This window comes from Chiloscyllium punctatum, chromosome 48, assembly GCF_047496795.1.
Source record: "Chiloscyllium punctatum isolate Juve2018m chromosome 48, sChiPun1.3, whole genome shotgun sequence".
Lineage (NCBI taxonomy): Eukaryota > Metazoa > Chordata > Chondrichthyes > Orectolobiformes > Hemiscylliidae > Chiloscyllium > Chiloscyllium punctatum.
Window position 1 is genome coordinate 40571510 of NC_092786.1, and position 248820 is coordinate 40820329.

At 40.7% G+C, this 248820-nt stretch overlaps 4 protein-coding genes across 6 annotated transcripts in view; 2 read left to right on the forward strand and 2 right to left on the reverse strand.

Annotated features, from left to right (window-relative positions):
* Positions 1–462: 462 nt before the first annotated feature.
* ccnb2 (cyclin B2) lies at positions 463–10991 on the forward strand. The gene is made up of 9 exons (XM_072565029.1): positions 463–693; positions 3000–3116; positions 3198–3356; positions 3440–3628; positions 5393–5551; positions 7727–7960; positions 8096–8236; positions 9283–9393; positions 9475–10991. The coding sequence occupies exons 1-9, from the start codon at positions 670–672 to the stop codon at positions 9574–9576; spliced, it is 1236 nt and encodes a 411-aa protein (XP_072421130.1). The 5' UTR covers positions 463–669; the 3' UTR covers positions 9577–10991.
* A 3042-nt stretch (positions 10992–14033) lies between these two features.
* On the reverse strand, positions 14034–163993 carry myo1ea (myosin IEa). Of its 3 annotated transcripts, XM_072565030.1 has the most exons (29): positions 163631–163993; positions 123168–123311; positions 110675–110764; positions 106817–106911; positions 99980–100067; positions 99246–99335; positions 83035–83166; positions 81342–81476; positions 80703–80835; positions 72507–72703; positions 70872–70952; positions 68601–68687; positions 66818–66904; positions 61040–61207; positions 56355–56440; positions 56164–56245; positions 54545–54651; positions 51727–51825; positions 45314–45458; positions 38236–38350; positions 36293–36462; positions 27868–28013; positions 27028–27174; positions 26260–26417; positions 24808–24900; positions 22365–22572; positions 21268–21303; positions 19310–19479; positions 14034–15314 (listed from the first exon to the last, which is right to left on the reverse strand). In XM_072565030.1, exons 1-29 carry the CDS (start codon positions 163631–163633, stop codon positions 15238–15240), a joined length of 3369 nt encoding a protein of 1122 aa, XP_072421131.1. In that variant the 5' UTR covers positions 163634–163993; the 3' UTR covers positions 14034–15237. The 3 variants fall into 3 exon arrangements, with proteins under 3 accessions (XP_072421131.1, XP_072421132.1, XP_072421133.1); XM_072565031.1 differs by lacking the exon at positions 21268–21303 and having other exon boundaries at positions 163631–163992; XM_072565032.1 differs by lacking the exons at positions 110675–110764; positions 123168–123311.
* A 22540-nt stretch (positions 163994–186533) lies between these two features.
* LOC140468819 (protein FAM81A-like) lies at positions 186534–223801 on the forward strand. Its single transcript, XM_072564837.1, is given in 9 exon segments — positions 186534–186601; positions 187450–187509; positions 187511–187676; positions 195347–195465; positions 202500–202629; positions 211908–212014; positions 216298–216433; positions 220966–221161; positions 222256–223801. Coding segments are annotated over 9 exon segments (1125 nt in total). The 3' UTR covers positions 222399–223801.
* An 8920-nt stretch (positions 223802–232721) lies between these two features.
* LOC140468820 (centrosomal protein of 152 kDa-like) overlaps positions 232722–248820 on the reverse strand; it is an 18330-nt gene continuing 2231 nt past the window's right edge. The window contains exons 2-10 of the mRNA XM_072564838.1: positions 248517–248648; positions 247341–247985; positions 246139–246316; positions 243912–244091; positions 241920–242019; positions 239254–239357; positions 237495–237651; positions 236409–236515; positions 232722–234101 (exon numbers count right to left, since the gene is read on the reverse strand). Coding sequence (XP_072420939.1) covers positions 232978–234101; positions 236409–236515; positions 237495–237651; positions 239254–239357; positions 241920–242019; positions 243912–244091; positions 246139–246316; positions 247341–247985; positions 248517–248648 — 2727 coding nt within the window. The 3' untranslated portion in view covers positions 232722–232977. The remainder of the gene's footprint in view (positions 234102–236408; positions 236516–237494; positions 237652–239253; positions 239358–241919; positions 242020–243911; positions 244092–246138; positions 246317–247340; positions 247986–248516; positions 248649–248820) is intronic.

The window sequence follows — 248820 nt, forward strand, 5'->3', positions numbered from 1 at the left end:
ATAGACAAGGTCTTTTCCCTGGCATTGGTGAGAAGGGAAAGATATAAAAGGATCCTAGGTGGCAACTTTTTCACACAGAGGGTGGTATGGAATGAGCTGCCAGAGGAAGTTGCAGAGGCTGACACAATTGCAACATTTAAAAGGCATTTGGATGGGTATATGAATAGAAAGGGTTTGGAGAGATATGGGCCGGGTGCTGGCAGATGGGACTAGGTTAGTTTGGGATATCTGGCCGGCATGGACAGGTTGGACCGAAGGGGTTTGTTTCCGTGCTCTGAATTTACGTCCAGACAAATTTTGTGAAATTGAGTGACGTTTATGCAAATTATTTAAAGGTTCTGATTCTAAACGAGGCATCTCCATAGGAACGCATTCCAGAAGTGAGGCGGGTAGCCAATGAGCGGAGAGCGCCCTGCCCAGTTTTGGCCAATCAGAGGGGAAGAAACAATATTTGAAAAATTCGCGGGGAGTGAAATGTATCCTTTTGAGAAATCCCGGAACTAGTGCAGCGCTGAGTCCCAGTACCAGCCGCCAGTGAGGCTCTCGCTGCAAGAGGAGGGGGTTTCCGTGCAGGTTCAGGGACCGACCAGCCGAGTAGTGCTTCTCCTTCCCCGGAGCATCCTTCCCTCGCTCTGCCGAAGCCCGGAGAGGTCTCCAGGTTTGACGACGATGGCTCTCACCCGCCGCAATGTTGTAAGTTACAGTCAGTGCCGCTTCACTCTCGCTGTGGGAGAAAGCAGCACATGGTCCAATTTCCCAACCCTAAATATTTAACATTGAATTTTTCTCCCGACCATTTGTGTCTCTGTTTATTTCCTTCTTTGTGGGGAACACTTCTTATTGTAGCCAATTTGGTCAAAGAAAAATCTTGGGTGAGTTGACCTGTTTTAAAAGTTCTAATTGGCTTGTTTTCTCGAGACTTGCATTTGCACACCTGAAGGGTTTTTAAAAAACTGTATACCCATGAGCCAAACTTGCCGTGCTGTTCTTCACACCCCCCCCCCTTTTATTTTAGTTTAACTTTCAAACCCTTTAGTTGAGTTGACCCACTTCTCTTTTCCGCTCCCAACCATTTCAGTTATACTGTGATCTGCTGGTGTTGCCGTTTCTAAATACTGGATTAAAAGACCTCCACCGATCCTTGATCAAACGGGTCTTGTTATACTGTCTAACACAACTCCTCCTCTTTTTCCCTATTGACACTAAACGTTCTCTCCTTTATTTTACAGTGAAGGTTTTCCCCCCTGTTTAATTTCTGCCTTGACTCCTTGTCTTTAATCTTTCTGGGCTGTTCTTGCTTCCTACACACACTCCCCACAAGACATGTTCTAAAATTGTGTCCCTATTCTTAGTCACACTTACTACAATACCACCTCGTAAGAGACGAAATCTTCAATCTATCCCAAATATAGGAGGGTAGCAGTTTACCAGAACAGCTATGTCTGCTTTCAAACGTTCATCCAATTAATTTGCTGAACCTTTCCTTCATTTGAGTATTCCTACCCTTTCATAACTGCAGTATGATGCTGTGCCTGTAGATCTGCAGGAGGCTGAAGGAACACAGCAAGTCAGGCAACATCAGGAAGTGGAGAAGCCAATGTTTCTGCTTTAACCCTTCTTCCTGCTGATGCCTGGCTTGCTGTGTTCCTCTTGCTTGTCTACTTTGGATTCCATGACCTGCTGGTTTTTTTTATCTCTGGCTGGTTGATACTAAATGTTCTTGGGCTGCAATCATAGAATCCCTATGGTGTGGAAATAGCCATTCAGCCCAACAAGTCCACACCAATCCTCTGACGAGTAATCCACCCAGACTCCTTCCCCTACTCTAATGCTCTACATTTATCCCTGACTAAAGCATCAAACCTATACATCTCTGAACACTAATTTAGCATGGGCAATTCACCTAACCTGTACACCTTTTGGATTGTGGGAGGTTACTGGAGCACTATCCAGATGGGGAGAATGTGCAAACTCCAGTCTCCTGAAGCTGGCATCAAAAACATGGTGGTTGGTGCTGTGACTGAGCAGTGCTCAGCACTGAGTCACTGTGCTGTCCATGTTGAGACCCAAGCCCCTCTGTTTTTGTTTTGGAAAAGCAAAAAACCTGGTTGCTCTGCTACCAAATAGCTGTAGAAGATTCATTCTTGTCCTTGAGTCATTGCCCTTTTATCTCTACCTATTAATGTCTTTGCCAGATCCCCTGCTTGAATTCTTGAGGTTTTGCCCTTGATTGCCCTAACTAGCACTTGGATATGCACAGTGAAAGTGTCTGTATTCTTTTTCAATCCGTCAGCCATGTACTCCCTTTCAGTAGGCTTTTTCATCCTTGATTCTGGGTCTGGATGAAGTATTAAGAGCAGCTGAAGTAGATGGTTCTTTATCTCTGAAGAGCATAGTTTAAGGTGACATGGGTAACTGAATTGCCAGGCTGCTTCTGGTGCACTGACCTCTTGAGAGGTATCTGGTCCCACCAGATAAATTGACTAAATCCATTCAAAATGAGATTGAAGCCTTAACCCTTAAAATCCCCAGATGTTATATGAGAACTTTTTATAGCTAATTTATTAGTTGATCTTTCTCTTCTAGCTGTAACCCTATAGTCTACACTGGTCTAGTACCTGGTGTAAGGTTATGATTTGACTGGATAGTATGCAAAACAAGGCTTTTTCACTGTCACCGTACACATGACAATTGATCAAATCAAGATGAGTGGGATTCTTGCTGGAGAAGGTGGTGAGGCAGTGGTTGGGGGTGGGGGGGAAATAACAGAAATATTGTGAATACAACCAACAGCTGAGTAAGAGTGCAACTAAAAACAGCTGAAGTATTCCTTTCCACCCATCACAGTACACCTATTCAGATCAGTGTGATGGGGGAAATGTGCAAAGGTCTGTACTTAAGACTGAGCTGAGTTTGTTTTTAGTCTGAGGGATGCAGATTCTAATTTCATGGCTTTTTCTTTCTTTAGCTGATATTTAAATTACCTTCCCCTTATCTAGGCTCATCGAAACTTGGAAAATATTGAACCAGTCAAGCCAACGGCAAAGGTGACTGCAGCTGTCCGAAGGCCAGCTTTGGGAGACTTGGCAAATCGTGTTATGACTCGCGCAGAGCAGGTAAAGGCACTCCTCTTTAAAGATGAAGATTATCTTTCTCAATTTTGTTGAGACACTAATTATGTTTACGCTCTACTGCAGAAAAAACAAATGACGAATCTGGTTTCTAAACCAGTGGTATCCAAGCCAAAGGGAAAAGCTTTGCCAAAACCGGTGGCTCAAGAAGTGAAGCCAGTGACTCGTGGGTTAAAACAAGCAGTTCAGAATATAAAGCCAGTGGTTGAGGAGCCTGTTCCACGGGTATGTATTCAACACATTTTTTAAAAAAAAAAAATTTTCTCAACTTCAAATTTACTTTCAATAGCCTTTTGTTTTGTTAAAAGGCCCCTGTGTCTCCAACTCCAATGGATATCTCAATGACAGAAGATTCTTCTATGAAAGAGGAAGACCTTTGCCAAGCTTTCTCTGAAGCCATATTGAAGGTGAAAGATATTGATGCACAAGATAGTGATAATCCTCAAATGTGTAGCCAGTATATAAAAGACATCTACAAATATCTGAGGCATCTAGAGGTAAGTAAACTTTGAAACTAGCTTCAGTACCACGGCTTGATCAATGTAGTTGCTCTTGATTTAACTTTCTCAGTTCTTTGATCTAAAAGAATATTGATCCTAAATCGGAGTGTTCTGAAAGGACTTTCAGGTACTTGTCATCTAGGAGTTGCTCTGAATGGAGGTAAAATGCTACAGATGTTGATTATCTGAAGAGTGCTGGAGAAACTTGGCAGCTGTGGAGGGAAGTGGTTTTTTTTAATGTTCAGTACAACAAGTCCTTTTGTGAAACTCAGTGTTAGGTTATATGCGACAGCTGGAGAGTAGGACTAGCTGCATATCTCTCCCTTGAAATTCAAATTTCAAAATATATCCAGGTCTTGCGTCTCTCTCTCTCTCATTTTAACTCCGTTCTCCTTAATGACTATCTTGAAATTTGACCCCTGCTGTTCACCCAACCAACTAGTTGAAAATAGGATATTCTCCTTTACCCAGTCAAAATTGTTCATCTTTTTCATATGACCTCTTTACCTTCTCTCCAAGGGTTGTTTCTTCATTCTTTTGTATTTAAAATTCCTCATGACTGGTAGCACTCTAGCAATCTCCTTTATTCATTTTGTCCAGGGTTTTAACATTCTTCCTTAAATGAAGTTTCCAGAACTGAACACCATATTCCAAATGTGGTCTGACCAATGTTTTTGTAAAGGTATCTCTACTTTTGGCTGTTTTATACTTAAACCCAAGGGTCCTGAAAGCCCATATTAACTAATTCTCTCTGGGCACCTCATGAGAGTTATGCACATGGACCCTAATGTCCTTCTGCTCCTGTAAACCCCTCCAGTTGTATCACTTAGAGCCAGCATTCTGTTTCTTCTATCACAAATGCATACCCTTTTCTCTGCATTAATTCATCTGCCTGGTGCCTGCCTGTTTGACTGACTTGTCAATGTCCTTCTATCATCCTTGCAATTCCTGATTCTCCCTAGCTTGGCTTCATCTGAAAACTTAGATTTTTGCCCTCCACTCCCATTTCCAAATTGCTTTTTCTGGTGTATATGACATACCAATCCCTGGAGAATGGCAATTTTTGACATTTTTCTCCAATCTGAGAAATGCCCTATCATAATTGTCCTCTAATCCATCTCTAACCAGCCTCTAAACAATGCTGTCAAGACCCATCACCCATATAATCTGCTAACCAAGCTTCCATATGACCAGTTTTAAATGCTTTCTCTGTCCAATAGACAACATCCACAGGACTAACCTCACTACAAATGCAGAGGTTCCTCTGATTCCTCCACCCACTGGACAGAACTTCTGATCCATTTCTTGGTCTTTTTTTTAACATGCTCAATCTTCCTGCCCTCTTCCACTCAATCCCTGAATCCAAAGAATCATCTTCTGCCACCTTTTCTAGTGTAATGTCCCCTGTCGGCTTGTATTGAATGAATTCCTGGAACCTTTAATGGAGTTTGTTCTTCAGATAGTGGCTCTAAATTTGCCTGTAGAAAGGTCAACCTTGAACAATTGATTGTGTGCAGCCACTGCAGTTTATTTAGAACCGCATTCATATGGAACACTGAACAAGGGACAAATCTATTCAATGCTGCTTGATTCACTGGCCATAATCTTAATATTTTCAGCATTGCCTTCCCTCTGGTCAGGAAAATATAATTTGCATGTACTGCAACAAGCATTCAGAATTGAGCTAAAATTGGTTACCTTTAGCCATGAAAATGCTTGGGATAACACTTGGTTTTTTTTTTGTTGTTGTTTTTTCAACAGATGGAGCAAGCAATCAGACCACATTACCTTGAAGGGCAAGAGATAAATGAACGTATGCGTGCAATTCTGGTTGACTGGCTAATTCAAGTTCACTCCAAATTCCGCCTGCTACAAGAAACTCTCTACATGACATTGGCTATCATGGATCGTTTCCTGCAGGCAAGTACTTTTGTGACCATGCCAAAAGTCTTTAGTATCTGTAACCTAAACTGTAATTATATGGAGGCTTGTGTATTTTCCACTTCAAACTTAACTCCTCAATCAAGAAAATGATGTCAGCTGCAAATCTATAATGTCCTGGGTAAGTTGAGAGCAACTCCCTAGAAGTGGGTCTCTTCTTGCCCCTTTTAACTCTGAAGGTGCAATTGATATTTTGAGTAATTAGTCAGTCACAGATCAAATAATCAAAATCACTAATAGTGTGGAAACAGGCAATTTGGCTCATTTTCCCAAAACTCTTAATCAGTTTTTTACCCCTGATTTTAATGTAACTAACCTACACTATGGACAACCTTTAGTGTGGCCCTTCCACCTAACCTGCACATCTTGTTGTGGGAGGTAACCAGAGGAAACCCCCACAGATGCTGCACGAATGTGCAAACTCCACAGTCGCCTGAGGCTGGAATCGAACCTGGGTGCCTGGTGCTGAGCCAGTAGTGCCAACCCCTGAGCCACCATACTACCCATAAAGTCATGTTCTTACTTTTGTATGGAACTGTTTCCAAAATCCGTCCCCATAATAGATTTCAAATGGAAGACTTTCATGTAATAAAATTCTTCCCTTGAGTTTATCAGCTTCAACCTCAGCCTTATATACAGCTTCAGACAGACTGACTTGTGGTTTCACTGTTTTGGGTGTTAAGGGAAGTGAGCTTGATTTATAGGCTTTCAATTTTTGAAAGAGGGGGATTAAATAGGAATAAATTAACCTCTGCTAATGTAAGGAATATTACTAAGCAGCGACCTTAATGTCACTATAGTTTAGGACAAAGTTTTCAATGCATGCTGTAGGTTGGTCAAGTACTTCCCAAACATTGGGAAGTTAGCAAAGCTGGAGATGACCATGCACAGGAAGTGCTTTCAGCAAGATACCAAACAGCACATCCATTGCAGTAATCTCTGGACTGCATTCCACAACTCTGAACTGTAAGCATGGCTGAAAAGATGGTGCTGGAAGGAGGGCTTTAAATGCCTGGGACTCTCTGGAGGAGATGCTAACTAAATGGGTTCCCTTCAAAGACAATGGTTCAGGTGTATTGTTGTTTGGGAAACGTATGACCAGTCCACCCAGAGTTTGCTGGATGATAGAAATGAAGACTGTGTTGCTTTATGACCAGTTTCAGGAAGACCGTTTGAGTTGAGGTATACTAGAGAATTCAGACAGAAGTAAAATTCCTGAGGCCCTAATATGAAGGGTAGCCAGGCAAGTGGTTGGTTTCCCCCAAATGGAGGAGGTAGTGTGCTTGACTGAGGTACTAAATGAATGCTTTTCTACCTTTTTTTTCCTCTTCCCATTCTCCTTACCACCCCCTCCGAAGTGCTTCCTAGATGATGACTGGAGGGCTCATGGGTTTTAAATGACCTGTCCACATAAAATTGTCAAAGTACTAGGATCTGAGGTATTAGAATTGAAAGGGGATTGCATGAACACTAGACATAATCGTTTCCTAAGGCTGGAGAACTGTAAACTTTTTTTATGGTCTTTTAAAAGTTAAGCCCAGCAATTGCAAATCAGTAGGGAAACCTCCTGATACATTCCTAATCTAACCACCATTTGATATGGGTAAACTAGTATGGATTTCTAAAAGGAAAGTGTTAAGTAACTCGTTGGAGTTCAAGGTCACAAGGGCTGGTATTAAGCTGTGGTTGTAGTGTACATGGCCTTTCAGCAGGCCTCTGGTACAGAATTGAAGCAGACAAGACATGGAGAGTTGCAAACTGAGGATGATGGGGACTATATAAGAATAGAAAATTTACCAAGAAAAGATATTTCAGTTTTAAACAAAGCCTTGATAAAGAAGCATATCCAAAGTGCAGAGTTAGGATCTAGAATGCTGTGCCTGGAAGTGTGGTGGAGGCAAGTTCAATTGAGGCATTGGATGATCTCTAACCAGATGTCAGGGTATGGAGGAGAGAGAACAGCAGTGAGTAATGGACTTGTTTTTGGGGAGTCAGTGTGCAAACAGCCGGCCGGATAACTGCCTCCTTGTGATTCTGTGTCTTAAGTTGTGATGGTAAATTTTGTATTTACTGGTAACACTTGAAGCAAATTGCTTTATTCCATGGTAAATCGTCTTTACCAAATGATAAGATTGCAATTGTTCCTCACTTCAGAGCCAGCCAGTTTCCCGCAAAAAGCTCCAGTTGGTTGCTGTGACTGCCATGCTGCTAGCTTCGAAATATGAAGAAATGTATCCACCAGCTATCGGAGACTTTGTTTACATCACAGACAATGCTTATACCAAGAGTCAGATCCGTCAAATGGAAATACTTATTCTTAAAGAACTTGACTTCAAACTGGGCCGCCCACTACCACTGCATTTTCTGAGGCGAGCTTCAAAGACTGATGTAAGTATAGTTTCTGTCACATAGCGGGGTATTTTGGAGCTTGAGGTTCATGTTGACGAGTGGCTTCAATCTGTAATCTTGACTTTGCCTCACTACTTCTAAACACCACTGAGTTAGTGATATTCATCTTGACAGGTTGATGCTGAGAAATACACTCTTGCAAAATACCTAATGGAATTAACAGTCATAGACTATAATATGGTGCACATACCTCCTTCTGAAATTGCAGCAGCTGCACTTTGCCTGTCTTTTCAAGTCTTGGACCAAAGTAAATGGGTAGGTAAAACTAGTTTTAAGTCCTAATTTCTTGACTGTTTTTGTAGGACATGTTTTAATTTCAAACGGTTGAATTGAACTGATTACACCAAAAACATCACCACATTTTTAGCAGCCACCTTACATGCTCATGGTAGTATGACTGACCTCTGTTTAAATCCACCTGCCAAGCATGGTTTTTCTAGAACTAAAAAATAGTGCTGCAAGTTTCCTTTCATTCCCTCTTGCCTGAAGACTCAGTCCCTGGATTATCAAATCCTAGATCCATAGTATGGAAATATACCCTTCAACCCAACTTGTCCATGCTGACCAGGATATGTTTTAATAGATAAACATATCCTGGATAAATCTCTTCTCACTTGGCCCGTATCCTTCCAAACCCTTCCTTCCTATTTGTATACCCATCCAGATGCCTTTTTTAAATGTTGTCATTGTACTAGCTGTCACCACTTCTTCCTATGGCAGCTCATTCCATACACACATCACTCCCCACATCAAAAAAGTTGCCCCTTAGATCCCTATTTTAAATGCCCCACCACCCCCTAAAACTTATGCCCTCTAGTTTGGGACTTGACTCCAAGAAAGACTGTTTACTCTATCCAATTTTTCCATGATTTTACAAACCTGTACAAGGTCACCCCTCAGCTTCTGATGCTCCAGGGAATATAGCCTACTCAGCCTCTCCCTTAGCTCAAACCTTCCAACCCTGGCAATATCTTTTTTTTTAAATCAATCTTTCCTGAACCCTTTCAAGTTTCACAGCATCCTCCCTATAAGAGGAAGACCAGAGTTGCATGTAGTATTCCAAAAGTGGCCTAACCAATGTCCTGTACAGCTGGAACATATCCCCTCAACTCCTGTATTCAATGCCCTGACTAATTTAAAGGCAAGCTTTCACTCATCTAGCTGTCTCTACCTTCAAGGGGCTATGCACCTGCACTCCTCCAGCTCTTTGCATTATTAATGCAATTGTATTTGAACAAAACTCTTAAATTACCTGAACTTGTGACCATCTAGCTTGTCCTGAAATCTGTTTTCTACTTTAGACAGCAGTTCAAAAATACTACACTGGCTACACTGAAGATGCCTTGCACTTGACTATGAAGCACATGGCAAAGAATGTAGTGAAAATGAATGAAGGCCTGACAAAGCATGTTGTAAGTAAATATCTAGTGTACATCTGTTTTGAGCATCTTGTTGGCATTTGTTTAATGAAACTTCATTTATGTTTTTTCTAGGCTATAAAGAATAAGTATGCAAGTCCTAAACTATTGAAAATAAGCACCATTCCTCAACTGAAGTCTGCATTAATCAAAGGATTGGCCTCTTCATTGCTGTAACCTTCCAAAAAGTAATATGAACATAATTGCACTTTGCAGTTTTTTTTTTAAAAATGGAAGAATTGCTGCTATTACACTTCGCCCAGCCTTTGGACAGTTTGTCAATTAACTAGATGGCATTGCACCAATGGGCAAACATCCATACTTAAAACCTTGGACGTTTTTAAATCACCAGGTTAGGATGCAGTAACTGAGTTTCACTCTAGCATGCTTCTGATTCCAACTTGTGCTTAGAGGGAGTGAAGTCCTGGCTGATCTCTCCTCTGAAGCTGACCGTTTTGTGGTACTTCCACAGGCCAGTTGCAAACCTTGTCTTTTTAGATTTTCATGTATATTTTAACTTTTGTTTTTGCTGTCTAATCTTAAAATTATGCCATTTTGTCACTGCAAATGGCTTCTGTGTAGGTTTTTCTCTCATTAAAAGTCCACTGATCTTCTTGAGACTGGCTTTCTATCTTCAAGACTTGCTTTTGGCATGCACTCCAGTTGTTTAGAACATTGGAACATTGTAAAAGTGAGCATGTCATTTAAGTTCAGGGTTTAGTGAAGCTATGGATCTCATCCCAATTTTGCTACTGGAGTGGATAGATAAAGGAAGGTTTTTAGTTCACATTATGTCCAAATTTGTTACTGGGTGCCTGAAATGGAGTCATGTGGGCCTAAATGTATTGAATTCTGTTAGCATTTAATGCTAGTTATTTGGGAGGGGTGACAACATTGGGGTGGGAGCAATAGGACAAAGGGAAGAGAAACATTTTGGTCAAGGTTCCTGCAAAGTTAAGGTTCACAAATGTACAATGCAAGTAAAACATTGGTTACTTTTGAATGCAAGTGATTTGATGCGCAGGCAAACATTTCATGATGTAACAATGGAAGTATAACAGACCCTTCAGTGCATTTTAAAGATCCAATTTAAATTCTACACTAAAGTGTGCAATCTCTGGAAAAAGTTTTAATATCAATTTGCTTAACTAATTCCATGTAAAATATCCAAGAAACACAATCTGGGGTTAGGTGAAGATCAATGTAGAGGTGAGAGGGTAGAAGGGGCTAGTGCAGTTAAGGTAAAGTAAATTTGTACAACTTTTTAAACTATTCAGGTTTTTACTTGAAGGTCTAGATTGGTCTAATGCTTTATCAAGCAACTTTTTTTAAAAACAAAAGCTCTTTAAACTCCTGTAACCAACATGTAGTTTTGTTAGGGTTACAACATTAACAATCACTGCCTAGTGTTTTTCTTTTGTACTGGATGATATTTTATCCAAACTGGATACTTGACTGTAATATTGCTTGATATGGTTTGAGATCTTGTACTACAATGCAATGGGCATAATCTTGTGTATTAACATTTCAACCAAGTTTACCTGACAAACCTGATGCAAAATTTAAATAAAATTACTGTAATTACCACTTTATTACTTAATAGTCTTGCATTTTACTTCCCAATTGGTGTAAGGAGCAAATTCCATAATCCTCTAAAAGAAATGTCCTTCTATAAGTAGAATTCAAATGTAGGAACATAAAGCAATTACAACAGTAAGAGGCCAGTGTTAAACTGAAAGATGTGCCTGTGGTATACTGTTGCTGTGCTAAACCCACTTGTTTGGACAGCATATCTTCTGAAACCAAATATCGCAACTTGCTATTTAAATCAAACAAGGGCCCTCCTTGGAGTAGAGCAGTGACCTGATATAAGGTCCACTTAAATTTGAGTCATCGGGTAGACAGACAGGAATACTTGTTTTTTTTGGGGGGGAAAGTTCAATGACCGACTGGGTTTTCTCACCCAGAAACTAATAGGGATCTACTACAAGCTGTCTCTGTAGAGGCAGGAGTATTTAGTATTTGTGGTGCTCTGGCATAAAAGGTTGAGTCCTGGAAAATAGGATTAGGGGAGGTCTTTTGACTGGTATAGACCACAGCCTGGAGGGTGTAGTGCTTGTGCCGTAGACCTCCTGCATCCAGCTAAATAGGTTTGCAGGGTGATTGACCAGAAGTTAGCTGTTTTTCAGTGGTAGATTCTCCAATGGATACTTTGAGGGATGAGGCATCTGACCTGTTGCATTTTACCACTGCACATAAAGATGGAGTTTATTTTTAAGTAATGGTGAATTATGAAGTTACATTTGCTTCCAGCTGTAAACTGAGTGGGATTGTCTTGTAGAGCTTTCACTCCAATCTTTTGATCTGCAGAGTGGTAAATATTCTTTTACCTTGTGTTCAAGCATATTCCAATTGTTTGGACAAGTTTGTTTTTTGTTGCACACCATCCAACTAGGGGCTTTTGTAGTGCAGTGGTAGACTCCCTGGAGGCTAGGAGACCTGGGACCAGAAAGTGAACCACAATTAACAAGGGGTAGCTCAACTCCTGTTACAATCTCTATAAGCTACAATGTGGAGGAACTGATGTTGGATTGAAGTAGACAGTTTTTTTAAAAACTCTCAACAGCAGGTTATCGCCAAACTGCTTCATTTGGAAGCACCAGCTTTCAGTGCTGCTGCTTTGGTTGCAGTGTATAAATCACAAAACACAGCTTGTAGCAAAAGATTTAGTGTCATGTAACTGGAATGATGTTGAACAAGCCAGGTTTAAGTCTTTCATCTTTTTAGATTGGGTTGCAGGTTTTGGTTCATGTGTAAATTCCAGAATTACTTAAGTCAATTCTAACATTCCTTTATAACAAAAGGTGGCCTCTCAGCTCAGACAATGCATTAAAGGTGTCCCAACCTTGAGTCAGACTGGTTCTATTTCAAAAGTGGAATTTACAAAATATTACATAAACTGCCTGCAGATGCACTTTTTTTTTTGAGCAGAATAGAATGGATCCATAAGCAGTTGAAATGGAATTTACAAAATATTCCACTTTGGAAATAGAACCAGTCTGACCCAAGATCGGGATGCAGACATTGTCTTGATCTTTTACTCCACAACCACCTGATGAAGGAGCAGCCCTCAAGCTAGTGCTTTTAAATAAACCTATTGGACTAAACCTAGTGTTGTGATTTTTAACTTTTGTACAAGCTTCAAGTCAGCAGTGTGATGCAATGCTCCAAATTACCTGTATGGGTGCAGTTCTAACAACACTAGAGCTTAACACCATCCAGGACAATGTAACCCACTTGATTGGCACCACGTCCTCACCAGCTTCAAGATTCACTTCCTTCACTGGCATATGGTATTGTAAAAATTTTTAAACTGAACACATTCGTTCCTTTCCTATCTTTCAATTCCATTGAGGAATTATTTAAGTCAATTCAGTACTCCCTTGAATTGGGTCTGTTACTATTGCACCACAATAAATGCACAAGGCAATCTGTACACCACTCTATTTTTATTTACTTCATTCTGTGTTCGCAAACACATAGGGTAACCTCAACTTAGAATGTTTTGGTTTCTTCATTAGACTCCACTTGTTAGCTTGCTGTTCATTCTCTTATTGCTCTATTCAAGTGTTATCTATCTTTTCCCCTGGTGTTTTGGCCTGATAGAGGCTTCTGGTTCCTTCATAATGAGTTCAAATCTTTCCCTAACAGCACCAGCAAAACATTCCATAATGAACTGGTTCTGTTTCAGTATAACTGATCCAGCTTGGACATGTGCCATCATCCCTCCAAATTCCTGGGGTACTGGGGCTGACTCTGAAGCCATTCCTTCTGGGCCATCTTTCCTGCCGTGCAAGTCCTTTATCATAGCCCACTCCTTCTGGAGTCATTAGTATGGGATTTTTTTTTAACAGTTGTACATGGGCTGTAGATAATCACTGGCCAAGTTATTGTCCATTCCGAATTGTACTTGCTAGGGCAGCTCAGAGCTAACCACCTTGCTGTAGGTCTGGAGGTAGATGCAGACCAGATGAGGATGACCAATTTTCCTCCCTAAAAGGGATGAATGATGAAACATAATTGCCAATAGTGTCAGCTTTCAATTCCAGGTTGTTCTGACTTCCATCCCTCCAGTTGCCATTTTGGGATTCAGTACCATTCCTCAGAATATTAAGATGGAGATTGAGATTACTAGCACAGTGCTAAGTCATGTGGAGGTGCTGGTGTTGGACAAAGTCAGAAGTCACATGATACCCAGTTACTGACCAACTGGTTTATTTGAAATCACAAGCTCTCTGAGCATAGCCCCTTCATCAGGTGACTTCACTTAACTAAGGACAATCCTATCACCACTGCTCTTCCACTCGCTTTCTTGTTCTCTTATACAGCTGGACCATCTGTGATGCTATGGCTTGTTGGTTCTGTTATGAGCTAAAAGCAAAGCCTGCAAACATTGAGTGTTTGTCTGCCCTAGAGTGGTTTTCTAATTTGCATTATTCATACAGCAGATGGGAGAAATGGTGAAGGAACAGGTTTCACAGCTAGAGTTTTTTTTAGATCTGTTTAAATCATTAGCATGTTTGAGCAACTCTCCATTATAGATTGGGGAAAAAAAAGCACAATTGTTCCAGATACTGTATTATTGAATACATTTATTAATGTCAATCCAGTAATCCTAGTACATTTAAAATTTTGTCCATATATAAATTTATAAAATTTAATACACTGGCCAAACATAAAATGCAGCAGTAAGCATTTGACAGTGCTTCTATATTCTAACTGAATAGCCTAAAGAAATGTTCCCCAAAGTGGGGGATCAGGACCCCAATTGGGATTGTGAGCTAAAACTTGGGGATCACACGCTCCAAACAGTATTGACTGTCATGGTGCTCCGACTGAGCTAGAACAATGGTGTTCCCCAGTCTGATGGGCCCCTGCTCTCTCTGGCCAATCTTATAGAGTCCCTCACCAACCTCCTCACAGGTCTCACTGCGAGGTCATGGCAATTTTCAAGCCTCAAAATGGAAAAACATTTGGTAAGCACTGGCCTATAGCTTACAGAGTAAGTGCAGTAGAATATGACAATATGTAATTGTTAGACATCAGTTTGTAGGATTATTCAGAATTTCATAATGTACAGTAAAGGAAAAGGACTAGAACATTTTCTCTTATTACCTCAACTTTACATCAGATACAGCACTTATATGGACCAGCCACATTATGCGTTTAATTAAAAGGCACTTTAAAATGCAAATGTTACATTTGTACAGTATTGAGAAGATCGCTTTCTCCTTTAACCTTTACACTGACCACCCATGAAGTCTACAGGACCTCGATAGCGATTGGTAGAAAGCTGAAACTATTTTCTTTGGGTGTCACATGCAAACATCCTTCATGACTCAGCAGCAAAGTTCAGTGTTTTTCCCAAATTGGAATGCACTTCATAAAGAAGTTTCACCTTTCACCACTATTATTCCTGAAGAAAGAGCAGATCACTAAGAAATATATGAGAGTCTGCTAAGCATTAAATGACAAAGGGCACTTCAGGCAAGAATGATAAAACCTATACACAGAACCTATCATCAAAGATAAATGCAATATTCTCCCTAAACTACCAGTTATACACCTTTATTTGTGAGGAAACAAAAATATAAATACAATAAATTACAGTTCCTTCAGTACTATCCCAGCTGTTGTGTAGCTCCAGACTACCAATATTTGTAGAATTATACATTTGGAAAGATTTCTATACAGTATGCCTCCAGTCATCAAAACATCACCTGCAGAATCACGATATTTCAATTTGGTTTTACGATAGATTTTGATAGTAACTGAGGATTATATCTTGGCAACATAGTTGTTGGGGAACAATCCCTGTTTTCCTCGCAGTCTTCCTATCCACCAGCCTGAGGGATCTATAAATAGAAACAAAGCATTTAGATAGATCGTCAGGAATTTTGGCATAACATCCCCTCTAAGATTGAGAAGTCAATTAAAATGGCGCAACATTAATTAAATTAAAATGTACACAATCAATGAAATTCTGATCTATTAAATGGAGATTGTGTATGTTAGAGAAACTCATGGAGAGATTCACCTGAGTCCGACAAGGAATCACTCAACCTTTTGTTGAGTGTGAGATTTAGTACCATACTCAGTCACAACTACTGTCAACGAGATTGGAATTGGAGAATTTTAAATCAAGCCATACTCATTGTAATGTGAATGGAGCCACACCTGCATTCAGCAAAAAACAGGTTGCCAAGTGCAACAAAACTAGATAACTGTTTTCAGAATATGTTTTACTTTACACTCAATACAGTCGCTGAACAAGAGAAGAAGCTAATTTGTAGAATTCAAGTTCTCACAAACCGCACTGAGTTGAATAAGCAAATTAATCTTTCTTTTTGTGTTGGTGGTTGAGGGATAAATGTTGGCTGGAACACTGCTCTTCCTTGAAAAGTGCCAAAGACTGATTTATATTTGTCTGAGAAGACAGATGGAGCCTCATTTTAACGCCTCATTTGAAAGGTAGCATTTTTGACAGTGCAAAATTCCCCAGACACTGCTCTGATGATTATGTTATGGAGTGTGGCTCATATCTACAATCCTCAGGTCAAAGTAGTAAGTGTTACAGTGAGGGACACTGAAAATGGAGGAACAGAAACAAGTTACACAACTCAAGAAGTTTTCACCCCTTGAATGTCAAACGATTTGAACCATGGAACTTAATGTTGAATTAAACATTATTGTGTATTGTGTATTGTCCACTCTCTCGAGTGGGCAGAAATTATTCTGTGGCAGAATTCAAAGAGCAGGGAAGCTCTCCCAATGGAAGGTAAAGCTTACAGCAGAGTCTGGCAGTTAATCAAATGTTGTGTGAAGCATACTCTAAACAGGATACCCTGCACATAAAAAACAGGGATTTTAACTTTTCACACTTAAGGGATTACAGACTAGGGGCGGTAGGGCGGAATATTTTTCCTGGTTGAGGAGTCTAGGACAACGAGTCACCATCTCAGGAATCAAGGTAGAACATTTAGAACTTTGATGAGGAAAGATTTGTTCACTCAAAGGATGGTCAGAGAGACATACATCACAGAAATAGACCCTTTGGTTCAACTCATCCATGCCGACCAGATAATCTAAATTAATCTAGTCACATTTGCCAGTGCTTGCCCCATATCCTTCTAAACCCTTCCTATTTATATACCCATCCAAATGACTTTTAAATGTTGTAATTGTACCAGCCTCCACCACCTCCTCTAGCAAATCATTCCATACACACACCACCCTTTATGTGAAAACATTGCCCCTTATGTCCCTTTTAAACCTTTCCTCTCTCACCCTAAACTTATGCCCTCTAGTTCTGCACTCCCCCAATGCAGGGAAAAGACCTTGTCTATTTACCCTATCCATGCCCCTCATAATCTTATAAACCTCTATAATGTCACCCCTCAGCCTCTGACAATCCAGGAAAAACATCCCAGCCTATTCAGCCTCTCCCTGTAGCTCAATCCCTCCAACCTTGGCACCATCCTTGTAAATTTTTTCTGAACCCTTCCAAGTTTCACAACATCCTGGAGGGTGAGCAGAATTGCACACAATATTCCAAAAGTGGCCTAACCAATGTCCTGTACAGCCGCAACATGACCTCCCAACTCCTATACTCAATGCTCTGACCAATTGTTTTGAAGTTCAAAGCGTGGACTGTACTTTTAAGAGAAAGTGAATGCTGTTCTGCACTGAGAGCTTACAAGCACCTGTGTATGTGAGTAGATAACAGTCTTAGAATGTAGGGGAAATTTGAAAATTTGTAACATTTAGCTATGAAATGGATACCTGAGTTGGTTGCTGTTTTGACAATTCAAATTTAACCAATCAGTTTAAACTATGCCCCAGGATATTAAAACCCAATCAAGTTTGAATTTATTGTTTTGCCAACATTGAACCAATGAAACAATCCGATGTTGGGGATATAAAAACACAGGCATTTTGAAAATCAGACAGAGTAAATGCCATCAAGAGAGACCCAAGACAATGAAACACGCTCTATCAAAGGGACCTTTTCATATGAAACATCTTCACAGCAAAAAGAAAGAACACAACCCAGGGAGATCTTCATCGGAAGAAGAAAGACACTGAAGACAAAAGCTGCTCTACAGTTTTGAAATTGAGTTTAGTAAGTGTCTTGTTGAAAAACCATATTGTTATAAAGTTAGAGGCAGGTAATAAGCAGATAAGAGAAATGGGTCTTAGAGATGGGAATAGTTGTTGTTTAATGTTCACTTTTAGAGTTAAAGAATAAATTGATATTGTTTTCTTCAAATAGTGGAATTTGGGAATTCTCAGTCACTCATTTTTTAACATATTACCAGATGAGGTGAGCTTTTCTGGGTGTTCGGTTTAAATAACAGAACATTTCACTGCTGTGTCATAACACAATAAAGGAAAGCATACGAAATGCCTTCTTCACTACCCTATCTACCTGAGACGCCACTTTCAAGGAACTATGAACCTGCACTCCAAGGCATCTTTGTTCAACAACACTCCTAAGGACCTTACCATTAAGTGTAAAAGACCTGCCCTGATTTGCCTTTCCGAAATGCAGCACCTCACCATGGTGAACCTTTGAAATTCTCTACAACAGAAGGCTGTGAAGACCAAGCCACTCAATATATTCAAGAAAGAAATATATATTTTTTGGATTTTAAAGGCATAAAGAAGTAATGGGAAATAACAGGAATACGATATTGAGATAGTGCATCAGTTACAATCATACTGAATGGCAAAGTAGACTCAAGCAGGCCAAGTCGCCTACCCCTCCAGGTTTTGAAGTTTCTGTTAATGTGCTTGCAGCTACAACATCCTAATACATTCTGCAATTTTCTTTATACAATTTATTTTCTTTTAAACTGAGATACCCAAAGGGAAGGGCCAACAAATGCAAGGTACCAGTAAGATTGAAAAGAGCAGAGATAATTCAAAAAGTTAATGCTTGGTTGAAGTTGAGCTTGGATTTTTAAAACCTGGACAGAATGCTGATAAGTTCCACTTTGAAGTTCGCTGCTTTAAGAAATCAGAGTGGCAGTAAGCCTTTATTGCAGCAGAGGAATTATGCCGATGTACAGGCCTGGATTTTGCAGTTAGTGTTGAAAGCTGCTCGCAGAGTTTTAATGTGCATCCCTTTTTTCTAGCTTGACTCCTGTTCCAGTGTGACACTCTACAGAGGAGCTCTGAGCAGGACCAGAAATAGGAAAGCTCACAACCAATAATATTGAAGAATCTTCACTGAGATTTACATTCAAAACCAGGAGGAATAAAGCAGGAAAGACAAATTTGATTTAAACAGGATAAGGAACATAAAATGAAGATTGAAAAACCCAGATGTGATTAAGACAGAAAGAGATAAATTTACAATCTTAGCTTTTTGTAAAAATCCTGAATATTGAATTTCTTTTGCAGGAATGAGACTCCACAATGCCGAAATGAGCTTTTCAGGATCAGCGAGGTTGTGTATCACTCATTATCACTTAATACCTAATTTAAAAATTAGCTTAGACCTGAACGCACCAGTCCTAATGTTCTCAGCTAGTTTTAGATGAAATTCATGGGCAGGTACAGTGAGTTCACACAATTGAATTCACTTCCAGGCTGAATCCACAGATGAGGAATATATAAGCACACCCTCGGTGAGATATCCAACGCAAACTTTCAGATTTGTACATTTTATTGCACGTGTGAAAAACAGAGGTCACTGCTCATTTACTATCTCAGCCTCACAATTTCTTAAAATCACAAAATCCAGCCTAAATGCAATTAACTGGGGAATAGAGAATATATTTAGTCCAATAGAACAAGCAAAGAGAAGGGTAACTTTTGGATGTATTTAAATAAAGCCACTACTTACCTTCCCTAACTATTTCTATAACATCTTCAGCATTAAAGCTAAGTTCATCTGTGTCCTGAGCATCATATGCATACAGTGCTTTGCACTGTGGTACCTGAGGCTTGGGTTTGGGTTGCGGCTTTGGTCGACCTCCTGCTGGGGGTGGGCGATTTGTCATTTGTCTGTGTGCACTAAAGAAAAAGAGAGACAGTTACTGTAACTATACCTTGAGCCTCTGCTGCCAGTTTATATTGCACATGGGTTTTACTGATTCAAAAGATTCAGCGCTCAGAAAAGATCAGGAAGTGAGAAATTATCCATCACAGGTGTCCATAATCTTTCACTTTGAGAAGCACCCAACCTTATGGGCATGGAACTTTATGGGTCGCTGGTAGAGTCAAGAAAGACTTCTCTGTTAGCTGCAAATATGTCCAGCTACTGCTCTTAGGCAGAACTTTACTTGAGGCCTCCTTGATATACAATTTTTCATCAGGATGAGTCAGCAAATAAGCCAGCAAATCATAGATAGGGGAGAGTTGATTGGCAGGGCTCATGGCTTAGGTATGGATATGGCAGGTAGTTTGCATACCTTTGTGGATCAGCATCAATGCATAATGAGTGAATAGCATTGTTGACTGTTACAACAAAAAAGATATTAGGAATAGTGAACAGCTGATTCCAAATATTCCTGGGACTGTTCGGTTGATCTCGAGCTTAGGTACTCGTCATCTCTCTAGATGTTGAATCCTCTCCCCACGATTTGATTTATACTCTACAGTTCATGTGTTTGCTTCCCAAAGTGGCTTTGAATTCTAATGCACCTTTAACTGTACCTTCATTTTAAATGCTCCAACTTCAATTTCATTACTTTTTAACATCTTAATTATTAATTTTTTGCCCAGGTACTTGTTTAGATCAATCTTTCTTAAACCCCTTTATAACCTTATAGATTTCAACAAAAGTAAATCAAATTGACTAGCTTGGGTAACCCATTGCCTAGATATTTCCTGCAATTTGCTAACAGCTTCCATAGTTTTATTGTTCTACCACGAGTTTCAGCAGCTATATCTAAGTCATTGACTTGGAGCAAGTCCTCTTAATGACCACATTAAACAAACCCTTTTTCAGGAAAAAAGCTTCCTTCCTCTAATAATCTAAAAGAAATACAGGAACTCTTCCACCCCATCCAAACCCTCAAAGTGCAAGGAAACCCAAATGGGAATATGACTTCTTAAGAATCCTGCTACTTAGAAGGAGTGAATTCAGCTCTTTGTGTTGGTGCAGACCTTTTGAAGGGGCTGCCACCTTTTTTCTGCATATTGTCCTTTTCAAGAACATATATTCCCTTTTGAACGCTACTCTTAAATCTGCTCCAACTTCTCTCAGGCATTGCATTCCTGACCGTAACAACCTGTTGCAGAAAGAAACTCCCCCAGCCTCTTTTTTTAAAACCAACCCTCCTGTAGAGACAGTTGCTTGGCTTCTACCCCATCAATAGATCTCAGTACTCGGGCTGTCTACTGAGAAATCCATCTGGCTGGCACTATGCAACCCGATGCCTATGTGCCAAATCCACCCAACTTTTTGGATATTTTATATTTTATTTTTGAAGAAAATAACAATACAGAACAGAAAATGGTGCAGCACAGTTTTACAGTCAGATCTGAGCATAATTCATTCCTTCAACACATGCGCTTTCTCCATTTTAACAACTGCAAGGGTATTTATGAGGATTATTTTATACAGGTTTCAGTAAACAATGACATCGCATTGACAGCAAGAAATATCATTTGCCCACCACCATTGCCATGACTGTCTACAACTAGGTTAGCATGATGGTTTCCTATATCCTGATTCAAACTAAAACTAGTGATAAGCTACTACACGCCTCTAAGTACTAAATTAAAATAAACCAGCTGTACTAAATATAGAAGCACTATCATGGAAACCACCACCAAAAAGCATTACTCTTGACTCACTTTCCTCCATTTGGTCGTGTCATTCCAGTACGTTTACTATAAAAAGGAAGAGATTTTTACAATGATTTATATGCACCTAGTATAAATACTATAAGTAATACAGCAAAATAGGTGAGGCAAAGTTTCTTTTCGTCACAACATATTTACTGTTTGGATTAATTTAATACAGGGGTTTCTACAATGTCATTTGTAGAAGAATTTTGCTTCTCAATCTCCACCAGGTTGGATTGCAGCTCCATGATTGGCCAGCAGAGGGCACATGTTTCACATAATTTGGCATACAGAGATCCCTTGGAATGTGCCACCCACTCAATGTCTAGGTGAAGCCACGCTGAAGTTTCATGACTGAGGAAAGCTATTCCCTGTGACTCAATGTTCAACAGTTTGATTACTGTTCAATTGTTAAACTGTCAGCTACACCACTGGCAAACTTATTTCAGTTTTTAGTTCCCTTACCTGCGCTAAGGTAGCTGATCTCAATTATGACAATATTCGTAAAACTATGTTTTAGAGTCAACAGAACAGTGTTTGAAGAGGTAAATTAGCTTTCATTTCCTCATTTTATATTTATCTTGTGAGTTTTGCTGCAACTTATGCATAGGTGTCAATAGAAGGTCAGGATTAGGCCTGGTCATGAAGACCTCAGAGAAATACCTCACTGATGGCTGGGATATTTCTTCTAGAGGAGAAGTTTTATGATCTGTGTGTGTGTGTGTGTGTGAGGACACAATAGGAGTTCTCCACTTGAGTATCCTTTCCCACTTCCCTGTTAAACAGGATCTCAGCACAAATGTACCTCCACTTCTCAACAAAGTGAAATAATCTGCATCTCAAGGTAGAGATTTCCTGGGGAGTAATGCTTCAATGCCATTAACACAGCCAGTCACAACTGTTCAATAATCTTCTATTTCTCAATGATATACAATATCCCTGCATCTGGGACGCGCACGGCCACTTCCAAGTCTCCTAGTGGAAATCCAGTACTCTTCCAAGGAATGGAATTATAGTTCCTCAACCAAACAAATACCAGTGAGTGTCCTCAGAGATATAATGAAACAACAGAAACCTAAAATATCAAACCCTGAAGCTCCTCTTACCCTGCAGCACCTTGCTCGGGCACTTTCAGGAAATCCAGATTATGTTGAATGCGGGCGTGTTGCTCTGTGAAGTTGGTGCCTTGCCTTGGCAGTGATGGTCGATCTGACTTGGTGCCCTGGTAGGGTATTCTCTGACTGGGTTGAGAATTTAAAGGTGGCCATTGTGAGGTGTTATGGAAACCTTTTACAACTCCATTCTGATGGGGACCTTTGAATGACAAATTGAGAGGAAATCCATTTTAGTTATTTCAAAGAAGGCGTTTAGGTCCAGTGGTAATGACAATGATTGTAGTTATTAGTGGGATAAAAATTCATCCTTTTGAATCAAACTTGTCAAACCATCACTCAACTGATATTGACATATATGCAACATAATTTTCGAGTCACACTTTCACAGTCAGAGGTCTACAGCCCATTGAATCTGCACTGGTCAAAAACAAGCATCATTTTTCAGCACTTGGCTCACATCCTTGAATGCCTCAGTATCGCAAGTGCGCATCTAAATATTTCTTAAATGTAATGACTTTGTCCCTTAATTCATCCAAGTTATTACTCTCTCTGTATCCCTGCTCTGTGACCTTCTCCCTGAATTTGGATTGGTGTTGGGAGGCTGGGCTGGGGTGGGGAAGTAGAACTGGAGGAACTTCATCTACTTTGTGTAATAAATCACAAACACATTCTTTCTGTATTGTTAATGCACACAGATCAGAGCGATTCCAGCCTCACATTAATTTCAAGTCGACCTGCAATCAAGCTCAGCCTGTTTTTGTGAATATGGCCTTAACGACAGCTTAGCTTGCCCATCCAGCGCTGGAAGGTCCCGACTCTATTCCCAGTCTGCTCTGGCTGAAATAATCAGAGGGAAGGACATCACAAATGCCTCAGTCTTCCAGACCGGGGGGAGGGGGCAGAATTCACAGACTCACAGAATTATTACAGTGCAGAAGGAGGCCATTTGGCTCATCATGCTCGTACTGATCCTGTTATCCAGTCTGGTTCTATTACAGAGTACAAATCTCCTGCCTTTACACCATATTCCTGCACACTATTATTACTATCCAAAAAGCTATGCCACAATTGAACCTGCCTACAGGGGCGGCACGGTGGCTCAGTGGTTAGCACTGCTGCCTCACAGCGCCAGGGACCCGGGTTCAATTCAAGCCTCGGGCGTCTGTCTGTGTGGTTTGCACATTCTCCCCGTGTCTGCTTGGGTTTCCTCCGGGTGCTCTGGTTTCCTCCCACAATCGAAAGATGTGCAGGTTAGGTGAATTGGCCATGCTAAATTGCCCATAGTGATAGGTATGTTAGTTGAGGTAAACATAAGCTAGGGAAATGGGTCTGGGTGGGTTACTCTTCGGAGTGTCGGTGTGGACTAGTTGGGCCAAAGGGCCTGTTTCCATACTGTAGGGAATCTAATCTACATGACAACATGTCCAGGAAGTGCATTCCATGCACTAACAGCTAGCTGTGTGAAAAAGGTTTTTCTTACATCACCAGTGTTGATGCCAGGGTTCTTACTGTTTCTCCGGATCAAATCTTACTTCCCACCATGGCCAGGTCTGCTTCAAAGCAGTTAAAACTCAACAGTCTTTTCCAGACGTTGGCACTTTTGGATCCTCCTCCTTGGCCAATGTGGCAATCAGGGAGAGTACTTCTGTGAACCTGATGTGTAGAAGCCCTGACATTTGCTTTTTTAAATCTATTGCAAAACAGTTTTTCATAACTGTACTTTAAGAAGAGCCCTAACTAATAAACATAAACACAGCCCCACTTCATAAATTTCCTGGAATTTGATTTTTTTTTCCATTCACTATCCCCACCACTCTCACCCCCAAATAATCTTACCTATTTCTCTCATGAAGACACTAACTTACAACAGAGAACAGCTTTGTGGGCTCCAATTACACTTGATCCCCTCAGACAGTAAATTTAGCCAGGAAACATGAAGGCCCAGTCCTTCCCTTACGTGAATAATTGTTGACTTCCATAAGGCTTGTTGACTAATGAACAGATCAGGCAGAGTTCACTCTTTGTACTAACACAATGGACGAAATAGGGACACAGAACCTGCCTTTGTGTTGCCAATTCTGGTTGGACTTATTCCTGGAGGATTCATCACATGACCTCTTAGTCCCAGCCACCCCATCACCTGTAATTCTGTCTTTAATCTCCTGACATCACTTCTCACTCTAACCCCCATTAGTAACTTAGTCCAACAATTTTCTTTCCCACACATTCCCAATTATTTTTAATACCTATTCGTAAAAAATAGCAACTTTAGATTTTACTCCAGGGTTGCTCACAGCAGTGCCCTAGAGATGAAATTTATATTTCTGGAACTTCTTGGCCTCCCATTTCTTTTCTTAGGTTTTCTCAAGATAATGATCACATGACAGAATAGTAATCTTAATCTTAATAGAATAGTAATCTTAAAACAATTTACCAGGAGGAGGGGGTGCTGCTCGGGTTGGGACAGATGTCATTTGTGGCCTAGTTGTTTGTTGTCTCCCTTGTGTTAAGTCCCTCCTTGTGGGCCCTAGAATGAGAAGGTTCAAATAACGGAAATACATCAAAGAAACATTCATGGCCATTACCACCTAATTCACACTTGAGAAGGAGTGCAGATGAAGATTATTTAGTTGGCCATAAATGTACAATTAAAAGTTTCTTAGAAACAATGTGCTACAACAAAAGATTTTATTCTCTCATATATGTAGCAGAAAATACCTAAACACATGCAGCATAAAAATGTGCAACGTAATCCCATCATTAGTGCACAAGGTGGATAAATGACCCACTGTTACCAATCCTCATAACTGATACAAAAACAGAAGCTGCTGTAAAAACTCAGCAGGTCTGGCAGCATCTGTGAAGAGAAATCAGAGTTAACGTTTCGGGTCCAGTGACCCTTCCTCCAAACTCATATCTGATACCTGGCCTGACAAAGTTAGTTGCAAAACATTCACATAGACACACATATATATCCATACAGGCACACTGCATGTATGTGTGCGTATATATATATAAAACACACGAAAAGACCCATTTTTTGCACTATTATGGCACAGGGCTCTTTTGTTTTTCTGTACTTTAGTGTAAATCAAACATTAAATGAGTTATTTACATTAATGGAATATTATTTGTTCTGTATATTGTGATTTGGGTCTCAGTTCCTTTATTCTTGATATAACTTTCTGCCCATTCTGATAAATAGAAAGGAATCAATGCCTTTAATCCAGCTGTGAACAATGTTTTGTTCTCTATCAAACTTTACAGAACTATACACTTTCAGGAGTGGACACTGGGCACATCAGGTAGTGAACTTGGACAATTTTATAAAAATAATGATTTAGCAAAACATTAGCACACGGCCACAGTGTCAAGGTCTAGGATTGATTGTTTAAGGCTGAGCTAAGGAAAAATCTCTTCACTCAAAAGGTTGTGGAATTCCCTACCTCTGAGGGCTGTGGATGCTGATCATTGGATATATTTAAAGTTGGATTTTCATCTTTCAGGGAATCATCGGATGGGAGAGAGGGCAGCAAAGTGAAGTTGAATTCCAAGATAACCACGGCTGTGCTGAATGGTGGAGCAGGCTCGAGAGTCGTATGGTCTACTCGGCTCTTATTTCTTACATTATTAGGATGTGCGCCCATCCCTTTCACTAACAGCTCTACCTGACAAACTCATCACAAACTGGGGATTGAAATGAAGCATTCTGTTCTGTGACACAAGCTAAACGTTTCTTGGGTTAATTCACAGGGATCAAATTAATGGAGAAAGTCAATTTGACTTTTACTGTCTCCCACTACCATTTAATCACTGATACCAGCATTTATTGGTGCTATGTTGGTGCTCCTGTAATGCTAAGTGCGATGGTGAATGTGCCACTTACGTGAGTTCTTCGGTAACCCTGGGCCAATGCTGACCTGCAAGGTTTTACTGCTGGGTTTGAGCACAGCCACATGCCCGTTGCCTTGGACAAACTGGACTTGGCGAGAGTTACCAGCACTCCAAGGACCCCAGTTATCCTTCCGCACTTTCATTTCAAGTCTGAGTAACAGTAAAAACAAGTGTTAAACTGAAAGAAGACACATGCATTTATGTAGCATCTCCCATGGCCTCTGATGACCTCAGGATGTCCAAGAGTGTTTTATGACCCATGATTTAGGAAGCCTGACCACTTTTGTACTTTTGGGAAACACTGCAGCCAGTTTCCACACAGAAAGCTCCCACACCCAGCAATGGTAATGAAGAGCCAATTTTATGGTTTCAGGAGTGGCGTGGGGGTTAATCACTGGCGAAAAAAACCAGAGGACGTTCCCCTGCTCTTTTTCACCATAGAGCCACAAGATCTATCTCCATCTGTGTGGGTTGATGGACCCTTACCTTAATGTCTCCTGCAAAAGAGGATCGCACTGAGTGCCAGCCTGGATCATGTGATCCAGTCGCTGGAGTGCCAGCCTGGATCATGTGATCCAGTCGCTGGAGTGCCAGCCTGGATCATGTGCTCAGTAATGAGAGTGACCAGGACAATGATTTTAAAATGTGGAAATGCTTCAGAATGAAGCAGTTTCTGCATCATGCACTGATGGGTTGATAAATAATTTGCAAGGTTTTGGAACACCATGTGTGGGCAGACAATAGCAGCAGAGGCACTCACGTGTTACTAAACCTCAGAGGTAGCTTCCTTTGCATTCGTTCTTCATAGCGTTTTGATAAGAGGCTGATGAACTCTGTTTTAAAGACAGACTCCAGCAGACTGTCATACTCCTGCTCATGTAGGATGAAGAAGTCATCTTGCAGGGTGCTGTGGAATGAACAGAAGCTGGGATTTACTTGTGAATCATCAGTTTGATCCCACTTTCAGTGACATCAAGTGAAAGTCAGTGAAACAGAAGCAGTCTTCTTCAAACATAAGAAAAGCAAAATACTCAGGATGCTGCCAAATACAGAAAGCTGGAAATACTTAGAAGGTCTGGCAGCATGGGTGGAGACAGAAACAGATTTAAAGTTTCAAATCCAGAATTACTCTTCTTTGGAACTCAGTTGTGAAGAAATAATACTGAATTCAAAACATTAACTTTGATTCCTTCTTGGGATAATGTTTGGGATCTAAATAGATCAACAAGATTCATGCTTAAATGAAGTAGCGCACAGAGGAGGATACAAACACACATCATTCAATGCACAAGCACACAAATTAGGAACACCAGTAGGCCATTTGGCCCCTCAAGCCTGCTGCACCAGATAATGCCCAATATGACAGTGACCTCAACTCCACATTCCCACTGACCCTCCGAATAACCACTGACTGAAAAAAAAGGGTGTTGCTAACCGAGCCCAACTGCAAACACATCACTTCATACAATTCAGTGACGGTCACAATGAAGCAACATTCTGAATAGCACGAGTCAGTGCAGAACTCCAAGATAACACTATATGACAGCTTTGTGAATGCCTAACAGTCATGGCTGCTGCTTTTTTGATCACTCTGCCTTACCTCAATGAAACAGTTAAAATCCGCTCCAACTCGATCTTTCTCTTTAACACTTCTTTCACCTGGCCTTTCATAGGACCATCCTTTACCTTCTCTCGTCCAATGAGGTACACAAACTTAGGGGTGAGCACAAGGTCACGTTTCACACTCTGGAAGCAGAATACATCATTTCAATATTCTGTCATGGGGAGCCAGACAATTGAATTAATACTCGACAGATACTGAGCAGCTTTCCCAAGTGCATGTGATATGAGCCTTATTGAGTTGGAGAGAAGCTATCAGGCCAAGAGCTGAGGTGAAAATGCTTTTTGAATTTAATTGACCCCATTGTGAATGACAACCTGATTAGTTGATTTGATGAATAGCAGAGTTTTCTTTCATGTTTCTCTTGACCTTCCTGGGTCACAAGACCAAAGCTCCATCAACAACATCTTCTAAACCAGTGTCGTCCAGCACCTAGCAACGTGAACACCACGAACTGCAAGAGTCCTGACTATGATCTAATCACTGCTTCTTCACTGTTGCTGGATCAAAATCCTGGAACTACTTTTCTCACAGCACTGTGGGTATGCCTATGTTACATGGACTGCAGTGTGTCAATCATCTTCTCAAGGGACTGGTTCTGGGGAAGGTGGGACTATTACAAATTGGATGGTCTACACCTGAACCAGTCTGGAACTAATGTCCTTGGGGGAGTTTTTGCTACTGCTGTTGGGGAGGGTTTAAACTAATGTGGCAAGGGGCTGGGAACCAGAAGAGAAGACTAGTAGATAGTGAAGTAGAAACTAGCGACTGTAAAGAACAGGATCACGAAGTTAGCATTACCAAGGGGAAGAGTAGGCAGAGAGCAGATGAATGCAAATGAACTGGTGGTCTGAAATGCATATGTTTTAATGCAAGGGGTATAGTGGGTAAGGTAGACAAACTTAAGGCTTGGATTGGTGCCTGGGAGTATGACGTTATTGCAATCACAGAAATTTGGTTGAGGGAAGGGCATGTTCGGCAACTATATGTTCCAAGATATAGATGCTTCAGACAGGACAGGGAGGGGATTAAAAGTTGGGGGGGGGGGGGGGGGGAGTTGGATTGCTGGTCAGGGATGATATCACGGCTGTGCTAAAGGAGGACACTATGGAAGGCTTGAGCAGTGAGGCATTATGGGTAGAGCTGAGAAATAAGAAGGATGCAGTTACATTGTTGGAGCAGAATTATAGGCCTCCCAACAGTGAGCGTGAGGTAGAAGAACAAATAGGTAAATAGATTATGGAAAGATTTGGAGACAACAGGTTGGTGGTGATAGGAGATTTTAATTTTCCCAACATTGATTGGGATATACTTAGTGTTGGAAGTCTGGATGGGGCAGATTTTGTAAGGAACATCAGGAAAATTTTCTAGAGCAGTATGTCAATAGTTCAAATAGGGCAGGGGCCATATTGGACCTGGTGTTGGGGAATGAATCAGGACAGGTGGTAGAAGTTGCAGTGGGAGATTTCTTTGGGAATAGTGACCACAATTCTGTAAGTTTTAGAATACTTGTAGACAAAGATGAGAGTGGTCCTAAGGGAAGAGTACTAAACTGGGCCAAGGCCAATTATATCAAAATTTGGCAGGAGCTGGGAAATGTAGATTGGGGGCAACTACTTGAAGGGAAGTCCAAGTTGATATGTGGGAGGCTTTCAAAGATAGTGCAGGATAGGCATGTCCCTTTAAAAACAAGGGATAGAAAAGGCAAGATTCGTGAACAGCAGATGACAGGAGAAATTGTGCAACAAGCCAAGAGGAAAAGGGAAGCGTACATAAGATCCAGAACAGAACAGGCTTTGGGGGAATACAGGGAGAGTAAGACCAATCTTAAACGAATAATCAAGCAGGCTGAAAGGGGTCATGAAATAACTTTCACGAGCAGAATTAAGGAGAATCCCAAAGCCTTTTATTCTTATATAAGAGACAAGAGGGTAACTAGAGAAAGAGTTGGTCCACTAAAGGATAAGAAAGGACGGTTGTGTGTTGAACCTGAGAAAATCGGTGAGATTCTCAAGGATTACTTTGCATCACTGTTCATTGAGGAACGGGAGGTGATGAATTTTGAGATTAGAGATAGAAGTTTGTTTACTCTGGATCACGTTGACATAAGGAGAAAGGATGTTTTGAGTAGGCTAACAGATATTATGGTGGACAAATCCCCAGGACAGGATGGAATCTATCCCAGGTTGCGAGGGAGGCGAGAGAGGAAATAGCTGGGGCCCTGACAGGTATCTTTGTAGCATCCTTAAACACAGGTGAAATGCCAAAGGACCAGAGAGTTGCTAATGTTGTCCCCCTGTACAAGAAGGGTAGTAGGAATATTGCCTCTGAACCCTTCAACCCCAAGGCATCAATGTGGACTTCACCAGTTTCCTCATTTCCACCTGTTTCCTCACTTTCGCCTTGTAAATTTTCTTTGTTCTTTCTTTGTATATGGGCAACTCCTGGTCGTGCACATGAAATGAAAAGATAACTAAGATAAAGCATCAGAGGCTTTCTATCCTTTTCCTTTGCTGAACACTTGGGAATTAAATTTTTCTCTGGACCCAAAGCAGAATCATCCCAATGCTCTTTCTGGCAGCAGGCACTAGGTGGCGATCAAGATCTGTTTTCTGGATTGATTATTATGGATGGATTAATCAAGCTCCATGGATATGAGCCTGTGTTTCACCGTCCTCATGGATGTGGATGTGGGTGTGGGTGACAGAGTGCTGTCCTGCACTGTACAGGCTGATATCAGTTCCAGCTCCGAGTTTGTTGTATCTTTGTCTCTGGAGTTCTAATAAACTCTTCCATTATGATACAAAGTTAAAAACCACATAACACCAGATTATAGTCCAATAGGTTTATTTGGAAGCACTAGCTTTCAGAGCACTGCTCCACAACCACCTGATGAAGGAGCAGCACTCCGAAAGCTAGAGCTTTCAAATAAACCTGTTGGACTATAACCTGGTGTTGTGTAATTTTTAACTTTGTACACCCCAGTCCAACACTGGCATCTCCAAATTATGATATAGAATACTGATTCTCTACATCACAGCTGGCTGTTATTCCATTCTCTCCACTCAAGAGTCTCAACTGCATGTGAGTGTTGATGTTAGAGTGACATTATCATATACACCTTCAGATCATTTACATAAGGCTTCTCAGTAAATCACTGCATCTGTTTCACATTATACATTCTCAGTATATTATTATGTCTTACATCATATTATTTTATATATTACCCATTCTCAGTGTTGTCACTATTCTGTATATTACATTCTAGATATTATTCATTCTCAGTCTATCACTATACACGACATTATGATATATATTATCCATTCTCAGTATAGTACAATTTCTTGCACTCCTCCCCCATCCCCAATAAACCTGTGGTTGTTCAGGCCAATTGTCATGTTAAGAGTCTTCCCAACTGACACCAGCCATTCCAACAGGGATTGGGGTAAAACCTCTGGATCAATGGGAATCATCCCATTTACATTAGATCAGATTAGATTCCCTACAGTGTAGAAACAGGCCCTTCAGCTGAACAAGTCCACACTGACCCTCCGAAGAGTAACCCACCCAGACCCATTACTTTGCAATCATCATGAAATAAAGCACTGTTAAAGGCTGGTCAGTTTCCTACTGATTTTTGTATGGTCAAAGTTGAAAAAAAGTAGCAAATTGTCCTGATGAGTGCAAAACTTTGACAAAATGTGTCTGTTTTCAGCAAAGCTCAAGTTCTGTACCCCCTAATGACTATTTGTACAGCTGAAACATCAACATAACTGAGACCAACACTGGGTTATCAATAAGCAAGTGCATTATGACCGGGTAAGCTGTCTACTGAGACTCTTCAAAGTTAAAAATCACACAACACCAGGTTATAGTCCAACAGTTTTATTTGAAAGCTCTAGCCTGGTGCTGTGTGATTTTTAACTCTGTCCACCCAAGACCAACACCAGCTCCCCCACATCATGCAATTCTTCAAGCCTGTATTCTGTTGGGTGAGATTGTACAGATTGGTAATAAAGTTACTAATTTACACTTTGAGAATAACCTTAGGATAATACTGAACTCTGACTCCTAAGCCTCTGTGCTTCAGATTTCCAAAGCCTTTCCCCATTTAGAAAATAATTATGCCTCTATTCTTCCCACCAAAGTGCATAACTTCACAATTTGTCCTCATTGCACTTGGTCTGAAGTGAGCAAATTTCTTTCATTTTTCAATTTGATGTGTTTAGGTCACTACATTGCATCCATAGACGTTAAGTGTTACCTGTTTAAAACAAGCCTACACTGAAAATCACTTAAACAGAAGCAATCTGGCAGCACAGTTGACAGTGTCACTAAATGCATAGTAAATCTCTCTGACAATGTCTAAATGCAAGGAGTTCAAAGAGTTTCAATTTTGATGCCCCTTCATTCTACATCAAATAGGAAGTGTCATTTTGAGTTTCAACACCTGTACTTCCAGCAATCTTGCCACACACCAGTGTCTACTGAAGTCAGTGAATCCTTGAAGGCATACCTAGCTGATCTAGTGCACATCTGTGGGATTGTGGGATGCACAATTGTGGGATTCCAAACAAATAAAAGAAGATTGCAAGAGATTTTTAAGAAATATAAAAGGTCAAAGAGAGGCACAAAGACAGGTGAAGGGGCAATTAGAGAGAGCAGGGATGTTGCAGAGGACTTGGGCAGGTTAGGAGAGTGAGCAAAGAAACGTCAGATGGAATACAATGTGGTAAATTGTGAGGTTATGCACTTTGGTGGGAAGAATAGAGGCATAATTATTTTCTAAATGGGGAAATGCTTTGGAAATCTGAAGCACAGAGGCTTAGGAATCAGTTCAGTATTCTCTTAAGGTTAGCATACAAGTTCAGTTGGCAGCTAGGAAGGCAAATACAATGTAAACATTCATGTCAAGAGGACTAGAATACAACAACAGAGATGTAGGCTATTTAAGGCTCTGGTCAGACTGAATTTAAAATATTATGAGTAGTTTGGGCCCTGTATCTAAGGTAGGATGTGCTAATGTTTGAGGGATCCAGAACAGGTTCACAAGAATGATCCCACGTTAGGCAACGGCCTATGAGTATTATCACTAGACTATTAATTCCTGAAGAAGGGCTCCTGCTCCCTGGATGCTGCCTGACCTGCTGCGCTTTTCCAGCAACACATTTTCAATTATTAATCCAGAGAACCAGATAATGTTCTGGGGACCTGGATTAGAAACTACCATCGCAGATGGTGGAATTTGAATTCAATAATAATGTTGAAATAAAAGTCTAATGATGACCATGAAACTGTTGCCAATTGTCAGGAAAATCCACCTGGTTCACTACTGCCTGTTAGGGAAGGAAATCCACCATCCTTACCTGGTCTGGCCTACACGTGACTCACAGCAATGTGGCTGACTTTTAACTGCCCTCTGGGCAATTAGGGATGGGCAATAAATGCTGATCCAGTCAATAACACCCCCAGGGATGAATTAAAAAGAACCTCAGGGTGAAGAGGCAGCCCTTACAGCTGGGATGAGGAGGAATTCCATTAATCAGAGGCTGGTGAATCTGGGAACGCACTACCTCTGAAGGCTGTGGAGGCCACGTCTTTGAGTGTTTTAAAGACAGAACTAGATAGATTCTTGATCTACTATGGCGATCAAGAGTTACAGGGAGAAGGCAAGAGAATGGGTCAAGAAAATATCAGACATGACTGAATGGTGGAACAGACTTGATGGACCATATGTCCTAATTCTGCTCCTTTGTTTTATGGTCTAACGTGTCCAGTTTTCACATGCAACATGAATGTCTGACAGTGCCGCCAGGCTTCAAGGTCAAGCTGGGCATTGTTATCAATAAACCTGGCAAGGGGACTCAGCATTAACAAATATGTCTGTTTCAGCAAAATGCACACCTTTCTTAATGACAAGCCTGAATGTGGATCCATTAAACCTGCCATTCAGAATAATTGGACAGCCTTGTTCAAAAGCAAGCAACTTTTTCTGGAATGTGTAAAACAGCAAGCTGCTAGAGATGCATATGTACATTAGGTTTTGTCATCACAGCCCCTCTTGTGTTTATGCGTTTCTCAAGAGTGATGCTCCTTTATCCCTATCTTATCTATGATCAGTTCTGTACAACATGAGCTAGCTAAATGAGTGGATACCCTGCTACAACAAGCTTTTAAACAAATTTTCCCCTATTGGAGGATTCCTTCATAAAGGACTTCGGTATTGATAGTAATGCAGTACCCACATGCTCATTTTGTGTTGTGAGAGGTTCAGAATGGACCTGCTTCTTTGGGTCCAGCAGCTTCACAACTGCCTGACCGCTTTCAGTGAATAACCAGACAAAACCAAACCAGAGAAAAGCTGAACTGGGAGAATTGGCCACTCCCCATTCATTGTACAGGTGTTTTTTTTAACCTAAAAGCCTTTTGCCTGAGGTAGTATCTGTTAGCTATAATCAAATTGGCCCCAAGACTTAGACTTTTCGGAGTCTGTGTCTTTTACGACCTCCCTGAAAAAAAAACTAAGGACAACATAACCTTGTTAAAGGAGCAGCATTATCACACTACATATATCAATATGCAGTGTACAGATTTCTTTAAACAGACAAAGAACCTGTACATACATTGTGCTAGTTTCAATTCAACAAAATAAGTGACAGCCATTCACTGTTGCAGTTTTCAGGGCAGTGCACTGACTAATCAGTCAAACTGCCTGGTTTAATATTTAAACAGCTTTTGGCAGCTAGCTGTCAATTATCATCAATTTGTACATTTTCCAATGACGGCACCTCTACCAATGAGTGTTCACTTGGCAACCAATCCTCACTCTCCTCTCATACAGTATAATATTTTTCCTCTTTACATTGGTATTCTCGTAAATCATCCTGATGAGTGCAAGACAAAAAGCTTTGATACACACGTCTTTTTTCATCAATCCTTATGTTCTGTATGAAGTGACAAATTAGATATTTAGAAAAAAAATCTGAGATGTGAAGTTCTTCGGATTGATGACTGGGTCTTTCCAATTACCCATGCTAATCATCGGTTCAATGCCCAGTCTGTGCCACAATTAGCTTTATTGTAAGCCTAGGTTAAGAAGGGGAATCTTGCCTATCCGGCCACTGATCCTTTGTTAAAAGTCCACTTGTGCACTGCAGACAAAGATGGGGTCAAGTTGAAGTCAAATGTTCAACTGAGCAGACTAATGACACCACTCTCCAACTTACCATGAGAATGTTACCCACTTCACCAAGGTACCAGAAACCAGGTACACAGCTATTTGAGGAGATAGGACTCATATTGAAAGGGATAGGGAGCACAAAACAAGAAGGCTTCAATAATTCATTCTATATTGTCAACACAATTGTGCACACTCTTTGGAATAAAGTATTAATTACCAGAAACATGTAAAATATTACTGATCCACCTCATGTGATTAAAAAACACACAATAACCCGCTGGTTCAAACATTTCAATATAGTATACACTGCAGTGCCTGGACTGAACAGCAAGGAGTGCTTTAGTGAGTTATTACTTCAATACTGATGATTTGGAGATGCCGGTGTTCGACTGGGGTGTACAAAGTTAAAAATCACACAATACCAGGTTATAGTCCAACCGGTTTAATTGGAAGCACACTAGCTTTCGGAGCGACGCTCCTTCATCAGGTGGTAATGGAGGGCTCAATCCTAACCCACAGAATTTATAGCAAAAATTTACAGTGTGATGTAACTGAAATTATACATTGAAAAATTGATTGTCTGTTAAGCCTTTCATCTGTTAGAATACAGTGATAGTTTCACTTTTTTCATGTGTAAATCACAAAACCTTTTTTTAATTAAAAAGGTTGCATTCTTGGGTTAGCTGTTAACAATGGTGATAGCTAGACAATATGTTGAAGGTGTTGGCCCCCTGTGTTCTCTGTCTATGCCATGATGCTTAGATTGATTTTAATCTAAAAAGTGAGATAACAGAGTTTTACATAAATTCATGCAGTTTTTGAGCTCAGAGTTCTACACGAATGCATGCAGTTTTTGAGCAAAGTACAATGTAACCCTGCAAGTACATATTCACCCCACAAAATATCTGTGTGCATGTGGGTCCTTCAATACTGTAATGGAACCTTCCAGTCAGTATGTCTTTATTGTTTTCATATGCACAGACCAGCTTTAAAACCTCTGTATGTCGATTTGTACTCTCAAACAATTCATTCGGTACATCCGTTTTCAATATCAGAATTAAGCATTGATTATTCAGCACAATGATAGATAATCAAGCATCACGGCAGCCTTCCCTCTCACTATCAATAAGGGATCAACTTAAAATTAGTAAGTTAATTGATAAAACAGCTGGTGATTTAATACAGAAGTGCAGACTGGACAGGGCTAGTTGAGATCAGACATACCTTGAACCTTCGGTCATATTTCGTGACAGTGTCTGCAAATTCAACCTTCTCTCTTTTCCCAATGAACTGCCGCAGTTCAGGAAGATCTTCCATTCCAATGTAGTCACCAACAAAGTTCCTGTTGATGCTGTTTCTGCGTCTCTCCTTTTTATTAAGTAGCAGATCCGAAGCTGAGCAGAAAAGAGTTAAATCAGAACCTCAGATTCATCTTTTGGAAATGTACTAATAATTTCTAAAGTTCTAAAGCTCTCCAGTGAAATGGAATGATGGGGACTATAGCAGGTTAATATTGCAGCCATTTTCTGTACTGATCTATTCTTTAAGTGTTGTTTCCCTGAATGGCCCACTCTGCTTGAGCGTTAATAATGAGAATTGAACTCAACCACAAGGACAGCGGAGACAAGCTGATTTTAGGCCACATCTGTTGTCCTCACACTTAGCCAAGATTGTGTCGCTATCAGATATAGGAACCCTGGCTGATTTCCACTATTTCCCTGAATGCTGGGGCACAGAGGCCAAATTAGTAATCCTGTTGCTATTCTGGTTACGATCACTCAATGACCTGAGGTTTGATAGGGTTTAGAGATGGTTTCAACGTAGATGAAGCAGGATTAGGGCCATGATAATTACAATAGTATTCCATTTGCTCACAGTGTTCTGATTGGCTGGTGGATTGAATTGATGAGCAGAACCTGGCATACATTTGGTGTGATAGCAAATGTAAAATATGTGCCTTGGCTGATGTGGCATTGGGAGGGGGAGGGGCTTGTGAAAGAAAAGAAACAGAGTGTACAGGAGCATGCTAAAGTCCCAGCTACACTAAAGTAAAGACAAGATCCTGTGGACTAGATTAGATTAGATTCCCTGCAGCCGGCCTCACAAGTACAGACTGACTCAAATGCAAGTAAACGTAGTCTTGGATGTGCAAGAAATGTATTTGGTTTGTCTAGATAGAGGCAAACTCCTCCATTCATTTGTTTCCTTGATGTGCTTACAGAATCAAACTTCATTTGTGACAATGCATATACACAAAGATAATTTTTATGAATAAAGTATATTTTTGAAATTAAAAAAAAAGCTCCTGTGGAGAAAGAAACAAAACAAATCCTTCTGAAGAAGTAATGTATTCAACTCAAAAGGTTAACCCTATTTCTTGCTCACCAAAGTCCTCTGGTTAAAGCAATTGGTGACGGTGGTGCAGAAGTAGGGAAAGCAATATGGAAGGGAGAGGGAGGTACGGAATGGAGGATTGAGATGATGAAGGAAGAAACGGTGGGAAGGGGATTGGAATGGTATTGAGATGAGATTTAAAGAAATACTGTTACATTTCATCCTGAAGGCAGGCCCTTTTGCTCATTGCCTGTGGATGCTTCACTCTGAGCAGTTTCTTCGGCTGTTTTTGGCCATAATGGCTTGCCATTGCACCACACACTTAGTCTTGGGGTCAGTTGTCTATGTGAACCAGAATGGAAATTGGTCCTGCAGCGTCTGAACCACAGACTAACCATTGACCGAGTTCAGCTGTCCAGCCCCACTCTTCCAATAAATATATTGTTCCATAACAGTTGTTTTGTTTTGTCTCTACCAATGTAGAATCATCACTAATAACGTGAGTAGGTAATCCAGACAGTGGAGTTGAGGACACAAATTAATGAACTGCTATAGTACCAAGTGGCAGAGCAGGTTCAAGGGACTGAATGACTGGTTTCTAATTTTTCAGTGTGAAAAAGGAATAGATTGGGATTAGATGAAAGATAGTGGCAGGACGCTTATGTGGAATATTAACATTGATACAAACTGGTGAGGGTTAAGGTTCTTGTCTGTAACAATGTATAACACAGCTTGAATTGTTCTGCAACTCACTGTGTAAAACACACTGTTCTATTTAGGACAGACAAGTTATTGAGTAATCAAGACTGTTCCAAGCAGACAAGATGCTCTACCTTCCTCTCTCATTTTTACATATTTCTTCCTTGCAGCATATCTCCTCCATGCCTTCTGAATCGCTCGAGCATATGCGTCGTATTTTCTTTCCCTCATCTCCTCAAGCAAAAACAACTGCAGAAAAAAAAAGAAAGTTTGGTTAGTTGATCATCTCAGTTAGAATTCTCTACTTTATCCAATCAAGATTTGCAACGGGTGAGACCAAGGCAAAAACTGGAGAGGAAAACAGTCTTTGGTGATGAATGAAGTAGATGGTTCCCTGGTGCCTTTGCTCAAACACATTCTCAATCTGCTCTGACCAGCTCTCACTGGGAGCAAGGCTCAAACTCCAACTGACAGTGATCCCAGCACGAAGGGACAGCATTCCTTCGGCCATTTGAATGTGAACACACAAAGCACTGGAACAATGAACACTCTTAGGAAAAGTTTGGCAGTGAGTGTTTACAGCAAGTTATCATGCAATGTGGAGATACAATTGGCTCTTTATTAAGTGTCTGTTGTTAAAAGGGGCTAATATGCGACTTTTAAATCTGTTTCCCGGAATTGATGTTTGAAGTGACTTCACTTCATTTGAAAAGCTCCTGCTAAACAGGTGCATTTCTTGATTCAGTATAAGTAACATGTTTTCCAATGTGAAGGTACTGCTTTCTGTTTGGGTTCAAGGGTCAAATCATTATTTTTCTAGAGCTTTTCTTGAGGGCTGCTTCTTGATTTTCAAGGACTACTCTTCGGCTTTAAGGGCTCCTTTCTCATTCTCACCAACTTCTTTATAAGATGACGCAGTCATGTGGAAACATTACCTCCTGAGTTGACATGTGGGATTCTTGGGTTCATACAGAATTATAATTCATTCTCATCACCAATAATCCCTTCATTAAACTTAAGGTCACAACACACAAGGAAAGCATGAATTTCCTAGTCACCATAGCATTTAATTGGCACGAGAAAACATTGAGCATGACTTAACAAAACCTTTTTTCACCAAAATAAATGGAACACAATTTCATGGATATTGATGGTTCCCATGATCATTTTTTACATGCAAATGTAGGCATGTTTATGATAACAGCTGCTGCCAATGTTCCCTCTAGGCTGTTGCTCGGTTCTGCACATGCCAATCTGTGTGCCAACACACTGACTTTCAGTTTCAGAACATGACGCCACACATAGATGTGGGATGTCAGTGCACCGATAAAAAATTAGAGTGTTATTTGCTGCATCACAGTCGTCGTAATCTCTTCCTCATAAAAGATATAATAATCATCAGTATTACATCCTGGTGGCATTTCCCTTCCTAGATTTGGGAGCTGAAGCTAGTTGTTACTTTCCCTTACACTGACTAAAATCAGTGCAGACTTGGAAACCATTCTTTATGTGCACTTGGCTCATTATTGCTTAGGGCACAAGAGACACTGGGTATTGATCCATGAGAGAAGGAGTGCATTCTGCCTCTAAAACCTGAACCTCAAATTAACAGAACTTAAGTGTTCTGATTTTCTCTTTGATGTACTGATAGCCTGAAATGCAATTTTCATTTTATGAAAAAAGACAGAGAATGTTAAGAGTCAACAAAGTGGATTTCAGTAATGAATGATGCCCCAGGAAAACTATTTTACAACCATCAGCCCAGACAGTTTTGGTCCATTGCCCAGACTTGTTTAGCCACAAAGTTTACCCTTGAGCTTTCAGTGCTGGTATATGCTGGCATTTCTCAGCATCCTGCCATTTCCTACGTCAACTTGTGACCAGTTTTATTTGTTATTTTAAAGAGACTAAACATCCTGTCCGATTCTTGGCACTCCTTTGAAAACTCACAAAAACTCAGTTGTGACTAATTGGTGAATACAACATGCAACATTGAAACTATCTTCAATAAGGCTTCACTATTCTGGAACACAGACTGGGAGGCTGGGCCTGGCAATATTAGATCAGAAGAAATATTTTTTTCTAATGGAGAATTCTTTCTATAATAAAACTATTTAAAATGAAACTCAAGATTTCTAAAGTAAATATTTGACAAATTGTCTAGTGCCACTGGTAGAACCCATAATTTAGATTTACAATAAATAAAATGTATTGAAATAACACAGCAAAACAAAACTAAAGCTAACTATTGTTTTTGACCTATTAAAAGCTATAACTTTGTTGGTCAAGTCATTTTTAACACAGGTGTTAATTTTATAGTTGGAAAATTAGGAGGATATCTGGTTATTGATTCCCATGGTAAAAATTATCAAGCAATATTAATGAAGGTGGTGGGTGTCTCAGGAGAGTAGTCAGGAGCCTCCCTTGGGGAAGACCTACCAAATTAATTACCAAACCAGCAATTAAGTGACCAGCAGTTAGTCTTCCCTAGAATTGAGGACCTTTCCCATCCCTAGATCACGGAATGTGTTTGAGTGATCTAATCAGGACAGAGATGGGAGGCCATCCAGCACTCTGCTGTTTGATTAAAGGCCCCACCTCCAACTCAAAAAGGGCATTAGCCTCTGCCCACAGCATCTAATGGAACATGCAGAATAATTAACACCTCAGACTTATTACAAGCAGTAATGATCAGAGCCACTTTGCCTTGAACCAAAGGCACTATCTATAACCATGGTGCAGCTAAACTACTCAAATAGGTCTATTTAGAGCATAATTTAGGCATTTCGATATGATTTAGTCAGAGGTAACTACAAAGTGAAGCATCATGATTAGCCTTATATCTGCACAATAGAATAAAATGACTCTGATGTTTATTAACATCGGCTTTTTGCATAGTAATGTGATCCAACTGGTGAAAATTTGGATTTGTTGTGAGTCACATGGATGACTAAGGTACAAGCTGCAGATGTTGCAGTTATATAAGACTCTGGTGCGGCCTTATCTGGAGTATTGTGTACAATGTTTGGTCGCCATACTATAGGAAGGATGTGGAGGCACTGGAACGGGTGCAGAGGAGGTTTACCAGGATGTTGCCTGGCATGGTAGGAAGATCATATGAGGAAAGGCTGAGGCACTTGGGGCTGTTCTCATTGGAGAAAAGAAGGTTTAGGGGAGATTTGATAGAGGTGTACAAGATGATTAGGGGTTTAGATAGGGTTGACAGTGAGAACCTTTTTCCACGTATGGAGTCAGCTGTTACTAGGGGACACAGCTTTAAATTAAGGGGAGGTTGGTATAGGACAGATGTTAGGGGTAGATTCTTTACTCAGCGGGTTGTGAGTTCATGGAATGCCCTGCCAGTATCAGTGGTGGACTCTCCCTCTTTATGGTCATTCAAGCAGGCATTGGATAAGCATATGGAGGTTATTGGGCTAGTGTAGGTTAGGTAGGCTTTGGTCGGCGCAACATCGAGGGCCGAAGGGCCTGTACTGCGCTGTATTTTTCTATGTTCTATGTTCTAGATCCCTAATCTAAGAGAATAATTCAACTCAATTACAGTCAATTAATGAATGGTCAATTAGCACCATGTAAAACAGAATAAGGAATAAAACCAAGAATAAATATGTTATATCACAGAAATGTGGCCATTAACAAGTGTTTACAAAGAGCCTCAAGGTCAAATCAAAATAACCTGCAACTGTCAAGGTTGAACTTCCAGCAGCAGGTGGTTTGAGACCTAAGCCACAGACACTAGAGTGAAATAACTTTATCTTTTCTTTTTTTAAACCCCCCCCAACCCCCAACATTACCATTGCACTCAAGAGGGCCCCACAGTAATGCTTATATTTTCCTCAAATCTGCCATGACTGTGTATAATGTTTTTCTTTAAGAGTGGCATAGTAAAAACACAATTGTGTATATACTTCATTATTCATTATTTTACCACCAGGAAAACACCCATGTGGCCAAATGAAAATTAAGAAGCAAAACCTGTTAAGTGCAATGATGTCGAATACAGGAAGGCTCATTTTAACATTTCCCTAACATTAACCTGTTTCATGTGCATTGCGATTATGGCCAACTTTTAAGTAAATCTTACTGAAATTATTTTTAAAGAGGTGCCAATCTGATTGACCTCCAAATCTGAACCAATCCCCTCCAGGTCTCCTCATAGCGTGAATGAATCATTGATATTTGGTTGTGAATGAGAGAAATGGTTGCAGAAATGGTATGGTCAAAGTACCTCTTGGATGTATACCTCCTTTCAATAGACAGGGATAGGTGATCCCAAAAACCAACAGATCAGATCTAAGCTCTGGAATCTTGCCACATGCAGTGGTGGACAATTAAACAAGTAACAGGAAAAAGGAGGCCTAATGATATGCCAATCCTCAATGATGGGGAAGCCCAGAAAATCAATGCAAAAGATTGAAGCGTTTCCAACCATCTTCATCTAGATGTGCAAAGTAAATGATCCAAACCTGACTCCTCCTGAACTCTCTAGCATCATGGATGCCTGTTTTCATCCAATTCAATCCACTCCATGTGATAGCAAGAAATGGTTGAAAGTTCGGGGTACTGCAAAGGTTTTGGGTCTGAATAACATTTCAACACTAGCACTGAAGACTGCTCTACAACTAGCCTTGCCCCTAGAAAAGCTGTTTTAATACAGTCACAATACTACCATTAAATAAATATTGGAATGGATAAATTGATTCACAAAAATAACTTGTTAAGCTTGAATCTAAGAACATTTCTTCAGCTTCTTTCATAGGCAAAATACTCTGGCAGAGACCTTGATAGAGTTTACTGCCAATAGAAAAACACATGCCCCCAAGATGTAGCACACATATGCAACAACGTCCTCCAAAAGTCAACAAAATACTTGTTAAAAAAGGTATCTACACATTCACACCATCAGTACAGACAGCGCCTGCTGACAAACAACTAACTAGGATCATGTAGAAGCCAATCTTTCAAATTAAGACACTAAATGTTCATAACATAGGACTTAGAGGATTACATTTCATAGAATGGCTTCTGTAACACTTTTTTTCTGGATCCTGGGAGGGTGTGCTGCCAACAAGATCAGCAGTAGACCATTGGGAAACTGCAGGCATTTAGCAGCAAAAGTATACTGCCTTTTGGTCAATTTGACAATCCTTGATTTTGGGTCTGGAGCCAAGAACAACTTCCTCCAAGCTAAAATTGCAGCTGCAGAGTTTCAGTTTGCCCACCTCAATTATTCCAGATGGCAAAGTCCACCCACATTACAGACAAACCAAAAATGGTCAGTCACCATCACAGCACAGTTTTCTTTTCCCTGAACATTGTAAGCTGAAGGCACCTTTGCAGTATGGGGAGATTCTGGTGTAGTGGCAATCCATAGGCCCAGATTAATACTCTGCAGACATGGTTCAGATCCTACCGTAGCAACAGACCTAGTTCAGTTAATATATCTACAATGATAAAAGCAGGTCTCAGTAACAGTCCAAGCAATAATCATCCAATTAAAAAAGACCTGTCTGTCTCTGTAATCCCTTTAGAGAAGGCAATGTAATTTGGTCAAAAGCCAACTCTGTCCACCTTCCATGAACGAATAGAAAAAGAAATGTCATCCTTACCTGGTCTGGCCTATATGTGGCAATGTGGTTGATGCTTACTGCTTTTGGGAATGGTTAAGCAAGTTACTCAGTCCAAGGGCAATTATGGATGAACAAGTGCAGGACACTTAATGGTAAGGTCCTGAGGAAAGTTGCTGAACAAAGAGACCTTGGTGTGCAGGTTCATAGATCCTTGAAAGTAGAGTCGCAGGTAGACAGGATAGTGAAGAAGACATTTGGTGTGGGTTCCTTTATTGGACAGAGTATTGAGTACAGGAGTTGGGAGGTCGTGTTGCAGCTGCACAGGACATTGGTTCATCAACTTTTGGAATATTGCATGCAATTCTGGTCTCCTCCCTATCGGAAAAATGTTGTGACACTTGAAAGGGTTCAGAAAATATTTACAAGGATGTTGCCAGGGTTGGAGGATTTGAGCTACAGGGAAAGGCTGAATAGAGTTAGAATTCCAGCAGTTTAGAAACAGGCCCTTCGGCCCCAGAAGTCCACACTGACCCTCCGAAGAGTATCCCACCCAGACCCATGCCCCTATCCTATATTTACACCTGACTAATGCACTTAGCCTACAGTATGGGTAATTTTAGCATGGCCAATTCACCTAATCTGCACATCTTTGGATTGTGGGAGGAATCCGGAGCATCCAGAGGAAACCCATGCAGACACAAGGAGAATGTGCAAACTCCACACAGTTACCCAAGGCTGGAATCAAACCCAGTCCCTGGAACTGTGAGGCAGCAGTGCTAACCACTGAGCTGGGGCTGTTTTCTCTGGAGCATCGAAAGCTGAAGGGTGACCTACAGAGGTTTATAAAATCATGAGGGGCATGAAAAGGGTAAATGGATATAGTCTTTTCCCTGGGGTAGGGAGTCCAGAACTAGAGGGCATAGGTTTAGGGTGAGAGGGGAAAAAATTTAAAAGGGACCTAAGGGGCAATCTTTTCATGCAGAGGTTGTGCATGTATGGAATGTGCTGCCAGAGGAAATGGTGGAGGCTGGTACAATTACAATATTTAAAAGGTATTTGGATGGGTATATGAATAGGAAGGGTTTAGAGGGATATGGGCCAAGTGCTGGAAAATAAGACTAGATTAGGTTAGGATATCCAGTCGGCATGGACTAATTGGACCGAAGGGTCTGTTTCCAAGCTGTATACCTCTATATCTTTGACTCTAAGTGACATTGACATTCGATAACAGAATTTTTAGAAACAAACTATGTTAATTTGGTGTTTCTCTTTCAGAATGCTTTCCACAACATCCCATTTTAACAATCACAATGATTTACTCCAGTTAAAAAAGACAAACAAATAGCAAAGAAGGAACGAACAGTCCATTTAATTGAGACTACCTTGAAAGGAAAAGACAAGTCCAGTGAATCAACATCATGGAGTCCAGATGCCCAAAGTGAAAGAATATAACAGTGCACTTGTTTGCTTGAAACAAGGCAGAAGCCAATTTGAAAGTTCATTGGAAACACAACTGTAACATGGCTGGTGCTGATCTTTGAAATGAATTATTTGCACACAGCAGCCATATCACTGATCAGAGACAGTGGATCGAGATCAGATAGAGAACAACAAGCTCACGTACAGACTCAGGCGCTTTGATAAAGATTTTAGTTTTGCCCAGCTGGTGCTGATCTGGATCCATGTTGACTGATCGGAGGAGGTGGACAACTCCTTGTTTCAGATCTCCTCTCCATGAAGGCCATGTCTCTTTAGTCAGAATAGCGTACCTGCAATCAGAAAGGGATGTTAGATAAACAGGTTCCTCACAGAATGGTATGAATGTAGAAAAGACAAAGTGGAGGATTTATACAGCTGCCAACTTTCATGTCATTTAACTCAGCTCTGGAACTGAACAGTTATTGTTAAACAATTAAATAAATAGCAATAGATGTTTTCTACCATGTCCAACTTACGACTAAATTGTTTGAAAATTCAGTGATATATGAAAATATTCTTTTATGGTACATGTTGGAAATGATTGATTCAATGATAAAAACATTAATCCCATTATAACAGCTACATGTAAATAGCATCTAGCGCCCATGCATGCTTCACCAATCAATTTAGTTGCAATTTTCACTGTTCTATTCATTGGTCATTTTACTACCAAATAACCATATTTGAAGTAACATGACAGCAGTGATTTTGTCTAGTTTGTAAACTCAGACACATGCTCTGAAGCCAAGGAATATCTTACATCTGTTATAGATTCCAGTCAAGATTCAAAACCATAAATAGTGAGTAATTCAGACTGTGATCTCTATATCCACAGCTCCACAAACAAGCATACAATTGCTCTTTCCTCTCCCCCTTCTCTCAAACCAATGTCTACTTGTCCAGCATTCCTCTCCAACTAGTCCAGGGATCTCCCGCCACTCACCTTTTATATCAAGCCTGGCTTCACTTTTCACCCCTGCGTATCATGTCAAAATCCAACAGCCCCATACATTCCCCTCATACCAAAGTCTGGTTCCTTTCCACATCTAACTCTTACAACTTTTTTCTCTCTCTGGAAATTTGATACATCACACATCGTCCTTGCTACTTATTTCCTGATGGCCTTTCTGAATGTAATTGACTCAATTTTGGTCCATGATTATCATGAACTTATGGATGACATCATTATCATTTTAGTCTGGGGATAAACATATCACATTGCAGAACTTCTAGTCATGTATAAAACTGGTTTCTATTAAATGCTGTATAGTATAGCTATGTACATTTTTGTAGGAAAAGTAGAGAGATGTTCAATGATTGAGTACAGGGAAAGAAAGAATGCATGAATATACATTTTTGAAAGTAGTCAGATAAACTGAAAAGATTGAAAGTAACTATGGGATCCTTGACTTTGTTAATAGAGGAATAGAGCAGAAAAGCAAAGATTTTATGTTAAACTATTCTTAAATGATTTGGAGGGGCTGGTGTTGGACTCGGGTGGACAAAGTTAAAAATCACACACCAGATTGTAGTCCAACAGATTTACTTGGAAGCACTAGCTTTCAAAGCGCTGCTCCTTCATCAGGTGGTTGTGGAACAGGACCATAAGACATAGAATTTATAGCAAAAGGTTACAGTGTCATGTGGCTGAAATATATTAAACAAGCTTAGATTAAGTCTTTCATCTTTTAGAATGGTCTGGGACACAGACTGACTTTAAACTCACACATTTAATGCATTGTCTGAGTTGAGGTGACACAGTTTGTGAGAAAAGCTTAAGTTATCTTGAGAATGTGATTTAAAAGGAGTTCTGGAATGTACATAATAATGAACCGAAACTAGCAAAACCATTCGAAAAAATCTAGAAGCCAATGGGCTGAATGGAAGTCTTCTGCATTGTCTCATTTTTTGACTTTGTTGAATGAATTACAATGGTAAAAACTAAGAAAGCAGAGAGGGAAACCCACATGTAGTTAATCTCAAATAAAAAGCAAAATATTCAATCAAACAGCTAACCAATGAAAAACTACATGATAAAATCAAAACAGTCCATTCATAATGTGGTTTAGTTCATTTCTAAGGAATTTTTATGCTCGATTTGATGGTTACAATCACTTGTACTGTATATTTGTATCAGCCACAGATTCTGCTCTTTCACATAATTCTCCAGATCAACACTGTTCTTGCCATCTGCATCTTTGTTTTTCTGCAAATTTAGAATTCATGAGCATGCTGATTCTATTTGTGATATCACGATAAAATTCAATGTAGAAACATGCTATACTCCTACACTCAATAAGAACTTAAAATCAACTCAAGTCAAAGATTCAACTGGCGAAAAATATAGGCAGTCTACATTCAATAAGCTGAAACAATTAGCCAAATTTATTTGAAAAACCAGATGGCTCAAAAACAGAATAATTGAGACTTACAGTGAACTACAAGGCAAAAGGAATTTTCAATTTATAATGCACCAGTAGTTTTAACTTCTGTAGTTCATTCAGTTTCTTAAAACAAATAAGTTGGAATGAGTTAGAATTAAATGAATGCTAAAGTCTGTCCCTTCAACATGATGGGTTTTGATTAGCATAAACACCTGTGCAAAGGGAATGGCAACAGTCAAGGCTTCCCTTGCTTTAACAGCAGAACACTCTTTTCAATACATGGCACAAGAAATAAAAGAACAAACAGTGTTTGCTCAACTTAAACAAGGATATAATGATCAAAAGCACATTGGAATAACAAATTAAGCTTTCATTTTGTTGGTAACCATTCCTGTGCATCTCAGTTTTGTCAAGCAACCAGAATATCAAGACTTGTTTGTGATACTACACAATGATGAAATTAACAACAGTCACTACTGTGGCTTGAGCTACTGCGACCAATGTAGAGACAGTTTCTCGATTAGACTGGCAAAATGCAGCACCTAATATTGATGTTAAGCATTTTAATATGGGTCATTCAAATCGCAAGAACAAATGCAACTTGATCTCATTCAAAGTCAATAAAACAGCCATCTTTCTAGATTTTACTTGCAAAAAGTTATGATGGTGATTTTGATTTATATTAAACACAAGAGCATAAATGTCACTTTACAAGATTTCTCTCTGTGACAGAATGGACTCTGATGATTATTATTCAAATTCTAACAGTGTACTGCATCTTTAGGCTAACTGAAAAGAATTAAAATGTATTCAGAATGCTGCAATATAATGTGATGGCTATTTAAAACAAACCGAAAAGGGAAGTTAAGAAAGGAATTTAGCTGACATTTACTGGAGATTTTGAAGTGCAAAGTTTAAGCTTCCACTTAAATGAACTGCAATTTTCTCACATTCTCAAATAACCAGGTGTCAAAGAGTATTAGGAGTATGTAGGAAGGTGGACTTGAGATTACAATTAGACCAGCCATAATTTTATTATGTAGAAAAGCAGGCTTGAAGAGCCTAATGGCTTAGTCCTGCTCCTAATTTGGGTCAATAGCATAGTTGAAAATGTGTTGCTGGAAAAGCGCAGCAGGTCAGGCAGCATCCAAGGAACAGGAGAATCAACGTTTCGGGCATAAGCCCTTCTTCAGGAATGAGGAGAGTGTGTCCAGCAGGCTAAGATAAAAGGTAGGGAGGAGGGACTTGGGGGAGGGGCGTTGGAAATGCGATAGGTGGAAGGAGGTTAAGGTGAGGGTGATCGGTCGGAGTGGGGGTGGGGCCGGAGAGGTCAGGAAGAAAATTGCAGGTTAGGAAGGCGGTGCTGAGTTTGAGGGTTGGGACTGAGACAAGGTGGGGGGAGGGGAAATGAGGAAACTGGAGAAATCTGAGTTCATCCCTTGTGGTTGGAGGGTTCCTAGGCGGAAGATGAGGCGCTCTTCCTCCAGCCGTTGTGTTGCTATGGTCTGGCGATGGAGGAGTCCAAGGAGCTGCATGTCCTTGGTGGAGTGGGAGGAGGAGTTGAAGTGTTGAGCCACGGGGGGGTGGTTGGGTTGGTTGGTCCGGGTGTCCCAGAGGTGTTCTCTGAAACGTTCCGCAAGTAGGCGGCCTGTCTTCCCAATATAGAGGAGGCCACATCGGGTGCAGGAGATGCAGTAAATGATGTGTGTGGAGGTGCATGTGAATTTGTGGCAGATATGGAAGGATCCCTTGGGGTCTTGGAAGGAAGTAATGTGGGAGGTGTGGGCGCAAGTTTTGCATTTCTTGCGGTTGCAGGGGAAGGTGCCGGGAGTGGTGGTTGGGTTGGTGGGGGGTGTGGACCTGACAAAGGAGTCACGGAGGGAGTGGTCATTTCGGAACACTGAGAGGAGAGGGGAGGGGAGGGAAATAGATCCCTAGTGGTGGGGTCCGTTTGGAGGTGGCGGAAATGACGACAGATGATATGATGTATATGGAGGTTGGTGGGGTGGTAGGTGAGGACCAGTGGGGTTCTGTCCTGGTGGCGATTGGAGGGGCGGGGCTCAAGGGTGGAGGAGTGGGAAGTGGAGGAGATGCGGTGGACAGCATCGTCGATCATGTCTGGGGGGGAAGTTGCGGTCTTTGAAGAAGGAGATTGTCTGGCTTGTTCAGTATTAGAACTGGTCCTCCTGGGAGCAGATGCGGTGGAGATGAAGGAATTGGGAATATGGGATGGCGTTTTTACAGGGGGCAGGGTGGGAGGAGGTGTAGTCTAGGTAGCTGTGGGAGTCGGTCGGTTTATAGTAAATGTCCTTGTTGATTCGGTCGCCCGAGATAGAAATGGAGAGGTCTAGGAAGGGGAGGGAGGAGTCTGAGACGGTCCAGGTAAATTTGAGGTCGGGGTGGAAGGTGTTGGTAAAGTGGATGAACTGTTCAACCTCCTCGTGGGAGCACGAGGCAGCGCTGATACAGTCATCGATGTAGCGGAGGAAAAGGTGGGGGGTGGTCGATTCTCCTGCTCCTTGGATGCTGCCTGACCCGCTGCGCTTTTCCAGCAACACATTTTCAGCTCTGATCTCCAGCATATGCAGTCCTCACTCTCTCCTAGAAGATTTCAATAGCATAATGCCTTATCTACCATTAGCAACTCTCAATGAACTACCAACATATGGCCGTATTGATTTAATAGAGTTTGAACAGTAAGGACAAAGGGCACTTGCACTGATGTTTTCAGAACAAGAATACCAGGGCCTAATGTTTACTCACGCAAAGTCCATTATCTTTCAGAATTTCAGGCAGACCTTTTTCAGTTACTTTTAAAAATAGGTTTATTCAAGGAAAAATGATGTAAATGTGGAACACTTGAAAGAACAATAATAAATAGTGTTGGCATTCTGCCCAACTCAGGGCAGTAACACTCCACAGGATAACCGAATGTCCATAAAATACAGCAGGCATGGGTGAGCTGGATGGGATAGCTGTGTCATTAAATCCTTCTTGTTGTGCATTCACGAGTAAAGAAAAAAATATTTAATTAGAACCAGCTCATATCTGTTAGCTGGATTTTGCAAAGTTTAGACAGCCATTCTTTAGGTGATAGTCCTAACATGGTTCTTCTGGCCATGCAGTACACAGAGTCAAACAGACCAAGAAATCTTGATTTTGATGAGCTACGCTTTAGTCAGCTGCAGTCAAAATGAACAACATTACCCCTGGCCTCAGTAACCTTGTGTTGGTGCCTCTTGTAAATTTAGCTTCATTGGTACAGCTGTCATCTCTGAGTTCCAGGGCTCCATGCTCAACTTATGCTATCAACTTCAAAATATATATTCAGTGCAGTAGTGAGATGGTGCCATTCTTTCAGATAGTCAAACAAAGCCCAATTCTGCTGGCAGAAGGCATGAACAGGAGGAAATGGCTCTCTTAGTATTGCCCAGGTCAACATTCCTTCCTCAAACAACTCCAGCAAGTACAGATTGTTTGGGCATCCATCAACCTTCTGTGTGAAAATTGTCAGTTACATTTGTCGGCAAAACAGCAGCAATTATTAATCAGAAATAATCCATTTGCTTAAAAGCACTTTAAGACATCTCAAAAATGTGAAAGGTGCTACATGAAACAAGGCTTTTTTTGCCTCTTGATCACTGACAAGACAGGAATAGGAATGTGCTTAGCCATGATTTCCACCCATAGTGGACTCACTGTTTTGACTCAAGTGACCATTGACTTGAAGAGGTACCCAAAATGACTGCTTGGGGAACGATTCTTCCAGGAACTCAACAAGGCTGCTTTGACAGCACCTTCCAAACCAGTGGCCTCTACCATCTACAAGGACATTTGCAAATTTCCTGCAAATTTCCCTCAAAGCCACTTGTCATCCTGACTTGGAATTACGTCAATGATCTTTCAGTGTTACTGGATCAAAAACCTGGAACTCTCTTTCTAAACCACTGTGAATGTATTTACGCCTAAGGATTGCAGAGGTTCACGAAAGCAGCTCTCTACCACTTCTCCGGGGCAATTATGGTTAGGTAATGGCTTGCCAGGGACACCCACATCTCATGAACAAATAAACAACCGGTGCATCCTACAGACGTAGAGAAAAAAAAGATTTTTTTGAAGCACTGCTAGTAACAGGGGAGTGACAAGCAAAACAAACTCCCTTCGCAAGTCTCACCTCTGCAAGAATTTCTTAAAAACTCGTCTGTAAGCGTAGCCTGCCCGCCTCACTCGGATATTTTCCTTTAAACCTAGATACTCCACTTGATGCTTCACTCTGAAAAGAAAACAACAAACATTAAGTACATAACAGGGTCTAGAAAGATGACTTTTTAGAATGTTTTAGAAAAAAATCAAGGTATGAACATCTGACCTGTGAAGGTTGTGCTTATAAACTTGATTCCACACAGGGGTGCAATTTGCAGAACCTATTTGCAACCCAGAGACTGCATGTACATAGGATGTAGCCAATGCTGAAGTTGGAATTAAACCTTTTGCTGCCTATCTTTAAATGTACTCTTTCTATAAATCCAAATATATAACTCAATCCCCCCCCGCCCCCCACCCCCACTGAGTACACTCCAGGACTACGAAATTACATCAAGTCAACGCAGCCTCAGATGTTTTGTAGAAATCTTACTTTTGAGTCAAAGGTTTGTGAGTTCAATCTTGGTATGTCTATTTAGGTGGAGCCAAGAAATCAAATCATGCTCTTTGAAAAACAGTATTGGGGTTGTCTGCACCAATATTCATTATTCAATGACTAAAATGAAATCTGATTATCTACTCTGCTCTTTGAGGGAAGCTGCCAGGCACGAAGTGTTTACTACATTGTAATTATAATCATGACCACAATTCAAAAGTACTTCACTGTAGTGTCATGCTTTTGGATTCCCTGAGAATATGTATGGTGCTTTATAAAAACAAGCTGTTCTTTTACATAAAAATGAAGAGTTTACCTGAAGTCCTGACTCTGGCACTACTGAGGCGGTGTTAACTTGTTTAAAATAATAGTCAAAATCTCAAACACACCGAGTGCTTCTCTACAGCATCTCTTCTGAGGCTCAAATGACAGCAATAGAATCAAAGGCCAAGAATGGGCCGCTACTCAATTTCTGGTAACAAATACAAACCATTTCAATGTGCACCTTTAAAAAGGTGCCATCAATCTGTACAACACCATGAACAAAGTGTGGTTTTTTAAAACTATACTTGAAATTAGCTCCCTTTTAAACAATGCCTTCTATAATTAGTCAGGCTCCCCCCATCACTGACCATCCACCTGCCCACCACCCTCTGACTTTGCCATCTAGGTTGATCGAATTCTGCTTTGTCACATGACAATGAGGTGCACACCTACAATTATATAGAGCATAGTGAGGCCATACCCAAATTACTCTGAACAGTTCTAACTTCCTTACCTAGTGATAGATGTATTTGCCCTACAGGGAATGCAGCAAAAATTCATTCATTTGGACCCTTGGATGAGACGATTGTCCTGTGAGGAGAGATTAAGTAGACCAGGCCTAGAGTCCCTTGAGTGTAGAAGAATGAGAGGTGATCTAATCAGAGCATATAAATTGTTAGGATGCTTGACGGGGTTGGTACTGAGAAAATGTTTCCTTTGGCTGGAGAATCCAGAATGTGGGGTTATAGCAGCAGAATATAGGTCAGCCATTTAGGGCTGAGTCAAGGAGAAATTTTGTCAAAGGATCATGAATCTTTGAAACTCTTTGCTCAGGAGGGCTGTGGATGTGCTGTCTTGAAGTGTATTGGTGCTAGAAGCTCCACTAGGGGATTAATGGAATTAGTGGCAAAGTTGTAGATGATGGTCCCTTTAAGAATGAACCAGGACATGCTTTCAAGACAGTGCAACTGATGCTCTCACTTAAGGGCTGGTTTTCCCCAGTCTGGTCAGGAAGGGGAGAGGACAGACTTAAGTTTGTATTGAATTATGAAATGCAAATAAACAGTTGTGGAAAGCAGATTGACTTCCGCTGCCTGCTTCAGTAAATGGATGACCAGCAGTTTGGAATTCAGGACTGGAATGGAGTTCAAGGGTTAGGTGTATATTTTGGATATGAAGCTACTCACAACTAGTAAAGGCAGGTCTTGCAGGAAAGTCCATGCTTTAAAAGGCTGTATTTAGACAGGAGAGTTCTCTTGGAGAAAGTGGTGACTGCAGATGCTGGAGATCGCAGTCAAAAAGTGTGGTGCTGGAAAAACACAGCTGGTCAGGCAGCATTCGAGAAGCAGGAGAGATGACATGTTGAGCATAAGCTCTTCATCAGGAGTGAATTGTTTTGGGGAAAATACTTTGGCCACATTACAACACTCTGGATAATTGTGGAGATTTCATTTGTCGTTGTTGAGTCCTGCTACCACTCATGTTGACTGAGAAAGCAAGAGTATTTGTACCATTCAACGTGCAGGAAGAACAAAGGCCTACCATTCCTCTGAAGCTGTGTCGGTGTGTAGTCACTGCAATCTAAAAGGTATTGCACAGTCGTTGCTCTGTGATAAATACTAGGCGCATGTCATACAAAATAAAAGGGGACCATACAGTGTTAAAAGTGACAGCAGACAACAAGTAAATTTTATATCAAGGGCAAATAAGCCACAATCTGAGCTCAGGTTTTTCGATCTCCAATGAGATAGCCATAGATGTTATAATTGGTCTCAAAACACAAAATGTCACAATTAGCCAAGCTTTCAGATCCTGATCATTATCCAGAGGCTTGTGCAGCGAAATGTATGAATGCAAGTGTCAGGACAGGATCAGGAGAAGATGGGGAGATCAAACAGTCAACAAAATCTGCTGACACTCAGACACCAGTAGGATAAAGGAGCAAGCAGTTCTTATACCCTTGCAAAATATATTGTCTAAAGAGATTTAGAGAAGCAGGAGGAATAAATATATATTGAGGGGGTCACTGATTTTGAGTCTGATGGGGTGATCTGGTCAGTCATTTTAACTTCCCTTTGCAGACTGTTACCTGCTCTCTTCCCAATCCCTGGGCTTCTTGGTTTCATTAGGTTTGATACAGCGGATATAATGTGGTGTACATTTCATCAAAGTGCCCACAAGATCATTGGCTTGTTTCTGAAAAAAGCAAAATTTAAAGAAAAAATTGATCGGAAACATTGCAACAGATGAAGGCTGTACCTTAGAATTCAGAGGTCTATCCAGCTAACTGAGAGGAGTATGTTGGTGCTATTGATCTTCATGATTGATACATGGGATCAGTACTGGCACCAGGTGAATCCAGCCCGGTGATTTACCTGTAACTAATCATACATGCAGCTAACACAGGCTAATCACCAATTAAACATCACACTTCAACATTCAGAAGTGCACAAGAAAGAAAATTCATAATTTTCTACCCCTTTCCTGTCAAGTATTTGATTTCTGCCAGGGACTTACATGGCAGACTATAAAACCAACAGGACTCAATATCCGTCTGGACCTACCCATTTAAAACATTTATTGTTACACTGAATATTGATCTTCAAGACAGACACACTAGCTCTGAGTTAAGTAAATACTGTAACTGCATGTCAGACTGCCCATGAAGAATGCCACAACCATTATATGTTGAGAAACAGATTAATGGGTGCATTTCTTTGTGCTATACAATACGATAACACACAGATTGTGGGCAAGTTGAGTAATTCTTGCAAAATTATGTACAAAACTGACAACAAAATGAAACTGATGCCACTGTAGTGAAACCAGGTGGATTGAAACAAGCTGTGTTTTCTAAAGCCTCAGTGAGTTAAATTGCGTCATGGGACTAGTATTGGACTGGTTATGTTTTCCATGAATGCACCATTCCACTTTTTGGTGTTGCTGTGGTTTTTGTTGTGGTTAGCTGATGGGACCATAACATAACCCAAGAGAAATCTGTGGCCAGTCTTTCTAGCATCATTGTCTCTTGATGCACAATTTGCTTGCACCACCTACTCACTTGTAGGATGATTGAACAAGGAAACCTGTGGTCACTTTTTTCCTGAAAGAGAGCATCGAAATATTTGGAGGTTATCTCAACTTCCATACAGCAACTGAAGAGCCTTTTAAAATGGAACCATTGTTCCTTTGGGTATTTTTGCCTTCCTGAAGAAACAGCTTTCACCTGCCAATTGCCAACAATGAAGTAATTGGGAATTACAAGATTTTATTTACATCTCTTGGGAGGTATTGCTAATCTCTAATTATTGTTGAATTGACTGACTCGCTAGGCCATTTGAGAGGCACTCATATCACTGTGGATCTGGAGTTACATGCAGGCCAGATCAGGGAATGGACAGCACATATTTTCATCTTAAAGACTTCAACGAACCAAACAGATTTTTGTGAGAGTCTACAAGTTTCATAATTATCATTAGCAAGACAAGCATTTTATTTTAGAGTTTACTCATAAATTTAAATTTCCCGTAGTGTGAATTGAATGTATATCCAAGGACATTTATGTTACTAGTCCATTAATACTACCACCACATTAATGTCTATCCAGAATAACATCCCATTACTCTGTGGAGCATGTATCGCTGAAGACAGGCACTGGTTGGGATTCTCATGGAAAGAGCAGGGAAACACATCGGTAACTGGAAATACCTTAATTTTGCTGCCTGCAGTTGTGGGCCGACCTTTCTTTTCTGCTTGCAGACTTTCAGGAAAAAGTGCACGAATGAAAGGGCTGTGAAGCAGCAACAAACATTATTAAACATGCGAGCAAAGCAAATGATTTACACAATCAGCTCTATAACAGTTCATGCACACATATAAGGAGCTTTCCTTCCACTTACAGCTCACTGCTCTGCATGAGTTCAATCAGATCGGTGAAAAGTACATCTCGATTCCGTTCACAGAAACCCTCCACATTGTAGGACACCTTGACAGAAAGGAAATTGGAAAGGTTTGAGCCATATTTTCTAGCCTACAGGTTTTATAACAAATCTTTTTTCAAAAAGCTCTCCGTTGATCGTTAACATCTTGAGCTCTGCTCAGCAATATTATCTGAGAATTCTGCCTCAGTTTCCACACTTGTGCTGATGGCACCTAAGCCAGATACAAAGGAAGTACCTGGGGTGCATACTTTACATGGATCTGTGAGATTGAAAAGGTAATTGCCACTAAGTACGTGCCCTTGCAAAGGAGGTGCTGCCTTCTTGAATCGCAGTGGTCCATGTGTTTTAGGTAAGCCCACAATGCCATTAGGGAGAGCGTTCCAGGATTTTGATCCAGAGACACTGAAGGAACAGTGACATATTTCAAAGTCAGGATGGTGAGTGGCTTGGAGGGGAACTTACAGGTAGTAATGGTTTTCATGCATCTGCTGCCCTTGTCCTTCTAGATGGAAGCACTTGTGGATTTGGAAGGTGCTGTCAAAGAAACCTCAGTGAATTTCTGCAGTGCATCTTGTAGTTGATATACACTGCTGCCACTGGACATCAGTGGTGGAGGGAGTGAATATTTCTAGGAGTGGTTCCAGTCAAGCGGGTTGCTTTGTTCTGGATGCTGTCAAACTTCTTGGTGGTGTTGGAACTCGCTCATCCAGGCAAGTGCGGAGTATTCCATCACACTCCATCCTGACTTAGCATTATACAGACATTCTTTTGCTGTCATGGGGTCAAAATCCTGGACCTCCCTTCTTAAAAGCACTATACCTGCACCATATGGACTGCAATAGTTCAACAAAGCAGGTCACCATCATCTTTTCAAACGTATTTAGGGATCAGCAATAAATACTAGCCTGGTCAGCAACACCCACTTTGCTGGTCAACAAAAAACAATATCTAAAACAGGTTTAATGCATTGGTCTATAAATTATACTTGCAGCATTAAGTTGTCCCACTGAACACACTGATAGTCAAATGGTGAAAGGAAAATTAAAGGGGGCTAGATGAAGATGCCAATGAACTAGGACTGAGGATCTGGATTGTTTCTGTAGACAGTGAAGTCTGAAAATGTTTGGCGATCTTAAAAAGTCTGCCAGCTATCATCAGGAGTCCCTCAAATCAAGGATTACATTAACTGAGGGGTGCGAGTTTCATGTAACTGAACAGGCCTGTTCCTAATCCATGGATCTCTTTGGGTTATGGGACACGAAGTCCATTAGGTACAGGGATTCATGATGTACATTTGGTTCCTGTTCTTTCCTTGTCTGATAATGTCTCAACATTACGACAAAATGGGCTCAAAGTGAGATGGATAAATTATCACAATTTTGAACAATTGGGAGTAAGCTCCTTCCAGTCATTAATATTAATGTTGCTGCATTTAAAGGAAAGGATAAGAGTGTCTTTGAAGTGTTTTCTTTGCCCTCCCCTGGAACGCTGACCATTTGAAAGTTGAGAAAACGGGACCTGGAGAGGAAACTCTTTTCGTCCATCAGTACACAGTGTCCAGCCCATTCAAATGGAGCTCTTTTCTGCCTATGGACTGTGCACTAAACACTGAACTGTTGAGCTTTAGCTAGAAACAGTTTCCTGTTTTTGTTTAGACAGGAACTGCTGACTAAATGAGAGATGAGATTGGCTGCTTCTAATCTGTGTGATCCAAATGGAAATTTCTTGACAAAGTGTTTGATGATTATCGGGATCAAGCTGCATTAACATGCAGCCTTTCCATTTGTCTGTCTGCTGATACACAATGGTCTGGAAATCCCCCAAAGAATTCATAATTCTCCTTCAACAATTTTAAGAATTTCCCTTGGTATTTATTGACTGTGTTTATACATTCACTAGCCAGTGACTACACCCCAACAGGTCAATAACCACTTACTGCATAAACCACTGACAGGAAAGCTTCTAATAAATAAGATGCAATATAAGAGACAGTCAGGAATAACAATTTCAGGTACATTTTGTTTTATAATTTACAATGCAAGTGGTAAGACAAGGGGTCTTATAGTGCAATGGTAGTGTCCCTACCTCTGGAACAGAAGGTAAGAGGTGTGTAATAACATCTCTATTATGGATTCATTAAGATAATATCTGCATGTTGTAATGGATCAGGGCTAGTGGCACAATGTTAGTTTGAGTCTGACTTTGATTTATCGTCACATGCACTGAAATAGAGTGAAAAGTGTTTTGTTTGCGTGCTCTACAGACAGGTTATACCATACAAAATGCATCAGGATAGCAGAACTGAATGCAGCAAACAGTATTACAGCTATAGAGAAGGTGCAGAGAGAGAAATCAACATTAATATTTAAGAGATGTGTTCAAAGGTCAGATGACAGCAGGGAAGAAACTGTTCTTGATTCTGTTCGTAAGCAAATTCAAACTTTTACATCTTCTGTCCAAGGAAGAGGGTCGAACAGAGTGTAACTGGGCTGGGAGCGGGCTGTGATAATGTTGGTTGCTTTCCTGAGGCAGCAGGAAGTGTAGATGGAGTCAATAAATGGGAGACTGGTTTGCATGATGGAATGGGCTGTGTTCATGACTCTATAGGTTTTTGTGGTCTTGGGAAGAGCATTGTCAAATCCACGCTGTTTTGCATCCAGATAGATGCTTCTACAATATATCTATAAAAATTGGTGTAACAGACTTTGTGGATATGCTGAAATTCTGTAGCCTCCTGAGGAAGCAGAAGCATTGTTGTCCTTTTTTGATCATCGCACCAATCTGGGTGGTCTAGCACAGATGTTTGGTGATCATCACTTCCAGGAACTTGAGTGCTGTCAACCATTTCTACCTCGGCATTATTGATGCAGACAGGGCATGCCATCCACTCTGCTTCTAAGTCAATGACCAGCTCCTCCATGTTGCTGATGTTGATGGAGAGATTGGTGTCTTTCCACATGCCGCTAAGCACTCAGTCTCTTTCCTGTACTCCGTCTCATCGTTGTCTGAGATCCGACCTACAATGATGATGTTGTCAGCAAACTTGTAAATGAGGTTGGGGCAGAATTTGGCCACACAGTCGTGAGTGTTTAAGGAGTACGGTAGGGGGCTGAGTACACAGCCTTGTGAGGTACCGGTGTTGAGGATGATTGTGGAGGAGGGGTTATCACCTATCCTTACTGATTGCGGTCTATGGGTCAGGAAGTTGAAGATCCAGTTACAAAGGGGGAAGCTGAGGCCTAGTCCTCAGAGTTTAGAAATTAGTTTGTTTGGAATTATGGTGCTAAAGACATTGTCATCCAGATATTACAGGGATGAGCGTAGGGCTAGGGAGATGGTGTTTGCTGCTGCAATGATAGACAAATTGCAAAGGACCAAGGCATTCTAGAGGGTGGAGTTGATGTGAGCCATGACTAACCTCTCAAAGCACTTCAAAATTATATCCCACCAGAGGTCCAAACATCATTGGCCATTGCCATAAAACCATCAAAGATGCCTACCACTCCATTCTCCATCTGCAATTTGGAAAATCAGATCAAAACGCTGTGCTCCTCCTCCTGGATTACAAGCAGAACTTGAAGCGTGAGGGACCCAGTACTGAAAGGAGGCAATGGAAGGGCGTCTACAGGACTGCTTAGAGTCGGTGTGAACTGGTCCATATTCAAGACTTCAGTGGCCAACCTAAGCGGGTGTGTCACTACCGTTACTGACTTCATTAGTAGAAGACTGTGTACTGATGAAGTCTGAATGTTCCCTAACCACTAACCATGTTAGTGTCCCTACCTCTGATTCAGAAGGACTGGATTCAAGTCCCACACACAGAGATGTATAATTACATTTCTATAATGGGTTGATTAAGAAGATATGTAAAAGTGGTAAGGCCTGTTTGCAAAGCAAGGTAGGAAAGATAAGGAATGAAATATTCAGAGCAAGAAGTAAAGAAGATAGTAATCACTAAATCATGACAAACTTGGGGTTTTAAAAACCTGTGGGTGGGAGGTGATGACCACTCTGGGAGGTAGAGAGTTCAGCAGTTTTGGATTCTGAGAACAGCAGGTTATTAGGAAAACAGAATTTTACAGTAAATTGCACACATTGCTTAGCCATTCATGCTGCTATAGACTGGAACTTCCCTGAAGAATGCGAGTGTCTGAAACTTCCTTGTAAATGTCAGTTTTTGTGTAGTTTGCATATTGATGATCATGCAAGGTTTTATCAATGTACCACTGTCGACTTCTTCAGTGATAGGTCTGCTCCCCTTCAGAATATTCTAGTTTGGAGAAAGAGAGAGAAGATGCCTACACATAGATACGATCCACTGCATATAAAAGAACAATGATGGGAATGAGTTTGTAAACCTGAATAACGTCTGTCATGGACACTGGAGCAGTGTTTGGACTGTCTCAACCTAGTTTTAATGACATATCATTGAGGATTAGGCAACAGTTTCTACTTTCACCTAACCACCACTTCTTGTTTCACCTCAGTTTTCTTTTTTATGGAGGGTCCTGATCTGATGGTCTTAGGCCTTTACTAGGATTCACAATGTCTCGACACCAGTATGATGTTAATAATTCAAGTCACAGCAACATAGAACTAAAGTAAATTTGGACAGTAATGCCAATGATATCATGTCTGGTTACCTTGCCTGCATAGTGATGAATGATAAAGCCTTGATTCCAGCTATTGAAGTGCTCGTGGGTTCCGATTTGCATCTGCAGCTTCTGCAACAGTGTCTGATCTGCCCCCTCTCCTGTTGCATGCATCGTCGCACATACATCATCCAAAATACTCAAAATTCCTGGTGGATTCTGTAAATAAATACATACAATCACAGACTATAGGATATACATCACAGAATGATGACACTGTCTGGTCATCAGCATTACTAGTAAAAATGCCACAGGTTGAACTATATGGCTTGTAATGTTATACCACTGTTTTAGGGAATAAGAAAACCATTATTCCATAAGAACTTGAATTTTATCATTGTTCCTAGCAGAAATTAACACAGTCTTATTTCAAAACCTGCCAAAGTATTTTTATTTGCGTGTGCTTCATAATTCCACCACCTTTTACTAAAAAGATTGTCAAAATGCCTTACTTTCATTTGATGTTATGGTGTCAATGGTGCCCTGTAGTTTTTGAACCATGTACCCAACAGGACATCAAATCTCTCCAAATTCATTATGTTTTAAGAGTCGTCTGGCTCTCTCTGATCTGTACCTGGCCTTCCAGATGATCCCTTATGCTATTCCTCATCAGACACTCGTGTACTTCACCACATTTGAGAGGAAGCACAGGTCTATAATGTAAGGACTAGAAAGGGCTTCATCTCTAAAGACAGTTGACATATGGGCCACTCAGCTCCTGACCTCATCACAGATGTGTTTCAAACATGGACAAAAGAGCTGAAATGGAGAGGGGAGGTGAGAGTAAATGTCCTTGATATGAAGACTGCATTTGATTCAAGTGTGGCATCAAGAAACCCGAGCAAAATTGGAATTAGTGAGAATCAGAAGAAATAACTGTCAGTTGGTTGGAGACGTATCTGGCACATAGGAAGACAGCTGTGGTTATTGGAGGTCATTTATCTCAGCCATAAGACATCTCTGCAGGAGTTCCTCAGGGTAATGTCCTGAGCCCAAACATCACCTGCTGCTTCAACATCCTTTGCTCCATCATAAGGTCAGAAATAGGAACGTTAACCACCATTCGTGACCATTTAACAATGTTCAGCACTATTCGTGACTTCTTAGATCCTGAAACAGTCCATGTTCAAGGGCAACTAGATGTGGATAATATCCAGGCTTGGGCTGACAAGTGGAAAGTAACATTTGCACCACATAAACGCTGGACAATGACCATGTCCAATAAGAGACAATCTAATCAATACTCCTTGATATTCAAGTGTTATCATCACTGATCCCCCACTATCAACATCCTGAGGGTTACTATTGTCCAGAACCTCAACTGGACGAGTCATATAAATACGGTGGCTACAAAAGCAGGTCAGAGGTGAGGAATATTGCAGTGAGTAACTCATCTCCAGATAGCCCAAAGTCTGTCCAATCTACAAGGCACAAGTCAGGAATGTGGTTGAATGCTCCACACTTGCCTGGATGGGTGCCGCTCCAACAACAGTCAAGGTGCTTAACACCATCCAAGAAAATACAGACTGTTTGATTAGAACCACATCCATTAACATTCATTCACTCCAATACTGATGCTCAGTAGTAACAGTGTGTACCATCTATAGGATACACTGCAGAAATACACCAAAGATCCTTAGACAGCACCTTCCATACCCATGATCACCACCATCTAGAAGGACCAGGGCAGCAAAATATGGGAATACCATCAATGCAAATTCCCCTCCCACTCACTGTCCTGATTTGGAAATGTATTGCCATTTTTTCAGCATTGCTCTGTTTCCTGATACACAACTCTTTATCAGCTTTTAAATTTGCATAATAGTTATCTTTACTTCTAACAGAATCTTCTTGACCTTCTTTGATTTTCCTGGCTTTCCTTATTTGGTCCCCATTCCATGATAAAACAGAGGCCTTAATATGAATTGTTTTGACATCTGATAGCAGTAATCCACCTCCGTTGTTATGGTGATGACCTTTGAACATATTCCTATCGTTAGTTTTATCCCTTTTTTATCTGTCACATTCATTAAAATGGGCTTTGTGCCAATCTCCAGTGATAAACCATGCCACCTCACCACTTTCTGTTCACTTCCTCAAGCACCCAGCACCTTGCAGATTTGATCTCCACTTATTCTCTTCCTAAGCCAGGTTTCATAATGTATTGTAAAGTTTATTACTTTCCTATTTGTCATCACTCTGAACTCATCATTTTATACGATATGCTCTTCATATGAATATATTTTAATTCATTCAACATACTAATAATTGGCCCACATGGTTATCCAGCTTCTTCAGATAGCAACCTTGATTATCTGAGGGTTGCTAATTACAATTTGTGCTGCAAGTTTACTACAGGCAGGGCAAGGAGCTAAGCTTCAATAAAAGCAAATTACTGCGGATGCTTTGACAAAGGTTCAGTTAGACTCGAAACGTCAGCTCTTTTCTCTCCTTACAGATGCTGCCAGACCTGCTGAGATTTTCCAGCATTTTCTCTCTTTGAGCTAAGCTTCAAGACTGGCTCAATGAAAACAGGAGTCAAACTTCATGCTGTTACCATCATTCTAAAACACAAACTATCAGCAAACTGAGTTAACTGACCCTTCTCAAAGAATATCTTGTCTTCCTAAAAATCAAACCAACACTAAGATTATCAAGAAATCTATGAAACTATTAACAACAGCTTTCATAACAAATGATCATCTCCATGAAAAAGTTTGTCCATTTTAACTATCCAAAGGGAAAGATGGAAAATATTAAAGCTCATAATTACTACCACTTTATTGACTGGTTCAAGTAAGAATTTCTGCCTAGGGTAAGTAGTAATTAGAAAGAAAATATATATCATGTCGTATGCTAAAGATTCAGATTAAATAATTGATCTTTGTTGATTAGAGAAAGATATTACACATGACATTGTAAATTCATACGTTCAGTATCTACGATTCCCTTGCTTACCTGCTGTTAACACATATATAGGCAAATGTCATTCATAAGACACCCTATTCTGTTTATAATCCTTGTAATTTATTTTTGAAAGATTTAATCTGTAGTCCAAGAAGAAAATAATAAATCAGAAATGCTTCAACACATTTATCATTTACCACCAAGAGTGATTCAGTAACAGTACTACTGATGGAGCTGGTCAGGTCATAAAGGATATCACTGCTAGCCCGGGTCTGCATCAGGCACTGAGGGAACCAACAAGAGGGAAAAATATACTTGACTTTACTTAATCTGTCAGCTGCAGATGCACCTGTCCATGACAGTATCAAGTAAGAGTGACCACTGCACAGTCCTTGTAGACATGAAGTTTTCCCTTCACACTGAGAACACCCTCCACCATGCAGAATGGCACCAACACCATGAAAAATGGGACAGACTTTGAAAGGATCTAGCAACTCAAGACTGGGCATCTATGAGACACTGTGGGCCACCATGAACTGCAACCTCATGGCCAGCGGATTACCCACTCAACCATTAGCTTCAAGCCAAGGGATCAACCATGGTTCAAAGGAGAGTGCAGGAAAGCATACTAAAAATGAGGTGTCAACCTGATGAAACCACCAAATAGGACTACATGCATGCCAAACAGCTTAAGCAGCAAGTAATAAAAATAGAGCTAAGTAATCCCACAACCAATAGATCAGATCCAAGCTCTGCAGGCCTGCCACATCCAGTTGTGAATGGTAGTAGATAACTTAACAACTCACTTCGCAAATAGACTTCACAAATATACCCATCCTCAACGATGGAAGAAACCAATGCATCAGTGCAAAAGATAAAGCTGAAGCATTTGCAGCAACGTTCAACTAGAAGGGCTAAGTAGATAATTCATCTTGACCTTCTCCAATGGTCCCCAGCTACCAGTCTTCAGCCAATTCAATTCACTCCACGTGACGACAAAAAATGGATGGAGGCATAGGAAAGCGCAAAGGTTATGGGCCCTGACAACATTGTGGTAATAGTACTGAAGACTTACGCACCAGAACTTGATGCATCCCTACCCAAGCTGTTCCATTACTTACATCACTGGCAATTGCCCTTGTTTGTCTGTACACAAAAAGCAGGATAAATTCAACCCAGCCAATTACTGCTCCACCACTCTACACCCAGTCATCAGTACAGTGATGGAAGATGTCATCAAAAGTGCTGTCAAGCAGCACCTACTCAGCAATAACTTGCTCAGTGATGCCCAGTTTGGGTTCCACGAGGGCCAATCAGCTCCTGACTTCATTACAGCCTTGGGTTCAAACATGGACAAAAGAGCCGAATTCCAGGGGTGAGGCGAGAATGACTGCCCTTGACATTAAGGCTGCATTTGGCCTAATGTGGCATCAAGAAGCCCTAGCAAAACTAGAATCAATATATATCGGGGTATATATTGGTTGGAGTTATGCCTGGCACATAGGAAGATGGTTGTCGTTGTTGCAGGTCAATCATCTCAGCTCCAAGACATCTCTGCAGGAGTTGCTCAGGGTAGCGTCCTAGGCCCGACAATCTTCAGCTGCTTCATCATAAGGTCAGAAGTAGCGATGTTCGTTGATGATTGTACAATGTTCAGTACGATTTGTGACTCCTCAGGCACTGAAGCAGATGTGGTCAAACAAGATTTGAACAATATCCAGGCTTAGGCTGACAAGTGGCAAGTATATTTGTGCCGCACAAATGCCGGGCAATGACCATCTTCAATTAGAGACAATCAAACACCTTGACATTCAATGGTGTTACCATCACTGAATCCCCGACTATCAACATCATGGGGGCTACCAGAAACTCAACTGGACTCGCTGTGTAAACACAGTGGCTATGAAAGCAGATCAAAGCCTAGGAATACTGTGGTGAATAAAGCCTGCCCACCATCTACAAAACACAAGTCAGGCGTGTGATGGAATACTCCCCACCTTTTGGATGGGTGCAGCTCCAACAATTCTCAAGCAGCTCTAGGCCAAAGCAACCCCCTTAAAAGTGGCTTCACATCCACAAATACGCACTCTCTCCACCACCACCCACTCTCTCCGTCACTGATGCAAAGGAGCACAAGTTTGTACGATCTGCAAAATGCATTGCATAAATTCACTAAATATCCTTCCATAGCACCTTCCAAGCTTCCAGTTCCATCCAGAAGGATGGAGTAGGAGATACATGTGAACACTATCACCAGCAAGCCACTCAACATCCTGGCTTGGAAATACATAGCCATTCCTTCACTGTCACTGGGTCAAAATCCTAGAATTCCTTCCCTCTGGGGATTGTGAGTCAACCTACTGCCGTGGTTTGAGAAGGTAGCTCACCATTACCTTCCCAAGCATTACTAGGGACAGGCAATAATTGTTACCCAGTCAGTGATCTCTACATCCTACGAGTGAATAAATAAACATTCTTCCTATGCTGTAGACAAGTGGCTATCACAGACCAATTGCAAATTTCAACAGAAGAATCACAGCATCGAACACTGAAGAACAGGGGTGATCACAGCAATGGCCATATGGTTACTGGAGTCCAATATTAGCCAACAGATGCCAAAAACAAATCAGAAAGTTTAAATAATTCGAAAAGGCCAAGAGATTTATAATAGATTAAAGGAAACATTTTTATAAGAATACTTCTAAGTAAAACCAATGATCAATTGAGGGGAGAAGCATTAATTCTTTTTCAATAAACAGCATTATGGTCTTTGCTGATGAATAATGAAATATGAAACAAGATACAATTTCATATATTTGAACTTTGTTCTAAGTATATAGAAGAACCAGTTCTGATACTTACAACTTTGTTCTCTATAAGGTCACAGACTACTTTATTATTGAAATAGTCGATTGCAGTCCACTTGATTCCCTCCTGCACGTATTCTTCCTGGGGGAATAAAATTACATATTAACTGATGAGCTAATTCAGGCTGAAGAGAAATGGTTGCAGATGAACTGAAATAAAGGACATTGAATAGTAACAGTACTCACTAAAACACAGTAGTACTACAAATTATAATTGCTGGCTAACAGCCTCTGCTAAGTTTCAATTTCAAAAGTATATTTGCACATTTTCTGCTCATCAAGGTGAAGCACACTGGTGCTGATTCTAATACAATTACAATCTAGCTGTTTCTTTGGCCAAACAGTCAAAAATTCTGTACTATATACGATTTTCTTTTGTAACATAATGCAAATTAAAAGTTGGTTTTTGTTAATTACATCTTGAAGATAATTTTTTGACTTCCCAATACAGTGAAACAGTCCGGAGAATATTTATAATCTGAATGGAAGCCCTTTGACCAATACTGTTGGTTGTATTCAAAAATTAATTGGTCTTTGTAAATGTGAATTAAAACAGAGAAAATTTATCATTTATAATTAATATACAGCAAGTTATTGTTGATAGGTGTCAAAGGCAGATATAACACTGGGCAACAAGTTATTCCTTAAATGATGAAAATTGCCTTTGTTTAATTGAGAAATTATGACCACAAAGTTAATATATTTTCTGGAAATGAAAATGTTGAAGTGTGACGAATTAAAAGGTTGATATTGAACACTAGTTCCAAAAAAGACCTGTCACAGTTCGTTTTAAAATCAGAATGTATATTGAACTAATAACAGTTTAAAGAGTGTCTTGTGGTCACATTATAAAATCCAAGACCAATCTTTGTTATATTTATCAGACCAGCAATAACAATGGATGAGAGCTTAATGCATTTATATGTTTGTAAAAATAACATTTAAACAGATGAATTATTTCCAATCCTCAAGTATGTGATTCTGGAATTTTAACTATTTTTAGATCTGACCTATGCTCAAGGTCAATATGATTTAAGACTGTATGGTTGACAGGGGGAATGGAGGAGATGAAGATTCATGTCGACCTTCCTTGCATGGAAAATGGATCAAAATTAAATTGAAACAGGGACAGAAAATGAATTGAAATGGTGAAAGGTCTAGATTTTCTTTAAAGTGGCATTTTACTGATGTGCAAACAGTTTAAAATGCCGGATTTATGGATAGATTATTTTTAATCAACCTGTTTGGACCTCTTATGACACAACTTCAGGGATGGCAGGACTTAACCTAGGGTCTGTCTGTCCAGAGGCACAGACATTAGCACTGCGTCCCAAAATTTGTGGAACATAAACATCCTCTGCAAAGCAGTTAATAGCTGTAATATAATCTATTTGTCAGTTCAGTTTCATAAATATATCAAACTTTCATTTGCCAAGTTTCCAATATCAATGCTCCCAAGCAAAACAAAAATATATTCAGTGATATGATCCTTAGAATAAATATGATTAAAGAGAAGATAACAGAAGTGCAGAAAAAAAAGCTGGCCATTTAGTCTCATGATCTTGTAATGATACCACTTAGTGCAGGAAACTTTGGGGAAAAGCCCTTGAATTATTATATGCAAATATGTTGGATATATTTCTGGAAGGTTACAGAAAGAATGACTAAATTAGATGGAGCTACTGCTTGATGCTGCAACCAGTTCATTTAAATAAGGGGGCTATCTAAGTGGATGGGCTACTACAACAGCATAAATAATTTTGAAATGTCAGCCATACCTGCTCAGCTTTCAGAGTGAGCTCAATAAATATCTGCTGGAGCTTTTCATTCACAAAGTTGATGCAAAACTGCTCAAAGCCATTTTTCTACAAATACACAGGGGAACATCTTGAAAATGAAGACATTAGCAGCACATAAACACTTTCAGTAAAACTTAGAAATTAGTAATAGGTATAAAGTCTGGTCAAACAGTAGATTTCGAGTCCAGCATTTCTCTTAGAGAGTCAGAGTCCTACAGCATGGAGACAGGCCCTTTCACCCAAATTGCTCCATGTTGACCAAGATGGCCGTCCACTTCAAACCTGTTTCCCTGCACTATGCCCATATCCTTCTAAACTTTTCCTATCCATGTATTTGTCCAAATGCCTTTGCAATGCTGTTAATGTACCCACCTCAAATGCTGGCAGCTCATTCCATATGCATACTACCCTCTATGAAAAAAAGATGCCCCTCAGGTTCACTTTTATTCTTTCTCCTCTAACCTTAAACTGATGCTCTCTGGTCCTTGATTCCCCAACCCTGGGAAAAGGACTGAGTGCATTCACCCTATCCATGCCTCTTATGACCTTACACACCTCTATAAGGTCCCCTCCTAATCTCCCATACTCTAAAGAAAAAAAATCCTAGCCCTATAACTCAGACCCTTGAGTCTGGAAACATCCTTGTAAATTTCTTCTGCACTCTTTCCAGTTTAATAATATCCTTTTTGTAGCAAGGTGGTCAAAACTGAACACGATACTCCAAGTGTGGCTTCACCAACATTCTGTATAACTGCACCATAATTCCCAACTTCTATACTCAGTGCTCTGGCTGATGAAGGCCAGTGTGCCAAAAACTGCCTTCACTGCCCTGTCTACCTGTGATTCCACTTTCAGAGAACTGTGTTCCTGAACTCCAAGGCCCCTCTGTTCCACAAACTCCTTAAGGCCCTACCATTCACCATGAAACGCCTACCTCAATTCGACTTTCCAAAATGCAAGACCTCACACGTATATTAAACTCCATTTGCAATAATCTTGCAGTTTTAAAATCAAACATCCAAGATCTTAAAAATGGAGAATAAAGGGATCTTACAAATATGTTAAGATCCTGATTTTCAATCATGGTTTGGGACATTTCCAACCCTAAAGTGGGAAAAACTGGCCCGGGAGGTTGGATTTTCATTGCAGAATGGTGGGGTTCCTCGAGGGATGGGTTGAGTGACACTGGAATGAGAGTGGAGGGTGTAGGCTCTAGATAAGGGCCAGACCCTCACTACACCGTCGCTGTTGAAGATGAATATAAAACTAATAAAGGCAAAAACAGCCCTTCAGCCTTCACAGCCCATTACTCCTCCACAGTCTCACCATTACTCACCTAACATTATGCACACACCCCCAATGTTCCCTCATCTTCCATGCCATTCTATGCCTCTGTACACACCTCCATTATGTCTCATACACTCTTTACCAACACATGTCCTTCTACCTACCCTCATAATCTCAATTCCACCTAAAGCTCTTTTGCTCCTGTACCCACCCTCATTATGCCAACTCATGTGAGCCACTTACCTGCAAAGGCCCTTTATAGCTATTATGCCAACTTAATGTCAACTCATGTTAACCCGTGCCCCACCCATCACCCTTTGCTCTTCATTCTCCCATAGATCCAAAATAGGCAGACTTCAGGAACCATGCTGATATAAAATAAAGTTAGCTGAGTATTGATGGTTATTGCAAAACTCTGATTGATACAAAAAATTCAAAGCATGTTGAAATTTCTCTCACTAATGTTGTATGAAAACAAACATGTCTATTCTGCAAGAACGTGAATTGGTCATCAAATAATTCACTTAACAGGCACCCCACTTTGAAAATAGATTGGAAAATTAGACATGCAGCACAAATCCTATAATTGCTTACAGGATGCTCTGGTATGGTGAAAATTTCAGAAGTGGCTGGAAATTGGAAGTCCCACTCGTAAATATGGCACTTCCTAGTTTTGCAGGGGCATGTCTCTGACATGGTGAACATCTGGGCTGCAGTGTCCACCTATTAATAACATTAATTGTTTCGACTCGAGAAAACACCAACTTTTATTGACATTCAAAATTACTAGTTGGATAAAAATACTTACTGAACACAGGGAACTGAAGTATTTTGAGACACACCAAGGAGAATTTAAAGTTACTTGTGGTGATTTTGTTCACAAATACTGTATTTGATGCTTAAATTTACTTGAACAATACTGTGAAAATAAACTGCACTGAAACAAGTAAACTAAAGTCATACTTGAAAAATCTCGAAGCCATAAATATCTAGAACACCAATGTTGTACTCGTCGTGGTCTTTCTCCATGGCTTTGTTTATGGACTGGAAAAAATACAAAATATTGGTGATTACACATGTTGTGGAAAAATATTTTGGTGTTGAAATATAGCTGCACAATTTAGTTACCATGCTGATGTGAAATTCCTCATGTTTAGTATTAATAAAGATATCTTCAATATTACAGCATAGAATGGAATTTCAATGCACAGACGTTACATCAGTCCGGTTACATTTATAATAAAAGCTTATCTGCAAAAGACCCTCTGCCAACTTAATAATAAACTCTTATTAATAATGTAGCAAAAAAAAATGTTAACAAAATGACTGACATCTTTTTGTCAGTCATCTTGCGATTAAAACGTTTTTGGTTTGAAACAGTCAACACTGAAACTATCCAAAAACAACCCTGAAATCACAACAAGGAGCTAGGTTATCAGCAGAACCACTATTAAAAGTGTGAGATAAGAAATACTCATGAGGAATCAGTACAAAAAAAAACCTTTCCCTTTCCCTCAGATACTCTTCCTCCTTGGTGCTGTACAGATCTAAAGATGCAAGAAACCATAAACCCAAGTTAGCTAGCACCTGTGAATCTCAGCAAATTCAGACAGCACCATTAGACCGATGAACTGTAAGGGACATGACAGCCAATCACAATCCTGTTTTCTCCTGAGAAAAAAACATATTTCTGCTGGAGTGGGGCCCATAGTACAGCAGTAAGGAACTATTTTTCTGACTGACCCTAGTCCTCACCTTGACAAGTGGAAAATCTCACATATTGAAGAGAATTGGATTTGGATGCTTTTAATCAAATGGTTAACTCCTTGTTTACAGAAGGATTGGCAGACAATACTCTGTAATTTCAAGCAATACTCTGTACTCTGTACTTAATTTGTTTTTATCAATAACTCTTGCTCCAAAACTACTGGTTTTAATGGTTTAATATGTTAGATTCAGGTTTGAATCTAAAATATTTAATTGGAGCAACCTAAGAGTTATTGCATCTTCTATGTTGCTTCTATTGAGTATTTCTTTAATGCTGTAACAATGAGAAACCTGGTACATGAGATAATTTAATTAAGGGAGAATTGTTCATTTTGTCAAACAAGCTGACTGCTGTGACAGTAACAACAGAGCACATGTGGCAAAAAACATCTGCGATGGAGGCAAAGAAAATACAGAACAATGCTGTTCAGTAAAAAGCACTTCGATAAGTCTATGGGATTCAGTTAAACAGGAAGGACAGTTTAGGACAATCCTTTTGTTTAAAAGACTTCCTCGGGGTCTGTGTGAAATAAATGCTGTCACAAATGCTTTAGTAACAATTACATTATAATGAGAAACTGTTCTACTGTGTTTATCGCTCAATGTTCATCCAACATTTCAAGCACCGTTTTCACAACCTATCTGCTGATTAGATTCGAAATAATGTTCTAAAGCAGCTCCCTGAGCCTCCATGAAAAACAATGTAGCTCCATGACAATAGGCAACATCTGGATACTGCTTCTTTAAATATTTAACAGCATGATCTCACTTTACCATTGTTAGAAACCACATTAATCTCTGTGCAGAGACAAAGTGCCCAGCTGTACTTACATCTACTAAATAGTCAAAAATGCGTGAGTGAAGAGCCTTGGAAAGTGCATCCCTTGTGTAACATGCCTGCTCCACATTTAACGTCACATTAATGCTTTCAGACCTTCCTCCCCATTTGCTGTCCATTTTCCGGCTGGTCAATTTTTCCTTTAACCGTTCTTGATCAATACCAAGTAGGAAAGCTGGGAATGCTAGGACTGTGGTATAAATAATCAGAGTTATTTATTTGCTCAACAAAGGAATTTTGCTCATCTTATGTATAGGGAAGTCTTGGCTCCTTTGCAAAAACAAGTCTTAATTTATGGATTTACAAAAATTCAGCAATGATTAAAAAATAGGCAAATATCTGTTTTATTCTGAAGCCTTAATTGATAAGCCTTACAATATCCTCTACACAGAGACATTTTACTGTGCTTTCATTTACAATGACATGGTTTAGCCATGATATGGAGGAGCTGATGTTGGACTGGGGTGGATAAAGTTAAAAATCACACAACACCAGGTTATAGTTCAATAGGTTTATTTGGAAGCACGAGCTTTCGGAGCGCTGCTTCTTCATCAGGCTTCATCAACCACCTGATCAAGAAGCAGTGCTCTGAAAGCTAGTGCTTCCAAATAAACCTGTTGGACTATAACCTGGTGTTGTGTGATTTTTAATTATGATTTAGATCGTTTTTTTTAAAACAAGCTAGACTATTGACAAGATAAATTCAGCCTAAAATGACATTAGTATGCTGCCAAAGTGTTTGCCTAAAATACCATCCCGCGCTTTGTGATATCTACCATCTCTGCCAGTGGGTGGCACAAGACAATGGTTGTGCCTTTAGAGACAAAAAATAACTGCAGATGCTGGAATCCAAGGTAGACAGGCAGGAGGCTGGAAGAACACAGCAAGCCAGGCAGCACCAGGAGCTGGAGAAGGCCACCCGAAACGTCGACTTCTCCACCATCTGACATTGCCTGGCTTGCTGTGTTCTTCCAGCCTCCTGATTGTCTGCCAATCCTCCTTTGACACTGTGTCTACGGCCTGTCCAATAGTTCCACTGATGAGTCTAAATAGTAGAGGCACTTGTCTTAGCTAACAAGATAATTTAGTGCATAATTGCAATAACTACAGTTTACTTTACTAGTCATAATTCCCAAGGACTCTCACAAGTTGTACAGAATACGCTTGCTCTCCATAAATACTGGCACAGAACTCCCTGTCTCCAACTAAAGTCTGTCACATTGGGTGGAATTAATGCAACTTTAACATTACGATTCCCACCCAAGGCAACTGTCCGTGTGGAGTTTTCACATTCTCCTCGTATCTGCGTGGGTTTCCTCCAGGTGCTCTGGTTTCCTCCCACAATCCAAAGATGTACAGGTTAGGTGAATTGGCCATGCTAAATTGCCCATAGTGTTAGGTGCATTAGTCAGTGGTAAATATAGGGGAATGGGTCTGAGTGGGTCACTCTTCGGAGGGTCGGTGTGGACTTGTTGGGCCGAAGGGCCTGTTCCACACTGTAGGGAATCTAATCTCTGAATCTAATCATTACACGATACATTATTTTACTGGGGGTATTAGCTTGTTTAAAGTGTTTATATTAACACTTTTACTGAAATAGTGAGAGGAATTAAGGATAAGCAATTTAGGCTCTTGAAAGTTTACATTCTTCAGAGTACTTTTGCAGGCCAAATGATGGGTTCAGGCAAATTGGGAGACTATTTCTTAATAACACATATCTTAAATATCTCTGGAAATCATAGAATTCAGCACAGAAGCAGACCTTTCAGCCCACTGTACCTGTTCTAAGTCTGTGAAATGAATTATTGAATTTGTTCCACTCCTCTGACTTTCAATATAGCTCTGCACATTTTTCCTTTTGAAAATTACTATTAAATCTGCTTCTCAAACAGATTGTTCTGGTATAACGCATGTTTCATCAACGCAAATTGGTTATAACATGATTGATGAATAGTGGACACTGTTTGGATAATGCAAACTTTCTACTGAATGTGTATAGCATTTTCTATTGTGTTTCTCCACAGCGTGATTTTCTATAGTGCGAGGTTGCCGTGGTACCAGGTCGTGTTATACCAGAACACACTGTACTATATCAGGCAGTAGATTCCCACCACCCTAACTAAATGCATGAAATAATTTTCTGATTAATATTTTGCCAATTACCTTAAATCTGAACATTCTGCTTACTGACCATCCTGCCAATGGAAACAGTTTCTTACTGATTTTATCAAAACCCTTCCTAGTTCTGTATATCTGTATTAAAGTTCAACTATCCTTCTCTGCTCTGAGGAGAACAATCCCAGCTTTATTGGTCTCTTTACATAGCAGAAGTGCATCATCCCTGGAACCATTCCAGTAAATCTCTTGCGCACCCTGTCAAAAGTCTTGATATCTATCCTAAATAGTGGTGCACAATCTTGGACACAATAATCCAGCTGGGACCTAAACAGTTATTCGGAAAGAATATAAATAAAGTAAGAACTAAAATGTAATGTGAGCTACAAGAGCACAGCTCCACGATGGTCCAGTGCCTGTATATGCAGTGGTTGGTGCGGAAGTTAATGCTTAATCTGAATGAGCTTGAAATATCTTGCTGAGATTGGGGTAGGGAACATACATTAGGCCTCAAAGCCCATTGCTCCAATCTAGACATTAGCTATGTATGAGCTTTTGGTGAGGCTTATACTCATACATACTTCTCTTTCCAAACCTCCCATTTCCTCCAAACCAAAGGAGTAGCCATGGGCACCCGCATGGGCCCCAGCTATGCCTGCCTCTTCGTAGGATATGTGGAACAGTCCATCTTCTGCAGCTATGCTGGCCCCACTCCCCACCTTTTCCTCCGCTACATTGATGACTGTATCGGCGCTGCCTCATGCTCCCACGAGGAGGTTGAACAGTTCATCCACTTTACCAACACTTTCCACCCCGACCTCAAATTCACCTGGACCGTCTCAGACTCCTCCCTCCCCTTCCTAGACCTTTCCATTTCCATCTCGGGTGACCGAATCAACACAGACATTTATTATAAACCAACCGACTCCCACAGCTACCTAGACTACACCTCCTCCCACCCTGCCCCCTGTAAAACCGCCATCCCATATTCCCAATTCCTTCGTCTCCGCCGCATCTGCTCCCAGGAGGACCAGTTCCAAAACCATACCACCCAGATGGCCTCCTTCTTCAAGGACCGCAATTTCCCCCCAGACGTAGTCGACGATGCCCTCCACCGCATCTCTTCCACTTCCCGCTCCTCCGCCCTTGAGCCCTGCCCCTCCAACCGCCACCAGGACAGAACCCCACTGGTCCTCACCTACCACCCCACCAACCTCCATGTCCAGCGTATCATCAGCCGTCATTTCCGCCACCTCTAAACGGACCCCACCACCAGGGATATATTTCCCTCCCCTCCCCTATCAGTGTTCCAAAAAGACCACTCCCTCTGTGACTCCCTTATCAGGTCCACCCCCCCCCACCAACCCAACCTCCACTCCCGGCACCTTCCCCTGCAACCGCAAGAAATGCAAACCATGCGCCCACACCTCCCCCCCTTACTTCCCTCCAAAGCCCCAAGGGACACTTCCATATCCACCACAAATTCACCTGCACCTCCACACACATCATTTATTGCATCCGCTGCACCCGATGTGGCCTCCTCTATATTGGGGAGACAGGCCGCCTACTTGCGGAACATTTCAGAGAACACCTCTGGGACACCCGGACCAACCAACCTAACCACCCCGTAGCTCAACACTTCAACTCCCCCTCCCACTCCACCAAGGACATGCAGGTCCTTGGACTCCTCCATCGCCAGACCATGGCAACATGACGGTTGGAGGAAGAGCACCTCATCTTCTGCCTGGGAACCCTCCAACCACAAGGGATGAACTCAGATTTCTCCAGTTTCCTCATTTCCCCTCCCCCCACCTTGTCTCAGTCAAATCCCTCGAACTCAGCACCGCCTTCCTAACCTGCAATCTTCTTACTGACCTCTCTGCCCCCACCCCCACTCCGGCCTATCACCCTCACCTTGACCTCCCTCCACCGATCGCATTCCCAACGCCCCTCCCCCAAGTCCCTCCTCCCTACCTTTTATCTTAGCCTGCTGGACACACTTTCCTCATTCCTGAAGAAGGGCTGATGCCCGAAACATCGATTCTCCTGCTCCTTGGATGCTGCCTGACCTGCTGCACTTTTCCAGCAACACATTTTCAGCTCTTATACTCATACATAGGCTCATACGTGACAAACATAATGTGGATGAGACACTAGAGGGCTATAGGGTTCTAAGCAGTGATTAACTTGATTTTTGCAGGTTTCATCACATGACCTACCCTCTCTCCATTAGTTCATCCACACATCCATCTGTGTGATACACTGCTTTCCTTCACCAACTGGAAAACAGAATAACCTATTACCCAATTGGATGATGTCAGCTAAAGAGTCGTTATTTCCCTTTTTTCAACAATACTTTATCTGGTAAAGGGATACATCCAAAAAATATATATATTTTTGAAAGTCTGCATAATTTTTCTCCAGAGTTGCACACAACAATATCTCCAATTCCTGGAGACTGCAAGTCAATCCTGGAGGGCTTGCTACTCTAGGGGACCTCTGCTCTCTCTTTGAGCCAGTGCCATCCAGCAAAGCAAGCAAATAGTTGGAGGAAATTCAAGACAGCATTTGACAAATATTTAAGTAGAAACAAAATTCAAGATTACGGGAAAAAGCAGGGAAATGGCACTAAATCATGTTGCTCATTCTGTGTGAACATGTTTAAAATGCATCACTTTTCCAAGCCTGTTATGTTCTGAAGAAGACATATTGGACTCAATGTTGTTGGAACTGCTGTCCAAAAATCACAATCACACTGGTGCCACCTTGCCAGAGCTACAATTCTTATCATTATGTTATTTGGAGAATGTTGAGGGTCACCAACTTTTGGAAATACCTCCCCATATGATTAGAACAATTACTGCAATATTTTGAAGTTCCTGACTTTCAATCACAGGTGAACCTAATTACTGAGGAGTGATTAGTATTCACACACTGCTGGGTCACAGCACTCTGCCTTTTAAAGCACCACTTCACAAGCTGTTCATTAAATGAATTGTCAGAGTTCAATTGGCCTTGATTGAAGCCACTTGGAAATTAAATACAGTTGTATTATATTGAAAATGCAGGTGTTTAGAGAGTCTGTAATTGTACGCTGTGATAAAGAAAACATTTCATTAACAGCAAGAGAAAGAACTTGCAGTTATACAGTTCATTTCATATATGACCTCAGCACATCCCAAACTATTTTGAAGCCAATTAAGTACCTCTGAAATGTAGCCACTGCTGAAAAATATGAATGATACCAAGCAACTTCTACACTGTAAGATCCCATAAACAGCAAGCAGATAATGACTGGTTATTCTGTCTTAATGATGACAGTCGATGGAGAATTATTGACGATAACACTGTGGACAACTCCCCAGTTCTGTCCTGCTGCAAACCTAGACTTTGCACTCATGTTTCTGAAGAAGGACTTGAACTTTCCATTCCAGAAATAAAACAGAGTTGCCACTGCATCACCGTGACACAATAAATGCACTGCAAAGATTCTGGGAACAACGTGTGATGATGCTGAACACACCATTTTTATCTTTACTACCCAGTCAGATGGCTGGCCAGCTGTAGAAATGGTTTTATGTTAGATTAGATTCCCTACAGCATAGAAACAGGCCCTTTGGCCCATCAAGTCCACACTGACCCTCCGAAGAGTAACCCACCCAGACCCATTTCCCTCTGACTATGGGCAATTTAGCATGGCCAATTCACCTGAACTGCACGTCTTTGGGCTCTGGGAGGAAACCAGAACACCCAGAGGAAACCCACGCAGACACGGGAGAATGTGCAAACTCCACACAGACAGTCACCTGAGGCTGGAATCGAACCTGGGACCCTAGTGAGACAGCAGTGCTAACCACTGAGCCACCATGCCATTCACCCTGTTAAAGTTAATAGGATGTAAACAGGACAGTTCCTCCAAAGGGCTGACAATCAGCTGTACCACAATGTCCATGAGCATGCAGGGAGACTTGTGTTTCTGCTGTGCCAGGGCATGTGTTGCCAATGTTGTCTAGGTCATCCTGAGAGATACAAAAATGTGAGGGGAACACCAAAATGCATTAAAACAAACACAAGTGCTGTTTAAGTAGTACATGAATTACCCTAGAATGCATTCGCCATACTCCAGGAAGCTTTGAGCAAACAAACATTCTGGGGAGGCTCACTAACACTTGTGGGGCTATAACTCTGAGTCAATGGTTTCAAGAAAGGTGGACATAAACCTGAAGCACACAACCACTAAAGCAATCCTTCTTGCAGCCTTAGACAGCATTCAAAACCATCCTTCAATCCTCCTGAAATTAATCATTATAGATCGACCAGATGCACCCAGTTTCTGGGAATCTGTTAGAAGCTCTGGGAATTCACACCATTGGAAAATCAAATAGATATTCTCGTAGATGGTGAATTCTGGTCACAGAACGGTCACAAGAAGGCTGCAGTCAATTGAACCAGCTCTGTTTCAAATTAAAATGCAGTTGGTGGGTTTTGGCAGCTGCAACAGGCACAGATGTTTCAGAACAGGATGCAGACTGCTACAGGCAGGCGCTACAATCCCAGGGTAAAATAAACCATCCATAATTAGGGAATGTTGCAAAATTGTCCAAGATGGAATAGAATACAACTATGTGCAGGATCAAGGGAAAACGGTGCACAAGAGAAAGAAACAGGAAATCAAACACTTCCTGAGGAAAGAAAGTTCAGTGCAAAAATCTGACAGTAGCCATCTGAACTTGTGTTTATTGTTACAAAGGATATATTTATTTTTAGTACTGCATTGTGAGGTAAATGAAACAGTAAAATAAAACACTAGCCATTCCACATTTTTAGAAGAAACTTCCAATTCTAATTTTGATACAATGGTGTAAATCTTTTAAACTTATTGCACTTAGGCAATGACCATGAGGTGTCAATCAGCATTTATAAAACCCATCTGATTTTCATTCCAGTGAGACAACATTTTACCTCACTGTTTAGAAACAGATTGAACAGAGATTACAAAACTTTAACAGAAAGAACGGTTTCAAATCACCACCTGCAAAGCGCAAAGATTGATTTAGGAACCAAAAAGCCAACTAGATCCAACAAACCTGCTTGTTTTTCAATTGAAAACTTGTTCACTAGCATACTATTGAAATCACAATCCTAATACCTGTCTTTCACTGTTGGATCATTCCTGACATTGCACAAGAATGTAAATCTGGTTGTAATAAATTAGCAGCTGTTTCTCATCTCTCCTCATTGGGATAATTGAAAATGACAGTCGGAAAAGATGTATAAAAGGCTGCTGACTTGCTACCAGCCAAAGTCAAAATCTGCCCCAGCATTTGGCATGGAGATAAGAATTATAGTGCATCACTGTCATGGTGTGCTGAGATAGCCAATGACACACTGAGCAATGTGTCACAGGTCAGATGCTGAATAGCACAAACATGGCAACTAAGAGTGCGCAAGTAGCAGGATAAATATTTATGAACATTTGCAAGGATGTAGGTGCAACAGAGTTAAATCTGGAAAAGTTTGATGGCTATGCTAATGTTTGCAGAGATTTTGCAGGATTGGGCTTTTTGGCCTTACCACTTCCATGTTGGTAGTTAACCGCACACAAGCAGTGAGACTCATCCCTTGTGCCAGGCTTCTATCCCATTACCTTGAATAAATTATCAAAATAGTCTTAAATGTCCCTGCACTTTCTAGTTCAATTGTTAACTTGGTTAATACACTCCTCATAACCCAGTAGATAAAAAGCTTTCCTCTGGTCTATAGAAAGGTCCCAGAATTGATAGTGGAAATAGTCTGCTTCTATCTATCTTGTCCTATCCATTCTTCTTTTCCCCATCAAAGGTTTTTCTAACTATCAAATACTCGACAACCTGATTTGAACCAATATGTCCAGGTTTTCCTTCATACAGGGCAGCATTTCGGTGAATCTGCTCTGTCTTCTCACCTTTGTTTTAATATTCTTGCTCTAGGAAGGAGCCCAAAACTGTACACAGTTCACCAGCTCTGGTCTAATACAAACGTACGAACGCATCTTGACTTGTAACATGCTGAGACTCCAGAAACAAAGTACTTACATTCTTCACTTTCTACAGCAGCATAGTTGCCAACCTCTTTAAAACTCAGATTGCCCATGTGAAGCACGCCAGCCACAATCTGTAAAACCATCGCCTGTTCATCAGCAAAGATTCCAATCACGTTCATAGCATGCTGGAAATGAACAATCATTTAAAATTTAGTGATGTCCAAACATACAAAACAGATTGGCTCCTGAAGTTGCTGATGAAGCTTATCTGATGAGGCACGTGATTTGGAGAATCATTGGTCTCGCTGCTGGTTTATAATTTATGTTAAATTTATTTACAGGACAGCTAGCAAGTGAATAACGCTTCTATTTTGGAAAAAATAACTACATAGTATAAGTATCTTGTAGAAGAATCAAGAGATTCAACAGTTGGCTTTATCAAGCCTGGAACAGCATTACCTGCTTTGCCTCACTGACCCTTCAATAACAAAAAAGGGAAACGTTTTGCCAACAATGGAGGCCATGTTATAAAGAAATCAACTCAGACAGAGCCTGATCGATATCAGTCTGCAGGGCATCAGGAAGCACGATGTGGTGCATTTAGCCATCAAGGCCATGTCCACACAGATAACTGCTTTCAATCAATAAAATGTGAGATGATTGATTCTGTGAAGCAAGAATAAAACCTCACCAATGTTTCTTGAAAATCCTTCCGATCATTAATGTCATCCACTTTGTAGGAGCCAGATTGATTGAGGTAAAAATAGTAGTCCAGACTAGTGATTCCCAGATTAGACTTTTGGTCTGCAGATGCACCTTCAATGAGCTGGAAGAGACATAAAATTAGTCTTATTTTTAAAGCAAGTTAAAATGTGTTAATTCTAGCTGCATGATTACACACATGTCTGCAACTGGAATATTAACAGAACAAACTCCATTTGGAATGAAACAAACAAAATTGTTTAAATGAGATATATGGGACAAAGAACACTTTTTCTTTTAGCATCCAGTTCCATATTTATAAATGATTATAATTAAGAAACAAAAGTAGGAGTATAGGTCCTGTCATTTAATACTATCATAGCTAATCTTGAGTTTCAACTCCAATTTCATGCCCACTCCCAATATCTCTCGAAAGACAATAAAATCTGTTTGTGTAGTAGGTTCTGCTATAACACGTGTTTCTTCAGCGCGAATTGGCTTTAACACGATTGAAGAATTTAGACTGCTATTTGTAGAACACAAACCTTTCTTAACTGCATTGGTTATAACACAATTCCAGACCTATTAGTTTAAATGGTACAGCTATTGCACAATTTTCTTACAACGCAAGATCGCACGAGAGGAGAACTATTGCATTATATCAGAACCGACTGTATCAGCCGTAAATATACTCAACAATGGTGTATTCACTACCTCCTGGCATAATCATTGAATAAAGGAGTTTCTCCTAATCTCTGCCTTAAATAATCAACCTCTTGTCTTGACTGTGCAGCTGTATTCCAGATTTCCAACCCAGGGGAAACTAATAAGCCCCTTCAGAATATTATATATTCCAATGAGATCATCTTCCATTCTTCTAAACTCCAGTGAGCATAATCACAAGTCATTTGACCTCTCATTATCGGAAAACCTTTACCATCCAGGAACTAATGCAGTGAACCTCTGATGTGCTGTCTCCAATGTAAGCACATCTTCTTTAAATATGGAGACCAAGACTGTGTACAGCATTCTTCTCATTGTCCAATAAAGAGCAGCACATCATTTGTCTTTATAATTGCTTGCTGTACCTGCCGACTACTTTTCTGTGTTCACTGCTGGAGTACATCCAAGGATTCTTTAACATCAAGATTTACAAATTTCATAGGCTTACAAAAAATCTGCTTCTTTACTCATGATTACGGTGACACACTGGGGTAAAGTATTGAAGTGTTCAATCGGCCATGATTATATTGAATGGTGCATAGGCCTGATGGCCTGAAAAGCCTAATCCTGCCCCTATTCTTAGTTTCAAAGTGAGTAACCTCATAGCTCTTCACATTGTACACTACCTACAGAAAGTTCAGAATTTTCAGAATGCAAAGATATATTTAATTAGCAGCAAAAGTGGATCAAGTATATTTATTTTTAAAACATTCCAGCTACATTTCTATGATATTAATACCTATAAATGAGTGACTCTGAATCACACCATTAACTAGTTGTGGGGTCTTTAGTATTGTCAATAAGCACCCTTAAACATAGCTAGCTGAATTCTGGCAATTTCACCCACTAATACTGTAGATATATGTATGAGATGTCAGCCCCTCACCCTACCTAGATCACCCACCATTTCAGTCAAATGCTTTCTTTATTGTGAAAGTAGAAACAGCCTGACTACTAACCTGATAAAAAATATGGAAGCTTCGTTCTCCAGGATTCCGTGTAACAACCCGGGATTTTTCCAATAGGAAGTTGGAGATTTTTCCACCATCTGGCTCCCCACCTGGGCTAAACTGGATTTCAAAGTATTTCCCCTGCACAGATTAGTCATATTTTTAATAACAGAGAAAAACCACAGGCCCAAAATAAGCAGCAGCCATGAATTACACAGCAAAAAAAATCTAATGATGCATCAGAACTATAGAACTTAGTTTGGCTACTTTACATCAGAACATGTTACAATGGTGTGGTCACAAACAATCATCACATGTATTTTTAACCTTACATTGGAATTGCTTAATATAGAAAGTCAAATTTAAATAGCTCACTTAAAGTTCCCTCCTTAGCTACAGGGTATAGAAATGTCTGCAAGTCTGAGGAGTGAGTAGGTTAATGAACATCACTCAGTTTAATCAGCAACAATTTTTCTGGAATGCTCCAAACTCATCATCTTAAGAATTGGTGCTTTTACTTGTTCTAAAGTTGGATCTAGCATACAAGTTTATAGTTTACAGTTCAGACAAGTGTTTGTGAATTACAATGATTTAGCCATTCAGAAAGGAATGGAATGGAGTTACATATAGACATACACATTAGGAGCAGGAGCATGTCTGCTTCAATATATAGTGAGACTTTGGCTGCTCTGATAGCTCCACATTCCTGCCCACCCCTGGGAACCTTGCACCCCTTATTTATCAGAATCTATCCAGCTTTGCCTTAAAAATATTTGTCATTTAAGGGCAAGACTGTTGATCTTCTAAGAAAAAAAACCTGATTGCAATGGACATTCCCCTAATTTGAAACAGCAATTCTTTAATTTCAAATTCTCCTATGAAAGGAATCATCCTTTCCGCACCTGCGTGGTCAGGACTCCTCAAAATCTAATACGTTTCAATCAGGTTATCTCTTACCCTTCTAAATTCCGACTCCAGCCTGTCCAAAATTTCCTTGTAAGCAACTTGCTCATTCTAGATATTAGTCTAATAAACTTATGCTGAACTGCTGACAATGCTTTTGAATTATTAGTCCTCTAGTGGTCTCCAGCATCACAGTTACCAGCTTTCAGCCAATACAGGTCACACCGTGTGAACAAAGAACAAAGAAAATTTACAGCCCCAGTATAGGCCTTTCGGCCCTCCGAGCCTGAGCCGATCCAAATGTACTGTCTAAATCTGTCGGTCAATTCCTAAGCATCTGTATCCCTCTACTCCCCACTTACTCATGCATTTATCCAGACGCATCTTAAATGAATCTACCGTGCCTGCCTCTACCACCTCTGCTGGCAACGCGTTCCAAACGCCCACCACCCTCTGTGTGACATACTTGCCGCATGTATCCCCCTTAAACTTTCCACCTCTCACCTTGAAAGTGTGAATCCTTCACCCTGGGAAAAAGCTTGTCTCTATCCACCTTGTCTATACCCTTCATGATTTTGTAAACTTCAATCAGGCCCCCCCCCCCATTCTCCTTTTTTCTAATAAAAATAAACCTAACCTACTCAACCTCTCTTCATAGCTAGCACCTTCCATAACAGGCAACATCCTTGTAAACCTTCTCTGCACCCTCTCCAAAGTGTCCACATCCTTTTGGTAATGTGGCGACCAGAACTGTACACAGTATTCTAAATGTGGCCGAACCAATGTCTTGTACAATGTTAACATGACTTGCCAGCTCTTATACTCAATACCCTGTCCAATGAAGGCATGCATACTATATGCCTTCTTGACCGCTCTATCCACCTGTGCAGCAACTTTCAGGGTACAATGGACCTGCACTCCCAGATCTCTCTGCCCATCAACTTTTCCCAAGGCTCTTCCGTTCATTGTATAATTCGCTCTAGAATTAGTCTTGCCTAAATGCATCACCTCACATGTAATATCAAGAAACAGTTGGAGGCACTGAATACTGCAAAGGGTATTGGCCTTGACAACTCTGCTGCATTAGCACTGAGGACTTGTGTTCCAGAACGTGACACAACCATAGCCAAACTATAATACTGGCATCCACCTGACAGTGTGGAATATTGCCTAAATATGCCACGTATACAAAAGCAAGACAAATTCAACCTGGCCAATTACTGCCCTGTCAGTCTACTCTTAATCAGTAAAGTAATGGAAGGTGTCATCAGCAGCGTCAATAACCTGCTCAGTGATGTTCAGTTTGGGTTCGGCCAGGGTCACACAGCTCCTGATCTCTCTGAAGCCTTAGTTTAAACATGGACAAAAGAGCTGAATTCCAGAGGTGAGAGTGACAGCCCTTGAGATCAAGGTACCCTAGTAAATCTGGAAACAATGGAAACCAGGGGTAAACTCTCTGTTTGCAGTTTGAGGTTGTACCTCGCACAGAGAAAGATGGTTGTGGTAGTTGGAGGTCAGTCATCTCAGCTCCAGCACATCCCTACAGGAGTTCTTGGGATATTGTCCTCAGCCCAACCATCTTCAGTTGCTTCACTCATGACCTTCTCTCCAACTTAAGTTCAGAAGAGGGGATGTTCGCCGATGATTGCACAATGTTCAATACCATTTGCGACTCCTCAGATACTGAAGCAGTTCAGGTTCAAATGCAACAAGACCGAGACAACATTCAGTCTTGGGCTGAGAAACTAGCAAATAACATTCATGCAACGCAAATGCCAGGCAATGACAATCTCCAATATGAAACAATCTAACCACCACCCCTTGACATTCACTGAATTCCCCATTATCAACATCCTGGGGATTACCATTGACCAGAAACTCACCTGGACTAGCCATATAAGTACAGTGGCTAGAAGGACAGGTCAGAGGCTAGGAATACTGTATTGAGTAACTTAATTCCCGATTTCCCAAAGTCCGTCCACCCTCTATAAAGCACAAGTCAGGCATGTGATGGAATATTGCTCAGGAGGAGTGCAGCTCAAGAAACTGACACCATCCAGGACAAAACAACTTAATTGGCACTACATCCACAAAGTCCAATCACCACTGACACTCAGCAGTAGCAGACGTGTGTACCATCTGCAAGATGCACTGCTGAAGATCACCAAAGATCTTTAAAAAATCCCTTCCAAACTCATGGCTTCTTCCATCTAGAAGGGCAAGGGCAGCAGATACATGGAAATACTACCACCTGCAAGGTCCCCTCCAACCCACCACCATCCTTACTGAGAAATATATCACAATTCCTTCACTGTCGCGGGGTCAAAATCCTGGAACTCCTTCTCTCAGGACATCACTTCACCTGACGAAGGAGCAGCACTCTGAAAGCTTGTGATTTTAAATAAAGCTGTTGGACTGTAACCTGGTGTCATGTGACATCTGACTAAGGTCATTATGGGTCTACCTACCAGATATGGACGTAACAGTTCAAGAAAGCAGCTCATCACTGCCTTTCAAGGGTAGTTAGGGACAGGCAATAAATTCTGGCCAGGCCAGTGACACTCATAGCCCATGACTGAAATTTTGTAAGTTGAAATATTGTACACAGTACTCCAGATGTGGTCTCACCAATGCTGTATATAACTGAAGCAAAACCTCTCTACCTTTGTACTCAATTCCTCTTGCACTAAATGAAATTAGTTTTCATTATTATTTGACAGGTGTGTACTAACCTTTTGTGCTTCATGCACTGGGACATTCAGATTCTTCTACATCTCAGAGTGCTGCAATCTCCCTCCATTTAGATAACAGGCTTCTTTTTTGTTACTCCTCCCAAAATGGTCAATTAGACATTTTCCCACATTACACTCCATTTGCCAGATCTTTGTCCACTCATTTACTCTATCTACATCCTTTTCGAACCTCTTTACATGTTCTACTCAACTTACTTTCTGACCTATCTTTGTGTCATCATCAAAATTAGCAACCATATCTTTGGTTCCTTCTGCCAATTTATTTACATAATTTGTAAATAAAATTGAGGCCCCAGCAATGAACTCTGTGGCATTTAAGACATTACATCTTGCAAACAGAAAGTGATTTATTTATCCCTTTTCTCTGTCTCCTGCTCTTGCCAGTGTGATACCTCCCCATTACACTATGAACTGTTACTTTCCTCAATAACATTTGCTGTGGCTCTTTTATCAAACGCCTTCTTTAAATCTAATTATAGTATATCCAGCAATTCTCCTTTATTCACAACAACTCCAATAAACTGGTTAAACATGATTTTCTGTTCACAGAACCATGCTTGATTCCCTTGAACTTATAAGTGCCCTGATATCACATCTTTATAATAATTTCTAATATCTTCGTTTTGACAGTTATTAAGCCAACTGGCCAATAGTTTTCCTGCTGCATGTCTCCCTCTCTTTTTGAATAAAGGAGTCACATTTGTAATTTTACAATTGATGGAACCTTCCCTCAATCTAGGGAATTTTGGAAAATTGTAACCAACTATCTCACTAAGCATTTTTTTTAGGAGACTCGGGTGAACTCTATCAGGACAGGTGCACAGTGCACCTGTGTCAGTGCACAGCTCCAACAATTTGCTTCCTGCCACTTGCCTGCTGATTCTAATTTTCTTGACTTCCTCTCTCTCTTTCATTTCCTGATTTTCAACTATTTTGGGGATGTTACTTGTATCCCTCAGAGTGAACACTGATGCAAAACACTAGTTCAATTCAGCTGCCACCTCCTTATTTTTCATTAATTCCCCAGATGCACTTTCTATAGGACCAGCATGTACTTTGTTAACACTTTTCTTTCCTAACTATCTTAAAAGCTTCTACTTTCACATTTTATCATTCTAGCGAGCTTTCCCTCATACTTTAATTTTTCATCCTTTTAAACTCTTTGATCTTTACTGCTTTTTATATCCTGTCCAATCTTTTGACCTGTCATCAGTCTTGGTAAAGTTATATGCCATATTTAAGCCTGATGCTGACTTTAACTTTTTTAGTTAATCACAGATGGTACATTCTTCCCTTAGAATTTTCTTCCTCATCAAAATACGTCTGTTCTCATATGTTGAAATATTTCATTAAATGTCTGCTACTCCATCTCTATTGACCTATACCTTAACGTAATTTGCCTGCTCTGTTTAGCTAGCTATGCTCTCATGCCCTCTTAATCACTCTTAGTTTAGTTGAAAATACTAATCTATTCCTCAATCTATATGCTGGTTAAGATCCCGCAAGATGATTGCCATACCTTTCAGACAAGACCTCATTATGTTGTCCTTCAAACTCCATTCTCCTGTGTGATTTCGGTTGGGGAAACCTGTTCAACACATGCACGCGCACACCCAAATAACTTATTGCCTGTTTCATTTCTCATCTCTGCCCAAACTGCACCTTCTCATTTGTTCTAATACTACCATTAATAAACAGAGCCAATCTTCCACCTTTTCATAGCTCCACCTCCTTCCTAAACGACTTGCGGCTTTCAAAATTCAATCGAGGGGCGCAATAGATTTTTATGGCCAATTCATCTCTTGGACAATCACGGGGAGCACTGCTTGGGAAATACCAACTCTGATTTTCTTTCAAAAATGCCAAAAATCAAGATTTCCAGGTTGGCAATTCCTTGTCCAAAGCTCTCTATGTGAAGCTTGTTGCTGATAGAACTTGATCATGGAATCAACCCTTTAGTTTACCATCAAGTTTCCAAAATTAATCACTGCCTTGTTAGCCCTTCTTTTATAATAAACAAAAACACTGAAAATAAACACTAATAGCGCAATGATAAAGCTCTTCCAGTCAGTAGTATTATATACCCTAGATAACTCCAACAGCTCTCAGTGTATACTTCAAATTAAAAATGAAATATGAACATATGCACTTTACCTCTCATACCTCTTCTGCACATTCTCCTTTGTGATTCATTTTCTCATCAACTTTAATTCTTTCGAAACATGAGTTTCTTAATAATAGTTTTGATATCTTAATTTCTTAATAATGTGCTTCTTTTGTTTATTTCCTGTTTTGACTCCTGCCATTGCAAAGTCCAAAACACTGAACTGATTGGACTATGCCACAAGCAAATCAGGAAAACAATCAGCAGACAAATTAATTGCTGCCCCATAAGTGGGTTAGCAGACTCATTAATACTAAAAACGTTATATCACCAACAATGTACATCGCCAAAACATGACTGAATAATCCAATCAATGTCAGAAAGTATTTGGGAAATGGGGCAACGTGCCAGAGGGCTAAAGAGAAAGGGTCATTCCAAACACTAATGATCAGATGCTAGTCATATATCCTGCTTCACTTTCCTTCACTCTTAAAACATTTTTGATATACCATAGAGTCAGAGTCATAAGCACGGAAACAGATTCTTTGGTCCAGCTTGTCCATGCCAACTGGGTTTCCCAAACTAAACTGGTCCCATTTGCCTGTAGTTGGTCCATATCCCTCTAAACCGTTCCTATTCATGTACCTGTCTAAATGTTTGTTAAAGATTGTAAACTGCATCTATCACTTCCTCTGGCTGTTCATTCCACATACAGACTACCCAGTTATAGTTGGAATTTTAACAGAGCCACTACAGATGCTAAGATGCAGTTCCATGGGAAGGGCGGAATTCTGAGGAAGAATGGAAGGCTCTTATATTTTATTAAACAAATTACAAAACAGTTTACAAAAAACATTTACAGCTGTACACAAGAGACAGCAATTTTACAACGGAGAGGAGCAGCAAAGCTAGGCCCCAAACCCTACCGTTCAACCATTTTACAGGGAGATGAGGACAAACCTCAAATCCCAGTTCCACATATGACAAGACAGTGACAATGACATTTGTACATTAGACAATACTGTTATATACAAAAGTGCATGTAAGGCTCTTATTCCTTAAGCAGTTGTTCCAAGATGCATCTGTATAGCTACTATTACAACCATTCACAGAGATTGACAGACAGACTGTCAATATTCATGGATCATTTCAAAGCTGTCACTTTTGATCAGCCATTTACTGCTTCCTGGTATAAATGACAGTGTTTGAATACATCTGTGTTGTGCCGATTCTAATTGGTATGTGGTGATACATTAATTGACTTCTGAAATATTATAGGAAAGTGTTGGAGTGTAATCCAGTGGCAAAGGGATGAACTTTTCCTCCCAGGTGGAATGTTCATCTATTGGGAGCAGGTGTAGGAAAGCTTGACTGATTTTCACAGCCAGGGCCGACTTTAACGTCATCTCGCAACTTTCTCATCAAAAGTGGCATCCCCACCTTTAAAACTAGCTCGGAGGCTGCCTCCGATCACTGAAAGAAACAGTAAAAGGTGAAGCTTTAATGAAGGTTTTTTCTGTTGCCTTGACAGAGAGCCTAAGGCAATGTAGGCCCAAGTGGGCCATCAAGTATTGTTCTCCTATTCAGGTTTCAAGCTACACTAACACATCGGGCCCCAAAAAGTAATTGAAACCTGACCTGCCTAACTAAACATGAGCCTTATGTAGGCATCCTTGTCTCCAAGTTAAATTTGCAGTCAGTCAACCAGAGGCAGGAAAAGGGTGAGTAAGCTTCTGCATTATTTACCTTCCCAGTTAAAATTTTACCAATCATCTGTTAATCAGAGAATGCTGCCTCAAATGACAGGCTTGTGCGCTATGTTTGGGCTGATTATAAAATATCAGCTGTTAGACAAGAGAAAACAGAAGTGTCTGAAATAGCATTGAAACCCTCTTTTCCTTTTACAGTTGGCAAACCCAAGCTGGTCACTGACGAACCAGGTAAAAACCATGATTGCAGATGCTGGAAACCAGATTCTGGATTAGTGGTGATGGAAGAGCACAGCAGTTCAGGCAACATACGAGGAGCAGTAAAATCGACATTTCGGGCAAAAGCCCTTCATCAGGAATAAAGGCAGAGAGCCTGAAGCGTGGAGAGATAAGCTCGAGGAGGGTGGGGGTGGGGAGAAAGTAGCGTGGAGTACAATAAGTGAGTGAGGGGATGAAGGTGATAGGTCGGTGGCGGGGGGAGGGGGGGTGGAGTGGATAGGTGGAAAAGAAGATAGGCAGGTAGGACAAGTCATGGGGACAGTGCTGAGCTGGAAGTTTGGAACTAGGGTGAGGTGGGGGAAGGGGAAATGAGGAAACTGTTGAAGTCCACATTGATGCCCTGGGGTGGAAGTGTTCTGAGGCGGAAGATGAGGCGTTCTTCCTCCAGGCGTCTGGTGGTGAGGGCGCGGCGGTGAAGGAGGCCCAGGACCTCCATGTCCTTGGCAGAGTGGGAGGGGGGAGTTGAAATGTTGGGCCACGGGACGGTGTGGTTGATTGGTGCGGGTGTCCCGGAGATTTTCCCTAAAGCGCTTTGCTAGGAGGCGTCCAGTCTCCCCAATGTAGAGGAGACTGCATCGGGAGCAAAGGATACAATAAATTATATCAGTGGATGTGCAAGTAAAACTTTGATGGATGTGGAAGGCTCTTTTAGGGCCTTGGATGGAGGTGAGGGAGGAGGTGTGGGCGCAGGTTTTGCAGTTCCTGCGGTGGCAGGGGAAGGTGCCAGAATGGGAGGGTGGGTTGTAGGGGGGCGTGGACCTGACCAGGTAGTCACGGAGGGAACGGTCTTTGCAGAAGGTGGAAAGGGGTGGGGAGGGAAATATAACACTGGTGGTGGGGTCTTTTTGGAGGTGGGGGAAATGTCGGCGGATGATTTGGTTGATGCGAAGATTGGTAGGGTGGAAGGTGAGCACCGGGGCGTTCTGTCCTTGTTACGGTTGGAGGGGTGGAGTCTGAGGGCGGAGGTGCGGGATGTGGATGAGACGCGTTGGAGGGCATCTTTAACCACGTGGGAAGGGATACTGCGGTCTCTAAAGAAGGAGGCCATCTGGTGTGTTCTGTGGTGGAACTGGTCCTCCTGGCAGCAGATACGGCGGAGGGGGAGAAATTGGGAATACGGGATGGCATTTTTGCAAGAGATAGGGTGGGAAGAGGTGTAATCCAGGCAGCTGGGGGAGTCGGTGGGTTTGTAAAAAATGTCAGTGTCAAGTCGGTCGTCATTAATGGAAATGGAGAGGTCCAGGAAGGGGAGGGAGGTGTCAGAGATGGTCCAGGTGAATTTAAGGTCAGGGTGGAATGTGTTGGTGAAGTTGATGAATTGCTCAACCTCCTCGCGGGAGTACGAGGTGGCGCCAATGCAGTCATCAATGTAGTGGAGGAAGAGGTGGGGAATGGTGCCGGTGTAATTACGGAAGATCGACTGTTCTACGTAGCCAACAAAGAGACAGGCATAGCTGGGGCCAATACGTGTGCCCATGGCTACCCCTTTGGTCTGGAGGAAGTGGGAGGATTTGAAGGAGAAATTGTTAAGGGTGAGGACTAGTTCGGCCAAACGAATGAGAGTGTCGATGGAAGGGTACTGTTGGGGACGTCGGGAGAGGAAATAACGGAGGGCTTGGAGGCCCTGGTCATGGCGGATGGAGGTGTAGAGGGATTGGATATCCATGGTGAAGATGAGGCATTGGGGGCCGGGGAAACGGAAGTCTTGGAGGAGGTGGAGGACATGGGTGGTGTCTCGAACGTATATGGGGAGTTCCTGGACTAGGGGGATATAGGACAGTGTAGAGGTAGGTAGAGATGAGTTCAGTGGGGCAGGAGCATGCTGAGACAATAGGTTGGCCAGGGTGGTCAGGCTTGTGGATCTTGGGAAGGACGTAGAACAGGGCAGTGCGGGGTTTCCAGACTATGAGGTTGGAAGCTGTGGGTGGGAGATCTCCTGAGGTGATGAGGTTCTGTATGGTCTAGGAGATGACGGTTTGGTGATGGGGGGTGGGGTCATGGTCGAGGGGGCAGTAGGAAGAGGTGTCCTTGAGTTGGCGTTTGGCTTCAGTGGTGTAGAGGTCAGTGCGCCAGACTACCACTGCGCCCCTTTTATCTGCTGGCTTGATGGTGAGGTCGGGATTGGAGCAGAGGGATTGGAGGGCTGCGCGTTGTGAGGGTGAGAGGTTGGAGTGGGGGAGGGGGGTAGACAGGTTGAGGTGGTTAATGTCCCGGCAGCAGTTGGAAAGGAAGAGGTTGAGGGCAGGTAATAGGCCAGCGCGGGGTGTCCAGGTGGATGCAGTGTGTTGGAGGTGGGCGAAGGGGTCCTCGGGAGGTGGGCGGAAGTCCTGATTGTGAAAGTAAGCTCGGAGGCGGAGGAAGAAGTGCTCGATGTCATGGCGTGTATTAAATTCATTGATGTGTGGACGGAGGGGTATGAAGGTGAGTCATTTGCTGAGGACTGATCATTTGTCCTCAGTGAGAGGGAGGTCTGGAGGGATGGTGAAAACTCGGCAGGGCCGGGAGCTGGGATCTGGTGTGGGTGTGGAGCTGGGAGTGGGGGCGGAGCCAGTAACTGGAGTGGGTGTGATGGTGGGGGGAATCGGGGTGGAGGCATGAACAAGTTTGTTGTACATACAGTTTTTGATGTTTGAGATGGAGTTGAAATACTGTTTACTTACAGTTCCACTGACTAACCAGGTCATACCCTCTGCCTGTCTTCACTTATCCCCACTTCACCACCCTGCCTCCACAACCCTCTTTATCTGCAGTTCCCCACACCCACCCCAGTCCTGAAGAAGGGTTACACCTGAAATGTTGACTTCACCACCTCCTGACGCTACCTGGCTTGCTGTGTTCTTCCAGCCTCCTGCTAATCTACTTTGGATTCCAGCATTTGCAGTTTTCTTGTCTCAAACTCAAGCTGGATCAGACTTTGTACCTTCTTCATCCTTTATTAATTTGTACAAAGCTTTCCTTTCCTTCCTGCAATTTACTTTAAGGCAGCTAATTAAAGAAAAGTGGTTCCTTCCCTCGACCTAATTTGATATGATCAGGAGCTTTCCAATGAAAGACAACCTTGAGACCAAGCAAAAAGCTCAGATGCATCTGGTCTTTGACTGATTTATGTAAAATTCCTGTTGCCCAGTCTGTGCTGGGTAATAGTTGTAGTGTGTAAAGGCAAACAGAAACCTCCTTTCAGGACAAAAAAGATTATTTCAATGAGGGATCAGACCGATTTTTTTTCTTAGATTCCCTACAGTGTGCAAACAGGCCCTTCGGCCCAACAAGTCCACACCGACCCTTCGAAGAACAACCCACTCAGACCCATTCCCCTATCCTATATTTACCCCTGACTATGGGCAATTTAGCATGGCCAATCCATCTAACCTGCACATAGAATCATAGAGTCGTAGGGATGTACAGCATGGAAACAGACCCTTCGGTCCAACCCGTCCATGCCGACCAGATATCCCAACCCAATCTAGTCCCACCTGCCAGCATCCGGCCCATATCCCTCCAAACCCTTCCTATTCATATACCCATTCAAATGCCTTTTAAATGTTGTAATTGTACCAGCCTCCACCACTTCCTCTGGCAGCTCATTCCATACACATACCACCCTCTGCGTGAAAAAGTTGCCCTTAGGTCCCTTTTATATCTTTCCCCTCTCACCCTAAACCTACCCCAAAAGAGATTCCAATGGTCCAGAAATGTGAATCCTTCTTCCATACACCAGTTCCTCAGCCATGCATTAATTTGCTCTTTACTCCTATTCCTGCCCTCCCTAGCTCGTAGCACTGGAAGTAATCCAGATATTACTACTCTCGAGGACCTCCTTTTTAAATTCCTGCCTAATTCTCTGTAGTCACCCTTCAGAATCTCAACCTTTTCCCTTCCTATGTCATTGGTTTCAATGTGGACAAAAACCTCTTGCTGGCCCCTCTCCCCTTTGAGAACATTCTGCACCCTTTCCGAGACATCCTTGATCCTGGCACCAGGAAAGCAACACACCATTCTGATTTTTCGCTGCTGACCACAAAATGTTTAGAATGATGAAAATGTATAGATGAGGTTGAGGTCAGCATAAATTTTATTTTCAACAGTGAGCACAGATGTTAGCAGTATAACTTATTTGGGCTAGATTAAAAATGAGAATATTTTAAAATTTCCCTTAGGGCATTGGATCAGATGTGAAACAGATTGCTGGAAAAATTAGAAAGTTGAGTTTGCTGTTGGCATTAAAAAGGCAACTTGGGAGTGGTAAAAGCTATTAATACATTGCTGGATTCACATAGGAAATGATGGGGCAGCAGATTGGATCATCAGGAATAAAGCAAGAGCTTCGTGATCCAGCTCCGATCTGTAATCTCACCAGCTCTTCTGACTCGAAACAAACTATCCTCTAAAGTGGGAAGTCATACAAGATGAAAAAGCAACTTGTGGGTCCCATCAGCATCAGCCCACATTAAGAATAAAAATTATCTCAGTGAAGAACTGCTCTGAGTTGCTCTAAATCTGGCTATAAGAATAAGTACAAAAGTGACCTGGAATTATTGTCCATCCATATGGAGCAGCAAGGACCACAAACTATCAACTTGCCTCACCACTCCATACCTCAGAGAAATTGGAGAAATAGGATATGGAGGATCTTCAGAACGAAATAACCTTCTACACTAAATGAACATTGAGATTCTTGTTCCCCATTGGAACTTTCTCAGAACTTACAAAGTGAATCATTGCTAACTTCTTCCCACAATGTTACGTTAATTTATAATTGTAAAAGTCAGTGCTGCATCACCTTTGGAACCTTTTGAAAATCCAAAGTTCAAAATGGTTCAGTTACTGCATTATCAACATTATAGCAAGTAAAACTTGCAAAAGTGAATATATAACCTCCAAATGATGTTTTATTACAAGCAATCTTTTTACAGGCAGACATTACATCTCTTCTTTCTATAGAGAACTTAAAAATTGAGTTGATAACTTTTCTCCAAGTGCACAATTTGCACTTTTTCAATCAATCTCGTATTTTAAAACATTTTCTATTCCTACATTTCATTCCACTTTTTTGGTTGTCATTTTCCTTCTTTTTACTTAGGCTTCTAATAATTAAAGGCATAGCACTTTGTAATAAAATTATAGAGGTCCTATAACAGAGTCATCAATCACCTACACACTGAAACATATTATTTTTAATTTTCTAGATTCAGCTTCTGATCTTTAAAAAGCTGGGTGAGGTCTCCGATAACACCAGCAAGCCTACTATTTTCCAATTCATTGTATAGGGTTCTAAGTTGCTGAAAACATGTTCAGTGTGCACCCGACCTTTGACTGATTACTTAACATTCTTTTTTCTCTACATTCAATCAGATAAACATGTAGAGAGGTCTGCTAAAAACCTCACTTGTGATTCAACTTTATCCCTTTTTAAAATATTCTGTATCTTTTTTTAATAGAATCACTATAATGCAAAAAACAGGCCATTCAGCCCAACAAGTCCACACCGACCCACTGAAGAGTATCCCACCCAGACTTATTCCCCTATCCCATTACTCTACATTTCCCCTGAACATTATGGGCACTTTTTAAGCATGACCAATCCACCTGATCTGCACATCTTTGGACTATGGGTGGAAACCAGAACACCCAGAGGAAACCCACATGGAGAATGTGCAAACTCCACAAAGACAGTTGCCTGAGGCTAGGATCGAACCCGGAGCCCTGGTGCTGCAAGGCAACAATACTAACCACTGAGCCATCATGCTAGTGCTATAATTTTTTTGCCTGTATTCATTGTACAATAAACAGTTTATTTTAACTAGGTATTGGAGAGCTAGCTGAAACCAATATGCAACAAGATGCAGGTTATAACACAAAGGCTGCTGAATGCAAGAGTGTTTCTGCTCAATGCCTTTTTATTTCATTCCTAGCATAGCCTCTCAACTTGTGATGGAATACAATTGCTAAATTGCAGGTTCTTTGTGCTCGCTTATCCTGTACCTTTTATTTAATTTTTTACTTGGTCCTGTGGATGTGGGCGACGCAAGTTAGGCAACATTTCTTAACCCATCCCAGTTGCCCTAAAGGCACCAAGTGGTCAACCACAAGTGTGGAATCAGAGTTTCATATTAAATTCCGAGTTGTTAATCCAGCTTCATAACTGTTCCTACTAGTTGTGAAACCTGAATTGAATAGATCAGTAATTTGTGGGCTAATACCAGAGAAGCGAAGATGAATGTTGACAACAGTTGCATAAACCCAACTGGTTCACCAATGTTCATCAGAGAGAAACCAAACATCCCCACCTCAGACATGGATCAGATTCCAGTTCAGGGAAGCCAGCACAAGATGATAATGAGACTGACACTACAGTCTGCTCTTTTCTGCAAAAGGCTATTGAGAGTCACTTCTAAAAAAAGTGTAACTCAGGACTGGTAAAATTTCTTTTTTACTGCAATACTTGTAAAGAAGTGAGTTCGGCAGATGTTGCTGAAAGATGATTTTATATGCTCCCTCAAAAGCAAAACAGAGAGAAAAACAAACCTAGTGTGTAATTTGAGCCAGTACTTGTTTCAACCCTTCTGATTGCTTAATATAAATGAGTAAACCGCTGTTGTACAGACATGAAATGTCCCAGTTTCGAGTTTTTGAGCTGTGCTATTCACTCGCATTAGTTGATGCAATAGTTGAGGTGACTCCACACACCCAGGCTTGTGGGTAGAAGGGGCTACTCGGGAGGAAAGCAACTAAATCCAGCTGGTAAGCACAAGCCTGGTGACTTCTCTTGCTCATCAGGTTCAAGTGCAGAAGCAGTTATCCCCTCCTCACCTACCTGTGTTTGTATAGCATATACCTTCAAACCTTCAGCAAGGGCCAGGAGGTTATTTATTTATATGAATACAAATTCTCTCAGCCATAGAAAAGATCTGCTCAGAAGACATTGCTTAGCTAACAGCTGGGAACTTTCATTTGAATAATACTCAGCATTCGAATTGGATAATTATTAGGTACTGATGTAAACAAAGTTAGGTAGACATCCTGACAGGATTGGAGTTGTGCTGAAAATGTGTTGCTGGAAAAGCGCAGCAGGTCAGGCATCATCCAAGGAGCAGGAGAATCGACGTTTCGGGCATAAGCCCTTTTTCAGGAATGAGGACACCTTCCTCATTCCTGAAGAAGGGCTTATGCCTGAAACGTCGATTCTCCTGCTCCTTGGATGCTGCTTGACCTGCTGTGCTTTTTCAGCAACACATCTTTCAGCTCTGATCTCCAGCATCTGCAGTCCTCACTTTCTCCCATTTTTTAAGTGACTACAGCGTGTCACAGCATTGAGTACAGGGAGTTGGGCCATCTTGGTGCAGCTTTACAAGACATTGGTGAAGCCATTTGGAGTACTGCATGCAGGCCTGGTCGCCCTACTATAGAAAGGATATTATTAAACTTGAAAGAGCGCAGAAAAGATTTAATAGGATGCTACCTGGACTGGAAGGTTTGAGTTGTAAGGAGAGGTTGGATAGGCTGGGACTTCTTTCCCTGGAGTGTAGGAGACTAAGGGGTGACCTTATAGAGGTTTATAAAATCATAAGAGGCATAGATAAGGTAGATAGACTCCCCTACCATGGGGATAAATTGAAACTAGAGAGCACAGGTTTAAGGGGAGAGAGGAGAAATATAAAAGGGTCTGGATGGGCAATGTTTTCACATACAGGGTGTGATTGTCTGTAATGGGCTGCCAAAGGTGGTGGTGGAGGCAAGTATAATTTTGTCATTTAAGAAACATGTAGACAGGTACATGGATGGGATAAGTATGAAGGGATATCGACCAAACGCAAACAAATGGGACTAATTTACTTGTGAAATTTACTTGGGTGGCATGGACAAGTTTGGGCGAAGGCCCACTCCCTTGCGGTAAACCCCTATGACTCAATGTTTAATTGAAGCATAGTTAATTTTCAAACATCACATTAGTTTCCAATACTCTTTGAGAACAAAAGAGGCATTTTTTTTCCTATTCAGAGGAAAATATCAGAATTATAAAAATAAATAACTTATTATCAGTGCATGCTATGATTTAAAATGATGTTTTGCTTGTTAGAAATTGTGATCAACAACATTATTATATGATATTAGTAGTTATTTCTATCCTTACTTCTTTTTTGGAAACACAGTCAAATACATCTTGGAATAAAAATGCCGCTAGCCATTAGGTAAAGTTCACTTGGTTAGAGGGTAAAGGCCACAGAAACAGACTGCATTGTGGACAGAAAAATTGGTGTGGCCAAGAATTCACAGTGAGTAATGTTTGGGAGATGAAGTATAACGAGAACCACGCTTATTTGCTCTATAAAGGAAATTTAGCACTCGGAGGAAAAGGATCAAACCAGAAATAACCACCAAACATTATTGGAGATGAAGACTTTCCATCAGAGTTCCCCAGCCAAACCCACAGGATATTAACAGTCAAAACAGGACACGACCTCTGGAACTCACAAATCTGCTGGAGTTATTGTTTCTCACTGTCTTAGCATTCCCAAATGCTTCTAGGAGTGGATTTGATTGAAGAATGATGTCTTTTATATGCTGCAACAGAGGAAAAAGAAACCCTCCTTAAAAAGGAATGATAAATTACTGCGCTTGGGTTATATGAAAATCTGCTGCACTGGTCAATAACAAAATATTTCACTACACACAAAAAATTCTGTCTGAAGTACTATTTCTTTATCTTGAAATGAACTTTATCTTTTCGATATCACAGGAGGTGTAGGAACTACACAACCCAGCCAGGCAGCTGAGCAGTCTTGAGAGACAGTACTCAAGAACTCATCTTCTTGAACATTTTGGAATTACCAATCACAGCATTCATAATCGACAAAGTCTTTGATGGATTCAAACATTGTGAACTTCTAGATGGCATTAGAAGATTAGTTAATTGGAAACAATATGTAAGGGTACAGAGAAATGGCAGTGGAATGGTCATAAATGCTCATTGAAGAGACAGTGAGGACATGATGAGATGAATGGCCCCCTTCAGTGCCTTAGTAATTCTGTAAAGTTACCATTTTCTGGCCTCTAGATAAAGTTGTTTTAATGATGCAGAAGGAAGTCTACATGAACTCAAATTTCTGTGAAAATGCAAACTTCAAGGCAGAGGCATATTGGCATAAAAAAAATTAAAAGAAAATATGATATAATGTAGATCTTGCTGTAAAATGATGTCGCTTTACCTGTACTTTGGGCCCACCACCAGAGACTCTGGAGACATAACTCATGATGTATTTTGCAGCCACTGTCTTTCCAGCCCCACTTTCACCACTGAGGAGAAAAAATTGGAAGAAAGATCAATCTTTGTGTTTGCACTGCACACTGCAACATGTGCTGGTCTCGGTCTGTTTTGAACAACAGAATCCAATTCTGAAGAAGAGTCATACCAGTCTCAAAATGTTAACTCTGTTTCTGTCTCCATGGATGCTGCCAGATCTGCTGAGTTTTCCAGCGTTCTCTGTGCTTGTAACAGAATCCATCAGTTGTTCTACTGCAGAAACAATCGCTGATTATTCTTGATGACCATTGTGAAGCCTGGGACTGCTGTCAGACAGACTGTGCAGGCTGGCTCCAAAGAGAAATGAAATGTCGAGTTTGTGTACCACGGCCACATGCCATTTGACACACCACGATTAGGGCAGGGAAGAGAGATAGAGACCAATATAATATGCCAGTGCAGTAAAAGCACAACAGGTCAGGCAGCATCCGAGGAGCAGGAGAATTGATGTTTCGGGCATAAGCCCTGGTTTCTGATGAAGGGCTTATGCCCGAAACATTGATTCTCCTGCTTTGCTGTGCTTTTCCAGCACCACACTCTCGATTCTGATCTCCAGCATCTGCAGTCCTCACTTTCTCCCTGCCAGTACAGTAAACTGTGCATTCTTTTTGATGATGAGGTCACGCGATTAGAGATAATTCACTTGAGGGGAAGTCCACCAGTCAGCCAATTCATAAGGTAGCATTAATAGGTGTTGAGTGGGAAGGAAGGTGCTGCTTCTAAGCTATCACATGATTAACTACACCCTTCCTTATTAGTATAAGTAACTGTAGGAACAAAAGCCCAGAAATGATCTAGCTTATTACCTTTCGGTATGGATTTTTTCACTTCATTCTACTGACATCCCTGGTGTTATGCAAATGGGCCATGTTAGTGCCCTTAAAATGGACCTTTGAATTGTGTGTCCTTGAGCTTCTGACCTAAAGGTGGGTCGTTAGCTCACTGTCTGCTGATGCTTTATCCTGAACCATTTTCCTTTGTAGTTTTTGTCGATGGTGGTTTGTCAATGCCTTCCCCTTCCCTGGGCAGGATGTAAAAGGTCTACCACAGCCAGTACTGGAACCAAACCTATATTGTTGCCACAATCCTAAAAGACACTTTAGCTATTTAGCTAACTGAGCTAACCAGCTCCCTGTTTGCATATTGAGGTATTCCCCTAAAAAATAATTTGCTGCGCACTAACACGATAAAGCCCTGTATTAACTCAAGCTCTTTGATCGCTTAGTAACCTCAAACAGGACAGCTGTGATTAGATGCATGCAATTCCTGTTTGCAGCAAGTTTGTAAGTTGTATGCTTTACATTATCAACTCTTCTGTTGGTATCTAATGATTTTGGTAAGTCTTCAGAATGCTGGGTGTGACTTTTGTCTCATGTTTCACTTCACTTTAAATTTCTCATAAAAACAAAACCATTTTTAAAAATTCCTTCCCTGTAAATTGCTCCAAATTCATGCATAATAACAGTTCCTGAATGAGACGACTGAACACCATTAATCACATCCTGATCTTCAGTGCATGACTTCCTGTTCTCACCCTTTCCTCTGTCAATACACCCAAAAAAACTTTCCTACTGTAGAAATCAGAACCCTGCTAAATGGCTTCCATTTCATTCATTTTGTTATGAATTTTACACACAAAACAAAAATCATGCTTGCACCTTCTATGGGATTTGCAGAAACTAGGAGGACCATTATAAAATGGTAATCAACTTACTAAGACTTTACAAAAAAGAATGAATTGCAGACAGAAACTTAATTGTGCGTAAGTAATTTCAGTGCTGAAACAAATTGCAAATATTGGGAAACATTATTTAAATGATAAGTACAGAATGCTATTACTTAAAGGTCAGAAGGAAGAAGCAAGTAGCTTAAAAGTCGCAACCAAGTCTATTCAGTTGGGTCAATCAACAATGTGGCATCTGATTGAAGACTGAAATCTGACACCCACAAACACAATTGCGCTGTCATCATGGTGGGATCAATCACATTTTTAATTGAGCAAAACAATTCCACGGTTCAATTCCAGACTTGGGTGACTGTCTGCGTAGAGTTTTCATGTTGTCCATGAGCCTGCATGGGTTTCCTCTGGGTGCTCTGGTTTCCTCTCACAGTCCAAATATGTGCAGGTTAGGTGGATTGGCCATGCTAAATTGCCCTGTAGTATCCAGGGATGTGCAGGCCATGGAAAATGTTACAGAGACAGGATGCTCTTCGGTGGGTCGGTGCAGACTCGGTGAGCTGTTTAGCCTCTTTCTGCACTGTAGTTTCTATGAATTGCCATTTCTAAAATGATGTACACCCTAACCTGATGTACAATTGCATTACTGATTTCCAACTTCTCTTCCTCGCCCTCATGCTGGCTGATACTATGTGGTTCCCTTTCACTCGGCTCTGCCCCATCCCCATCCTTACTCCCTTTCAATGTCTCCTTTTCTGCCTTGGTGTCCATTACTACCTCATTAGGGCCTCTTAGAAAAACATCCATAGGCACTACAGCAAACAAAAATCCAAAAACTGGGATCAAAACTAAACTGAAATACTGCAGACACTGGAAATCTGAAATAAAACTAGAAAATGCTAGAAATACTCGGCAGACCAGATAGCATCAGTGAAGAGAAAAGCCAGATAATAGGCGGATTATGAAAGGATTAGGGAATAGGGGTGGAATATGCTCTCAGAGTTTCTCCTTGAGATTTCAAAGCTTCCAAGACATTTTTCAATTTTTAAAAGGATTGTGGGTTTTTTTTGAGGCTTTTTTGATCTTTTCTGATCGTCATCAATTAACTGCTCTTGAGCGTGTTGAGCAGCCTCTGTAATTCTCAATGTTTTTGTTGGCTAGGTCGGAACAGTCTGCTCAAGCACAGCTGTTGGGTTCCCCCATGGGGACCAAGTAAGTCTCTTCAGAGTTGAGGATTATTCAAATGTGTAGGGACCAACTAGTGCCAGCACAAGCACTGCTTCTAACACATCTGCCATGGTTACTGTTCACCATGTTTGACCTCCTGGGTTTTTGCCTCCAATTGGTGATGCAGCAGCCTCCAATATTGCTACCGCTGGAGTTGCTCACTCCCAGTAATTTGGCACCAAGCCCAAATTATACCATTTGCATCGGAAAATTGTCTTGGAAGAGTGATGTACCTTGGTGCTGGGTCAGGGCCTAGAATTCATCCAGGTGTCCATGCCACTTTGAAAATCCATTCCAATATTTCAGGTCAATGACTATCATAAGATTACTGCATGCTGTTATCGCTGAAGAAGGAAGCTGATGTGATGTTCTCAAAAGCATTTAATGAATGCTGCAGCAATCTTTCTTTTTATTGAAGTATGAAAGGGGAGGCAAAGGGAGCATCAACAAAACTCTGATTTGCAAAAGGATTAAATAAAAGTTTCAGGTGGAATCTTCTCGGGCCGGAATGATGAGGGCTATGGCAAAAAATCTGGCAGAAGCATACAAGAAGTCCAACAAGGTCCACTTCAATGCGAGAACAACTCACTGCATCTTTTAACTGAGTTCTGGCCATCAAAGTTATATTGCCACCTGCAATAGTAAGTTGCCCATTAAGGGGAATTATTGCTTGTTAATCGTTTATTGACTGCAGATCTTACATCATTAATGTTTAGCTACCTAATATACTACATGCCACGAGCAAACTAGATGCTTGATGTGGAAGTCAATGTGGATACCTGGCAACTTCAGCCTGCCATGTACCCAAGAGACCTCCATGTTGGACACCAGGCACCAACATCTCAAGCTACGCTCCATGGGCACTGGCCACACACACCCAATGTCTACAGTTATTGACACCTGACATGTGCAAGGCTCTAAGACCCCTCATGGCACATCTCCAATCCACTTACTCTGTACCTCAAAGCTGCACCTCGGGCTGCAGTTTAGACTCAGGGACACATCCAGCTCATGAACTGGACCAGGCTGCATCTCTGAGCTGTTTGCTTGCTCTCTTAGCACTCACTCATTTTCAGCCTACCCTAATGATCACAACCACTTGCCTTGCCTTCTCCATTGAATACCGACAGTCTGGCCCAATGAGTCCAAACCGCCCCTCTGAAGAGCATCCCACCCAGACCCATCCCTGTACCCCTGTATTTACCATGACTAATCCACTTAGCTTGAACATCCCAGGATATTATGGGCAACCAATAACATAACCAATCCATCTGACCTGCACATCTTTGGTATGTAGGAGGAAACTGGAGCACCCAGAGGAAACCCACACCGAGACAGCAAGAATGTGCAAACCTCACACAGTCACCTGAGGCTGGAATCGAACCTGGGTCTCTTATGCTGTGAGGCAGCAGTACTAAGCACTAAGCTACTGTGCCACTGTGCCTCCTAACCAGACTCACAGTACTGCTGTATTACCATGTTATTTAATGCAGGCACAAAGCCAGGAAGCTTGTCATGGTTGTCAGTAGTCCTTAGTCTAATCAAGGGAGATAGCCTTCGCTCAGGGAGTCTTGGCACAATAAGTTAAGGGCGGATCCCAGTCCAGGGGCTTGAACATAGTCAGTCAGCTGCTCATTGCAGTCAGAGTCAAGGCAAACAGTAGAATGGGACTAGAATCGGATAAGATTAATGCTGTAGGGGCAGGATATGCATTCACTGAGGTGGGTTTGGTAAGATGCAGCAGGAAAACCTGCTAAGCCTCAGATAGAAACCCTCCATGCAAATCATAGCCACAAAACACATGACTCAGCTCATAAGTTATTTTGACCTACTACTCAAAGACACCATTAATGAAGTCATCATGATTACACAACTTCCCATCCATCTCTAGCCAAAATTAGAGAAATAGGGTTGTAAAGAACAGAAACAGATCCCTTGGTCCATGCCGACCAGATATTCTAAAGTTAAACATCACACAACACCAGGTTATAGTCCAACAGCTTTATTTGGAAGCACTAGCTTTTGGAGCGCTGCTCCTTCATCAGGTGGTTGTGGCTAAATCAATCCAGTTCCATCTGCCAGCATTTGGCTCATATCCCTCTAAACCCTTCCTACTCATGTAAGGATCAGCTAGGAGAAAGTGAGGACTGTAGGTGCTGGAGACCAGAGTTGAAAAATGTGGTGCTGGAAAAACACAGCAGTTCAGGCAGCATCCGAGGAGCAGGAGAATCGACGTTTCGGGCATAAGCCCTTCTTTAGGAAAATTCATGTAACCCAACCAGATACCTTTTGAATGCTGTAATTGTACCAGCCTCCACCACTTCCACTGGCAGTTCATTCCATACACGCACCACCTTCTGTGTGCAAAAGTTGCCCCTTAAGTTCCTTTTATATATTTCCCCTCTCACCTTAAACCTATGCCCTCTGGCTTTGGACTCCCCTATCATGAGAAAACAACAGTGGCTATTCACCCTGTTCATGCCCCTCATGATTTTATAAACCTCTATAAGGTCATCCCTCAGCCTCCACTATTCCAGGGAAAATAGCCCCAGCCTATTCACTTCTCCCTATGGCTCAAACCCTCCAACCATGGCAACATCGTAGTTAAACCTTTTCTGCACCCTTTCAAGTTTCATAACATCTTTCCTATAGCAGGGAGGCCAGAATTGAACGCAGTATTCCAAAACTGGCCTCACCAATGTCCTGTATAGCTGTTACATGACAGCCCAACTATTACACTCAATTATACTCAATGCATTGACCAATAAAGGCAAGTGTACCAAATACCACCTGCACTACCTTGTCTGCCTGTGACATTATGGAACTTTTACAGGTTATTTGGTTACACTATTGTTTGGCACACTTTCTTGGTAACACAAACAACATATACAGAATACAGATGCACTGATTTCACGTGGACTCGCATGCAATTCAATGTGTTTAAGAGCAAATCCCACAGGGATAAAAGTTGGTGGCTCCTATTTCAAGGAAACCTTACAATAGAACAGCTTCCCTGAAACTTCAGAACAATACACACATTGTCATTATAATTAACAAGCACACAATTTCTCCAGGCTCACACAGTGCCACTTTTCATAGCTGGACAGAATAGGGCACAGCTTATGTTGTGTTACTGACAATTGATTTTGTAAAACGAGGGCAAAAGGAAATCTTGGATTGGAATTGAACATGCCTCACCCATCAATAGCTGAACCTTTAGCAATTTGAATGTATGAGTGCAGATATGCACACTCATCACACTGGGTCAAAATGTTGCTGTGGTGATAAAAAAATCAGATGTTGTAGCATAAATGCTGACTGAACAGATCTCCAGGATAACTCTGGAGTCAAAGGAACCTGATTCAAGCAGAGTGAAAACTTGGGAAGTGTTCTCTTCAACTGCACTGTGGGAACAATTAATGCTTTGAATAATTAATCAAAGCCAATGAAAAGGAAAAATATAAAAGGACCAAAATAGCTGCTTTGCACCAAGAATGGGAACAAAGTAACCAGAAAAGCTCCAAGGTGCAAGCATTTTAATTGATTATGCATTACCATTGATTTCTTGCATAATGCAACGAACAAACTCATTCCCCACAAAATACAGCAATTATTTACTGCAATAAACCTGACTGTTAAGAAACCAAGCTTTTTTGTAGCTGCTAAGTGCTTGATTATGCCTAAAGACAATGAGACATATAAAAGGTAAAGGCTGCTAGAAAAATCACCCAATAAATAACTTTTGTGATTTGGTTGGTTATAAATCAAGAAAGGGAGAAATTCCTCCCATTATGTTTTACTCAGCTGCAAAAAGAGTATATATACAAATTGGATTACCTGATGATGACACATTGATTTTCCCCATCAATGATCATGTTGCGATACATGTTATCTGCCAGAGCATAGATGTGAGGTGGATTTTCATATGGGGCCTAGATGATGGGGAAAGAGGCAATGTTAACGGAAGTACAGAGATACCATACACACAAATCCACATCAACTATCCTCATGGCGCCCAGTCACCAACAAGTAAATATGGGCGTAAAGAAAACAAAGATCTAGAAAGAACGGCAGAATTTAAAGTCATGCTAAGTGGTAACACCTCTGCCTGCTAATCAATCTCAGCTGCAGCAGCATGAGGACCTTAACCTGGCATAAATCACCCACATTTGGCCTCAATTAGCATCTTGCCAGAGAGGCTATCCACAAGCCTACCTGCTCCAGACTCGATCAGATGGAGGATACTAGGTCATGGAGCCCCATCCAATTATATGCCCCAGCCTCCAAATTTAATGTGGGAGGGGGCCTCAAATCCAAGGGGACCTTCACTTCAAAAGATCCACCAGGCCAAGAACACTGATCCTGTAATCGCACTGTGGAAAATCAAGGCCTAATCTCTCAATATATCCTCTCCACTGGGAGTCGGATAGCTCAGCTGGCTGGGCAGTTGGTTTATAATACATAGTATGCAATCAGCATGGGTTCAATTTCCTGCACTGGCTCAGGTTACCATGAAGGACTTTCTTTCTCGATCTCTGCCCTCACCTGAAGTGTGGTGACCTGCAGGTTAAACTATCTCCAGTTAATTTCTCTCTACTGAGACAGTGGAACAATGGCAACTTACCTTTACATCTCCATTATATCACGAAGTATTAATCCAGTCATTTCAATCTATTCAACTAAAGCAGTGAATTTTAAGTAGTCTATGCTTGTGTTGCATGATGGGAAAATATATCAAGAAATAGAAAAAGTGTGTTTGAGCATGTTGAAATGGTACTATTTAGCAATAAGCAATTGACAGAGTTAGGGGAATGAATGAAGATATGCAAAGTTAAGCATATGATGAAGTTATAATGATGCGATCACGAAAATGTAGGATTGGTTAAGATTTAGAGGAAGGGATGCAAATGTAAAACTAGAAAAGTGGTGCATCATCAACACAAGGGAAAGAGATAATTTCAGACGAAATGCTCATCGTGCCCATACCATCCCTTTCAAAGAATTATCCAATTTGTTCCACTCCCTTGCTCTTTCCTCACATACTTACAAGTCTTTTCCTTCCCATCTATTTATTTTGATGTGTTCTTTCACTACCAAATTCATCTCAATTTGTATCACAAATTGGTAAACTATATTTTCAGTGGAACAACTTTTATCCCATTCCACAAAAGTATTTAAAACATTTTTTGCAATTAATTCTTTTTTTTCTGCCCATGTTTATTTGGAATAGGATTTCATTAATATTAATAGTCTTCTCTTACACGCTCCAGTGAGCTTTCATATCTGAGGCTAAACAGAGAATGTCAGTAACTATACCGTCACGTTGGACGTTCAGTTATAGAGTCATGGAGTCATACAGCATGGAGACAGACCCTTCGGTCCAACATGTCCATGCTGACCAGGCTTCCCAAACTAAACTGGTCCCACTTGCCTGCGCTCGGCCCACATCCTGTAAACCTTTCCTATTCACATACCCATCCAATGTCTTTTAAATGTTGTAAATGTATCTGCATCCACCACTTCCTCTGGCGGTTCATTCCACATAGGAACTGTCCTTTGTGTGAAAAGTTGCCCCTCAGGTTCCTTTTAAAATATTTCTCCTCTCACCTTAAAAATATGCCTCCTAGTTTTGAACTCCCCCACCCTAGGGAAAAGACCTTTGCTATTAACCTCATTTATGCCCCTCATAATTTTATAAATCTCCATAAGGTCACCTCTCAACCTCCTATGCTCCAGTAAAAAACGTCCCAGCCGATCCAGCCTGTCCTTATAACTCAAACCGTCCAGTCCCAGCAAAAACCTGGTAAGTCCATTCTGAATCTTCTCCAACTTAATAACATCCTTCCGATAGCAGAGCAACCAGAACTGTACACAGCTCTCCAAACTTAGTCACACCAACATCCTATACAACCTCCTATACTCAAAAGCCTGGACAATAAAGGAAAGTGTGCTAGACACTTTCTTTACTACCCTGTCAGGTAGGCTCTATTCTCAAAACCATAACATCTTACTTTATGCTGTGAAGAGCCCAAAAGGCTTTCTGATGACCCCACAGTGTAACATGACACATTACAGTTAAAAAGTCTTCCATCAAGACGGAAACTACAAAGAACCTGATCAGGTTTGAAGAAAATAGTGTATATATAATCACCTGAAAAACAAATCCTAAAGCTGCTAGAGTAATATTACAAGGTAGACACAGCTCAATAATAATCTCTGGAAGCTGCACAACCAAGTAGCAACCTCCAAGGCCACCACAAGTTGGTCCTTTTAAATTACTGTACATGTAGGTGACTAAAACTGACCGGCTACTTATAACTCAAGGCAATATCATGGGTGGAATCCTACAGAGACCTGAGCAAGGTGGGATATGGTAAAACTTGTGGAAGAATCAGGTGAGAAATTTGGCAAAGCCTATCTCAACATTGTGAGTGGCAGATGGAGCTTAATTTAGATAAATGCGAGGTGCTACATTTTGGAAATGCAAATCAAAGCAGGACTTATCCACTTAATGGTAAGGTTCTAGGGAATATTACTGTACAAAGATACCATGGAGTGCAGTTCATAGCTCCTTGAAAGTACAGTTGCAGGTAGAAAGGATAGTGAAGAAAGTATTTGGTATGCTTTCCATTATTGGTCAGAGTATTGAGTATAGGAGTTGGGAGGTCATGTTGTGGCTGTACAGGACATTGGTTAGGCCATTTTGGAATATTGTGTGCAGTCTGGTCTCCCTCCTATTGGAAGAATGTTGTGAAACTTGAAAGAGTTCAGAAAAGAGTTACAAGGATGTTGCCAGGGTTTGAGGGATTGAGCTATAGGGAGAGGCTGAATAGGCTGGAGCTGTTTTCGCTGGAGCGTTGGAAGCTGAGGGGTGACCTTATAGAAGTTTATAAAATCATGAAGGGCATGGACAGGATAAATAGACAAAGTCTTTTCCCTGGGTTGGGGGAGTCCAGAACTAGAGGGCATAGGTTTAGGGTGAGAGGAGAAAGATATAAAAGGGACCTAAGGGGCAACTTTTTCACACAGAGAGTGGTGTGTGTATTGTTCAAATAAATTCTGTTTTGCATAAAGTCGAGTGGTTTGATGAGTTGCATCACACCTGGAATATTCACTTCACATCTGCCTTAAAAATAAGAAAAAGTTAGGGTCTAGGCTATCTTCTTAAAATATTTGGAGGGGGTCTGGCCTGGTCCATAATAATAGACTGGATCAGGTTTCATCTCCAGGTTCTTCGCTTGCTGTCATTACATGTACTCACTCTGAGCCCACCTTCATGCTCACAGCATCCCTGACTGCCTTGCATTGTCTTTTTGCACTTTGTCCCATCAGCCAGATGGCAGGACAGTCTTAGCTGTGTTTAGAGTATGTGCAAAAATCTTTACTATGAACAGCAGAAATCTCCGCAACATACGACCATGTCTAACTACTTTCGACGCAGGTCTCTCCAAAGGCATCAGGAGTAGCAGCATGAACTGTGCCTTATCTCCTTTCTGCTGCCTCAGGGGAACCAATGCCAATTCTAAGGGGGTAGCATGGTCCTGGCCAGGCCCTAATCTGGGGATCCTATTGGCCAGTGTGGTCATCACAGAACTTGTGGCATATCTTTCACATAAGTAGCTGGGTGAGACCAGCCTCTGTTATTGCCAATCTTTTCCAAAGTCTCCAACTTTTCACCAAGTGCAGTATACTCACCGCTCCTTGATACATTTCAATTTCCTTTTCTCCAAAGTAGGGCATTTGTTTGAATGGGTTCACAGAGATAAGCACAGGCCCAATATATGTCTGCACAGTCCTGGTTAAGGTTCCACACATTAGCATCAAACAATTTATTAAAATCTCCATGGAAATAATGTAGAGGAAAAGAAATTTTCTTTTCCCTCCAAGAGCAGTAATAAAAGAAATCGCCTCACAGCAATGACAACAGGCTTCCTTCAACATTTCTCATTAAAATGGTGAAATGTACATTTTTAAGATGTTGAATTAGATGAAGCAATATATAGGGTGGTACGGTGGTTCAGTGGTTAGCATTGCTTCCTCACAGTGCCAGGGGGTCAGGTTCATTTCCAGCCTCAGAGAGACTATCTGTGTGGAGTTTGCATATTCTTCGCCTCTCTACATTGGTTTCCTCCCACAATCCAAAGATGTGCAGGCTGGGTGAATTGGCTTTCTAAATTGCCCATAGTGTTCAGGGGTGTGTAGGTTAAGTGCATTAGTCAGGGGAAGTGTAACGTAATAGGGTGAGGGAAAGGGTCTGGGTGGGATACTCTTCAGAGGTTGATGTGGACTTGTTGGGCCAAATGGCCTATTTCCACACTGTTGGGATTCTATGATCTGCACAATAACTCAAGGCTTTGCCACGATCTTAACACCATTCCTAAACCAAATTATTATTCAATTATTTTCAAAAGGATTTAAATTGCCCTGCAGGATACACTGGTACCAGTGCCCTGCATCCAGTGCTGGTTGTGATTATTGAGCAACTCAAGACACTGAACAAATCAAATAAAAGCCTTAAAGAATTGTGCTGGTGGTGTTGGTGAGGGTGGGGGGATTTGTGGAGGCTAGGGATGGTAGTGGGGGTAGGGGTGGGCATTGTGTCGGTAGTTGATGGCGAGAAGTTGGTGGAGGTGGAGGTTGGGGGCTAGGGATGGTGGGGTGAGGTTGTGCTGGTGATAGTGGTAGGTGGTAGTGAGGGACTGGAGGTCATGGGGTTGGCGAGGGTAGCGAGGTGGTGGTGCGTTGGTTTTGGCAGGGACACAGTTGTGGGAGGTAAATATTCACATTGCAAGGGGGTAATTCAAAAACAGCAAAACTTCAGAAATCAGAGTTCTCTTCATCCCTCAAAGTGTTTCCATTCCTTTAATTACCTAAACAGAAACTGCCAGAAAATCTCAACTGGTCTAGCTGTATCATTGGAGACAAAAACAGTGTTAACATTTTGAGTTGAGTCTTTGTAACTGATGATAGGCTGGTTCTGTCCTGGTTAAGAATGATGTGGTTGAGGTTACTTGGCAATCAATCAGTTAGAAGTTGCTTGACAATAGATGACCTGCCAAAACTACAGGAGTCTATTGATTGGTCAAATGCACCATTTAAACCACAATAATAAATAAAAAAGTCAAAACCACTTTCATCCACCCATTTCAATCCAATCCTTAATATTTTAAAACACCATATCCACAAACATTCACTCTCTCCACATCTTATGCTCATAGCAGCAGCACCACGTAAAAGATGCACTGCAGAAATTTACCAAGGCTCTTTAGACAGCACCTTCTAACCCCACAGTCACTACCATCCTGAAGGAGGGAGGTAGATACATGGGAACCTGCAAGATCCCCGCCAAGCCACTCACCCCCCTGATGGAAATATATCGGCATTCTTTCAGTTTTGCTGGGTGAGCATCCTGAAACTTCATCCCCAAAAACATTTTTGGTGTATCCACACCAAATGGACCACAGAGGTTCAGAAAGGTAGCTCAAGGAACAATTCGGGATGGGCAATAAATGCTGGCCCAGACAGCAACATCCACATCAGTTGAATGAATCCAAAAAGACCACTGTCCTTGTCAATCTGCGCTGTTCTCACAGATACTATACACAGTCTACAACCAATCTCTTCAAGAGTCAATAATAGTTATAATGCAGTATCCAAATTATATGTTATATACCCCTGACTCCTCATGATGCTGACTGGTTATGGAAAACAGAGGGCAGAATTTAATGCCCACTCCCTTGCTGAGTTTGGTGATGGGAGCATTTGATCACGTAGATGCAATATTTTCCTGCCTTTACCTCAATTAAGTCTGTAGCAAGAAGACTTTCTTTGTTAATTGGGGCAATTAAGTGTTAACTAAGGCCCACTTGAGGACCTCATCTCAGTGCTGCTGGGATTTACACAATAGTAGGCAGAGGGCTTGTCGTGTGGGAAACCCAAGAAGTAAACCTTTTTGCGGTTGCTCAGTGCCTGATTGAGAAGCCTGTCATTGAGAAGAACTGAGGAAATTGGGGCCAGTAAGGGACACACATAACCCTGGCTCTTGCTGCCAATACCCCATCTCCTCAAAGTCCACCTCACAATCCGTCTCCAACCATCATTCATCTGTGACCTCAGCAACCCTGACCAAGGTGGTTGCATTACCAACAGCAACCACCACTGACGAGTGGCTTGGCTGAGCAATGATGAGCTGTCAGTCTCAAGTTAGCCAGATGCTCTCAGTGGATGGAATTTCCACTCCCCCCCCCCACCCCCGCCCCACCCCCTGCCCATAACCTCTTGATCCTGGGGAACATTCACCACTGCTGCCCTGTGGGGTGCCTGATTGGAATTTAATACAATGGGTTTTCCAGAAAAAGAGGCAACACATAACTTTGTCAGTGGAGCAAGTCACAAGCCTCAGCACTGAACCTGACCCAGGCCCCCTTCCCTGCCCTTCACCCATATAGAACATACCCCAGTTATTCATCCCAAATGTACCTTGCTATCCCAGGTCCTGACTGCTGGCTGTCAATTTGACAGACAAGAGCTTACATTAAATTCTATCCATCAATTTCAGTACAACACCCAGGAGGAGCTTCAAAGTCATCATTGAATTATTGAGCCCCTAACACCTATAGAAAATGAAAATTACTACAGCCCCCATGGACCACAGGCTGTTCTCTCATTCAAGAGAGAGATAACTGGTGGTGAGTTCAACCTGAGAATCTGCACACCTCAGGCGAGGACTTCACAGTGACCTCAAACATGTGGGAATTGACATCAAAACATATCCCAACACTTAGACAAAAAAGGCATTCATACCACCATGGAAATCAAACAATATTAAAAAACACATTTAGTAAGATAAACTCTTGTTTCTATACCAGTGAAAGAATACTGGTTGAGACATATTCCAATGTAACCATTCTGCAGGCCAGAACACTCTGAAATTACAGCATTGAAATTTAGAGGACACCGCCTTTTTTATCCTTTTTATAAATAGTCTCAAAACTCATCAGCAGAAAAAAATTCAATACAAATTGGCTTCATGTTATTTTTTCCAAAGTTGACTGTTCCTCTAAACAACTACATTCTAATTCCATGACCAAGTGAAAATCAGACTGTGCTAATATTAGTATGAAGTACTTGGCTAAGTTTTAATTTCGAAAGAGAAAGAAATATAGGGCTCCTTCTGTGAAGTTCTGCTGTTGGAATTTTTAATAAGGTGTGTAATTTGAGGTGTTACGTGGTCATCGTTAACCTTCCTTCACACCCAATAGCCTTGCCTCATTAAATGACCCATTGGGTTGGCGATTTCTGCTTTTCCTTTTCATCATGTTCTCCAGACAGAATTGCATTTTTACAGGGCCTCTCCCAGCTTAAGGACATACCAAAGTCCTCTACAGCACTTGAATACTCTTTGAAGCATAGTTTTTGTTGCAATATAGGAAACATAGCACACAGCAGCTACCATTAAGAACAATGTGATCATGAGCAGGTAACCATAGCTGATGAATAAGTTTTGCCAAAACTATCTTTGATTACCCTCGCAAGATAAGGTATCTCAAAGTGTGCAGCAGAAGTTTAAAGCTGTTTTATTGTTTCAATTTAGTGGGAACATCACTAACAGCATGCTGCCATCAAGCCAAAAAGTTGTTCAGTGTATCACACTAATCAGGAATGTGGCATATGAATTTCAGTGCTTGTGTGATGCTATGTATGTAGGCCATATGCCCCCAAAATTGGTATATCCTATCAAATAACAACATTCTTCAATTGTTCACAACAAACAACTTACTGACCATACCTAACCAGCGTTTGCAAAACTCACAACATCAGATGTTGATTTCATAGTTGGACAATATTTGCCAGAGAATCCTGAGTTTGCAAAGCATTACACTGACAACCAGTTCAGGACTGTCAGTTGGGTTCACTTGCACTTGCACGCTCTGGAAGCTAACTATACTAATAAACAGGACCCTGTTTTTTGAAGACAGAGGAAACATCTACTCACACGGCACCTGTTTCAATGCAAGAAAACAGATGGCAGCGAGGGTCAGTGTCAACTCAAAGAACAGCATCTTATTTTCCGCTCTGGGACCCTGCAGCCTTCACAATCAATACCAAATTCAATAATTGAGCCTGACCACCTTCTTCCATGTCCTTAACCCACTCCCGCACTTGTAATTACATTGGCTCACAGCCAATCCATTTTCATGCACTAATGGACTCTTATAGCAGCTTTTGTTTCTCCTTGGCTCAGCATTATCATCCCTTTGTCCAACTACTGTTTCTCTCTCTGGGCTCCATTTTGGCTTATTGTTTACTCCTTGCCCCTCCACCCCCTGTCTTCAGCAAATATACCACCTTTTCCTATCTACAATCAGCTCTAAATAAGGATTACTGGACCTAAGATATTTACTTTGCTTTCTTTCCAAAATGCTGCCAGAGCTGCTATGTTTCTCCAGCAATTTCTGTTTTTGTTTCAGATGATAGCCATCTTCAGAGCAATGCCTTGACCTGTTAGATTAAAATTTAAACAAAGCTTGACAGTTAACTGTTAGTCATCATTAACTTGTACTTATCTATAGCAACGCTTCTAACCATCAAAGTTCACATGTCAACCAATCAACACTGTCCCTTTATATAGCATAGGTGTCATTTTCTTTTTAATTTGGTATTCTTGCAAATTGTCCGGATGAAAGTAAAAAGAAAAGTTAAAAGAAACATTTTCAGCGAAACACAGGGTCGCACTATCTAATAACTTTGGGGCAGCATGGTGGCTCACTGCCCAGGGACCCGGGTTCAATTCCAGCCTCAGGCGATTGTCTGTGTGGAGTTTGCACGTTCTCCCTGTGTCCGTGTGGGTTTCCTCCGGGTGCTCCGGTTTCCTCCCACAATCCAAATATGTGCAGGTGAGGTGACTTGGCCATGCTAAATTGCCCAAAGTATAAGGTGCATTAGTCAGGGGTAAATATAGGGTAGGAGAATGGGTCTGGGTGGGTTACTCTTCGGAAGGTCAGTGTGACTTGTTGGGCTGAAGGGCCTGTTTCCACACTGTAGGGATTCTATGAAATGAAAACTTTCCCCAACTAATGGAACTGCCAGATGTTGGTCACCTAAGCCATTCTACACTGGCCACCAGGAGCAATGTACAGTAGTGATCAGGCTTGATTTCCACACTGATGTCAGTGAGGAAGGAGCTGAAAGGACGTGTAAAAGACAGTGGAGCAAATACCAATTCATACCAGAAAAAAGGAAAGGTTTAGAATCTATTGAAGAAATCCCTTGTCGGGCTAAGTGTGCAGTTGCACCGCAGATGACTATGAAGGTAAAAAGACACAATATTCCCAGGTGTAACCCTAGTTCTTCATGAGTTAGTTCACCTTAGGCTATGGCAACACCTTGGATGAGGGAAGGGGGAAGAAAGAAAGTCCTTTTTCCTGCTCAAGATCAATTCTTCTCTTCCAGGAAGCAGACTAGCATTGATAAAGCAACTTTCATAACTACCGTATTACTCAACCTACTTTATAGTCAAATAATTACATTTGAAATATCATTACTATTGTAATGCGGGAAGCACATCAGCCATGTTTGTGCAGAGCAGCACTGTGATAATGACAATTTATTGTTTGATTGAGCAATAGATATTAGTAGGGAGAACATCCCCCCCCACCCCAGTTTTCCAACAAACTCTATATGGGCAGATGGAGTGACGATTTCACATCTTATCTCTTCTCTGTGCTTCCCTGGAGCATCAGCCTTGATTTTTGTACTTGCATACTGAAGTGGGACTTCAAATGGAACTTTATAACTTGTAGGCGAGTCTGCTACTAACTAAGCCACGGCTGACCCCACTATCCAAGTGGGTAGCACGTTCAGGAAAAGAGAGGGGATGAGCTGAAAAGGAATGTTGAGAATCAACACAAACATTAGTGTTGCAGAATGTCCCCCTAAAGAAGAGGAAATTATGTAATGTAAAATAATACAATTACGTGGCAGCTGAATGAAATTCTCAGAATGCTTACTGAGAATCTGTCTTGAAACAAAGGTTAAAGAGTTTGACAGATTTCTTTCAGATGTGACTGTGTTTGGTTTGTGCAGCAAGACCTCAGCCATCCAACAAACAATGCATACTCTCCACAGCCCAATGTCGTCATTTGTGGCAACAGTGACACAGCCTGGCAACACTGCACGTGTCCTTGGCTTTGTTCCCACAGTCTGCCAGTCCATTCAATGTGCAATCCTTTGAATGCTCACACAAAAATTTTTCAAAAACTGATCAAATATGAGGCTATTTAACACAGACAGAGAGGAAACAAGCACAGACAAAGCACATTACCTTGACTCAGCAAAATAATGACTATTAATTAATCTCTGGGTCTTTGAAAGGATTAAAATCTTTAAGCTAATTAGAACAATTAAATTTTGCTGAATGGAAACATTTTAAGTTTCACAATCTGCAAAATGTTTTCAAAATGGCATCTATTCATAAGCTTATGTTGTCCTGTTCTATTCACCAGCAGTGTGCTCCCTAAAGATTATGGGAACTTTTAATCAGAAGAGGAACTGTTATTGGCCTTTTATCAACTAACCTAAATACCTTTAACTTATATGAGTAGTGCTGGAAGTGATAAAAATGAACACAGAATATTGTTGACAAGGTGCTGACATATTCAATCTCATGCTCATCAAAATAAATGCAAGAATACCAAAAAATACAAATGATCACAATTTATACGAAAATAGGAAAGGGTGTTGATTGGTTTGCAATCCAACTCTGATTGGCCACGCCATTGCCATGCGGGAAGCAATGAGGAACACGGACTCCCCAAGCTCTGGATAATTCAAAAAGGTGCAAGACTTGGACATATCCCGTTTTGAGGTAGAGAACAGATCCTATGTATGAATGCGTGTAATATGATGCATTTATTGTTGGTAGGAGTGGCCAGAATTGTGCCCTGGATAGACCACATCCGGGCTACTATCCTGGGCACTGCAATTTGGGGCACCCTACACCGGGACCACCAGCCACTGGAAAGAATCAGAAGCCAAGATGAGGGTGACCTCTGAATATGTGAGTATGACACCATGCAACCTTTTGTTTTTACCCCACTTTAGTTTTAAGGCAGAAAGACGGTGGTGATGATCATCACAGCAAAGATAAGCAGGGAGACGCAGAGACCTTCATTCACAGAATGGAAGGAAAAGCTGGAAAACCATAAGGGAGATGTGGGGTTGATGGGATCGAAGGTACATTGTGATTTGCCTGGGGGAGGGGTCCCTGCACCAACTTCAGATATGATTCTAGCAATAGAATGCATACTTGCACAGGAATAGTACAACAGCCAAGAAAAAAAAATGTTCAAGCCGTGCACCTTTTCTGAACTTAACGTAAACTTGGGATTGGCATGTGATGTAGGGCTTAAAATTAAGGGAAGTCAAAATAAATTCAAAATGGCAGCCATCATGATCACAGTGGACCAGTGACTGGAAAATGGCAGAGTAATTCAATACCCACAAATAAAAGACTTGCATTTACATAATGCATTGCACAAGCCTTCAGGCTTTAAGCCAATGCAGTACAATTGCTGATTTTCTACTTAGAGTCAGAGTCATAGAAATGTACCCTTCGGTCCAACTCATCCATGCCAACCAGATATCCCATCCTAGTTCTGCATGCCAGCACCTGGCCCATATCCCTCCAAATCCTTCCTATTCATATAACCATCCAAATGCCTTTTAAATGTTGCAATTGTAAAAGCCTCCATCACTTCCTCTGGCAGCTCATTCCATACACGTACCACCCTCTGTGTGAAAAGGTTGTCCCTTAGGTCTCTTTTATATCTTTCCCCTCTCACCCTAAACCTTTGCCCTCTAGTTCTGGACTCCCCATCCCAGGGAAAAGACTTTGTCTATTTATCCTATCCATTCCCCTTATGATTTTATAAACCTCTATAACGTCACCCCTCAACCTCCAACGCTCCAGGGAAAACAGCCCCAGCCTGTTCGGCCTCTCCCTATAGCTCAAATCCTCCAACCCTAGCAACATCTTTGTAAATCTTTTCTGAACTCTTTCAAGTTTCACAACATCCTTCCAATAGGAAGGAGACCAGAATTGCATGCAATATACCAACAGTGGCTTCACCAATGTCCTGTACAGCCGCAACTTGACCTCCCAACTCCTATACTCAATACATACCAAATGCCTTCTTTACTAACCTATCTACCTGCGACTCCACTTTCAAGGAACTATAAACTTGCACTCCAAGGTCTCTTTGTTCAGCAACACTCCCTAGGACCTTACATTAAGTGTTTCAGTCCTTCTAAGATTTGCTTTCCAAAAATGCAGCACCTCGCATTTATCTAAATTAAACTCCATCTGCCACTCCTCAGCCCATCTGATCAAGATCCTGTTGTAATCTGAAATAACCTTCTTTGCTGTCCACTACACCTCCAATTTTGGTGTTATCTGCAAACTTACTAACTATATCTCTTATACGCACATCCATATCACTTATATAAATGACGAAATATAGTGGACCCAGCACCTATCCTTGTGACACTTCACTGGTAGGAGAAAGTGAGGACTGCAGATGCTAGAGACCAGAGTTGAAAAATGTGATGCTGGAAAAACACAGCAGGCCAGCTGGTCTGCTGTGTTTTTCCAGCATCACACACTCCACTGGTCACAGGTCTCCAGTCTGAAAAACAACCCTGCACCACAACCCACTGACTTCTACCTTTGAGCCAGTTCTGTATCCAAATGGTTAGTTCTCACTGTATTCCATAAGATCTAACCTTGCCAACCAGTCGCACATGGCGAACCTTGTCAAATGCCTTTCTGAAGTTTACCACTTTGCCCTCATCAATCCTCTTTGTTACTTCTTCAAAAAACTCAATCAAGTTTGTGACACATGATTTCCTACGCACAAAGCTATGTTGACTATCCCTAATCAGCCATTGCCTTTCCAAATATATGTACATCCTGTCCCTCAGGATTTCCTCCAACAACTTGCCCACAACCTTGTCCTTACCACCTTTCTTAAACAGTGGCACCACATTTGCCAACCTCCAGTCTTCTGGCACCTCACATGTGATTATCAATGATACAAATATCTCAGCAAGGAGGCCAGTAATCACTTCCCTAGATTCCCACAGAGTTCTAAGGTATACCTGATCTGGTCCTGGATATTTATCCACTTTTATGTGTTTCAAGACATCCAGCACTTTGTCCTGTGTAATATGGACATTTTTCAAGAGGTCACCATCTATCTCCCTATTTTTATATTTCATGTCCTTCTCCACAGTAAACACCGAAGCAAAATACTCAGTTAGTATCTCCCCCCTCTCCTGCAGCTCCGCACAAAGGCCGCCTTGCTGATCTCTGAGGGGTACTATTCTCTCCCTTTTGCCTTTCATGTATTTGTAAAAACCCTTTGGACTCTCCTTAACCCTTTTTGTCAAAGCTATCTCATGTCCCCTTTTTGCTCTCCTGATTTCCCTCTTAAGTACACTCCTACTGCCTTTATACTCTTCTAAGGATTCACTCGATCTATCCTGTCTATATCTGACATATGCTTCCTTCTTTTTCTTAACCAAACCCTCAATTTCTTTGGTCATCCAGCATTCCCTACACCTACCAGTCTCGCCTTTCACCCTAGCAGGAAGATACTGACTCTCATTATCTCATTTCTGAAGGCTTCCCATCTTCCAGCCGTCCCTTTACCTGCGAACATCAGCCTCCAATCAGCTTTTGAAAGTTCTTGCCTAATACCATCAAAATTGGCCTTTCTCCAATTTAGAACTTCAACTTTTAGATTGGTTTATCCTTTCCCATCACTATTTTAAAATTAATAGAATTATGGTCGCTGGCTGCAAAGTGCTTCCCCACTGAATCTCAGTCACCTGCCCTGCCTTATTTCCCAAGAGTAGGTCAAGTCTTTTGTAGGTACATCCCACATACTGAATTAGGAAATGTTTTTATACACACCTAACAAATTCTTCTCCATCTAACCCCTTTACAGTATGGCAATCCCAGTCTATGTTTGGAAAGTTAAAATCCCCAACCATAACCACCCTATTATTCTTACAGATTACTGAGATCTTATAAATTTGTTTCTCAATTTCCCTCTGACTATTGGGGGTGGGGGGGGGGGGGGTCCATAATAAAATTCCAATAAGGTGATCATCCCTTTCTTATTTCTCAGGTCCACCCCAAATAACTTCCTTGGATGTATTTCCAGGAATATCCTCCCTTAGTAGAGCTGTAATGCTATCCCTTATCAAAAACACCACCCTCCCTCCTCTCTTGCCTCCCTTTCTGTCCTTCCTGTAGCATTTGTATCCTGGAACATTAAGTCAACAAGGTTTACAGAATGAAGACGCAGTTGATTAGCTCAGGAGGATGGACAGCTGATTGTATTACAAAGTGATACCAACAGCACAGATTCAATTCCTATACCTACTGAGGTCACTATATAGTTCCCACTTCTCAACCTTACCCCTCACCTGTGACATGGAAACCCTGAGGTTAAACCACCACAATCATCTCTCTCTGATGGCCCTATGGGGCTACAGTGACTCTACCTTGCACTTACAGAATGATCAGTTGCTACAGATCATACCCTTTCCCATCTCACTGATTCTTTTGACTTCCAGTATTGAACATGTGGAATCTGAGTATTTAAGTACCATTCCTCAAACAATGAGTATCTAAAGATATCTCATGGAACTGTGCTCACAGCCTGGACAATCAGCAGTACTAAGCTATTTGTCGCAAACAGTATCATAGTGAAACCTGATTCTATCTACATAGATCCAGCACAGGTTGCTGGGTAATCGGAAGGAATAGAGAACGCTGGTGGATATCCTCCTCCTAATTTGGCAGTGTTGTAGCCACTGGAGTTAAAAATCACACGACACCAGGTTATAGTCCAACAGGTTTATCTGAAAGTACAAGCTTTCGGAGCTACCTGACAAAGGAGCAGAACTCTGAAAGCTTGTATTTTCAAATAAACCTTTTGGCCTTTAACCTGGTGTCATGTGATTTCCAACTTTGCCCATCCCAGTCCAACACCAGCACCTCCACACTGAAGCCATTTGAAACAGTCCTGTTCTCGCTGAGAAAGTTAGATTCTGTGTCGAAAAGTGTGGTGCTGGAAAAGCACAGCAGATCAGGCAGCATCTGAGGAGCAGGAAAATCGATGTTTCGGGCATAAGTCCTTAATCAGCCACATCTTTGGATGCTGCTTGACCTGTTGTGCTTTTCCAGCACTGCACATTTCAACTTTAATCTCCAGCATCTGCAGTCCTCACTTTCTCCTAAGGCTAGACTCTATGCAGCATGCTTATGGCTAGCCTTGCAGATTAACGAAAGCCTAAGTAGTCAGCAGATAGACACATGAGCCAGATAATTACTGCTTTCTCCCGTTTTACAATACATACATTAGAAATAATGTCTTTTAATCAGGATTAGAGCTGCATTAAAGTTAATGGGGCGGGAAGGAGAAAGAGCATTCTCAGACCAAATAAGTTGCCAAGTGGAATTTGTTCACTGGAGCAAAACGTGGATACATTTTAAGACTGGCCTGAACTGGTAAGATCAAGGCAACATTTTAAAAAACATAGATAAGTGAACTAGTGAGCAATTCTGTATCAAAGTTTATTTCTGCAGGAGCCAAAACAATTTGACAACAGAGTTGCTTTGAAGAATGGCATTACATTTTGGCAAGAGTTTTGTCATGTTGACACTCGGCCCTGTATCCAAGAGTCATTTTATTTGGACGAAGGTGAGTATTCAATAGGTTCAAGGCAATCACATCAAAGTTGTTCAGTGAACTGCAAGAAGCTCCTTACTCTTTTACCTGCCTACAGCTTTGAACTTGTGGTTTAGTTGTTGAGCAAAATATTCAGTCTAGGCAAAAATTTAAGGGCAAATATTTGTGCAAGAACTGGATTCATGCAATTATTATCATAAAACCATTTTATTTGGAGGCCAGTCACAGGCAGGAAGGGAGTGCTGCATAATTGGAGCTAACAAATAGTCATCAATGGCCAACAATCACTTGGGAGATACCCAGGGTCATTTCTAATTAAATCTGGAATGCACAAGAATGCAAAGCAATCAAGACTTCCCAAAACTGTTAGGTTCTCCTTCTTATCTTTGCTGTCTGCTTGGTTTTTATATTTAGTATTGAAAGGATACAAAAATATAGTCATCCATGTATCGTTTCTTCAGGTTGTCGACAATGCCATCCTCTGTGATTTTTGTGAGAAGTACCATATCGTCCACTCCACTCTGTTTGACATTGTGACTCTGCCAGTGATACCTGTAGTGACCTTTGCTCCCCTGCAAAAGGAGCAGAAATGTAATTAACTCTTAATTTTCCAGCAGTAATGATGCACTCAGTGTTACTGTGACACTTTTGGTCTTGAAACATTAACTCTTTACCTCTCTCCAGGGATGCTGCCACACCTGCTGAGTTTCTCCAGCATCTACAGTATTTTGCTTTTACCAGAGTCTGTACATGAGCCTTGCTCCCCTGACTTAATGGGTCAGAGGCAAGAGGGCAGCAGGTCCCCACCAGTCAGCACCACACCCTATTAAGTGCCCTATTCCATTAATCTCATCACAATGGGCACTAATTCCATTAAATAAGTAAAACCATTTACATACCACATAGGCATTGATATTTGAGTTCAGACCAGTATCACCAGGAGAGTTAGGCTCAAAACAAACAGTCCTGAAACAAAGATAACTTTTGTGGGGAATTCCATAACACTGATAGAACTTGGACTGGTCATGCAGAAACTTGTCTCCTATAGAATCTGGATATCATAAGGAGACAAAATTTCATCTGTCATATCAATGAATATACAGCCTTCAGTTATCTTTGGGGGACTGTAATGGAATGGAAGATACATCTTGGTTCATATCACTGGAGTCTTTATGCATATTTTAGTGATGTGTAGTCATCCCTAGCATTATCAAAATATACATACGACTTCTGTGATAGCCATTGATCAAATGATCTTTGCTGCTCTTCCAAAGGTTACAGACACTGGGGTGAAAGGGTGTATGTTTTGTTTATGTCCAGATTTTAATAGCCCTAAAAAGCACCCACTTCTGGTTATCAAATGCCGAACGCTTTTGATACATTAATATTAAGAGTGTCACTATGTGAACCATCAAAAACAAGCTTCATTTTTCAAAGCTGGCCAGATATAAAGTGAATTACGATTCTCTGGTTTAAGATGTTGGAGGTTCTTGCAAATGACCAATCACCAACCCTTGAAATGCAGTTTCATTCCAACTCCTGAGTGATAGTTCTCATGAAATCCTTTCGCACAAACTGTCCCCCTCTTGTGTTAGCATTAACTCTTAAAAGCAACCAAAGAATTTTTATAAGGCCTGAAGCTCTGTCTTTATCCTTTGGTTCAATTTAACAGGTTCCAGCACATGTACGCATTTCACAATGGCAAGTATAACTGAGGATCTTAAGTTATTCTAGTACGGGATCACTTTTTAACATAATGTTGAGGATAAATGACAGTTGTTTACAAAAGTTATTTTACATTTGCATTTCTATGATTTTGCTAGCATTGGACCTGCATAAAATGAAAAGTTAGCATACTCTTTCCCACAGATTTGGAGAGATTTAGTACAAGAGTTGTGTTGAGTTGATCAGATTTAATTCAGACAGTGTAAGAGTCCAACCATTGACCTGCGGTAATGCAAGTCTAGAAGTCCAAACACTAGATGTATTGGTGCCCAGGCTACTGGCTCATAAAAAATGAGTTTTGCCCTGAGTAGAGTTAAAAGGCTTTGAAGTCTAAGCTGCAAAAGAGGCAACTATGCACTGACCTTATTTGGATTAAACAAAACGCAATAATAATACGCAAACCCAATTGCATTAGCTCATGAGTGGATCAGGAAGGGCTGTGGTTTGATCCTAGCTTTGTGCTATGTAAGCCAAACGGCAGACATGCTGTGGTAGGGCTTTTACAATTTGTTTCAATGTTCCTTTTAGGGTGAAGGAAAGTCAATCAGGCTTCTAAACTTTCAATGCTACTCAGTGACTCCTGGCGAAAGACATGATTAACAGATTTTGAGTCAGACATCACCATACTAATTAACCAGCCTGGATTAGTGGTGCTGGAAGAGCACAGGAGTTCAGGCAGCATCCAACGAGCAGCGAAATCGACGTTTCGGGCCCGAAACGTCGATTTCGCTGCTCATTGGATGCTGCCTGAACTGCTGTGCTCTTCCAGCACCACTAATCCAGTATTTGGTTTTCAGCATCTGCAGTCATTGTTTTTACCTAATTAACCAGCCTGTTAACACTCACTCAGACATATTTCCATTTCTTAGTGGTCAAGAGTGCAAACCCTGGTTTATTTCCACTGCACCCCTACCCCCATGGATTCCTTGCTCTCTACAAGGGACACACAAGAGCAACTGTAGCATCGTTATAACTAATCAACCAATGCCAGGTCAGGACTGAGTTTTGTTTTGAAACATCATGGTTCCAGGCCTTTTGTTTCCTGTAAGGAAACAGTCTAACATTTCTTGCTGCTAAGTTTCTAGACATTTACATGGTTTAAAAATATAAAACATGCTTTGTACAGCAAAACAATCTTCTCCAGTGTGTTCAAGGACATGTTAAAAGTTTTGTACACTGCAAACAGTGGAAGATAAGGTATTCAAGAAGGTGAAAAATACCATAAATATGCCAAACCATACCATATAATGTGTTCAAATTTATTTATATAAAACGTACCTTTTCTCACAGACAGTATAAAGGTTAGAAAATATCATGTTAACAATTGTTAAAAACTTAGCTGCCATTCATGAATTGTAAATTGAACTTCAAATATTTTCACTCAGAATCATATGATGCACAAAAGATCTGGCTTAACTGAAATATTGATGGTGTTGTTCTGTTGCTGCATTTTATATTGTGTTAAGAAATGGTCACAAATTATAAAATGAATGAGGTGAGTGAGCCTTTTTTTGGCTGATCATCATTGAATATATTTTAAGTGCTGTTGATTTAAATACACCTCACAATTATAAACAAAATTCCAAAGAATTGTGGATGCTGGAAATCAGAAAAAAAAAACAGAAACTGCTGCTTCTTCAGAATTCTGCTTTCTCTTCATTGGTGCGGCCAGACCTGCTGAGTGTTTCCAGAAATTCCTGTTTTTGTCCATAGGAATGAGAATGTGACCTTTTTTTGTTTGATATTCTTTGTCCCCTATGTTAAGACAGGTCTTATTCCATCCAAAATAAACAGAGCAATGCTTCATTAATGTAATAACTGTCCTTAAAGTGTTTCGATGCTCATAATCAAAATCAGTAACCTGATAAGAATATTGACATTCAAAAATATTCCTGATGTCCAGATGCATGCTTCACAATAGCTAGAGAATAAGGTGGCATTTAATGCAACAAAATCACATTAAATGCTTTTATGTGAATAATATCTGATGGAAAACATACCCATGCATATTTTTCAACATTCCTACACCTGTTCTCATCCTGTTTTGAAATCCCTCCATTGCCTCACTCCCATCTCTATGACCTCCTCCAACCCAAAGTGCCCTGAAGATCAGCACTCTTCCAATTCTGGCCTCTTGTATCCTTGATTTTAATGTCCTCATCACGTGGTGGTGGTGCCTTGCCCCCTAGCTCTAGAACTGCCTTCCTGAACTTCTCCTTACAGACACTCTGCTTAACACTTTTGATCATTTGCTTGAAGCTCCCTTCATGTCATTCAACATCAAATATTGTTTCATGAGTCAGGGAAACAGACACTCCATTCCATCCAAGTCCATGCCGAACATAATCCCAAACTAAACTAGTCCCACCTGCCTGCTCCTGGCCCATACTTCTCCAAACCTTTCCTGCTCATGTACTTATGTGTCTTTTAAACGTAATAACTATGCTTGCGTCCACCACTTCCTTTGGCAGTTCCTTCCTCATGCGAATCACCATCTTTGTAAAATAATTGCCCCCACTTTAATAATTGCTCCTCCCACTTTAAAACTATGCTCCCTAGTCCTAGAAGCCCCCATCCTAGGGAACCATTAACCCTATCTATACTCTTCATGATTGTATAAATCTTTATAAGGTCACCCCTCAACCTCCTCAGCTCCAGAGAATAAAGTTCCAGTCTATCCAGCCTTTCTTTATAACTCAAACCTTCCATATCTGGCAAAATGATGGTAAGTTTCTTCTGAATGCTCACCAACTTAATGATATCCTTCCTATAACAGGGCGATCAGAACTGGACATACCTCAACATTACTTCCCAACTCCTATACTCAAAGGTCTAAGCAATGAAGGCAACCATGCGAAATGCCTTTTCAAACACCCTGTCTATTTGTGACTCAAACTTCAAAGAATTATGTACTTCAACCCTTACAGCCCTCTGTTCATGTTGCCATTGTGAAACATATTGGGATATTTTACCAGATAATTGGTGCTATATAAATGCAAATTGTAACTGTTTGGAAAACTGATGTTTTGCAATGGAAGCCTGAAGTGAATTCAAAATCTTGACAAACAAGAATTAGGAGGTATAAGCCTCCTGGCTTTTCAAGCCTCCTTCACCATTTGATAAGATTGTGGCTGATCTGATTGTGGCCTGGCTAACCCAATAATCCTCAACTCCTTTGTCTATCAGCCTTGATTTAGTGGTAGCTATTTACCTTTGATTTAGAAGGATGTGGATTGAAGTTTTGTGGCAGAGCCTTGAGACTAAAATCCAGTCTGACACTCCAGTGCAGTACTGAAGGGATGTTATACAATGAGAGGTTCTGACTTTGATTGGGATGTAAAATCAAAGTCCGATTTGCTTTCAGTTGAAATGCCTCTGGCACTATTTAATGGAAGAACAGGGGAGCTCTTCTGCTGTCCAGGACAATACGTTTCTGTCAACTATCAAAAGATTATCTGTTCATTATTATACTGTTGTTTGTAGGACCTGGCTGTGTGCTAATTGAATGCGACATTTCTTACATTACAGCTGTTCACTCTTTTCAATGTACTTCATTCACTGTAAAATAACCTGGATCATAAAAGGCACAATATAAATGCAAGTTAGTTTTTTCATAACTAGTCAAAAACCAACAAAAACCTCAATGGAATCACCTGCAGGTTCCTATTGACATTCATGCAGCTTCCTCTATAAAATTTAGTTATTTGTCCACCTGATTATTTCACAGGGCAATCGACAATGGCTCTTATTTTCTCAGGTTAGTGTCTACAAAGTTGCATGAATGCACTCAATGAACATCTTTCCTCCCCTCAGAGAGTTGCCTGCACTAAATGAATTCCTCAGGAAGTTGGGTGGGGAGGGGACTCTTTTCATCTATCCATTCAAATATAATCAAGTTGGTGTGCAGGTCAAAGGATTTTCTTACAATGATCACTGCACTTGAAATAACTCATCATGTAAAGCACTTTGAGATGTTGCATCGTAATAAAATGTTCTCTAAATGCAAGTAATATTACTTTAGATACATCTACTCAATAGAATATCATAGATACTCAAATAATAGTCGATCTTGTGAAAAGTCAACTCCCTATTTTTGGCCAAATAATCTGGAATTTTCCACATATCTCCTGTTAAAGTTGACTCTAGTTCTTCACAGATCAACATTTACGAGTCAGTATGCCGGCCGGCATGTCCTGCTCCAGCTTTCCAGTTGTTTGGCTCCCCTCCCAGTCTTCCAGTCCATTGGCTGTTGTGTCCCACTCTTGGTTTTCAGAATTACCATAATTTGTTTTATTTATTTTCTTTGTTTCAAATGTGAGGTGCTGCATTTTGGGAAAGCAAATCTTAGCAGGACTTATACACTTAATGGTAAAGTCTGAGGGAGTGTTGCTGAACAAAGAGACCTTGGAGTGCAGTTCATAGCTCCTTGAAAGTGGAGTCGCAGATGGATAGGATAGTGAAGAAGGCGTTTGGTATGCTTTCTTTTATTGGTCAGAGTATTGAGTACAGGAGTTGGGAGATTATGTTGTGGCTGTACAGGACATTGGTTAGGCCACTGTTGGAATATTGCGTGCAATTCTGGTCTCTTTCCTATTGGAAAGATGTTGTGAAACTTGTGAAACTTGAAAGCGTTCAGAAAAGATTTACAAGGATGTTGCCAGGGTTGGAGGATTTGAGTTATAGGGAGAGGGTGAACAGGCTGGGGCTGTTTTCCCTGGAGCGTCGGAGGCTGAGGGGTTGACCTTATAGAGTTTTACAAAACTATGAGGGGCATGGATAGGATAAATAGACAAAGTCTTTTCCCTAGGGTCGGGGAGTTCAGAACTAGAGGGCATAGGTTTAGGGTGAGAGGGGAAAGATATAAGAGAGACCACACAGAGGGTGGTACGGGTATGGAATGAACTGCCAGAGGAAGTGATGGAAGCTGGTACAATTGCAACATTTAAGAAGCATTTGGATGGGTATATGAATAGGAAGGGTTTGGAGGGATATAGGCCGGGTGCTGACAGGTGTGACTAGATTGGGTTGGGATAACTGGTCGGCATGGATGGGTTGGACCAAAGGGTCTGTTTCCATGCTGTACATTTCTATGACTCTAGAGATCAACTGGGCTTCTGCTAATGATACAGTATGAATTTTGACAGGAATGAATTTCAACCGCTCAAAAGTAGTATCCATGTAATAGTCGACCCCATAATTTTAACCTTAAAAAGTAGCCAAAAAATTTGACTGCTACTTGAGTATATACGGTAACTGCAATGGCTTCTTCATGCGTAGTGGGACTTGCTGCTGTCAGTGCCTAAATTTCCACATTGTGTCCTTTCCAACTGAACAAGTGTAGGAAATTATCTTATTCAGTAGCATGCTGTCAAAGCCTTGTACTTCACCAGCTTAACCAAATGAACTGTATTAGCAGACCAGAAACATCACAAGTCTTTGAAGATGGAACAGCAGCGACAGCTCAAAGCAAAGGCAGCCAAGGTCTTTACAAAAAACCTAGGCCAAAAAACATGTGGCAACAATCATAAAGCAAGGAATTTGATTATAATGAGTTTCTTATAATAACATATGAAATTTGATTACAGTTATTTATTTTTATTTTTAACAATGATGCAGGCCTGAGAAATACAAAGTATATGTTTGAATAGTCCTACAGTATTTAATCAAGATATCCCTTATTTTGAAAATTTATGCATCAGTTTACTGACAAATGCTATTGTCTGGAACACCCCCACCCCCTTTTCTCAATCCATAAATTTGCAAAGCCCAAGGAATTTTAAGCACAACCTTAGATCCACAGCCAGTCAACTGCTTTCGAAAATTCCTTTCCCATATAAGGAGAATAGAGAACTAATGCTGTGGCAAAGGAAATAGTCATGGTTTTGATTTAATCAGAGCTAGCATTTTCTCCTTTAACCAATGCAAAAAAATAGAGATGTCTGGGCACAAAAATTCCTCCAACAAGCACTGCAAATATTCTAAGCAGGTTATGAGCAATACTCCCGTGAAGAGCTAATAAAAAATGTCTCGTTAAATGAACTGACCTTATCCCCCCCTTAATCAATTAATTGAAGAAGGCACATTTAAAACTCCACAGAATAAAACTTAATTAAAATCTGACACCTTTGTTCAATCACATAAGAGTTCACTTTGTTAAAAGATATCCTTCAGGCCTTCCTTATAAAAAATGTGCATATGTTGTAAAAATGTAATAATCATCATTTCTGAAATAAAGTTAAGGGACTAAGACAGAGGCATCACTCACTGTGGCAAGGCAAATATTCACAGCAGAGGCAAAAAGAAATGAGCTAAGTATTGAACATAATATTGCATTGTGTTCTAGATGGGGTGCCTCGTGACAATATACAGGTTGAACATTTCAGTCACTAATCTTACAACCTCATGCCTAACCCACAGATTTTAGCTACTATTAAAAGAAAGGAAAAAGCCCTTTGTGACAATTCAGCCTGCAGCAGATGTTGAGCTTAATGCAACAAAAGTATTGTCCAAGATGGGGAAGTCTTCTGAAAAGTGGAGAAACCTATAAAAAAACCCATCAGTGACAGAGATAGAGGGCACATGTTTTAATGTAAAGCCATGCCCTGTACAATGTCCAGCTTGTCACATTTGCCAGTTTGTTGCAGCAACACTAGGTTCATTGCTTAGCACAGCACCAGGGACCGGGTCAGATTCACCTTGGGTGACTATCTGTGTGCAGTGTGCAAGTTCTCCCAGGGTTTGCATGGGTTTCCACCAGATGATCTGGTTTCCTACCACAGTCCAATAATATGCACATTATGTGGATTGGCCATGCTAAACTTGCCCTGTAGTATGCAGAGATGTGCAGATTAGGTGGATTAGCCATGGTAAATGCAGGGTTACAGACACAGTATTTGGGGGAGGGGGGTGGGGGGGGGGAGTTGGGTGTGGCTGGGATGCTCTTTGGAGGGTCAGTGCAACTTGATGGGCTGAATGGCCTCTGTCCACATTGTAGAGGTTCTAAGAGCACTTGTTTCTCTTCAGGCACAATCCCCAAAGTTGCCCTCTTTGGGGATATAAAAAATCCCATTACATTGTGTTAAAGAGCAAGGGACTTCTCCTGGTAGCTGTCCAAGGCCAACAGTTATTTCTTAACCAAGGGCAGGTGGTGGTGTAGCATTACTGGATTATTATTAATTCAGTGCCCCAAACTAATGCGCTGTGAAATGGGCTTGAATCCCACCATGGCAGGAGGTAAAATTTGAAACAAATGAATAAATCTAGAATTAAAAGCTCCTTAAATGGTGACAGTGTCTTGGCAAATGATAGACAGGGCTAAGCAATTTCACAACCATTGCAGATCTAAATTCTGTAGTCTTGCTATATCCAGTCGTGAATAGTGGTGTACAACTTAATAACTCAGTGTAAGGTCCACAAATATCCCCATCCTCAATAATGAGGGATCTCAGCACATCAGTACAAAAAAAACGCTGAAGCATTTGCAACAATCTTCAGCCAGAAGTGCCAAATGGACGATCCCATCACCATTTCCTTTGGAGGACCCAGCATCATAGATGCAAGATTTCTGCCATTTGACTCACTCCATGTGATGCTAAGAAATGTCCGAAGACATTGAATACTGAAAGGCGATGGGCTTTGTCAACATTCCAGTAATAACACTGAAGACTGGTGCTCCAGAATTTGTCGTGCCCCAGGCAAGCTGTGCCAGTATAGTTACAACATTGGCATCTACCAACAATGTGGAAAGTTGACCACGTACACAAATAGTAGTGCAGTCAATTAACTAGTCTACTCTCCATCGTCAGCAAAGTGATGAAAGGGGTAATCACAGTGTTAACAAGCAACATTTATACTGGAATAACGTGTTCACTCACACTCAGTTTGGGTTCCACCACATCCACTCATCTCCTGACCTCATTAAGCCTTGGTTTGAACATGGACAAAAGAACTGAACTTTAGAAGTGAGCTGAGCTGAGAATGACAGCCCTTGACATCTATTTGACTAAGTCTTGCATCAAGGAGTCCCAGCAAAATTAAAGTAAATAGGAATCAAGGGCAAAGCTCTCTGCTGGATTGGAGTCACAGCTAACATAAACAAAGATGGTTGTGGTTATTGGAGGTCAATCATCTCAAATCCCCAGACACAGAAGCAGTCCATGTCCAATGCAGCAAGACTTGGGCATTCTCCAGGCTTGGGCTGAAAAGTGGCAAGTAATAGTCAGGCCACACAAATGCCAGGCGATGATTATCCCCCAACAAGAAAACATTTAACTATCACCTCTTAGCATTCAATGGCGTCACCATCACTGAATCCCAACCATCAATATCCTGGGGTTACACTGACCAGAAACTGAACTGGACTTGCCACGTAAACACTGTGGCGGGTAACTCATCTCCTGACTCCAAAAAGCCTATCCACCATCTACAAAGCAAAAAATCAGAAATGTAATGGAATATTCCCTCCTTGCCTAAGATACAGCTCCAACAACAGTCAAAAAGCTTGACACCATCGAAGACAAAACAGTCTGCTTTATTGACATCACATTCACAAACATTCACTCCCTCCATCACTGATTTTCAGTAGTAGCAGTATGTACCATTTACAAGATGCTCTGCAGAAGTTCACCAAGGCTCCTTAGTAGCACCATGACTGCCATCTAGAAGGACAAGGACAGCAGATACACAGGAACACCATCACCACCTACAAGTTACTATCAAATCCATTCAACATCCTGACTTGTAAATATATTGCTGTTTGTTCAGTGATGCCTGGGTCAAAATCCTGGGACTCCTTCCCAATAGCATTGGGCCTGCACCTACACCAAATAGACTTCAGAAGGTCAAGAAGACAGTTCACTGTCTCCTTCTCAAGGGTAACTAGGGATGGATACCAGATGATGGCTCAACCAATAAAGCACAGATCCCCAAAGGAATATTTTAAGAAGGTGCCAACCTTATCCAACATCCAGTATGTGACTCCAGACCCCAGGCCCACAGCGGTGTGGTCAACTCCTAATTACCAAGAGTCTGTTCAGCTCAAGAACAATTAGAGATGCATAACAAATGCTGGCCTTGCTTGTGACATACACACACGAAAGAATAGAAAAAACTGCGCTTAATGTATGGAAATCAACCGAAAACATTGCAAAAGTGACCTGCTAATGGGATTAGGAAAGGGTGTGTGTGGGTTCAGCTGAATGAGAAACTGCTGCTGTCTTTTGATTTGCTTCTGAAACACGATGTGTTCATCAGATTGGAATAGATGGTGATCAAAGCAAAAGCTGCGTGTGCCAATCCCAAACTTCCCTACTGGAAAAGCATACATTCCCACTTGAGTAAATAGGTTGGACTCAGCAGTCACAAAGTAAACGGTGCTAAATGACTCATTCACAGTGCAAAACTGCGGACTCAGAACAAAAGAACACAAAACAACAGATTTAACTCATTACCAAAACTGTGATTGAATTCTGAAAATTGCAGCATTTAAGATTTGTTTAACAGTTTAATCTACAAACTGTTGGGATCCAAACTTGCAGAGTTTCTAATTACATTATTAATTAATTTTATCCAACATTTAGATGAATACTGTATATGGACTAGGACTGTCCCAAATGTTGTCCTAGACCTTGGCTGAAGTAACTGTTCTCAGGCAGGGCAGTGTTTGTTTAATTCTTTTGCGGGATGTGGATGTTGCTGGTTAGGTCAGCACTTGTTGCCCATCCCTGACAGCTTTCAAAAGCTGCTGTTAAGCTGTTCCTGAATCATTGCAGTCCAATCTGGTCTTTTAATAGCAGCTTAGTCCTACTGAATGGCTTTTTCAAATCAACTTCGTTGCTCTGAGTCTGCAGTAACGTGTAGACCAGATCAGGTTTTGATGGCAGATTTCCTTCCTTAAACAGCATTAGTAAACTAAATAGGTATTCACGATAATCATGGTCACCATTACGGAGTCTAGGGATGCAATTTTCCCCTCCCTAGAGGTAGAGAAATATGTGTGCAAAAAGATGAAATAATGAGGCGTTCTGACCCTGGAGGAACTCACCCCCTTCTTGTCATCTCACTAGTTAATTGAGTCCATGACTCAACCCATCAGCAGTTAAAACCATATGGTTCAGCGATGGCCACTTAAGGCCTTAACTCAGTAATTCCTTGATCATTGGCCTTCCCAGCAAATGAGCAAGTTCACTCGTTTCCTGATTGTAGAATCAAAATGATGTTTCTGTTGAGTTTTCAAATCTTCAACTGGCCCAGTCTGGGGGAAACTGGAGGGAATAAGGGGTGGTGGGTGGAGGTTGCAGGCAAGGGTTAGGCTTTTGAAAACCATTTGTAGACCTTTATCCAATTACCTTAACATCATCTCTCTCAGCAAAACCTACCCCACGGGTAGAGCATATATGAGCAACTTATTTGTTCACCTCTGAACCCTACCTCCTCCACAAGGACTAGACTCTGCCAGTGATTATTGGACCCAGAGACTACTATTATGAAGATGTGGGTCTACCATACCTTTCAGAAAGTTAAAATCTAGCAGAACTACCTGACAGCACCAAGTATTCAGAACAAGATATAATGTAACCTTTTGGTCCAGCAGTTAGTGTAGCTGGTCACCTGGAGACAAAAACAAATTCAAATTCAGCCAATCAGTTTAAATTATACCCCAAAATACCAACCTCCAATCAAGTTTTAATTTAGTATATTGACAATATTAAAAACCAATGAAACAATCCGATACTTTGGGGTACAAGACCAGGGAAAATTGAACAGTTGGAAAAGAACTGCCACAAGACCAACAGATGTAGGTGCTAGTCAGAACTTTCTGAGAGGTACCTATCTAGAGAAGCAGTTTGCACAAAGAAAGACATCGACACTGACCTGGAGAGCAAATCTGCAAAGAGAGGATTCGATAGCTGGCTGGTTTTGAAATTGGAATTTTCAGTAAATCTTAATCAGGGGTTTATCAGACTAGTATTATAGAAGGGAAAGTAAAAGATAGGTTGGAGGAAGGAGTTGTAAATAGTTGTTAGTTAATTATTCTATGTTATACTTCAAGAAATAAATTTGTTAATTTTTACTTCAAATAGTTCTTGGCCTCTCGGATTTCACAAATTACTGCATGAGATAAATCTTTTCTAGGTTGCTGGCTTTAATTAAACAGGAGGGTTTACCCGTGTCATAACACTACTCACCTCTAATTGGTTGCTAGCTTCTAATAGGTAAAAACAATGACTGTAGATGCTGGAAACCAGATTCTGGATTAGTGGTGCTAGAAGAGCACAGCAGTTCAGGCAGCATCCACGGAGCAGTAAGATTGATGTTTCGGGCCCGAAACGTCGATTTTACTGCTCCTCGGATGCTGCCTGAACTGCTGTGCTCTTCCAGCACCACTAATCCAGATACTAGCTTCTAATGACCAGTGATGTCAATTGGAAGCCAGTGAATCATTGATGAGTTCACTGAATGTCACCATCCAGCTCTTAACGGCCTGATTGTTTTGTAACAATGTGTTTTCTCAATAGTGGGAAAGGCAAATTGATTGTCACCTAACATACTTGCCCCCACGCTGAACCAAAAGGAAAAAAAAGTAACCTTATTTCAATTCCAGCTTTGTTAATTAAATTTAAACTCCCACCAGTCTCCATGATGAGATTTGAACTGGGTCTCAAGAACCTAATTACTAGCCCAATGACATTATTAACATGCCACTATATACACACAGTACAAGTGTCAAAATCAGTACTGATGCCTCAGGTTTTGTTATCAGCCACCATCCAGTAACTCCTGCTCAAGGTGCAAGAGTTGACTTTGGTGGGAGGTTTACGGCATTGTGGGATGCAGAGTGCATGTGACGTGCTTAATTTGACCCTGACCACGAAGCACCAAGGCTTGCAGTAGATGGCATGGAATAAAATCCAGTTGGATGGGTCTAGCTGAGGAAAATTGAGGCATTTGCAACTGTACCTCAAAAGGAGAAAAGTAAAATTATAAACGTGACATTGGAGGCCTTGCAAGAGTGAAGCACAGTGAAGCCATTGTTTTACCACAGCCTTTTTTGAGACATTAGAATGCGGTGTTTAAGGAGGGACCCTAATATTGCACAGCGCTGTCAGAATTAACTGAACTTGGAACTCAGAGTAGTCTGCACTCTCAGACAAAGTGTTCTGAAGAAGGATAAGTAGATAGAATTGTATTAATTCAGCAACAAAGTAAAACAATGGCAATAAGTTACAAATAAAGTGTACATTCATTGTAAAGTTCCAGTGTGGGTTAGGGATACTTCACAAAAATACTTTGTTCATCTGGTGATAGCTTGATAAAATTCTTTCCAGAAATGTTACTGATTGATCCAGCCGATTAAAAACCACAATTGTTTAACCAGACCATAGTTGATAGTCAGGCTAGAGCAGCATATCAGTACACACTGTAACAAAGCAGGGAGATACCAACTCTCCCTTCAAAGAGATTCTCGATTATAGCAGTGCTAATGTAATGAAACATTGTGCTTTCCCATAATTCAGGGTCGTCATCAAACCGCAGTCCCAAGTCTTCTGGTGGCTGATTCAATTGATCTTTGGAATGCAGCAAGTCACTGTCCCTTTGCACAAGAGGGACAATGAGCGGCACGGTGGCACAGTGGTTAGCACTGCTGCCTCACAGCGCCAGAGACCCAGGTTCAATTCCCACCTCAGGCGACTGACTGTGTGGAGTTTGCACATTCTCCCTGTGTCTGTGTGGGTTTGCTCCGGTTTCCTCCCACAGTCCAAAGATGTGCAGGTCAGGTGAATTGGCCATGCTAAATTGCCCGTAGTGTTAGGTAAGGGGTAGATGTAGATGTATGGGTGGGTTACGCTTCGGCAGGGCGGTGTGGACTTGTTGGGTCGAAGGGCCTGTTTCCACACTGTAAGTAATCTAATCTAAGAGGCAGGCTGCTTGACAGTAAGGGCAACAGAAGAAATTCCCAACCTCACAAAAAAAAAAGTCATTTTTGTGAAGTATGATGGTCAACATGCCTTTTATACTATTACATCCACATCTGCTTTCTTATGGTAATACAGGCAATGGGTAAATACTGTTGAAGGCAAACTCACCAATTAGTTAATGTTAGTAGACTAGTAATCTAGGAATAAGGTATCACTGGGGCAACTGGTGGTATTTAAATTCAATTTATAATTCAAGAATTAAAAATTAGTCTCAATAATCAAAAGAATCCCTACAGTCCATAAAAGAGGCTCTTTGGCCCATCGAGTCCACACTGACCCTCCAATGAGCAGACCCACCACATCTCTGTAACCCTGCATTTCCCATGGCCAATCATAGGTCCATAAGAAATAGGAGCCGAGATTAGGCCATTCAGCCCAGCGAGTCTGCTCTGCCATTCAATCATGGCTGTTAAGTTTCTCAATCCCATTCTTCCACATTTTTCCTGTAAATCCACCTAACTTGTGCATCTTTGGGCTGTGAGTAGAAACTGGAGCACCATAGTGACAGTTTGCCAACTAAGTGGCAAGGATCTTCCTGTAGCAGCCGATTAAGCAACAAAGAGAGGACCACATGCAAGGATGGTAGCGTCCACAGCCGAAATCACTTCCTCTCTAGGTTTTCTCTTCTAGCACTGGCCCTGTGATGATTAACATTATTTTATCTGCATTGACGCGGTGTAGGGCCCAGCTCTCCTGCCCACTTCACAACACCCCATTTCCAGCCCTATCTGGTACCATTGCAAACCTCTGGCCACTATCTTCACTACGTCCAACAACCATTAGACGTCTGCTTAATTAATGCTACAAGATGCTCATTCCAAATGACACAGGGTCATCTTGGCTCAGTCACTGAAGATTGTGGAAATCTTTGGAGTACTGCATTGCCACAGATGATGTCCTTTGGATGGCAAGGCACCATCTGCCTGTTCAAGTGGACTCAAAAGATTTCATTCCATGGGGTGGCACAGTGGTTAGCACTGCTGCCTCACAGTGCCAGAGACCCGGGTTCAATTGTCTGTGTGGAGTTTGCACATTCTCCCCGTGTCTGCATGGGATTCCTCCGGGTGCTCCGGTTTGCTCCCACAGTCCAAACAAAATGTGCAGGTTAGGTGAATTGGCCATGCTAAAAAACATTGGCATGGGTATATGAATAGGAAGGGTTTGGAGGGATATGGGCCAAGTGCTGGCAAATGGGACTAGATGAGGTTGGGATATCTGGTCAGCATGGACGAGTTGGACCGAAGGGTCTGATTCCATGCTGTACATCTTTATGACTGTATGACTCTACGTCACTTTCCACAGCAGATACGCTGGAATCTGCCGTAGTGCATCAAATCGACCAACTGTGTGAGGTACCAGACAACTGCTGTCATTTGCATTTCAGCAGGAGTCAACACCTGCCAGACAGTTCAACAGAAAACAGAGGGAAGTGGATCTCAAAATGTTGCTTGTGCAACAAAAAGACATCCACTGCATAAATTCAGCCAGCTGTTGACAATTTAAACTGTGGGGAAGCAGAGAATATTAAACAAGGAAATTACAGTGAAGGAGTTAACACTCTGAATGGTTACTGCATTTTTTTAGTCAAGTAATATGTAGAAAGATTTAATATACAAAGGCAGTGGGGTTTTAACTCATCTACTAGTCAAACAGTGGCTTGTTTGATTCAGCCTTTACCCAGATAGATTAAACTAAAGAGCTAGTGTGCAATAATTGGGTGTCACTCCAACTCCACCCAGGCATTTACTTGAAATGGATTGCTAACATCATCTTCTATTTTCAGCTCAAGAACAAACTGCACAAAATGGTATATTGCTAATTCTGACGATACAACTACCATACATCAATCAAGTCTTGCATAATGCACACCAAGAAACATCCTGAGGTGAAATGTTGCTGGTCCCCTAAATGCACAAAAAACAATCATGCATACAGTAAACATTCACAGCAATGGACTTCTCAGATGTTTGTCTGTACATTATTAGAAATACATTACATTTCTGCATTTACAAATACTAATAGAAGATACAAGCTGTGTTAAAGAACAAACTAAAAATGTGAACATTGTTAAAATGAGCAACACAGATAAATTGGTGTTCCCTTTTCCAAGTTTGATTTTTTGCATCCTAGTTCTAATGAATGCAAGATGAAAATTTTTGACTTTGTGTTTCTTTTTAACCATGTTGAAATTCTATACTACTAAGCCATTAAGAAAGAACTCGCATCATAAAAAAACACCCTTCAAATCTTCAGAATGTCTCATTAGTGTGGCAAAAGTGCAACCAATTTGCAGACTGCAAGTTCCCACAAATAGCAATGCGATAACAATCAGATATTCTCTTTTAAAGACGTTGATTGCAGTAAAATATTAGCCAAGACACAAAGTGAAACTCAATAGCACATCTTCAAAATAGTGCTAAGGAATCTTTGTGCCCACCTCAGGGGGCAAAAGGGTTTAACACTTAATCTGAAAGCAAAGCACTCCTCAAAACTGCATGGAATGTCATCTAGGATCACGTACACTCAAACCTCAGGTGTGTGGCTTGAATCAACAGCTGCCTGACTCATAAGTACTACCAACTGAACCATTATTGAGATAATACCTTTTGACCTCGACACTTGGGAAATTCTCATTATTTGCAAAATCTCGGTAGATTACAACTACTACCAATCTGTGTTAGCTTCAGGAGTTGAAGATTGTTCCCTTAAAACTAAAGTCAAAGCTTAATTTACATCTTTCTTCACCCAAGGAATTATAGAGAGACTGGTGGGATCTGTGGACATGCGAGGATAAGAGTTAGTACAGAGAAGCGCAGAATTATACATTTTGTTAGGAAGGACAAGGAATTACATGGATAGATGCAGGAATTTTATTTCTCCTTACATAAGATAGGAGGAGATTTGATAGAGCTGTTCAAGTAGAATATAACAACAATCACAAATCGTTGGATTACAGGGAAAATTCAATCATACTACATTCCCAGTTAGGATCTCCATTCAAAAGTGGTACAGTCAAGTATTGACATACAACATTCTTTCAAAAATGTGCTTTTTGCTGACCTCATTTAGCTCCCGATTATGCTACGCCTCAATTTTTAAATGTTTTCCTGTCTTTAAAATTCCTCTATATCCTTGTATTTTCCCATTTCCTCAAACTCCTCCAATTCTGGTCTCTTAGGAAACACAGATTTTAGTCAATCAACATTAGGTTTCATGCCCTGGAACGATATCTCAAATCTTTCCACTTCTCCATTACTTTCCTCCTTTATTCAGTCCTTAGAACCTTCCACTTTGACCAACCTTTTGGTCATCTACCCTAACATCCCTTTCTGTAACTTGTGTCAAATATGGATTTGATAAGAATGCTGTAGAACACCTTAGGATATACTACAGTCAAAACAAATGAATATGAACCACATTTACAAGTTTATAATGGAGTTTTTTTTAATCTATTGAATCTTTGATTGTTATTTCCCAGTGCCTGAAGACAGACCTTCCATGATGAATTTATCATTTGAGTGAATGTGTCTCTGTATAGCAACTGTGTTAAAAAAAAGTCACAATATCTGTTCAGTTCTGTCAGGATTTAACAGTGTTTTAAATTTAAAATCGTACCATAATGATAAAAAAAAGTCAATTATGATTCAAGAAAATATTTGGTTTATATGATTTACACAATAAGTGGTCAGTGAGTACTCAGTACCTGCATAGGGCAGTTACCCAACATCGTGTTTAAGGATAGGCAAGTTATGTTGCAGCTTTATAGAACTTTGGAATTTTGGTCACCTCACCGCCAGAAGGATGTGGATGCTTTGGACAGCGTACAGAAAAGGCTTATCAGGATGTTGTCTGGCTTGGGGGATTTCAGCTTATGAAGAAAGTTAAATAGACTGGGTTTGTTTTCAATGGAATCAGAAGATTGATGGGAAACCTGATAGAAGTTTACGAGATTGTGAATGGCATGGATAGAATGGAAAGTATGACTCTTTTTCCCAGGATGGAGAGGTCATTTATCAGGTTCAAGATGTTGGGGTGGGAGGTTTAAAAGAGATGCGCAAGACAGGTTTTTCACATAAAGAGTGGTCAGTGCCTGGAACGCACTGCCAGAGGAGGTAGTGGAAGCAGACACAATAGCTGCATTCAAGAAGCACTTGAATAGGAAGGGAACAGAGGGATACAGATCCTATATGTGAAGACAGTTTTACCATGGAAGGGCAAAATGTGTCAGTTTAGGCTTGGAGGGCCAAAAAGACCTGTTCCTGTGCTATATTGTTCTTTGTTGTTCTAAAAGGTTGAAGTCACTGGATAATGATTTAATGGAAAATAAAAATTTGATTTTGTTTTGGTTGATTTTCAAACTTTGGTAGCTTATTTCTGTACTCTTTCTCTTTTACCATTACCAACTCTGTGGGCGGCACGGTGGCACAGTGGTTAACACTGCTACCTCACAGTGCCAGAGATCTGGGTTCAATTCCCACCTCAGGCGACTGACTGTGTGGAGTTTGCACATTCTCCCCGTGTCTGTGTGGGTTTCCTCCAGGTGCTCCGGTTTCCTCCCACAGTCCAAAAATGTGCAGGTTAGGTGAATTGGCCATGCTAAATTGCCCGTAGTGTTAGGTGAAGGAGTAAATGTAGGGGAACGGGTCTGGGTGGGTTGCGCTTGGGCGGGTCGATGTGGACTTGTTGGGCCGAAGGGCCTGTTTCCACACTGTAAGTAATCTAATCAAACTCCTTCCGCACTGCTAACATTGAAACAAAGTAATCTTGCAGTATTGACCTAAACACAGTCTGACAAAAATCAATTATTTTCTGGGAAAGAAAGCAGATTATGTGCAAGATACTACATACCAGATAGTCAATTAATGAAGCCAAAAATCAGAGTCAGCCTTTACTTGGAATAAATTTATTCATATAGTGAAATATTACAGGTACATATCTCCTGACTTCACCCTCCTGAGTCAGTGTGTTTCTTGATATGCCCTGACAATAAAACCGTAACTGCTCAGAGATATTATTATACATTTTTGGAGCAGCTGGGACTCCAGACTCAAGAGTTAAATACACTGATGCTGCGGCAGAAGAACTCTCTTGGCTTGTACTTTACCAACATTTCAGATCATTGCTCTAGGCGCACCACAGGACATGTCCTACCTAAAATCATCAGCTTTCTGCAATCAGAGTTGGCCGATGTCTCTGTATGTTTCTTTGAATACCAGATTCATTTCTTTTCCAAACGTGCCAAAAATCTATAGCACTCTCTTTTATTGTACCATCTGCTATTTGAGGAAGTAAACTATGCAAACACAAAAACCTCATTTCTTATTTTATTCCAGAGAGAACTGAGCAAAGCTGTTTGCTGCTCATGCTTTAGTAAGCAGTTTCAAATATTGCTCTTCCTTGATCTCGGACACTGCAAGAATGACCAGCACTGCAGTGGTTATCAATTAAAGGGAAAATAAAGTTGATGTTCACTGTTAGATTTACTGATAGAAAATTACTTTTGGAGTATCAAGTTCACTTCATAACACAATGGTGAATGCAATAGGAGTTTCATTAGATTACTGGAAATAATTCAAAGTCTGTACCCATAAGTCTAATGGTGATCATGTAACCACCAACTGCAGCTAATGTCATTAGCAAAGGAAAGGTAGCTTGCTTAACTAGTCTGGCCTACATGTGACTCCAGACCCTACAGCAATGTGATCAACTTTTAACTGCCATCTGTGCAATAAGGGATGGGCAATAAACGCTGGCTTAGCCAGTGACATCCACATGAATAAAACAAACGGTGACGACACTTCAAAAGTACTTCATTAGCTGTAAAATGCTTTTGGGGCATCCTGAAGTCATGGAATCCACTATATAAATGCAAGTTTTTTTAAAAATACATGGAAAAACTATAATACCATCCTTTACCAAATTTTCCTGTGTTTTCCTGGCTTTCACACAGGGTAAGGTTTCATTGCTGCAAACTAATCAGCCTCCCCATACTTTGTCCTTGTGAATTTGGATAGCCAGCATTGCAAATGGTTTGGATTTTGAAGCTGGGAGGGAGAAGGCAATGGGTAATGGTCAGGGTTGTCCCCAAGTCCTGTGCTCACCACTTTGGTAGTAGAGTTAGATCCAACAATATTTGTGCAAAATTCCCACGTGTTGCATAAAATGTGAAGGGAAATGCACACAGAGAGGGGATTGGGAGAAATGACAGAAAATGGGAAATCTAACAATGTCAAGTGGAAATGAAAAGCACTAAAGCTGAAAGGGACAAATTTTCCTCCATCTGTACCAAGGTAAATTGGATTGGCTTGGCACAGAGACTAGAGATGGGGCCAAAATGGGGGCAAAATTGGTCTAACTAGCTAAGGACAAGGAATCCTGTGCACCTCAAATTTATTGCATCCAGGTGATTCAACATCCTCAGGCACAGACACAAGAAAAGGTTCCTTTGTACTTATAAAGAATTTGTGATTTTTCCAACGAATGGTTTCTCTTTATACTTTTGCAGTGACTGGTGCAAGATTCATTACATTTTGTAAAATTTATTTTCAAACTCCCCTTTGAATAAATGATCACACGTAGTAGTAGATGCTTATATTATTGGAAATAAGAGATTTTATTCCACAACTTAGACAAAACATTGCAGTTCTGTTCTTTCTCTTGAACTTCTCTGCTGAATGACTAAAAAATTAATAAGCACTTCCTTGTAAGGTTTTGCGAAGCACATATACAGCCACAAGAGTACTCACAATGTTGGACATACGGTCTAATAATGAAAGACAGACCTGTTTCACCTCAGAGGAATATGACTAGCCCCTCAGTGCACTTTTTCACTTAAAGTAATGGAACCAATTCCTTATTTGGCTAGTTACTGCAGGAAGCTGAAATTCATGCTGTTTTAAACCATACTCTGGTCCCAAGAAAGAAAATCAGCTATTGAGTTTAGGTACACGTTTGGTTCATCTCTTACCTAATCCTATTACTTAAGGATTTCATTTGTATTTTCAATCAGGCTGAAAACAGTGAAAACCACACAGCACATGAAGCCATGAAACAGACTAAAAAGAATTCTGTTTGCATCTCCCATACCACATGGAAAGTTTGCCTTTTCAAACTTATTACAGCTATTCTTACCTACTTTATGAAGTGGAAACCTCTTACAGTCAACATGGAAGATTGGCATGGTGAAGTGAAAGGACACGCATGCAGTAGAAATTGTATTTCCAATCTGGTGTTGTGTGATTTTTAACTTTGTATACCCCAGCCAACACTGGCGTCTCCAAATCATATTTCCAAAACAGATTTGTTCAGTTCTTGTAATGATAGAAAGTGTTCATATTAGCTCAAATTTATAACGGTTTTCTGGATGACAACAAATGAAATTGCGTCAAGTTATAAAGTTGCTGCATTGGCTTTGTTTTATTCACGCTTTACAAAATTCTATTTAATCTAGATCGATAATACATATATCAAAGCTTTGCACTGGAAAGCCTTGGGCTCAACTACTTCCATACTTTTCCACACCAACTTTTCATATTTTATCTGAATTTAGGATCCTGGTGTGCTATTCAACTACACATCAAATCAAAGTCTTTTTGTTGATCTTTGAATCCATGAGCTAGTCAGGCCTGCTGCATTCAATTTCAATAATATAACAACCACTGCATAAAACAGAGTGAAAGTTTGAAAATTCCACCAGCATCATTATTCCCTTTCTGATAGCAAGAAAATAATCATCAATTACTGTTCATTGGTGCTGCTATATTGCAGGTACTGCTTCTGCTTGCAAGGGCTAGAAGACTTGAGTTATGCTGCTACCTCCTTATTGTTCTTTAATTAAATGAATAACGCTCCATGCCGACTTGAGTTATGCTGCTACCTCCTTATTGTTCTTTAATTAAATGAATAACGCTCCATGCCTGTGTTTCACATATAGTTTTTCAATTGCTTGCTTGCATATGTCTACACATGAAAAGCCCTACTCATAGATGTCCAAATGCTAGATACAACAGTACAGAGAACCCTTTCCTTGTAATTAAGCTTAAAAATAAAGAAGTTTAAATGTTTTCCAATGAATCAACTGGATTAAGTTTTAGAGTTGTCTTTGTACTTGTTATTATCTACTGCAAGGCCCAATTAGTAAATTACTTTCTTTAGGTGGCTAAAATGTGAAGTGGGATTTTTTTCAGTAACTTCACATTGTGACTATATTGCACTTTTTGAAAAACTAATGATATAAGCATTTAATAAGATGTTCAAAGGAAATGACCAAATGGCTTATAAATAAGTTTTTCAAATCCTGATCAGTGTCAACTAAAGGTAGAGAAAGTCCAGCTACTCTATGATCTAGTGGGTAAAGATACCATGTGGTGTAGCATTAAGCAATACAGGTAATTCTCCTGTAATGCCATAGTTACATTCCAGTGAAACCTCACTTAATAGAAAATTGTTTAATATAAATAATTGGATCTATGGGAAAAGTGCAGTTGGGGCAGACCAGCAAAAAATATCACTCATGATCACTCGACAATCACCCAAAAGTCTAACACAAAGTGTATCACAGCCTGAATGAAGATTGAAATCATTTTTAATGAAACAAAAGTATATTTAACACAGTACATTAAAAAAATGTAAGAAAACTGCTCTCTGTTATAGTACCTCTGACAGAGAGCTGCTCTGTTGGTAGCTGACATCGGCACATGCACAATATGACATGAAGACTGGCTCAGACATTGGTGCATGTGCAGAACAGTGCACAGACTTCACCACAGACAACGGCACATGCACAGAACTGCGCGGAGATTTCAGCACAGGCATGGGCACATGCACAGAACGACATGCACGAACTGATCCCAGCTGGAGTTGTGCTCTTGCGAGCAGAGATAAGCATTGTCCAAAATATCATTTCCTAATTCTTCAGCATTGTTTTAGCCAAATCGTACTGCTGAAACACGCATTATCCCAGAACTAACCTGGTCATGTTCAATTTTTAGTCTGCGTTAAGTGCAACTAGATATAGTTGTCCCCAATGTATCAACTATGATATATCAAAAAGTCCTATTCTTGATCACTGTCCAGTGACCATCTATAAAATGTTAGGTGTTAAATCGATAACGTATGCTCTTCAAGTTAGCACAATATGCTTTCAGCCAGACCCAAAAGCAGCATGAATAACAACTTAGAAATGGATTTATGAGGACCACATTTCAGAAAACAATGTAGACATGTCAGAACTGCCTCACTGATGATGAAGGATAAAGTGCATGCAATCCCTCAGGGTTGCTGACCATGTGAGTTTACCCCAAATCCCTCCCACTCCAATTGGTTAAAAAGAAAAGACAGAAATTACTGTATTTCCCAGAGACAGTTACTCATACAGCACAGTCACCACCATCCAGAACTCAATGATCTCATAGGTTTTATCAAAATAATCAGGCAACTGAAGCAAAAAAAAATGCCTTGCTCAATACATACTTTACAAATGAAAACAGTTTGAAACAATGTTCACTAATTTCTGTTAACAATGTGCTTAAGTAGTGACTTATGAATCATCTGCTTTTGGGAATAACTTTACAGTTTTTGCTTACTCCCTTAAATTCCTATTTATTTTTGCCAATTTCTCCTCTCTTTTAATTTGAAAAGATGCTGACTCCTCGCAAAAGTGTAGGTCATTCAGGATGAGTGTTACGTTCACAGCTGATTGTAATGCTGGACAAATCAGATCCCTGAGTTCCGTAGAATCCGAAAAGTGTGGAAACAGGCCATTTGCCCCAACAAGTCCACACCAACTCTCTGAGGAACATCCCACCCAGACTCACCCGCACCACCCCCGCCCCCGACCCTATCCCTGCAGTTCCAATGGCCAATCCATCTAACCTGCACACCTTTGGACTATGGGAGGAAAACACAGCACCCTGAGGAAACCCACACAGACACGGGGAAAATATGCAAACTCCGTGCAGACAATTACCTGAGGCAGGAACTGAACACAGGTCTCTGGCGCTGTGAGGCAGCAATGTTAACCACTGAGCCACCATACCAGGTCACTTAATCCAGCATAAGATTAACCTTTGCAGTCGACTACTACAGTAGCCACTGTAGCCGGTGAACACATCTCTATGCTAAATGGTCTACCCCTTTTTTTTTCACAGCTTAAAAATAAGGGGTAGACCATTTAGGACAGAGATGAGGAGAAACTTCTTCACCCAGAGAGTGGTGGCTGTGTGGAATGCTCTGCCCCAGAGGGCAGTGGAGGTCAAGTTGCTGGATTCATTTAAGAAAGAGTCGGATAGAGCTCTCAAGGATTGTGGAATCAAGGGTTATGGAGATAAGGCAGGAACAGGATACTGATTAAGGATGATCAGCCATGGTCATATTGAATGATGGTGCAGGCTCGAAGGGCAGAATGGCCTACTCCTGCACCTATTGTCTATTGTCATGAGGTTGCCACTGTTCTTCAACAAAGAACACAAGTTCTTTAACTACAAAAGAAAAAAACAAACAACACCATGGATCTGACAGTTTAGAAAGATCTTAACACAAACAGCAAAGCAAATTTCAACCAATTTTCCAGCAATATTTTTTGCATAATGCCAGTGAAGTGTGATTCTGATCCTAACTCTTTAACTCCCTACTTAACTGACTCGTTCTTGTTTTATGAATAGAATTTATTTTCAATTCCGACAACTGAAAAATTCTCCACAATGTTACACAGTTTGGAGACTTCACAAACTAAAAACCCTCCAACTGGGATTTTTTTTTCCCTGAAAGGGAACCCAATTTCTCTGGAACTCAAATCACTACTGGTCACAGATCTGGTTTCTCAGTGTGTTGTAAAAGTTCAAAATCATAAACACTTCCTCAATGATCAGCAGAGGTGTTAGGCATCCTGCTAAGCACTTGATTGAATTTATCTGCTTTCTTGGAAATGTTGTCATTAGTTCACTGTTCCAAATGACTCTCTGACCACTTTAAAGAAACTCATCATGAACTAAAACTGTACGCCTATTCTACCTCTACTTTACAATCTTAAATCCCCAAAATACTATTATATTATGTATTTTTATCATATCAGTATCAATGTACTTGTATCTTGTTTAGATTTTGGTCATGGCTATTGATTATGGGGCGGAAGACCAAAGGAGAGTTATACTCAGGTCCAAAGCTGTCCACATTCAATACCTGTGCAAGCACATTTTTCTAGTGGAGAATATCACTGGATAACCATACATACTGCAAAGCCTGGCTACACATTTTCTCCTTAACATTTAGAAATATTTTACTACTGCACTGGTTGAGGTATCTAACTCCATACTGACAGAGATTTGAATGAAGGGCTTCTTGCATTTTTCTTCAAGTGAAATATTAGACCAAAATTAATATTTATGATAGAGATCTTGCCTACTGGCTGAAGAACAATTAGGAGCCATGCAATGCCACTTTTGGTAAAGAATCACTTATTAAATGGCCAGTAGCAGATGCTTTGCTAGATCAAAGATCCTATGGGTGTAAACTCTTTGGATGACATCTAATCTTCAAAGAGCTGACAGCCAATTAGAGGCCAGCAGATTTCCATTGCTGTCAGCATCATTCTGGGCATTGGCAAATTGCTGGCAATGCACCAACTAGAGGTTCAGGTTCAAGAGGGGACTCCAGGTCATACATTTGAGACAGGTCTAGGGGTTGGTTTTGCAGTGTGGGGAACTCACAGAATAGGCAGGATTAGAGGCAAGGGGTGGGGGGGGGGCAGTGGGGGGTGGAGTGGGGGGGGAGGTGAATTGGTTTTCAGCAGGCTCTCCATTCCAATACTGGATCCCTCAAACAGACAGGAAATAGCTTTGAACGAGCTTCTCCCAAAATGGAACTCAATAAAGTCTACATTAAGCTTCCTGTATGGTAAATCCCTGTCCGCTGCTACATGAGCATCAATTAACCATTTTAAGGCCTTCAATTAGTGTCCAGGTTGGAAGACTGTCCGTGAGCCTTTCTGCCTGAGATTTAAATGGCACGGGCAGGAAGGTGGGAGGAGTCCTCACCCTGGACCCTCACACCTGATTAGATGCCCTCTGCTTCTAAACAAATGAATGGGTTGGCAACATTAACAGGCACCCTTTACAAATGCTCAGCTGAGCATTGCAGATGTTGTTCAAAGTAAAGCAGAGATATGTTTCCAATAATTGGTCAGCATCAAGACTGGCAATCCATTCATTTAACTTTGAGCTCCTTACTACTTGGTGGACCTTGCCACATGCAAATAGACTGTAGTATTTGCCTTTATTTCCCTGACTGATAATTAATTGATTGTGAAGCAACTTTGGATGTCATGAGTTGTGAAAGATTTCTTTTATTGAAGGTTCGTGAAAAGAGGAAGAAGTTATGAGCAGTTAAACATCCAAAGTATAGCACCCCAACAGTGTAGTAATTCCTCAATGCTGCACTCAAAGGGCCAAATGCCTTGCACTTTTCTTTCCTAAATGTCAAACATTTTATTAAATACCTATCCACATTCCTTCATGTTTTTCTAAATCATAGCTTTTCAATTACTGATTTTTTTTAATGCGCCAGACATATAAATGCTAAAGTTCGCAAAGATGTTCCATCCTATATTTCGACTGTTGATTGTAATGTTTTCTCTACATCCTCCGTAAATACATTTGTTTTATATTGGCTATAATCTCTGTCAAGCAGAGTCACTAAATCGAGCAGATAACAGCCACAAAGAGACATTTCAATTATGACTTACCGTAAGTGGCTAATTACTGGAGCATAAATAGCAATTTCAGCTCTTCTCCCCCCTCCAAAGAAATGCAGTCTGTTGCAGCATAGTGGAGATTAAGCACAGACATAAATGTGCACTTTGCAACATGCCATGTATTTCATTAAAGCTTGCAGGTCTCAAAAGTAATGATTAAAATCTAATTTTTGTGCGACTGAAATGTAGGAAAGTACAACACTATACCCTCAGCTCAGAGCCCAAGGCTTAAATACAGACCATAAGGTAGGATAAGAACATTCTCTGCTACCTAGAAGTGCTTCCAGCATTGGGACATTTTATCTGATTCGAGTGGGTGCTGCCTAAATCACATGGCACCTCATATTTAAATCATGAATTTCAAAAAAGAATTCAAGAAACATTTACATAGCATCTTACACTATCACAAATATTTAACCACCAAAGTAAATACTTTTCAAAATGTTGTCACTATTGTGATGTGGAGAACGCAGGAACCAATTGTGTGCAACTTATAATGACCAGCTAATTTGTTGTAATCATGTGGATGGAGGAGAAATTATTGACCACATCTCTACAAAGTGCACTCCTGGTATGTTTCAAATAGGACTATGAAATCGTGTACTTTCATTCAAAAGAGAAGATAGTTTATTGCTTCAACTAAAAGATGATTGAGTTGTTGGTGCAACATTCCTTCATGACTAAACAAAAGTGTTTTCCTAAATTATTATGCTCAGGACTTCTGAATCAGCTTGAACATACAACTATCTGAAGAAGAAATTGTCCTAAAGTTGAACAAAGTCTGAAACTTATAAATTATACTTGCATACAATAAAATCCTTCATATTGGGTAAGTTAAATGTACTCAATACTTTGCATCCAGCGATTTTCTCCAATCTGAAACATCTGATGCAGACATTTGGCCCAAAATGTAGACAAAATTCAATTCGGAGAAAGTGTGGACTGCAGATGCTGGAGATCAGAGCCGACAGTGTGTTGCTGGAAAAGCACAGCAGGTTAGGCAGCATCCGAGGAGCAGGAGAATCGATGTGTCGGGTACAAACATTCTTGATGAAGGGTTTATGCTCAAAATGTCGATTCTCCTGCTCCTCCCATGCTGCCTGACCTGCTGTGGCTTTCCAGCACCACACTCTCGACAAAATTCCATTCCTCAAGATCGATATACAAAATCAAAACTTTTCCTTCTCTCATATACTGCATCAGATTTAGCGAGAATCTGAATACATGTACCTGTATTTGTAAAATTCACTAATCACAATTTACAGATTAATAGTTGTAAGAACTCAAATTTATACATTTGTCTTATATGATAATCAGACAGTTTAAGAAAGAAGTGCAGGTTCATAGTTCCTTCAAGATGGAGTCACAGGTAGATAGGGTTGTGAAGAAGGCATTTGGTATGTTTTCCTTTATTGGTCAGAGTATTGAGTATAGGAGTTGGGAGGTCATGTTGCAGCTGTATAGGACATTGGTTAGGCCATTTTTGGACAATCGTGTGAAATTCTGATCTCCCTCCTACCAGAAGGACATTGTGAAACTTGAAAGGATTGAGAAAAGACTTACAAGGATGTTGCCAGGGTTAGAGGATTTGAGCTATAGGGAGAGACTGAATAGGCTGGTGCTGTTTTCACTGGAGTGTCGAAGGCTGAGGGGTGACCTCATAAAATCATGAGGGATCTGGACAGGGTAAACAGACAAGGTCTTTTCCCTGGAGTGGGGGAGTCCAGAACTATAGGTTTGGGTTAGAGAGGGGAACAATTTAAAAGAGACCTAAGCAACGCAGAGGATGGTGCATGTATGGAACGAACGCCAGAGAAAGTGGTGGAGGCTGGTACAATTACAACATTTAAAATGCATCTGGATGGGAAATGAATAGGAAGAGTTTAGAGGGATATGGGCCAAGCATTAGCAAATAGAATTAGATTAGTTTAGGATATCTGGTTGGCATGGACAAATCGGACCAAGGGGTCTGTTTCTGTGCTCAACATCTCTATGACACTAAAAAAGAAAATAAAGTAAATATGTGCATACATATAGTTCCTTTTACAAATGTGGGAGGTCCCAAAGTACTTGACAACCAAGCAATTACTTTCTCAAGCACAGACACTGTTGTAATACATGAAATGTGATCTTCAGCAGTTGGTTGTGAAACGTTGTTGTGTGCAATGTGATAATGACAAGATAACCTGTTCTAGTGATGTTAGATGAATACAAAGTATAGACCAAAGGAGCCCCTCCTGCTCTTCTTCAAATTGTGCAAGTGGATCTTTTACATCCAATTGATAAGGCAGCTAGACTCTCAGTTTAATGTCATTTGTACTCCCAAGGATTTGAGTACAGAAGCAAAGAGGTCCTTCTGCAGCTGTACAGGGCCATGGTAAGACCGCACCTGGAATATTGTGCGCAGTTTTAGTCTCCAAATTTGAGGAAAGACATTCTGGCTATTGAGGGAGTGCAGCGTAGGTTCACGAGGTCAATTCCTGGAATGGCGGGACTATCTTACGTTGAAAGATTGGAGCGACTTGGCTTGTATACACTTGAGTTTAGAAGGCTGAGAGGGGATCTGATTGAGACGTATAAGATTATTAAAGGATTGGTCACTCTGGCGGCAGGAAGCATGTTTCCGCTGATGGGTGAGTCCCGAACCAGAGGACACAGTTTAAAAATAAGGGGTAGGCCACTTAGAACAGAGTTGAGGAGAAACTTCTTCACCCAGAGAGTGGTGGGTGTATGGAATGCTCTACCCCAAAAGGCTGTGAAGGCCAAGTCTCTGGATACTTTCAAGAAAGAGTTGGATAGAGCTTTTAAGGACAGTGGAATCAAGGGTTATGGGGATAAGGCAGGAACAGGATACTGATTGAGGATGATCAGCCATGATCATAATGAATGGTGATGCTGGCTCGAAGGGCAGAATGGCCTACTCCTGCACCTATTGTCTATTGTCAATCATGAGTACTCCCTGAATATTGGAGTGTCAGTCTAGATTTTGTGGTGAATACTTTGGACCAGGACATAAACAATGTTCTGACTTGTATGTATGTGTACTGCCCACTAAGCCAAGTCTAGAATGATGTATTGATAATAAGACAATATTATAAAGTTTACTAAATGTATGAATTTGACTATGAATTATGTTCAAATATCATATTTCAGTTGTATGTCTTTAGTCATTTACTCCAGGATTACTTCTGTTTCTCATGCTGACCACTTGCCAGAGCCCAGTCTCTATTTCACCAGTCTCAACCCTGCTTTAAGACTCTCTCCCCAAATCACTGCTTTGCTACTTCTATTCATATCTGCTAGAAGTCTATTAAAAATCTCTCATTGATGATGCATTTAGGTATTTCTCCAAAGTCTATTCCTATTGCTTGTATTCTTTTCCTGTGTAAAGCAAAGCAAGGGAAATTCTCACCGAAAGTGGCTATAAATAAAAATCTTATACAAAAAAGGCTACCTATTAATGGAGAAATCTACAGTGTTTGCTCTGGTGATGCTGTGCAAGCAGCTGTGCCTGCTGAACAAAACTCTGTCCTGCTGTAAAATGCAAGACTCTGTCTATTATTGGGTAATGCATAATGCTAGCAAAGATCAATAAGACAAGTTGTTCAGTGGTACCTGCAGAATTCAACCCTTTTATAACCTAACATTTGATTTCCACATACTGTGTAATTCAAAGTGAGTAACATATGTAATAAGCTTAAAATGGGAGCTTATTTTGTTAATATATTTACAAATAGATTTACATGATGATTAGAAACAGGATTTTAAAAAGTCTAAATAAAATCACAAGGATAAGGAATCTTAGCTGCGTTATGCATTATTTCAGAATAATGAAAATATACAAAGTGTAGTGTAGTCCTTTAAGAAACTAGAGTCTATTTTAACTTGGGAACCATTGGGATGGGCACCAAAGCAAGCATCAAACCAGTTCAACTACGGCACTGTGAGGCTCAGGTGATGTCAATTCCTGGATCTCATCTGTACAGCATCAGTGTCCTACCAAATGAAGGTGAAGGAGGCTTTAGGGAACATCTCCGGGACACCTGCACCAATCAACCACACCGCCCCGTGGCCCAACATTTCCACTCCCCCTCCCACTCTGCCGAGGACATGGAGATCCTGGGCCTCCTTCACCGCCGCTCCCTCACCACCAGACGCCTGGAGGAAGAACGCCTCATCTTCCGCCTCGGAACACTTCAACCCCAGGGCATCAATGTGGACTTCAACAGTTTCCTCATGTCCCCTTCCCCCACCTCACCCTAGTTCTAAACTTCCAGCTCAGCACTGTCCCCATGACTTGTCCGGACTTGTCCTACCTGCCTATCTCCTTTTCCACCTATCCACTCCACCCTCTCCTCCCTGACCTATTACCTTCATCCCCTCCCCCACTCACCCATTGTACTCTATGCTACTTTCTCCCCACCCCCACCCTCCTCTAGCTTATCTCTCCACGCTCCAGGCTCACTGCCTTTATTCCTGATGAAGGGCTTTTGCCCGAAACGTCGATTTCGAAGCTCCTTGGATGCTGCCTGAACTGCTGTGCTCTTCCAGCACCACTAATCCAGAATCTGGTTTCCAGCATCTGCAGTCATTGTTTTTACCCTATAGGTAGCAGAGAAGGTAGACAAGGTGGTTAAGAAGGATCTGGATCCTTCCCTTTCTCAGCTGAGAAATAGAATAGAATTGAAGAGCAAGGAGCTTATGGTGGAACTGTATAGAACACTGGGTAGGCCTCAACAGGAAAACTGCACAGAGTTTTGGTCACCGCATTATAGGAAGGATGTGATTTCATGGGTGCAGAGGAGATTTGGCAAGGTGCTGGCTGGGTTGGAAGGTCTGGGAAATGAGGAAAGATTGGAGTTGTTTACCTTGAAACAGCAAATGTTGAGAGGGAACATGATAGAGGTATATAAGATTATAGGGGGCATAGAAAGGGTAGTAAGGATGACACATTTTCCATTAGAAGAGGGGTCAATAAGCAGGAGGCATAGATTCATATTAAGAGGTAGAAGGCAAAGAGGAGGACTGAGGAGAAAATTTTCACTCAGAGGATGGTATGAGTCTGGAATACCCTGTCCGAAATGAATTGAGTTACCAAAGTAACTCCAGGACCATGGACCAAAAGCTTAAAAATTAGTGCAGTCAGATATTTGTTGACAGGCGTGGACATAATGGACTGATTGGCCTCCGTGTTGTAAGTGTTGTAAGTTTAATGAACTGAAATCTCCAGATGACACATTGGTGCGCTTTTTAAATGCATGTTTGTAACAAAAGCAAACAATTTAAATTTCAGTTAGCACCAAAAAAATGCTTTCTACAATGTCAGAAGTCAAAATGGTATTAGTTTTGCGTAGGTAACATTGTAGTAACATATTGTAGAGTTAACAATAATGGCAATATAACAAAAGACAGACTTTCAGTAAAATACTGAATACTCACACCTAACATTTACTTGAATGCATTATTCTCAAAAATAGCAAAAACTGAATGCAGCCTGTTCAATCATTCTCAAGTGAATACTGCATATTGTGTTCAACAGTATTTCTGCTCACAGGCCGATTGCTGTCCTAACCAAATATGCAGGAATAACCAGTCAAAATGCTGTAATCAGCGGCTCAAACAAAAAATCTGTATTAACTGTTGCTGAGGTACTTCAGAGAAAACCACTCTGAAGTTAGTGTACAATTTTACAGTTTGCTACTTCAACTGATATTTTCATCCTCAACAATCCACCTACATCACAGACTGAAAATAAGGCACACACTCTTCCACTGTGAGACTGCCTCACAGGCACCTTGGAGAGGCCTGGTTCTAATGAGAAACAGATGCTTGTATACTGACCTACTACTTTGGATCTGCTGGATGGAGCCTATGACTGATCCCATTGTCTGTTTTTCCAGACAGTGAAAAACAGCACCAATTTAGCTAAATTTTCAGTGTTGGTGGCTGATGCTGTTGGGGGTGGGGGAACAAAAAAGTATGAGTTTTAATTTACATTAATTTGTGTCACTTTAACCTAGCTGATAGTTCAATCACTCTGGGTCAGAAGGTGACCAGTTAAAATTGTGCATCAAAGCTTGAGCTAATAATCTATGCTGACACTCCACACCCAACACTACCCTCACCTTGATGGTCATCTTTGTGTGTGGTTACACCAAGCTGAGTATAGACCCTCAGTACACACTGAAGCTCTACCTGTTCCCAGCTTTGCAAAGGATGGGCCTGACCTCTCTGCCGCAGAACACTCCAAGTAGTTGGACCGTTCTGTATCACCTGCCCTTCATAGGAAAACACCTTTGAGTACAAATAGGCTACATTGATGACTGTATCGGCGCTACCTCGTGCTCCCACAAGGAGGTTGAACAGTTCATCCACTTTACTAATACCTTCCACCCCGACCTCAAATTTACCTAGACCGTCTCAGACTCCTTCCTCCCCTTCCTAGATCTCTCAACCTCTATCTCGGACGACCGACTCAACACGGACGTATACTATAAACCAACTGACTCCCACAGCTACCTAGATTACACCCCTTCCCACCCTGACCCTGTAAAAACGTCATCCCATATTCCCAATTCCTTTGCCTTCGCCGCATCTGCTCCCAGGAGGACCAATTCCAAACACCGAACAACCCAGATGGCCTCCTTCTTCAAAAAGTGCAATTTTCCCTCAGACGTGGTTGACGATGCTCTCCACCGCATCTCCTCCACTTCCCGCTCCTCCGCCCTTGAACCCCACCCCTCCAATTGCCACAAGGACAGAACCCCACTGATCCTCACCTACCACCCCATCAACCTCCGGATACATCAGATCATCCTTCGTCATTTCCGCTACCTCTAAACGGACCCCACCACCAGGGATATATTTCCCTCCCCACCCCAATCAGCGTTCCGGAAAGACCACACCCTCCGCGACTCCCTTATCAGATCCACACCCCCCACCAACCCAACTTCCACTCCCGGCACCTTCCCCTGCAACCGCAAAAAATGCAAAACTTGTGCCCACACCTCCCCCCTCACTTCCCTCCAAGGCCCCAAGGGATCCTTCAATATTCTTCAGAAATTCACCTACACCTCCACACACATCATTTACTGCATCCGCTGCACCCGATGTGGCCTCCTCTACATTGGGGAGACAGGTCGCCTACTTGCGGAATGTTTCAGAGAACACCTCTAGGACACCTGGACCAACCAACCCAACCACCCTGTGGCTCAACACTTCAACTCCCCCTCCCACTCCGCCAAGGACATGCAGGTCCTTGGACTCCTCCATCGCCAGACCATGGCAACACAACGCCTCGAGGAAGAGCGATTCATCTTCTGCCTAGGAACCCTCCAACCACAAGGGATGAATGCAGATTTCTCCAGCTTCCTCATTTCCCGTCCCCCCACTTTTTCTCAGTCCCAACCCTCAGACTCAGCACCACCATCTTGACCTGCAATCTTCTTCCCAACCTCTCCGCCCCTACCCCCTCTCCGGCCTATCACCCTCACCCTAACCTCCTTTCACCTATCACATTCCCAACGCCCCTCCCCCAAGTCCCCCCTCCCTACCTTTTATCTTAGCCTGCTTGGCACACCCTCCTCATTCCTGAAGAAGGGCTTACGCCTGAAACGTCGATTCTCCTTCTCCTTTAATGCTGCCTGACCTGCTGCGCTTTTCCAGCAACACATTTTTAAGCTCTGATCCCTAGCATCTGCAGTCCTCACTTTGTCCACCTTTGAGTACAAGTCCATCAGGAAGTAGTCAGCACATAGTTTCCTTGAGCCCCTTCGGAAAAAGGAGAGGGAAGATCCTGTCGAGTAGTTCCCTGGTCAGACTGCCAAAGTCATTTGGCAGAACGCATCATCACCAGAACTTTCAAACAAGCACCAGGACATGGCTTGGCTGGTGCTGAGAAGGGACCTGCCTGGGAGATTCTTTATGCATGCTCGAACTCTCTGTGCCACTGCATGTTGCCCTTGAAGTGGCTGTGGAGGGGACAAGACTGTCATACACCTACTTCTGGAATGTGCCTCTGCAAAGGAAGTCTGGAGAGGAATGCAATGGTGCTTCTCAAGGTTCGTCCCAAGCAGCTCGGTGACTTGGGGCTACGTGCTCTACGGCCTGTTCCCTTGGAAGCACGCCGAGACAAACATCAACTGTGCCTGGAGGACCATCAACTCGGTGAAATACGCTCTTTGGTCTGCCCGACACTTGCTGGTCTTCCAGTTGAAGGAGTTGACCCCGACTGAGTGTTGCAGACTGGCACATTCCAAGGTCCAGGACTACGTGCTGAGGGACATGCTAAAGTTTGGGGCAGCCACCACCAAAGTGCAGTGGTGAAAGACCACCGTGTAAGGTCCTGCTGCTAAAGAATAATGGGGGTCCATTCAGTAATTGGGCTATGCTGATGCCTTAGCTAAATGCCAAGAGGTTGATTGTAAATGTAGAGAATGGTGTATGTCAAGACTCAATTTGTTCTCTGTAGGTAAAGACGGTATAGATCTGAATGGCTTCATTAACTGTACATGTACATAAAGATTTATTTATATGAAGAAAGTATATTTTTGCGATAAATAAATAAATAATTCATGTGCAGCACTGAGGCAGTGTCACATTGTCTGATGAAAAGTCACTGGATTCGAAATGTTAACTCTGTTTTCTTCCAAAAGATGCTGCCAATAACTGCTGAGTTTCTCCAGCAATTTCTGTCTTTGTTACATTGTCAAAGATGTGATTTCTCAGAAGAGCTGTTAAGCTCCTCCACTGAATACAGATTGACATGAACATACTTGAAGAATAACACTGGGGGTTGGGCCCAGTGTTTTAGCTGATTTTGCTACTTCATCCAAGACTATTAAAAATATAAATAGGTCATTCATATCAGGGATCTTGCGAGTGAAGAATGGCTGCTTCATTTGTAACCAAAACAGTCAGTAAACTTCAAAACCCTGTAAAGTGCTTTGAGAAATTTTAATGAGACATGATAAATAAATGCAAGTATAACATTTCCTTTATTTCAGCTGATGTAAGGAAGCAGAAAAGACAGAAAAGAGTGAGAGAACCTGACTTACATTCCCTTGTAAATCACTGAATTTTCCTGAAGTGGTTCACATACTCATCATTGTTAATGATTCTGCTGTCATGTCTCTCTGTCTTAACTACTTCACTACATATGAAATGATCTGAAATGTCCTGAGATCTCTCAAAGCCCTAGATAGTTCTTTATGTAGGTGAAAGCAAAAGCATTTTTGTGCACAGCAAAGTGTGATGATTAACTGGTGAAACTAACTTTGAAATTAATTCGCAGAAATCTGTTAAACACTGCAATTGGTTACTTTAAATCTGTTTTCCAATCACAGCAGAGTTTGTTGCTGCCCTATGACAACAATTTAAAAAAAAGGCCATAAACATCAGCTAATTAGAGGTTGTCTGTTCTTTATTATTTCACTTGTTTCAAATATTGGTTTGTGAGGTAAAGATGTTTGCAGATTTTTAAATGTGAAGAAATAAAGACAAGTGGACCCTGTCTCTAGGCACGCAATATACTGCATACTATAAACAGTAATATCCTTGAAAGACTAAGAGTAATCAAATCAGATACTGACTCCAACAATCTTCACTGCCACAAATTATACCAGGTAGGTATCACTCCCACATTAAACTGATTTTAAAGTTGAACAGATCAGAAATAATCAAGAATTATATTTCAATACCATTCAAATTTTAAAAACAAGATTATGGACTATGAGGGAAACATGAGGGATTTGATGATGAGATGTCTAAGCGTGCACATTTGTTTCATGTTACATTAAAAACATTATCATAACTGAGGTCACATTTCTTCCTATTGCTATTAGAAAGCAACCTTTTTTTTTGCTTAGGCATAATTCCACAGCCACCAGGTTCACCAGTATCTCAACCAAGTACTGTACTATTATTCAAATACAAGTCTTTATAATGAACTATAGGAAGCTGTAGGAACATATCTGTCATTTGTCACAGACCCTATCATCACTCAGCATTCACACATCCATTTCCAGCGATGTCACCCAACATTCATATATCCACATCTAGCAATGGCATTTTACCACAGCAAGGATCAAAAATCACCCTGCAGCACTACTTCCTGCACACCAGAAAAAATGGAGATCAAATATGGGTATCCAAAATCTTGCCTATCTGTATTGTTCAGCAAATCATCAAACAAATTTTTCTGCATTTTTTTTATTGCATAGGTTACACTACATCTTGTACCATTCCCTGGAAATGAGACTAGGCCGGTAACCTCTTCCAGTTCTCAGATGCTGCAGCTATCAGCACGGACTGACTCCTCCACAGTATGACTTCCCTTTCCTTACTGGAAGAAAGTGCTTTCTGGTTAAAAAGCTAATGTCTGGGATTCACAGGTTCCAGTCATACTGTGTGACATTACCTATTTTGGTCAGAAGAATATAAAAAAGACAACTCATTGACTAAATGGAGAGAAACTTCAGTGTAGAGGGATCCTGGTGTCCTTGGGCATGAGTTGCAGAGACCCAATATGCAGGTATAGTAGGTAATAAGGAGGTCATTTGAGTTTTAATATTTATTGCTAAAGGAATGGAATATAAAAGTACAGATTATGGGTGCAATTGTACAAGGCATTGATGAGTCCATATCTGGAGTACTGCACATAGTTTTGGTCACCATGCATTACAGGAAGAATGTAATTGAATTGGAGGCAGTTCAGAGAAGGTTCACTATATTTATTCTGGAGATGAAAGACTTGTTTTATGAGGTGACAATGTGCAGTTTAGGCTTATATTCACTCAAGGTTAGAAGGATGAGAGAAGATCCAATTGATGTATAAAAGATGCTAAAGACAATTGACCAAGTAGACAAGGAGTGGATGTTTTGTCTTGTGGGGAAATCTAAAATGAGAAGTCAATTTAAAGTGAAGGGTGGCAGACTTAAAACAGAGATGAGGAGGAATTACATCTCTCACATGATCCTGAATCCACAGAATTCATTTCCCAAGTGTGCAGTGGACACTGGGACACTGAATAAATTTAAGGGGAAAATAAACAGATTTTTAAATTAGTAATGGGTTAAAGGGTTTTGGGAACAAGCAGGACAGTGGAGTTGAGGCTGAGATGAGATCAGCCATGGTTGTATAAATGATAGAGCAGGCTCAAGGAGCCGAATTGTTTATTCCTGCTCCTAGTTCTTATGTTATTTGTATATTCATGTCTAGCTGCTCTGTGGTACTGTATGACACAACAGTAAAGCTCTGTATTATCATAGTCATTTGGCTTCTAGCTAACCATGACACCACATGTATTGTACACAACTAATTCTACAAGAGTTTCAGAGCTTCATTTCAAAATAAATGAACAGGCACAAGGTTTTGTTTTATACTTGGCTCACTGGATCACTTTCTATGTCTTGTTAAATTAGGCTCCAAAACAATCACTATTAGCAGTCTGGACTTGAATCACAGATAATGCTTTTCTGGCAGTCTGTCAGTTCATTATTAAATGTAATTGTAAGCACTTGTCTTTATGAACATTTCAATAAATATGAAATCAATAAGTTTTCCTGAAGACAAAATGTAAAGGTGTTTAAATACAATGAGTTGTTCTCATTCTGAAACACAAGACTTGCATTGAATTTACAGCATGGAAACAGGCCATTTTGCCCAACTGGCCCATGCTAGAGTCGCTCCACACAAGTCTCCTGCCTGCCTATTTCATCTAATCAACATGTCTGCATTTCTTTCTCTCTTGTGTACCTATCTGTCTCCCCTTACAGACAACTAAGAGGTCCAAGCATTGCCTGAACACTGTCTTATGGGTCACAGGCACACTTGGGGAAGGGCACATTGCTGTCCATTTGATTGCCTCCACACAGGTGCAATTCCTTACCTATCCACTCAAACGTGTTGCATTGTTGAAGATAGGAAATATGCATGGTGCTGAATGGGAAACACAGAAATAAATAATACTGGTAAAGCTAATGACAGGCTTAGAAAAGTGCAAAGCCCTTATACTAAAGTGAGACTGAGAAGAAAAACTGATGAACTGTTCTAAGATTACTATACAGAAACAGCCTGGATGAACAGATGATTGCTGTTCCTATACGTGATAATCGCAAAGACAACAGTCATTGATGAACATAAACAATGATCAGTGGGTCATACCCAACTCAATAGCTGCACACCAGTATTTGACCAGTTTTACACAGTAGCATAAGATAAATAATATTCGACAAAATTGTAGGGATAATCTACCATATGTATTCAACGGGTTGGTCAACTTCGGGAAAATGTTTGACGATGCTCCTTGAATAATATGTAGAAATACATATTTCGACGCTTTCGAGCAGAACTCATTTATTCCTTCAGAAATGACTCACCGTCACGTAAACATTAGTTTCATCTTTGTATTTTTAATAACAGTCGAACTGCCCAAAATCTAATTAAGATAACGCAAATTGAAACTTTGCTGCCAGTTACAAGAGAGTCTGTAGAGAAGGACAAATCAGGAATCTTTAATATGCATGAACTGTTCATCCCCATGACCGATAGTTTACTTTTGCTACAATGGAAGTTGCAACTATAAACAATGGTTTACCAACCCAAACCAAATACTGGATTAGTAAAACACACGGCCTGTAAGAGTCTGCATTTTTCAGCAATACAGCCGAGAGTGTGGTGCTGGAAAACCAGAGCAGGTCAGGCAGCATCTGAGCAGCAGGAGAATCGACGTTTCGGGCATAAGCCCTTCATCAGGAAGAAACGTCGTCTCTCCTGCTCTTCAGATGCTGCCTGACTTGCTCTGCTTTTCCAGCACCACACTTTTTGACGCTAATCTACGCATCTGCAGTCTTCACTGTCTCCATTTTCAACAATATTCAATTACATAGAATAATACATTTCCTTGACGTGTGCTCACTGCAGTTTGGAGACAACATCGGAACAAGTTCCATTTCATTTTCTATTAGTGCGATCCTTTAAAAAAATTTATTAAGATTACTGTCCACTTGGATTGATGAAATTACGAATGCCACTTCCCTGCCCCCCTTGTTCCAGTTTTCAAAACACTTAAAATGAGGCACAGAGAGAAATAACGCACCTTGGGAGTTTGAATGTTTATTCCTGATGCGTTCTATTTATTGAACTCTGGACTAGTTCGGCATTGAAGCATTTCCCCAAGCTGTGGATATTCCGCGGTTGTCTAAGGAGCGCTCCCTATCGGTCACTTCCACCGCAATCAGAAGGCCGGACTACTACAGATTTCAAAGTCAGTTTTGGAAACAGTCTTTTTGTTCTTTAGGGAGGCATTGGAACTGATCTGGGTGCTGCTGAACCGAGGATATGTGTTCTGCACAACTGTCCCAATGGGCGGGGGTGGAGGGTAGCGGGGAAAATATCCTTAAGCCCTTTTCTAAAGACAACTGTTAGAATGCTCAGACTTACCATTGCGCTTCCTTGGAATTTATACCGGCTCCGAGAAGAGTTTGCTGCCTAAGACGAGACGGTGCCACCTACTATGTGCTCTTCACCGGCGATCCCCTGTCTTTGAGACAAAGTTGAACTCCATCCACTGTCGATGCAGGAGCCCACGATGGAGGGAGATATCAACAGGCTGGATCCATGTTTCAAAGAGAGAGGCGGGGGGAGGGGAGAGAGATAGAGAGAAGGAATAATCAGGTTTTCCTTTGGATGAATCAGTCCTCGTAGCTCCGGAGTGTCTCTGAACGCTGTGCAGCCAGAGAGGGAGGGAGAACTGGTGAATGGTCGTCCTGGTGAATGCAGTAATTCTGCCAATCAGTCCATAAATGGAGAAATGTAGCTGAGTGCTGCAGCCAATCGGCTTGTCAGTGTAGCTCGTCACACCATTGGGAATGCGGAGAGGGAGAGGGAGCGAGGTGGAGCCAGTCTCAGGCGGCACAGGCAGCAATGTCCTCAGCCCTGCCCCTGACAAGATGCCATTCAAAACACACACACAAAAAACCTGCTGTCTGTAAGCCAACTGCCATAAGGTAGAGTGTACCTATACGCTTTACCGTCAGTTTATTTCACTTTAATTGGATGTTATGCTTAATTGTTGTGAAGCTGATGTATCTTCATTATTATCTCTACGGGACGCCTCGGGCGCCGACACTGGCACATCTGCTGTAGATATTTTTAAACAGCCCATTCAGTGTCAATATTACACACCTAGTGGGTCTTGAACCCAGACCTGCGGGATCAGAGGTAGGGATGCTACCATTCCACCACAAGAGCCCTCGTGGCTACTGTATACTTTGGACAATATGTAAAGAACTACTCGAAATTAAAATAAACGTAGGCAAGTCTGAATGACATCAGGGCAGCATCTGCAAATGGGATGATCGATCCTCTGCCATTTTCAAGAGGTAACATTAGACGAGATCGCAGCGCAAGTCCCCAAAATAGTTGTAACTCCGCCCACCTCTTCAGAAAGTCATCTAATCTCACGAAAGTATTGGAAGCTGAGTTGCACAGATAGAGGAAATAGGAGCAGGAAGAGGTCGTTCGGATCCTGAAGTTTATTATGCTGATCATTTACCTCAACACCATTTACGTGGGGTAAAACCATATCCCTCAATGTGTCTAATATCTGAATGTTTATTGATCTCTCCTCGAACACACTCGTGACTGAGCCTCTACAGCAGTATAGGTGAAGGTGTACCATGCTTTAAGTGAAGACAGTTCTCATCTGTATTCTGAGACTGTATCCCTTGGTTCCATACCCTTACCCCAACCAAAGGAAACATCCTTCCTGCATCTGTCCTGTTGAGACATACAAGAACTTCCTTTGTTTCAAGAAAATCACCTCTCATTCTTCTAAATTCTAAAGAATACAGACCTGGTTTCCTCAATCTTGCCTCGTAGGACAGCCTTGCCACCTTGGGAATCAGTCTGATGAACCTTTGTTTCACTCCTTCTGTGGCAAACATATCCTTTCTTGGATAAGGAAACCAAAATTTTATATAATACTTCAGGTGCAGTCACACAAAGTTCAATGTAGTTACGGCAAGGCATCTTAACTAGTGTCTTCAAATCCTCCTGGAGTAAAAGTGTAAGGACATTTGCCTTCTTAGTTGCTTATTGAACCTCATGTTACCTTTCAGCGATTCATCAACGAGAACACATTTGGAAACCAATACTTCCAATCTGTCACTATCTAATAAAAAACAACACCCATTTCCATTTTCCCAACCAAAATGGATAACTTCACAATTCCAATTTTATAATCGATCTGCCAGATTCTTGCTCAACTACTCCACATATCTAAACGTCCTTGAAGCCTCTTTGCATCCATCTCATGATTCACATTCCCACAGTTTTCTGTCACCAATGAACTTGGAAATATTAAATTAGGTTCCCATGCACAAATCATGGTAAGAGACATTAGGTTTAATTATAAACAAACAAAATAGAGCATTACAATCCCTGTGGTAATAAAACAGAGAATTTGACTCATTTCTTCACCAGGGTTAATTAGTTGTTGTGTGGGGAATGGAAATTGTGAGATGGGTTTACACTGGGAATGTGATCTGCCTTCTCTCTTTCCAGCTTTCTCATTTTCCCAGCAGTTTATTACTTACTACACAATAACAATTGACAACAGATGACCTTATGTGTGTCTGTGAGTTTGATGGTGGGGAGTGGAGAGGTTGGATTATAAATATGTGCTTACATTTTACTGAACTCTTAATCAAATAGGATTTTTAAAAGTACTTGAGGTATGGTAACATTTTCCCAGTTTCTCCTCTACCAAGAAGGGCATGGTTCAAATACATCCTTGAGTTCTGAATTCTGTCCAACTATTTTATCCTCAGAACTGTTTTATTTTTACAAAAGCAAAATACTATAGATGATGGAAATCTGAAATAAAAACAGAATATGCTGGAAATACTCAACTGGTCTAGTAGCATCTGTGGAGTGAGAAACAGAGCCAACATTTCAGGTTGAATGTATCCAGGTCTAAACAGCTTTTAAAAATTTAATCCTTTGTAAATCAAACCCATTTGATGCTCTCTTGTGTCCTCTTTCACACTTAGGCATTAAATACAATGAAAGGTTGCATTAGTATTAATACTTCAAGGTTTGAAGAATTCACAAAGGTTCTTCTCTCTTCAACATCAACCTACAATTATCTGATGAACCATGCCGACCAGATATCCTAACCAAATCTAGTCCCATTTGCCAGCACTTGCCCCATATCCCTCTAAACCTTTCCTATTCATAATACCCATCCAGATGCCTTTTAAATGCTATAATTGTACAAGCCTCCACCACTTACTCTGGCAGCTCATTCCACATGCACCACCTTCTGTGTGAAAAAGTTGCCCCTTAGGTCCCTTTTATATCTTTCCCCTCTCACCCTAAACCTATGCCCTCGTTCTGGACTCCCCCACCCTAGGGAAAAGGCCTTGTCTCTTCACCCTATCCATGCCCTTCATGATTTTATAAACTTCTGTAAGGTCACCCCTCAGCCTCTGATGCTCCAGCGAAAACAGCTCCAGCCTATTCAGCCTCTCCCTGTAGCTCAAATCCTCCAACCCTGGCAACATCCTTGTAAATCTTTTCTGAACCTTTTCAAGTTTCACAGCATCCTTCCAACAGGAAGGAGACCAGAACTGCACACAATATTCCAAAAGTGACCTTACCAACGTCCTGCACAGCCGCAACATGACCTCTCAATTCTTATGCTCAATATTCTGACCAATAAAGGATACATACTAAAAGCCTGGGCTATCCTTTATTCATTTCTTCATGCATCACAACCCTGCTTTTTTCTCTGCATTTGCTTGTAAGAGCCTCCCATTTTCATTGAGTAATATACTAAGATTAGTTGGAATCAGGAGTAGAACATTCATCTCCTTGAACCTGCGCTGCTATTGATAAGATGATGGCCAATCTGATTGTGGCCTCACTTCTACTTTCCTGACTACCACCAATAATCTTGAATTCCTTAATAATAAAGAAGCTTCCTAACTCATCCAAAAAAAAAGACGAGGGAGAAAAGAAAGCTTAAAGAAAACACGTCCTCTTCCCAACGGATCCTCTATCTATAAGCAGATATTACCTAACTGAGGTTCCAACTTTTCCACCATCTAAATTTGCTGGTTCTACGATTGGTTCCTAATCCTGTTCATGGGATCTTCATCTATGGGCCTCAGGCAATTCACAAAAGACAGAAAGAGCCACCGAATTCCCTGCTGGGCTTTCAAGGGAACGTGCTACCCCATTGACTCCAATATTCTCTAATACCCTGAATTCACGAACTTCCATTCTTTTACTGTTGGTCACTGCTTCCTCCCTCATGAGCGAGCCCCTTGTTGGGGACTCGTTTTCCCCATCCCAGGATCATCCTGTCATGCAAGCTCCTTCCTGGTGGGGTGGGGATGGGCGGGGAGCTGTGAAGGTGCTGGATGCCAAGAAGCTACCTTCCCGCTCAGACCAAGGGCCGGTTAAAAACGCGACAATTCCTGGTTGCTGTGGCAACAGCGTCCGCGCCGAGACAAAGCACTGCAGCAGCGATCAGACTGCACCCCCTCATCTCGGCAGCGGGCACGGTGCATCCTCGGTGAAAGAGAAAGAAAAACAAAACTCAATTTAAGAGCGGATTAAGGTGCCGCCTAAACATATGAAGACTAATATCAGGCGCCTGGCATCCTCGGCTGCTGCAGGAAGGAGCTCCTTTGTGTCAATGTTTATCCCAATTTACTGGTAAGGACTGTCTGACCTAGATCTTAAAAGTAGTCATCACCCATTTCTGCAATTGGGAATACGAGTACTGTATGTACTTAGTGTGACCCCACTGTCATACATCCTGCTTAAACTGACACATTAATATTGTGCAACTCGGAAACCGGTTTTGCAGAGTGAAGTAGATGTCAGTGAGACTACTCAAGAAAACTACACTGATTTAGTTAGGAAATGGTCTCGCTTGAACCTTCCACGTTTTCAGTGCAGAACAGACGTTTGAAGGAAAATGGTAGGAATTGAAATCCTCAAAAGATTGAGGTAGGATCGTCCCCTTTAAGTAAGTGGAACCTCTTAATTTTCAACAGCAAGGCAAGTTAAGGCCAAATACAAAACGATTATCAATCACTAGCAGATGGAACTTGACAAGTCAACGAGCAAAAGGTGCAGCATAATTTGATTAAATCTACAGGAAGAAAACTTGAAATTGTATTGTGATGTAGCATTCCAGACTGCCTTTTTGTGCATGTAATAAATTCCTCCCAGCTGAATTTTAAACCACTTCTAAGGTCAGTTTTTGTGTTAAGACAAGGGATGACAAAATTACATTGTGTGTCTCAACTTCAAGTCGTTTTTTTTCTCATAGTTACTATATTGTCATCAATTTTATTTAATATCAATATTTTCAGAAATATAGCATTACACATGAGAAATCCACCCTTAAGTTGGACCTTAGTTCATCTAATCTCAACACATTTCTTTCTCTTGTGTTCTGACAGAAAAATAGGATTTGGAAGCAGAAATAGGGTGTTTGACTCTCCAAGCCTGCTCCACAATTTATTAAATTTATGATTGATTTGGTAGTGGTCTCAACCCCACTTTCTTTCCTGCCACCCCCATAATGGCTTTATGGTATTAAAAACTCTGCCCTGAATACATTCAATGACTTCTTGGGAAAGGGAATTCTCTTTCCACATACCTTTCATGATGTCCAAAGTTTGATAATCATGGTTCATGTTATGATATCACTATTGGGCAAGGCTAAGAGGTAGGGCTCAAGAAGTACGTAAGGCAGAATTGAAAGCACACTGTTGGCTATATTCTGCACCACACTCTAGCCATCTAAACTATTCCAGACCACCACACCCCTCACCCCGCCCCACTTGTTTTTGTCTAACTTGCCCATAAATACTTGCCCATTCTATATGCCTCAACCTACACCTTGTGGCTATATTCCAAATTATAAATTTTGTAATTTGAAACATTTCATTGGTAATTAAACCTCAATTTTCTCTTTATAGATTAATGAGACGAGACTGTAGAACCCCACACTGTGCACTCACACCACTCTGAAAATGATGTTATGAAAACAAATTCTTGACAATATAATTGCTATAAAAGGAACCTAGTTTGACAGTGAAAGAGTTGTCAGTCCTTTTACTGGGGCCTTACTAATGTTGTATGTAACCTGAAACTTTTAATTATTCTTCTCAGACATTCAAAAATTATAAATTAAATGTGAACAGTGCAACTTTGTACAATTATAGATGTTACATAGTACCTAAAGATTTTCCAATTGATTGTAAGTAATTATATCCTAGCCAGCTCTCATTTCACAGAATCATAGAATTATACAATGCCGAAAAGGCCCTCCAGCCCATTGAGTCTGCACCGATAATACTACTCTAAATGTACACTTTCCAGCACATAGTCTTGAATAGAACAACTTTTCAAGTGATCATCCAAATAATTTTTAAAAGTTGTGAGATTTCCCACCTCAACAAATCTACTGAGCATTCCATTCCAGATTGTCACCTTCCTCCAGATGAAACATTTTTCCTCAAATCCCCTTCAAAGCTCTTGCTTCACACCTTAAAATTATGTCCCCTTCAATTTAGAGGAAGAGATGCTTCCTATCCACTCTGTCATGCTTCTCATGATCTTGTACAGCTCAATCAGGTACCCTCTCAACCTTCTCTGTTCAAAACAAAACCAGAGCTCATCTGACGTTTCTTCATAAATAAACTGCTCCATCCCAGTAACATTTTCTTGAATCTTCTTTGTACCTTCCATTGTAAATACATCCTTCCTATAGTATGGTGACCACAACCTCATACAGTATTCCAGCTGTGGCCTAACCAAAGTTTTGTACTGTTTCAATGTAACTTCTCTGTTCTTATAATCCATGTGGATAAAGTGAGGACTGCAGATGCTGGAGATCAGAGTTGAAAAGTGTGGCTCTGGAAAAGCACATCATCCGAGGAGCAGGAGAATCAACGTTTCGGGCATAAGCCCTTCATCAAGAATTTGGGGGCGGGGAGGGGGGGAGCTGAGGGATAAATAAAAGGGTGGGGGTGTGGTTAGGGGTGAGGTAGCTGGGAAGGTGATAGGTCGATCCAGGTTGGGGGGCGGGGTGACGGTGATAGGTCGGAGAGGAGGGTGGAGTGGATAGGTGGGAAGGAAGATTGACAAGTGAGACAATTCAAGAGGTCAGTGCCGAATTGGATGGTTGGATCTGGGATGAGATGGGGGGAGAGGAGACGAGGAAACTTGTGAATTTGACATCAATGCTGTGTGGTTAGAGAGTCACAAGGTAGAAGATGACGTGTTCTTCCTCCAGGCTTGAATTTGGCGATGGAGGAGACCCAGGACTTTCATGTCCTTGGTGGAGTGGGAGGGGGAGTTGAAGTGGTTGGCCACAGGGTGGTGGGGTTGTTTGGTGCTTGTGTCCCAGAGATGTTCCCTGAAATGTTCCGTAGGTTGTTGTAGAGGAGACCATATCGAGAGGAACAGAGACAGTAGATGAGGTGTTTGGATGTGCAGGAAAATCTCTGCTGGATGTGGAAGGATCTTTGGGGCCTTGGATGGAGCTGAGGGGGGAGGTGATGGTGCAGGTTTTAACCTCTTGCAGCGGCAAGTGAAGGTGCCGGGATTGGAGGGTGGATTTTGGGGGGGGGGGGGGGGCGGGGACTTGGACCTTGGAGGGAATGGTCTCTGCGGAACGCAGATAGGGTTAGTGAGGGAACTATATCTCTGTTGGTGGGGTCTGAACATAGGTGGTGGAAATGGCAAAGGATAATGCGCTGCATTTGGAGATTAGTGGGGTGGAAGGTGAAGACCAGGGGGTTTTATTCTTGTTGCGGTTGGGGAGGTGGGGTTCAAGGGCAGAGTTGTGGGAAGTGGAGGAGATGCACTTTAGGGCATTGTTGATTGTGTGTGAGGGGAAATTGTGGTCCTTGAAATATGAGGCCATCTGGGATGCCCTGGAGTAGAACTGCTCCTCCTGAGAGCAGATAGGAATTCGGACTAAGGGATAGCATTTGTACAGGAGGGAGGGTGGAGGGGCACCTTTGCAATAACTCCTAAAAATGGGCCAGCCTTGGAAATAGTCTCATAGACAAGCCCTAGCTTTCAATGAGTAAAGAAACAGCTATCTTCCTCTAAACTTAGTGAGCTCAGAGAGAAGAAGGTTGAGAGGTGACTTTATAGAGACATACAAGAGACATTGGGCGGCATGGTGGCTCAGTGGTTAGCACTGATGCCTCACAGCATCAGGGACCTGGGTTTGATTCCCACCTCAGGTGACTGTTTTTGTGGAGTTTACACATTCTCCCCTTATCTGCATGGGTTTTCTCTGGGTGCTAGGGTCTCCTCCCACAATCCAAAGATGTGCAGGTCAGGTAAATTGGCCATGCTAAATTGCCTATAGTGTTAGGTGCATTTGTTAGGGGTAAATGTAAGGGGGTGGGTTACTCTTCAGAAGGAAGACTTGGTGTGGACTTGTTGGACCAAATGGCCTGTGTCCACACTGTAGGGAATCTAACCTACAAGATGATCAGAGGATTAGGTATGGTGGACAGTGAGAGCCTTTTTCCCTGGATGGTGATAGCTAGCATGAGGGGACATAGCTTTAAATTGAGGGGTGATAGATAAAGGACAGATGTCAGAGGTAGGTTCTTTACTTAAAGTTGTAAGGGTGTGGAATGTCCTGCCTGCAACAGTAGTAGATTTGCCAACTTTAAGGGTGTTTAAATGGTCATTGGATAAACATATGGATGATAATAGAATATTGTAAGTTAGATGGGCTTCAGATTGGTTTCACAGGTTGGCGCATCATTGAGGGATGAAGAGCCTGTACTGCGCTGTAATGTTCTATGTACTAGGTGTAGTCCAGGTAGCTGCGGGAGTCAATGGATTTGAAACAGATGTCCGTGTTGAGTCAGTCACTGGACATGGACACAGCGAGGTCCAGGAAGGGGAGGGAGGTGTCCGAGACTGTCCAGGTGAACTTGAGGTCAGGGTGGAAGGTGTTCCTAAAGTTGAGGAACTGTTCAACCTCCTTGTGGGAGCACCATGTGGCACTAATACAGTCATCAATTTAGCGGAGGAAAAGGTGGGGGATGGTGCCAGTGTAATTGCAGAAGATGGACTGTTCCAAGTATCCGATGAAGAGGCTGGCATAGCTGGGGGCCCATACATGCGCCCAAGACTACCTCTTTTGTCTGAAGGAAGTGGAGAGATTTGAAGGATAATTTCCAGATGAGGACCAGCTCCACCAAGCAAATGAGTGTCGGTAGAGGGGTACGGGTTGGGTTGGCGTGAGAAGAAGAAATGGAGAGCTTGGAGGTCTTTGTCATTTTGGATGGACCACATCTGCTCCCCCTGACCCACCACAGTTTACGGAGCTTCCTTTGGTGACCTAGACCACATCCACTCGAGAGACACTCCCAACTGCAGCTTTACACCAGGTCCTAGCCCCCCCCAGCACTGATGAGTTTATACCATCCCACCGGACACCCCCTCACTGAAGATGAACAGTCAGTTCTCAGTAATGGTCTCACCTTCATCCCACTATGCTTCCGGGTCAACAAATTCAGAAGCGTTATGACATCAAACTTTTCTTCCACTGCCTCCATGTTTACTTTCTCCAACGGGACCCCCACCCACACTCTGAGGACTCCTTCTCCCACCTGCAACATTCTCCATCCACCTGGACACCTCATGCTGATCTGTTACCCACCCTTGACCTCTTTAACTCCAACTGCCGCCGTGACATTGACTGCCTCAACCTGTCCACCCCTCTCACCCAATCCAACCTCTCACTGTCATAAAGCACAGAGCTCCACTCCTTCTGCTCCAACCCCAACCTCACCATCAAACCAGCAGACAAGAGGGGAGGGCACAGAGGTTTGGCGCATGACCTCTACACTGCTGAAGCTAGGCGCCAACTCATGGACACCTCCTCCTACTGCCTCCTTGACCACAACCTCACCTCCCATCACCAAACAATCATCTTCCAGACCATCCACAATCTCATCGCTTCAGCGGATCTCCCATTCAAAACCTGCAACCTCATAGTCCTGGAACCCTACACCGTCCAGTTCCACCTCTTGCCCAAAATTCACAAACTTGATGGCCCTGGTTGACTCATCGTCTCTGCCTGCTCCTGCCCCACTAAACTTATCTCCTCATATCTTGACACTGTCCTGTCCCCTTTGGTCCAGGAACTCGGCACATACGTTCGGGACAGCACCCACACCTTCCACCTTTTATATGACTTTCATTTCCCTGGCTCCCAATGCCTCATTTTCACCATGAACATCCAGTCCCTGTACATGTCCATCTGCCATGCTGAAGGCCTCTAAACCCTCTGTTTCAAACAATTTTGCTCCACCGGCACACTCATTTGTTTGGCGGAACTGGTCCTTACCCTCAACAATTTCTTCTTCGAATCCTCCCACAAAAGGGGTTGCCATGGGCACCTGCACGGACCCCAGCTATGTCTGCCTCTTCATTGGATACTTGAAACAGTCAATCTTCCGCAGTTACACTGCCACCATACCCCACCTTTTCCTCCGCTACATTGATTACTGTATTACCATCACCTTGTGTTCCCACGACCATCTCGGACACCTCCCTTCCCTTCCTGGACCTCTCCATCTCCAACTCTGGTGACCGACTCAACACGGACATCTACTTTAAATCCACCAATTCCCACAGTGACCTGGACCACACCTCCTTGCCTGGCCTGCTGTGCTTTTCCAGCACCACATTTTTCAGCTCTGGTACTCCAGCATCTGCAGTTTCTCCTAGTTGATCTTAATCTATTGCGAATCCTCTTGCAAGGATGCCTACCTTGAAGAAGCTGTCCTCCTCCCTCTACAAGGATCTCAGTGAGTCCCTCTCTCATTGCACCCCCCAGGTCATCTCCTCTGCCCTGAAGCTCTTCAGCCACGTCCTGAGGCAAACTCGCTACTACAGCCACATCTCTTTCCTCAGCACCTGCCTACGGAACCGACTGACCTCGCATGGACTCCGGACTACATTCAAACCTACACAATTTGAACCCAACCAGGACAACCTGTACCTGCAACAAATCTGAAGCCTCCAACAACAGACCTCCCTCCGGATCCTCTGCTCCACGCTTCAAGCCATGCGCCGCCACCTACACTCCCTGCAGTCAGCCCTGCCCCAGCTCAGGACAACACTCTCCCAGACCTGCAAAGAAAATGCCTGGCCTGCTGTGTTTTTCCAGCACCACATTTTTCAACTCACACCTCCTCTCACTCTACCGCCTGTAAAAACGCTATCCCTTATTCCCAATCCTGCTGTCTCTGCTGTATCTGCTCCTAGGAGGAACAATTCCACTCCAGGACATCCCAGATGGCCTCCTATTTCAAGGACCGCAATTTTCCCTCCACGTGATCAACAATGCCCTACAGTGCATCTCCTCCACTTCCCGCACCTCTGCCCTTGAACCACACCCCTCCAACTGCAACAAGAATAAACTCCCCGTGGTGGAACCCTATGGGAGAGTAGGGTAACCCTATGGCCAGGAGAGTAACCCTATGGCCTGGTAAGACTATGGTGACTTTGTTTGATAATGTGAATTCCAGAACTGCACACAGTACTCTATCTATGGCCTAACCTGCTGACTTTTACAAGGTCTACAATAATCTCCCAGCAGTGTGACAACCCCATTTTTATTCCTAAACTCTACCTACAAAGCCTCATTTGAGCACCTTTCCAAATTCCCAGCCCTCCTTTCTGCAGTAACTGAGTCCTTAATTATTAACGTAAATACCACCTGTCTCTTTTACACCCATTCTCTGTCCTGCCTGAAGATCATATATCTTCCAATATTAAATTACCATTCTTGCCCTTCCCTTTGACGTCTTTGATTCTTTGAACCAGTAAATGTGTTTTACTTGGGGATGGAATAGAACACATGTAAACATAAAATACTGCAGGTGCTAAAAATCTGAAATTCAAAGAAAATATTCTGGGATTGCTCACCAAGCCAGGCAGCATCTTTGGAGAGGAACAGAGTTTACAGGAAGAATCTTGTTGTGGTGACTCACCCACCAGCTGGAAGGCTGACAAGAGATTCATGGTACCTCTTTGGGAAGACCTACCGAATCACATGCCAACTAAGCAGTAGCAAGGTCACTGCTGGGATCAAAACTTCAAACCTGGAAGTCCCACCAAGCTGATTGTGCTTAGCAATAATAAATACTAAGGAGGTTGAAGTTGCCACCATAAGAAAACAAGCTCCCATCACCCACTAGAGTCCATGAATTGACAGGGTGTCAGGCCATAAGTAGGTAAAGTGGTGAGAAAGTGGGTGCTTCACATGGTGGGTTTCATAAGGAGAAGAAAGCAATGAGATTGGAAGCAAGGGCAGGAGTGGACTGTCTTGCTTTCTCATGTTCAATTCCTCGAGGAGGTACTAATGCCTTTGATCAAGCTGCTACCAAAAACTGAGATGACGTGAAGCCACAGCATTTTGACCAATTGTGTCTGCTACATGGTGACAGGATTGCTTACAGCTCAGTTAATTTGAGTAGCAACGGGATAAGACACTTAAGTTGTCTTTAAATGGCCACTTAAGGGCCTAAATTCTTGGGGGCAGTCAGGAAGTTTAACCATGGACCTCCCTGCCCAGAACTTAATTGTGGTGGAGGCAACAAGACAGTAGAATTCAGGGCACAATGCCACTCCAGCTAATAATCTGCCCTTCCTCTGTCCAAGCTTGCCAATAGCAAGGGTGAAATATCCTGCCTAGCATTTCAGGTTGAGATGAACTTTTATCAGAACCATTATATAAAAATATAACACAATATAAGAGCTGCTTTTGTGTTTCAGGTTACCTCTCTTCAACATTACCGAAACTTCCATATCTTTGCGTAATTCTAATGAGTAATTGAACAGGTAACAGAACCTACCATCAACAAGGAATCTTAAGGAATCTGGTAAATGTGTAATCTTTACTTAACTGCAGGGACTTTAAATATAATTAACTGCTAATTTGAGGATGCTGATAAACTGGTAAGTTTGAAAAGTGTGGGAATTGGATAATTACGGTAATGAGATCTCATAGTGAGGTTTATGCTAAATTAAAGTGCAATTTTGATTGAAGTTATTTGAATAGGAACCAAGAACACCCTTTTCAGTCTTGGTCATTAAAAAGGTTATGTAGTCAAATGTGGATAGAAGCTAAAAAATAAAGCAGAACATTTATTATAAGCAACCAATTGAGGAAAAATAAAAAATAAAAAAATATATCATGCTTTTCAATGTTCTTCTAATATGTATATAATATATATATATATAAAAATATAATAACATTGATATAGTATATATGCAATCTATTATCATAGCAAAGAAAAACACTAATCTCAATTCCCAAATGTAGTTACACACATACATGTGGTATTTCTTTTTTGGGCTGTATAACATGAAGCTTTTTGGAAGGAACAAAGAGTCCATTTAGTCCTCAGTATTGCTTGCTCTTAAAGTATAATTCTACTTACTATGATATCATTAAATGAGGTAATTTTTGTCAATTTTTGCAGAATTCTAAACAGCAAAATCAAGAGGAGGCAAAATTGATATGAGATATGCTAAATTATTGGTATAATATAGCATATTTTTGTCCTGTAATTTACATACCAATTTTATTTAGGTCCTTTCAACTGCTGTGCTGGATTGCTGGTCCTTCTTTTGAAGATGACAGCAGTTCAATGGGCTGATTCAGATCTTTTGGCACATGAACCAGGGCATCCAAAAAGGTGGTGGCATCCAGAGTGCAAGATTTGCTTATATATATTTTTGTCCTCCGCTGCCAGGCAATATGTCATCTTTAAGATGTTGTGACTCAAAGCAACTTGATGAACAAGTTGTCACCATTCTGAACAATTGGTAGCAAGTTCTTTGCAGCCATTATTTTAATGCTGCTGCACTTCGGGGAAAATTTTAACCATGGACCTCCCTGCCCAGAACTTCCCTGGAACATCGGTTGTTTGAGAGCGAAGAAAACCGGCGGGAAAATGCTTTTCAATCATCAAGCATCAAGTCTATCAAAGTTGATTTAGCAGGAGTTTTCCTGAATGTTTGTGGAGCTGGTATCAAGAAAGACACTAGTGTCAATTCACCAGTTCTCCCATTGAAACCTGAGGGACCGGAAACATTGCTGATATAAGTTCTTTAGCTCTGTTATGTATCAGCTGTTATACTTCAAAAGATAACTTAATGTAAACAGATTTTTTAAGTCCAGACTCTTAATGTGAGAGCTTTTTTTTTAGTTAACCACACTCCATAACCCCACTGATATCTTTCTCCCCATATTTGTACGACTATTTGAAACCCAATTAACTCTAAGTAATATATACATCACCTGGGGCTCTTGTGGCATACTGGTTGTGATCCCTACTTCTAAGCCAGGAGGCAGGGTTCAAACGTTTCCTGCACCAGATGTATGTAATAACATCAACAAAAAGTTGATTAGAAAATATCCTTTGTCCATCACCTGTTCCCTCATTCCATTAGATCTCAGATATTCCTTTAGATGATAACATCAGTGGTATACATTATAGCCAAACTACTGTACATATCTTACTGCAGTACTGGGGGCAATGATGACAGTGGCTCTGTACACTTTTACTTGCATTGACTGTGGAGGTTTTTGACTATGAGGCACTCACTGTGGTTGTTTGAAAAGGAGGTGCTGGCATGCCTAATCAAGTCTTTGATCTCCTTATCAATGGTGGCTTTTTGAGAGAGACAGTTACCAAGATTTGGGGAGTGGTTTAAATATTCCAGAACTTCTCCTTCAGTATAGATGATGCGTGGAATATTTGGCTGACCATTTAGGGTTCAAACGTTAGTTTTGTTCTGGCAATGATGCAGGATGAGCTAAGCTTCTGGTTGCAAAATGTCAAGAATGGCTTGACAATCTGCTGCAGAGTAGGCAATAATGCTACTGTGTCATCCACAAACTGTGGAACATTCATATTTATGGTGGTTAGTTTAGTTTTGGTATGCAACTGCAGTCCTTATTTTTGCCTAGTTTTGGTATGGAGGCAACTGAGGTGGAAGAGTTTTCTATCTAGACAGTTTTTAATGCTAAAAGTTAAACTGGTTGAACTTTGAAGTGAATTTTCCAACATCAGTTATCATATGAATATTAAATATCCATCTGCCATTGTTGACATAAAAGTCAAAAACAAAATATCCTATCTCAATGAGAAGATATGGTGAACTTTCAAAGGACATATTAGTACAGTTGAATATGGCATCAGAGGTGTCTGTCAAAACCAGCTTCGATGCTGTGAAAGATCCCACAGAAAACTGAGGTCGACTCATACACTGAGCATAAAGTGAATCGTAGGTACGGCTGGTCACCTCGTTTGCTGTTTGCTATGTGGGTCCTGCTTTGTGCACATATCTTAAGCTCTTGTGCATCTCTACAGTACAGCTTGATCTCTTGCACCCAGTTGTAAGACGCCAAGAAGAAAAGTGTGCATTTGTAGGGTGAAAAATTGAGGTTGACTACTATGCTGCAGCTGATAAGGGAAGTTTACTTATATGCTGAGTATGTGAGTACAAAAAATATGAGTTTGGGGGAAAAGTGGTGTTGTCCTTTTGCTGTGTCAACTTATGGCCGTGATCTGCAGACCTGAGACTTAATGATCTTTGTGAAATTTGTGTCTATTTCAGCAAGCAAACAAATAGATGTTGGATTGAAGGATCACTCTGACAAATACTCTCAGTTCTTAAGAGGTACAAATTGGCTGTATTATATGATATCTAACTATAATGCACCAAAGGAAGTTTCACAGGCAGTGCATTCAGTTTTATATTCAATTTTGAACTTTTAAATTGCCCAGCAGGAGAACTAAAAGGCCAAAGGTGATGTACCTGATGCTTGAACTATGTTTCCCCCTTGAAAATTACTCTTTACCCATTTCCAACTTTATATAAAGAAGAAGCAAGCATAGAGAAGGCAGAATTCTGAGAGGATTTTTACAAAGATTCAAAGACACCTTCAGCATCTTGGTTTATGAATTCACTGAATAATGACTTTAGAAAGATACAGTCTCCTGCCTCAGATATCCCTGGTGCCCTGCTTGTGAGGCCCTCCTGAACATTGCTCTGCAAGGTAACCCAAAGCTGAGAACCTTGTCTTCAATGCAGGTCAAGTCTCCTTGCCACCCAATGTTTGCTTCCAGTGCTGATTGGCTGTTCCCATTAATGTGCGAGAGGAATTTTCCTATGCTGATTGAGAGTAAGATCCAGGATCTAAATCACCTTCCTGAATTAAAATCAGAGAGCAAGATACAATTGTGAGTTAAATGGATTTCTAAATTGTGCATTACTCAGGTGTGCCCATTTAAATAGTGATTTGCATTGTTACAAGTTTACCCTGTAGCTGCTCAATTGTTAATGGTTGCTACTCATCTAATGCCATGAAAGTACACTCATTCAACTTGACTCTTTATATGAATATATTGAAGGTGAGAAAAGTTGCTTAGAGAGAAAGGTGTACCTACATATTTCTATTCAAGACTGGTAATGAGTCACAATATTAACAATTGTGGCAATATATTTTCAGGCATTTAAAAGAAGATGTAATCATCGGCACTTTCATCTCTTGCTGATTGTTTACGTGTACCTCTTTTTTGGGCTGCTAACTGTTTATAGTCAAAATTATATAAAATTTCATGGAACTTTACACCATGGTAACAGACCATTCTGCCAACAGGCTCATGCCAGTGTTTATGCTCCATATACCTCCCCCTCTTCATCTAACCCTATCAGAAAAACTTGCAGTTCTTTCTCTACCTAGCATTTATCCAACTTGTGTTTAAAAGCTTCCATACTATTTGCCTCAACTACCGGTACTTCTTGTAGTAACAAGTTCCATGTTCTAACCAACAATTCTGAATGCAAGCAGTAAAATGTTGCCATGTCCTTTCAAAGAGGTTTGATTCAAGTGCAGAAGCCAAAGTGGTAACTTCCATCAGGTCTTCTATCTCAGTAACCTCAATTAAATATCGATTATAGGAGATTCCTTGTTGCACTATGACTAGCAAATATACAGCAAGCCTAATACTGTAGATGGAAAGAAGGAGCTAGAACCGTCCAATCCTTTGTCAAAAAGGTATAGAGTATTATATCTTATTTCAATAACATGTGGCAGAGTTGTTGAGATCCATGTTCTGAAATGTGTGAGGAGTACAACATCTGTGAATTATTTTTAACTGGCTCTCTTTCATTCTGTTATTAAAATATAGTGGGTTTCAATTTGTACTTCTTTCCATTAACCTTACAGAGGATATGGACAAAGTCTTTTTCCTGTTGTTACCACATATTATGAATTGCATCTTTGTTCCTTGCTTGAGAAATATTTATTTAATGTTACTAGAGTTGAAATACTTTAATGGGATACATTTTACTATATTTGTAGTTTGGTAAGGAAATTCTGTTGAACGTCTTGAATTGCTTCTCTCCAGAAATAGCCGACTATTTATCGCTGTCTGTTCTCTCAAATGTCCTGACAATTCTCCCATATCACTTGCAGTCTTTGCTTGTGATATTGAACACTGAGCGTTGACAGGATTTTCTATCATACAGAGCACCCAAGTTTGATTTTTGTGATGATCTAATCCCACCACATTTGTTGTTTCCAGCGGCTATCACTGGTTTATGATTGAGAAATGTAACCTGTTGGATACTTTTCTTCTGCCTTATATGGTAACATTCTGTCAATAGCAAACCACCATCTGATGACCTGGTTGGGATGAGCCAACTTAATAAAAACCAGACATCTTTTGGGGCTGTATAGTTACGTTTCCCATGTAGAATGCATTTTGTGTATTCACTTGTGGATGGATAAATGACCAGATCTCATGCACTTTTACAGTTTAGGTGAGAAAACACAAATTGAGGCCTTTGTTTGCCACTTCATGCTGTCAATCCAAAAACAAGGCTCACCAAGACAATTATTTTGGTTTGAAATGTTGCTTTGCACATGTCTGATTCTCACAACCCTCATCCAGGAAACACCACCCGCCCCAATCTGTTACAGATTAGCTGAGATGGTCTGTACTGTTTATCTGTCTTGCACCATGCTCACACATCCACTAACTCATCTGAAACTATTTTGTGATACCCAGCAACAGGAACTCTAAATCGACCAATTGAGAAAAACTTTATGCACTCCTTACTGATTTCATTGGTACTTGGCTTCACATCCTATAAACTGAGAGAAAAAGAACAACTGCATTCAGTTATTTTAAGCAGTCTTTGTACCTAACTATGCTGTTAGAATTGATTTGGAGATGCCAATGTTGGACTGGGGTGTACAAAGTTAAAAATCACACAACACCAGGTTATAGTCCAACAGGTTTAATTGGAAGCACTAACTTTCGGAGCGCCGCTCCTTCATCAGGTGGTTGTGGAGGACACAATTGTAAGGCACAGAATTTGTAGCAAAAGTTTACAGTATGATGTAACTAAAACTATACATTGAAAAATACCTTGATTGTCTGTTGAGTCTTTCATCTGTTCCAATACCATGATAGTTTCACTTCTTTCATGTGTAAATCACAAAACTTTTTTTTAGAAGTTGCATTCTCAGGTTAACTGTAACAATTGGTGTTAGCTAGACAATATGTTGAAGGTGTTAGCTCCCTGTGTTCTCTGTCTGTGCCATGATGTTTAGATTGATTCTAATCTAAAAAGTGAGGTAACAGAGTTTTACATGAATTCATGCAGTTTTTGAGCAAAGTACAATGTAACTCTGCAAGTTACTCATGAAAGAAGTGAAACTATCATGGTATTGGAACAGATGAAAGACTCAACAGATAATCAAGGTATTTTTCAATGTATAATTTCAGTTACATCACAGTTACATTTTGCTATAAATTCTGTGTCTTACAATTATGTCCTCCACAACTACCTGATGAAAGCTAGTGCTTCCAATTAAACCTGTTGGACTATAACCTGGTTTTCAAAGTCTGTGAGAAGATTTGTAGCTCAGGTGCTCGTTGTTGTGGTTCAGTTCGCCGAGCTGGGAATTTGTGTTGCAGACATTTCGTCCCCTGTCTAGGTGACATCCTCAGTGCTTGGGAGCCTCCTGTGAAGCACTTCTGTGATCTTTCCTCCTGCATTTATAGTGGTTTGAATCTGCCGCTTCCGGTTGTCAGTTCCAGTTGTCCGCTGCAGTGGTTGGTATATTGGGTCCAGGTTGATGTGCTTATTAATTGAATCTGTGGATGAGTGCCATGCCTCTAGGAATTCCTGGTGTGTGATTTTTAACTATGTTGTTAGAGGCTTGCATACAATATAGAATTTGGAATTTTGAAGAAGCAAGTTAAATTATACAAAAAATGTTGCATTTCTTGCTTAAGATTAAAATATGTTGCAGGAAAAGCGCAGCAGGTCAGGCAGCATCAAAGGAACAGGAGAATCGACATTTCAGGGATAAGCCCTTCTTCAGGAATGAGGAGGCTGTGCCAAGCAGGCTAAGATAAAAGGTAGGGAGGAGAGACTTGGGGGAGGGGAGCTGGGAATACGATAGATGGAAGGAGGTTAAGGTGAGGGTGATAGGCCGGAGAGGAGGTGGGGACGGAGAGGTCAGGAAGAAGATTGCAGGTCAAGAAGACGGTGCTGAGTCTGAGGGTTGGGACTGAGAAAAGGTGGGGGGAGGGGAAATGAGGAAGCTGGAGAAATCTGCATTCATCCCTTGTGGTTGGAGGGTTCCTAGGCGGAAGATGAGTCGCTCTTCCTCTAGCCGGAGGAGGCCAAGGACCTGCATGTCCTTGGCAGAGTGGGAGGGGGAGTTAAAGTGTTCAGCCACAGGGCGGTTGGGTTGGTCGGTGCGGGTGTCCCAGAGGTGTTCTCTGAAACATTCCACAAGTAGGCGGCCTGTCTCCCCAATGTATAGGTCCACACCCCCCACCAACCCAACCTCTACTCCCGGCACCTTCCCCTGCAACCGCAAGCAATGCAAAACTTGCGCCCACACCTCCCCCCTCACTTCCCTCCAAGGCCCCAAAGGATCCTTCCATATCCATCAGAAATTCACCTGCACCTCCACACACATCATTTACTGCATCCGTTGCACCCGATGTTGCCTCCTCTACATTGGGGAGACAGGCCGTCTACTTGCGAATGTTTCAGAGAACACCTCTGGGACAAAGTTTGGGAGAAAATTTGTAGCTCAGGTGCTCGTTGTTGTGGTTCTGTTCGCCGAGCTGGGAATTTGTCTTGCAAACGTTTCGTTCCCTGTCTAGGTGACATCCTCAGTGCTTGGGAGCCTCCTGTGAAGCGCTTCTGTGCTGTTTCCTCCGGCATTTAGAGTGGCCTGTCTCTGCCGCTTCCGGTTGTCAGTTCGAGCTGTCCGCTGTAGTGGCCGATATATTGGGTCCAGGTCGATGTGTTTGTTGATAGAGTCTGAGGATGAGTGCCAGGCCTCTTGGAATTCCCTGGCTGTTCTCTGTTTGGCTTGCTCTATAATGGTAGTGTTGTCCCAGTCGAATTCATGTTGCTTGTCGACAAGCAACATGAATTTGACTGGGGCAAGCCAAACAGAGAACAGCCAGGGAATTCTGAGAGGCATGGCACTCATCCTCAGACTCTATCAACAAACACATCGACCTGGACCCAATATATCGGCCACTACAGCGGACAGCTCGAACTGACAACCGGAAGCGGCAGAGACAGGCCACTCTAAATGCCGGAGGAAACAGCACAGAAGCGCTTCACAGGAGGCTCCCAAGCACTGAGGATGTCACCTAGACAGGGGACGAAACGTTTGCAAGACAAATTCCCAGCTCGGCGAACAGAACCATTACAACCTCTGGGACACCCCCACCAACCAACCCAACCGCCCTGTGGCTGAACACTTTAACTCCCCCTCCCACTCCGCCAAGGACATGCAGGTCCTTGGCCTCCTCCATCGCCAGACCATGGCAACACGACGCCTCGAGGAAGAGCGCCTCATCTTCTGTCTAGGAACCCTCCAACCACACGGGATGAATGCAGATTTCTCCAGCTTTCTCATTTCCCCTCCCCCCACTTTTTCTCAGTCCCAACCCTCAGACTCAGCACCGCCTTCTTGACCTGCAATCTTCTTCCCGACCTCTCCGCCCCCACCCCCTCTCCGCCCTACCACCCTCACCTTAACCTCCTTCCATCTATCGTATTCCCAGCGCCCCTCCCCCAAGTCCCTCCTCCCTACCTTTTATCTTAGCCTGCTTGGCACACCCTCCTCATTCCTGAAGAAAGGCTTATGCCCAAAATGTCGATTCTCCTGTTCATTTGATGCTGCCTGAACTGCTGCGCTTTTCCAGCAACACATTTTTAAGCTCTGATCTCCAGCATCTGCAGTCCTCACTTTCTCCTTTCTCGCTTAAGACAGACAAAAATGTTTGTTAATAATTTAACAAATTAGACTTGTGAAATAGTTTACATTCAGTTTTCTTGGAAAAATAGTAAGCTTTTGCTTTAGATACTATAGTTTTTGATAGATATTCTTAGTTAATAATTAATTAACGGTGCTTACTTATTCCTGTACTGAAACCAATCCTATCAGTTTTGATTCTGCATATTGTTCCAATGTGCAACTATTACCTATTCTTTGTTGTGTAAATATATTGAGAAAATACATAAGTTAATTTAAAACTATATCATAATTACAATAGATTCATTACTAATGAATACAATTGTCAATAATACATTGTAATGCCTTTCCATTTTGGAGCACTAGCATTTCGTTGGACATGGTTCAATTTACTTGTTCCACAAAGGTTTTGAATTCTACATGATGAGATAAGTTACTAATGGAAATGGAAGATCAGGTTCCTTATTTGCACGGGGATGGAGAACCACAGCATGATTCAATCTATTCTGGACTGCCCTTGCACATCTTTCACTTGTAGCCTATTGCAGAAGAGAGAAAGTGAAGACTGCAGTGGACTGGAGAGGGCTATCAGTTGTAAAGATTCAGCCTAGGTTCACAGAGATGTTACCGGGATTAATATGATAGGAAAGATGAAGCAAATTGCAACTTTTCACTGCAGCCAAGAGGTGACCCAATATAGCTTTTGAGTTTGAGATAAAGTCGATAGGTGCTTGTAATCAAAAAGCACAGATTGAAGCTGATGATGAAAATAATTAACAGGGGACAGTAAAAAAAAGGTCTTGAAATAAAGAGTTTGCCATATTCTGTTGGAAACCATTGTCAAAGCAAAGTCCATAATTCTTCCAAAAGGGAATTAAAAAGTTACATGTAAAGATTTTCAAAGAGTACTGGGCATTGAAAGGAAAGTGGAATTAGACTGGCTGGTTTATGTGGACACTTGATAGAGCAAATAATTTCCACTCATTAATCAATGCAAGTCATGTTTTGACAGAATTTCACCTTTGCAGAAACTCTATGCAAAAGTATCTTTGCGAAGGGGATTGAAAATTACTCTCTGATTTTGACAGTTTATATATATAGGAACAGCATCAAGTGAAAAGTTTCAGATTTTCTTTCGCTCTACACTTTTCAGAGCCAATTTTTTTACCAATTGCACTGATTGTTTTTCTCATTTACTGAACATCCATATTCCCATGCACCATTGACCTGTTTCTGCAGCTGTCCTGAAAAAACTCCTTTCCAATTCAATTACAACCACACTTCCAAGCTGCCAGCTTCCTAGTTTTTGACCTGACATCCATTGCAACACTTCCAGTGCATCCTACCTGCTCAGCCAATCCCTTATTTCCACTTTTAATGTCTTCAAACTGCCCCCTAACCCTAGCATTCTCAGTTTCAACTTATTTGTTCTCCATGTTATGGTCCTCACGTTTATTCACCTAGATTAAAGGGGTACAGATTTTTGCAGATCTGGTTTACTGCTGTATATTATCACATCTGGCTGGTCCATTCCCTACTCTAGGATTATCCTAGAGAGCAAAGCTAATCACAAGAATTTTTCCTTCATGACTGTTCTTTTTAAATTCTCCTCCTTCACTGCAGCAAATATGAGGAGCATACGCATTTCTTTGTTCCAAATATTTAAATCAACATTTGGCTATCTCTGTTGCTTCTTGGCTTCCTCCATACCCACAAAACTAAAGTCCTCTGCTCAATTTCTCTGCAGCCTTTGACAACCTTGATTTGTCCATACTCATCATGCAGCTCAATGGAATCATCCTTACATGGTTTTCTCTTCATTCAACTCTTCCCCATCCTATAATAAGCAGAATAGTTGCTTCTCGTGGTAAAAACCTTTACCTCAAGGAATTATGATTATTCTTTTCTTTCTCATCTAAATGCTATTCCTACAGATCATCAATATGAAGCTTGGGGATGAAGTTCCATTTGTATGCTGGTAACACTCAGCTCTACATCCTCTGTCACATATTTGTCTTCTGCCAGTTTGTTTGTCCAACATCCATTGTTGGTGAAATTACAATTTCAAGAATGTTGAGAAGATTAAAGCTACTGTCTTCAGCATCTGCTACTAATTCTTAGTATAGGTTTCATCTGTCTCTTCAGCACTTTCGCTGGCTGAACCATCTGTTAACAACTTCTGCATCCTATTGAATGTTAAACTGAGCTTCCTACTCCAAAGTTTGTCCATTCCAAAGAGTGCACACTCTTTCCTGTGGTGCATCACCTCCGTCTTTTCTTCAGCCCATACTCTGCTGAAACTTTCATGCATGCCTTTGTCACTTCTGGGCTTGGACATCCCATTGAATAAATTGCTGCCCCTTCTCCATGCCCTGTAAATCTTGCCTCATCAAAACCCTTCTACCTGTGTTGTATTCCTGACCGACTAATTATTCATGTTCTTGCTGACCACCTCTGACTTCCAGCTTCCAATGCTTCCAATTTGAAATTCTCATTTTTAAAAAAATCCCCTTTCTGTCCTGCCATTCCTAACTTCTAGTTCCTTTGGCCTGACACCTCCTTCCAAAATACTTCATTTCAAGATGACTACTGTGCAATCCAACTATTCAAAGAATTTACATCAAGATATTTATAAATAAAGCTAATTATAATATAAAAGAAGAAAATATTATTAGGGTCAGTATCTTCTTAATATTTTTTCTGATATTCATTAGATTGTAGAGCTCATTGGCTTGAACACTCTCAACTGATCTAAATGCCAAATGATGTGTACAAACATAGATTGCGACCACATCAGTCACATTTATTTACATGCATGTCTTTGGTTGCTAGTAATGTTTTCTTTTCATTTCTGTTTATGATAAATTTAAAGACCAGATTTTCCCAATACACTTATCAAGCAAGGGGGCCAATTAGAAGATCATACCATTTCATGACAAAACCATCATGGATCGAGGCTGGAATATCAAGGATGACATTGATTCAGAAATACAGCCTGTGCAAAACAAAGCTGAAGGAGAGACTTATGCTCGGCAACTCTTGGAGGGACATATAAAATACATCACAACTGTTGTGAAACAATTAAGCAATGAGATAGAGGTAAGGTTGAACCCATGTTTGACATGTTAAAATATAAATGGCTTCACATCTGGCAGCTGGGCTATCTTGATGGATCACTTAACTTTCCCTAGTGTGGGACTAACACAGCAGGAAAGTCACATGCTTTATTCTTTGTCTGAATTAAATTTAAATGTATGCTATTTGCATTACCTTCCAGGCTTGCTTCACCACTCTTGATGTTGTTGGCAACCCCATCAAATAAGCAGGGCCCAGTCATTTGTGTAAACAATGTAAGTGGAACTGTATGAGGAAGCAATGAACAATTAACTGAAAGCTTCCTCCTGTTAGTAGAGAATGTGTCACTTATATCTCCTCCCCAATAAATGAGGTAGTATTTGCTTTTGAACTTTAATATTAATTAGTTACTTCTCAGTGCAAAATCAATATCTTGTTCTTAGCTGTAGTATAGTATTTAGCATTAATTTAATTTTGCACCAATCCATAAAGACAGAACATGAGATTAACAGATGCCAGCTGTAATAAACTGAGAAAATAATTTTGTGTAGACTGCAGTTAGTTTACAGACATATAGTCTAGCATTCTTTAATTAGCAGAGAACCACAAACCAATTTGGATTTCTAGATTATATTCTAGAATCATAGAATAGTATGTGTTTAATATAATGATCCAATTGTGCTAGCTCCAGGTAACCAGATAGGCAGCCTGGTGCAAACAGCCCTTCAGCTAAACCTCAGACAAGTATGTAAAATAGTGGTTAATGTGCGGTTTATTCCTTTTAATCCTGCTCTGCTATACTTTAGAGTTCTTTATTTGTCAGTTGCTCTCTCCCAGTTTAGATTTCCTTGTTTTTTCCTTCAGTTTATTTTGGTCCCAGTTTCACTCCTCATATTATTCAAACAGACTCCTGTGATGGACGTTCTCTATTATGTTGCAATTATGAAACTTTGTTAATCATTTATCAGCAAGAATACAATTAAGTGCTTCTTTGTGTAAGGAATACATTAATGATATTTCAAAAAAAAATCCAGGAACAAATTCATTTAGTTTTAGGTGAACATACAAGTTATATGTTACACATTTAAAATATCCCTTATGTATCTTTAAAAATGTTTTCTAGAGCACCACCCTCTGCATGAAAAGGTTGCCCCTGAGATCCCTTTTGTATATTTCCCCTCTCATCCTAAACCTATGTCGTCTAGTTCTGGACTCCCCCACCCCAGGGAAAAGACCTTGTCTGTTTCTTCTATCTATGAGAGGAAGTGGTGGAGGCTGGTACAATTGCAGCATTTAAAAGGTATCTGGATGGATATATGAATAGGAGGGTTTAGAGGGATATGGGCCAAGTGCTGGCAAATAGGACTAGATTCGGTTCGGATATCTGATCAGCATGGATGAGTTGGACTGAAGGGTCTGTTTCTATGCTGTACATCTCAATGACTCTATGACTAAGATAATGAGCCTTCTTTTTGAACTACAGGAACTCTCTTTTTATTCATTCAAGGGAAATGAACATTGTTGGCTTGTCAGTATTGATATCCCATCCTAACTTGCTTTTGAAGGGGTAGTCTCAAGACGCAAACTGATCCAGTTGGTGGCCATCCCTGTGCATAGTGTCCCTGCTGCAGCCTTTTAACGCTGGTTGCCAGTGTTCCCTGCAACGTAAATCTGTGCTTCCTCTGCAGCCTGCAAGTGGATTGGAAAGGTGCTATGGTGACCATGAAGGTTTGGTAAATGCTGGATGCCAATGCCTGTGGTTGAGGGAGTGCATGCAGTTGATGCCTGTGGATTGTGCTAATTGTTCAACAAGAAGGCTCTTCACAATCAGCAGAGAGAGTTTAAGTTAATGTCTATGATTTAAACCCAGTCTTCTTTGATTCTCACCCCATTCACACCAAGACAGACAAACAAACAGATACAGGATTAATGGTGCTGGAAGAACACAGCAGTTCAGGCAGCATCCAAGGAGCTTCGGCCTGAACTGCTGTGCTCTTCCAGCACCACTAATCCAGAATCTGGTTTCCAGCATCTGCAGTCATTGTTTTTACCTAACAAACAGATATAGTTAATGGATAAAGCAAAAGAAAAATCAACTAGGTGTATTTGGCCGCTTCATTAAAGTGTAATCTGCAATCCATAATATCACATTTGCATGGGATTGTATCTTGCTTGGTTTGTGAAGACACTGGTCAACACAAACAACTTCCAGTGGATTCCAAGAAATTAGGATGTAGCTTTGCTCGTGAGCTGGACGGTTCACTTCCACACGTTTCGCCATCTTACTAGTAACATCTTCTGTGGGTCTCTGGGCAAAGCACTGTACAGATTCCTGTTTTCTATTTATATGTTTGGGTTTCTTTGGGTTGGTGATGTCATTTCCTGTTCTTTTTCTCAAGGGGTGGTAGATGGGGTCTAACTCGATATGTTTGTTGATAGAGTTCTGGTTGGAATGCCATGCTTCTAGGAATTTTCGTGTGTGTCTCTGTTTGGCTGGTCCTAGGATGGATGTGTTATCCCAGAAGAAGTGGTGTCCTTGCTTATCTGTATATAATGTTACTAGTGAGAGAGGGTCATGTTGTTTTGTGGCTAGTTGATGTTCATGTATCCTGGTGGCCAGTTTTCTACCTGTTTGTCCAATGTAGTGTTTGTTACAATGCTTGTAAGATATTTTGTAAATGCCATTAGTTTTGCTTATTGGCTGTATAGGGCCTTTCAAGTTCATTAGCTGCTGTTTTAGTGTGTTGGTGGGTTTGTAGGCTACTATGATGCCAAGGGGTGTGAGTAGTCAAATGTCATTTACAAAATATTTCATTCAGTAAATTCAGTTAGATTTGTTAAAAAAGGAACTTGCATATTTGTAAATTTTGTGACTATTGCCAGGTACAAACACAACACTGACATTGGTGGAGAAGAGGTTAGAGACAAACCTCACCAGATCCAATGGGTGCGATCTCCCTTGCATAGTTACCACAAAATCCTAGCTCATATAGGGTCGGGTGCTGAAAACTCACCAAAGAACCCATGGAAATCACATGTTGTTAAAAAAAAACTGAGCAGGATCACTGAGAAGATTGAAGAGGAAAACTTTAGATTCAAGTCTTTTCAAAACCTGCAACCTCTACCAGCTAGAAGAGAAGCAGGGTCATGAGAATACACAACCTGGAAGGTCCCCTCAATTTTCATGCCGTCCTAACTGGAAACATTTCACCTTTCATTGTCACTGGCTCAAAACCTGTTACTCCCTCCCTAACCTTATAGTGGATTCAAATCATATGGACTGCCAAGGTTCAGGCAAATACCATTCCAGACCTTTTCAAGGGCAACTGGGGACAGCAAATGGATGCTGTCCTTGCTAGCAACATGTACCAATGAAGAAATAGAAAACATAGAAGTAAATGACAACATATGGGAAGAAAGCTTTTGTCAGCCAATACAAAGACTCTAAAAATCCAAAATGATGGTTTACCCTTTTAATGGCAAAAGTAGATATGATAGAAGTGTGGAGAGGAAAAGGCTTGGGATAAGCAATGCAGCAGCAAAGCATTTGAAGTCCTGTTTAATGGCTGGTGAAACCGAGAAGCTGCTGTTTGAGGTCGTTGTAAGGAAGATTGTAGTGTTTGTTCTTTGTAACCTTCTTTCCCAGAAGAGTGAAGCACTGCGTGCCTCAAATGAGATGGAAGAGAAGAAGTGTAGTGGCCATGTGCAGTGCTGAACTAACAGTGCTGCTGAGCTGTAAATATTTGAGCAGCAATTGCAATAGTTCTACCATCCTTGTTGAATCAAAGTCAATGCAGTTAGTTTCTCGTGGTCATTGCCAGATTAATGTGACAGAACTTTGGACATGGTTGATGGCACCATAGTTTGCACTCCGTGTCTCTTCAGCAAGAATAAACAATGATTGATTCTACTGATCTGTTTCCTGCAACCTGTTTCCCTCCACCAAGTGCAGCATCCACATTCTGGAGCACATTCTGTAATGTTGTTCCATTTTGCAGTGCATCCTTCCCAAGTCAGATTCACTTGCAGCATGGCTACCAGCACCTCTTGTAGCATCAATGCACCTCAGGGAGTGGCTTAAAGGGTACGTCCCATCTGTATCAATGACACTGAGGTGGAGATGGTTGACAGAGATATGTTCCTAGGAGTGATGATCACCGACAATCTGTTCTGGTCAAATTAGATCAACGCGACAGTCAAGAAAGCACAGCAATGTCTGTACCTCCTCAAGAGGCTAAGGAAATTCAGCATGTAAATTAGACTCTTAACAATTTTTATAAGTGCACAGTAGAAAGCATTCTGTCTGGATACATTACAGTGTGGTATAGCAAATGCTCTTCCCAAGACCGTGAGAAGCTACAGAGAGTCGTGAACGTAGCCTAGTACATCATGCAAACCAGCCTCCCATCCATTGACTCCACCTATACTTCCCGCTGCCTTGGAAAAGCAAGTAACATAGTCAAAGACCCCTCGCACCCTGGTTATACCCACTTCCACCCTCTTCCTCAGGCAGAAGATGTAAAACTTTGAATACATGTACGAACAGATTCAAGAACAGCTTCTTGCTTGCTGTTAACAGACTTTTTGAACTGATCTCTCAAATGTTAATTCTGATCCCTCTCTCTGCACCTTCTCTGTGGCTGCAACACTGTATTCTGCACTCTGTTCAGCTACCTGATGCACTTTGTATAGTATGATCTGTATAACACACAAAACGTTTTATTCTATCTCCGCACATGCAACAACAATAAGTCAATCAATCACTTTAAGAGGAGCAGGCTAGCCTTGAGTGGCACTCTGATAAGTCTATCCAATCAACAATTCAGCTTGCACTGGCTTGATGCAACAAACACACAGCACAAGTATAGCCTGCTGTCTGCATTGCTGTGAAGGACTGCTGGTTAATTGTGCATCACAATGCTAGCATGACCAGCTGTCTTGCTCTTAGCTGATCTGGCCACTGTTAATGGTTTTAAGTCTAGTATTTTGTGCCTTAGTACATTTACCTCAGTGAAGCACCAGCAAGGCCTGTGCTCAATCATTTTCCTTTCTGCAGTGGCCTCAAAATGACTGCAACACAGAATATTGTTTGGTTTCATATCCGTGCCCACCACCATTGTCTCCTGAACTATAATGAATCTCCATACGTGATGACACCATCCTCTCCCAATATGTTTAACAGCAGTATCTTCTGCCACAATCAAACATATAGAAAAATAAGAAGATACAATCTTTACAGTAAAGACAAAAATATTTCTTATTCTTATCCAGTCAGGTAGCATCTGTGGAGAAATGTGAATATAGCTGATGTGACGAAAGGTCACCTTGAATGGAAAATTTAACTCTGTTTCTCTCTCTATAGATGCTGGCCGACCTGCTGTATATTTTCAGTTTTTTTTTGTTTTTATTTTAGATTTCCAACATCCACAGTGTCCGCCTTGCCAACACAACCCCCGACAGTCAGTGAAATTAGTTCCCAGAGAGCTGGTGTTAGCTATGACTGAAGGGAGAGATATAATCCCCAAACAACCACACTTTGAGATTTCTTTGTTGGATAGTTAATCAGGTCATGGTAGATTGGTTTACAATAAAAATATCATGATGGCTGCTTGGGAAGAAAGCATTAACCTGCATGAGCATGTGTTGATAATCATAGATTGATTTTGATATTCCTTGTACTTAATGAAATTACAGCCTGGAGTGAGCCTGGGGCATAAAGTCTTAAAGCAGAAGTGACCTTGACAGCTACTGTCTGTACTGTTATTATGGTGGAGTTTGGTTCATGGTCAGATTCCACAGTGTGACACAACTCTTATCACTGTCTCCCTGGTGTATTTTAGCCTTGAAGATAATGGGTGTGCAACATTCATCTCCAGTGGAACCACATCTGTTTTTACTGCTCTTTTTCTTCCTTGAAAAACAGTGGTATTGTCATAGAGATCTTCACACTCAATTTATTTATTTATTCTTTCACATCATGTGGTGTCACTGTCAAGGACAACATTTGTTGCCTATCCCTAATTGTCCTTGGCCAGCTGGACCTGAGCCATTTTCTTGAACTGCTGCAGTTCATATTGTGTAAGTACATTATAGTCAGGAATTTTGACCCAGCAATAATAGAGGAACAGTGATGGGAATTCCAAGTGTTGCTTTGGGGAGAACACACAGGTTTTGCTTTTTACACTCACTAGCAGCCATTGCCCTTCTAGGCTAGTAGAGGTAATGAGTTTGAAAGTTGTTGTCAAAGGAAGCTTGCTATGATGCATGTTGTATATGGTACATGCTGCTGCCATTGTCAATTGTCCTAGCTTGAGCCTTCTAAATGCTCGGTTTTGGAGAGTCACCATGTGAGTTTCTTGCCACAGAATTCCCATTTCTCTTGTTCTTGTCACCATAGTATTTATATAGTTAGTCTAATTAAGTTTTTTGGTAAATTATAACCCCAAGATCATCCAGCCATTGAATTTCAAGGAATGATGGATAATTTATCTGTTAGAGATGGTCATCGCCCTTCACTTGTGTGGCACAAATATCACTTACCACCTATCAGCCCAGTACACACATAAGTTACTAAGATTCCAAATCAATACCTGTAAAATATTCCACAGATTCACTTGAAGCACAGGCTAAAAGAAATTGAAACTATCTACAGTGCGTATCTTTAAATGTTTTCCACACAGAAACTAGCAATACTAGTTTGTCAGAGTCCAACCTGGGAAATGAGTTGGGCTGATTTATGCTGTTATTCATCTGGCGATTATGAGATTATGGTAAATCTAACTCATGTTTACAGTGAAAGTTGTTGCACGCACCAAGTTCTGCATGAACCATCAAAGTGCATGGGTATGCATTATAGTTAGAGATCAGTGTGTGCAATATCCATTCCTCTATCTCTGGTGCACCATGATTAGATTGCTCGCAGCACCAGTTTAGAACCCCCAAAATATAAAAGAGACAATTGGTGGAATTAAGATACTTTGATTTTTATCACTCTTTCATGTCCTCTGAACATTCCAAGGTGTTTCAAAGCACCAAATTCTGTTTAAATCACTGTTCGATCAGCAGAACTAATGTACAATTCACACAACACGATTCTATTAAAATACAATGAGATGAATTGGAAGTAAATGTGTTACTGTAATATTGTTAAGGGACAAATGTTGGCCAAACTACTAACTCCTTGCTCTTTTCATCAGAAGGTGGGATGAGATTATTCTGGCTGTTTGCCGTGACATGGGAAAAGTGAATCAGCATCCTGCTTTACACCATGGTTGAGTCTACATATCCATGGATCATTAGGTTGTTGTAAAATGAAGTAGCAGCTGTGCATCACCCACTGTGAAGATCAATCTCATGCCCCATATCACTTATTATATCCACCTCAGGCAACTTGCTTTAAAATATGGGCCATAAGGTGGTACCTCCAATAATGTAGCAATCCTGTAATACTACACTAAAGTGAGTAGATGATTACTTAAATTATGTTCTTAAATCCTGGAGTTAGGTTTGAACATAGACATTTCCGAGATGAGTATGAACCATTGTATTACATTTCACATTGGAATCTATACAACTATTTTAAAATTCACACCGCATGCAGTATTTCTCAGAATGTACCCTCATCCACATTAGTTTGAATATACTTGTTCTCCTTCATAACTAGACTTAAACAAATTACCTTGGATATACATTAGGTGCTGCAAGAACAAATTAGGACACAAGATTATGCAATCCCTAGAAGCAATACAGTGATGAAAAGTCTTGAACTGCATCATCCGAATGGCATTGGGGAGCTTCGAGGCAGGGTGGCAAGGTAAGACTAGAAAAACAGGTTCCTTGACTTAACATGTCTGACTGCTTTCAGCCAACCATGGTGCAGATAATTGGGGAATGAATCAGGTAGTGCTCTGTCTTTTGTGAAGAGAAATTTGCTGGGTGGATCTGTGAAATGTTTTACATTCCTTTTTTTTTAGAAACACCACCAAATATCACAAATGATAAACTGAGGCTCAGTACTCAAGACATTTTGACCAGAAATTACTTCTGGCTCAAAAATCTCACTTCCAAATTTGACTGCCGAACACTGATTTTTCAATACATTCTGAAAACAAAGTGTAAGAGATGTACAGAGCATCGAGTTAATTTTCAGTATCACTCACATTTTCTAATCCCTTTGTGATTTCCCTCCTCCATCCAAGAGGACGTTCCCAATTAGTGACCCACTGACTGTTGTGACTCTCTGTAGTCGGCAGGTAATTACCAAATTCCAACTCAATGTCACTGACTCAGTATGGGAATGAAGGTTTAAGCAGGTAACCACTCTCTTAGCTTTTGATGCTTGCTACTGAAGTCCATTGATTAATGCATGGATGAAATGACTTGCTCTAATAAGGTCAAGCTCCACTTGGTAGCACACTGGAAATCAAACCCTGTTACCCCTGAAGTCATCATTTGATTAAAGTACTCCCGTCCTGGCACCCTCCCCTGCCACCATAGGAATTGCAAAACCTGTGCCCACACCTCCTCCCTCACCACCGTCCAAAGGCCCCAAAGCAGCCTTCCACATCCATCAAAGTTTCACCTGCACATCCACCAATGTCATTTATTGTATCCGTTGCTCCCGATGCAGTCTCCTCTACATTGGGGAGACTGGACACCTCCTTGCAGAGCGCTTCAGGGAACATCTCCGGGACACCCGCACCAATCAACTCCACCATCCCGTGGCCCAACATTTCAACTCCCCCTCCCACTCTGCTGAGGACATGCAGGTCCTGGGCCTCCTCCATTGCCGCTCCCTCACCATCCGACGCCTGGAGGGAGAACACCTCATCTTCCGCCTTGGTCCCTTCAACCCCAGGGCATCAATGTGGACTTCACCAGTTTCCTCATTTCCCCTCCTCCCACCTTACCCCAGTTCCAACCTTCCAGCTCAGCACTGTCCTCATGACCTGTCCTACCTGCCAATCTACCTTCCCACCTATCAGCTCCACCCTCCCCTCTGATCGATCACCTCCATCCCCACCCCCATCCACCTATTGTACTCTTTGCTACCTTCTCCCCAGCATACCCCTCCCCCCCCCACCCCATTTATCTCTCCACTCTGGAGGCTTCCTGCCTCTATTCTTGATGAAGGGATTTTGGTCGAAATGTCGGTTTTCCTGCTCCTCGGATGCTGCCCGACCTGCTGTGCTTTTTCAGCACCACTCTGATCTAAACTCTGGTTTCCAGCATCTGCAGTCCTCACTTTTGCCTAGCACAGAAAACATGGACCAGACTTCTACACTTAACAGAAATTATTATTTATTACAAGTAAATAGATTCTAACCATAGGTAAGCAACTAAGAACTGTTGACCCATAAATCTACTAGTTAAACCTCTAAAACTCCCATATAAACACACATAGACACACACACTGACAGACAAAACAAAGTGATGTTATGGGTGGAGGTAAAGAAATCTGGGAAGACAGTTCAATGGCCCCTGTCCACAGGGTACACTGAGATGATTCTTTTGCTTGGCAGGACTTGCTGTTCTGAAATCACTCTTCTCTCACTTTTCACAGAAGGCACAGATAATGGGTACACTAACTGCAACAACTTTTAGTTACTACTTGAAAGCCACAGTTTACAACAACTGGTGAGGGAAAATAAACTGGCTTTCTTCAGGCTTTAGGACTTTTCTTATTGCAGAAAGTCACACCATTTCCCCTACTCTGAATGCTTCTATCAGTAGCATTCACATCCATAATCTGTTTAGCTACCCAGAAGCCAAACATATAGCTGTTGGCAGGCAGATGAGCTTTGTTATCAATAGCTGGTCGCAATTCCACAAACCAATCAGTTACTTATTGCAGGCCAAATCTCACTTTGTACACCTCTCCTGGTAAAAACAATGACTGCAGATGCTGAAAACCAAATACTGGATTAGTGGTGCTGGAAGAGCACAGCAGTTCAGGCAGCATCCAACGAGCAGCGAAATCGACGTTTCGGGCAAAAGCCCTTCATCAGGAATAAAGGCAGTGAGCCTGAAGCGTGGAGAGATAAGCTAGAGGAGGGTGGGGGTGGGGGATAAGCTAGAGGAGGGTGGAGGTGGTGCCAGCCCATCTGCAAACAGCCCATCTGATTGAACAAAGTAGTAGTGTAAACGATGAGTTTTGGCAACTTGCTTTAGCAATATGCAGCAATCATTGGTTTTAAAACGGTTCTTCTAATTAGATTAGGTTAGACTCCCTACAGTGTGGAAACAGGCCCTTCGGTCCAACAAGTCCACATCGACCCTCTGAAGAGTAACCCACCCAGACCCATTTCTCTCTGACTAATGCACCTAACACTATGGGCAATTTAACATGGCCAATTCACCTGACTTGCACAGCTTTGGACTGTGGGAGGAAACCCACACAGACACTGGGAGAATGTGCAAACTCCACATAGACAGTTGCCCGAGGCTGGAATCGAACCTGGGACCCTGGTGCTATGAGGCAGCAGTGCTAACCACTGAGCCACCGTGCCACCACAGTCAAACATAAAGAAAAATAAGAAAATATGGTCTTTACAGATGGCAAAAATATGCTGGAAATACTTAGCAGGTCAGGTAGCTTTGGTAGAGAAATTTGAATGGAGCTAATGTGATGAGAGATCGCTATGAATGGAAATTTTAACTCTGTTTCTCTCTCCACAAATGCTGAGTATTTCCAGCATTTGTTTTATTGTTATTTTAGATTTCCAATATCCACAGCGCATCAGACCTTTTGGACCTTGGATTCTCCCTCAAACAAAAGTGTCTGACTTCAGCTAAGAGATTCCAATACCTGGACCAGGCCAGAACTAGAACTCACAATGCAAAAAGCATAATAAGAGAATTTCTTTCTCTCGAAGGGTTGTTTGTGTCTAATACACTCCTCCCCAGAAAGCAATGAAGGCTCGGTCTTTGGACAGAATGTAGTGGAATTATCGCTAGACTATTAATCCAGGTAATGCTCTAGGAGCTAAGGTTCAAATCCCACCATACCAGAGTTTAATGTTGACCATGAAAACACTGCCAATTGTCAGGAAAAATTAATTTGCTTCACTAATGTCCTTTAGGGAAGGAAAGCTGCTATCCTTACCTGTTCTAACCTACATGTGATTCCAGACCCACAGCAATGTGGTTAATCTTTAACTGCACTCTGGGCAATTGGGGATGGGCAAGTAATGCTGGTCCAGTCAGTGAATCAATAATGAAAAAAAGTGGAGTGGGTGGCCATCCTATATCAATGGCTGTCAAGGTGACAAGGTGACATCTGTGTTGAACTTTTGTGCAGTTGGCTTCTTCCAGTTACCTACTGGGACCTATGTGGGACCTCTCAAGGCCGTTACCAATGCAGTTTGTGTCAGTTTACATTACTTCATCTTGTTTCCCCACAAGATCAGTGCTACAGCCCGAGCAAGAGGTTTTATCAACATAGCTGTCTTCCACCAAAGGGCAGGGTGTACACACGTTGAATTGAGATTGCTGTGCCATAAAACAGCTGAGTTCATCAGTAGAAAAGGATTCCATTCTGTTAGTGTGCAAGTCATCTGTGATCATCCGTACACATCTCAGACATCTGCACAGATTCGCTGGGAGCTGCTAAGATGCCTAGGTCCTTGAGGACGCTCATGTTCATCATGCATGGATGGCTACAGAGGGTCAAGGGATACTCTGTGCAAACATGGGTGATAATTCTATCATGCAGCCCCTTGACAGAGGTTGAACAAAGATACAACAGAGTCCACTCTTTGACCACAGCATGTTGGAACAGATTATAAGCTTTCTGAAGATGAGGTTCTGTTGCTTTGATTAGTCTTTGGGGTCATTATGGAATGGTCCAGATAAAGTGTGCTATATAATCCTAGCATGCTATGCACTGCACAACTGGAGCAAGTTGGGTGCGGGGATATAATGGAGCCAGGAGAGAAGGAGCAGTCTTCATCTCCTCCTCGAAGGATGATGTAGACATTGACCAGGAAATTCTTCACATTCTGCGTGATACAGCAGTGTCACAAGCCGGGTAGGACTTAATTGATACCTGGTTCCAGTAAATCAGAGCTTGGGCAAGTTGATCTGTCATTGGCTATAGGATTCACAGCACTCAACAGGCAAACGGGTGTTTTTGCTTTTGTTCCTAAAGGCAAATGCAGCTTGTTTGTTTACTTTCTGTTAACTTTTGTTGCTGGTGAATAAAAATGGCTGCTTTGAAGCATTTGAATGCTTTCCTGTTTGTGATGATTTCCCCATTGAACGATGATAAGATGCTTGGCTACACTGGGTATTGAGGAAAGAGTAACTGTGATTTAGACAAGACTCTGAGATGGGATGTGGCTAAGGACGGGTAAGCAGTGTAGCTTGCTGCTTAGACATTGCTGTATATTGGATTGTGCGGTTGAATGTGCACTTAAGTGTCAACCATGTCACTGATGTGCCCTGAGAAGCATTGGTTTTATGGCTGTTGGACTATTTGCATTGTGAAGGGTAACTCCAGACTGACAATACTTGACCAGTTGCATGGCTGGGACGCAAAGGTGGTACCACCACCGGTGATCCTGGGATGTGATGTATTGGTGCATAGTTAATGAGGCAGATTTGGGATGATAGTGCAAGAAAACTCACTAGGTCTTGCAGAAAGAAACCCTCCATGGATCTTGTGAAAAAGAAACAGCTGATTTCCAGTAAGATTTAGCTCATTAAATTTACACAAGACTGAGTTTTATAGATCTTTGATAGACAAAGATTTCCAGGCTTTTAGGGGACAAATCAGAAAGTGGAGTTGAAACCACACAAAGATTAGACATAATATTATTGAATGACAGAGCAGACTCCAAGGACCAAATATATTAAGAGTTGAACATGTTAGCATGCTACAATTTATGAAGAAAGGTGGGCTGAATGGTCTCCTTCTGCACTGTCATAATTCTGTGATTCCATGATATAATTTTCAATCACAATTTTGAAAACATTTTAGGAAAAAAATGCTTTATCATTAAAGCTCCTTACAAATAACCAGTCCTCAGTTTTAACTGCTCCTTCGAAGACAAGACAATGCACTGTACACTTTCAGACTCCATTCCCAACAGTTTCAGATTGAAAAATAGGGTGAAACTGAGCTGTATCCTGTTCCCCACTCTGTTTAGCATCTTCTTCTCCATGCACCTGACCTTTATACATATGGGAGTCTACTTCTACATTAGATGGACAGCAATCCCTACACTCTATCAAGACTGAAAGTGAAGACAAAATACAGTACATTCTAGAGAAGTTCAGAGAATTCTATGCTTCTACAAACTCTACACTGATTATACCGTTAGTCACTCTCATGGAAATTCAGATACAAAAACTCAATGGTTTTTTCCCTCATGTTTATAACTTGTTCCTTCTGAATACAAGCATCAAGAAAACCATGTGGTCATGGGACAAGGTATTTAATCTCTGCCCTTGATCACACTTCAAGCACCTCTGGTGTTTACCACATTCAGCTACCTTGGCTCTATGGTGGTACATAATTTGTCCATTGATGCAGAAGTTGACAGAAACAGAGCTACCATCTTTAGCCAACTTAAGAAATGTGAGTGGAATAACATGAAGGTGTCCTAATTTCTTTATGACAAGGTAGCCAGAGCCAGATGTCCAGAGGGATGCCCATAGCTCCTCTTCAAAAAGACTTATAAGTATGTCACAAAGGTCCTAAACACTTGTTATTGCACCTGAGAGACATTAACTGATGACAGAGAAAATACAAACTTCAGGTGGGTTGGCATGTACACCACAATGACCAGCAGCTGCAGCAACTTGACAATGTTGAAAACAATAACCCTCAATGACATTGTGTATCTTCATGTGTGGCATTGGGGTTTAACCTCTATCTCAAGGATTAGCTTCTTAAGGCATTAGCAAAGGGGTCCTGTCTGAAGACACCCCAGCTAAAATGGTCAGTTTGCTCTGTAGCCATGATGTTTTATAGAGCAAAGGATGCCGATAACATTTTTAATTACTGACTTAATGTAGATCATAGAATCCCTACAGGGTGGAAAGAGACCATTTGACCCATCAAGTCCACACTAATCCTCCAAAGAGAATCCTACCCAGACCCTATCCCTGTAACCCCATTTTTACTACAGCTAACCCACCTAGCCTGCATATCCTTGGACACTATGGGGTAATACAGCCAATCCACCTAACTTGCACATCTTTGGACTGTGGGAAGAAACCGAACCATTTGGTGGAAACCCTTGCATATATTGGGAGAACATGCAAACTCCACACAAACAGTCACTTAAGGCTGGAATCGAATCTGGGTCCCTGGCATTTTGAGGCAGCAATGCTAACACTGAGCCACCGTGCCACCTAGAAAATATACTCAGACCTTTGGAAAATTTAAAAATTATTCTTAAAATTTAGTAACGAAAGAGTTGAGTATTATTTCATTTATATCATTGCATTTGCATTAATTATTGTTATGACAATAATGATTACAGACATATTTATGCTGTGGTTCATTTGTTGATGGGAAATGACACTAAACTAGTTAGTGCTTGTTCTACTCACTTTAGCTTAATATCAAGCTGAGAATGGAAACTTTCATCTTGGCCTCAGCACTAAGGTGAAAGTGCAGGCTGCTGCCCAGTACTGAATGTGCTGGAAGAATTGTGCCTGTGCTTCGCATGTTTTGGAAAATCACTGGAGCACTAGAGACAGATGAAGCTACAAACAGCCACCATCCCACACTTGAAAAATGATCTCGACAGTACAGTAGCTATTTCCCTATAGATATTGTTTTACAGGTCTAACAGATAATGAAGGATATCATGTGACTCTGCCTGCTTCCTCCCATAGGTGTGATGCAAGCATTGCCAAATTGACAGCTGACATGATATCAGTATATGAAGGAATTCAGAACCTGAGCCAAGAGCAACAAAGAGCAAAACTGACCTTGGAAGCCAAAATAAAGGATATTGAAGGGCAGGTTAAAAAACTATAGTTCCTAAATTTATGTACAACATATGCTAAATTAAAAAGCACCACTAAGTTGAAGGTTACTTAATAATATTTTTCTAAATGTATAAAATAATCGATGGCAGGATAATGTTTTGCAAAGTAGCTGTAAATGGATAATGTGCGTACTTGGTCATCTGAATTGTTTCTGTTAATTTATTTTTGGCTTGCAGAAATATTCCTTAACATTTATTGTGCAATTGTGATGTATTTTTCCAAAATTTTACACAAATGGTAAAAGTTCCTGTAGACCTTTCAATAAATGACCTAAGGATTTATTAAATTAGGCAATCACACTCTATGTGAAGTCCATTGGAGTAATTTTGTTTCCAAAAACTACTGGTCTAAAGTAGATAGTACCTAATCTGCTAAATACCATTAATCAAGAGTGAAACTCAATGGATTTTAAAAACAGTGGGTTATTTTGATATATGATACTTGAAGTCTCATTTCAATCAACATTGGTATGCAGTCTGCACAGATGCTAAAATGTTGTAGCGTATAGGGTAGAAACAGAGATTAGACCTAGAATGGACTGGTTGAAAACGGATGCAAAAAGCCATCAAGGGAATAGCCTGACATTAATTTCTTCAAATGCTTGTGTTGCCTGTGAAGTTTCAACCCTGGGAGAGCTCCCAATTTCTTGTAATAAGGCCCAAGGATCCAAACTGGAGACTGACAATGTTTTATCAACAAATCTGCAGTCAAGGACTAAGTAGACTCAGGGTGAAGTAGGCAGAGATTCCATCCCCCCACCGAATCTAATTCGCCTTTGTTCCAGAATTGACCCTGATTTAGGACTTGTATTAAAAGTACTTATCAGTGGAAAATGAAACAGCTTTAAATCAACACTGTAATTATAATGTAAAACAAGGTTGATACCCAAGGATATTCTCCATTAATTAAATTTGCAAGCAATGCCATTTCACTGATTAGAAAATATCACTCTTGACGTATTGACAATGAAGAAAAGATGAACTTAATTCAGTCTGCACAGCACACTCTGAAGATAAGACACACCCTGCAAACTATTTTTCATTGGCACCCATGAAAATAAAACCTCAGCCATTGGCCTTTACCCTCTTTTTCTCAAAGATCATGGGACAGTTGTTCCTGTGGAATTCATGAGACACTGTGGATATGCACAATAATGAAATCAGCATAAAAAAACCAGACCAGCTGGCGTTTGACTCATTCAGTAACGATAAATAAATGGAATGCATGTGAAGCATTCAAAGAAAATCAGCTGTTGGTATTAAACATCAAGTTTCAAATCTGCAATAAAAAATAAGCTCAACAGGGACATAATCTGGAACACCATATTCATTAGTGAATTAATTAATGAATTAGTGAATGGAAATTAATTTGCACATTCAAGTTTAAAATTGGTACTTAGCTAGACTTGCTGCACCATAAATGCTAAATGTTACTTAGTTAAGGTCAGGCTACATATTTTAAGCACACCAGACACTATGGTTACATTCTCATACTTTTATATTCATGCTCAACTCAAACTTATCGTTTTATCTTTGTTGGGTTTCTCACATGATCCTAGCTGTTCCATCATTCTTGTTTTTTGTAATGTCTTCAGTTTCTTTGAACTAAAATTATGACAGCTGCTGGAAGTCTGTAACAAAATAATAACAGGATGCACTTGGCCATTAGGCAGGATCTGTTCAGAGAACAGTTAAGTTAATCTTTCGAACATCAAGCTCTTTATTGTTAAATCTGTTTAATCAGATTGTTAGGTTTATCGTGTCTTTAAGGTTGAGAAGAAACAGGTGATGGTTATTAATTGATGAAGACAGGGGTCGTGTTCTAGAGGCGTTTGTGACACAATGATAGTTCCCTACCTCTGGACCATGCGGTGCCTCAAAAGTGCGTAATAGCATTTCTGAAAAGGTTGATTATAAAAATACCTATCCCAGTTGTAGTGTACCTATCTCAGAACCAGGAAACATGGGCTCAAGTCCCACCTACTCCAGGGGTGTTTGATAAAGACTGATTGGAGAATATCCTGAAACCCATTGCCAGCAGAAGTCAGATCCTCAGGAAAGCAGGGAATAAATAAATGGAATGATTATTGGCAGTGGAAGTATTGCTGGGACTATTGTGGTGCAATACTAGTCGAGGAAGCCTGGGTTCAAAATTGATAAAAGAACAAACAATTGAGGAAGCCTGGGTTCAAGTCTCACCTTTTCTAGGGGTGTGTAATTATATCTCTGCACGGGTTGATTAGAAACTCCTGTTTATATACATACATAATCTGTAGCAATGCTTATCAAACCTTTTTCCACTGTGACCCAATTTTGAGGCATAACAATTGTCATGGCCTCTCAGTGAGAACTGAAAGCACAGGAAGAGGGAATGAATACTAGGGGACTATTGAAAGGGAAGCACAGTTGGGTGGCATAGTGCCTCAGTGGTTAGCACTGCTACCTCACAGTGCCAGGTACCTAGGATCAATTCCACACTCAGGCAATTGTCCGTGTAGAGTTTTCACATTCTCCCTGTGTCTGAGTTTCCTCCCACAGTCCAAAGGTGTGCAAGTTAGGTGAATTAGTAGTGCTAAATTGCCCATTGTCCAGGAATGTAAAGGCTATGTGGATTAGCCATGGGAAATACAGGGTGACAGGGATAAAATGGAGTGAAGGATTGGGCCTGGGTGGGATGCTCTTCAAAGGGTTGGTATGGCTTGATGGGCTGAATGGTCTACTTCCACACTGTAGGATTGTATGATTATAGCTGCAGCTTCAGAGGTTGTGACCCCCAACTTCCAGCTGGTGACCTCATTTGGGATTTCAATCCCCACACTTGGAAAGACCTGCACTAACGAATGGAAGGAACTGTAAAAACAAGTAGTTTTCGATTAGATTCCCTATAGTGTGGAAACAGGCCCTTTGGCCCAACAACTCCACACCAACCCTCAGAAGAGTAACCCACCCAGAGCAATTCTGCCACACTATATTTACCCCTGACTAATGCACCTAACATTATGGGCAATTTAGCATAGCCAATTCACCTGACCTGCACATCTTTGGATTGTGGGAGGAATTGCAGTTCAATTGTTTGTTCTTTTATCAATTTTAAAGTTCGATGAGAGGGCTATATGCCTGCTTAGACATGTTGTGGCTCACTTCCTAAGCAGGTGGGACTTGAACCTAGATTTCCTGGCTCAGAAGTAGGGACATTATCACTGTGCGACAATAACTTCCTTTCCAAATACTGTCTTATGTCTATGTATAGAATGTATAGAATCCCTAGTGTGGAAACAGGCTGTTGGGCCCAACAAGTCCACACCGAAGTGTAACCGACCCAGACCCATTCCCCCAACCCTCTATTTACCCCTGACTAATGCACCTAACCTACACATCCGTGAACACTATGCACAAATTAGCAGGGCCAATTCACAAACCTGCACATCTTTGGATTATGGGAGGAAACTGGAGCACCCAGAAGAAACCTACACAGACACGGGGAAAATGTGCAAACTCCACACAGATTGTCTTATGTAGCAGCTCCAGCAAAGAAGAGTATTATAAGAAATTTGGGGGATGGGGTGGAGGCGGTTTTGGGATGGTTATATATTCCAAACGTAAGCAAAACACATCAGACAGTCATGTTGGAACTGAGTTATAGGTATTTTCACCCTATTCAGCTCTGGGCAAGTGGAACTTGAGGTAGGGACACTGCCACTGTGCCACTCTTTAGAGTGAACTTTTTTTCAAGCACCAAATCACCTTTCTTACTTGTTTCCTTTATCCTCCACCACTAAAGCACCCAGGTTTCAGAATTGATTACCAATTTACATGCAAAAATTGTCAGGGGTAGTGGAGTGACAACAAATGCAAACTCACTTTTGCAAATCAACCTGTCCAGGCACGTCATTATACATTTGTGAAGCATGTGAGACGTGAATTCATGTCTTCTGGCCTAGAGGTATGGACATCACTACGACAATCCTAAAACCTCGGAATATTAATCGAAGAATCTGAATTGCTAGTCCAGTGCCATTACCACTATGCTGCCACTACTCCCCCTCTCTTTAGAGAGAAGAAATTTTCAAATTATCTTGTTCAGACATGTCGTTACACACCTATGGAGCAGGTAAGACATGAAGGGCCTCTTGGTCCAGGGACAGACAGGGACACGACCACTATGCCACAAAGCCTTTCTCTTTAGAATGATTTTTTAAATCAAACTCTTCAGGGATGTTATTATACACCTCTATAGCAGGTGGAACATGAACCTAGGACTCTCAGTCCAGGGGTATGGGTTGTACCACTGCACCACAAGAGCTGCCATGAAAATATGAATCATTAAGGTCTCTGTTGAAAACCAGCAGATTTAATTAGAAAGGGGATTGAACCCATGATCTTGGCATTAGTAGCAAAGTGCCTTAATCATCTGAGCTAATGGACCAGCGTAAATCATTTTTCCAATCAGCCTGTTCAGAGATATGATTACACTCCGCACGACAAGTTTGGGCTAGAACCCGGCCCTCCCAGTCCAGAGGTAGGGACTCTTACCACTGTGCCACAAGAAGGCCCCCCTTTGAGTGAAGATATTTCGAATCAACATTTTCAGGGATACAATGCTATTACACACCTTTGAAGCCGGTGGGACTTGAACTGGGCCATCTGCCTCAGAGGTAGGAAACACCACCATTGAACCACAAGAGTCCTCTCTTTAGAGTGAAAATGATGGATACAAATTGAAGTCGCCTGACTATATTAAATCAAGTAGATGCCATTTGGATTGCCATTGGCAATGCAAGACTTCTGCTTTGGCAACTGAAATCACGAGCACCTAAGTGAACAAATAACTTTTACAACATATTCATAAAACAGCACATTAAATTTATATTGGTGTGGTATCAACCTTTAGTTTAAGGGAGATGCAACACATTTTTGTGTAGACATTGGACCAGAGTTTACAACAAAAGAAATGATACGGTAATCTGTATTCAACGTTGGCAAAATGTAAGTTGGCCAGTAACATTTAGAGATCACAGATACTTAGATAAACATGGGAGTAGGGGCATTGTTATCAGAGTCACCCTTTTCTTCCAGAGATTTAACCGCACCAATGTTTCACCAAGTTACTTAGCACTGAAATATTTGGAACTGTGGCAAGTTACGTGATACATTCACACTAATGCTACCAAAAGATGTTAATGTTTCGCTTTTTCAGTGTCATTAACTTATGAAGTATTGATATGTTTAAGTCACTGCCAAACTACCCCACATCCCTGAAGATTAGATCTTTTTTTATGAGTTCGCAGGACATTGCTAACTAGGCCAATATTTAAAGCCCTTGAACTGAGTGGTAGCAAAGCTGATTCTGGAATCAAATGTAGGCCAGACCAAACAGATTTCCTTCCCTAAAGCACATCAATGAACCAGATGAGTTTTATGACAATTGTTACATGAGTGCTATTAAGACAATTTTAATTCTGGAGTTTATTGAACTCAAATTTCATAATCAATTCCAGATCTGTCTCAATAAAAAAAAACAAATAATACCCTGTTATTGGGCAGGATTTTCAATATTTTCCTCATACTGGTGCCCATTAAAAAAAGCCCTCATGGGAATATGTGAAGGAGACTGTGGGAGTGATCCTCGCTGCCCTGGTCAAATAGTTATTCGCCATCCCTTACTACTAAAAGATTAACTGTCCATTTATTTCATTGTTGTTTATTGCTGACTTGCTGCATGCAAAATGACTGCTAATGTTACTACAATGATTGCAATTCAAAATAATTCAGTCACTGTGAAGTAGTTCTAAGAATGGGAGGTGTGCTATATCTCTGTCTTTCCAATTGGACTTCCCTTCATGAAATATCAACAAATAATTTCTGTTTCTTGCAATGAGACATAATTCAGTCCTAGATATGATTTAAGTAGATGGCTTGAAAAGTGTTTACATTTTGATGAATTCTTCAACAAGGGTAAGAAGATGGGAGAGGGAATTTGTGATTGTGATGTAATCCCATAAGAATTATATTTAAAATCAACATTTTAAGACATTTTTCTAAAGGCAACAACTTTGACCCTTGCTTCAGCCATTAAACAAAATTGACAATAAATATTCTAAAATGCCCTATGAAATATAAATATGGCATAGTTCACAAAATATTGAAACAAAACCAAAACATTGTCACCAGATAAATATTTCTCACAATGGAAATTATACTTTAAAAAAAACCTCCAATCATGTGCTGAAAATAGACCCAATTTGACAGCTTTTCTTGGAACTGACCTCCTGCTTCTTTTTTAAGTGTTGAAGTCTCCCTCAATTGATTCAATTGACATATTGCTAACCCTTTGAGAATTTTAGCACCATTTAACCTTGTACAGTGTACAGTTTTGAATATACTCGTATAGGTTTACAGTTCCTGTGAATGGTGCATTGTTCAACCACTCTGCATAAATATTTAACACAAGGAAATGATTACATTATTGTTTGTAAAAGTTTTTGACATGAGGGCATATATTATTACTATTTATTTAGTGAACATAGAGAAAAGTCTTTAGATTGAGTCCTTATTTCAAAACATATGGCTGTGCAAATTGCAGATTTGTGTGGTTCTGCAAAAAGACATAATCTTGGCAGTGCCCAGTCACTGACTGTGGAGAAGAAGTGTCAGGATCTGACAGCACCACTGGTGATTCTAGTGGGATTCTCCTGATTGTCCTTTGAAAACTCAACAGGAAAGAGAAAGAAAAACCACATTTACCATTTTTTACAAAGCAGCCAATAAAGTATACGTCAATTTGCATATAGTAAATTCTCATAAACAGCAATTGTGATAACGCCCAGAAAATCTAATTGCCCTAATGTTGGCGGTCAGATACTGGAAAGAACTCTATTTGAAAAAAATGCTCTGAATCTTTTCATCCATCTGAGAGAAGAGATGGACCTCAATCTCACCATCTCAGCTGAAAGACAGTGTGGTATTCATAGAACATAGAACAATACAGCACAGAACAAGCCCTTCGGCCCACGATGTTGTGCCGAACATTTGTCCTAGCTTAAGCACCTATCCATGTACCTATCCAATTGCCACTTAAAGGTCACCAATGATTCTGACTCTGCCACTCCTACAGGCAGCGCATTCCATGCGCCCACCACTCTCTGGGTAAAGAACCTCCCCCTGACATCCCCCCATACCTTCCACCCTTCACCTTAAGTTTATGTCCCCTTGTAACATTCTGTTGTACCCGGGGAAAACGTCTCTGACTGTCTACTCTATCTATTCCCCTGATCATCTTATAAACCTCTATCAAGTCACCCCTCATCCTTCTCCGTTCTAATGAGAAAAGGCCTAGCACTCTCAACCTATCCTTGTACGACCGCTTCTCCATTCCAGGCAACATCCTGGTAAATCTCCTCTGCACCCTCTCCAAAGCTTCCACATCTTTCCTAAAATGAGGCAACCAGAACTGCACACAGTACTCCAAATGTGTCCTTACCAAGGTCCTATACAGCTGCAACATCACCTCACGACTCTTGAATTCAATCCCTCTGCTAATGAACGCTACTCCTTCGGTATAACACACTCATTAGCTATGAATATTATAACACAGGCTCAGTCCTCTGGAGTGGGCCAGGAGCCCACAATCTTTTCTTGGGTGGGACAGGTGGACACCAGTGTCTCTGAATGAGGTAATTTTTATGTTTGTGGGATTGTTCTGATGTTTCAGGAAAACAGCAGAATTCCTTGAGGAAATTCTGTCTTAGTATGTGCACAGTGTTGTATAGTAATAACTAGGGAAAAAATCAAATCTATTTATTATAATAGTGATGATTACTTAAGATATTTGCATTACAAAAAAAGCTTATTGAATTTCACTATCATCATTCAAAATTTAAAAAGGGAAATTTACTCAGTTGTAATTGATTTTTCTGTTTTAATGACCTCCACCATTTTCATCCCTTTCTTTGAGTCTTCATTGAAGCATTGTCCCACTTGCTGTATCTGGTATCTTGCCAAAGAGCGATTGTGTCTGATTCTCACTATTGTGGCCAAACTCAATGCACTCCTCGTATGAGCATTTCAGTGTTGCTCGATGACAATTGTTCTTCCGTTGTATTGCCATCCTTCTTCTGTAGTCTGAGTTTTTGGAGATTTGTGGATTTTAGTTGCAAGTACTTCTTTAATAAAACTGCTTTTTGCTCTGTTTATTGAGCAAGGCTTATCTCTGCACGGACCCATCAAATTTGTGAACCCATCCTGTGAACTATGCTGGGTGCTAATAAGTATGTTCTGGTCTCTCCAAAGAAATACCAAATGAGGCGTCTTTCATAATTCTACTCTCATCCTATGATTTCTGAGGGCCATGAACAGTTTCTAATCTAAAATTGGAAAAGCTAGAACACTTAGCATGAACAGAGACAGAGAGAGAGGCAAAAGCTGCTGCCATTGGTCATGCTGAATGTGTTGTGATAGGGAATGGAAAGGGATACAAAAGTGTAAGCCACACAAAGTACCTGTAGGACCCATCCTACAATCTCACAAGTGGCCATTATTATAATTCAACACCTGCCTATGATATACAGGATGTCCTCCTCAAGTGGGCATAGGACATGATGTAGGGTCACTCTCCTCCTGTGCCCAACAGTTTCTTTGTTGCCAATTTGTCTTCCAAGATGGAAGGGAATGTGTTGCTAATGAGATGGTAGACATATCAAAGTGAATAGTGGGAATAACGGTAGAGCCATGAGGAAGTGAGAATTGCAATCAATAAGGAGCAGCAGAGATGATTTTATCCAATTATTCATAAATTCCTGACAGTGCAGAAAGAGGCCATTCAGCCCATCGAGTACACATCAACCTTCTGAAGTGCCAACTCTTGACTTGCTACTTGTCAGACCCTCTTCAGTAACTCACAATGAAGTAACAATCCACCCCTCCATGGTATCAGGCTCACCATTCTATTTCAGGCATGTGAGCAGTGTCTGTGGCAGATTCCATTGTACAGCTATCAGTTACTGTCCCTTTAAGAGGTTCAAGGTTGCCTTTAAATAAAATATTGTTATAGTCCTGATTAGGTGAGTTGCCAGTGATCAAGTAAGACTGGCATATCACATGTACAATGTTACTGAGGCACAGTGACTAATTTCTCTACTTTATAGCACATTCCTACTCAGGCTGTAGATCCAGTATTTGATCGACACCGAGAAATGAGCATGGTACATTTTCTACCCCGTTATGATTATTTTATATTACATTGATCTTCCAACAGATTTCAGAACTTTTACAGAGAGTTGAGGAATCTATTAGAGAGCAAGAAAGAAAGATCAAGTTTACTGGGGGACAGAAAAGTGAACAGCCCCACCTACTGGATATTGGGTGAGTGTACAACTCATGCTTAAATATAGTGTATCCTCTATGAAAAGCCAGGGATGATTTACAAGCACTTGGCCATATGGTAACAAGGAAACACCTTGAGTCCCCTTTCAACAGCAACCTTTTACATCTCCCCTGTTGCCATGAAAACCCCTAAGAATCTTGATTCCTTTCAGGGATTTGGTCTGTCCTTGCCTCCTCTCACTTTTCTCAAAGCTAATTGTTCTTGCATCAGTAGATCTTGCTGCACAGTCCACCAGTTTCACTTGTGAAAAATGTGGAGACATTTCAGAAATGAGAATCATTTTCTGAGTTTAGAACAAAATGAGTACAGAGTTTCTTTATTAGAGATTAATTCAGTACAGAAGGACACCATTGTAACAATGTAATATCTGCACTCTTATAAGTGAACAGACTTTACTATATGTATTTCTTTAGAAGGCATGGAGAGAGCTGGATCCTTACAGAATCAGGTCCTTGCTTCGTGATCTTAAACCACTATAATATCACTTGTTTTGCACATACTCAATAGCTGCTTTTACACTAGAGATAATAATTACCCTTTTTACTTTACATCTTTCTCCTAGTCCTTTTTTATGATGCCCTATTCAACAATTAGTGTTTAACCATGAACTTTAAATTTTTACTCCCACTTTCCTTCCCCACTCCCACCCCAAATACGTCTCTGGCTTAAAACATTAATTTCCAACAGTTCTCTTTGAGGGTGGATAGAATGCTTGAGCTGACTTCTTGTTTTCTGGGAGGGTGAGTGCAAAGTTGCAGTGGAATGGCAGATTATCTGCAGACAAGAACATTTCTGGAACTCCACTAGAAAGTAGAAGAGCGTCATTGTCTGTAAGGAAATATACTTGTGAACTGTCATCGATGAGAAGTTCCTGAACAGCATTGTGGTCTGCAAGTTGGATGGCTGCTTTTCCATGTGTTTCTAGGATTTTCATTTGTCAAAGGACTACCATTATTTTACAAAGTTAAAAATCACACAACACCAGGTGATAGTCCAACAGGTTTATTTGGAAGCACTAGCTTTCGAAGCGCTGCTTCTTCATCAACCATCTGAGCTAGTGCTTCCAAAAAAACCTGTTGGACTATAACCTGGTGTTGTGTGATTTTTAACTTTGTCCACCTCAGTCCAACACTGGCACCTCCAAATAATTATTTTGCAAGTGATCCCCCTGCTTAACAAGTGCTTGCTTCTCCATTCTGTTCACTTAAAAAGAATATTTTTGTACCCTCTCTCAAGAGTGTCTTTTTAAACTTCAGATCATCACTTTTAATTGCAGAGTCATGCTTGATATTCATGAGATATCTTCATACATTCCAGCTGTCAACTATTCAGCTCAATCATTTCTGAAAGTTAATTGTTGGTAAAATCAAATTTTGATTTAAGCATAACCTTTTCCCTGGACAGCTTTTTATTTGTTGCTTGGAGATGGCAAACATCCTCTTTATGGGCATTTCTGATGATTGTTTTTTTTCTCTAAGTGTCAAGTTAATGTTGGTGTTTTCTGGACATTGTTACAGAGCTGTGTTGCACGTAATTGGCTTCTACTCATGCAAGTGGACATTCTTCAACCAGCCTGGTATCAATATCCCTGAATCTATTTTGGAGTTCGAGACCTCTTTCTTGCATTGATTAAAGATCTTTCACTAACTCTATAGACCAGGATACATAAGACGTGTGAGCACTTTAGTAACCATTGAATTACTATAAGCTTCACTTGCTTCCATTAATGATTGAAGTGGTATGAGGTTTTGTTTCTGCTTCTCTGAATTTGCTTGGCTTTCTACACAGGAAGGAATTTCTTGATCTAACGACATTTGCAGTTGGTACATCTCCTTAGTAGGTTCAATGAAATGATTCGACAACTTTTCCTCTTGTTTTACCTTCTTCGATAAAAGGATGACTCTTCACAAAAGACTCTGCAGGAACTCCAGGGATAGTGACACCCAAATCAAAGAGTAAAGTGATGTCTACGTTCTTATAAGTTAATATTAAAAGGCTTTATTCAACATAACTACTTAAAAGGCATGGTAAGAGAAACATCTTACGAAATGGACAGCATGAATGGTAGGCTCCTTCCCTGTTATTGCATCCTAAAGAGCAAATCAAGGTGCAATATTTCCTCTGGTGGCTGATCAACTGAACATTCTGCACCCTTTTGTTTGGCCATTTGAAACTTCTCTTTTCAGAGAAATGAAGAGCCTGCATTCCCATTTTGTCAACAAAGTATCTGGAGTGTCTGTAGCAGACACTATTCCACAACTATATTTCCTCACAAATATTGATGCGCTTTTATTTTCTAAAGGAGTTTCAGAAGTGTTCTTGCCTGCAGATAATCTGCCATCTCATTGCAACCCTGCACTCACCAAGAAACCAAAAAACAAGAATTCAGCTCATGCGAAGTTTATGTCCTCTAACAGAGTGGTTGGAAATTGAATGGACTTCAGAGTCTCTGGTTTCTGCTAACCAAAGAATGTTTAAAGCTGCACATGCAGTAGAGACGTAAGGCTTAGGATTGACATAAAGAACTTTTACAATCTGTTCCATTGTCACAAGCAGTAGCATGCACTTGCTCGTTCATTCTGATTTTAATATTAAATTAAATGGTGGATATTGAGAATTTCTGGCCTTAATATTGTGTAGCCTATGAAAGAATCAATACATCCTCCCCATGTCCAATTTAAAACCAGTTTCTTTACTGTTAACCAATATATCTGCATATCAGAATTCATCTATGGAAATCCAGCAATGATCCTGAAAATACTCTAAGAATAGAGTTCATTCTGCCCCATATGCCACCTACTGCTGGACACCAGCAGGCTGACATGGTCTGTGTTTAATTTTCTGTGCTGCTGCTGCATCTGTGTCATTATCTTTCTCATGTCACTTGCACTCACTATAAAACTGGCTGGTTTGAGTTCCCACCAATGGGATGCCTTAATAACATTGACTGTGCCCTTTTGCTTTATGCACTTGCCATTAGTAAGTTTTCAGAGTGCATTTTCCCATCTCCGTGTGCCTCTAATTTAAGGTAGTATTTTATTCACTGTGGCCAAATGACTTTTACTTGATGCTTACTGCATACATTGATGTGGGCTTTCTCCTGCACTTTTCCAGCTTTTGCATCTGTTTTTGCTCTCCAATTCAGTGCCTAGGTGAGCTTTGAAATCCATCATTCAGTTCTTCCTGTCATCTCTGAGCTTCTCTTCAGGTATCGCCTCAACTTCTGAGGTCAGATCACTGGGCTGGCCTCATGATTTACCCATGACATTATAGAGTAATTAGGATATATTTCAGGTAATTGCCTCTGGTGTTGTGAGTCTGGTCACCATTGCAACCTTGTAGCAAAGTGATGCCTATGGTCTTATGAGTGAATGTTAAAAGGCTTTATTAAACAGAACTACTTAAAAGGCATGGTAAGAGAAACATCCTGTTGAAACCTTACAGACCCAGGCTTCAGTTTCATGTGGTCTGATGTTGATATAACAGAGCCCTTTTAACAGATGCACTGTAGCTTTTCTTGGAATAAAAATATAATTAACCCGTTACCATACAGCCATTTCGATTTACTGTGTCTGTGGCAGCAATAAGTGGAGCTATTAGGTTTTCTCAACGATCCAACAACTTTGTGGTTGATTTCACAGATATTTACTTGTACTTATAAACTACATTTAAATTCTCAATCTGCATGATAGGATTTGAACTTATGTTCTCTGGATTTTTAGTCCAATCTCTAGATTGCACTTCTCTAGATGACCTCTTAAGTAGATTGATAACCTCAATAGGCAAGAAAGTCAGGACTGCCAATGCTGGAGATCAGTCAAAAAGTGTAGTGCTGGTATCCGAGGAGCAGGAGAATCTATGTTTCGAGCATAAGCTCTTCGTCAGGAATGATGAAAGTGAGGACTGCAGCTACTGGAGGTTAGAGACAAAAGTGTGTTCCTGATGAAGGGCTTTTGCCCGAAATGTCAATTCTCCTGCTCCTCGGATGCTGCCTGACCTGCTGTGCTTTTCCAGCACCACACTCTCAACTCTAATCTCCAGCATCTGCAGTCCGCACTTTTGCCATTCCTGATGAAGAGCTTATGCTCGAAACGTTGACTCTTCTGCTCCTCAGGTGCTGCCTGACCAGCTATGCTTTTCCAGCCAGCACCATACGTTTTGACCATAACCTCAACAGATCCAATCAAAAAGTGTCACCTGATCTTTTTTATTTTCTGTTTTCTTCTAGTGGCCAGAACATGTCACAAGTTAACTTGGATAGGATGAAGAGCATAACTGAAGATATTAAGGATCAGGCTTTGTCTGTTTGCTCCCATTTGGAACAGAAACTAGCTAGAAAGGAGCAGGAATTGTTACATCAAATAGAACTGATCTCCCTAACCGTGAAAGATAAAACTGTAAATATTACACTGAGAACAGAAAAATTAGATATTCAGCTTCAATTTGTTTCAAAAGTGAGCTGTATAATGTTGCAATGGAATATTAACACTATTTCCAGAGTCATGCTTGATATTTTTGTAGTGACAATGTGTGTTGAGAGTTGTAATAGAAAACATGGATTTTAGGAAAAGGGAATATTGGGAGAGATAAAACCCAAGTTGTCAAGTTAGTAAGCACCACATTCCACCACAGTACTGGATGTGAGAGATTTATCAGGATTAATTATAGGTGTTATACATAAACACCATTTATACAGACACATTCACTTTGTGACTTCCATTATGAAGCATAACACCAGAGCTTTTAAGTATATTATGTTAGCAATGACAATGCTGAACAACTATTAGTTTATATACAATTTAGGAAGATCATGAGATAATGTTACAATGGGCCAGAGATCATACATTTGAAATAGTCAACTTTCTCTCCCACTCCGCCAAGGACATGCAAGTCCTGGGCATCCTCCACTACCAAATCAAAACCACTCGATGACTGGAGGAAGAACACCTTATCTTCCACCTTGGGACCCCAAACCACACGGTATCAATGTTGATTTCACCAGTTTCCTCATCTCCTCTCACCCGACCTTATCCCAGAACCAACCCACCAACTCAGCACCACCCTCTTGAACTGTCCTACCTGTCCATCTTCCTTCCCACCTATCCACTCCACCCTCTGCTCCGACCTAACACCATCAACCACCTTCATCTACATATTACCTTTCAAGCTACTTGCCCCAAGCCCAACTCCTCCCAGTTATCTCTCAGCCACCTTAGGCTCTCCGTCAACATTTCTGATGAAGGACTTATGCCCAAAACGTCGACTCCCCTGCTCTTCAGATGCTGCCTGTCTGCCTTTTCCAGCACCACACATTTTAACTTTGATCTCCAACATCTGCAGTCCTCACTTTCTTAAGGTAGCTGTCTGTGTGCGTTAGACAGAATCAAACAGAGTATGCAATACATTAAACAAAGAACTCAGCCCCTAAATGCATCCAGTCTGTCTGCTGCAGTTATTCTCTATGGTAGCTGAAAATATACTAAGTATGTATATAGTTTGTCTACTTCATCAGTGATGTAACAAAATACATCACAGCAGACTCAATTACAGAGATAGATGGTTCTATGTTCAATCTCATGCTAAGCCTTATTTTGTAAATAGTTAAAAGAATGTTTAATCAAAGGTAAATTTACCTACAGTCTATTGTCTAATATTCTCTATGACCCTGATCAAGAACATAACCACTACAATGGTAAAACAAGCTATGCGCACAGATTCTAGCCAATCTCTGAATAAAGTTTGTTCTGTCTTTTATGGAACATAGAACAGTACAGCACAGCACAGGAATCGGCCCACCATGTCGTCCTTATTGGATTTATTAGTGATTATCTTATACAATCGATTCTTCAATAACATGACAGTTGTGGTTCTTATGCAACCCCTCATTATAGAAAAATCATCTATTAGAAACAGTGCTTAAAGTGTTGGCGATGTAATTGGGTTATAAGCAGCACACATTTTAAAAGTCCATGCTTTATAAACAGTGCCCCCAATTCTTCAATCGCGTTACAGCGAACTCACGTTGAGGAAACAACATTATAGCAGAATGACCTGTATCTCGTTAAAAATCACACAACACCAGGTTATAGTCCAACAGGTTTAACTGGAGGCACACTAGCTTTCGGAGCATTGCTCCTTCATCAGGTGATAGTGGAGGGCTCAATCCTAACACAGAATTTATAGCAAACATGCAACTGAAATTATACATTGAAAAATTGATTGTCTGTTAAGTCTTTCATCTGTTTGAATACCATGGTAGTTTCACTTCTTTCCTGTGTAAATCACAAAACCATTTTTAAAAAAGGTTGCATTATCAGGTTAGCTGATAACGATGGTGATAGCTAGACAATATGTTGAAGGTGTTAGCCCCCTGTGTTCTCAGTCTATGCCATGACAGAGTTCTTCAGAGTTCCCTACGCGTCCTCATCCCACGTACTTCTCGTGTAGGTGACTTCTACTGCCTTGTAAAGGTACACAAAGCCAATACACCGGGGCGTCCCATCGTGTTGGGCAATGGGATCCTATGTGAGAATCTCTCTGGCTATGTTGAAGACATCTTGAAACCTATTGTACAGGGTTTCTGTCGTGACACCAAGGATTTCGTACAGAATCTCAGCACCCACGGACCAGTCGAACCGGGAACATTCCTCGTAACTATGGACGTTTCCCCACGCTACACCAGCATCCCCCACAATGATGGCATCGTGGCAACAGCCTCAGTACTCAACATCAACAACTGCCAATCTCCAAATACCATCCTACAACTCATCCGCTTTATCGTTGATCACAACGTCTTCACATTTGACAACCAGTTCTTCATCCAGACACATGGAACAGCCATGGGGACCAAATTTGCACCCCAATATGCCAACATTTTTATGCACAGGTTCAAACAAGACTTCTTCTCTATGCAGGATCTCCAACCAACATTATAAACCAGGTACATTGACGACATTTTCTTCCTCTGGACCCATGGCGAGGAGTCACTGATAAAATTACACAGTGACATCAACAAGTTTCATCCCACCATCAAACTCACCATGGATTACTCTTGACTATCTGTGTCATTCTTGGACACATGCATCTCCATCAAGGACAGACACCTCAGCACCACACTCTACCGCAAACCCACAGACAACCTCACAATGCTACACTTCTTCAGCTTCCACCCAAAACATATTAAAACAGCCATTCCCTATGGACAAGCCCTACGCGTACACCGGATCTGCTCAGATGAGGAGGAATGTGACGGACACCTGGAAGTACTCTGGGATGCCCTCACAAGAACGGGGTATGATGCCCAACTCATTGACCGCCAGTTCCGACGTGCCACAGCAAGGAACCGTAATGACCTCCTCAGGAGACAGACAAGTGCTGCAACCGACAGGGTACCCTTTAATATTTCCCAGGAGCTGAAAAACTATGCCATGTTCTTCATGACCTGTAACACATTATCAATGAGGATGAGCACCTCATTAAGACCTTCCCCACACCTCCACTACTTGCCTTTAAACAACCGCCAAACTTCAAACAGATCATTGTTTGGCCGGCTCTCAGGACAACTCCATACAACCCTGTCACGATAGGCGCTGCAAGATGTGTCAGAGTGTGGACATAGATACCTCACACCCCACCTCCCACTTTGTACGTGGCAGGTACTCATGTGACTCAGCCAACGTTGTCTATCTTATATGTTGCAGGCAAGCATGCCCTGAGGCATGGTACATTGGGGAAATTGAGTAAAGACTACGACAACGGATGAATGGGCACCGCACAACAATTAACAGATAGGAGTGTTCCCTCCCCGTTGGGGAACACTTCAGTGGTCCTGGACATTCGACCTCGGACCTTCGGGTGACCATGCTCCAAGGCTGGACTTCGGGACAGGCAGCAGCGAAAAGTGGCCGAGCAGAGGCTGATAGCTAAGTCCGGTACCCATAGGGAGGGCCTCAACCGGGACCTTGGGTTCATGTCACATTACAGGTGACCACCATTGCACTATACACACACACACACACACACACACACACACACACACACACACACACACACACACACACACACACACACACACACACACACACACACACACACACACACACACACACACCTTCTCACACTCACAACCCCCAACCCAGACACACACACACAGACAAAGACCCAAAATGTACACATATATTTTGTGGGGTGAAGTTGTACTTTCAGGGTTACATTGTACTTTGCTCAAAAACTGCATGAATTCATGTAAAACTCCATTATCTCACTTTTTAGATTAGAATCAATCTAAACATCTTGGCATAGACAGAGAACACAGGGGGCTAACACCTTCAACATATTGTCTAGCTATCACCATTGTTAACAGCTAACCTGAGAATACAACTTTTTCAAAAAAGGTTTTGTGATTTACACATGAAAGAAGTGAAACTATCATGGTATTCAAACAGATGAAAGCCTTAACAGACAATCAATTTTTCAATGTATAATTTCAGTTACATCACACTGTTAAATTTTTGCTATAAATCCTGTGTGTTAGGATTGAGCCCTCCACTCTCATCTGATGAAGGAGCGACACTTAGAAAGCTAGTGTGCTTCCAATTAAACTTGTTGGACTATAATCTGTTGTTGTGTGATTTTTAACTTTGTACACCCCAGTCCAACACCGGCATCTCCAAATCATTACCTGTATCTCCAATGCACTGATTTGGATTACCTCAGAATTAGGTTTAACAAGTTTGTTAATTAACAATAGGTCTACCATTGTATCTTTTCTAATTAAATGAAGGAATCTACCCATTAGCTTAAAGGCTGATGTGCATAAGTTAATGTGACATGTTGCTATCTTGTACAGCAAACCTTCAAATAGTGGGTGTATACTCATGACTGACTCAATTTGCTTGCTATAATGGATGTGTAACTTTGTTTGTGTTAGGAACGCAGTGTAAAGTCAATAGAAGAGAGGCTTAACCAACTATCTGTGAAACTTGATAGAATAGAGGCAATTCAAAAAATGAACTCAGAGATTTACAGCATAAAACATGTTGAGAAGAAACTGAGTATGATCATATTAAGCATAGAAGAGAAAATGTGGAAAGAAATAGATGACATTGAAGCTGCAACTAAGATCGGTGAGATAACATCAGTTTTTGCATGGTTCCATCATTTACACGATTTAACTTCACATTCAGTAAAAGGATTTATTTCAAAATTGTAAGTTCTCTTCCTCTATCTCCAGTCTTATGTTATGAAATGATCAGGTTACATTTCTGAAGGCACTAGCAATCTTTCTAATACTTTGTTCATCATGTGAACCCAATTGAAAGGCTGTAGAAAAACCTCTTGACCATTTATAGCCTCACAGATGAAACCAGCCTTGCCCTTAAATATCTATATACTGATGCCTTCCAACAAGGACACTCCTGAATAATATTGAGGAGTGAGAAATATTAGTGATTTTTTTCAGTCCTTAGTCAAAGATACAAAGGCCATTTATAGTATATCAATTGTGATCTGTGGAGATCACAACTCAGCTCAACCTAAGGGATCAAATTTGGGATCACTAGGTGTGAATGTTTCAATAGGATAAGGCATACCTTAATCCTCTGGGCCGTTGAATAGATTGTTCAGATTAAAACTGATCTGTCTTGTGACAAGAATATTAACTGCCATCACAATTACTGAATCAGATTATTGTTATTTTGTTTATTAGCATCAACTCACAAATATAAACTGAAAACTCAGTAGGCTTGGCAGCATTTATAGAAAAAGGCGAAAGTGAGGACTGCAGATGCTGGAGATTAGAGTCAAGAGTGTGGTGCTGGAAAAGCACAGCAGGTCAGGCAGCATCCGAGGAGCAGGAAAATCAAAGTTTCGGGCAAAAGCCCTTCATCAGGAATCATAATGAAGGGCTTTTGCCCGAAACTTTGATTTTCCTGCTCCTCGGATGCTGCCTAACCTGCTGTGCTTTTCCAGCACCACTCTCTCAACTCAGCATTTATGGAAAGAGAAACAGTCGGTGTTTCAGGTTAGAAACATTTATCATGAAATATTTACTTTGTTTCTCTCTCCCCAGTACTTCAAGTATCATCTGTTTACATTTCACACATAATTTTAATGCTGTTAAATCAAATGTATATATTAGAAAATTTTCAAATACTGTTTGCGTCCACAGTAGTTGATTTGTTTTTTTTACACTTCTAATGGTTTGTTTTTTGTTATTAAGGCTTTTCAGCTATTTATGATAGCATTGGATCCTTAAAACACATACTCGAAGCAAAAATGAAGCAGGATAAAGACAAGTTGCAGAAACAGATTCATCAGATTAAGCAAATGCTGGATCTCATTCCTCTGAGGCAGAGTTCATAACATAATTCCTGTCCATAGTATACATCATTCTAGACATTGCCCAATAAAAATCGAAAAACCACATTTAACTTTTTATTGGTAGATGCTTAAAGGTATTTCATGTAACCTGAGAAGACATCAGTAAACGCTGATATCCACGCGTGAAGTTAATCAAATATGTCAACAAACTAGATTCCTTTGAGCATTGTATATCAGTGTGCACCTTTACCTCAATAAAGTAACTTGTATGTCTGTATCTGTAAACTTTCTGGTGCATAAGGTGTTTAATGGGATTAGATGGATTGAGTTTTTAAAATCAGACCATAGCAGCAGAGTCATATAGCGAACTGGGTCATTCATGCCTTTCTCCGATATGCCATAATATGGAATTACAATATTTATGACTTAATCCCAGAAGCCATTTAGACGTCCCAAAAACTACACGAATTGTGAAAATTGTACTTTAAGTAATTTTAGCAACTTTCAACAACACTGGGGCTAGAAATACATTTGGCTTACGTTCGGGTGTGAGGAGTTGTGATTTGCAACCTGTTGGGAATGAGTTGGATAGCATACAAAATTTGTGCACTCCCTCTTTTCCTGAATATAGTGTAACTAAGAGGGTAGCCCCAGCTCTGCCTTGGACTCCATTGTACCTTAAATTTTCTCTAAGCAGCAGGAGCAGGGCTGGGGAAGGGGGAACTGAATAGCTTTTTGAAGAAATCACATTCTCAGTTTTTAGTGGAACAGTACATTTTGAGAGAAATTACAGCAATGTAATCACAAGCAGCTGGATTTTTGAGTTATTAACCTGTGGATTTTCTGTGTGCTTGAAGTTAATTATTTTCTAAGTATTTCTGTAGCTACAGTGACTTATTTTAAAACAGTTTTTGGGACTTGGCTTTAAAGTAAATGGGTTTATGTGTACCACGAATGGACTTTTATTTATCTTTGATTGTTTTGTGGCCCAGTCAGGTAAATAATGAAACTTCAATGTTTGTTAAAGACTTCTGGAATTTATTTTGTAGCATAAGGGAAAGACTCTTAACGTTCCCCTAGGGATGGAGACTTTGGGTTTTAGTTTTTTTTTACTTTGAGTGGAGCAGTCCTGTGAAGCCCTTGGAATAAGATAGCTGTATAGACGCATGCTCCTGACAACAGAAGGACATACAGTTAACTAGATTACCTTAGAATGAGGATTTGTTAGACCTAGAAACTGTTAAGAGGATACTTAAAGCTGAGGAAATTGAAACTGAGGTTTATGATAGCACCTGGAAGAATTGATCTGTGGTTCAATCTAAAAGTTGAAGTCACAGTGACTTAAACCTACTTTGGATTAAGGCATTAGACACAGGGACTGTTAAGTGAGTTTGTGTGAGTGGCGTTTTGGGTGCAATAGAGAATCCATTTTGTTTCAATTTATGAAGGAGTATTTGGGATTAATGGAATTATACCTTACTGTGTTTTTAAAAAAAATTGAATTGCATGTAGATACTTTATTCTATTTTATCTTAATTTCTTTTAATAAACTTTTTTAAAAAATCTGCACCAGTGTGCCTGTTTCAGCGAGAAACACTATGCTAAGATCAAAACAAATTACAATTTGATCTATCAAGCTGGTTTACCACATGGGATCTGACTTATCCAATAAGAACATCAATTAAGATCATAATACTGACTAGGCTATAAGGGACTGTGACAGCCAAAGCTGATCCATATTTAAATGTCATGGATTTATGGATTGTGATCAGAGCTCTAGGTTTCCCAGCCCAATGCAGGTACTTCTGCCATTTTATCTTTCCCACTTCAACTCCCCCATTTTCCACCTACTCTCTTCCCTACCCACAACCTTTATAATCCACCTACGGTAATTCTGGTTTGCTTGGAAGTTTTTGATTTGTACTTTCTTCCAGCAAAGATGGTATAAAACTCACAGACAGAAAATTGTATTCAATGGCATCTGAAATTTTCTGGGGTAATGAAAGATTGCTTTATAATGTTGTTTTTTGCCAGTTTAAATAGGATAGAATATTTTTAAAAATCTGCACCATCATCTCAGTTTGAAAACAAATTAACATTTTTAACTTAATGTAGAATTTTTTAAAAATGAGAAAAAGGAAATCAGAGGAAAAAAATGTTATGTTGGTACTGGTAATATTCCTTGGATTTTGCAATAGGCAATTCATGCAGATTTACAATATGCTAATTATCCAAGGATCTAAGATAATTAATCATTAGATACATGATAAAGTGAATAGAAGGGTACAATGAACCAAATATAATAAGCTACAGCTTGTGGATAAAGTTTGTTGTGCCATTTCATTGTTAAAAAAAAGAGCACATTTTATTTTTGATTAGTTTCCAAACAATTTCTAATGAAAATCCACCACTTCATGGGTAGAGATTACTTATTGTCCTTGTTTTTAGGAGCTAAACATTACCAGATAAAACATTTGTCAATGATCACCCATAGGTTCCTTGAAGATCTGCAGAACAGGTGATAAAAGATGATTAAAAAGACAATAGAGTTTCCTTTATCATCTGCGGTATAGGCTATAAGTGTAGGATGGTTATGCTATAGCTGTACAAAACACATTAGGCCACAGCTACAGAATTCTTTACAATTCTAGTAATTGCATTACTAGACCAATATGATCATACTAGGAAGAATACAAAGGAGATTTACAAGGATGTTGTCAAGAAGGGAAAATTTTAGTGATTAGTGACATTCAGATAGACTTCTTTTGTGACAAAAAAGCTGAAGGATGTAGTGATTGTATCAAGGTCAGCCAGGTGGACCTCACAGAATATGATTTACCCGATTATCAATCTGGTCAGCAAGCCCTGGCTGACAGATAACAAAAGGAGTGTCAGACATCTTGTTCACTCTGACAGTTGGCTTTGAAGGAGCTGGATCAGTGTCAAAGACTCACCACATGTAAATAAAGGGTGACTTGGTGATGGAATACTGGCCTCTGTGGAGTTATTTCAAAGGGATTTTTAAATTAAAGCGCATAAAATTATGAGAGAATGAGATAAAATGAATGGGGCCAATATCTCTAATTGAATATGTTAATAATCACATGGAATATATTAAAATTAATCAGAAGTAGAAGAGGAAAGTTAAGGCAATCCTATTTTTTAACCAGAATGTGGACAAGGGTCTGAAACTCCTTGGACAAATATGTGGATATTGATAGATAAATTTGAACAAAGATCTATTGCTACCTGAGGTACATGCAAGTTAAATAAATCTCGAACTTATAAGTATTTTAAGGTTATCATGAGGACTCCGTGATATGTCTCTGTTTAGTGCCAGTTACCTTTCAGTTGTTGTAAACTGACTTTTGAATTGCTAAATTGGACACATTTGCCACTCTGTACTTCTGTCAATCCAGTGAATTGTTTAGTGCCTCAAGAACAATTAATTCCTACAGAAGCTAATCAATATTGACTACTTTCTGGTCATATATGTAAGCCTTGTATTTATCTCTGGAGAATGTAATCACTAGCAGTTGAAAAGCTTTTGCCTTCATAGGATATTTGGTAGTTCCTCGTTCAAAGCCAAGATTGGACTCGTAAGCCACATGAGAGCCTATAAATAGATCATTGGAACGAAGACCTCAAGGGATAGCCATGATGGCGACAACAATGACAGTAGTCCCTCAGAACAAGAATTACATTTGCTCGTGGCATGTGGAGTTCTTTAATATGGAGAGGTTGTTGTGCCTTAGCTACCATATGGTTCAGGCTGGCCAGAGGACTCCCCACCCTTACGACATGACGTAGGCATATGGGAAACGTAGAAAATAACAAGAGTAGGCCAATTGGCACACTGAACCTGGTTCACCATTCAATATGATCATGGCTGATCCACCATCTCAATCACATATTCTGACTCACTCTCCGTACTATGCAACACTTTTGGCTTCTACAAATATGTTAACTTTTTAAATATATTCAGTGACTTGGAGCAATTTTTACTCATTGTTTGAAATGGCCTACCACATCTCCTAAGACAATTATCCTTCCCTCTTCCCATCCTCATTAGTATCCTGTTCCCACATTCTTCCTGTACCTTTTAATCTATGCAGGTCTAAGAACTACATCGAACTCCTTCTTGAAAATATCCAATATTTTGGCCTCAAACACTTTCTGTGCAGAGAATTCTTCAGGTTCATCACACTCTGGGTGAAGAAATTTCTCATTTTAATGTCATCACTACTAAGGTCAACAAGGAGAAAGTGATGACCGCAGATGCTGGAGGTCAGAGTCAAGAGTGTGGTGCTGGAAAAGCACAGACGGTCAGGCAGCATCCGAGGAGCAGGAGAATCGACGTTTTAGGCATAAGCTCTTGATCAGGACCACAATGTTTAACAAACCATTTGCCTTCTTCAGCACCTGCTGCATCAGCATGCTTACTTTAGGGAATTAATGTAAAGGACACCCAGGCCTCATCTAGTCTTTCCCAATCTATTACCATTCAGATAATAACCTGCCTGATTTTGCTACCATAACCATACATTTATCCATATTATACTTCATCTACCATGCATTTACCCACTCGCTCAACTTGTCCCAGTCACACTGAAGCATCACTGTAGCCTCCTCAGTTCATCCTCCCACCCATCTGCAAACTTGGAAATAACACATCACTAATAACATACTGTGCATAGCTGGGATCCAAGCATTGATCCCCGCGGTGTCACACTCGTCACTGCCTGCCACTCAGGAAAAGATCTGTTTATTCCTACTCTTTGTTTCCTGTCTGCAAACCAATTCTCTAACCACATCAGTGCACTACACCCAATCTCATCCATTAACTTTATGTGCTAATCTCAGAAAGCCTTCTGAAAGTCCAAGTAAATCACATCTACTGGCTTCTTTCAACTTCAGAGAAAGGGATGACTGACAAGTGGGAGGTTTTCAAGTGCATGATAATAAGAGTTCAGCTGCATTATGTTCCTGTTAGAATGAAGGGTAAGGTTGGTAAAAGTTGAAAACAATGAATGAATAAAGATATTGGTGTTGTAGTCAAGAATAAGAAAGACAACGAGGATCAAGTGAATCTCTTGAAGAGTATAAAAAGAGGGAAATAAATCAGGAAGGCTAAAAGGGATGTGAGATAGCTTTGACAGAGAAGGTTAAGGATAATCCAAGTGATTCTACAAGTACAATGGGAGCAAAAGAGCAATGAGAGAAAGAATAGGGCCCCAAAAGATCAAGAGGTTTTACTACATGTTGACCTCAGGAGATGGGGAAGATACTAAATGAATATTTTGCGTTGTTTTTACTGGAAAAAGAAATGAAGGCTAGAGAACTCGGGGAAATTAATATTAATGTTTATAAAACAATTCACACTACAGAAGAGGAAGTGCTGGAGGTCTTAGAAAACAATGGTGGATAACTCTTCGGGATCTGATCAAGAATCTGCCAGAACATTGTGGGAAGTTAGGGAAGAGATTGCAGGGTTGAAGAGTGTGGTGCTGGGGAAAAAAAACAGCTGGTCAGGCAGTATCCAAAGAGCTGAAGAGTTGACATTTTGATCAAGGGCTTATGCCCAAAGCGTCAACTCTCCTGCTCCTTGGACGCTGCCTGACCGGCTGTGGTTTACCAGCATCACACACTTCGACTTTGATTTCCAGCATCTGCAGAGATCACTTTCTCCAAGACATTACAGAGCCCTGGCAGAAATTGTTGTATCATCTATAACCATAGGTGACGTGTCTGAGGACTACTGTTTCTACGCTGTATGACTCTTTGACTAGACGGTGGCTACTATTATGCCTATATTTAAGAAAGGTTGTAAGGAGAAGCCTGGAAACTATATACCTGTGAGCCTGACTTTGGTGGTGAGTAAGTTAGAACATAGAACATAGAAGAATACAGCGCAGTACAGGCCCTTCGGCCCTCGATGTTGCGCCGATCAAAGCCCACCTAACCTACACTAACCCACTATCCTCCATATACCTATCCAATGCCCGCTTAAATACCCGCTTAGTTGTTGGAGGTGATTCTGAAAGATAGGATTTTCATGTATTTGGAGTCGCAAGGTCTGATTAGGGATAAATCAGCATAGCTTTGTGCAAGGGCAATTATGTCTGTCAAACTTGATTGAACTTTTTGAGGAAGTAACCAAAGAGGTTGGTAAGGGCAAAGTGGTAGACATTGTTTACATGGAGTTTCCTTTGTGTGGTAGACTAATTAATCAAATTAGATCACATGGGATTCAGGGTGAGCTTGCCAATTGGATACAAAATTGGCTTGATGGTAGTAGATCGAGGGTGGTGGTGCAGAGTTGCTTTTCAGACTTAAGGCTTGTGACCAGCAGTGTTCCACAGGGATCAGTACTGGGCCCATTTTTGTTCAAGATTTATATAAATGCTGTAGATGAGAATATAGAGAGCATGATTAGCAAGTTTGCAGATGACACCAAAATTGGTGATATAGTGGACAGTGAAGGTTATTGAAGATTATTGAAATTACAAAGTGATCTTGATCAATTGAGTCAATGGACTGAGGAGTGGCAGATGGAATTGAATTTGGATAAATGAGGCATTGCATTTTGGTAAAATAAAAAAGGGCAGGACTTTATACAATTAATGGTAGGCCCTGGATAGTGTCGTAGAACAGACAGACCTAGGGGTTTAGGTAGATAATTGTTTCAAAATTTGCATCACAGGGTGGTTAAGAAGGTGTTTAGCACTCTAGCCTTTGTTGCTCAGATCTTTGAGTATAGGAATTGGGACATCGTAAGGTTGTACAGGATGTTGGTGAGGCCTCTTTTGGAGTACTGTGTGCAGTTCTGGTTGCCCGTTATAGAAGAATATTATTGAAGAGGGTTCAGAAAAGATTTACTAGGATGTTGCCAGGAATAGAGGGTTTGAGTTATAGAGAGGAGCTGGGACTTCTTTTCACTGGAGTTTAAGAGGTTGAGGAGTGACCTTATAGTTTTATAAAATCATGAAGAGCATAGATAGGATGAATAAGGTCTTTCTCCGAGGGTGTGGGAGTCCAAAACTATGGAGCATATTTTTAAGGTACGAAGAGAAAGATTTAAAAAAGAAGAATGTGAGGGGCAACTTTTTTTACTTTACACAGAGTGTGGAATGAACCTCCAGAGGAAGTGATGGATGAAGTTACAGTTACATTTAAAAGATATTTGGATAAGTAAATGAATGGGAAAGGCTTGCAGGAATATGGGCCAAATGCAGGCAAGTGGGTCTATTTTAGTTCGGGAACATGGTTAGCATGAACTAGTTGGACTGAAGGGTCTGTTTCCATGCTGTATACTCTAAGTCTACTAGTTGCAACCTCTTAAAAACAAATATTCTGGTAGATTTGTCAAGCTTGATTTTCCATTTTGTAAATCCATGCTGACTCTGTCCAATCCTATCACTGCTTTCCAAGTGTTCAGCTGTTGAAATTTTATAATTTACACCCTTATTTTTCTATGAAACAAGCTACACACACGTAATGCAGACTGTATTGTACTGTATCAACATCAAATGTTGAGATTCTGTTCTCATCCAGTCGCATGATTTGAGGTTTTTCAGTATTAAAAACTGTTTTTCCAGGCACGGATGTATTGATCATGTCTGATGTTACTCCATTTGAAAGTGTTTTATTAATTATCATTATACTTGGTGTTCATACTCAAGCATGCCAATGAATGCAATCCATGTCATTGTGGAGACTATATTCCTGCTTAAATTTATAATCAGTACATTGCACCATGATTTATTCTTGCACTTGTGATACAAAGTGTGAACTAAATGTGTTTTAATAACATATTTATTTTAGAGTTAAGATTTTGAGCTAGTGCTAGGTGGTCTTTGATCGTTGTTGTAGGAGGTTGTTTAATGATGTCAATATTGCTAGAGATGTTTTTAAAAAAAGTATGAATGCTAGTAGGAATTTGATTGCATTGGGACAGTTTTACTTGTGGCCAAAATAAACATGGAAGAGCATTACTTGCTTTCAGTCAGAAAGATCAGGGATTCATTGTTGCTTAGAAGAAAAATGCACAATTTGTAAAGTTTTGGGTTCAGTTTGCCAGAGACTAAGTTAAACTTTGTTGTGTGAAAGAGAAACAAATTAGTTCAGAAAAAAGTTAGAAAATAGGTTCCAGCATAAGAGTTTTAGTTTGAAAGTTCTAACCAGAAATGTTTTGTTTGAAACCTGAAGGGGTCATTGAAAGCTGAGAAAATCTAAGTTTGATTGTGTCAGTACTCAAGGAAAATACCAACCAAACTGTCAAGACTATAAATAATGTAAGTAACAGTTAAGTCAAACATATGTGATAGAGAAAGTAATTCTCTTTGGTGTTTGAATGTTGTAAAGGATTCTGCTGGGATAGATGGAATACTGCTATTTTTACTGTTTCAAATCCTCAAATCATATTGTATGTAAATAGCAAGCCTATGGAAGAACTGGGAGCTACAAAGGAAATTATCTTGTAATGCTATATATCTGCAAGTTTGGAACATGAAGGCATTTTGTGATACTTCTGTTACGAAAGTTAGTTTTGCAGTGAAAAGGTTAGGATTCACATTAACACAAAAAACTAATACAGCCATCTAGTGTTTTTCTATGTTGATATTACATTCAGGACTTTACAGACATTAATGTCCTTTGATGACTTCCAGTCTCATGGTAATGCATCTCTTTTGACAAGTTAGCAGTCTCTAAAGAGATCATAGAAAACAAAGTTGCTAACCTAATTAGCATGGTAAATAAGGGACAGCAATTAACAAAACAAAGTAATCTGTCCTTGAGTAGTAGATTTTGAAAGGATTTTATGGAAGTAAAAGTGTTGCAAAGAGCATTCAGGTCAGTTTTGCACCTAAAAACAGGAAGTAAATTTGTAAACCCAAACTAGTTGCTCAAAGAGCTTACCTGCTTAAATAGTTTTATAACAGAAACAAATTTAAAAAGTATTTTAAAAATCCCTTCAAATACTTGCTCTGTTTAAAACACTATTACAGAACCAAATTAAACAAATTAGAAGAACAAACAGACCTTGAAGCAAATTGAAGGGGCAACAACTATGTGGTATCCAATTTTAGAAATATTAAGGATTGCATTTTATGCTGTCCTAAGTGGCTCTGTGGGTCACAGGCTCCATAAAATGCTCCAGATAGCCATCCCACCGCTTGTCTGCAAGTCTGCAGTGGGATGAATAAATTTTGGGCTGATCTTTTATGGGCCTTAGTTGGGCCAGGAAGTGGGCAATGATTACTTGAAAAGATTATTTCCCATCCAGTCTTAATTTCCTGGTTGGCAGGAGTCCAGGAACATGGAACAAAGCCCAGTGAGTCACCTTACGTAAGTCTTGTTGGAAAAGGGAGGTGAGGGTGTCACAGTGTGACACTTCTGCTCAATGTTCCCATGGACCATAAGATGTAGGAGCAGAAGCAGACCATTCAGGCTACAGAATCTACTCCAACATTCAATGAGATTACAGTTCATTAGAAAATCCTCAACTCCATTTTCCTGCCATTGCCCCATTAAGCCTTAATTCCATGATTGCTTAAAAATCAGTCTCTTGAATATACTTAACAACCCAACCTCTACAGCCCTCTGCCTAAAATAATTCAACAGATTCATTACCCTAAAATTCCTTCTCATCTCTATAGTAAATCGGCAAACCCTTACTCTGACATTGTGTTTTCTGGTCCTAAATATTTTCATGTGGGTAAACAACCTCTTAATACGTACCCCATCAAATCTGCTAAGAATCTTGTACATTTTGATAAGGTTGCCTTCCCTCCATATAGACTCAATAATCCCAAATCCTTGGGCCTTGACTCCCCATGAGATCACTGCACTTAATCAGTTCTAGATGCTGGACCATAGTTTTTGGGTAATGTTTGTAGTCCCAGTCCTGACCAGTGAATTACTGAGTCAAGAGTGTGGTGCTGGAAAAGCTCAGCAAGTCAGGCGGCATCGGAGGACAGAAGAATCGACGTTTCGGACATAAGCCCTTCATCAGGAATGAGGCTTGTAGGCCTGTGGGCTGAGAGATAAATGGGAGGGGGGGTGGGATACAGAGTTCCCAGCTAAGCAAATCAGCTGGCGCCTTTCCAGCGGCAAGGCCTCATCCTCCACATGAGTGAGGGGTGGAAATGCCATTTCAGCCAATTAATGCCTAAATGTTAAATGGCTGTACAGCAGCCAGCATTAGGAAGAATGCATTCTCCACAGATACTTAGGGATGTGGAATGGGCAAGGCTACCATCTGAAAAATTCTGCTCCAACATAAGGATTTGAACTACTTCCACACCAAGTCTTTTTTTTAGAAAAAGTCCAAGGACATTTTATTAGCATTATATCATAAAATAAGAATTTTATCCCCAAGAACATCTGAATATACAAACCAAACAGGGAAACAAATCAGTTTGAGATACAAAAGTAGATTTTAGAAACATAAATATGTGCATTTTAAAAAATTACAAACCTTTTACATCAGCATAATTTATGCAAAATCATGAATCATTAAGACGAGTGACAGATAAATGAAATAAACTTGCACAATTAATTCAGTGGCATAAAGGCATCTTAAAAATGAAGGATTTGTTTCTAACATTGCACTTTTTGACTAATGAAAGTTAAGAAATGGACTGTCAAATCCACTGTCCTGCTGAATAGCGTCCACATTGGGGATCAAACGTGGCAGACACTTCTGATGGGAAAGTTCGCTCAGCTTTGCTGTCCAGCCATTCAGTGCTAGTTCCTGCTCAGGCTCAGTGCACTTAATGTACTTAGGAGGCTTTGTCCTTGTACTCAATTGGTCCCTGTTAATAACAGAAATACTGCTTTCTGCAACATTTTCTATTTGTTCTGTGTCTATCCTCGACATGAATGGAATTGTTTTACTTGAAAAGCATGCATGCTCTCCATCAGAAAGAGAGCTAATTTCAGAAGTTACTGAGGAAATGGAAGGTGACATTTGCGTAGCACCATTTGTCATTAAATCTGTTTTATGTGGCAAGTTTATAGATGACAGTGGCTTGGAAGTGCTATTGGACTTGTGGCATACTTTTCCTCCAGCTTGCCTAAAATTGAAAGTGTCCATTTGACAAGGCCTGATAGCTTCAAGACTAGAAATAAAATCACCTTCATCTCTTTCGGGGGTTTCTTGCACATTATTTGATGCTGTGGTCATAGGTTTGGAGCAAACATATCCTTCTGAATTATGTATACCTTTTGAAGGCAAGACACAATCCTGATCGCATGCCACTTGCAGAGATGTTCTGTCCTTATGACTATCAATAGAATTCAATGTGGGGGCTTTGCCAAAACACACTGGGGAAAGGTACTTGGCTGAATTCTGAACATGTGCAAGATTTGCAGTTCTGAGAAGCTCTGATTTTGATACTGCATCATTCAGCTGATGACCATCTTTTGTCTCAAAAAACAAGGTAGTCTCCTTTTGTAAAATATCAGCCGTTTCTTCAATCTTGTGAATGTTAATTTGTTTATAATTTGTAGATAATTCTTCATCTGAAATGCCATTCTCTGCAGTTGTACCATATAAATTACTGTTCAAATTTTGTGGAACAAATACTGTGCCTGTTGTGTGCTTTTTGAATTTTATGACCTGGTCTTCATTGGAAGATGGTTTCCCAACACGGTTTATCTGCACGTGGACAGATCCGCTGGTCTCTTCATCATTCTCAGAAATGATGGGAGGTTGTCTTGAACTTTTCATATTTAGATGGGCTTTGAGTGGAAGAAAGCAAGTAAAACACAGGTACACAAAGACTCATCCATGCAAAATAACAGATCAACTGACAGAACAAAGAGAAGAAATTTCATCGGCTACAGTAGAAGCCAGATACAAATGAAGTTAGCACAGAAAGCTAAGTATCTGAAATATAACTATCAATTAACAACTTTCTTACAATAGTTCTTGATTAGATAGATCATAGTAATTTTGTAAATAATTAGCTAGAATTCACTAAACAAAACCAACATACATCTAGGCAGTTTCATTCATAACTGCAGGCCACCCCAAAGCATATTATAGGACCACATCCTTTACTTTTGTTATATGCACACATATTCAAATTAGAAGAGATGCACACTTGCACCACAGAGAGCTCAAAGTTTTAATATTTCCACATTCTTATGCAGATTTAAAATCAGAGCTTACTGTCTTCGGCACCTAATTAGTGGATTTAAAAAATCTTCATGTACTAATCAGTGCAAGCAAAGCCACATGCATTCCGTCAAAGTTAATGGGATTGAACTTCGATAGATGATGGCCATAAGCAAAAAGATTTCAACAAAATATAAAGAATCAGTACTGATATTTAATTTCTAGCATAAAACAGGCAGTCACTATTTAAAAGGTGTCCTTTTACACCAACCTTTTTAGACCAAGCTATGAAATAATATTTTCTACTTATAAGGAGAGAAGCTATCAATTTTCCTCTTGGCCTCAGAGTGTGCAGTTTGAGCTGACTGTTAATACAAGTAGGACTTGGTGTGGCTCAACTTTCTCTCTTTCTCTGATAGGAGAGTATTGCAGCATACAAGTTGACCTGGCAAACAAAATCCCATTTATCCAGTCCCAAAATTTTGCTTTTGCATGTAGGCTAACCCTGCACCTCCCATCCCCTCTTTTCAGAAACGAAAAGCTATACTAGCAATAGTAGTCAGCCTTAATTTTTCACTCCACAATTTCATATTTTACTTAGTGTTATTATCTTAAAATGGATAAACAATCATGTCACCTGCCTTTCAGGCTCATCCATTCTTTGCATCGGATGTCAATGACATTTCAAACTGGCAACCATTCATACCCACAATTCACTTTCCTACTGTGTACAAGTCAACTCCAATTTTGGAGGGACTTCAAAAGTGCTAACATTGGTGATAGAAACCTTACTACGTCCTGGGACATTATTATAGGACAAACACGCTATACCAGTGAAGTTTAGCAAACCTACTTATCTCTTGAATACAGCTAACCTTTTACATAGAACATAGAACAATACAGCACAGAACAGGCCCTTCGGCCCACGATGTTGTGCCGAACTTCTAACCTAGATTAAGCACCCATCCATGTACCTATCCAAATGCCGCTTAAAGGTCGCCAATGATTCTGACTCTACCACTCCCACGGGCAGCGCATTCCATGCCCCCACCACTCTCTGGGTAAAGAACCCACCCCTGACATCTCCCCTATACCTTCCACCCTTCACCTTAAATTTATGTCCCCTTGTAACACTCTGTTGTACCCGGGGAAAAAGTTTCTGACTGTCTACTCTATCTATTCCTCTGATCATCTTATAAACCTCTATCAAGTCACCCCTCATCCTTCGCCGTTCCAACGAGAAAAGGCCGAGAACTCTCAACCTATCCTTGTACGACCTACTCTCCATTCCAGGCAACATCCTGGTAAATCTTCTCTGCACCCTCTCCAAAGCTTCCACATCTTTCCTAAAGTGAGGCGACCAGAACTGCACACAGTACTCCAACTGTGGCCTAACCAAAGTCCTGTACAGCTGCAACATCACTTCACGACTCTTGAATTCAATCCCTCTGCTAATGAACGATAATACTCCATAGGCCTTCTTACAAACTCTATCCACCTGAGTGGCAACCTTCAAAGATCTATGTACATAGACCCCAAGATCCCTCTGTTCCTCCACCTGACTAAGAACCCTACCATTAACCCTGTATTCCGCATTCTTATTTGTTCTTCCAAAATGGACAACCTCACACTTGGCAGGGTTGAACTCCATCTGCCACTCCTCAGCCCAGCTCTGCATCATATCTAAGTCCCTCTGCAGCCGACAACAGCCCTCCTCACTGTCCACAACTCCACCTATCTTCGTATCATCTGCAAATTTACTGACCCACCCTTCGACTCCCTCATCTAAGTCATTATGTTTAATATTTAATATTATGTTTTCAAATAACATCAAAACATTAAACACTATAAAAAAAAAAGCAACCTTAAACTAGGAACAAAACAAACCCCAAAATCTGAATATTCAATATTACAAATATCATACTGACCTGTAAGGGTTTCAACTTTATCACGCTTTCGACTTGGAAGAGGAGTCTCTAAAGCTTTGGCCATTGCAGCCAACTTGCTAGCAGCATTCATGATCCTCTTTTCAGCACTGAGAAAATGACAAACATTTTAAATAAACCTCTATTGCCAATATAATTAATTTAGTTCTTGAACCGATATTATCCAAGTGATCACAAACATCTGTTTCAGTATCAGGGCTTTTCTGACTGTAATTGGGTATTGGTGAGGAGTGTAGGGATCAATAACCAACATCTGCTTTACATGTATTAGAATCTGAAAGTGTTAGTTCAATGCCAAAAAATTCTCTTGCTTTATAACAATCATTCAATTTGCCTACACACAGGACTGTACTCTAAAAATGTTTTTTGAGAATTTATATTGAATCATACCAAATAAATTGAATTATGTAGCACAGCTAAACAAGCATGCTTTTTAAACAATTGCACAAGTGAACAAGGTCAATCTCAACAACGACAGTCTCTAAGTAAGAAAATCAATTGTGAGGAACAAAGAGCTGCCCGGTGGAAAAATAGTCCGTGTGCTTTGCTATCCTCTGAAGAGGAAGTTAAAAGTTCGGGGAGAGAAAAGGCAAAATAAATTAAAATTAGAGTTTAACCAAATACAGAGAATTGAAATGATTATGAAACGTTCAAATGTGTTAGCACTTCCAGTTCTTTGCTCTCCACACTCACTGCCCTCTGTCTAACTACTTCAAAATGTACATTTCCTTGATATATACTGATCCATTGTTAAAATCAGTAAGAAGTCCGCATTGGTCAGTCTTTGTCCTCTCAGAAAAGGGAGAAATTCTCTTACAGGATTCTGGTTTCATATTTCCACAAAAAAAAAGTTCTGGCACTCAAAGTTTTGGTCTTATGCACTGGAACACTCAGTAAACTTTAAACTCTTGTCTGAAATCAATGAGCATGTGCATCAAAAGGAACTTTTTTTAAAAAAGAAGTTATTCTAGTCTCAAAATGTTGATTTTACAATTAAATGCTGTCATGTATACACTGGTGACCACAGTAAATAAATGTTCTTTTAGAAGCTGCAACAAAGGTTTTTACCCATCATTCTTCCCACCGTCTACTAGGAGTTGGTGGAGGCAAGTCAAGTAATATTTCCGCATTTTTCGTGCGGTTTGTTGACGTTCCTTCAATACTTCTGCACGAATCATTTCAGCTGCTCGCTTCTTGCTCTCTTGGATATAATGCATCATGTCTCCTGCACAAATTAAGAAAAGTTCCTGAGATACAGAAACAAATGGGGAGGCAACGGACTAATTAGTATTATGGCTGGACCATTAATCGAGAGACCTAAGTAATATTCTGGATACCCGGATTCAAATCCTGCCATGGTAAATGGTGGAATTTGAATTCAATTAAAATCTAGAATTAAGGGTCTAAAGATGACTGTAACTCCACTGTCAGATATCAGAAAACCAGGGAACTGCCATTCTTAGCTGGTCTAGCCTACATGTGATGCCAGAACCACAGTTCTAAACTGCACTCTGGGCGATCAGGGATGGGAAATCTGGCCTAGACAATGATACCCTCATCCCATAAATGAATAAAATCAATTGCATCAGAGCCTAAAACTGCAGCACTAAACTTTGTTTCTCTGATAGGAGCTAAACAAATAACTTGCATTTATGAAGTGCGCCTGAACAATATATGTCACGGGACATGAAGGACTTTGGGATTCTTGTGGGTCTGAAAGGCGATCACTGTTCGACTGCAAAGAAACTTGACAGCTAACGTGCATGAAGCAAATCTCAAGGAAACAATGCAAGGATGTCAGTTAAGTTATAAGTGGAGAGTACTCCTCTGCTCTTTCCATAACCCTACATCATTCAGACAATATGCTCTTTTAATTGCCCAAATAGATGTTTTCATATTTGCCTATAACACTCCAGTTGCTAGGTCTTTGTCCACTCACTTAACCTATCTTTGTAAACTCATGTCCACAAAGCCGGGTTAGCAATACCACATATGAATGGAAAAACTCAACTCACTTTCTTAACTACCTTTATATCGTCAGCAATCTTAGCAATGAATTAGATTAAGGCCTTGCTCAGTCCTTAATATAATTCACTTATAGAATGTAAAATGTTGAGGCCCAGCACTGATCCCACTGTGGCACACTACCAAATGTCATCTGTCCAATCAGGTGAAGACCTGTTTATGCCTACCTGTTATCCATGCCAAAATGTCACATGCCTCACATGATGGCTTTAACTTTCTGTAATAACATTTGTTGCAGCACCTTGCCAAATACCTTCTGGAAACTGAAGTCCAGTACCTCTATCAGTTCCCCTTTATCCACAGAACATGTTACTTCAAAGGATTTTACCAATTCTATGCATGTGAATACATCTGAAAATACCCATCGCTGAATTCCAATCAACAGTGACAAAATACATTATGAAACCATTAACTAATTCATTTTAAGGGTACAATTGGAATTTGTTACATGGCACATACTTACATCAGCATACTATATTGCAAACCTATTTGACGAATATGTACAAAATTAAAGAGATGTTTGTTATGCCAAAAACCAATCAAAATCAATACTTGTGTTGAAAGCAGCTACGAGAAATGCCAGTACAACTTGTTCTTTCACAACAGCTATTTAAAATTATACCCAAAGATGGATTTAATTCAATTTTAATTCATATAATTATTATAATTAGTCAACTATTCTATTATTATAACTTACATCGATCAGGATTGGTAGAAAATGGATACAGATTGATAATTTTTGCATTTTGTAATTCTTGCATTGCACAGAGGATATGCACAAGAATAGACTGGTGGTAATCACCTCTGATTTTGTTTACAGCCCTCAAATACTGATGCCGGATTTCTTCTAACCCTTTTGCAGGGATCAACTTGCATGAATTCTCAGAGTTCCAATTTTCCTGTAAACTAAAAGAAGAAAAATATTGGAAAGGTAGTTCCAAGCATAAATTATATTATTTGAAATAGCAAAACCCTAAATCAATAGATCATATTCAGATAACCATGAAGGTCTCCATGCTGAATAATAAATATTTTAGGCTTTATCTAATCTACCAGAACTAGCTATTTTGGATGCTCAAGATTTAGTTGCCTAAGGCAGTCTTACTGATTAAATCATGTTTTTTGTTCCCTGATTTTTCACATTCTTTTCAGTGACCAGATCTGTAACTTAGCCTGATGAGCAACTGTTGTATGTGCGGGCTATTCCTTGTCACAGGAATAGTCCAGATAGAAATTTGGCATTACCTGAATGACCTGTGGTGTTCCTAACAAATGGTTTACGTGAATATCATCTATTGAACAAAACTTTGGGGAATAGAATTCCCCAGATTTTAGAACCAAAAGAAAGTAAAACATTGGCTAGCATAAAATTTATTTGGGCAATATTGTTCTATGTAAATGTAGATGTTAACAATGGTGTAATTTAAGATGCGTACAATCTTACATCAACTTGAATACTCACAATTTGTTTCTGTATGCATGAACGTTCAACTACATATTTAGGCTAGGTTACGTGTATTGTGAAATGTGGGTGTGGATTTCGTTACTTGAGCAGTTGCTTCAATTAGAATAAATTGAGCAGTTATATGCTCATCTTGGAACCAAAAAGGTATCTGCAAAATAAAACTGTGTTCTACTTATTTCGGCAATGCTGATGCAGATTTAAGTGCACGAAAGATAGATTCAATGTGTTGTAATATCACTTTAAGGTGGAACATGCTAATAAGCACGTGACTGGAATGTACAAGTGACCAGCACCATCTCATAGTTCAACTTCCAGTATGTAGCAAGAGTGCAGTTCCTGTAAATATCGTTACTGAACCTATACAACAAATCTGTCTGCCAAGCAACAACAGTCCTGCAGCATATTTTAAATAAACAGACTGCTACTGTTGAGACTATCTCTCTTCTTTTCTCACTAATTTTTGGAGCAGAGAATTAAGTTGAAAATTGAACTTCAAACCAGTTTGTTTTAAAAAGAGAGCACAAAAGTTTGATGTTTGCTGTTGGGAGTTGGCCTGGAAAGATAATTCAGGTTAATTACTGTTCCAAGGATACTGCAGATGGTTCGGCACAGAGATGTGCTATACTCAAGACTGGTAGCTGGTTGGATGTCAAATTGGTCAATCTATAGAAAACTGACACTGGCCAGTCAACCACCAAAAATGGTGGAAAATAAAGAAAACCAAAGAATGAAGTAGTGCTGATAAGTTTTGGGAAGGAGGCAGTTTTGTTCTGGAAGTTTCTAGATGGGCGTTATTTTGGATTTTTGCACTGTCCAGCTATTGATTAGTTGAAAGTTCTGAGAAAAGAATCCCAATCAGTAATAAATAAGTAAACATTTCCAGAGGTCTGCGGAAATAGTTTACACTGACTGGTGACTTTGGCATTCTTATCAAACTGGCAAATTACAATCTTTTAATTTTTAAAAAATGTATCCTTTAAGTGTGTCTGTACATGTCTGTTTGTGTAAGATTCGTGGTTTAATTAGAAAACAAGATTGCACTTAGATCACGGATATTAATTAGGCAGCCTTGTTGTTTATTAGTTACATTAAGAATAATAAATTGTTAATTTTTATTTGCAGTAATAACTTGCTCTCTATAATCTGTTATTTGTAAGGTCTGGCTAGGAACAACTGAGCAATGTTAAGGGTCATTGAACATTTTAATCTCACTGTTATAAATCCTATCATCGTGAGGCTGATTGGTTTGACTTGCTATCTCTTTATACCACATTCAGTTTACTGTAGATGATATGAGATTGGCAGGTATGTACAAACACAGAACCACAATACAAGCTCTCTATACAGTACAGGACCTGTGTACAAATCTGCAATGTGTCAAACCCGAATAAACCACCAAAAGTGAGGTTATGTAGAAGTTTCTTTATGGTATAAATAGTAGATATAATGCTGTAGTTCCACAGTCCAAGTAGGGGGTTGTACTAAAGGAATGCATGTAGGGAAACTCAAGACTACAAGTCTTGCAGACACAGGCTTCTTTCAAGTGGGCCAGATACTTTGAGAAGCTATTTAATTATACCAGGTCTTGATTCCAATCAATATTGTGGGACACCAACTTCTAACTGTGGAAGACCCAACAGAAGAAAGCTCTGATCAAACCTAAACAAGTGCAGAAGAAAATCCCAAAATATTCTGTTCCAGAAAATATTGATGCCAAAAGCACACAGAAATGTTAAGAACTGAAAAGCAATATCCACTAAAGCAAATAAGAATTTAAGAACTGCAATGAAAGAAAAAGAACCAAGGCAGGATTCAAGTACAATATGGATCTTGTGATGTTAACTATTAAATGTGTCTTGTGGAAATTCATCTGCAGCATGTCAAACTTCATTGAAGATCAACATACATCATTTTAAAACATTATTTAATTATTAAAAACAAACCAATAAAGAGATATGCACTACCAAATTTCTCAAGTATTCGACTATTTGGTATAAACATACCAAGAATTTGCTTTACTGCCAGTTGATTCACTTTCTTTAAGTCTTCTTATGAGATAGTCTTTCTCATTTTGCAAAATATTTACGGTTCTTTCATGCTCCTCTGTGAAAAACAGCAATAGAAATATTTGAAAATTCATTATTATTAGACAAGGTGATCAAGGCTTTTTATTTTTGCTTTTGTGAACTGAAGACAGCTCTAAATTAATAAAGTGTAAAGTTCAGTATAATTCAAGTACCTGAGGACATAAACAATTTGGCTTGCTTCAGAAAATCATAATACACAGCAACTGTTTGCATAAAACCATGTATCAAAATTGTTTGAACAGAAATCACATTTTTGGACATTAAATACACTGCAATTTGATCATGATTTAACTAATAAAAGGCACAAGTGCTTAAGTAACAAAACCCTCACCCACACCTCAAAAGCACACCAGCTGGCTTAAATAAGTAGATGAAAGTGCACCAAATTGTGCACAAAGTTAAAAATCACAACGCCAGGTTATAGTCCAACAGGTTTATTTGAAAACACTAGCTTTTGGAGCGCTGCTCCTTCATCTGGTGGTTGTGAACTGTGAACACAGTATTCAAGTTGATGTAAGATTATACTCATCCTAAATTACACCCATTGTTAACCCCTCAATATATTTCTCTGGCCTTTTCAAGAGTAACATCCTTAATCTTTTTATTTAACTAGTCGCACAATTGTTGATTGTCTATCAGCAGTTACCGTTTCACAATCTGGATATATTTTATCCAGCCAATGTTTTAGTTTATTTCAGTTCTAAAATCTGGATGATTCTATTCCCCAAAATTTTATATAATGATGCTGAACATTACTATCAAAAAAACCCTCATAACACATCAGTATCAACTTCATAAACACAGAAGTCATGAAAATGTGATTTTCCATCAAATACGTGAGATTCCTTATTTCCATGTGGATCAATATTTATATCACTAGTTAATCAAGTGACTACTGCCTCTTCACATTTGGAGCTTGTTCTCAGCCACATCTTTGTTTTGTTAAAAAAGACAGACAGAGGCTTCAACAAACAGCCTTGAATGCTATAAATGCAAGAAAGCACGAACAAGCTTGAAGATATCCTTAATCAATTTGGCAATTAGGGTCTTCAGCATACTGTTCAACAATTCCAGATCACAATTGCTGCTTTTTGGATACTTTGTGAAGATACTCCTTTTCACATTTAGCTTTTCTTACTGTCTCAACACCATTTTGTTTCACCCCGCACCATCAACCCTTTTATCATTTCATTTCTAATACATTCCATTTAGATCACATTTCAGACCTTCCATATTGGGGTTTGCCTCCTACCCACCTTTCCTGCATCTGTACTTACTTGACACCAGTTGCATTCTAACTTTTACCAGTCCTGAAGAAAGGTAATCTACTGAGAAGTTTGTTACATTTCTGTCCCTACAGATATTGCAAGATCTGTTGCACATTTACAGAAATTTGGTTTTAGTACTGTAAACAGGGGTGCTGTATGTTGATCATCAGAATCATTCAGGACATGATTTTTAAACTAATTGTCACTGAGAGCTGAAAATGTGTTAACAAAATCAGAACCAAACAAAGCAGATTTTCATGTATCAATACACAAGTACAGCAAAAGTACACATTTAAAGGCATTATTAAATACAAAAATGGACTTTCAAAAACTTACTCAGACTACCTCTGGTGTGCAGAAAACAAAATTACATTGAATTTAATGCAAAATAGCAATAGAATTACATTGAATTTAATACAAAATAGCAACAGATTGTGAAACGGTAACTGCTGATAGACAATCAACAATTGTGCGACTAGTTAAATAAAAAGATTAAGGATGTTACTCTTGAAAAGGCCAGAGAAACAAGCTTAAAGGTAGCAACATCCCAACTTTTCTTTTAAAAAGATACGTTTTACCCAATTTTCCCCCTCTGATCAGTATCAGCCTAGTCCCATTTGATTTACTGTTCAATACTGACCTTTGAGATGTTGTACTTCAATATTATGTTCATGAACAGTTTGTTGAAGCTGCCTACATATTTTCTCCAGCTTTTTCTTGAGCTGTTGACATTCCTGTTGTAATTTCTGTGCTTGCTCTCTGCATTGTTCATTGCATGGGTGGTATCCCAGGCTTAAGTTTTCTTTTCCAGAAACTAGGTCTGTAAACATATTTTCAAATCTACATTAGAGAGAGCTTTTGATATTATTTCTATAATGAAATGCATTTGCAGCACTTTCATCTCTGCAAGGTTTTGCCACTTCTCTACATAGGGAAATATATGAAATCATACATAGAAAAAATAGTAACAATAAAACTGATATCTTATTGTGATTTACTTTCTCTAAATATGCCTTAAACATTCTTAAGCTGAAGGAACAATAAATCTATACTAGACATGGTAGAATTTGTCCATTTCTCTTCAGACACAACATTATGGGAATTCTAAGAGTTTATACTTACAGTAAGATACATGAAAAAAGAAATGTTCCCTCATAGATAGGATAGTGAAGAAGGCATTTAGTATGCTTTCCTTTATTGGTGAGAGCATTGAATGTAGGAATTGAGAGATCATGTTGTGGATGTACAGGACATTGGCTAGGCTTCTTTTGAAATATTGTGTACAATTCTGGTCTCCTTCCTAACGGAAGGATGTTCTGAAACTTAACAAGGGTTCTGAAAAGATTCACAAGGATGTTGCCAGGGTTGGAGGATTTGAGCTACAGAAAGAAGCTGAATAGGCTGGGGCTGTTTTCCCTGGAGCATCAGAGGCTCCGACCTTACTGAGTTTTATAAAACCATGAGGGGCATGGATAGGATAAGTAGACAAGGTCTTTTCCCTGGGGTGGAGGAGTCCAGAACTAGACAGCATGGGTTTAGAGTGAGAGGGAAAAATTTTAAAGGGGCCACGTTTTCATGCAGAGGGTGGTGAGCGTATGGAATGAGCTGCCAGAGGAAGTGTTGGAGGCTGGTACAATTACAACATTTAAAAGGCATCTGGATGGGTATATGAATAGGAAGGGTTTAGAGGGCTATGGACCAAGTGCTGGGATATGGGACTAGATTAGGTTACGATTTCAGGTCGGCATGGATGAGTTGGACCGAAGGGTCTGTTTCCAAGCTAGACATCTCTTTGACTCTGTATGAAGCAAATCAAGCTTGCCTGGAGAGAATGAAAGAATAATTACTTTTGCAGTTGCATCTGAATTGTTGGGAGAATTTTTGGACATTTGCAGGAAAACAAATGACCAAGTCTGAATTTATATACTTCTGCTCTTCCCAACCCAATTCCCGTAAGCAAAAATAGCCAATTAGCTGTAGGGGGTTTACTTAAATATTTATTGGGTTAGTCAAGTTCGGTTCACCCAGATGCATGACATCAATTTGATTCTGATGAAACCTTATTTCTGCAGTTTTTCCACCATTTGTTTTGTTGTGTCTGTTATGGATATAGCAAAGGATGTATACCTATTGAAGAGAACATATGAAGCAGACTATACTAAGGAACAATGAAGTCAGGGATGACAAGGTAAGTATTTAAGACTGTACATACCTATTTCAGGTTAAATGTAATTTCTAATTTTGTACATTTGGAAAATCTGGTAAAAGCAGATATAATCATTTAAAGTGAAAAGTAAAATTAAATGGTTTACTTTCTCATCAGCTAATAGTTACATGGCAGATTTAGTGCATGAAAAAAAGGAAAATTCAAAATATCTAAGGATGAACTTGTTCAGAATGTTTATTCCAGGAAGTAATAAAAAGTTCAATAATTAGTAACTTAATTTGAAATGATTCAAACAAAACTATTCAAATTAAAATGACTTTAAAAGGTGAATTTTTGCTGGTTTGATCATGAGCAGTTCAAATATTGGTGAAGATTAACTCATTTATTTAATCTTGCCAGAATAGAGAAACTTCAATTCTTTTGCTAATATTCACCTATAATTAACAGTTAGAATTAACTATATGCCACCTCATATTGAAAACTTATTGTCATCTATAATTTTCTGAATTGAACAGAACTATAAAATGATGAGAAAATGCCACAGAAAAAAATTCATTAAAAAAATTAACCATTTGAACCCATCACTGCTAACATTTACATCAGAATAATCAGAAAAGTTTGAGAACTTTACTCTTAACTATGCACTATTACATTAAACCAGTGATCATATTTAATTTATTTTGTACAGTAATTGAAATACCATATTTAGCTTCATTTTGTTGTGCAAAATCTTTCAGCTTATGCTGTAAACGTTCAAGTTCATGTTTAAGTTGAAGTTCAGACGATTCAAGTTTTCTAAGCTGTGTTTCCTTTGCAGCTTTGTATTCTTCATGTTGTCTTTCACAGTCACGTAACGCATTTTGTAAATCAAATTTGTCCTCCAATTTGAGAAAAAAAATAAATTAGGCATGCAGCACATCATTCAAGTCATTTGTAATAATATCTCAAATAGAAATGCACAATTATAATCAACACAGTTCTTTCATTGCTATCAGAAACTGCTGCTTGAATAAATACAAGTAGAATGTTGAAGAAGGCACCCAAAATTCACTTAGTTTAAAAGGTACACTCTGAAAAAATACAACGGATTCCCAAGCATGCTGTGTTTTCCATTACACCTCACCACTACATTAATGTGAAGACACCAAGGCTACATGTGCAATGCTAAGAGACCACTGCATGGCGATGAGCTCTCAACAAGTCAGTTTCATGCAGACTACAACAGTCTGGGAAGTAAGTCTTAAAATGAAACATGAAAATTAAAAAAAAACTAAGAACCAATCCTCAATGAGGCACAAATTCATGGTGAACCCCATTTCCACAGTGGGTATCCTTCATTACACATACAGCTATGTGTAAGCTATCACTCGGAGCCATTTGGCACAAATTCATTTCCCAACTCATGCATAAAACTCCGTGTGTGCAAACACAGTAGCCATGACCAACACACATACTTTTTGTTTTGGAGTGTGCAAATGATTCCTTTAAAATTTTCCATGTAACATGAAGGATTTGACTTGTGTATGAACTGTAACTCCAGCTTCTAACTTACGCTGTATCTACCTTAGAATTTAGTAAGACTAAAGCTGGGGATACTTTCTTGAGTATTTGAATAGACTTTGCAAAAAAGAATAAAAGAAAGTGGGATTTTCACAAAATAGATACAATAAAAAGGCAAATCCATATGACTGTTTTTCAAATAAGAATGGATTCTGTCCCAAATATGCACATACATTCCCTGACAACAATGCTATCCATACAGGAAACGTCAATATCTTATTCTTAGAAAAATAAAGAACAGCGAGAATAAAGTGAAGATCCAAGACATCTGGGTTTTCACCAAAAAGCCATTCCACCAGGTTATACAATACAGCTAGAACCTACAACCAGAACTGCCATTACCTCTTTCTGGACAGTTTCAAGAATCTCTTCAATCATTTTGGTGCAAGTCCTCTGGAGCCGGTGCTTTACTTCAACGAACTGGTCATGTGTTGATTTGGCAGTGTTAGAAAATTCTTCTACTCTAAGACATGCAGGTTTAGACTTTCCAAAGTGTTTTGCGATATCACACAAAAAATGTTCAAGTTCAGTAACAAGTTCAGATTCATATTGCTGTCTTTCATAATTGATCTGTTCCTGTCGATGAGCTAACCATTCTTTTTGCTTCTCTGAGAGACGTAGATTGAATTCAGACTCCTTTTGTGCAATCAGTTCATTTTTCTGCCGGGTAAAGTCCTCTTTAGTTTCTTTAAGAACATCGCTGAGTTTATTTCGATGCTCTGCTAGGAAGGCTTGATAATCCTGTTCATTTAGTTCATGAATTCTATTAATCTCTACTTGTTTTACTTTATTCCATTGAGCTCGAGCTTTTGCCAATTCAGCTTTAGCAACTGCTGCTGCTTCTTCTCTCTCAAATTTTAATTTGCGCTCTAGAACAAGCATCTTCTCTTGCAGCTCTGAAGTTTTAACATTGGACTCGGTTTTCTCAATTTCTTTCAACGTATGTTTCTTCCACTTTTCGTCATTTGCTTTCACTGCTGCAGTTACCTGTAGTTAACAAGTACTGATCAATTTACCTAATCCATTGAAAATCCAATCAATATTTTCTTGGATAAAATTGATCTGACTGAAGTAATGAACATACCACTAGCACTTTTTGAGTTAAAAATGTGTCTCCCTCATTCAAATCACCCAACTTCACGTTTAAAAATATATTTAAAAGATTAAGCACACATTGTAAAACAGATTTTCCAATGGGAAGTTGCAAGGTATTATTTCATAGTGTACTAATTAAAGTGAACTAATGTCAGAAATATAAGTACTAGTATGCTATGAACACTACATGTGTGTAGAATGCAAATACACATTATAAAGAAAATGAAAATTTCATTGTGGGTTTGGCAGGGGAGTATGCACCAATTATGCCAACCCGACTGTCATAGTGGGTCATGCAATACCAATTAGTGGCTGTTGAATTTTTTGTGAACCAGCTTTAGAGCAATGCCTTTATTAGAAATAATACCTAAATAGTGACAGTGTCACATTTGATACAAAATGGCTAGCTATACAACATTTTACCTGTTTTGCCACATCTTGTTCATGTTTTGCCTCCCATTTCTTCTCCTCAATTTGTAAATTGGCTCTGTACTCAGGCAGACTAGTCAATTCTTCTAACCAACGACAACGTGCATTTGTTAATGCGGTTTCAACCTAAAAGACGAGATGATACTTCAGAACAAATTACTACTAGAATTAATCAAAATCCCAAAATTAAAGCATGCATAGTGGATGCATATCTTAATAAAGATACTAACTACTATTCTTCATAACAATTGTTCAACTATTATATAATTCTTTCCCATCAGTATCATCATAACCAGTG

Excerpts from the sequence above, each read along its gene's own strand:
- myo1ea (XM_072565030.1), bottom strand. Across the intron at positions 56,441-61,039 it reads TTCATCACTATGCAGGCAAG|GTGTCCTACAATGTGGAGGG; the intron begins GTAACCAGACAT and ends CTTTCTGTCAAG. Across the intron at positions 56,246-56,354 it reads CTCATGCAGAGCAGTGAGCT|CCCTTTCATTCGTGCACTTT; the intron begins GTAAGTGGAAGG and ends GCTGCTTCACAG.
- ccnb2 (XM_072565029.1), top strand. The coding sequence starts at position 670 with ATGGCTCTCACCCGCCGCAATGTT. Across the intron at positions 694-2,999 it reads CTCTCACCCGCCGCAATGTT|GCTCATCGAAACTTGGAAAA; the intron begins GTAAGTTACAGT and ends CCCCTTATCTAG. Across the intron at positions 3,117-3,197 it reads TTATGACTCGCGCAGAGCAG|AAAAAACAAATGACGAATCT; the intron begins GTAAAGGCACTC and ends GCTCTACTGCAG.